This window comes from Coregonus lavaretus, assembly GCF_964263955.1.
Source record: "Coregonus lavaretus genome assembly, chromosome: 3".
Taxonomy (NCBI): domain Eukaryota; kingdom Metazoa; phylum Chordata; class Actinopteri; order Salmoniformes; family Salmonidae; genus Coregonus; species Coregonus lavaretus.
The window spans coordinates 18,168,275-18,442,758 of NC_139990.1; the positions used below are offsets into that span (position 1 = coordinate 18,168,275).

Consider the following 274,484-nt stretch of genomic DNA (forward strand, 5'->3'; position numbering starts at 1 on the left):
AGGTTCAGAACATTCTCGTGAATGAAACTGATGAAAGTTTTAGTGTGCTGCTGCATCATGAAGAGGAGTATTGTGGCTGACAGTAGTTCACTGTGATCTAATTTGGCTTTGTATGAATCATTTAACCCTCGCTACGCAGAGCTGCATTCTGTCAGTTTTAAGACTGGAAGGTGCCATTGGAAAGTGCCACATTTTAGAGGTTTGTTTCATCAGCTGAAGCTTACTGATGTAAAAATCTATGTTGCTGCAGAATTAATTGACAGTTTTCTGTTGTCATAGAGAAAGTCAATGGCCCATGAAAGATTCATCACGGGAAGTTTTACCAAGTATATCCAACCTGTTTGTTCTTTTTTTTTGTCGACGTTCCACAGCTAATTGCTCTGTATTTATTGTCATTTAGTGAACCTTGAAAAACAATCCTTTAAAGAGAAGCGCTAATTTAGGGCCTCAGCGATGCATTAACTACCACAACAACTTAACAAATTCCTCTCTCTGCATCGGGGTTCCTGCTGATGACTTGTTGATGACTTGTTGGGGTGTGATGAGAGAGAAAAGAAATGGAGCCTGAAGAGTGACTTGAATCTGGTTCACCCTGAGATTCTGAAGTAATTCGTCCCAATAAACCAGTGGAAGTCAACTTAAAAAATGTCTGAACTTTCTTTCCTTTGCTTTATTTCCATAGAGACCAGCCCTGCTCCTGGATGGGTGACGTCCCAGCCAACCCAGTCGGCCAGTGAAACTCCCCACCCCTCACCTCCCAACCAGGACCTCCTGGGTCCTCCAGAGGAGCAGCAGGAATGTACCAGGAGGTGGCCTTCCTAGCAGGCAGCACGGAGAAAGAGTTCACACCCTTCCACTTCCCCCTGGAGAACCAGCAGGAGGTGGTTACTAAGAAGGGTGTGTTCTTCAAGCGGCAGCGGCTGCTGCGGAGGCCCAACGAGGGGCAGGAGGAGAACGACCTATCAGCCGTCATCAACGTAGGCGGGATCAGGTACCATATCAACAGAATCAAGAGTTGGCGTGTTCAGCTCGATAACCAATAGTCCATAATCAGAAGTCTTTGGGTGCAAGGTTTTAAAGGGATATAAACCGGGCACAGGTCTTGCTGCTGCTAAAGAGCATTATAACTTGAAGAGTATTTCAGTGACTATTGTGCGAAGTAGTTGTGCAGCGTTAACATTGTGTGTTTTCCTCTCCCACCAGGTACCGTATCCCCTGGTCCGTTCTGGAGGAGTTCCCTCTGACGCGGCTGGGCCGGCTGAGGGGCTGCAGCTCATTGGACGAGATCATGGAGGTGTGTGACGACTACGACGACGGGTGCCAGGAGTATTTCTTCGATCGCAGCCCATCTGCGTTCCGCACCATCGTGACGTTCCTGGCGGCAGGGCGGCTGCGGCTGCTAAGGGAGATGTGTGCTCTGTCCTTCCAGGAGGAGCTTGTCTACTGGGGCGTGGAGGACACCAGGCTGGAGTGGTGCTGCCTCCGGAAGCTACGCATCAGACAGGAGGAGCTCAAGGAGCAGCTGAGGATGGAGGAGGAGGAGGCAGAGCTCACCACCACCCTGACCCCCCAGAGCTGTGAGGATGGGCAGGGGCCCCCCGGAGTGGGGGGGGAGGAGGAGGAGAGCCGCATGGCGGGGTGTATGCGCAGGCTCCACGACATGGTGGAGAACCCTCAATCTGGACTACCTGGAAAGATCTTTGCCTGCCTGTCGGTGGTGTTTGTGGCCATCACCACAGTAACGCTCTGCATCAGTACCATGCCCGACCTCAGGGAGGAGGAGGAGAGGGTGAGTTCACTTCCTGTTTACTCCCTACTCACAGGGTTTTACTTCCGGGTCACACTCAGGGGTGGGTTATACATATGGCCAGGAGTTTGACCTAACCGAGTTACAGACCTGGAAAAACTCTGGCCACATCCATATCTGCATTCTGCTGTTAGTCAGATGATATTTGAGGGACAACCTCCACATGGTGAGTCTTGCCCGTGATAGTAACTTGTGCTCCAAACATAATGCTTTGCATGAAGTTAATTTCATAGCCAATTTTTTTGGTAGCTTTACTTTAGTGCCTTATTGGAAACAGGATGCATGTTTTGGAATATTTTAATTCTGTACAGGCTTCCTTCTTTTCACCCTGTAATTTAGTTTAGTATTGTGGAGTAACTATAATGTTGTTGATCCATCCTCAGTTTTCTCCTGTCACAGCCATTAAACTCTAACTGTTTTAAAGTCACCATTGGCCTCGTGGTGAAATCCCTGAGTGGTGTCCTTCCTCTCTGGCAACTGAGTTAGGAAGGACACCTGTACAGTGGGGAGAACAAGTATTTGATACACTGCCGATTTTGCAGGTTTTCCTACTTACAAAGCATGTAGAGGTCTGTAATTTTTATCATAGGTACACTTCAACTGTGAGAGACGGAATCTAAAACAAAAATCCAGAAAATCACATTGTATGATTTTTAAGTAATGAATTTGCATTTTATTGCATGACATAAGTATTTGATCACCTACCAACCAGTAAGAATTCCGGCTCTCACAGACCTGTTAGTTTTTCTTTAAGAAGCCCTCCTGTTCTCCACTCATTACCCGTATTAACTGCACCTGTTTGAACTCGTTACCTGTATAAAAGACACCTGTCCACACACTCAATCAAACAGACTACAACCTCTCCACAATGGCCAAGACCAGAGAGCTGTGTAAGGACATCAGGGATAAAATTGTAGACCTGCACAAGGCTGGGATGGGCTACAGGACAATAGGCAAGCAGCTTGGTGAGAAGGCAACAACTGTTGGCGCAATTATTAGAAAATGGTAGAAGTTCAAGATGACGGTCAATCACCCTCGGTCTGGGGCTCCATGCAAGATCTCACCTCGTGGGGCATCAATGATCATGAGGAAGGTGAGGGATCAGCCCAGAACTACACGGCAGGACCTGGTCAATGACCTGAAGAGAGCTGGGACCACAGTCTCAAAGAAAACCATTAGTAACACACTACGCCATCATGGATTAAAATCCTGCAGCGCACGCAAGGTCCCCCTGCTCAAACCAGCGCATGTCCAGGCCCGTCTGAAGTTTGCCAATGACCATCTGGATGATCATGTGGTCTGATGAGACAAAAATAGAGCTTTTTGGTCTAAACTCCACTCGCCGTGTTTGGAGGAAGAAGAAGGATGAGTACAACCCCAAGAACACCATCCCAACCGTGAAGCATGGAGGTGGAAACATCATTCTTTGGGGATGCTTTTCTGCAAAGGGGACAGGACGACTGCACCGTATTGAGGGGAGGATGGATGGGGCCATGTATCGCGAGATCTTGGCCAACAAACTCCTTCCCTCAGTAAGAGCATTGAAGATGGGTCGTGGCTGGGTCTTCCAGCATGACAACGACCCGAAACACACAGCCAGGGCAACTAAGGAGTGGCTCTGTAAGAAGCATCTCAAGGTCCTGGAGTGGCCTAGCCAGTCTCCAGACCTGAACCCAATAGAAAATCTTTGGAGGGAGCTGAAAGTCCGTATTGCCCAGCGACAGCCCCGAAACCTGAAGGATCTGGAGAAGGTCTGTATGGAGGAGTGGGCCAAAATCCCTGCTGCAGTGTGTGCAAACCTGGTCAAGACCTACAGGAAACGTATGATCTCTGTAATTGCAAACAAAGGTTTCTGTACCAAATATTAAGTTCTGCTTTTCTGATGTATCAAATACTTATGTCATGCAATAAAATGCAAATTAATTCCTTAAAAATCATACAATGTGATTTTCTGGATTTTTGTTTTAGATTCCGTCTCTCACAGTTGAAGTGTACCTATGATAAAAATTACAGACCTCTACATGCTTTGTAAGTAGGAAAACCTGCAAAATCGGCAGTGTATCAAATACTTGTTCTCCCCACTGTATGTTTGTAGTGACTCTGTGTATTGATACACCATCCAAAGTGTAAATAATAACTTCACCATGCTCAAAGGGATATTCAATGTCTGTTTTTTTCATCTACCAATCAGTGGCCTTCTTTGTGAGGCATTGGAAAACCTCCCTATCTTTGTGGTTGAATCTGTGTTTGAAATTCACTGGACAAGGTGACTTTCATCAATATATTCGGCTCTATTTACTCAGACTCAAAAATGCTAATTTGCATCAAAGTAGACATCATGCAAGACTACAAATCCCTGAAAGCTTCTGCACATCATCTTTAGCTAACACCTTTACTAACAGGTATTGTGTAAAAAAAACAATTCCACTTTGACATGGTGGTATTGTGTGTGTAGGCCAGTGACAAGGGGTCAAGGGGTGTGAATACTTTCTGAAGGCACAGTAGATTAATAATCAGTACATTGAGCCATAGGTTGTCCTCTTGGGGTCCTCGGGGGTCCCATAGGGGTTAGAACTTGGCCAGTGGCCACCTAATGTTACTGCATCAATTCCACTGACAGCTCAAGAGATAAGTAACCATATGAAGTAATTATATCATCTTCTTCTTCTGGGTGTTTCATGTCTAGTAGTTGTGCCTCTGAGACCTCGGTGTTCCTGCTGGAGTGTCTTTGTGGGGCAACACAGTCAACCACCTCAATGACATCAATAAAGCTTTAGAATGATTAAAGAGAACCTCCGCAGGCTTTTCCCGCTTCCAAAGAGACCTCCGCGTCGGGGTGAGAGGAGGGTAGAGAGGGGGTGAGGGGGCTGAATGTATGCTGTATTGTCAAAGTGGAAATCAATCAGAGTACAAGGAGGGTTAGTGAGCTAGCTACAAGGAGGGTTAGCGAGCTACAGTAGCTACAAGAAGGGTTAGCGAGCTACAGTAGCTACAAGGAGGGTTAGCGAGCTACAGTAGCTAAAAGGATGGTTAGCGAGCTAGCTACATGGAGGGTTTGCTACAATATCTACAAAGAGGGTTAGCGAGCTAACTCCCCAAACCAATACCTTCTCTTGGAGCGCTCATCTCCTATTAGCTGAGGTGAGGTTACTGGCTGAGCTTTAAAATAGTAAATACTGTAAGTAATTGAGGGAGAGAAAGGTCAGGCAAGGATATACACAACTGCTGTATTACAATGAGAGAGAGAGAGAGACATGACAAACTGCCAAGAATACTGTACTTGTTGATAGGGAGCAGTATCTATGGAATGTTCTCTGTCTATTCTCATGTCCATGTTTGGAGGTTAAGGAGGGTTGTCTAGACCCATGTTGTAGGTGTGTAGGTTACGCTATGGGCTGTATTTTTGTATGTGTTAATGTTAAGCAGAGCAATATTGTGACTAAACACTTCAGTGAAATCCAAATCAACTACCTTCATTAGCCAGAGTTAATAACCTGAGCTGTTTGAACATAGTCCATCCACCATCCTCCTCCGTTTGTTTAGCTAATATCCATTAACAGGAGGCTTTGATGGTAATCGGCATAGATCTTCCCACTATGGATGTAAATGAAACAAATTAAATTAAATTCCCAGGACGCTTTCTTTATTGAGGTGTATATTGAACAAAAATATAAACGCAACATGTAAAGTGTTGGTCCCATGTTTCATGAGCTGAAATAAAAGATCCCAGAAATATTCCATACGCACAAAAAGCTTATTTCTCTCATTTTGTGCACAAATTTGTTTACATCCCTGTTAGTGAGCATTTCTCCTTTGCCAAGCTAATCCATCCACCTGACAGGTGTGGCATATCAAGAAGCTAATTAAACAGCATGCACATTACACAAGTGCACCTTGTACTGGGGACAATAAAAGGCCACTGTAAAAAGGCCACTGCAGTTTTGTCACACAACACAATGGAACAGATCTCTCAAGTATTGAGGGAGTGTGTAATTGGCATGCTGCCTGCAGAAATGTCCACCAGAGCTGTTGCCAGAGAATTTAATGTTAATTTCTCTACCATAAGCTGCCTCCAACGTCGTTTTAGAGAATTTGGCAGTGCGTCCAACCAGCCTCACAACAGCAGACCACGTATAAACACACCAGCCCAGGCCTCCCGGGTGGCGCAGTGGTCCAAGGCACTGCATCGCAGTGCTTGAGGCATCACTAAAGATCCGGGTTTGATCCCGGGCTGTGTCGCAGCCGGCCGCGACCGGGAGACCCATGAGGCAGCGCACAATTAGCCCAGCGTCGTCCGGGTTAGGTTAGCACTTTAGCGACTCCTGTGGCTGGCCGGGCGCATGCACGCTGACACGGTTGCCAGTTGTAGGGTGTTTCCTCCGACACATTGGTGCGGCAGGCTTCCGATGGGACAAGACTGTAACTACCAATTGGATGTCACGAAAAAGGGGTAAAAAGTACCCCCAAAAAAGTCACAATAAAAAATAAACATGCCAGCACAGGACTTCCACATCCGGCTTCTTCACCTGCGGGATCGTCTGAAACCAGCTACCCGGACAGCTGATGAAACTGTGGGTTTGCTTAACCAAATAATTTCTGCACAAACTGTCATAAACCGTCTCAGGGAAGCTCATCTACGTGCTCGTCGTCCTCACCAGGGTCTTGACCTGACTGCAGTTGGGTGTTGTAACAGACTTCAGTGGGCAAATTCTCACCTTCAATGGCCACTGACACGCTGGATAAGTGTGCTCTTCACGGATGAATCCCGGTTTCAACCGTACCGGGCAGATGGCAGACCACGTGTATGGCATTATGTGGGCGAGCGGTTTGCTGATGTCAACGTTGTGAACAGAGTGTCCCACGGTGGCGGTGAGGTTATGGTATGGGCAGGCATAAGCTACGGACAACAAACACAATATAATTGTTGGCAATTTGAATGCACAGAGATACCGTGATGAGATCCTGAGGCCCATTGTCATGCCTTTCATCCGCCGCCATCACCTCGTGTCAGCATGAAAATGTACGGCCCCATGTCGCAAGGATCTGTACACCATTCCTGGAAGCTGAAAATATCCCAGTTCTTCCATGGCCTGCATACTCACCAGACATGTCACCCATTGCTCTGGATCGACGTGTACGACAACGTGTTCCCTTTCCAGACAATATCCAGCAACTTTGCACAGCCATTGAAGTGGAGTGGGACAACATTCCACAGGCCACAATCAACAGCCTGACCAACTCTATGCGAAGGAGATGTGTCGCGCTTCATGTGGCAAATGGTGGTCACACCAGATACTGACTGGTTTTCTGATCCACGCCCCTTTTAAGGTACAGTATCTGTGACCAACAGATGCATATTTGTATTCCCAGTCATATGAAATACATAGATTAGGGCCCAATTTATTTATTTAAATTGACTGATTTCCTTATATGAACTGTAACTCAGTAAAATCTTTGAAATTGTTGCGTTTATATTTTTGCTCAGTGTAGATTCAGATGCAGTTTATCATGATGTTATGTTTCAGTTATAGGCTAAACTCATGAACGAACTAGACCAGCAGGATAATAATCGAATACATTTGTAGTCTTACAGTAAGAGTTGGCGTCCTCAAACATGTTAAATGTTACATTCTGTTTAGCTTGTTGTTCCTCCGTCCAGAGGACAGGCTTGTTGATCTGCTCAGAGACATTCTGACAACCCTTGTCTTCCAGACCCAGTTAGACTCTAACCTCCATATCCCTTTGCCTGTGTGCAGTTGTGGATCCATTAAAACAGAAAGAAAGTTGTGGTTTTTGTAAAAGCAAGGTGTTGTTGATGATGGAAAGCACTTAGCTTGTCTGTTCTTATACAGCTCAGTGATTCAGGCCACATAACAGCTGCACGTACACACACGCGCAGAGTTTTATGGGTCTGCTTATTGCCTCTATCTGGATGAATAGAGAAGTGTGTGTGTGTCCCCTCAGAGTAGAGTGTCTCTAGTTTGTCCTCAGAGTAGTGTCCTCTGAGTTTGTGTGTCAATTTCAGTCTTTTCACACCTCAATGTCAAAATGGCTTATTTCTCCCCCTGTAAACATATGTGGAAATGTAGGACTTGTTTAATCCGTTTTATTCTCTCTGATAAATACAGTGCATTCGGAAAGTATTCAGACCCCTTGACTTTTTCCACATTTTGTTACGTTACAGCCTTATTCTAAAATGGATTAAATAAATACAAATTCCTCATCAATCTACACATAATACCCCATAATGACAAAGCAAAAACTGCTTTTTAGAAATTTAAGCAAATTTATAAAAAATAAAAAAAATGAAATACCTTATTTACTTAAGTATTCAGACCCTTTGCTATGAGACTCTAAATTGAGCTCAGGTGCATCCTGTTTCCATTGATCATCCTTGAGATGTTTCTACAACTTGATTTGAGGCCACCTGCGGTAACTTCAATTGATTGGACATGATTTGGAAAGGCACACACCTGTCAAAACCAAGCCATGAGGTCGAAGGAATTGTCTGTAGAGCTCTAAGACAGAATTGTGTCAAGGTACAGATCTGGGGAAGGGTACCAAAATATTTCTGCAGCATTGAAAGTCCCCAAGAACACAGTGGCCTCCATCATTCTTAAATGGAAGACGCTTGGAACCACCAAGACTCTTCCTAGAGCTGGCTGCCCGGCCAAACTGAGCAATCGGGGGAGAAGGGCCTTGGTCAGGGAGGTGACCAAGAACCCGATGGTCACTCTGACAGAGCTCTAGAGTTCCTCTGTGGAGATGGGAGAACCTTCCAGAAGGACAACCATCTCTGCAGCACTCCACCAATCAGGCCTTTATGGTAGAGTTGCCAGACAGAAGCCACTCCTCAGTAAAAGGCACGTGACAGCCTGCTTGGTGAAGCATGGTTGTGGCAGCATCATGCTGTGGGGATTTTTCAGCGGCAGGGACTGGGAGACTAGTCAGGATTGAGGGAAAGATGAACGGAGCAAAGTACAGAGAGATCCTTGATGAATACCTGCTCCAGAGAGCTCAGGACCTCAGACTGGGGCAAAGGTTCATCTTCCAACAGGACAATGACCCCAAGCACACAGCCAAGACAACGCAGGAGTGGCTTCGGGAAAAGTCTCTGAATGTCCTTGAGTGGCCCAGCCAGAGCCCGGACTTGAACCCGATCAAACATCTCTCGAGAGACCTGAAAATAGCTGTGCAGCGACACTCTCCATCCAACCTGACAGAGCTTCAGAGGATCTGCAGAGAAGAATGGGAGAAACTCCCCAAATACAGGTGTGCCAAGCTTGTAGCGTCATACCCAAGAAGACTCTAGGCTGTAATGGCTTCAACAAAGTACTGAGGAAAGGGTCTGAGTACTTATGTAAATGTATATTTCCATTTTTTATTTGTAATAGATTTGCTAAAATTTCTAAAAACCAGTTTTTGCTTTGTCATTATGGGGTATTGTGTGTTGAAAAAAGTGTTTTTTCCCCACGTTAATCTATTTTAGAATAAGGATGCAATGTAACAAAATGTGGAAAAAGTCAAGGGGTCTGAATACTTTCTGAATGCACTGTAACTGGAGAGATCTCTGACTGATTAATGGAGAGCTTTGCTTTCAGGTTACCATCTTTATGGGTGAAAGAGAATGAGGGAAATCACTTTTAATCTTAAATTGTTCGCATGAGCCTTAAACCACAGACTCTGGTCAAACTCCTGTTTCTAAAAATGAATTCAGACACTGAGCCTAATAAGGCATTTTTGGTTTTTGTATTTAATTTTAAGCAAGTCACAGCCTATATGCCCAATTTATAGACTAATGATTTAATACAACTACATGTTGTTTAAATGCTGAAAGCTTAATGTCCCTACCAGCCTAGTGTGTCGCACTCGCAAATGCTTCAAAATGTATTTCTTTGTAGACTATAGCCTTGAAATAATTTAAATAATATAGCCTATATAATTCATTTGTAGGCTACCTGTCTGGCTCTTGACCTATTTAGAGTGTTTTTATGCTGTTTAGTACATTCATGTAACCTATTTGAAATGATGAGCGCTTCTGACCTTTTCATTCAAACTTTTCATTCAAATCATATGATTTGGTTTCAATACTTCAAACCAAATGGTAGGTTCAGGTATTTAGAAAAATATATGGATGTTGGTTAAATTGTGATTTTAATGATTGGAGCGGCAGTTTCTTTTCCTGAGCGAGGAGCATTTTTTACGGTTGGAAAGGACATGGAGCGCTGCGCAAGCGCCGGAGCGGTGCGCAAGCATCGCTCCATGAGCGATGAACGTGGAGTGTGATTTCCGACTGCTCAACTCCGCTCACATACTCTGCCAGGTGTGTCAGCCCACAGTCTACATATACTACCAGGTGTGTCAGCCCACAGTCTGAAACAGTGTAGAATTTTAGCAACCAGGACATGACAGAGCAATTTCCACTAAATAATACAGCCACAAATTCAGAACAGCTTTCCCATTTTGACAACAGATGTTGCCCCGGTGGGAGAAATCAATAGGCGAATATCACAGCCAATCACAACACTGGCGGGTAAGTAATACTGTGAAACACTATCATTACCGACAGATATACAGTACCAGTCAAAAGTTTGGACACACCTACTCATTCCAGGGTTTTTCTTTCTTTTTTTTTTAATTTAAATTGTTTACATTGTAGAATAACAGTGAAGACATAAAAACTATGAAATAACACCTATGGAATCATGTAGTAACCAAAAAAGAGAATGCCAAGAGTGTGCAAAGCTGTCATCAAAGCGAAGGGTGGCTATTTGAAGAATCTCAAATATAAAATATATTTTGATTTGTTTAACACTCTTTTGGTTACTACATGATTCCATATGTGTTATTTCCTAGTTTTGATATCTTCACTATTATTCTACAATGTAAAAAAAATAGTAAAAATAAAGAAAAACCCTTGAATGAGTAGGTGTGTCCAAACTTTTGACTGGTAGTGTATATTATGGACATTTTCTGAAATCACCTATGTGTAGCACCTTTAACATCAAAGCATTAAACCACAGCAGCCTTCAGAACCACAAGGAGCAGGGCTCTTCTGTTCATTCAGTGTGAGATAGCTGGCCAATGCCCTCTCACATTGATGAGAAGGAGATAGTCATTTTATAATAAATAGGTTATTTTTATTAAAACTTGCATGACATACCAGCAGTAACCTTCACACACTGAACACCATTCCGCATTAAAAGAAACTGCAGTGCTTGAGGCAGGAGGCCACAGGTGTGTGCAATTATATAACTAGCAAGGCTTGCAAGCAGTCAGCTGACAATTAAAGGGACATCCCACTGGGCAAAAACTGGTTGAATCAACTTTCAATGTAATTTGTCAACGTATTATGATGTGGAATATAAGGGGAAAATACATTGGATTTGAAAAAAGTCTAAACTGTTGTTTTGAGGGTGAGATTTCAACCACATGATTATGTCATCATGGTAACCAAATTTCAACAGAGAAACCTTGTATAAAAATATGTTGAATTTGTAGCTTTAAAACAACGTCAGGTCTTCAACATTATATCCACTATCAGGAAAAATAACAATAGGCTGGGCAGCACCACCTACTGGAGAATTGATCTATCTACGGCTACCCTTTGGTCTCCCATCCAGGGTTTTAACCAAGCCCAGCTATAATATTGCCACTGACTATTACCAACGTGCTATCCTGAGAATGATTGTTGAGAGATCTCCATTTAAAAATGAAATAGATTCACTGTTGCTATCAAAGTCATTCCAAAGGGTAGGTTTAACAGAGCAAATTACATGTGACCATACTTTATCACTCCTATATCATCAATGATGCTATTTAGGCCTATATAGTCATCAACAGCTATTGTTTTAATTCAACCCAGAATTCAACTAAAAATAGACAATAAAATAGACCTAGGGTTTTAAGCTCTGGTTGATTTCAAATTGTAGGATATTTAGTCATGTTGAATTGTTTGGTTGTCAACGCAACCAAATATCAACATTTGAAGGAGATGCATCTTCCGCTTGGATAGTTCCATCTGTGCCACTAATTCCAGTTTGTCTAAAAATTTATAATTGATATGTTGGATTCACATCACTATCTCAACCAAAAAGAAAAGTAAAAAAATAGGGCTAAATCAAATATAACATTATTTAAAGTGCATTTAAAGTTTGATTTGATTTAGTCCTATTCTTTAACTTCAACTTTTGGTTGAGATGGAAATGTGAATCACTTTTGAAATACAATAAATAGCCTATTAACTTGTTGTCAAGTTAACAAATGATATGTTGGATTCACGTCTCCAACTAAAAATAAAAGTTAAAGAATGGGATTAAGCCAGCGGCTCAGATGGAACTATCCAAGCAGTAGATACATCTCCTTTAAATGTTGATATTTGGTTGCGTTGTCAACCAAACACAATTCAGTATTACTTTTGTAATACGTAAATAGCCTGAAGTTAAGGCTATTGTCACGTTCGTCGGTAAGAGAGGAGGACCAAGGCGCAGCGTTGCAGGCAAACATACTCTTTATTTAGCGATATACGACAAAATAAACAAAACGATAACGTGACAGTTCACGGTCTAACACAAACCAACTCGAAACAAGATCCCACAACTAATGTGGGAAAACAGCCTCTATAAGTATGGCTCCCAATCAGAGACAACCAGCCACAGCTGACACTCGTTGCCTCTGATTGGGAACCACTCTGGCCAATACAGAAATACCATACCTAGACTCCCGACATAGAAAAACAACACATAGATCTACACACCCTGGCTCAACATAACAGTGTCCCCAGAGCCAGGGCGTGACAGTACCCCCCCCTAAAGGCGCGGACTCCGACCGCGTCAACCAAATACCACAGGGGAGGGACCGGGTGGGCACTCCGCCTAGGCGGCGGATCCGGCTCCGGGCCTGTTCCCCGCTCCCTCTCCAACCCCCCAAAGTACCCCTGGTCCGGTCTGACCCCGCTGGCCGGAGCTGGACTGCACACTGGTGGAGCGGATTGCTCTAGCTCCGGCGTGAAGCATCTGACCGGTGCCGGACCAGGCACCGGTGGAACAGGCACGGGACGTGCCGGACTGACGACGCACACCACTGGCTTGGTGTGGGGAACAGGCACGGGCCGTGCCGGACTGACAACGCACACCACTGGCTTGGTGTGGGGAGCAGGAGCGGGCCGGACCGGGCTGGCGACGCGCCCCATTGGCTTGGTGCGGGGAGCAGGAACGGACCGGACCGGGCTGGCGACGCGCACCATAGACCTGGTGCGGAGAGCAGGAACAGGACAGGCCGGGCTGGCGACGCGCCCCATTGGCTTGGTGCGGGGAGCAGGAAAGGGCCGGACCGGGCTGGCGACGCGCACCATTGGCTTGGTGCGGGGAGCAGGAAAGGGCCGGACCGGGCTGGCGACGCGCACCATTGACCTGGTGCGGAGAGCAGGAAAGGGCCGGGCCGGGCTGGCGACGCGCACCATTGGCCTGGTGCGGGGAGCAGGAACAGGACGGGCCGGGCTGGCGACGTGCACCATTGGCCTGATGCGAGGAACAGGAACAGGCCGGACCGTACTGGGGACACACACCACTGGCCCTATGCAGGGATCAGGAACGGGCCGGACCGGACTGGTAACACACCCCAGTACCTCTCGCCGTGCCTCCACACTTTCCTTCCCCTTTAATACCAGTGGCCCCCGTAACCTGGCGGCCTCCTCTGCCAACCCGCTGGACCGCTCTATCGCGGCCTCCTGCTGCCCCGACGTCCACGTCGTGAGCCCCCCCCCAAAAAAAATCTGGGGGTCTCTCCTCCCCGTGGGCCAGGCCTCTATTGTTCTCGCCCAACTCTCGCTCTTCTGCTTCCAACTCCCGCCATTCTGCTCTTCATTTGGTTTGACCCAGTCGAGACTCTTCCTCCACTGTTCCCAAGTCCACCCTCTCTGCTCTTCATTAGGCTTGACCCAGTCGAGGTTGCCACGGAGATCTGCTAGCGACTCCCCTGGCGATGGCTCCTGGACACGCTGCTTGGTCCAGTTTTGGTGGGATCTTCTGTCACGTTCGTCGGTAAGAGAGGAGGACCAAGGCGCAGCGTTGCAGGCAAACATACTCTTTATTTAGCGATATACGACAAACTAAACAAAACGATAACGTGACAGTTCACGGTCTAACTCGAAACAAGATCCCACAACTAATGTGGGAAAACAGCCTCTATAAGTATGGCTCCCAATCAGAGACAACCAGCCACAGCTGACACTCGTTGCCTCTGATTGGGAACCACTCTGGCCAATACAGAAATACCATACCTAGACTCCCGACATAGAAAAACAACACATAGATCTACACACCCTGGCTCAACATAACAGTGTCCCCAGAGCCAGGGCGTGACAGCTATCTTACAAATTAATGTAACATTCAACCTTAAAATGAGTAACACATCCATGGCCACATTAAGGTTACTGTAACTATACATTTCTTCTTATGGAATCATATAAAGTGTGCATCAAATCAAATCAAATCAAATTGTATTTGTCACATGAACCGAATACAACAGGTATTACAGTGAAATGCTTACTTACAAGCCCTTAACCAACAATGCAGTAAAAAAAAAAAAGTGTTAAGTAAAAAATAGATAAGTAAAAATAAAAAAAGAAGAAAAATAACAAATTATTAAAGAGCAGCAGTAAAATAACAGGAGCGAGGCTATATACAGGGGGTACCGGTACAGAGTCAATGTGTGGGGGCACAGGTTAGTCGAGGTAATTGAGGTAATATGTACAACTGGGTAGTGGTAAAGTGACTATGCATAGATAATAAACAGAGAGCAGCAGCAGCGTAAGGGGGGGGGGTTGCAGGTGGTGGGGGGGGGGTTGCAGGTGGTGGGGGGGGGCAGGCAGGGGGCAAGGCAACTAGTCCAGGTAGCCATTTGATTAGCTGTTCAGGAGTCTTATTGCTTGGGGGTAAAAAGCCTTTTGGACCTAGACTTGGAGCTTCGGTACCGCTTGCCGTACGGTAGCAGAGAGAACAGTCTATGACTAGGGTGGCTAGAGTCTAGGACTAGGGTGGCTAGGGCCTTCCTCTGACACCGCCTGGTAGCACTGGATGGCAGGAAGCTTGGCCCCAGTGATGTACTGGGCCGTACGCACTACCCTCTGTAGTGCCTTGCGGTCGGAGGCCGAGCAGTTGCCATACCAGGCGGTGAATCAACCAGTCAGGATGCTCTCGATGGTGCAGCTGTATAACTTTTTGAGGATCTGAGGACCCATGCCAAATCTTTTCAGTCTCCTGAGGGGGAATAGGCTATGTCGTGCCCTCTTCACGACTGTCTTGGTGTGTTTGGACCATGATAGTTTGTTGGTGATGTGGACACCAAGGAACTTGAAGCTCTCAAGCTGCTCCACTATAGCCCTGTCGATGAGAATGGGGGTGTGCTTTGTTATTTGTTACAATTTGCTGAGGTAAACAAATTGACTAAAGCCATTAAAAGCTGTGTGTGTTATAATAACAGCCAGCTCATCTTTACGCTAAGCCTGTTTGTAAATCATGCCCACTTACACACACCTTGGGGACCAAAGGTCACCCGCCTCCTCCTGTGGTGATTGGCCGTGTTGTTTAGTTAACACGCAACATGGCTGCTACACGCCTGTCTGGAGCTCTGATATGGAGTAGAGTGCTTGCTGAATCTGATTAGTGTGTGTTTTAATGTAATCCACTGTAGCCATGTACAGTGCCTTCAGAAAGTATTCATACCACTTTACTTACAGTATTCCACATCTTGTTGTGTTGCAGCCTGAATTTTTACACATTTATTGAAAATGAAATACATAAATATCTAATTTACATAAGTATTCACACCCCTGAGTCAATACATGTTAGAATCACATTTGGCCTTTCTGGGTAAGTCTCTAAGAGCTTTGCACACCTGGATTTTACAATATTTGCACATTCAGTTTATTGAAAATTCTTCAAGCTCTGTCAAGTTGGTTGTTGATCATTGCTAGTCTTACCACGGCCATTTTTCACTCTTTCCGTAGATTTTCAAGCAGATATATATAGTACCAGTCAAAACTGTAACTAGGCAACTCAGGAATGTCGTCTTGGTAAGCAACTCCAGTGTAGAATTGGCCTTGTGTTTAAGGTTATTGTCCTGCTGAAAGGTGAATTTGTCTCTGTTGGAAATCACACTGAACCAGGTTTTCCTCTAGGATTTAGCCTGTACTTAGCTCTATCCTGTTTCTTTTTATCCCTTGGCGATGACAAGCATACCCATAACATGATGCAGCCACCACCAAACTTGAAAATATGAAGAGTGTTACTCAGTGATGTGTTGTGTTGGATTTGCCCCAAGCATAACACTTTGTATTCAGGACATAAAGTTAATTTCTTTGCCACATTTTTGCAATTTTACTTTAGTGCCTTAGGATGCATGTTTTGGAATATTTTTATTATGTACAGGCTTCTTTCTTTTCACTCTGTAATTTAAGTTAGTATTGTGGAGTAACTACAATGTTGTTAATCCATCCTCAGTTTTCTCATATCACAGCCATTAAACTCTGTAACTGAGCGGTTTCCTTCCTCTCCGGCAACTGTATCTTTGGGTGTATTGATACGCCATCCAAAGTGTAATTATTAACTTCACCATGCTTAAACGAATATTCAATATCTGCTATTTTTATTTATTTTGACCCATCTACCAATAGGTGCCCTTCTTTGCGAGGCATTGGAAAACCTCCCTGGTCTTTGTGGTTGAATCTGTGTTTGAAGTTCACTGCTCGACTGAGGGACCTTTACAGCTAATTGTATGTGTGGGGTACAGAGATGAGGTAGTCATTCAAAAATCATGTTAAACACTATTATTGCACATAGTGAGTCCATGCAACTTATTTAGCCTTGCCATAACAAAGGGGTTGAATACTAATTGACTCAGCCCATCAAAGGACATTACTACAACAACTGGCCAAATTGTAAATATGTTTTACATGCACACACGCTCGCAAGCACTTACACACACACACACATATACACACACACACAAACAAACAAAAACACACACACACTTCCCTCTGGGCAAAAACTGGTTGAATCAACATTGATTTTATTGTTGAAATAACGTGGAAACAATGTGATGACATTGAATCAATGTGGAAAACTGATTGGATTTTCAAAAAATCAAGGGAATTTCCTCTTCTTTTTTAACTTTTAACCTAAATCCAATGACATGGTGACAACTTTTGTTGATTTCACGTTGAATTCACGTTAGTTGATAACTCAACCAAATGTATATCAAAACTAGATGATGAAATGACATCTGGGCCCAGTGGGTTTATTGTTGTGCTCTGTGAATAATCCAGCATAGTGAAGCAGTTGCATGTTGTTTGGATTAGTAAACATGGAAGAAAGGTTCCTCTGGTTTATATAAACTCAGCTTAAAAAGAAACATCCCTTTTTCAGGACCCTGTCTTTCAAAGATAATTCGTAAAAATCCAAATAACTTCACAGATCTTTATTGTAAAGGGTTTAAACATTGTTTCCCATGCTTGTTCAATTAACCATAAACAATTAATGAACATGCACCTGTGGAATAGTCGTTAAGACTAACAGCTTACAGACGGTAGGCAATTAAGGTCACAGATATGAAAACTTAGGACACTAAAGAGGCCTTTCTACTGACTCTGAAAAACATCAAAAGAAAGATGCCCAGGGTCCCTGCTCATCTGCGTGAACGTGCCTTAGGCATGCTGCAAGGAGGCATGAGGACTGCAGATGTGGCCAGGGCAATAAATTGCAACGTCCTTACTGTGAGACGCCTAAGACAGCACTACAGGGAGACAGGACGGACAGCTGATCGTCCTCGCAGTGGCAGACCACGTGTAACAACACCTGCACAGGATCGGTACATCCGAACATCACACCTGCGGGACAGGTACAGGATGGCAACAACAACTGCCCGAGTTACACCAGGAACGCACAATCCCTCCATCATTGCTCAGACTGTCCGCAATAGGCTGAGAGAAGCTGGACTGAGGGCTTGTAGGCCTATTGTAAGGCAGGTCCTCACCAGACATCACCGACAACAACGTCGCCTATGGGCACAATCCCACCGTCGCTGGAACAGACAGGACTTGCAAAAAGTGCTCTTCACTGACGAGTCGCGGTTTTGTCTCACCAGGGGTGATGGTCGGATTCGCGTTTATCGTCGAAGGAATGAGCGTTACACCGAGGCCTGTACTCTGGAGTGGGATCGATTTGGAGGTGGAGGGTCCGTCATGGTCTGGGGCGGTGTGTCACAGCATCATCAGACTGAGCTTGTTGTCATTGCAGGCAATCTCAACGCTGTGTGTTACAGGGAAGACATCCTTCTCCCTCATGTGGTACCCTTCCTGCAGGCTCATCCTGACATGACCCTCCAGCATGACAATGCCACCAGCCATACTGCTCGTTCTGTGCGTGATTTCCTGCAAGACAGGAATGTCAGTGTTCTGCCATGGCCAGCGAAGAGCCCAGATCTCAATCCCATTGAGCACGTCTGGGACCTGTTGGATCGGAGGGTGAGGGCTAGGGCCATTCCCCCCAGAAATGTCCGGGAACTTGCAGGTGCCTTGGTGGAAGAGTGGGGTAACATCTCACAGCAAGAACGGGCAAATCTGGTGCAGTCCATGAGGAGATGCACTGCAGTCCTTAATGCAGCAGTGGCCACACCAGATACTGACTGTTACTTTTGATTTTGACCCCCTCTTTGTTCAGGGACACATTATTCAATTTCTGTTAGTCACATTTGTGGAACTTGTTCAGTTTATGTCTCAGTTGTTGAATCTTGTTATGTTCGTACAAATATTTACACATGTTAAGTTTGCTGAAAATAAACGCAGTTGACAGTGAGAGGACGTTTATTTTTGAATGCTTATTTCTGTGCTGCCTTTGCCCTTTAAGCCTTTCAGATACAGCTTTGCTTTGATTAAATTATATTTACTAGAATGATGAGAAGCTAAAAGTCCCCCAGCTCTGTTCTTACACTTTCTCCTCACTACGCTACTTTTGTTTTTCTCCAAGGATACACTGGATTGGTTTTTAAGATGCATATTCTCTTGGTTGTTGTTTTTAAGCACCTCTAGCATCTTATTCACAAGTGATGATTCTCTAACAGGTTAGAGCTCAACTGCTGGTCAAAAACACGTGTTCCCTAATAACATTTAAGGAGTAATTGAGGAGACTATGATGGAACGGAAGGATGCACTGACTAGAGGAAAGTTACCAAAAGTTGGCAAAAGCAATTCAGACATTATTTTATGCTCACTTGTTCCTAAACATGTTGATGAAGCCTGGCTAAGTTCCCCAGAGCGACAGTGCAATGAAAGGAGAGACTGACAGCTTGGCTTCTTTCTTTCATACAAATAAATCATTATAGATGTTTGTACAGTATAAAGCTTTACACATAAACCCCCTCCTCCCCCTCTCCTCCCCCTTCCTCCTCATTCTCTTTCTGGGTCTGTTTTCATAATCACATGTAAATACAGTTATATAATATTTATGGACCCATTTAGAGCAGACGGAAAATGTATTACACTACAGGAAGTAAGGATATTTCAGCATGTCAGAAGTAAATTAAAGTATTTATGATATTTATAATGTAGTCACAGTTGGCTTTAGCTTAGTTCCCGCTGATCCCAGGAAGGAAATTAATTTACTTTAATGAAGTTGTATTAATAACAGTCAGATTGGAGAGAGAGAGGGAGGAAAGAGAAGGAATCAATGTTTTCTCCTCAGCTTCAAGTTGCTGTTGACATTGTGGCTGCATGAGTTCTATGGATCTGTCTCATGTCACACTTGTATGACTATTTATTGTGGATGGACACCAGTAATTGATATCTTGAGTACAAAGATTCTGAATGTATGACCAGATATTGCTACCAGGGTGATTTGTCTAAAGGAGTTGACAGTCTACAAACGGAGCCTATAATAATATAATTACATTGTACTGTATAGCCCATCTCAGCCTTGCCAATTAAAGGAAGGGAATAGTGTTTCCTCAGTCAGCGTTCAACATCAATGAATATCTGACATCATCAAAGCCTCTCCTCTCAGCTTTATAAATAATGTAAAGTACTGCTGACAGATTGCCTGTCTATTTTATAATACACAGGAAGAAAAAAACACATATCCCTCTGGCTGTTTGATCAAAGAAACTGGTCTCTTTTCCTTATGATCCCAATCAACTAACAGGGATGTTCAGATGGTTTATGTGCTGCTCCAAAACCCTCTCCAGCTCTCCCTCGAACACTGCTCTGGCACCCTTCCTCTCCTCCACAAATCTCTACCCCCCCCCCTCCCCTCCCCTCCCCTGAAGCCCCCGCTGGTGTAGAGGAGTCTCTTGAACTGGTCCTTCGAGCTGGATAGGAACAACTGACTTGTGTGATTAGGAAACAGTTGTGAAGAATGTTTTATAATAGTGAATGTATTGTCCTTTCCTACCAATGTCTTGCATTATAATTGTTGCTCGCCTTAACACTGTTAACCCTTCACTGTGTTCACTCTCTTCCACTGTGAGTTTTTCTTAACACTGTGTTTCCTCTGTCTTCCAGGGTGAGTGTTCTCAGAGGTGCTACAATATCTTTGTCCTGGAGACGGTGTGTGTGGCCTGGTTCTCTCTGGAGTTCCTGCTGCGCTTCATCCAGACGCCTAGTAAGTGTGTCTTCCTGAAGACGCCCCTCAACATTATCGACGTGGTGGCCATCCTGCCCTACTACATCACCCTGATCGTAGACTCTCTGTCTGAGGGAGGGGAGAAGCCCAGCGGCGGGAACAACTACCTGGAGAAGGTGGGCCTGGTGCTGCGGGTACTCCGGGCCCTGAGGATCTTCTACGTGATGCGTCTGGCGCGCCACTCCCTGGGGCTGCAGACCTTAGGCCTGACGGTCCGACGCTGCACCCGCGAGTTTGGCCTGCTCCTCCTCTTCCTGTGCGTTGCCATGGCACTGTTCTCCCCGCTGGTGTTCCTGGCGGAGAGCGAGATGGGCGCCAAGTACGACTTCACCAGCATCCCCGGCACCTACTGGTGGGCGGTGATCTCCATGACAACGGTGGGGTACGGGGACATGGTGCCTCGGAGCATCCCGGGTCAGGTGGTGGCGCTCAGCAGCATCCTCAGTGGGATTCTCCTCATGGCGTTCCCCGTGACCTCTATCTTCCACACGTTCTCTCGATCCTACCTGGAGCTGAAGGAGGAGCAGAACAGAATGCTGAGACAGAAACCAGACTTCCAGGACTCCACCAAGTCTCAGAACAGCGAGGACTCGGCTGAGACGGACAGTTACCATGGCATCACTGAGGTTGCCGCCTCTGCTTTACGCAGGAAGTCCATCGCCATTGCGTCACAGAGGAGGGCCCTGCAGACTCAACACTGAGTGTGTGTGCAACGTGAGGCTGGCGGTGTGCAGTGCACTGTGGGAAACTCGTACTAAAGCTTGAGGACTCTAAACAGGGATGGGACGTTTCTCACAAGCTTAAGAAAAAAAGGAGCTCCAACATTTGTGAGCCTCCATAGCTCTGTCCATCAGAGTCTGTTCAATAGAGTTTCTAAGATTTTATAAGACCGCTGCAGAAGTCTTTGCTGACATTACTGGTGTAGAGCTGACCACAATATAAAAAGACAAGTTCTCTGTGGTCAAAGGACATTTCACCCAGGAGTATAGAAGCCCTACAACACAGGAGTATAGCCCTACAACACAGCATGGGGAGAAAGCTTCTCTCTCACAAATATTCAGTATGATAAAGCTATTATTTTAGGGGGAAAAATACCTTTGATTAAAATATTATAATTTTTGTATATATTTAGGATAAGAAATATTGCAACAAGATAAGTGCAATAAGAAAGATTATTTGACTATATACAACACATTTACAGATTTCAGAATGCTTAGTTTGCTTCCATCTAGACTCAGGATCTGCATATTTTAATAAATGTACGAAAACCATGACCTCGGCTGATGCAATGTATGATTATACACTTTATTAAATTCATTTCAGCATATGATTCTGTCCGGAGGTTTTCCTCCAGTTGCACATCTCCTCTGAATAATAAATTGTTCTGTTTTCAGGCAGGGTTGGCCTTGGCTCCAGACATGTTATATTACATCTAATCAGGGCGCAACTTTGGTTTTAGAAGTGGGGGGGACATAATTATAATTATTTTTTCAGTTGGATAAACACTCCAAACAGCCTACCCGACCGCTCGGGTTATTGTTATTTTCACATATATAAAGCTGTTAAGTCAGTCTTTTGGAACGTCAGTAGATGAGAAATGTGATTAGTTAAAGGGCAGCTGAACTCTGCATGTTTTTCTGCTGCTCATTATGAAAAATGAGCAGCTCCTGAGTGGCGCAGTGGTCTAAGGCACTGCATCGCAGTGCTAACTGTGCCACTAGAGATCCTGGTTCGAATCCAGGCTCTGTCGTAGCCGGCCGCGACCGGGAGACTCATGGGCGGGGCACAATTGGCCCAGCGTCGTCCAGGGTAGGGGAGGGAATGGCTGGCAGGGATGTAGCTCAGTTGATAGAGCATGGCGTTTGCAACGCCAGGTTTGTGGGTTCGATTCCCACGGGGGGCCAGTATAAAAAATATATATATATGTATTCACTAGCTGTAAGTCGCTCTGGATAAGAGCGTCTGCTAAATGACTAAAATGTAAATGTAAAATGAAAAACAAGATTTGCATCTTGGGGGTGTGATTGGATGTGTTATGTTCGTTATATCGTACCCACAGTTATTGTTTTGTCCCTCTTGAGTACCGGTAGAAACATTTCGCCCTCAAAATAGTCAGAATATGATAATTCAAGAAATCTGTAATTTTGACGTTTTTGCAGAGGTCTTAGTCACGCAATTTTACATCTCGCTAAGGTGTTTGGTGCAGTACTTCTCAAGTTAAACAATGTGCATGAAAACTAGTAGTGCACTCCAGACAGCATCGAGTCAGCTGCTACTGCGCTCAGTACTGATTTCTAAGAACATGTCTTCAACTTCATCAGCAAGCTGTCAAACTATCGTAAATAAAGCACAAGCTACACGCTGTTTATCAGAGCCCAAAATTACTTCCTAGCTAGCTAAATTCCATCTCTGTGGTTGTCAATGAAGCTAGCTAGTAGCTAGCAGGCACATTGAGCAGGCAGGCCACGTTGGCTAAATCAGCGTAACAAGTCACTGGCGAGTGGCAAAGTACTTCGGTGCCATTTAGTTTTTACAACTTTCTCACTATGTATTACCGGAGTGTGAGTCCGTCTGGCAGAGTTTCATTGCGAATCATGTGACGAAACAGGACGCGGGAGAAATGGTTTTTGAATTTTGGAATATGGACAAGTGTCAGTAGGGATGCAAGGGCACATCGTCTCAATTCTCATTTTGCCCAAAACAGTGGCAGACTCGAGTGATCACTATCAAACACACCAGCAAGTGGTTACTCTATAAAGGGCTTAGGGGCCAAGTGTAATTAAAATAATACATTGGCGAGGTGGTCTTATGTAAACAAGACCGAGGCGCTGCGTAATGTGGGCAGTTCTGTCTCACTGGCTGTAGGTTCTGCCATACGATTGAATGGAAACGCAATCAGCGCAGCTGTTTCTTCATGCATGACAATTCTCCCTAGCTAGGTGTTACCTAGCCCTTGATCATGACTCCGTTCCATTACATTACACATAAGAGTCATTGGACGAAGGCGTCTTTTGTACAGGGGAGTTTTGTTAAGAGCCCCGATGCTCAATCTGAACATTAAGAGGCGTCCCTTGCGGTACGATTTTGGAAGCATAAGGACCTTATCTTTCATATCAGCAAAAAATAAAAAGGTTAACTTAAAACACACCTTGTTAGGGTTTGTGTTCCCACTCAGCCATATATCTCCATATTACAGCGCTTGTTTACAGAAACAGACGGAAGACGAGGCGAAGACCTGTGCTAATTAGCTATCTAGCATGTTCCAAACACCTGTGTGTTAGCGTAACTCGGGAATTGTAGTTTCGTTGGATGGAGGCACTCATAGCTGTATGGATCTGTAACTGCTACAGTAAGTGTCTGTTTTTATTTTAAATATTCTTTCTCGCTGATGATAGATAAGGGCCATATGTTTCGAAAGCCGTATCGCAAGCAATTATTATTGACGTTTCTAAATGTTAAAACACAGCGTCGGAATTGTAGTTCACATGAGCCAGTCGTGGACGAAGCTGATGGCTGAAAACTAGGTAGAAGGCAGAATGCCGCCTAGAGTTTTTGAGAGCTAGGTGTTACCATCCCTCAAATATCTAATGGATCTAGGAACGTAACAGCTTCCCTATATCTCTGAAATCTCCGTTTTGGTAGATACTGACTTTATGACTAAAACTATGCTATTTACACGTAGTAGTACATTTTTACACTACAATCAATGTTTCTGACTAAAATCGATGTAACAAAGGCCATTTTCAACCAGAGAAGTTAGTTGCTGAGTTCAGCTGCCCTTTAGTATGTTGGGTAAATTTGGAAAACAAAAGGTGCATTGGGATTCGAACTGGCGACCTTGTGTGTTTAATCAAAAGTGCATTTAAAATTTGATTTGATGTAGTCCTATTCTATAACTTAGATTTTTGGTTGAGATGGAGAAGTGAATAAAATGTATTAATTTGTAGACAAACTGGAATTAAAGCCAGACTAAATCAGTGGCACAGATGGAACTATCTAAGCAAAATATACATCTCCTTCAAATGTTGATAAATAGCCAATTAACTTGTCGACAAGTTAACAAATTATATGTTGATTCATATCTCCAACTCAACCAAAAATAAATGGGATTAAGCCAGCGGCTCAGATGGAACTATCAAAGCAGTAGATACAGTTGTAGGATCTTAATTTGAGCCAGTTTGCTACAGCAGGAAAATTATAATCCTGCAGCAACAGGAATGGATTTATGTGGATTACGATTAATGGAAATGTTTGTAGGGGTTGATACATTTTCCTAAGCGAAAATCAAAGCCTAGATTCAATCAGATCAAGTGTTAACCGGCGATAGCTGACACCCGCATAGCAGATGCTTTGTTGGAGGTGGAACTGCGTTGGGAGCCGTCAAATCAGTGAGCAGCTGCTCTTGCAATCATTCTGACAAGAATCAACGAGTTGTGCTTTCGGAAATGCCGTTATTTGCCTGTTTGTAGCCTGCCTGTTAGCTTGCACGATTCTTGCCATTCTCCTTCGACCTCTCATCAATGCGCTGTTTTCGCCCAAAGACTGCAGCTGACTGGATGTTTTTTCTTTGTCGCACCATTCTCGGTAAACCCTGGACACTCTCGTGCGTGAAAAGCCCAGGAGGCCGGAATTTCCTGAGATACTGGAACCGGCGCGCCTGGCACTGACGATCATACCACACTCAAAGTCGCTTAGATCACTTGTTTTGCCCATTCTAATGTTAAATCAAACATTTACTGAATGCCTGTCTGCCTGCTTTATATAGCAAGCCACGGCCACATGACTCACTGTCTGTAGGAGCGAACCATTTTCGTGAACGGGGTGGTGTACCTAATACAACTGGCCATTGAGTGTATTTATCCTGTCTTGAATGAAAAGGTCATATTTTGCAATCTCCCAAAATAAATGCGATCTACGATGAGAGACAGGCTCTCCTCCATCTTGCGTTACAAACACTACACTTGTCCATTCAGTAGTGGGGCAAGACTCTGTGAAGATGACATACTGCGCAATGCTCGAGTTCCCGACTTGGAAGACATTTTTTCCCAGTCTAAGCACTTCTGTTAATGTGACTCCATGACGCCAATGGCAATGTCTGCTTTAGGTATAATGCCAGGAGCCGCTTGTGGATTTGACAGTTTTAACAGTTCCACCTCTGACACCGCTATGCAGGTCAGCTAAAGTGGATCAGATTGAATAGAGCTCCATGTCTGAAATTTCAAAGTGGAAATCACAAACTTCAGAAGTCTTTTTAAATCTCAAATACACTACAAGTTTAAAATGTCCTGCGACAGGGTGATCAAATGAAGATCCAACATCTAAGTCATCGCAGGTCTGTGGAGAGCTTCACAATTGCTGTAATAATCTACACAGAATCTCAAACGGCATTGATCACTTGCACCATGTACTTTTAATGTAATCTCAACTGCAATCCAGTTCATTTGGTTCTGCTATTAGATGAAGCACAGACATCACATTAATATGTTGTATAAATAAATAGAATATCACATTGTATTCCCATTTGTACTTTGGTTGTGCTTTTAGATGGTTGAAAGCGCAGCGATAACACATTGGAAATTCAACTAACTTTTGGCTGTCTTTTTGAATTGTAAATACGAGTTGGGTTAATTTACATTTGAATACCATCAAACATGGAGGACATTAGAAGGCTTGTGATTGTGTTGCTCTTTTTTGCCCATAAAAAGTATATCCAGAGCTGTTGACTTTCTAAATTTCCCTGGACTAGTTCTGCTGCGGCTGGCCGGCACATTCCTGTTTGTTTAGAATATGCTTTACATAAAGCATTTTGACTAATGTTGGTATAGTGTGGTCAACACAGTGCTTGTTGTGAAGACACAGCGAAGGAGCATTACCATGTACGTGTTGCTGATAGCTGTGGAGGCCACATGCCTGAAGCCCAAACATGGACCGTGGTTGGTGAGCCAGTAGTTCCTCTGACATAAGATGCTAACCAGGTCTCCATTGTTGATGGAATAGTATCAGGACAGTGCTGATAGGCCGGCGTCAGAAATGGTACCCTATTCCCTATATTGCACACTACTTTTTCCCAGGGCTCTAGTCCAAATTAGTGTACCATTTAGGGAATAGGGTGCCATTTCAGATACAGCCTTCACACGAACATCACCAGCATAATACATTTACACAAAGAACAGTAGAATACACATTTTTATGTTGGCCTTTAATGACAGCGCTTTCATGAATATTGGCTTTTTAACATTATTACCCCATATTGGCTAACAGTATAAAAGACAAACCATAGTGAGGTTGATTTACAGTGCATCTGGAAAATATTCAGACCCCTTCCCCTTTTTGTTATGTTACAGCCTTATTCTAAAATGGATTAAATAAATGTTTTTCCTAATTTAATACACACAATACCCAATAATGACGAAAACAGGTTTCAGAAATGTATTCAAAATAAAAAACAGATACCTTATTTACATAAATATTCAGACCCTTTGCTATGAAACTCAAAATTGAGCTCCGTTGCATCCTGTTCCAATTTATCGATCTTGAGATGTTTCTACAACTTGAGTCCACCTGTGGTAAATTCAATTGATTTGGAAAGGCACACACCTGTCTATATAAAATGTCACACAGTTGACAGTGCATGTCAGAGAAAAACCAAGCCATGAGGTTGAAGGAATTGTCTGTATAGCGCCGAGACAGGATTGTGTCGAGGCACAGATCTGGGGAAGGGTACCAAAAAATGTCTGCAGCATTGAAGGTCCCCAAGTGGCCTCCATCATTCTTAAATGGAAGACGTTTTGAACCACCAAGACTCTTCCTAGAGCTGGCCGCCCGGCCAAACTGAGCAATCGGGGGAGAAGGGCCTTGGTCAGGGAGGTGACCAAGAACCCGATGGTCACTCTGACAGATCCCCAGAGTTCCTTTGTGGAGATGGTTGTCCTTCTGGAAGGTTCTCCCATCTATGCAGCACTCCACCAATCAGGCCTTTATGGTAGAGTGGCCAGACGGAAGCCACTAGTCAGTAAGTAAAAGGCACACGACAGCCGCTTGGCGTTTGCCAAAAGGCACCTAAAGCACTTTCAGATCATGAGAAACAACATTCTCTGGTCTGATGAAACCAAGATTGAACGATTTGGCCTGAATGCCAAGCGTCATGTCTGGAGGAAACCTGGCACCATCCCTACAGTGAAGCATGGTGGTAGCATCATGCTGTGGGGATGTTTTTCAGCGGCAGGGACTGGGAGACTAGTCAGGATCGAGGGAAAGATGAACGTAGCAAAGTACAGAGAGATCCTTGATGAAAACCTGCTCCAGAGCGCTCAGGACCTCAGACTGGGGCGCAGGTTCACCTTCCAACAGGACAATGACCCTAAGCACACAGCCAAGACATCGCAGGAGTGGCTTCGGGACAAGTCTCTGAATGTCCTTGAGTGGCCCAGCCAGAGCCCGGACTTGAACCTGATCGAACATCTCTGGAGATACCTGAAAATAGCTGTGCAGCGACGATCCCCATCCAACCTGACTTGAGAGGATCTGCAGAGAAGAATGGGAGAAACTCCCAAAGGTGTTTCAACAAAGTACTGAGTAAAGGACCTGAATACTTATGTAAATATGATATTTCCGTTTTTTATTTGTAATAAATTTGCTAACATTTCTAAAAACCTGTTTTTGCTTTGTCATTATGGGGTATTGTGTGTAGATTGAGGGGAAAAAACAATTTAATCCAATTAAGAATAAGGCTGTAACGTAACAAAATGTGGAAAAAGTCAAGGGATCTGAATACTGTCGAATGCACTGTAAATGTGTCTTGACGAAGAACTGGCAATTCTATAGAACTGGCCATTCCATGGGGGGGGGGATATTGTAATGTACTGTGTACAAAAACAACAAAACGGACATATAACGTTGTAAAAAAAAAAAAGTCATAAAATATATAAATTTTTTCATAACACAAAAGGTTTGATAACCATACAAAAAATATATATTTTTGGTACATAAACTGAGGCTGTGATTCAGTACAAGGTGCCTTACAAAGCAGTGCACTGGACAGCCGACAATGCGCCTTTTTAAAAGGCAATTTCCCAGCGTTCACAGGGATAGCATTCATGGGATGCACTGCGAATGTCGGCTTAAGTGTAAATTGCCTTTTAAAGGGACATTGTCGGCTGTCCAGTGTGCTGCTCTATAACGCGCCTTTGCTTGAATCCTGACCTAAAACTAGTAAAAAATTTAGGATTGGTATTGTTTGATCAGCGTCTACATGAACAGAGGAAAAGTTTGGCAGTTATACCCATGAACTAATACTGAATAACCACTAAAGTAATACAACTTAACATCAGAAACATATGGAACAGTAAGAGGGGTTTGTGGTCATTTTGGCCCTGTTGATAAGACGCAACCAGAGGTCACTAGATGCACAATTACAACAACTGTCACCATTTGACATGCACTGCCATCATCATCGTAACAAAGAGCTTGATAAAGGGCAAGTGTACAAGGTTTGATTATATAGACATTTCAGGATTATAAAAAGATAGCATAACAAAACAAATATTCATCATCAGTGATTAAAATAAAGTTTACCATCTAGAGTATCCAGCGTAAAACTCAATTTGCGTCTGAAATGGCACCCTATTCCCTATACAGTGCACTACTTTGTCAAAGTAGTGCAGTAAACAAGGAATAGGATGCTATGATAAACAAGGAATAGGATACCATTTTGGACGCAACCACCAACTACGTTTTAGCCAGCAGTCCAGAGTTGAGTATAACAGCTGTAGTGCTGGTATAGTCTTGGTTACACCCAGAGAGATTCTACTAACCATATGGTCACACACACCAAGAGGTAGAGTCTGGACACACCTACTGCTTGGCTAGAACAAAACACTGCACCCACACCAGCCCTCGGCAGGGTAAAATCTACCCACCCCCGACCGATTCCTGATTCAGCCACTGTTCCCACGTCTCCACCCAAAGCAGACATCTAAAACATTTAACAGCTGAAGGAAAAAAATATTCATACAAATTAAAAAAGGTCCCATTTAAACAAATGAAAGGTTTCTTGAGGTGCTTGAGGCTGAGAGGAGCAGGGAGGGGAGGAGACTAAAGGTGAGGTGTCCACAGACCAGCAAACAGTCCTCAGAAGTCTTGTTTATACCTGGCGCTAACATGCATCCTTTGTCCTGATTGTGCCCACATTTTCAGAAATACTGTATGTCTACACATGAGATAGATAGATAGATAGATATATATATATATATATATATATATATATATATATATATATATATCTATGTGTGTGTGTATGTATGTGTCTTTTAATCATCTACACCAGTCTGAAAATGTGGGAACAATCAGAATGTGGACAAGATCAGGACAAAGGATTCATGTTAGAACCAGGTATAAACGGTGCTAGAGACAGAAGCTTTATACTTAAATGTCCTTCCTGATGTGTTGTTGTTTTCATTTACCATTAAAAAAACAACATAACATAACAGAAAGGCCTTCCAGTTCCCTGGCCTACCAACGTGGTTGCTACTCATTGAAATCATTGAAAACAGTAACATAAACGTAATATAGATTTGTTTCACACAATTTCCTCAAGTTGAGACCTACCTACCTCCCTCCCTCCGCTGACTCCCTTACTGTCTGTAATACAAGCAACATAGAGTGGTCCACTGAACCACTGAGTCTTTAACCTTTTCCTAAGAGTCATCTGAAGGAAACATGTTGGGCTCCCAGGAACCAGGCCTCTGGCCCAGACAGGCTTTTCATTTTTGGTAAAATTGCTGTTTTCAATTGCTTCCAGTTCAATTTATCTTGGGAATTTTCCAACAAGCAGCAGCAGCAGAAGGTCTTCCAACCAGAACAGAAGAGGCCTGAGTGATCAGACAGACCAGACCAGTGGAGAACTGACCAGCATCAATCCACTGAGACAGAACAAAAAGCTATCTAAATTAAATGTAGATTCTAAATTCCCCAAAAAGTATTATTTCATTGTACATTGAGTGAGGTTTCTGTTAGTTACTTTTATGATGGGTTGTACATTGTTACCACTGGCTGGGTAACCAGCCCTTTGTGAAAGTCTTAAGGTTTTTCATGCAACAATCATCAGGTCTATGGACAGGAAAGCTGGTCCACATGTCCTTGAGTGTCCATCCATACACATACACCGTGCATATGATTGCAACGTAGATTGATGTATGTTCATAAGATTTTGTATGTATGCTCAGGAATATTCGTATACAGGGATATATTCTTAGGGATATAGTTGTATAACCATCTGCACAACATACACACATATAGCTGGAGGTCCCATCCATTTTGAAATGAAATGTAACAAGTTTATTCAGCAGAATTCTTCAGGCAAAGTTACACTGTGTGCACTCATGACCGATTGATAACTATGTGTGTGTTAGGGGTCTCAGAGTGCCTTGGTGCTGGTTGTGTGGGACACGGTGTGTGAGACGGGTTTCTGCGGGTAGCGGCTGTAGTAGTACACCTGGAAGAGGATGGCAATGTCCACTCCCACCTGCAGCAGACCACAGGTCCAGAACTGGACAGGAGCCTCGGTCAGCAGGAAGTAACCCGTCTTAAAGGTGTCCCCACTCGTCCACATCATCACCATCTTTATACTGCAGGGAGCGAGGGAGGAGAAAGAAGAGAGGGGGAGATAAACATAATTGTTGCTGTGTCCAAAATGTCTTGCTTACAACTTACTAAAAACGACATACCGTGTACTAATCATACTACACACTTCATTACGTACTGTTTAGTATAAATGCATGCAGTAAGCAACAAATTAACATATTAGGCTCACCCATACTGAGAATGCGTCACCTAATGCGCAATTGCGCCATTAGTTCGTTTTGCTACAGCCTGTCCTCTTATCTAGTTATCAGCTGATTATCAGCTGTTGTCAAACACACGTGGGTCTGAAAACATGTTTTTTCTTCCTTAAGTGTGCAGTGATTTCTACCAGATGAAAAGTCGAAATGAGTATGACATCCTGGCATTTAAAGCATACTACATTTTCAAAATGTCACACACTATAAAACGTTATATTTCCGCATACCCAAAAAGCGTACTATTTAGAACGTAAGTACAGGTATTCGGACACAGCCTTAATCCTGACAGAAAGAGACATTAGGAAATGATGGGAAAAGATTAACGCAATAACAGACCAAACACATACAGTTTCAGGTGGGGATACTGACCCTCTATTTCCAAAACAAACTTTTAAAAGGAAGTTACCACCTCAACTCTTCTGACTTTAGAACTTCTCTCAGTGAGGTTCTTCAATTCAAAGTCATGGTGCAGTGAGTCCACCCATCTGCTGCAGCTCTTCTCCCTCCTCTCAGGGAGCTGCTTAGACTGACTTCTCAGGAAGTCAGAGTAAATAAACAACTATTGTTCTAAAAGCTACTGAGGAAGAACTACTCTATGGTTTGTGATGGGAGTGTTCTTTTAGGGCAGGGCTCTCCAACCCTGTTCCTGGAGCGCTATCCTCCTGTAGGTTTTCGCTCCAACCCCAGTTGTAACCAACTGATTCAGTTTGTCAACCAGCTAAATATTAGAATCACGTGCACTAGATTAGGGTTGGAGCGAAAACCTACAGGACGGTAGCTCTCCAGGAACAGTGTTGGAGAGCCCTACTTTAGGGTGAGATGTGGCCCCTCCTCTCGGTATCACTGAGCGGATAGGGAAGTAAAACACTAACAGTGACAGTAGAAGGGCAGTACAGCAGGAGGCCTCTAGGCATGTTGTCTACTGTACAAACAGTTTTGAAAACCCTCTTCTTTTTAGATGACGAAAACAGTGTTGCTTATTATAAATGGGTAAATGTAAAGTTTCATGGCAAGCTGAGTTCCCAGGATCTCTGCTCCACTCCGGGTTAGTTTTGTGTGAGTGTTGGTGATTATGGATAAAGCACAATAGACTGACCGTCTCCCCAGCTACTCCTCTTCCACCCTCTCTCCTCTTTGTTTTTCTCCCCAGGCTTTGTACTGAAGCCAAGGACGGAAGGTAAACGCTGACAAAGGAAGGTCTGAGGCACAAACACAGTTAGTTAACAGCATTCAGCCTTCAGAAGTGTTTACAATAACTGCCTACCACAACAACACTCCCTTCTGAGAGCAGAGGCAGCCTCTATCTGCTGGTCTTAATACAACCTGCCTTTTGTCGTGTTGTGACATTTTGGAGTAGGGACCTCTGCTCTGAGTGCCAGAGCCAAATCTGACATGTCAGCACTTTCCATTACTGTGTAGACCACAGGAGTTTTCATAATCAACGGCTAGAACGCTAATCTGACTATTAACGCATGAATTTAAAGGGTGAGGCCTAATCTAATTGGTGTAAAGGGAAGACCTGTGTAGGGTTTTGTATGGTTGTGGTGTACGTTTAAAATTAAAAATAATTATTCAGACAAAACATTTCTAGGCGTTACATCATGGTATGCATTAGTAGGCCTAATAAATTCATCCAATACACATCCTATGAATACTATACAGTATCTGTGAGAATACAATGATTGGGTCATAACCATAACCATACATTAATGTCTAATATTGACTAGGCTTGGGCGGTATACTGTGTATACCGGGGTACTTGGAAAAATCCACGGGATGGTTTTTCAATACTGTCGATACCATTTCTTTGAAGTTTTTTTTATATATTTGAATATGTGTAGCTACTTTAAGTAAATACCTGCAGTCAACTTGTGGAATACGTTAGGAGTTAAAGAACATTGCGTTCCTTATTTAAAATCGGTCACATTATGAAGCTTACGGTAGTCCCCAGTCATGTGGTGTTTGTTTACAAGCACACAACGACGAGAGACCGGAGCCTTCAGTGAAAAAGTAGAGGAGGGTGGATCAAGGGTGAGGGATTCTGAGAGGATACATGTGAATAGTAGATCTGTGTCAGAACAAAGGGTTAGGCCAATAAGTGATATACACTATATATACAAAAGTATGTGGATATCCCTTCAAATTAGTGGATTCGGCTATTTCAGCCACACCCGTTGCTGACCGGTGTATAAAATCAAGCACACAGCCATGTAATCTCCATAGACAAACATTGGCAGAAGAATGGCCTTGCTGAAGAGCTCAGTGACTTAACGTGGCACCATCATAGGATGCCACCTTTCCAACAAGTCAGTTCGTGAAATGTCTGCCCTGCTAGAGCTTCCCCGGTCAATTGTAAGTGCACAAAAACATCCTGTGGCGTACTGCATTAGCATCGAACAGCCCCCGCGATATGCAACTTTTCAGGGAAGTCAGGAACCAATATACACAATCAGTTAGGAAAGCAAAGGCTAGCTTTTTCAAACAGAAATTTGCATCCTGTAGCACTAACTCCAAAAAGTTTTGGGACACTGTAAAGTCCATGGAAAATAAGAGCACCTCCTCCCAATTGCCCACTGCACTGAGGCTAGGAAACACTGTCACCACCGATAAATCTACAATAATCGAGAATTTCAACAAGCATTTTGCTACGGCAGGCCATGCTTTCCACCTGGCTACCCCTACCCCGGCCACCAGCTCTGCACCCTCCGCTGCAACTTGCCCATGCCCCCCCCCGCTTCTACTTCACCCAAATTCAGACAGCTGATGTTCTGAAAGAGCTGAAAAATCTGGACCCCTACAAATCAGCTGGGCTAGACAATCTGGACCCTTATTTCTAAAATTAGCCGCCGAAATTGTCGCAACCCCTATTACTAGCCTGTTCAACCTCTTTTTCGTAACGTCTGAGATCCCCAGAGATTGGAAAGCTGCCGCGGTCATCCCCCTCTTCAAAGGGGGTGACACTCTAGATCCAAACTGTTACAGACCTATATCCATCCTGCCCTGCCTTTCGAAAGTATTTGAAAGCCAAGTTAACAAACAGATCACCGACCATTTCGAATCCCACCGTACCTTCTCCGCTATGCAATCCGGTTTCCGAGCTGGTCATGGGTGCACCTCAGCCACGCTCAAGGTCCTAAACAATATTAGAACCACGATCGATAAAAGACAGTACTGCGCAGCCGTCTTCATCGACCTGGCCAAGGCTTTCGACTCTGTCAACCACCGCATTCTTATTGGCAGACTAAATAGCCTTGGTTTCTCTAATGACTGCCTCGCCTGGTTCACCAACTACTTCTCAGATAGAGTTCAATGTGTCAAATCAGAGGGTCTGTTGTCTGGACCTCTGGCTGTCTCTATGGAGGTGCCACAGGGTTCAATTCTCGGGCCGACTCTATTCTCTGTGTATATCAATGATGTCGCTCTTGCTGCTGGTGACGCTCGGATCCACCTCTATGCGGACGACCCCATTTTGTATACACCTGGCCCTTCATTGGACACTGTGTTAACAAACCTCCAAACGAGCTTCAACGCCATACAATACTCCTTCCGTAGCCTCCAACTGCTCTTAAACACTAGTAAAACTAAAAGCATGCTCTTCAACCGAACGCTGCTTGCACCCGCCCACCCGACTAGAATCACTACTCTCAGACCTAGAGTATGTGGACAACTACAAATACCTAGGTGTCTGGTTAGACTGTAAACTCTCCTTCCAGACTCACATTAAGCATCTCCAATCAAAAGTTAGATCTAGAATCGGCTTCCTATTTCACAAACAAAGCCTCCTTCACTCATGCTGCCAAACATGCCCTCGTAAAACTGACTATCCTACCGATCCTTGACTTCGGCGATGTCATTTACAAAATAGCCTCCAACACTCTACTCAGCAAATTGGATGTAGTCTATCACAGTGCCATCCATTTTGTCACCAAAGCCCCATATACTACCCACCATTGTGACCTGTACGCTCTTGTTGGCTGGCAATCACTACATATTCGTCGCCAAACCCACTGGCTCCAGGTCATCTATAAATCACTGCTAGGCAAATCCCTGTCTTATCTTAGCTCACTGGTCACCATAGCAACACCCACCCGTAGTCTGCGCTCCAGCAGGTATATCTCACTGGTCATCCCCAAAGCCAACACCTCCTTTGGCCGCCATTCCTTCCAGTTCTCTGCTGCCAATGACTGGAACGAACTGCAAAAATCTCTGAAGCTGGAGACTCTTATCTTCCTCACTAACTTTAAGCGTCAGTTGTCAGAGCAGCTTACCGATCACTGCACCTGTACACAGCCATTCTGTAATTAGCCCACCCAACTACCTCATCCCCATATTGTTATTTAGTTTGCTAATTTGCACCCCAGTATCTCTATTTGCACATCATCTTTTGCACATCTATCATTCCAGTGTTAATTATGAAATTGTAACTATTTTTGCACTATGGCCTATTTATTTATTGCCTTACCTCCATAATTTACTACATTCGCACACACTGTATATATATTTTCTGTTGTATTTTTGACTTTATGTTTTGTTTACCCCATATGTAACTCTGTGTTGTTGTTTTTATCGCACTGCTTTGCTTTATCTTGGCCAGGTCGCAGTTGTAAATGAGAACTTGTTCTCAACTGGCTTACCTGGTTAAATAAAGGTGAAATAAAAATAAATAAATATTATGAAGTGGAAACGTCTAGGAGCAACAACGGCTCAGCCACGAAGTGGTAGGCCAGACAAGCTCACAGAATGGGACCGCCGAGTGCTGAAGTGCATAACACTCATTACCGAGTTCCAAACTGCCTCTGGAAGCAACGTCAGCACAAGAACTGTTCGTCGGGAGCTTCATGAAATTGGTTTCCATGGCCGAGCAGCTGCACACAAGCCTAAGATCACAATGCGCTATACCAAGTGTCAGCTGGAGTGGTGTAAAACTTGCCGCCATTGGACTCTGGAGCAGTGGAAATGTGTTCTCTGGAGTGATGAATCACGCTTCACCATCTGGCAGTCCGACGGACAAATCTGGGTTTGGCGGATGCCAGGAAAACGCTACCTACCCCAATGCATAATGCCAACTGTAAAGTTTGATGGAGGAGGAATAATGGTCTGGGGCTGTTTTTCATGGTTTGGGCTAGGCCCCTTAGTTCCAGTGAAGGGAAATCTTACCACTACAGCATACAATGACATTCTAGACGATTCTGTGCTTCCAACTTTGTGGCAACAGTTTGGGGAAGGCCCTTTTCCTGTTTCAGCATGACAATGCCCCCGTGCACAAAGCGAAGTCTATACAGAAATGGTTTGTCGAGATCGGTGTGGAAGAACTTGACTGGCCTGCACAGAGCCCTGACCGCAACCCCATCGAACACCTTTCCCACGGGGGGTATGAAAAATAAAAAAATAATGTATGCACTCTGGATAAGAGCGTCTCCTAAATGACTAAAATGTAAAGTGAAATTAATTGACACATATTTGATGCATTGAGGCTACAATGGTGGCTTCAAAGTAAAAATACTATTCTCTAGCAGAAGCCACTTAGCAGATATACAGAAGGGATTGGAGGTAATTGTCTTCAGGCTGATTTACAGGGTACAGGTCCACCACTCACCCCAAACACAGCCCCCGTCTCAGGCTGTCTGCTAGCTAGCACCCACAGGATGAGGGGAGGGGGAGAGGAAGGAGTGAGACCTGTCAAATCTTCTACATTATTCATGTGTCTACCATCACCTCCCATTTAGCCCTTTCATTTGTAACACACTTTTTAATAACCTTACCATGCATCTACTCATCCTCCCTACCTCTCTCTCCCTCCCTCTCTCTCTCTCCCTCCCTCCATCCTCCCCCTCCAAGGTACAAAGCTTGTTAGTCCTGGAAAGAGGAGCAACATTTCTTTATTTTCTCTCTGAGTGCTGACATACAGTTTGGGCCAGCCCAGTGTGTAATGATGTGAGAGCTGGATTGAGGGTTTTATCAGTCCTTCTGCTGACTGTCTGCACCCCAAAGGGCACCCTATGCAGTGCACTACTTTTGACCAAGGCCCATCTATATAGGGAATAGGGTGGCATTCAGCAGGAGGACTGATAAAACACTCTTGAGAGAGAATGCTGGGAGGTCATAGAGGGGGTCAGAATATGCCTGGGAGGTAAAAAAGTCTTACAGAAGACTGACCAGGAGGTAAAAAAGCGTGTATGTATCGAATGTGGTGGAGGATGGAAGACGCTCTGCATTTCATCAGGTAATCAGCAGCTCCAAAGCCCAAGGAGGGGAGGGGAGGGGAGGGGTCTGTTTCTGCTTAGACAAGTTGTCATAGACTAGTCTGACAAGGTAGTGATGTAGTGTTGTTGAATGTAGAGACAGACTTGTATACTGAATTGATTTATTGGGTCAAACAACAGTCAGACGGCAGGCTAAATAAGGAAGTCCCTCAGTGTTATCTGTCCTTGTGAAACAGCTCGTACAGAGAGGACTTATAAGGGCAGTCAGTCAGTAGGCGGTCTGCAGAACCTGTCCCTCCATGTTTCATTACCTTTATCTCAGGCCAGGGGCCCAGAGACCAGCACCCCAGTCTCCCCCACCTCGCTCACCCCACCCCAGTCTCCCCCACCTCAGTCTCCCCCACCTCGCTCACCCCACCCCAGTCTCCCCCACCTCGCTCACCCCCACCCCAGTCTCCCCCACCCCAGTCTCCCCCACCTCAGTCTCCCCCACCTCGCACCCCCCACCCAGTCTCCCCCACCTCGCACCCCCCACCTCGCTCCTCCCACCCCAGTCTCCCCCACCTCGCTCCTCCCACCCCAGTCTCCCCCCGCCTGGCTCCCCCCACCCCAGTCTCCCCCCGCCTGGCTCCCCCCACCCCACCCCCCCCCCCGCCTCGCTCCCCCACACCAGTCTCCCCCCGCCTCGCTCCTCCCACCCCAGTCTCCCCCCGCCTCGCTCCTCCCACCCCAGTCTCCCCCACCTCGCTCCTCCCACCCCAGTCTCCCCCCACCTCGCTCCTCCCACCCCAGTCTCCCCCCGCCTCGCTCCTCCCACCCCAGTCTCCCCCCGCCTCGCTCCTCCCACCCCAGTCTCCCCCCGCCTCGCTCCCCCCACCCCAGTCACTCCACGCAAGACACTGAAAACAGATTCAAGTCAAACCAGGAGGGTGTTGGGGAAGGCTTCATTGGTAGAGCTCAAGCCTAACTTTTGTCAGCAGCAACACTAACAAGAGAGGTCTGGGTGGTGATTGGACCTGTATTTCAACAGAATACCTAAATGCACTCTGTTCTACTCATAGACATATTAACGTCATTGGTTCGACTTCTCACGTCGGTTTGTGTTCATTGCTGCCCTGCTACACACACAGACGCATGGACGCCCACACACCGCTGGAGACTGGTATTATACCAGCACACCTAGATGAAAGTGCCATCAATTCTACACACAGAGAGGCTGAGCCACACACACACTAAGTACATCGGTCTCCAAAACCCACTGGTCAAACCAACCCCACGCTAAATCACCACACCAGGAAATATTCACAATATAATACCTCTCATCTAAGGTGACCACAGGGGATAAATGCAGCAGGATTGTCATAATGTTTCGTAAATTACTGTGGAACAGAGTTTCATCTTCACACAGGCCTATAATTCAGCCTCAAATTCAAATTAATTCATTGTCTTTGACCATGGAGCTTGCTTTGACCATGGAGCTTAGTTTGACCATGGAGCTTTAGAACAAACAAACATTTCCTCCTCAAGGTCGTTCAGCTAATCAGAACTCTCAAATACAGGACCCAGTGCAGAGGTAAAGTAACCTAGCAACAGCCTACCATAAACCTCAGTCCATAAACTGGCGGAACAGGTACAGAACAGTGGGAGAGACACCTAACAGAGCAGAGCAGAGCAGAGCAGGCAGAGAGCAAGGGAGCAGGACACAACAGGCAGAGCCACTGCTGAGCAGATAACGTCACACTGAGATCTGTTGTTTACGGAGTCGGTTTATTCTGGGGACAGGACACACAGGCACAGAGCCAGGCACAGCTACAGGCACAGGTGTGCGCACACTGCAGAAATGGGGTTGACTTGACAGCCTTGAAGTAAATACATGATTTGGAGCTGTACTGTAGCTATAGAAAGGGAGGACCACATTTACATCAACTTTGAACTTAATTTCCCATCAAACCATGACAAGACAGATCAGCATCCACTTCCTGTAGAGCAGAATCCCCTATCATTTCTTCCCCCACCCAACATCCATCATTATAGCAGCCATGTTGTTTCACCCATGGCCCCCAGTCGCCCTCCTCTTTGTCTTGTAGTAATGATCTGTTTTGTAACTGTCTGCTAGAGGGGTCTTGCGCCTGGCTTTGACAGGTCATTACAACAGGAAGTGATGGAAAAGCAGAAGCATGCCTTTAGCATCATTAGCCTCAGTTGTCCCAAATGGCACCCTTTTCCCTAATGGGCCCTGGTCAAATGTAGTGCACTATATAGGGAATAAGGTACAATTTGGGATGCAAATCTGTTGTCATTAACCATCTCTGGACCTGACTGGCATGGCAATGGCATGTTCTTTGGTTAGGCTTAACCCATTCATTATTTTATAAAGGGATATTTCTTATTATGTGTCCTTGATAATCATTATGCTACTCAATCTTTCTATTTTTAGTGATGTATTATTTAGCCCATATTAGTCTGATGCGTGATCATTCAGTGACTATATAAATTGTGTACATATGTGTGTTGAACTCGGGGAACACTACTAAATATCCTCAATTAAAACTAAATGATGATGATTAAGTTTTATATGTATTTCATTGTCTCAGTGTGAATCCTGCCTAAGGATTTAATCGCTGGGGGAATTAATGCAGTAAAAAGCCAATAAGTTGTTAAATTAAAGACAATCTAAGGAGGCTTCCTGTTCAAAACAAGGTCATCAGTTTAAATCATATAAACCAAAGAACATCTTCACTTCTAGTGAAAATCCTTTCACTGAATGAACTAAAGTCAGTACCAGGCGGGTCTGTGAATTACATATCCAAGTGTTTAAGTGTTCTATAAATGAGAGTGCATTTATACACAGGTATGAAAATGAGAAGACCAGTTTGAAGTCATCTCATAATAAACCACTGAAGCTCAGCAGCTGGGATACGAGGAGTAAGGAAGCAAGAGATGGGATGAAAGACAGTGAATATCAAGTGAGAGAAAGGGAAGACAACTGAATGGCGACTGTAGTGTGTGACTTCCTCACCTCATCCCCTCAGTACTCTTGTTCTGGTAGTTGCAATAGAGCTGTGGCGTCCCCAGCATGGCCTCAGTGAAGACAGCTAGGAAGCCCAGGGTCTCTACGAACACAGAGGAGTCCAGCATCAGATAGGTGATGTAGGCCACCAGCAGGGTGAACGCCACCACACACTGCATGTAGTCCACGAAACGACTCCACGACCAGAAGTGGCTCCATTCAAAGTCTGAGGCAGACAGACAGACACATGCAAAGAGAAGAGAGACAAGTAAGACACAACTAACTGATAAAACTGACAGTTTGTACCTTTTTCAGCTCGATTTATCTCCATAATGATACGCTGGCTTGAGAAGATCATAATAAAAAGCATTGTGTGACGTGAGACAAGGACACATAGCTGCATGGAAAATGTATTTGGAATGAATTTGGAAAACACTGAATGATTTACTCTAAAATGTTCATGCCTCACTGACTCCTCAAATGTTCCCTAAAGTTTGTTTTTGCTTTGTTCCTTTTCATCAGGGGAACAAACAACAAAAAACACTGACAAAGTTCAGTTTAAGTTCACTGAAGAAGGAGCCTTATGAAGTCATGACTTCAAGATGAAGATTATACAACTGCAGGCCTGCAATACAATCAATAGTGATCCAACAACATCTCAGCTAGGAGACTGGCACCTCCACATTGTGCTGCCTCAACCTTTCATCTCTAACCTATAGGAGTATCTAAAAACAACCGTAAAATGATCAGTGAATGGATAAGAAGGTTAGTGATGAGGATGCATCCTTGTTTGGAGTGTTGAGGATTCTGTTATATCAAACTGTCAAATGGTATTGTCTTTATTGATGCCTTCTCCTTCCCTGCTGTTATATCTGTGAAGTCAACACATTTGTAATATTTCACAGAGCCTGACCCTGCTCTAAATGACGTTATGGGAGACAATAATAAATGGAGGAAATTAAATCATCGCTGAACGGAGGGGGAGAAGAGGTGGAGAGGAGTGCAGTAACTTCAATAGGATTTTCACAACCCTCTACATTGTACAGGGTCATGTTGAAATGAGATTCTGCTTATCTAAAAGACACATCGGAATATCAAGCTCCTCTGAGGAGGCCTGTGGAACAGATAGTATGGGAAGAGAGCTTCAGAAGGATTATGGAGAAAAACTGTTTCGGGAGCTACTGGTGAACTAAACTTAACCTCACGACTCCAACACACTTAAACTAAATAAAAATGAGCAATTTGCACAAGCTCATACAGTTCGTACCTCTCTGATTCAGAGGGGTTGGGTTAAATGTGGAAGACACATTTCAGTTGAATGCATCCAGTTGTACAACTGACCAGGTATCCCCTTTCCCTCTCCCTTTCATCTAAAATAACATGGTTGGTTTGGTTTCTTACCCTTCTCCATAATCACATTGCCTTCTGACACACAAGAAGAGGTACGACACATTACATTACCGGTCCTGCTGACTTACTGAGACTGATTGCATTCTAAAGTGGAACAACTACAAGGTTTATGACGTTTTAATTTAATGTATTTGATTGAAATATTGATGTTAAACGGTTCTGAGATTTAGATGGCATTTCTGACTAATACGCATGGCAGACAGGTGTATGTGTATATGTGAGAGTCAGGGTGTGTATGATCGATCATCATGTCTACGGTCTGCAACTCAAATCACCCAATCAGGGGGTGGGGTGGGGGGAGTGTCTGGCCCTCACTGATAACAGCAATACCCTGGAAGGGGTGAGGATGGTGAGGAGGGGTGAGGGTAGAGTGGAACAGGAGCACAACATCCACCTGCTCCAGACATGCACAGGTCTCTTAAACCAGTACATGTCATTGAATTGAGGTGAATTGAATCAACTTTATTGATCCCCCTGAGGGGACATTGGTTATCAGAGTCGTGCTGTCAGTCTGACCTGTTCATACAGGATCTAAAGGAAATGTACGCCCAGAGATGAGTGTATTGGGGATAAGAACATAAAGGTGTTAGCTGTCAGGGTAGTAAAACCCATCCTCCTCAGATGCACTACGGAACAGAAATGTTCCTTCCATAAATACAGTTCCTGGTTCCCAGCATGAGAGAAATTACAGAGGGAAATGGCTTATTCTAGCTTAAAAAGGCACTTAAATGGCTTATTGTAGTGGTAGAAGAGAGTTGTTACAGGGTGTTTACAGCAGTACCTTAGCGTGCTACACCTCACTGTGCCTCTCCACCTCCGTGCCACTCATCTACCCTGGGGTGCTCTCGTTCCCACGCGCCCCTCATCCTCTCCTCTTTCATCCCTCTGTTTACTCTGACACGGGGCCACTGTGTGCGTGTGCTGTTCTGTCCCCACAGTGTGGGGGAGAGAGCCGGCTTTATGTCAAAAGGTACCCCCTGCTGCCCATGCACAACACGCACGCTTTCTGCTCACTGAGCAATGATAAATGTGTAAGCAGGCAGTCATGTGCCAGAGCTAGATATTGTTTTGCAGTTGTTTGTCTCCCCAGGACATTTGTTAGAGGGTGTAATTTAGCCTGTCAGTCTACACAATCATGTCATTCATAGTCCATAATCATGCAGGGAAAACAGCTACCTAAAAAAATGGTATAGAAAAAATAACCTGCTTTTTGGGGCTAAGTCAAAGCTAGGTGCGTGAGGAGAGTAGGATGTGATTCATTGGAACCCGTCAGATTCACACCATACAGGAGAGACTGATGACTAATAAGCATCAAAAGAAGAATATATACGTAGACTATTCTCAATGCCCCGTTCGCTGCCCTTGTCCTCCCTGACTGTCCCTTTACCAGTACACAGGCCTAATAAAAAACTCCCCTCACATCTCTGGTATTGCCAAATACTTCTCAATGCTCCTATTTGCTGGTTCAACTGTCAACACAAAGACATCCTAAATGGGAACAGACTATATAAGACAACAGCATGTGATTTGAATTGAATTAGAATTTTGACACGGAATGAAACAAATGTAGCCTATCCCTGTATCCATAGAACACTACAAGAAAGCTGAGAGATGATCTAAACTAGACCGCCCACCCCATTTGAGCAGCTTGATACATTTTACTTCCACCTGGGTAGGTAATCCGTAGAATTATTTATACACCTAAACGTTGTGATATCTTAATCTGAATAATCTATTTAAAGCCTTCCTTCCCTTCAGCCTGATAGCAGTCTCACATAAACCAGATTAAGATGCTATCATAACCAGTCACTAATCACTTCATAATACCAGAACTACCATATCTACCGTGAGGATATTTAACACAACAGATATGCAGAGATCTAGGGTATGTGCCACTAGAGATCCTGGTTCGAATCCAGGCTCTGTCGCAGCCGGCCGCGACCGGGAGACTCATGGGCGGCGCACAATTGGCCCAGCGTCGTCCAGGGTAGGGGAGGGAATGGCCGGCAGGGATGTAGCTCAGTTGATAGAGCATGGCGTTTGCAACGCCAGGGTTGTGGGTTCGATTCCCACGGGGGGCCAGTATAAAAAGATATGTATTCACTAACTGTAAGTCGCTCTGGATAAGAGCGTCTGCTAAATGACTAAAATGTAAATGTATGCATGCACACACGGTACACAAACACACACACACACACCAAATGATAGGGGCGGAGACGGAGACATAATTGCCTTGTGAAGTCGTTACCCTAAATTCACAGCCAATTTAATCCAGAACAGGTCCCAAACTAACAAACAGTCACCTGACACTTGCAGGGAGGAAAGAGTTTATTCTTTGTTTGAACTCACAGTGAGGGAGCTTTATGCACTTGCACACTGCGGTTATTTCTCCAGAGTGATTGGGGCATAAACGTTCCTGATTTGACAACCTGCCGTGATAATGGAGCCAGGACTCAGTGCCACAGAGGGAAGCCAGCTCTGTACATCACAGTACAAACAGTTCAGTACAAGCACAGAACACACACGTCAGGAATTTACAGAAATATACTGGTTCAACGGTCCGCATGACAGTTCGATGGTAATGTGTCAGAATACTGTTGTTTCGTCTGTCTCAGTTTGACACTCATGTTTACAACCTCAGTGAAAGCAGGTGAAATTATACAGAAATATTCAATTGTAGCCAACCTCATCAAAGCCTGAAAACCCCCAAAAAGATAAGGAGATGTCAGAACTATCTGTTACTCCCAAACTACATTTAGACAATCACCCTTTAGGAAGTTCACCAAAGAGTTGTTAGCTGAGGAATTCCTTCCTTTACATACCATCATGGCATACACAGCACCTTTGTTCCCAGTTTGATTTATTTAACTCCATCTGTACTCTTTCATCTTTTCATCAATAGTAGATTACAACATGCCTCTCCTTCATATCTCCTCCTGGATTAATCAATAGATTAACTAACCCATGAGTCTATTGCACAGACAAACAAGCAACAGATCTGTCAACGCTAATTAAGGTTGGCAGAGAGAGGTGATCGATTGCCGGAGAGACTGCGAGAGGCCAGGAGGAAGACGGCTGAGAGGCCGCACAGGCCAAGGAAGTAGAGGCAGAGAGAGACGGAGCCAGGGAAGAGAGGAAGAGGGTCTGGGAGACAGAGAACCAGGGAAGCTGAGAGAGGCTGAGCTCCAGATCCAGCCCTGGCCAGCCCAAAGCCAGGCAGAGGCCAAGGAGAACACAGCCTGGCTCTGGTTCCAGCTCCACTGCCAAGAAATGTGCCAACTGAACTCTGGTTCCACTGCCAAGTGCCAACTGTTTCATGTACAGGCCAGAACCAGGATCGTACATTTGTGGCACAGAAAACGGCAGCTTTTGACGAGGTAAGTTGAAGCCAGAATGAAGCTTTTTCTACTGTGATGAGAAGAAAGCCAGCTTACCATACCACTGGAGTTGTGCTGTATTACAACATCATGCTGGGTGGAAACAATTTGATATGTTGTAAGAAGTTGGCAGCAACTCCACCAGTCAACTCCTAGTTCCCAATCACACAACACCCAATTCCAAACACAGAGGCTGAATAAAGGGTTGTATAATCATTTTGATTGCTGAAATGAATATCTCCGACAGTCTGTGTCTTTCTCTGCAGCTATCATTGGATTCTACAATGCACAATCAATCAAATTAAGAGAGAAGATGAGTGAACCCAATAAAGTGTGTGATGGATAGCAGTTCTGAGAAGGTCAACTACATCACTGTCAGTGAGGACTACTGCATCCTCACAGGCACTGTAGGCATTTGTTATTTCACAGCATCACCTACTGTTCACATGGAGGATAGCAACTGCTCCCCAAGTACAAAGCAGCAGTGTTAACTAGAACTAACCACAACATTGAGATCCATTGTTAGTAAATCCATATTTATGATGGGCATCACACGCTATTCACATAAAGAAAGTTCTCAGCACTATGAAACAGGTGTGAGACGCCATTCTCTCAACATTATAGCAGCTGGTCCTCAGCTGCCTGAGTGAGGGAGCCATACAGTAACAAGAGGAGGGAGTTGAAGCAAAGGGCAAATAGAGGTCGAATAACCAGGACAGAGTTAGGAAGACTACAGTCTCATAAACTGTCACATCTGAGTTGTCTGCCTTCAGCAAGCTGGTGTGAATCCAAGTCATCATCATTGTTTTACCAGACAGGACCACAGAGGAGAGGCAGTGGGTAGCGCACATTAGCTTTCACATGCAGCATTTAATACAATTATTGTTGTAACACTATCAAAATAACACTGAGCATAGTTAATTTCAAACCAAGAAACAGTCATGAGTTTTCTATCTACAAAATAGCCAAGCAGTTAGTCTCTCAAGGTCAATAACATATGAAGTAAATAGCAACAATCAAAGTCTTAATAGGCTACACATGGTTAATCAATATATAGGAGTCTAGAATGCATGCATTTTAATTTTCTGAGTAAGAATCTGATAGTCATCACAATCAGACAACTCAATGAACTGAAGCAAAATTCAATTTCCATGAACAATCACTACAATACAGATGCATGCTATAGTAAACTAATATCAGTAGCATAAAAAGCTTTTTACACACCAAAACACTTCAAGCTATTGACTATAGCTAACATGCATTGTGAACTTCCATGCGAACACTATAAACAACTATATTGGTTCTTCATGAATCACAAATTGAGATATGACCAGGAAGGATCACATGCGATGCAGGAGGATCCATGGCAGGTTAATGCATGATGATGCTGATGAGTTAGCGGCAGTTAGTACTGTAAATGGTGCAATAAGAGAGGGAGTGCCACACAAGACCATGCGGTAAGGGAAGAGAGAGCGAGATTAAGGGAGGAAGGCAGATGAATGACTGGATGGCAGAGAGAGAGAGAGACAGACAGTACCTACCCAGAAATAACTTCTTAGGGACTTTGATCTCCTCGTCCTTACTGACTGTTGCTACAGACACAACACAAAATAAGACGAAAGGGAGAAAAGAGAGCTTGGTTTCCCTTGTGCTACAGACACGAACTGACCCACATTGTGAAGTGAGGTTTCTTCTTGACATACGGTTAGTGATTTCAAAAGGACAATCCCCATAACTTCCCTGTAGGAAATAACAGAGTTGAAATCTCAACATTTGGATCTGACAGAGTTGAAACCTCAACATTTGTTTTACGTCTGATAGGGTTGAAACCTCTACGTTTGTTTAAAAGTTGAAATTTTTGACTGATCATAAACAGCCTGTTATCTCAAACCACCTGACCCGCCTTCCCTCATCCTGCCAATTTGATTGGTTACCAAACTCTGGATTGAGGCCACATGATGGCAGCACTGAATGTTTAACTTTGTAGTATTGTGTTGTCAGAGAAACACAGGTGTAGGTCAGTCAGTGTATACAGCCAACAGGCTGAGGAATGGAGTTAGGAACCTGATACAGCAGCCAGCCCCCTCTAGTTCTGCAACAGATTATCAACATCCTGTTATTATGACTGTACTGGGAATAATTAAAATGAAGAAAGGTAAGTTAATGTTTAGCATGTTATATTTTCCCTTTCTGTAATATACATGATTCTGCCAGTGTTCTGTTGTGCAAGGTGCAGGTATATATAAAAAAATGTTTTAACCTTTTTTTGACCAGTTTAGTCTCATTGAGATTAACAAATGATTTTACAAAAGACCTGGCCAAAAATAGCAGCACACAAAGTTGCAGCACTACATAAAAAAAAACATCCATTTACACATTGAACAGCAACATGGTTTGGGAAAGTGTGGTGCAACTAGGGGTCAAAACATTGACAGCCCCCTGCTTTATTTTCCATCATAGTGTGAATATTATGAATTGATCTCATATCTGTTGATAGTATTTGACACCAGACTGGAGGTGCAAGGGCCGAGGACACACTGTTTATTACTGTATTTTGTCACATTGATTCTGTAGCAGCTAACAAAGTCAATGCCTCTCGGGCTGGTGTTTACAGAACATGTGGTGCTGTCTGATTAGGATATTAAGGGCCTGTCTCCAAGAGGCCAGTTAGACATTTTCTCTGCTCATGTGCGGGATATTGTTCTCCCTTTTGCAAAGTTGTAATAAACTGGATTGATTTTTTATTGACTATCTGTGACTGCTCTTCTCTTTTGTTCACCTGGAAATTACAAAGACGAACTACATGTATACAGTACAAGGCCACGTTCAGTAGGCAAATGGTGTCAAACGTTGCAGATAGAAATGTCATGAATAGCCAACATGATTCCTTATTCTACATGTCAGAGAGACATGTTTGATCTACATAACATATTTCTATCTGAATGTTCTACAACATTGTGCCCTGCTGAACGCACCCCATGGCACAGGGGTGGTTTAGATTGTCATACAATGATTTTGAGTTTTGTGCAGCCCCTGGAGGTTAGCTAGGTGTTTATCTCTTTGAGTGTGTGTGCAGTTAGATTTAAGTGGCTTGTTTACGCAGTAAAATATATTGGTGAGAACGAAGGACAATTGAGCAACCAAGAAATGTCTAACATACACACACATAGGTTGGTGATAAAACCAAGCACTATCAGTAGTTCACACCATGATGTGAACAGAGGTTATAAACTGATTATAAAGCTATAAAGAGGAGCTAGGAACCGAGAGGTTAAAGACACGTGTAAAGAGTTGAGTAGGGACAGGCCAGGGAGGAGGATACTGACCTGTGAATGAACGTCGCTTAGTCTGGAGTTCGGTGGCCACGCGGACGTTGGTACACAGGTTGAGCATGATCAACATTGTGGCTATCATGACGATGCTCTGCCAAAGGAGTGGTGTCTCAAAGTAGTGCCCAAACCTGGAAAGAGAAGACCAGGAGGGAGGGAGTAGTCAGGCTCAAGGGCAGTAATAATATTCTGCATGGAGACAATAGGCTTCTGTTGAAACCAAACCAGAACTGTGCTATCCAAACCAATATGACCATTCTGTGAGAGGCAGTGTCATTTTCAAACACTGTAAATTCTCAAGGGCCAAATACTTGACGTCTGTCTATTCTTTAAAATGCACTTTGGCTACAGCCTTCACATGCATCAATGCACATTTGGAATAATATGCAAGTGTACCGCACCTGTGGCAAAACTTACCTGAACAGTATACGTAGAATGTTGGCCACCAGTAGGACGAGGCAGACATAGGTGGAGAATCCTTCTGCGTTCTGTGTCCGTCTGATGTCCCTGTACTGGGGGATGTAGGGCACCACTCCACCAAACACCATGGCCCCCGCAGCGATCCATGTCACCAGTTGGTTCAGGACATACTTGAGCTGCTCAAACATCTCATCTTCCATGTTCTCTCTCTGTTATCTAGTCTACTAGGGCACAGCAAAACATGGAAAGTGCCAAAGGGCTGTGCAAAGTTCTGGTGAATTGCACTTGCCTTTCAATAATGTGGTGTAGCCTAGTCAGAGAATGTGGATAGAGCGGTGCCTTTGGATGCTTATTTACAGTCAACTACTGGATCAATAACCAATGAAGGGGCCAGAATGATGCATTCCTGCCATAGAATTTTTTTTCCCTTATTTCAAACCGGATGTAAAGCAGGAAGAACTATGTCCATCAATGATGTTCTATTGAACAGCTTAGAGTAAAATTCAGAGGGTCTACCTTAGAAGAAATCCAGAGTTGAAATGACGAGTTGATCAATAAACATTCACGCGGCGCTACTGACACTACTGTAACTATATGAGAGGTTACAATAGCACAATGTAACAAGTTGAATGTTACAATTGAGCACATCAACAGTCGGCCAGAGAAATCAAACTTGGAGCAGGTCAGTCGACCAAGCAAATAAATGCAATATCATTGAAAAGCAGCTTCAATTTACTGGATTGATCGCGATTTGTAAAGAAAACTACAATAGTCGACCCTCGACATTCGCTTTCCAGTTGTCCCTAGGCTAATCGAAGCGACTCAAATCCCCAGTATTCCGGATGGGTTTGTAGTTATAACTGGACAGCAGCAGGAATCCGTGCAGCACATGATTGTTATTTACAAACAAATCCCCTCGAGAGAGCAGGAATTGACACGAATCAAAATAAAAGTATAGCCTTTAATTGTGTACTCATACTCCAGTACTAATGCGTTACTTTGGTCTGAGATTTTACCGACAGTTCGAGCAGCGCTTCCTTGTACGTCAAAATCGTCACTCCCTGTTTTGGCAAGATCTGAGTTTGGCTTCATGGTCCTAGACAGAATCGAATATGAAGGGGACATCAACCACTTCTTATTATATGTATAGCCTATTGTACTTGTCCTATTTTGAGACATTGGACATATTACAGCCTATTTTATTTATTTTTACTTTTCTTCCATCATTATCATGATGAGCAGTTGAATAAGAATAAGGGATGGTTGCAGAGTCCAGATTAAGAAGCTTTGCTGAGGTTACATAATGGAAGATGTCAGAGAATAACATTCTAAATTGATGGTCTCTTATATAAAGAACTGGCATGGAGAGTCCCAAAGGATCTGAAATATCCATTGAGCTCAGATCAACACAGAGAGTTGCATCAAAGGGTTTGAACTGGGTGTCATGAGAGAAATGCCTACAGGTCATCACTCATGACAAAGCTGAAACATTTTGGTAAAAGTCAGAAAATTCAGCAACAGAAACGAATTGGTGTTTAAAACGAGACTGAAACAAAAAAAGTAAGTTGAGCCTACCGTTCTGTAGTCCATTCTCCTTAAACTTAGTTTCAGTTTGACTACCAACCATTCTGTGCTGTATAACCACGCCTAATAGCCCTACTGAATGAATTATCTACACTGAACAAAAATACAATTGCAACAATTTTACTGAGTTACAGTTCGTAGGAAATCAGTCAATTGAAATAAATAAATTAGGCCCTAATCTATGGACTTCACATTACATTTACATTTACATTTACGTCATTTAGCAGACGCTCTTATCCAGAGCGACTTACAAATTGGTGCATTCACCTTATAGCCAGTGGGATAACCACTTTACAATTATTTTTTATTTTTTTGGGTGGGGTAGAATGATTACTTTATCCTATCCCAGGTGTTCCTTAAAGAGGTGGGGTTTCAAATGTCTCCGGAAGGTGGTGAGTGACTCCGCTGTCCTGGCGTCGTGAGGGAGCTTGTTCCACCATTGGGGTGCCAGAGCAGCGAACAGTTTTGACTGGGCTGAGTGGGAACTGTGCTTCAGCAGAGGTAGGGGAGCCAGCAGGCCAGAGGTGGATGAACGCAATGCCCTCGTTTGGGTGTAGGGACTGATCAGAGCCTGAAGGTACGGAGGTGCCGTTCCCCTCACAGCTCCGTAGGCAAGCACCATGGTCTTGTAGCAGATGCGAGCTTCAACTGGAAGCCAGTGGAGTGTGCGGAGGAGCGGGGTGACGTGAGAGAACTTGGGAAGGTTGAACACCAGACGGGCTGCGGCATTCTGGATGAGTTGTAGGGGTTTAATGGCACAGGCAGGGAGCCCAGCCAACAACGAGTTGCAGTAATCCAGACGGGAGATGACAAGTGCCTGGATTAGGACCTGTGCCGCTTCCTGTGTAAGGCAGGGTCGTACTCTCCGAATGTTGTAGAGCATGAACCTACAGGATCGGGTCACCGCCTTGATGTTAGCGGAGAACGACAGGGTGTTGTCCAGGGTCACGCCAAGGCTCTTCGCACTCTGGGAGGAGGACACAACGGAGTTGTCAACCGTGATGGCGAGATCATGGAACGGGCAGTCCTTCCCCGGGAGGAAGAGCAGCTCCGTCTTGCCAAGGTTCAGCTTGAGGTGGTGATCCGTCATCCATACTGATATGTCTGTCAGACATGCAGAGATGCGATTCGCCACCTGGTTATCAGAAGGGGGAAAGGAGAAGATTAGTTGTGTGTCGTCTGCGTAGCAATGATAGGAGAGGCCATGTGAGGATATGACAGAGCCAAGTGACTTGGTGTATAGCGAGAATAGGAGAGGGCCTAGAACTGAGCCCTGGGGGACACCAGTGATACTGTGAACCATCAGATCCTCCTCGCCACGCCACTTGGTAGGAGCGACCGGTCAGGTAGGACGCAATCCAAGAGTGAGCCGCGCCGGAGATGCCCAGCTCGGAGAGGGTGGAGAGGAGGATCTGATGGTTCACAGTATCAAAGGCAGCAGACAGGTCTAGAAGGACAAGAGCAGAGGAGAGAGTTAGCTTCACATGACTGAACAGGGGTGCAGCCATGGTGAAGAAGCAGGTGAAGAAGCCAGATGTGGAGATCCTGGACTGGCGTGGTTACATGTGATCTCTGGTAACAGCTCTGGTGGACATTCCTGCAGTCAGCATGCCAATTCCACACTCCCTCAAAACTTTAGACATCTGTGGCATTGTGTTGTGTGACAAAACGGCACATTTTAGTGACCTTTTATTGTCCCCAGCACAAAGTGCACATGTGTAATGATCATGCTGTTTAATCAGCTTCTTGATATGCCACATCTGTCAGGTGGATGGATTATCTTGGCAAAAGAGAAATGCTCACTAACAGGGACATAAACACATTTTGTGCACAACATTTGAGAGAAATAAGCTTTTTGTGCGTATGGAACATTTCTGGGATCTTTTATTTCAGCTCATGAAAGATGGGACCAACACTTTACATGTTGCGTTTATATTTTTGTTCAGTATAATTTTCTGAATTAGACATGTCTTTTGTCGAAAAACATCTGATTGTTAGCCTACTTAATGATTTATGAAAATGTACACACTCTATAGATTTTATGGAGACTACACACACACACTCTTTAATAAAGGTCTCCAAAAGTAATGTTTAACTCCCGCCTGTGCATTTCAGTTGAAACATTGTTGCCAAGAACGACACGCAGGGACAGGGACACACAGCTTCATAGACAAATCCCATTGACTTTGAAACCACGGCTGAATCAGGATGTCCGAATCCATCTCAAAAGCCGCAAAATAATTAACAGAAATGGTCAGTTTCTTTTCGGTATAGCGTTTTTCTTATGCCGATGGTAACATTGGTATCTAAGAAATTATCGTTTGTGTTGTCTCTCCCATAGATGGAAGTGACGATGCAGAACCTTCACAATAGATTTCAAAGCATGTCTGACCAGATTGTTTCTAAAAATATCATTTTTATAACACCCTACCACTAGCAATTGTTTTATAGAATGACTCTCTGCTATTGAAGAACGGTATCTAAAAGCTGCCAGTTGAGCTTATAGTGCATGCATTTTTTATCAGAGATTAAAAAAGGCTTGATATGAAAATCCAGTGGTTTTTCAGAGAATAAAATATACATTAAATGTATTTTCTCTGTTAAGAAATACTGTTTCATGTACAACCTAACTATGCACAGTGTATTATAATAATAATAATAATAATAATGTAATTACATATATTGTGAGACTGCTCCTAACCAACCCACTGGACGACATTGGGACTCGAATTGATGACCTGGAGAAGAACGTTGCTGACCTCATGACCCAGGCTGGTATGGAGGAGCAGCAGACTAAGTGACCAAGCCCTCGGGTTAACACATATCAGATCAGCTAACTTCACCCGATTTCTGGGACAGAAGATGTGCCATGATAAAGGGCCACACAGAGGCTGGTTATTACTGATCTATTGTTGTGTAACATCAGCCTATGGCATTTGCTATATCATTTAACAGGATATTACTTAGGGGGATTTTACCATGTAAACAATTGTCACATGGGCACAATACATCATTTTTTCTATGATACATCATCAAATGTGTATTCAAATGTTTAAAAACAATATGATGAGGTTGGATAATTCCAACTCTTTCCTCTATCTTCCTGTCATCACATCACTACCCATAGCATTTCAGGAGAAACAGGTCACATATACATATTATTATTAAATCGAGGACTAGCCTCAATCTGGGTTCAAGAATACAGACTGTGATGTGACATCTAAATAGCAATATCAATACGAACATGATTTATTAAATCAAAGAAGAAACCAAATGATGTTTTTTATAACTGCTGTTGAAAAAAAAAAAGGTGACTTGGCTATAACATAAAAAAGAGAGCAGGCCCCCTCGATCAGAACCTTTCTGTAGTTCAGCTGTCCAGAACGTCTCATATTGAAGGACACAGATTTGCTCCCATTGGGCTCCACACAAAGTAATGGAAAGGGAAGAACCAATCAGTATCTGTATTTTGTGGAATAGTCCTTCGGAGATACGACCAGACCTCGTCCCTGTCTCGCCCCTCGGTAAACGGTCTCAACAATGTCAATCATCTCCTGCTTGTCCTCCATGGTCCAGTTGATCTTGTTAACAGTCCCCAGATCTATCAAGATGTGCTTGTTCCTGGAACAGTGCAGAGAACAAGGAATATTTCAGTTTCACAGAGTCATGCAGGACAACAAAAAATAGTGGAGCGCTCAGTTAACTGAAGCAGCTTGGGTCTGTTGTATTAAAGGATAATTGTTCTATTTCTGAAGTAAATCTCTGTTTTTGATGTGGCATGTTATGGAAGGGTCCAGACACTTTTTTTGTGATTTAGCTTGTTTTTGAGAAACTTACCCCAGCTGCGATTCACTTCCTCATTGCTCAATATCAGGACACGCAAAAGACATGAACAAAAGCTCAAAAAACACCCAAATGCATTCTTTTAGAAACGGACACGCTCTCAGTATAGTGATGTAGGTCTTTAGATCCTGTACACATATGAAACTGTAATTCTGAACTTTATCCGCAACGTTATATTCCATTTGTGCGACTCAAGCCGTTTCTTCTACCAGCTGTGCTGCGCGGACTGTGTCCCACGCACGGCATTCACAGCTACGTTGGAGAAACAGCGCAACTCCACCAAAATGGATTATAATGTTGCGGATAAAGTTTGTAATGACACAATTTCATGTGTACAACATCACTATACTGTGAGCGTGTCCTTTGCTCATGTCTGTCTTCTGCATGCCCTGATACTGCACAATGAGCAATGATGAAGTGAATCGCGGCTGGGGTACGTTTCTCAAAAACAAGCTAAATCACCAAAGAAGTGTCTGGAGCCTTAAATACATGCTCCAGAACTTTGGCGACTACTAAGTATTTTTTAAACCTCCCGTTTTCGGCTGGATTTGTCAATGTGTAGTTCATACATGCATAATCTATGAACAGAATTACAGTCTTACCACAATTAGCCATGAAATCCCTAGTTTGAAAACAACTGTTTACTGGAAGATGTGCGACGCCATTTCCCCTACATTTTCCCCCACGTGGGCCAACCACCTAGCAATTCCAGTGCTAGCCAATGAGCTTCAGTCTCTCATCATTTGAGTGACAGCTAACAAGATGCACACACAGCAGTGAGAGAGAGCAATGACGTGGTGAACATATGCAATTTTCTGGGTCCACTTTTGGCTCAAGGGCTACTTTCAGAACTACTGGCTAAAAACTATATAAAAGTACTGGAGAATCTCTAAGACTGAGCATCACTTTTCTTACCCCAGCCCACTATGCCAAGAGTGTGCAAAGCTGTCAACGAGGCAAAGGGTGGCTATTTGAAGAATCTCAAATATAAAAAATACTTTGATTTGTTTAACACTTTTTTGGTTACTACATGATTCCATATGTGTTATTTCACAGTTTTGATGTCTTCACTATTATTCTACAATGTACAAAATAGTAAAAAAATAAAAGACAAACCCTTCAAATGAGTAGGTGTTCTAAAACGTTTGACCGGTAGTATATATACACAGCTCTGGAAAAAATTAAGAGACCACTGCAAAATTATCAGTTTCTCTGGTTTCAATATTTATAGGTATGTGTTTGGGTAAAGATAACATTTTTGTTTTATTCTATAAACTACTGACAACATTTCTCCCAAATTCCAAATAAAAATATTGTCATTTAGAGCATTTATTTTGCAGAAAATGACAACTGGTCAAAATAACAAAAAAGATGCAGTGTTGTCAGATCTCGAATAATGCAAAGAAAATAAGTTCATGTTCATTTTTAAACAACACAATACTAATGTTTTAACTAAGAGTTCAGAAATCAATATTTGGTGGAATAACCCTGATTTTCAATCACAGCTTTCATGCGTCTTGGCATGCTCTCCATGTTGTTGGGTGACTTTATGCCACTCATGGCGCAAAAATTCAAGCAGCTCGGCTTTGTTTGATGGCTTGTGACCATCCATCTTCCTCTTGATCACATTCCAGAAGTTTTCAATGGGTTTCAGGTCTGGAGATTGGGCTGGCCATGACAGGGTATTGATCTGGTGGTCCTCCATCCACACCTTGATTGACCTGGCTGTGTGGCATGGCGCATTGTCCTGCTGGAAAAACCAATCCTCAGAGTTGGGGAACAATGTCAGAGCAAAAGGAAGCAAGTTTTCTTCCAGGACAACCTTGTAGGTGGCTTGATTCATGCGTCCTTCACAAAGACAAATCTGCCCGATTCCAGCCTTGCTGAAGCACCCCCAGATCATCACCGATCCTCCACCAAATTTCACAGTGGGTGCGAGACACTGTGGCTTGTAGGCCTCTCCAGGTCTCCGTCTAACCATTAGACGACCAGGTGTTGGGCAAAGCTGAAAATTGGACTCATCAGAGAAGATGACCTTACTCCAGTCCTCTACGGTCCAATCCTTATGGTCTTTTGCAGACCTCAGCCTGGCTCTTCTTTGCTTCTCATTGATGAAGGGCTTTTTTCTAGCTTTGCACGACTTCAGCCCTGCCCCTAGGAGCCTGTTTGGAACCATCCTCGCCGTGCACTTCACCCCAGCTGCCATTTGCTATTATTTTTGTAGGTCACTTGATGTCATCCTACTGTTGTTGAGTGACATTTGAATGAGTTGGCGGTCATCCCGGTCAGTAGAGAGTCGTTTTGTTGTCGCCAATGTCTGCTGCTTGACCTTGTTCTTATGAACCGCCGTCTTTGACATTTTAAGGATGGAAGCAACCTGAAGCTCACTGTATCCCTCTGCCAGTAAAGCCAGAATTGAACCCTTCTTTTTCCTCACTCAAAACTTTCATTTTCAACTCTTTTGGCATGGTCAATAGTTATTTTTTTATTAATATTACTTTTGAGGTACTATTAGCATTGTTTTTGCCATCCAGCTGGTCCTATTGCAAGAGGATAGTGATGACCACAGCAGTGTTTTTTATACTTTTCCTCGTTAAATAAGATTTGGTTCAGGTGATCACCTAATCAGTATCTAATTCAGTAGAATGAGGTGTGCCTGTGTTGGAATTCAACAGACACTGCAATGGAATGGCTGTCATACATGTAGAGATGCTGATTTAAGAAATATTTGCAGTGGTCTCTTAATTTTTTCCACAGCTGTATATATATACACACACATACATACATACATACATACATACATACATACATACACACACACAGTGCCTTCAGAAAGTATTCAGACCCTTTGACTTTTTCCACATTTTGTTACGTTACAGCCTTATTCTAAAATGGATTAAATGAAACAATTTCCTCATCAATCTACAGACAATACCCCGTAATGACGAAGCGAAAAACAGGTTTTTAGAAAAAACAGATATCATATTGACATAAGTATTCAGACCCGTTGCTATGAGACTCGAAATTGAGCTCAGGTGCATCCTGTTTCCATTGATCATCCTTGAGATGTTTCTACAACTTGATTTGAGGCCACCTGCGGTAAATTCAATTGATTGGACATGATTTGGAAAGGCACACACCTGTCAATATAAGGTCCCACTGTTGACAGTGCATGTCAGAGCAAAAACCAAGCCATGAGGTCGAAGGAATTGTCTATAGAGCTCCAAGACAGGATTGTGTCGGGGCTCAGATCTGGGGAAGGGTACCAAAACATTTCTGCAGCACTGAAGGTCCCCAAGAACACAGTGGCCTCCATCATTCTTAAATGAGCTGGCCGCCCAGCCAAACTGAGCAATCGGAGGAGACGGGCCTTGGTCAGGCAGGTGACCAAGAACCCGATGGTCACTCTGACAGAGCTCCAGAGTTCCTCTGTGGAGATGGGAGAACCTTCCAGAAGGACCACCATCTCTGCAGCCCTCCACCAATCAGGCCTTTATGGTAGAGTGGCTAGACGGAAGCCACTCCTCAGTAAAAGGCACATGACAGCCCGCTTGGAGTTTGCCAAAAGGCACCTAAAGGACTCTCAGACTATGAGAAGCAATATTCTCTGGTCTGATGAAACCAAGAACAACATGGGCCAGCATCCCATCAGTTTTTTACAATAGCGCACTTTGTTTAGAGACCACCTAACTTGGACATACATTCATGAGAATGCCTGAATGCCAAGCGTCACGTTTGGAGGAAACCTGGCACCATCCCTACGGTGAAGCATGGTGGTGGCAGCATCATGCTGTGGGGATGTTTTTCAGTGGCAGGGACTAGGAGACTAGTCAGGATCAAGGGAAAGATGAACGGAGCATAGTAGAGAGAGATCCTTGATGAAAACCTGCCCCAGAGCGCACAGGACCTCAGACTGGGGTGAAGGTTCACCTTCCAACAGGACAACGACCCTAAGCACACAGCCAAGACAACGCAGGAGTGGCTTCGGGACAAGTCTCTGAATGTCCTTGAGTGGCCCAGCCAGAGCCCGGACTTGAACCCGATCCAACATCTCTGAAGAGACCTGAAAATAGCTGTGCAGCAACGCTCCCCATCCAACTTGACAGAGCTTGAGAGGATCTGCACAGAAGAATGGGAGAAGCTCACCAAATACAGGTGTGCCAAGCCTGTAGCGTAATACCCAAGAAGACTCGATGCTGTAATCCGCTGCCAAAGCTGTTTCAACAATGTACTGAGTAAAGGGTCTGAACACTTATGTAAATGTGATATTTCAGGGGTTTTATTTGTAATATATTAGCAAAAATTTCAAATAACTTGTTTTTGCCTTGTCATTATGGGGTATTGTGTGTAGGTTGATGAGGGAAAAAAAACAATTTAATACATTTTAGAATAAGGCCATAACCTAACAAAATGTGGAAGTCAAGGGGTCTGAATACTTTCCGAAGGCACTGTATGTATACTTATTCATCGTAATATATGGCTCTGCCCATACCTAACACATACATCCTGAATTACAAGCATTACAAGTGTATCATACTGTTCAAGATATAAAAAGATAATGCGTTAGAGATCATTGACTCTGCAGATGTTTTATAGTAAAGTAAGTAGGCTTGCACCGGAACAGCTCATAGGAGCAGGAGCCTATATCCTGTTTCTGTACCCACAATAACATCTGCCAAATAAACTCATCTTAAAAAGAAACGTCCCTTTTTCAGGACCCTGTCTTTCAAAGATAATTTGTACAAATCCAAATAACTTCACAGATCTTTATTGTAAAGGGTTTAAACATTGTTTCCCATGCTTGTTCAATTAACCATAAACAATTAATGAACATGCACCTGTGGAACGGTCGTTAAGACACTAACAGCTTACAGACGGTAGGCAATTAAGGTCACAGTTATGAAAACTTAGGACACTAAAGAGGCCTTTCTACTGACTCTGAAAAACACCAAAAGAAAGATGCCCAGGGTCCCTGCTCATCTGCGTGAACGTGCCTTAGGCATGCTGCAAGGAGGCATGAGGACTGCAGATGTGGCCAGGGCAATAAATTGCAATGTCTGTACTGTGAGACGCCTAAGACAGCGCTACAGGGAGACAGGACGGACAGCTGATCGTCCTCGCAGTGGCAGACCACGTGTAACAACACCTGCACAGGATCGGTACATCCGAACATCACACCTGCGGGACAGGTACAGGATGGCAACAACAACTGCCCGAGTTACACCAGGAACGCACAATCCCTCCATCATTGCTCAGACTGTCCGCAATAGGCTGAGAGAGGCTGGACTGAGGGCTTGTAGGCCTGTTGTAAGGCAGGTCCTCACCAGACATCACCGGCAACAACGTTGCCTATGGGCACAAACCCACCGTCGCTGGACCAGACAGGTCTGGCAAAAAGTGCTCTTCACTGACGAGTCGCAGTTTTGTCTCACCAGGGGTGATGGTCGGATTCGCGTTTATCGTCGAAGGAATGAGTGTTACACTGAGGCCTGTACTCTGGAGCGGGATCGATTTGGAGATGGAGAATCCGTCATGGTCTGGGGCGGTGTGTCACAGCATCATCGGACTGAGCTTGTTGTCATTGCAGGCAATCTCAACGCTGTGCGTTACAGGGAAGACATCCTCCTCCCTCATGTGGTACCCTTCCTGCAGGCTCATCCTGACATGACCCTCCAGCATGACAATGCCACCAGCCATACTGCTCGTTCTGTGCGTGATTTCCTGCAAGACAGGAATGTCAGTGTTCTGCCATGGCCAGCGAAGGGCCCGGATCTCAATCCCATTGAGCATGTCTGGGACCTGTTGGATCGGAGGGTGAGGGCTAGGTCCTTTCCCCACAGAAATGTCCAGGAACTTGCAGGTGCCTTGGTGGAAGAGTGGGGTAACATCTCACAGCAAGAACTGGCAAATCTGGTGCAGTCCATGAGGAGGAGATGCACTGCAGTACTTAATGCAGCTGGTTGGCCACACCAGATACTGACTGTTACTTTTGATTTTGACCCCCCCTTTGTTCTGGGACACATTATTCAATTTATGTTAGTCACATGTCTGTGGAACTTGTTCAGTTTATGTCTCAGTTGTTGAATCTTGTTATGTTCATACAAACATTTACACAGTTTGATGAAAATAAACGCAGTTGACAGTGAGAGGACGTTTCTTTTTTTGCTGAGTTTATGTGTATGCGAATGCGACTAATAAAATGTGATTTGATTTAATAAGCTAAGATATTGTCGATAATGAAAAACGAAAAATTATTGGACGCCTAACTAGCTAACACCGTGGCTAACGGTAGCTAGCCTGGCTGGCTTGGAAATCGCCAGAAAGTCCGAGTTGAAAGGTCTCAAATCATATTTAGACATTGGAAATATAAAAGTAAGGTTTCAAAAACGCTTACCGTATAAAATTATCACAAGCACCAAAGCCCTGAACCAAATTGGTAGCCTGGGTCTGTTGGTGAAAATACGAATATTAAAATAAAACGACTTCTGTTGTTTACGCTTGCGCATTACGTCACTAAAAAGTAACAAAACGGCACATAGGCCTACAATTTGGTTCAGTACATTGATTTAAATAATAATGGCATCTTTTTGTATGCACTAACTCCAACGTGGTTCGTTGGAGAAAGCCTATAGAGAAAATGTGTTTTTGTAGGGTTTTTGGATAAACCCCGAAAAAAGGTATTTGGTAAACACTGGCTTAGGAGATCTTATACGTTTTGTTCTATGAGATAATCTTCATCAGCTAACGTCACTTTTTGTGAATTTTGAATACGTTTATGTAATTTATGTAAGCACATCAAGGCTTCATAATTCATAAAAGTCATGTTAACTGACAGCTATTATCTTATAGAACAAAACCTATAAGATCTCGTAAGCGTGTATTAACCTCAGACCTTATTTTCGGAGTTTATTCCAAAACCCTATTCTTTCGTCATACATTTTTCCCATATGGATGGCTGAATTTACCAGAGGTAACTAATTTCCGGGTTTTAGGACTACAAGCCGGCAAGCTCTATGGCACTTTCAATGCCGCGTTCACATGCTAATCGGAACATGGACATTTCCGACTTGCTGATTATGTGAACGCGGCAAGAGTATAACTACACCCAGTTAGCAAGTCGAAAATATCAGACTTTCGTAGTTCCGACTAGCACGTGAATGCGGCACAAGACAACTGGGAACTCTGAAAAATATGAGGTCAAATCATGACGTCAGTGATCTTCAGGTCAAAAAGACAGAGCTCTAGAAAAGATGCCCGTTTCCGACCAGGAATTCCGAGTTGGATGACCGTTCAAAACAACTTTTCCCAGGACACGCACCGGTTTGAGTGTGTCAAGAACTGCAACGCTGCTGGGTTTTTCACGCTCAATAGTTTTCCGTGTGTATCAACAATAATCCACCACCCAAAGGACATCCAGCCAACTTCACACAACTGTGGGAAGCATTGGAGTCAACATGGGCCAGCATCCCATCAGTATTTTTACAATAGCACACTTTGTTTAGAGACCACCTAACTTGGACATACATTCATGAGAAAACATTTATTTGTAAGAAAAGGTTTGTTTCGATTCTGAAGTTCTGCAGCAATGCATCAGCAGGCTCAGAACTTCAAGTCTAAATACACATTTTCTTCTGAAGGACTGAACCCATGAAACTCAACAGGTATAGTTGATTTTTAAAAATGACAATCAATTGCAAATCACACAAGAAGTAGAAGTGAGGAATGAGCATATTAAAATAATGGTAAAAACACCAGGAGAGGTTGTCTGTTTTCCCCAAATAATAACTTACAACAAAATGAGTGGACAAAAACAAAGAAGCAAACAAATAAAGAAACATAAAACAACATAACAAGGGCGAGAAAAGCAAAGGTGAACTTGATGGAAGTTTTGGCACAAATCATTATCTGAGTGAACTCACAACAATCCATTACATAGCTCAGTTGGTAGAGCATGGCGCTTGCAATGCCAGGGTTGTGGGTTCGTTTCCCACGGGGGGCCAGTATGAAAATGTATGCACTCACTAACTGTAAGTCGCTCTGGATAAGAGCGTCTGCTAAATGACTAAAATGTCAAATGTAATAGTTTAAATAGAGGGAAGAATAGCTGTTCATTTTCTGTAAATAAGTTAGTTGGCCAATCAGTAATTACAGTTACAGTAATTATTACAGTCTGGTAATGGACCCATACAACCACATTATGATATATTAAGTTACTATTGGGAACAATGGACATTAACTATCATACGGAATGACACATCTTTAACATATAATAATATGCCATTTAGCAGACGCTTTTATCCAAAGCGATTTACAGTCATGCGTGCATACATTTTTTGTGTATGGGTGGTCCCGGGGATCGAACCCACTACCTTAGCGTTACAAGCGCCATGCTCTACCAGCTGAGCTACAGACGACCACAACATAAAATAGGTATTCTGATTATACTGATGGTGATATAGAAACACAATATTGACAAACTCTGTTCATTGTGTTCTGAACATGAGAGTTAATGGTTTAGTTGTTTGAAAGTCAGTCATCAATGATCCAAGTTTGTATACTTACATAATACCAAATACAGGTGTGCTTTTATAGCTTTAACAAAGACAGCATGTCAAAACAAGCAGCAAGTATAAGATTCTTTAAACTTAATCACGGTCAAACGGCTCTAAACAACGGTCTAAAAAAATATCACCCGTAGGAAGAAATTGTGTATTTAGCCGAGCTGTTTGTATGATGTAACACATCGCTCAAAACAACACCCTGAAAATGGAGTGTCACTCAGAATCGATACCTTTTGTTGAACCTGAATTGATAGCTTAGCTAATAAAATCCTCACTTGGCTTTAGATTTTTTAAAACATTTGCATACAGATGTTTGTCGTAACATGTAGCCTGTGAGAATATCAACATTAGATGTACAGTTCTACGAAAACAAATAATAAGTCAACATCTACAATTAAGTCGACAATGACTGTTGACAACACTAGCAGAGAACACCGTCAATATAAAATTAAACATTTCAGGGCACTGCAATCTGCTGCAGTCAGCCAGGTAAAGGTACAATGGCTTGCGAAAGTATTCACCCCCCTTGGCATTTTTCCTATTTTGTTGCCTTACAACATGGAATTAAAATTGATATTTTGGGGGTTTGTATCATTTGATTTACACAACATGCCTTCCACTTTGAAGATGCAAAATATGTTTTATTGTGAAACAAACAAGAAATAAGACAAAAAACAGAAAACTTGAGCATGCATAACTATTCACCCCCCCCAAAGTCAATACTTTGTAGAGCCACCTTTTGCAGCAGTTACAGCTGTATGTCTCTATAAGCTTGGCACATCTAGCCACTGGGATTTTAGCCAATTCTTCAAGCCAAACCTGCTCCAGCTCCTTCAAGTTGGATGGGTTCCACTGGTGTACAGCAATCTTTAAGTCATACCACAGATTCTCAATTGGATTGAGGTCTGGGCTTTGACTAGGCCATTCCAAGACATTTAAATGTTTCCCCTTAAACCACTCGAGTGTTGCTTTAGCAGTATGGTTAGGGTCATTGTCCTGCTGGAAGGTGAACCTCCGTCCCAGTCTCAAATCTCTGGAAGACTGAAACAGGTTTCCCTCAAGAATTTACCTGTATTTAGCGCCATCCATCATTCCTTCAATTCTGACCAGTTTCCCAGTCTCTGCCGATGAAAAACATCCCCACAGCATGATGCTGCCATGTTGGTGGATGGTGTTCTCGGGTGATGAGATGTGTTGGGTTTGCGCCAGACATAGCGTTTTCCTTGATGGCCAAAAAGCTCAATTTTTTAGTCTCATCTGACCAGAGTACCTTCTTCCATATGTTTGGGGAACCTCCCACATGCCTTTTGGCGAACACCAAACGTGTTTGCTTATTTTTTCTTTAAGCAATGGCTTTTTACTGGCCACTCTATCAGTAAAGTCCAGCTCTGTGGAGTGTACGGCTTAAAGTGGTCCTATGGACAGATACTCCAATCTCCGCTGTGGAGCTTTGCAGCTCCTTCAGGGTTATCTTTGGTGTCTTTGTTGCCTCTCTGATTAATGCCCTCCTTGCCTGGTCCGTGAATTTTGGTGGGCGGCCCTCTCTTGGCAGGTTTGTTGTGGTGCCATATTCTTTCAATTTTTTAATAAAGGATTTAATGGTGCTCCGTGGGATGTTCAAAGTTTTGGATATTTTTTTATGAACCAACCCTGATCTGTACTTCTCCACAAATTTGTCCCTGACCTGTTTGGAGAGCTCCTTGGTCTTCATGGTGCCGCTTGCTTGGTGGTGGCCCTTGCTTAGTGGTGTTGCAGACTCTGGGGCCTTTCTGAACAGGTGTATATATACTGAGATCATGTGACAGATCATGTGACACCTAGATTGCACACAGGTGTACTTTATTTAACTAATTATATGACTTCTGAAGGTAATTGGTTGCACCAGATCTTATTTAGGGGCTTCATAGCAAAGAGGGTAAATACATATGCACGCACCACTTTTCCGTTTTTTTTTTTTTTCATTTCACTTCACCAATTTGGACTATTTTGTGTATGCCATTACATGAAATCCAAATAAAAATAAATTTAAATTACAGGTTGTAATGCAACAAAATAGGAAAAAAACGCCAAGGGGGATGAATACTTTTGCAAGGCACTGTACCTGTACTCTGAAGTGACAACTCAAGATAGCCATCGGCTCTAGTTCTAAAGGATCTATTTCTGGAACATCCATCTTTTCAGGTTCTGAAGGTTCCTCTTCTGGCACAGACATTTCTGGTTCTGCTGGTTCCCTTTCTGGATAATATGTATGTTCTTCTGTTCTGGTTCCTCTGGTTTCAGTTCCTGGTCAGTCTCTGGTTCTGCAGGTTCCATCTCTGGCAAAAGGAGGTTGTGCTTAAAGTTCTTCAGCTCATGTTGAAGCCCATGAAGATGGTAGGGCTGTTCCTCTGGATCGCCTTCATGCACTTGGTGTGCTTCATCCCAAACAGGGTGGACACTTCAGCCCGGATCACCATAGTCTCTTGGAGAGCTCCTAAGACTCCTTCTTGGTGGGGTACGGCTTGGTGTGGAAGTACTGTATCTGGTGAGGAAGTCTTTACGTTGCCTGACAACTCAAACTGAATTCTTCCACTGCTCTATGTTCGCTACATGCTTACGGTCTCCACGGAGGACGTATGTAAATAAATCAAACATGTTAACCTTTGCAAGGCTGCCGGCCCAGATGGCATCCCTAGCCGCGCCCTAAGAGCATGTCCAAACCAGCTAGCTGTTGTGTTTTCTGACATTTTCAATCTCTCTCTAGCTCAGGCCGTTATCCCCACCTGCTTCAAGATGTCCACTATACAGAAGTGGTCAGATGACGCAGATGCTAAGCTACAGGACTGTTTTGCTAGCACAGACTGGCATATGTTCAGGGATTCTTCCAATGGCATTGAGGAGTACACCACATCAGTCACTGGCTTCATCAATAAGTGCATCGATGACCGTACCTACATACCCCAACCAGAAGCCATGGATTACAAGCAACATCCACACTGGGCTAAAGGGTAGAGCTGCTGCTTTCAAGGAGCGGGTCTCTAACCCGGACACTTATAAGAAATCCCGCTATGCCCTCCGACGAACCATCAAACAGGCAAAGCGTCAATACAGGACTAAGATTTAATCGTACTACACCGGCTCCGACGCTCGTCGGATGTGGCAGGGCTTGCAAACTATTACGGACTACAAAGGGAAGCACAGTTGCGAGCTGCCCAGTGACACAAGCCTACCGATTGAGCTAAATGACTTCTATGCTCGCTTTGAGGCAAGCAACACTGAAGCATGCATGAGAGCATCAGCTGTTCCGGACAACTGTGTGATCACGCTCTCCGAAGCCGATGTGAGTAAGACCTTTAAACAGGACTTGTACTCCGAGCATGCGCTGACCAACTGGCAAGTGTCTTCACTGACATTTTCAACCTGTCCCTGGCTGAGTCTGTAATACCAACATGTTTCAAGCAGACCACCATAGTCCCTGTGCCCAAGAACACTAAGGTAACCTGTCTAAATAACTACCGACCCGTAGCACTCACGTCTGAAGCCATGAAGTGCTTTGAAAGGCTGATCATGGCTCACATCAACACCATTATCCCAGAAACCCTAGACCCACTCCAATTTGAATACCGCCCCAACAGATCCACAGATGATGCAATCTCTATTGCACTCCACACTGCCATTTCCCACCTGGACAAAAGGAACATCTACGTGAGAATGCTATTCATTGACTACAGCTCAGTGTTCAACACCATAGTGCCCTCAAAGCTCATTACTAAGCTAAGGACCCAGGTGGTAAGGGTAGGTAACAACACACCTGCCACGCTGATCCTCAACACTGGGGCCCCTCAGGGGTGCGTGCTCAGTCCCCTCCTGTACTCCCTGTTCACCCATGACTGCATGGCCAAGCACGACTCCAACACCATCATTAAGTTTGCCGACGACACAACAGTGGTAGGCCTGATCACCGACAACGATGAGACAGCCTATAGGGAGAAGGTCAGAGACCTGGCCGTGTGGTGCCAGGATAACAACCTCTCCCTCAATGTGATCAAGACAAAGGAGATGATTGTGGACTACAGAAAAAGGAGGACCGAGCACGCCCCATTCTCATCGACAGGGCTGTAGTAGAGCAGGTTGAGAGCTTCAAGTTCCTTCGTGTCCACACCAAGACAGTCGTGAAGAGGGCACGACAAAGCCTATTCCCCCTCAGAATACTGAAAATATTTGGCATGGGTCCTCGGATCCTCTAAATGTTCTACAGCTGCACCATTCGAGAGCATCCTGACTGGTTGCATCACCGCCTGGTAGGGCAACTGCTCGGCCTCCGACCGCAAGGCACTACAGAGGGTAGTGCGTACGGCCCAGTACATCACTGGGGCCAAGCTTCCTGCCATCCAGGACCTCTATACCAGGCGGTGTCAGAGGAAGGCCCTAAAAATTGCCTAAGACTCCAGCCACCCTAGTCATAGACTGTTCTCTCTGCTGCCGCACGGCAACTCCTCCCTATGCAACTGGGTCCTGGACTTCCTGACGGGCTGCCACCAGGTGGTGATGGTAGGCAAAATTACGTGCTCCACACTGATCCTCAGTACGGGGGCCCCACAAGGGTGCGTCCTCAGTCCCCTCCTATACTCCCTGTATACCCATGACTGCGTGGCCTCACACAGTTCAAACTCCATCATCCAGTTCGCTGACGACACCACAGTAGTAGATCTGATTACCAACAACGAAGAGACGGCCTACAGGGAGGAGGTAGACACTCTGACGGTGTGGTGCCAGGTAAACAACCTCTTCCTTTAATGTCAGCAAAACAAAGGAGCTGATTGTGGACTTCAGGAGGAACCAGGCTCGGCATGCCCCCATCCTCATCAACAGGGCCGCCGTGGAGAATGTCAAAAACGTCAAGTTCCTCTGCATACATATTTCAGAGGAGCTGAAATGGTTAAACCACACAGACACTGTGGTGAAGAAGGCACGACAGCGACTCTTCAACCTCAGGAGGCTGAAGAAATTTGTCCTGTCCCCGAGGGCCCTCACATTGTTCTACAGGAGCACCATCGAGAGCATACTGTCGGGCTGCATCACAGCCTGGTACAGCAACTCCACCACCGATGACCGAAAGGCACTACAGAGGGTGGTACGGTACACTCAGCCTCATGCACCATTGGGTGCACACTGCCTGCCCTCCAGGACACCTACAACACCAGGTGTCGCAGGAAGGCCAAGAAGATCATAAGGGACCTCAGCCACCTGAGCCATGGCCTGTTCTCTCCGCTTCCATCACTCAGACACGGGTAGTACAGGAGCATCATGGCTAAAACTAACAGACTGGCCAATAGCTTCTACTCCCAGACCATCAGGCTGCTGAATATAATAATATAATATGCCATTTCGCAGACGCTTTTATCCAAAGCGACTTACAGTCATGCGTGCATACATTTTTGTGTATGGGTGGTCCCGGGGATCGAACCCACTACCCTGGCGTTACAAGCGCGATGCTCTACCAATTGAGCCACAGAGGACCACTAATAGCCACCACTAGTCAGCTACCAGCTCCCCCCTTTCCCCCCAGACTTGCTACCCCCCACTGCTCCCCCTTTGGACATGCCCACACCCCAATGGACATTTATCATGCTGAATAGACATTTATATTTATCATTGGCACAGTTGAAAACATGTATTATGTTTTTATTGTTTAATTCACACTTGCACTGTTGGAGCTCGGAGCTTAAGAATTTCACTGTACACTGCAACTACATCTGCGACCCTGTGCATGTGACTAAATAAAAATGGAATACTTTCAGTCTAGACTGCCATCGTTGAAGTAATTTGTGGTGATGTCAAAATGAGGGGTGTTGTACAAAACAAAGTCATCAGCAATTGGATCATCTCTCACCAATCACAGTATCAAAGCCACATGTGTTCTGGCTCTGGCCCAACCCATCGGTTTCTGGGACCAATGAGAACGGTTAGAATATGTTCTAGAAATCATCAGGGAGGCACTCAGATCCACTCATTGCGGAGAGAAAACGAACGTCCGTGGGCGTGGCGTAGCAAGGAGTTTGGATAGCCAGGGGTGCGTTCAGTTTGCTTGAACGTTTGCGGAACGGTTTGTACTGACCGACACGTTTTCCCAAAATGTTATTGTACGTTCTTGAACAGACTTTGAGATAAGTTTGCTCCATTTGGTGTGTGTGCCTTGGTGTGGCTTCAAGCATTGAATGACGTATTTAAAGCGCAGCGTTGCATTTAGAGCCCACAACCCAGCTCTTCACGTTTTTCAACTGGCCATTCAGTACAGCACCGTTTCCGTTCACTTGAACAATCTATTACGCTTGAATGTAAGAAAAAGTGAGGGTTGTAGTGGAGTGGGTCGAGAGCTTCAAATTCCTCTGTATCCACATCACTTAGGAATTAACATGCTCCACACATACAGTTGTGAAGAGGGCACAACATTGCCTCTTCCCCCTCTGGAGGCTGAAAAGATTAGGCATGGGCCCTCAGACCCACAAAGAGTTTTGGTCTGGCTGCTTCACCACTTGGTACGGCAAATGCAAGGCACCCGATTGCAAGGCGCTACAGAGGGTGGTGAGTACGGCCTAGTACATCACTGGGGCCGAGCTCCCTGTCATCCAGGACCACTATACCAGGAGGTGTCAGAGGAAGGCCCCAAAAATTGTCAAAGACTCCAGCCACCCAAGCCATGTCTGGAACCAACAGGACCCTGAACAGCTTCTTCCCAACCTTTTCCAATTACTGTACCACCAACTGAATTTTGCTCTGCCCGGAGTACCACTGAAGTTCCCCTTCATGTGCATTTTACCAGTAATACTATGGTCTCAAGTCTTCGAGTACCCACTGTGGATAGGCCAAGTTCCCCAGGGGTCCTAGTACCCCTGGTTGGGAACCACTGCCCTAAGTCTTAAGACTGCTAAACAAGAATGCTAAATAGCTAATCAAATGGCTACCCCCGACTACCTGCATTGACCCTTTTTTGCACAGTCTATGCACACTCACACATAATTACACTGACACCCAAACATAGATTTACTTAACTCAGTAGACAGAAGGAATTTCCAGTTAGCCTTTGCTGAGACCGGGTGTGGTAACTCATGTCTAAAGGTTAGTAATGATGTTCAGCACAGTGGGAGTTTTTGGGAAAGGGCTTAATGAATGAAAACATAGCAATGTATCGACATACATGACATCAGAGGGGCAAAAAAAACGTTCTGGTAGAGATGAGTACTAAACCTGTTGCCCGTAATAAAGCTCAATGCACTATGATAAACTGCATCCAACAGCTTTAATGAAGTGGCAGCTGCGTTCATATAGAGAACCAATTCACTGCCTGGTCTTGTCTGCGTAGACGCCGTTGCAGTAAACGCTGTGGTCTTGAGGATGGCGTGGACGGTGAACACGATGCAGTGCTTCCCACTCAGATGGGCTTGGTAGCTCTCCACTGTGACACTTCACTGAAAGGCAGTCGTTTTACTGGGGTTCCTACACACTTCCTGTTTACCACCAGGCTGCATCTTGAGGAAGATCAGGTCCAGGGAGTTGGTGACCAGAGCCAGTTTCAGCTCTGCGTCTCTCAGGATCTCTTTGGGGGCCGTGGTGTTGATGTCAAAGTTGGGGAACAGAAGGTTACCACTGTCATCTGTGTAGAGTCTATACTCCCGCCTCATGAAGTCACAGTTGGCCTTCTGTGTTGGGTTGTGTTTGTGTGTTCAACCAGTTGTAGGATGGAGTAGAACATCCCAGGACAGTAGAGGCAGTTGAGCCCATGCAGCAGGTGTTCAAAGAGGCTTCTCAGACCGCATTATCTTACACAACACATTTGACAGTCATCTTCCTGAGGAAGGGAGCGTGGGCAGCCAGGTACATCACTAGCCAAATCACATATACACCACAGATTAAACATATGCGCCAATTTTCCAGACCCAGATTAAGCCGCCCTGAACTAAAAACACCCTTTTAATTGAGATTATTAAATCCAGAATGATTTAAAAATCGAGGACTAGCCTTAATCTGGGTCAGAGAAAACAGGCTGTGACGTGACAACTAAATGGCAATCTCATATGAACACAACATTTATTAAATACAAAAACAACAAATTATGGTTTTTATGACTGCTGTTGAAAAAAGGTGACTTGGCTGTAACATAAAAAAAGAGAGCAGGCCCCCTCTATTCAGAGCCTGTCTGTAGTCCAGCTGTTCAGAAAGTCTAATATTGAAAGGACAGATTTGCTCCCATTGGGCATCACACAAAGCAATGGAAAGAACCAATCAGTATCTGTATTTTGTGGAATAGTCCTTCGGAGATACGACCAGACCTCGTCCCTTTCTCGCCCCTCGGTAAACGGTCTCAACAATGTCAATCATCTCCTGCTTGTCCTCCATGGTCCAGTTGATCTTGTTGTTGTTACCAGTCCCCAGATCTATCATGATGTGCTTGTTCCTAGAACAGTGCAGAGGTCGAGAGAAGGAATATTTTAGTTTCACAGAGTCATGCAGGACTAAAACAGGGGAGAGTTCAGTCAACTGAAGCAGCGTGGGGCTGTTAAGACTGAGTATCCCTTTGCTTTTCACAACTAGTCTATATGGAATGAGGGCATGAGGGCCTGTGTTCACTATACCCATTTTTGTTGTTCATTTGCATTAATTTAGCAAGTCAAAACTAGAGATTTCTTTGCAGGGCTCTGAAGTGACGGTGGACATGATGACAACTTGAAACTCACCTGAAGAAGAACATGACAGTGCAAGGGTCATACAGCTCATACATCTTGTTGAAGTCTGGCACCTCTGTGATGTCCACCAAATAGATGACTGCAAAGTTTTTCACCTGTAGGGAGGAATAGTTATGTTTGTACTGTAAAAATACCAACGTTCAATTAAATGTATTGACAAATGTTTAATACAAACATCAACATTGGTACAACATGCATCTTACCTTTTCAGCTATGCTGTACAACACCTCGTCCATTTTCATACATGTTGGGTCCCAATCGTGTCCAAACCTAATAACCAGGGCTCTGTCCTCCTCGGATAGAATAGCTTGGTCGACCTGCCAGCCGTTGTGGAGATGCGGTAGCATATACGACATATTGCTGGTGCAGTCTTAACACGTATCTCCTGGGAGAGAAATGTTGGAAAGTAACACGTTTAACGTTATAACGACTTGGTACAACTTTGTTTTTCTGAACAAAATGTTCTTTCTAACTATATCTAACAGCGGAACACCAGTTTCTCTAGATATAAATTAGATAACTGAGGCTAAAAACGAAAAAGTACTGTATTGCCACTGTTGGAAGCCTAGCTAGCTAACGTTAGCTAGCAATGTCGCTAACTAGCTAGCACTGGCTTGGAAATTTCCAGAAAGTTGAAAGACCTCAAGTAATATTACAGCATTGAAAATGTAGAAGTAGCTAAGGTTTCAAAACACTCTTACCGTATGAAATTAGATCAAGCCCCAAAGCGTGAATTGAAACAAACCGGTAGCCTGCGTCTGTCAGGTGAAAAGACCAACGACAGGAAAACGTCTTATGTAGTTACAACAGCCACAAAGTCATAAACCCAGCCCATTTCTACAATGTATCTTTTAAAAATTTGATTTCAACCCTAACCTTAACCACACTGCTAACCCTATCCTTAAATTAAGAACAAAAGTTGCATTTTTCTTTTCAGGAGTATTTACGATATAGCAAATGTTGACTTTGTGGCAGTGGTAACTAGTCGAAACCCTGTTGATCACGCTTGCGCATTACGTCACTAATAAGAGACCATATGAATGGACGGCGCATACCAGACGAGTCAGTACACGCACAGATAGAACAATGAGACAGATATTTCACCGGATGTATAAATGTGAAGCATCCGCTTGGAGTTTCACTCACGAGAGGAAGCCCAGTGTCCGGCAGTGGAAGATGGAACGAGATGGATTTTGGCCGAGATTCTGCAAATTCTCACCAATGAAACATTTGATCTCAATACAGTTCTGTTCCCAAAACTACAATCTGTTACGAACAGTTGCCAAAGTTTTGTTGACGTTACTCTTTGCCAATGTTTTTGCGTTGTTTAGGAGTGCAAAGGCGAATTGAGTTATTGCACACGCACCCTTCAGAGTAGGCGTTCCTTAACGGAAATATGCAAATGTATACTAGAACACGCCAACAGGATGTCGCTAGCTCGTGCATGTCTCTGTCCACCTCCTTGCTTGTTACGCCCACGGACTCATTTGTTCCCGTTTGAAACGATGGGCTGTAGTTTCTTGGTTTAGTTATTAAAATCTTTGGTACTTGTCGGCCACTTAATGGCTACAGCGATATAAACAAAATTAGGATCTCTACGGATAGTAATACAAGTAATGCCATTAGCTAGTATTTTATTTTACAATATCCCACTTTGGATAGAGACCACCTTTCCCAGATGGACACCCATTCATGAGAAATAAGTTGAAGGAGTGAAATATTTATAGGAAAAAGTGTTTATTCTGCACAATTCTGCCACAATGCATCAGCAGGCTCAAACCTTCAAGTCCAAATACATTTATGCTTCTCAAGGACTGAAACCATAGAAAACCCAACAGGTATATAGTACATAAACCTGACAATCAATTGCAAATGTGACAGGAAGAAACAAAGACGAAAAACTCACTAGTCAAACTCATTCCAAGGAGGGCCGAGTGTATGCAGGTTTTCGCTCCTCCCTTGTCCTCACCTGGTTGTCTAGGTCCTAATTGAAAAGAAAAGGGAGAAAAAAAACAGCAGACTCTAGGCCCTCCATGGAATGAGTTTGACACCCTTGCCATAGAGGAATTAACATATGAAAATAATGGTAAAAACACCAGGAGAGGTATTCTGTTTTCCCAAAAAATAATAACTTTCAACAAAATGAGTGGACAAAAAAAACACAAACAGCAACATAACAAGGGTGAGGAAAGCAAAGGTGAAAGTGATGGAGGCTATGGAACAATTCAGTATCTGAGCAAACTCATAACGATCCATTACATAGTATCATTAGAGGGAAGAATAGCATAGCTGTTGATACACATTCTGAAAATAAAAAAGCTGGACTATATCTTACAGTTATGATTATACTCAGTCTCATCTGGTCAATGGACTCATATAACCACATAATAGATTTGAGTTACTATTGAGAACGATGGCCAGTAACTATCATACAGAACTATCATAACTCACTTACAGAAAAAAGGTATTTTGATGATACTCATGGTGATAAACAACATTTACAAATACTGTTCATTATGTTTTGAACATGAGTTAATGATTTAGTTGCTTAAAAGTCAGTAATCCATTCTCAATTTGTATACCATGAGTATTCCATAATACTAAATACAGGTGTGCTTTATAGCTTTTACAGTTAAGACAGCATTTCAAAACAAGCAGCAAGTAAAATATCCTTCGAACTGAATCATTGTCAATGGGCTGAAAAAATCTCTAAAAGATGCCCACTAGAAAGAAATGGTGGATATAACCATGCATTGGTTGTATGTAACACAGCTCTCGTAACATACCCCTGAAAACGGAGAGTCACTCAGAATCAATACCCTTTGTTGAACCAGAATTGACTTAACTAACAAAATCCTGGCTTTAGATTTTTTACACTTGTATACAGAGGTTTGTTCTAACATATAGCCTGTGAGAATGTCAACATTTGAATTACAGTTCTACGAAAAGGAGAATAATAAGTAAACATCTAAAATTAAGTTGACATTTAATCTTGACCACACTAGCAGGCAGATCAACATCAATATAAAAGTATACATTTCAGGGCACTGCAATCTGCTGCAGTCAGCCAGGTAAAGGTATCTATATACACTGTACATGTACTCTGAAGTGACAACTCAGACAGCCATCGGCTCTGGTTCTAAAGGATGCATCTCTGGAACATCCATCTGATGTGGTTCTAAGGGATCTTCTTCTGGAACAGAAATTTCTGGTTCTGCTGGTTCCCTTCCTGGAGAATCTGTCTGTTCTGGTTCTTCGGGTTCCACTTCATGGTCAGCCATCTTCTCAGGTTCTGCAGGTTCCACCTCTGGGATGAGGAGGTCGTGCTTAAGTTTCTTCAGCTCGGTCATGTTGAAGCCCATGATGATGGTAGGGCTGTTCCTCTGGATCGCCTTCATGCACTTGGTGCGCTTCATCCCAAACAGGGTGGACACCTCAGTCCGGGTCAGCCACAGTCTCTTGGAGAGCTCCTCAGACTCCTTCTTTGTGGGATATGGCTTGGTGTGAAAGTATCTAGTGAGGAAGTCTTTACGCTCCTCAGAGGGGCGTTTCTCCATCCCACTGGGGTCCAGTGCTAGCTGAATAGAGGGGTCTGTTAGGGGTGCCTGCTCTCGTTTCTCCTTCTCTCGTTGCTTACGGAAGGCTGCCCGGGCATCCCTCGCTTTCTTGTTGGCCTCCATGGCCTCCCTGAAGGCCGCCTCCAGCCTCAGTTTGCTCTGCAGCTCAGCAGGAGACTCAGAGGGCTGGGGGACGGGGACGGAGGCCAGCGCTGCTGCCATGGGGACGGGAGGGAGCTGGGCAGAGTACAGACCTGGCACCTGGATCATCTGGTTAAAGGCCATGACCTGCTGCTGGCGTCCATTGGTGGGGGCGGACTGGAGTCTGTCTGCGTCTTTAGGGGTCTTGGGTGCACGGCGGCAGCGTTGTAGATGGATGACTATAGCTCTCTGCGTGGTCTTGCCTGTGTAAACGCCGTTACAGTAGATGCATTTGAACGCTGCGGTCTTGAGGATGGCGTGGACGGTGGGCGCGATGCAGTGCTTCTCACTCAGATGGGCCTGGTAGTTCTCCACTGTGACACACTTCTCTTCACAGAAGGGGCAGTCGGTCCGCATCGTTTTACTGGGGTTCCGACACACTTCCTGTTTACCACCAGGCTGCATCTTGAGGAAGATCAGGTCCAGGGAGTTGGTGACCAGAGCCAGTTTCAGCTCTCCGTCTCCCAGGATCTCTTTGGGGGCCGTGGTGTTGATGTCAAAGTAGGGGAACAGAAGGTTACCGCTGTCATCTGTGTACAGTCTATACTCCCGCCTCATGAAGTCACAGTTGGCCTTCTGTGTGGGGTTGTGTTGTGTATTTGTGTGTTCAACCAGTTGTTGGATGGAGTAGAACATCCCAGGACAGTAGAGACAGTTGAGCCCGTGCAGCAGGTGTTCAAAGAGGCCCTTCTCAGACAGGAGGATCTTACACTTCAAACACTTGACTGTCTTGTCAGGCATCTTCCTGAGGAAGGGAGCGCGGGCGGCAAGGCCCTGCTGCTTGGCTGTTCTGGGCTGGGCCTTGTGGGCAGCCTGTTGGTGAGCCTCATAGACATTGGAGGGGAGCAGTTCATTACAGATGGGACAGGTGATCCACTTCTTGGCTTTGGCGTTGAGAGCGGGATTACCTGCTGGTTTGATGGGTTGAGGAGCCTTGCTGATCAGCTGGACGTTACTCGTCTGGCCGGGCATTCCCACCGGCGTGGCGAAAGTGTAGGTGGGCATGCCGTTGACCTTGTTGCCTGTGGGGATGAGGTGGCTGAGGAGGGACTGGGAGGTCAGCATGGTACCCTGAGGGGTGCTCTGGAGCATGGTACCCTGGGGGGTCCCATGGTTCAGTGGGAGGCGCTGAGTCATCATGAGGGACTGGGACATCCCTGGAATGCTGATCTGCACCCTTGGGGGCAGGAAGACCTGCTGGGCCTGCTGCTGACCTTGGACCCCTATGGTGAAAGGCACCTGGTTGTGAGGAGCACCAGGTAGTGAGGTGCCAGAGGGCAGTCTGACCATGGTCTGGCCGATGGGCATGGTGGCTGAGATGGCCCCCTGTGGCATAGCACTCTGCAGGTTGACAGTAGCACCAGGCTGGAGAAGGCCCTTAGCCTCGGCACTGGCCAGCTGAACCAGGGTTGAAGCCTGAGGGGGGAGGAAGCTCTGGTTGGGCCCTGCCAGCTGCTCAGGACTGGACAACTTTGGCAGCTGGTTTTTAGGGGCCAGTGTTTGGTAATTTGAAGGCTTGACATACTGAGTGTTCTCTAAGATCCAGGTCCTTATCTGAGCGCAGGCCCACTGGTGAGTGGGAGAGGCCAGGATGTGGTGCAGCATGTGCTCTGTGCTTTCGATGGCCATTTTGCACACCTTACAGAACTGCTTGGAGGCTGAATGGGGGAACTTAGTGTCTGGTATCCGTCCTGAAAAGTGGTGCCACAGCTTCTCCAGGTGGTTCAGCAGGACGTGCTTCTTCATTGAGAACAGGTTTGAGTCCACATATCGGCATTTACGACACTTAAATCGGTCCCCTTTCTTGGTAGTTGAATGCAGAGACGCTGCATCTTGGTCCACGTTCGGAGAGCCATGGAAGAGGAGGAGGTGCTTCTTGAGGACTCGGGGGTGGGCGACGAAGGGGCAGATCTGGCAGGGAGCCAGAGCACACAGTTTCCTCTCATACTCATGGCTCCGCTGTAGATGACTCTTGTAGGAGTACCAGTTCCGGGTGGAGTACTTACAGAGGGTGCAGCACAACAGCCGCGTGCGGTACGGCCACTGGGGAAGGAAACGCACAGATAACAAGAGTGATTAGCAAAAGAAGACCATTTTAAATTGACCGGTCACTTCACTTTAAGGAATAAATGTTGGGTTTTTTTTGTCAGAAAGGGTGTGTCCCTACATAGTGCACCACCTTTGACCAGAGCCATATGGGGATAGGGTGGGAATTTGGGGAATAGGGGTCCATTTCATATGCAGATTAAGTAAGATCTGAATCAACTGATGAAAAATAAAAATAAAATAGCATTATATATATATTCAACGTCAGAGGCTATGCATTTCCACAGACCCCAGAAATATTGGCACATTTAATCAATCAGTTGAACTATAAACTATTCTGTTTCAATTTAAACACTTGCTTGGTTTGTTGACATCCCTATCAGACTAGCTCATCTTTCCAGGTGCTATTTTACCTTTTTCTTCCTCTTGCCTAGAAAGGGCTCACTGAGGTCCACCCACTCGGTCTCCTGGAACGCCTCATCAGAATCAGAATCTTCATCAGAGTTCTTCTCCTTCTCCTTCTGCAGCTCCTGGAAGATGGTGACACAACATACAGTTAAGTATCAGGAAGAGAACAACACTGATCAATTATCTCTGATCATTCACTGTTGCGCATCCCAAATGGCACCTTATTCCCTTTATAGTACACTAAAGCCCATAGGGAACAGGGTGCCATATGGGACACAGAGTCTTTAAAAGTTATGGGAAAAGTACAATCCATGAATCTAAACAATGGGTAAAATGGCAATAATTAGGCATTCATCTAGCCGCCAAACAATATTTGCTACACTGATCTGATAGTTCTAAACATAAAAACTGCACAACAAAAACATACTTCCAGAAGGACTTCACAATTCTCCAGTCCAAAGTCACTCAAAATGTGTTTCACTTTTCTCCTTGTTTTTCTGATGTTTTCCAAGTTTCCAACAGGGACTTGATACATTGTTCCTCAGCTTCCTAAAAGAGAGAGGCATCTTGTTAGGCCAGGTAATATAACCTACAGTACACTTTACACTTACCAACTCAGTTAGCCCTGATCTGTTAGCTTACTAGTTAATCATAAACGGTGCATAAAAGTACCATAACAATAAGCCTGGGGATGAGGTTAGTATAACAACCTGGGTGCATTCCAAATTGTCAACATGGATAGGCCTAAATGAAAATACACTACACATGAATGTAGCCTATGGATTCATGTGTTTATATAACCTATTCATGGCCCATATAACCTAGTAACATCATTTTAAAGAATTATAAATGCATTCATATAGCTAGATAACGTTACCCTCACCAATTATCATCTGTTAGCTTATATAGCTACTCTCCAAATCTAACACACCCCCCCACAGCAAGATAACATGAACATTTGGGTAGTTGCCATTTGGCCAAAACAAAAGTGAAAAATTAATGTCTAAACAACTCAATGTTATATGGCCACCTTATGTGTTAAGTTTATATCCAATTTAATGAACCATTTCATGTATTGGTGCCTTGAATGTGTCCTCTGGTGTGACATTTCAATACATGTTAGTATAAAGGTTTAAGGATTCCCAAATAGACAAGAAAATAATTGTTACTCATTATTTAGTTACTTCGGTCTTTAAATCGGTAATCATGATCTGGTATTTCAATCGAAAAACACAATTTCCTTGTATAATGATGATACTCAAAATGTAATAGCGAGAAACTTGGTTAAGTTTCATAGTAATATCACTAAACCTCAATAAAAAGTTACCTGCTTCATGCTTTATTTTTTTTCCATTTCACTTATTTTTCCATTCATTTTTTGGCGTCACCCCATTGGACATTGTCACAACTGGCAGTCAAATGTTACTGTTAAAACATAAATCATGTCAATTTCATACGTTTCTGACCACTGACCTCTAAACATCATTTTTAAGAACCAGTAATGGATCCTCATTGAAGTATTTTATGTGTACTCATTCCAATTACAGGGAGTCGAAAGAGTCCAGTATTGTTATTTTCGCCACTAGCTGGCTAGTTAGTTAACGTTACCTCCCTGACTCGGGAGTTGATCATTTGCGTTCCTGGTGCCTTCCTTGGATGTGGTAACCGTTTTTCAGGCTCCCTTTACGGAATCAAATCCTGATTCTCAGTTACCCGTGGTCACCATGGTAGGTAGGCACAGAAACTACCATCGAAGTTGAAAGGGCAACTACCATTCGAATCGGACGCCTGTGCCATGAACGGTAATCAAAAGCGGCAGGGAGACCTGAGAACAAAAACATAACTAAACCTATCGAATTGTATACATTGGCGGGAATAAAAACACAGAAGCTAAAATGCTAGCTAGCTGTGTTGAACTCAATGATAAATCATTGGTGAACTGCATACACACATGCTTGGTTGGCTGACTTGTGACAGCGGACCTGCGCAAATGTTGACAATGGCTACAATAGGTGTAGATTTGTGATGAACTGTTGAGGATGCTCACTGACATAAAATTACCTTTGCTTTGGCGTCTCCGGTTATAAAAGAATGTCTGTCGCGATTTTTTTTTTTTCGTATCTGGATAGTTTCACCAATCCGCGAGAGCTTCAGTCTCGGTGTCACGGAAGTGTGCAATCAATCCACCTGGACGATGCTCTGCCACTCACCTCTCCAGACAAGATGCAGCCGCCAAAGTTAATTCAGGAAAGAATGATTTACATTAAAGTGAAATAATTGATGTATTATGCTGTTTCACCCTCCTCCTGAAGTAAAAAAAAAAAATGGCGCTTGTGTTCAGGACATGACGTTTAGGTCCTAATTAGCATATACGGAAGATGACCAATGAGATTGAAGTTAGCTGTGGACTAAATTGGGGAACGTTCCAAACATAGTTGAAGTTTGGTAGTGATTTCATTCCATTTGACGCTTAATTGATTAGTTAATTGGGCTAATAAACATTATATAAGAGCACTAAAGAGATGTGGGAGTGGCTACAGACAGAATGAAGGCTCTGGAAAAAGCTAGCTAGTCACATGGTACAATTCAAAACAACCAATAGACTATCCGGAAATTGAGGCAAAGGGGCGGGCCAAAGAGAGTATGGTGACGTCAAATCATGCCACTGTTCATCAGCCAATGGTAGACGACCCTGCCAGTCCATTATTTGAAGAAAATGTTTTTATAAGAATGTGAGTACGTAGCTATCTTTATTAGAATGAAGTAATGTGTGTTAGAAATGGCTAAAATAAAATTGCAATAGTATTTGAAAGGTATAAATCAAGAATAACAATATTTTTCTCATTATCATTATATTTTGAATGTTACGCAAAAACGGATAAATCTACTAATTATGGCCAAAGGTCATCTAAAGCTATTCAATCACCACCATTCTGTAAAACTATCGTCTGGAGCGAGACATGAACACAGATTTACATTGTTAATTGGTTCATCATATATGCTTGTAAATGTCTTGATTGGTGCCCTAACGACATGGTCGACTAGTGGCTGGCGAGTGACTATCTCTTCAAAGCCCTTACGACAACCGTATCAACAATTTTTGCACAAAGGCCTTTAATTTGCACAAATCAAACACAATTTAACAATACACCCCAATTGGTTAACATGTTGCTGATACATTTCTTAAAGTTGAACTTTCCTCAACTTTCACTCCTATAGTCAGGGTTGCATTGTCAACAGTTGCATCGCGACAGTGTCTCTTCAAATCGCCACCTTCAGTTGAAAATAAATAACTTCTGGTGAATAGTCGCCAACTGTGATCGCCCCCTGGAGGCCAACACTAATATTGCTGACCTAGCCCAAAACTGTTACAGGCTACTGTTATCTCCTCAAATAAAAACTCTCAGCATTCTTTACGCATTATTGTATTCCTCATGATGGAAATGTATTTAAGAGCAACACTCAGCACAATGGCCTTGAGCGTGAAATTATTCGATATGCGTCATATGTGAACAAGGGGCCAGTCATGGTAGTGAGATGACAGTGTACATCGTGTCAAACTCATTCCACGGAGGGCCGAGTGTCTGCGGGTTTTTGCTCCTCCCTTGTACTTGTTGATGAATTATGGTCAGTAATTAGTAAGGAACTCCCCTCACCTGGTTGTCTTTAATTGAAAGGAAAAACCAAAAACCAGCAGACACTAGGCCCTCCATGGAATGAGTTGGACACCCCTGGTGTACATTGTTTCAGAAGTGACAAACGAAGTACTGTAGCAGAATGTGTTCATAATGTTTTGCTCATCTTCCTGTAAGAGGATTTGGTGTCTGGGTTGCATTTACTACCAGGGTCAATAGGTCATCTGGGCCTATGTCTTGGTCTTAAACTAGAGAGCCTGCCGTCATAATTTGCTTGACTGCATCTGAAATGGCACCCTATTCCCTATATAGGGCACTACTTGCCCTGTTCAAAAGTATTGCAGCATATAGGGTGCCATTTCAGAAGCAGACGTTTGTTTTGTGTTGCAGGACAACATACGCGTAGCCTGAACAACTTATAGGAGTTTACATGATGAATGACATGCATTACTATACAAGTGTATAAGGTTGTGGGTCAAGGGCTCTTCATAGGAAGGAAACTGAAAAAAGTGAGGATGAAGCTGGCTAGCCTTCATTTGAGCATGTGCTTCACATGATCAGCATTAAACTGTTGTGAGTAAGCAGCCATGTAGGAGGCAGTTTGTACCTGGCAAGAAACTATGGGAAGATCTCAATTGCATAATCCTCACATACTCTACTAGTCTCCTTCTCAACCCATTGGAGGTCAGAGGGGTGGGACTTCTGGCTTTCTCATCCAATGGGTTTTGAGAAGGAGAGGACACGAGGATTATGCAATTGAGATCTTCCCTAATTAAACTGAGTCAGAAATGGCACCCTATACTTTATAGCAGGGGTACTCGACTCTTAACCTACGAGGTCTGGAGCCTGCTGGTTCTGTTCAAGCTGATAATTACTCACACCTGGTGTCCCAGGTCTAAATCAGTCCCTGATTATAAAGGAACAATGAAAAAATGTAGTGGAACTGGCTTCGAGGTCCAGAGTTGAGTTTGAGGGTTTTATAGGGTGCCATTTCCTAATAACAAGGCATGTATGGATGAAATGTTCTCCAATATTGGGAACTAATAGGGATAGTTTGAATAATAACAGAATAAGGCAAATCGTACCAGGAACATATTTGGGAATTAATTTATTATGTTGTGTTCCTGTGAACCATGTCTGGACATCATCATTCACCACCACTGTCACAACAGTACGCAGTTTTAACTGTGCAGAACACATCTGTCTTAATTTCTTCCAAATACAGAAGAACAGGTTGACGACAAAATAATCTGACAAGCATTCTAACACATACATGTAAAGTCGAAATGTAATATAAAAAGCTAACTCTGTGGAAGGTACGTGATCCTTCTATTTCCTGCTATGCTCCAAAGTTATGTAGTGCCAATCTGAACATATCATTTGTGCAGATCCATTTGTTGTCCACGTTCTTCAGCAGGAACGTTTGTTGAAAGCCCATCACCTGGTCCGCGTCAGCCTGTTAAAGAAAATATGAGTAAACTATATTTGTAGAGGATGATGCTCATCTAACATTACATACAGTAGAAATTAACCATAATAGGAACCATCAATTTGATTTGAAACAAAATGTCTTTAGGTGGTATTAAAATGAAAACAGGAACAGCCCCTTCCATGTTTAGCGGTGAAATAAAGACGATGAATGCTCCCGCAATTTATTATTTCATGACTTTTTTTGTACCCAGGGTAACCGGCGTCACTGTGCTAGCTTAGCAGCTTCATTTCCTCCCTCAATTTGTGTCTGACTGGGCTTAAAGTAGGGTCTTTGATCTAAACGCAACTGTGAATCTGGGTCACGGCACCACTGTAACCCGCGTCACTGTGTTAGCTTAGCAGCTTCGCTTTTTCTCTCAACTTGCCTCTGACTTGAACTACGATCCTCTGCCTCGCAAACAGTTAACACACGTGACTGCCAACTTGACAACATATACACCAGTTATGCCACTGAAAAGGATACAAATCACTGGCGCCATCTCAAGCTATGGGTGAGTTTCTCGTATGATCTCTCTGTTACACCAGCAAGTCTCTCGACATGCATCCACTACTTTTGAAATGACCTACCTTGAGCTGTCCCATCACCATGCTCATTACACAGCTGTCTGGCGTGGGCTGGTGGTCCTGTGCGGTGATGCTGTGCTGAATTGACTGGAACGGTAAGCTCTGCAGTAAGGGAGCAAATAAGGGGTCTATTATGTCTGTACCATGTGAAAATAATTAGGCTATGCATTATAATTACTTTAAAGAAGTGAAACTTAAATGAAGATGTCACTTACAGTGATCTTCTCCATAATGGCTTTGTGACCCTGGAAACCAACTCCTTCCCATGTTAAACATGACGCATCAGTCTGGACACACATATCAGTCATTTATTAGGACAGTGAACTCTCACTGAACTCACATCAGTTACACACTGAACAACATGAGCAGGAGTGTATTCATTAGTCTGATTCCGTTGCAAAACGTTACTTTAGGAACCAAACGGAATGGGAGGGACCTACCTGAATTTATCCAATAGAAACTCTTGTTTTCAGAATCGGACCAATGAATACACCCCAGGGGTCCATCTGAAAAGTATTTCCTCGATTCCTTGTGTCCTCTCCATCCATGCCACTTTCTCAAAGCACTTTGGAGGATAGCCCTTGATCATGATGAAGGCGTCTTCTGTACACTCAATCTTAACGCACGTCGCTTGCGGTATGGTTTTGGAAGCATAATGACCTTAACCTTCATATCAGCGAGAAATAATAAAATAAAGTTCAATTGATAGGGTTATCTCCATGTTACGGCACTTATTTAGAGAAAACAGAGAAGACGAGACTACCTGTGCTATCTAGCATGCTCCGAAAACCTGTGTGGTAAGCATAACTCGGGAAGTGTAGTGGAACTGTCCTTTTGTCGGATGGAGGGCCCATAGCTGTATGGATCTGGCAAAACTGCAACAGTAAGTGTATCTTTTTTATTTGAAGGATTATTTCTCGATGATGAAAGATAAGGGCCATATGTTTCGAAAGCCGTATTGCAAGCGATGATTGCCGTTTCTAAACGTTAACACAACGTCAGGATTGTAGTTCAAATGAGCGAAGCTAATGGCTGAAAACTGTAGGGTTTTCGAAAGTTATTTGAAGGCGAGAGTCCAAGTGGAGGAGGCAAGGAATTAAGATACTTTTGAGAGTCACCCCAGGTTTCCAGATGACAAGGTTGGTCCATGAAACATCTCTAAATGTGTTGAAATGAAAAACATACTCACATAGAGGTCAGCGAGTTTGGTTCTATCAGAATCAAACTGTTGGTAATAATGTTGCACAAATCCTGCACCTATCTGCTCCCACACCGGTTTGCTTGCCATGGTTCAAATTGCAGGTTGGAATCTGGAGAGGAAAGAGCGCCTTGAATATGACGTAGCCAACAGCACATCCCACGTGTTGCAGAATCACTCTGAATTATTGGAATTACAATGAATGGAAAAGATAAAACTTAACAGTTTGGCATCATGTAGTTATGCACTTATCAAGAGAACTTGAGCAAGAGAATGGCTAACTAGATAGCTAGATCTCAAAACTGGAAACACTAGCTAACGTCAGTTAACGGAATGAATACTGCGTTACCTAACTAGCTAGTTATATACAGTAGCAAGCTAACTAACTAGTTTAAAGTCAGTACATCATTCCACTCAGAAAAAGACAGCTAAACTTTTACTCTGTGTTGCAATGAATAATTTCCCCTACAAACGACATGTTTTTATTGTTTAATGGTTGTTTGAAACCTACCTTAATATGCAAGTAGCTAGCAATCCAATGTGGATGCACAGCAGGTCTTTCCCGCTTCATCCGGAAAAAAAAGTGAGTTGTCTTCTACTGGGGCTAAACGACCAATAGACGCGTGCTTCGGTTTGATTGACGGGTACCCAAGAGTGTAAATGGCACCCAAATGGGCGTTTCCATCAAAATGGTCTAACAGAAAATGCTTTCCTTCAGTGCAACCAACCTTTGTAGCTCAATTATTTTCAGCCCATTGATAATGAAATGGATATTAAATATTACATGAGTTATGTTTAATATTATCAGTACATGTGGACAATTGTGAGTTAATGAATATGACAATGTATACTTTTGTATACCATTGAGAATCTGAGAAGTTATTTTACACATGAGGACTTTGGAGCCAAGAGAAAGTGACATAAAATAGTTTGGTTTTCAACAAGTGCTTTATGTAGCAGCTAGCTGTGTATCCCTCTGATATATTTTGATATCTGTGGTTGTGTGACACACTAACATCTTTCCAGATGAGGGTTTACTGATAAAGTCAATAAGAAACCACTTTATTGATAATTATTAGTGACAAAACTTTCAAATAATATACAACTATGACATAATATTATATTAAACAAATACATGTTGCTTGGTGCAGTGTGTGGAGAATTACAAAGTGCCAATTCCACTCCAGCATTAGCCCATACAAACAGGAAACAATAGCCTTATAAAAACAGATGTGTCTACAGACAGAATGTCACTAAAACTAAAATACCATGTCATGTTAAGGTTTACTCAAGCTTGAACATCATATACTTCAAATCATACTGTTGGTGATTTTATTTTTTATTTACTTATTTTATTTAACAGGGTGAGTGTGATGATTAATAACATTTTCCTTACAGCAATTTCATTCAACAGGTGACCACGCAATAAAATAAAGGGAAACACTCAGAGGCACTTGAAAAACAGAGTCTTGATCAATAACACCATTTTCCTTTTTCAGGTGTCCGCATTCAGTCTGATTTCTTCAGTGTCTTCACAGCCACTTGTTAGCGAGAGAGAGCCAACACTATATTGCTTGTTGAAATTGTTGTACCGTCAGATCCTCCAGTCCAGAGGAAACTAGTATTATTGTCTATAGTCAGGTCCAGAACCATTTCCATCTATGGCTCTGGTCCAGTCAAGACAGCCATGCAGACTGAGGTCGCCTGGCCTAGAGGAGTTAGGCTGGTCATTGCATGTGTGATGTGTGGAAGCTGCAGGCATCGGTTTCAAGTTGCCTCCTAAATGGCACCCTATTCCCTATATAGTGCACTATTGTTGACCAGAGCCTATGGGCCCTGGTTAATAGTTGTACAATATGTAAGGAATAGGGTGCCAGTTGAGATAAACTTTCAGTGTCCTGGGTGTGGGATGAAATAATCATCTGTTCTGAACACTGGGGGAAGCTCCTGATGCTGCTGCCTTCTGGGGCTGGCTGGTTTCTGCAGAGACAAAAGTTATTGTTCATAATTTAAATCCACTGAGAGCAATATATAGGAAGGACACCTACCATTCAATAAATAATAAAAACATTACAAAAGCAATTATGGGGAGATATGAACCAGTATCTGTGCGTTAGAGACCTCTCTAAGGCCCAGAAAGCTTTGATTCAAACTCAGATTCACCAGCTCTGCAAGCGTTATGTCAAAATACGTTTGTTGATCACCAAATATGGAGTTTTGCTGAGCAACTGTCTTCATGTACTCCCGTTATGGCGGGAATGTACTTCTAAAAACGTTTTTATTTTTTTATTTTTTATAAGCAACTGAAAAAAATGCCTCTTCCGCACCTCTAATATGTTGAGCTGTTGTAGACTTCCGACCTGTGCGTGGCAGTAATGAGTGATTGAGACATTGGAGGTGCCAAATAGGCATTTTTTCGGTTGCTTGTAAATTTTTATTTATACATTTTTTGGAAGTATATACCGGCCGTAACGGGAGCAAATTAAGATAGTTGCTCAGCGAAACTCCATATTTGGTGATCAACAAACGTATTTTGACATAACGTTTGCAGAGCTGGTGAATGAGAGTTTGAGTCGGAGCTTCCTGGGTGTTTCCTGAGTGGCGCAGTGGTCTAAGGCACTGCATCACAGTGCTAACTGTGCCACTAGAGATCCTGGTTCGAATCCAGGCTCTGTCGCAGCCGGCCGCGACCGGGAGACTCATGGGCGGCGCACAATTGGCCCAGCGTTGTCCAGGGTAGGGGAGGGAATGGCTGGCAGGGATGTAGCTCAGTTGATAGAGCATGGCGTTTGCAACGCCAGGGTTGTGGGTTCGATTCCCACGGGGGGCCAGTATAATTTTTTTTATAAATAACTGTAAGTCGCTCTGGATAAGAGCGTCTGCTAAATGACGTAAATGTGTTAGAGAGGACTAACGCACAGATACTGGTTCAGGGGAGATAGTGATTAAGTATAGGAATACAACATTTACACTTCAAATGTAAAATGCCTTAATGGTTGACTGAGATGTACATTGATTGAATCCTCACATTTAGAAATCCCGGGACACTAATGGTATGGAAGATCTTTCTGAAGGCACCCGGCAGGGTTCCTTCTTCCCTTTCTGCCTGAGTGACCTGCTCCTCCATGACATTCACATTGGCACCCACCATCTTCACAAACGCCTGGACAAAACACCAGGGAACAGGGTCAGATACAGAACTACCATATCTGTGCCCCAAGTATAGAGAATAGGGTGCCATTTGTTACACAGATCATGTCATGATTTCAATGACAACATCCTGGTCATTAACAATTACTTTAAGTAATCACACTTACATTCAACTTGTCAATCTTTCTGTATAATTGCCTCATCTCTTCTGATTTTCTATGTATTTGAGGTAGATTCTCGTTGACAATCTGTGATGTGTCGTTGCGGATCTATTACCAGAGGAAGAAAAGTTATTAATTTCTCACCCACTTTCACAGACAAGGACATGAACACATACAGGGATGCGCAAAAATTGCTAAATACAATAACAAAATACCAGAAAAATCTATGCATCAAAATAAACTGCAAAATACTTGTAATTTGAAATACATTTTAAAATACAGAAATACATTTCCAAATAGCCGTCCCGAACAGCAACAACATTCTCAGTAACGGTTACAGAAACATTTGACTTGCTCTAACTGTGATATGTTATTGTTTATCTACTTTAGTTGAATGCACTGATTGTAAGTCACTCTGGATAAGAGTGTCTACTAAATGACCAAAATGTAAATATGAAAATGAACATACCAAAATGAACTGCAAAGCACACTGGGTATTTTTATTGGCTGGTGTCAGGAACTCGTTAGAATAATACTCAGCATGCTTTGCAATTGTCCATTTTTACATATACAATTATGTTTAGTTTATTTAGAGAATGCACTTATCAAACCAGTGCCATCAGACTTCTGATACCAATGCAGGGTTAGAGGGGGCCACAAAACTGTTAACCGCTATAAATATAAATAAATGGTATAGAAAAGTATTTTAGCATTTCGAAAATACAAATTACAGCTCTCGAAAGTATCTCGTTATAAAATACAATGGAGTGTAGTTCAGCCCTGTGTAATACAAATGACAAAATACTCAAGTAAATGAAATGCATATTTCAAACACTGCCCAACTCTTGAGCACGTACCATGTCAAGCATTCCAACAAATTCATCCACCCTGGTCAGCATTTCCTCCAGACTTTTCTCCAAACACAGGATCTGTGGGGTATGTAAAGGATTTGGTTATAACCACAGTCAAGTGACATTTAACTCGTCACGCGTATCCAGTTATAGCTAGCGCTATATTGCACCTCCCAGCATAGACAGGAGGATATATTTGACCTCCATCGGAAAGGTTGATTAATTCTAACCTCGTCTCCAGCAGTATCTCTGATGTAGGAGGAGTAACTGAGGGCAGTGTGTCTCAGGATCTCATCCTCCTGGTTGTGGTCTGGGTCCGTGTCGGGTTCCTCGGAGTTGAAGCTCGGACTCTGCGAGACTGCTGCGCCGAAGCTGGGGCTTTGCGACACGGTGCCACTGCTTAGGGCCTCGCTCAACATGGATAAACTGCTCGCACTCTGCGACACGATGCCACTGTCCCGACTCACCTCCGCACTTGACTCCTCCAGCGGGGAGAGAACACCTACCCTATTTTCCATCCTAGGCTCCATCTTTGCCCCTTTAATTTATTTTGTTTTCAGCTACGGTGTTATGATAGTCAAATGATTCAATCAAGTGGTTGAAACTGTGGATGGTGGCTTACAAGGATCAAGTAGAACAAAGCGAAAAGGCGCAATTTTAAATCAGGGCTCTTTCTCACTAATGTCCTCTCAAGTTGAACACTGATGACTCAATCGCCATTAGAAACATATAAACACACAGCAAACCTTTTCTTTACGAGTCAACTTTCTACAATAGAAAATGGAATGAGTAGCGCAGTGGTCTAAGGCACTGCATCGCAGTGCTAGCTGTGCCACTAGAGATCCTGGTTCGAATACAGGCTCTGTCGTAGCCGGCCGCGACCGGTAGACCCATGGGGCGGTGCACAATTTTATTTTTATTTTTATTTATTTCACCTTTATTTAACCAGGTAAACCAGTTGAGAACAAGTTCTCATTTACAACTGCGACCTGGCCAAGATAAAGCAAAGCAGTGCGATAAAAACAACAACACAGAGTTACATATGGGGTAAAACAAAACAAAGTCAAAAATACAACAGAAATACATATATATACAGTGTGTGCAAATGTAGCAAGTTATGGAGGTAAGGCAATAAAATAGGCTATAGTGCAAAATAATTACAATTAGTATTAACACTGGAATGATAGATGTGCAAGAGATTATGTGCAAATAGAGATACTGGGGTACAAATGAGCAAAATAAATAACAATATAGGGATGAGGTAGTTGGGCGGGCTAATTTCAGATGGGCTGTGTACAGGTGCAGTGATCGGTAAGGTGCTCTGACAACTGATGCTTAAAGTTAGTGAGGGAGATAAGAGTCTCCAGCTTCAGAGATTTTTGCAATTTGTTCCAGTCATTGGCAGCAGAGAACTGGAAGGAATTGCGGCCAAAGGAGGTGTTGGCTTTGGGGATGACCAATTGGCCCAGCGTCATCCATGGTAGGGGAGGGAATGGCCGGCAGGGATGTAGCTCAGTTGGTAGAGCATGGCGTTTGCAACGCCAGGGTTGTGGGTTCGTTTCCCACGGGGGGCAGTATGAAAAAAATACAATAATAATAATGTATGCACTCACTAACTGTAAGTTGCTCTGGATAAGAGCGTCTGCTAAATGACTAAAATGTAATGAATGAAAAACAGGACAGCAAGTGCATTTAAAACCTTTATTTCAAAATGTATCTCCCAAAAATTACAAAACTGTAAGAAAATAATATAAACATAATATTCACAATTCAAATTAATTGCATTAAGGGTTTGAATTTCAACTGTGGAAATTAGTTGAAGTGATACTTACGGTTTACTATGTTGAAAGAGCAACTAGGCCTACTAAATATGAATTGAGCAATTACAGATCAAGCCCTAATATACATTCAATTATTGTTTACATTTGAGTGCTCAGTACATATCTGGACTAAAATGAATTAAAAAAGGCACAAAGTGTTTTACAAACCTTTTCTCCAATATGTGTGGAGAATGTATAGCAACGTCTGTACATCATCATCTCATTAGAATAAAAACAGTCCAGTTTACATGGTATGCAGAAATATTCCCCATCATAATCATCCTCGTACCATAATACCTTGTGGAATTGTTTGTTCATGTGTCATTGTTTTTCCCTTGTAAAAATCTATTATAAAGTCTGTATGTACATTAAAAAGAAAAGAGACAGTAAAACAATAGACATTATTCCAGAAAAATCTAGACGTTGCGGTAATAAATATAAAACCTGTAATATTTCTTAGGTGTGAATATGTCGGCCCACACTGAGTCGATGGTACAAGGTACTACCAGGAGGGGGCAGTGACCAACACATTATAGCACTACTCAACAGGGTTGAACTGACTGTCCATGGTGAAGATATGCGGGGAATAACGTCACTATGGTCAGAAGAACAGTGTCACGATAACCGAAGCAGCCTATGGGGAGAGGAAAAGGAAAGAGCAACAAAATGACATATTTGTGAACCAAAAGAGGGTGATAATCCTATGTTAATCCTGGGAGTACTAACATGGAGGTTTAAAGAGTTGAGACAACAATAAGACTGTTCAACAAAACTACTTTGCAAACCATGACAGCTTAAAAACATTGAACTACAATGTGAATAATTGTGAGAAGAATCCCATACAAACCACAGATGGATGGCTTAGTGTCCCACATAATCCATATACTCTATGAAAGTTAACCATACCATGGATGGATAGATTGTGCTTGTAAACCAAAGTACCACTGGATCCATACATAGATCTCAATGTGTGTGCCCAATACAGTGTAGGAAAGTGAATAAGTGAGGTTAAGCAGATGCAGATTCAGGTGTTATCACCTTCACCTCCTAGCAGTCCTGCCTGCTGTAACTAACAGGGTTCACATCCCCCTGCCTGCTGTAACTAACAGGGTTCACATCCCCCTGCCTGCTGTAACTAACAGGGTTCACATCCCCCTGCCTGCTGTAACTAACAGGGTTCACATCCCCCTGCCTGCTGTAACAGGGTTCACATCCCCCTGCCTGCTGTAACTAACAGGGTTCACATCCCCCTGCCTGCTGTAACTAACAGGGTTCACATCCCCCTGCCTGCTGTAACTAACAGGGTTCACATCCCCCTGCCTGCTGTAACTAACAGGGTTCACATCCCCCTGCCTGCTGTAACTAACAGGGTTCACATCCCCCTGCCTGCTGTAACTAACAGGGTTCACATCCCCCTGCCTGCTGTAACTAACAGGGTTCACATCCCCCTGCCTGCTGTAACTAACAGGGTTCACATCCCCCTGCCTGCTGTAACTAACAGGGTTCACATCCCCCTGCCTGCTGTAACTAACAGGGTTCACATCCCCCTGCCTGCTGTAACTAACAGGGTTCACATCCCCCTGCCTGCTGTAACTAACAGGGTTCACATCCCCCTGCCTGCTGTAACTAACAGGGTTCACATCCCCCTGCCTGCTGTAACTAACAGGGTTCACATCCCCCTGCCTGCTGTAACTAACAGGGTTCACAGCCGAGCAGATAAGTCGAGTAAACAGTGAAGATAAGAGTTGATTAGCGGTGAGGTGAGAGGGGTGCTAGTCAGCTAGTGGCTTTTTTCCAGAGAGCATGTTGCATTCCTGGAGTCCATTTTAGAAGCTCCAAAAACAGACAACCAGTGGACAAGATGAAATTAGGATATAGACTAGGCCCATGTTCAGTGTAGGAAGTATTGCTTGATAGCAGTTCAAAATGTACTAGGTATAAATGACTGCTAGTAAGGGAAGTAAGAGTTTTAGTACATGTGATGATCCAACACTTCTCCTTATTAAAGCGTTGAATAATTTATTAGAGCAGATATAGATGATTGATGTGAATCCACAGTTAAAATACAGAGATAGAGAATCAGTACAGACAGGCAGCATTGTACAAAAACATAGAATTGTTCTTAAAAACAAAAGCTCAGTGTTGGTCCCAAAAAGGAGATAGAGGTTCAGATTAAAAGTGGTCACTAAAGGATAGCAGGTGAATCACATCAGGACTATACAATACAGTGGACTCGCCTAAAATGCTCATTTACAAGACATAGAAAACCTTAAAACTCAAACAATACAGAATAAACTGTCCTTGTTCCATGGATTATTTGTTTTATAAAAAATGAAACTAAATTAGTAGGTTTGAGGAACAACGTTCATTCTCATGGTGGGTATACCGGGCAGGGGATGCTCCAGCTCACGTCCAATGTGTGTGTGTTTGTGTGTATTATAGGGTGATGACGGTGCCGTCCTCTTCCACCCCTCCGCGGGGCAGGGCCAGGCTGTGTCGAGGGTCCGTCCTCATGGTGCTGAGGATTTTGTGCAGACTGCCGTTGCTCTCCCGGAGGGCCGGGTTGCTGCTGTGGTGCTGGGTTTGGTGATGCTGGGGGGTCTGGAACTGGGGGTGCTGGAGGTTCAGGTCCCTGTGCAGCATGTAGCTGAGGCTGCCGTGGTGAGAGAGGCCGTTGAGGCTGGGCTGGGAGTGGAAGGAGGGCTGGGAGTGGAAGGAGGAGGTGGAAACCACAGAGAGGGGTCGGGTCGGGGTGTTGGTGGGTTCCACGGGGGCTGGAGGAGGGGCTTGGGTGTGGGAGCGTGACGTTGTTGAAGCCACGGACACCATTGAAGCGCTGGAGCGCCGCGACGGCCGCTTGAGGCTGCTCTCGATGACGATGTCTGACTCCTCATCGCTCTCCAGCTCGTCGGGGTAGCCGTGGGCGCCGGTCGCCATTGCTGCGGTGGACAGGCTGGGATAGCCGGTAGAACCGCTGCTGTCTGACGACTGACCGGAGCTGCCGGAAATCCGGCTGGCTCGCACCACATTGTTCCGCTGGTTCACCGGCTTCACTGTGACAATCAGGTTGTGACTGTTGGCGATCATCATGTCCGTCACCTGGTCTAGCGTCTTCCCAGTCACCTCAATGCCGTTGACCTCCAGGACCTCGTCATTGACGGCCAGCAGGCCCGTGCTCTCAGCCAGGCCCCCAGGCACCATGCGGGAGATGAAGATCCCAGGCACCTTCTCCAGGCCATGGGGCGTCACCCGTACGCTTGTCCCATCCCGGATGTAGAACCCCAGGGGTTTGTCAGAGCCGTGGCGGTAGAGACGAACGCGGCGGTGGGACTCTGGCAAGATGTCCACATCGATGATGGAGGAGACTGGCCGGAAGTCCTGCGGCATGCCGATGCGGATGTGAGGTCGCTTCCTGTTGACGTCGTTCCGCAGCGCCACCACAGCCTTCTTCTTTCGGGTCAGAGAGTGGGTCCCATAGCTGCTGTAGTCAACCTCCTCTGAAACACACAACAGGAGAAATAGAACTGGTTAGAACATTTTCTGAAATCCAGAACAGAACTGAACTGCTAAGAACTGAAACACAGAACAGCAGAAACAGAACTGCTTAGAATATCCTCTGAAACACAGAAAATATAGAACCCCTTAAGGCATCCTCTGGAAGACAGTACAGGAGAAAACAACTGCTCAGAACCTTGTCTGAAACATGGGACAGAACTACTTAGAACTGCTTAGCTCTCAGGAACACTTCACTTGAAGCATATGAGCCTCAAATGGTGAGCAGATGTTTCCCTTTGAAAGAACACAATACATAAAGGTTTTATTTGTAGCAAGAAATGTACGCAGCGTACTCATTACCATACACATAAACAGGTCTACAGTCCCCTGTAGCTCAGTTGGTAGGGCATGGCGCTTGCAACGCCAGGGTTGTGGGTTCGTTTCCCACGGGGGGCCAGTATGAAAATGTATGCACTCACTAACTGTAAGTCGCTCTGGATAAGAGCATCTGCTAAATGACTAAAAATAAAAAAATTGTAAAAAAGACCCCTGGGTAAAGCAAGCATCAACCCTTCATGTTTTTAAAATGGACAAATGCCCAAAACACACGTAAAACTGCAAGACGACAAATGAACACAGATCAACTTTATGCCAGACTTGGGACATCAACACAACAGCAGAATAGTAAAGCTGCCAATACATTCCAGATTGCAGTCCTGGAGTCATTAATAAAATGCTGAGAGGGCAGAGCAGAGCTGACAGTGTGGGTGTGTGTGTGGGGGGGGGGCAGAGGTGTCCCGCCCTACTGGTACTGCTTAGACAGCTGCTTTTGGGGAGGCCCTGGCTGCCAAGCCAAACCACAGCCAAAATGAGACCAGAGTCACAGCGTACTGACTGTTTACCAGTCCCACTCTAAAGAAACACCCACACAAGGAGTTGAGGACAATGGGAAGTTTATCATTAAAACCCTTCAGTTTGTTTACTGTGAAATCCTATCCCTCCACTTCAGAACAACACTTTAAACAGGGCTGAACTTGTGGCTGACCCTGTTGCACCACTCTGGGCCATAGAGAAAGCCTGTTGAGTGCTGTGCTGGTCTGGTGTAGCTCTGCAGTCAGTGGGGTGGAACAACAGAGCCACAGGAAGAACAGTTGTAATCAAACCAAACACCAGGACGGGATTACAGTTGGAATACCGATAATTCTGATCTTCAGTTGTACACGACACGCTGTCTGCAAGCAAGGGCAACCGAGTGTGATCATGCAAAACTATTTTCACCGAGCTAAAAAAAAACAAAAAACCTTCCAACCAAACCAATATGTCTAGGCTTAGGCGGTATACCGTGGTATTTTGAAAAAGCCACAGGATGGTTTTTCAATACCGTCAAAACTACTTATTTGAAGTTGTTCAATACATTTGAATATTTATAGCTACTTTTTAAATTAATACCTACAGTCAACTTGTGCAATACGTTAGGAGATAAAGCAGATTTGCCTTCTTCATTTCACCCCTCACATTATTTACATTATGAAACTTACCATAGTTCCCCAGAACAGTTGAGCCAGTCACGTGTTTGTTTGGAAATAGCACAGTGGGAGAAAGCGGGAGCTGGTGTGTCCATAGTGTTGTATATCTATCGGTGAGTCTCTGTTGTGCGGCGCACATAAGGTGATGAAGTTACACGTGTATGCAATTCACTACTAAATGTTTGCCATCAGATATCTTACAACGTCTTTCTGCCGTGTTTGAGAAGTTAAAGAGCTCTGGAGGAGTTGTCTGTACAGCTGCCATTTTCCCCCTGTGCTTCCTACTAGCGTTTTTTTCTCCCCTCTGCTCCTTGGACACATAATGCTCTTCCTTCAGAAAAGCATGCATCACAACTTTGTTCATTTGCACAATTTCTCTCATTCACTTCCGCTTGTAAATGTCCACACTCACTGAAAATGACATTCGGTAGCTACTATCTAACTTCATGAGCTAGATTTGCCCGTCTTTGCAATTAGCTTATGTTCGTTTTCTCTCGTTAGCATTTAGCCAACAGTATCTATGTGATTTTGCAATTACTTGTGGTAATTTTGTTACCATCCTGGTAATAGACGGCCAATGGGCATTTCTTTGCATTTGTACCGCCCCCTTGTGTGCTATGCCGGTAATACCGTAAATCCCAGGATGGCAGGAGAACGGTACGACGGTATGAACATCTGGATACCGCCCAAGCCTAAAAAGGTCTCCACTTTTCTCAGACCATTCACAATGACAGGAAGATAAATAAAGAGAGAGACATGGAGAGACAGAGATAATGCCAGAAAAAGATAGCGATACAGTATGCTGGTGAAAGGACTGCTCAGGCATAATAAACTCATCCTGTGACCTTCCTCTCAGGACATGTCAGTACTGCTAGCTGTGTTGAGCCAGAGCCAGGGAGGAAGTTTGTCCGGACAGTGTGAAGCACAGTGCTGCAGGAACATGAACTAGAGGTCCTACAGGGGGACATCTGCCATTTCCATGGCAATGGGCCACATGAGTCATAGTCCCTACTGAGGTGGACACTTGCCTGGGTGTGTGTGTCTGATATTATAGCATATGGAAGTGGGATAACCATATGGTCACATGGTATAGATGTGTTCCCTCTGCTGGAAAAGTGTGTTACTTCCTATGCTAAAGTATTTTTTGGGCCAATTCTCTCTGTGCTAATAGTTTCAGTGGGAGTGTGCAGCAGCACCACAGTGGGCGTATTTTGTGCACCACTGTACTGAACCATAACTCCCAGGCAGACTCTGCTGACTAATGACTTTCTGCATCTCCTCCCCACTAATGAAGGAATCTAATGACAGGACACAACACACTGTTTTAATAACGCTGTTCTGAAAGCAAACTGCTGCACTCCTTGCTACAGATACAGATGGCCACAGCTATCGAAGGTACGGAACAACAAGCCACAGAACCCAGTCTGGCCAGCTCTACTGTGGATTTTCACATAGAACCCACCCTGCCAGCTCCAGCTCCTGCCCTGCACACCCTTTCAGAGAGAAGCTGGAAAATACCTGTAGACACCCTTTCCTGTTTCACTACTGCTTTCAACTCTTTGTTTTTAAGAATGCTTCCCAAAGCTTCTGAATATCAAAGTATGGTGCAGAAATTATTCTTAGTTGTCGGTTGAGGCAGCAGGGAGCATAATTATTTAGATTGAAGCCAGATAGGCTTTTATTATGGGGAGGAATTTATGCCACAAGTGCAAGTCTGCTGATGGGAAACACATTGAGGCTGCACTGCTCCATCTCATTACCGAGCTGGACTGGTCTACCAACTCGTCCCTCCACTGTCCCGCCTTTCGTCCCAAAACCCCAGGCACACCTTGTCCCAAAACCCCAGGCATGCGACACACTCTGATGGAACTGAACGACACATTTGCCCCCCACTGAATCCCAATGTCCTTTCCAAACTAACAGAATGTTTGGAGGGTCAATAAATAGTCTCTGAACATTCTAAGAAAAGAGAGAGAGAGAGAGAGAGAGGAGAGAGAGAGAGAGGAGATCTCACCAAGATCCAGGCCTGATGAACAAATTGCTGACTAGAATGGAAAGACATTAATTTATTCAAACACAAATAATTGGATGGTAAGATGGAAGGAGAATGCTTACAGAGTCAATAACTTCAGCCTGATGTTGACTGACGCACCACAAAACAACACATGTAATAATGGTACTAATTCGGAGCCAAGAGAATACAGCTGAATAGTTGGGCATGGAACTGAAAACACTGACATGAACCAAATAAACTTTAACATCTTCCCCAAGAGAACTAGTCTGAAAACTTACTGGGGGGCATCCGAAATGGCATCCCCATAAGCTCTGGTCAAAAGTACTGTACCATTTCAAAGAATCCAAGATGGCATAGCAGTGCGGTCGTGTTTTCTGTAGTGTCCTCATGTAAATAGCCTGTTTTTTTGTATTTTTCGTATATATTTCTCAATCTCACTTTCCATCCTTTAACTAAATATACTTTCCTGCAACCCGCCTCACCCAATGTGGAACGGATTCTATTATTTCTTCATACATTTATATCCAGAACCTCTGGCTGAAACTAGCCAGCTAACTAGCTACTTGCTATTAGCCACCGTTAGCAGTCTTCACCATAGTCCGTGGCCTGCACTACCTACCAGCCAGCTCTAGCCTGGACAATTATTGGCCAGTCTGCACATCGCGCTATCGAGCCAGAGCATTTCGGATTTTCTGCCTGAATCACTGGACCTTCACACCGGATCATCGCAACTAGCTAGCTGCAACCGAATGGCTGTTGTCGTTGTTGGCTAATCACCACTGTCCTGAAGCTAACCCCAGTTAGCATTGAGCTAGCCTCGAGCCAGGCCCATCTCCCGGCTATCTACCTCTCTGTCAACCGGACGGGACCTCCTAGTGTTGACACGGAGCCCCACCGATCCATCACGACTGGTCTGCCGACGTAATCGTCTGATGTGGTTTCAACAGGCTTCCCGTTGCGACGACCAAGAAGATCCATCTGCTAGCCCCGGCCCGCTAGCACACGCAATTAACAGCCGTGCCTCCAGCTCGCCTGTAGCGTAGCAGCCACTGAACTGCTCCCGGACTTACTTATTGCTGTTCACTGGACCTTATGATCACTCAGCTATACAGCTGATACCTGCTGGACTGTTCCTTTATACGGTACCCCATCCTGTTTATTTGTTTAGCCTCAGCTCAAACTTTCGTCACCATTACCAGCTGTTGTCTTAGCTCTCTCGAATAACACCTGTGACTGCTTTATGCCTCTCTCCCATGTCAATATGCCTTGCCTATTGCTGTTTGGTTAGTTCTAACTGTACTTTTTCAATGTAGAGCCCCCAGTCCTGCTCAACCTGTCTCAGATAGCTCCTTTGTCCCACCCCCCACACACGCGGAGACCAGCTCAATCTTTAGCCGTATCCTTATTCTACTCCTCCTCTGTTCCTCTGGTGATGTAGAGGTTAACCAAGGCCCTGTAGCCCCCAGTATCACTCCTGCTCCCCAGGCGCAATCATTTGTTGACTTCTGTAACCGCAAAAGCCTTGGTTTCTTGCATGTTAACATCAGAAGCCTCCTCCCTAAATTTGAGTTATTCACTGCGTTAGCACACTCCGCCAACCCTGACGTTCTAGCAGTGTTTGAATCCTGTCTTAGGAAGGCCACCAAAGATTCTGAAATGTCCATTCCCAACTACAACATCCGTCTAGAGCGAACTGCCAAAGGGGGCGGAGTTGCAATCTACTGTAGAGATAGCCTGCAGAGCTCTATCATACTATCATACTAGGTCTGTGCCCAAACAGTTTGAGCTTCTACTTCTAAAAATCCACCTTTCCAGAAATAAGTCTCTCACTGTTGCCGCTTGCTACAGACCCCCCCTCAGCCCCCAGCTGTGCCCTGAACACCATATGTGAATTGATTGCCCCCCATCTATCCTCAGAGTTCGTATTGCTTGGTGACCTAAACTGGAATATGCTTAACACCCCGGCCGTCCTACAATCTAAACTAGATGCCCTCAATCTCACACAAATTATCAAGGAACCTACCAGGTACAACCCTAAATCAGTTAACATGGGCACCCTCATAGATATCATCCTGACTAATTTACCCTCTAAATACACCTCCGCTGTCTTCAACCAGGATCTCAGCGATCACTGCCTCATTGCCTGTGTCCCTAATGGTTCCGCGGTCAAACGACCACCCCCTCATCACTGTCAAACGCTCCCTAAAACACTTCAGCGAGCAGGCCTTTCTAATTGACCTGGCCGGGTATCCTGGATGGATATTGACCTCATTCCGTCAGTAGAGGATGCCCGGTTGTTCTTTAAAAGTGCTTTCCTTTCCATCTTAAATAAGCATGCCCCATTCAAAAAATGAAGAACTAATAACAGATATAGCCCCTGGTTCACCCCAGACTTGACTGCCCTTGACCAGCACAAAAACATCCTGTGGCGAACTGCATTAGCATCGAACAGCCCCTGCGATATGCAACTTTTTTCCAAAAAGTTTTGGGACACTGTAAAGTCCATGGAGAATAAGAGCACCTCCTCCCAGCTGCCCACTGCACTGAGGCTAGGAAACGCTGTCACTACCGATAAATCTACGATAATCGAAAATTTCAACAAGCATTTTGCTACGGCTGGCCATGCTTTCCACCTGGCTACCCCTACCCCGGCCACCAGCTCTGCACCCTCCGCTGCAACTTGCCCATGCCCCCCCCCGCTTCTCCTTCACCCAAATTCAGATAGCTGATGTTCTGAAAGTGCTGCAAAATCTGGACCCCTACAAATCAGCTGGGCTAGACAATCTGGACCCTTTCTTTCTAGAATTAGCTGCCGAAATTGTCGCAACCCCTATTACCAGCCTGTTCAACCTCTTTCGTATCGTCTGAGATCCCCAGAGATTGGAAAGCTGCCGCGGTCATCCCCCTCTTCAAAGGGGCTGACACTCTAGATCCAAACTGTTACAGACCTATATCGATCCTGCCCTGCCTTTCGAAAGGCTTTTGAAAACCAAGTTAACAAACAGATCACTGACCATTTCGAATCCCACCGTACCTTCGCCGCTATGCAATCTGGTTTCCGAGCTGGTCATGGGTGTACCTCAGCCTCGCTCAAGGTCCTAAACGATATAAAAACCGCGATCGATAAAAGACAGTACTGTGCAGCCGTCTTCATTGACCTGGCCAAGACGTTTGACTGTCAATCACCACATTCTTATTGGCAGACTAAATAGCCATGGTTTCTCAAATGACTGCCTCGCCTGGTTCACCAACTACTTCTCAGATAGAGTTACATGTGTCAAATCAGAGGGCCTGTTGTCTGGACCTCTGGCAGTCTCTATTGGGGTGCCACAGGGTTCAATTCTCGGGCCGACTCTATTCTCTGTGTATATCAATGATGTCGCTCTTGCTGCTGGTGACGCTCGGATCCACCTCTACGCAGACGACACCATTTTGTATACATCTGGCCCTTCATTGGACACTGTTAACAAACCTCCAAACGAGCTTCAATGCCATACAACACTCCTTCCGTGACCTCCAACTGCTCTTAAACGCTAGTAAAACTAAATGCACGCTCTTCAATCGAACGCTGCTTACACCCGCCTGCCCAACTAGAATCACTACTCTCGGCGGGTCTGACTTAGAATATGTGGACAACTACAAATACCTAGGTGTCTGGTTAGACCATAAACTCTCCTTCCAGACTCACATTAAGCATCTCCAACCCAAAGTTAAATCTAGAATCGGCTTCCTATTTCGCAACAAAGCCTCCTTCACTCATGCTGCTAAACATGCCCTCGTAAAACTGACTATCCTACCGATCCTTGACTTTGGCGATGTCATTTACAAAATAGCTTCCAACACTCTACTCCGCAAATTGGATGTAGTCTATCACAGTGCCATCCGTTTTGTCACCAAAGCCCCATATACTACCCACCATTGTGACCTGTACGGTCTCGTTGGCTGGCCTTCACTATATATTCGTCGCCAAACCCACTGGCTCCAGGTCATCTATAAATCACTTCTAGGCAAATCCCCGCCTTATCTTAGGTCATTGGTCACCATAGCAACACCCACCCGTAGTATGCGTTCCAGCAGGTATATCTCACTGGCCATCCCCAAAGCCAACACCTCCTTTGGTCGCCATTCCTTCCAGTTCTCTGCTGCAAATGACTGGAACGAACTACAAAGATCTCTGAAGCTGGAGACACTTACCTCCCTCACTATCTTTAAGCATCAGTTGTCAGAGCAGCTTACCGATCACTGCACCTGTACACAGCCTATCTGTAATTAGCCAACCCAACTACCTCATCCCCATATTGTTATTTACATTGTTATTTATTTTGCTCTATTTGCACATCATCTTCTGCACATCTATCACTCCAGTGTTAATACTAATTGTAATTATTTTGCACTATGGCCTATTTATTGCCTTACCTCCATAACTTAAAACACTTGCACACACTGTATATATATTTTCTATTGTGTTATTGACTGTACGTTTTGTTTATTCCATATGTAACTCTGTGTTGTTGTTTTTACCGCACTGCTTTGCTTTATCTTGGCCAGGTCACAGTTGTAAATGAAAACTTGTTCTCAACTGGCTTACCTGGTTAAATAAAGGTGAAATAAATAAAATAAAACATTTAGGGAATAGGGTGCCATTTCAGATGGAGTCACAGTGAATTAAGTGCTAAGGTACAACAACAAAAAACAGCCTCAACCAAGCCATGTGATGCTGGCCAGTCACCTGACCTGGCTCTCCCATCCCAGTACGGGTTAGGGTTTAGGGATGAAAGGTGAAGTACCTAAATTCCTGTGTATGTAAGAGGGCCCCCCACCCACGATCCGGTCAGACTGCCAGGCTGGCTCTGTAGGGTTTCACCAGTCAGGAATGTGGATATGATGGATATGGAGATATCTCTGGACAGGTTTAACTTAACTCAGTTTCTGTAGCTGTGGCTACTCTAGCTACTGTAGCCTGACTGTTAGTTAGACCTAATCCTGTATCCCCCTTTAGGCTGGGCTATGTTTGAAATTCTACCCTATTCCCTACATAGTGCACTCCTCTCCTCTTGTTAACTGGACCTGTGAAAAAGAGCCTCCTTTCAAGTCCTACTGGGTTTTTACTAAGTCCAATAAAAGCAGGAATCTAAAGGGTTTTATGATCAGTTATTATGCCTCCCCATGTGCTTTGTTCTCAAACATCTTGTTGTACGTTTAGTGCTATATATATATATATATATACATACATACATACAGTGGGGAGAACAAGTATTTGTACACTGCCGATTTTGCAGGTTTTCCTACTTACAAAGCATGTAGAGGTCTGTAATTTTTATCATAGGTACACTTCAACTGTGAGAGACGTAATCTAAAACAAAAATCCAGAAAATCACATTGTATGATTTTTAAGTAATTAATTTGCATTTTATTGCATGACATAAGTATTTGATCACCTACCAACCAGTAAAAATTCCAGCTCTCACAGACCTGTTAGTTTTTCTGTAAGAAGCCCTCCTGTTCTCCACTCATTACCTGTATTAACTGCACCTGTTTGAACTCGTTACCTGTATAAAAGACACCTGTCCACACACTCAATCAAACAGACACCAACCTCTCCACAATGGCCAAGACCAGAGAGCTGTGTAAGGACATCAGGGATAAAATTGTAGACCTGCACAAGGCTGGGATGGGCTACAGGACAATAGGCAAGCCGCTTGGTGAGAAGGCAACAACTGTTGGCGCAATTATTAGAAAATGGAAGAAGTTCGGGATGACGGTCAATCACCCTCGGTCTGGGGCTCCATGCAAGATCTCACCTTGTGGGGCATCAATGATCATGAGGAAGGTGAGGGATCAGCCCTGAACTACACGGCAGGACCTGGTCAATGACCTGAAGAGAGCTGGGACCACAGTCTCAAAGAAAACCATTAGTAACACACTACGCCATCATGGATTAAAATCCTGCAGCGCACGCAAGGTCCCCCTGCTCAAGCCAGCGCGTGTCCAGGCCCGTCTGAAGTTTGCCAATGACCATCTGGATGATCCAGAGGAGGAATGGGAGAAGGTCATGTGGTCTGATGAGACAAAAATAGAGCTTTTTGGTCTAAACTCCACTCGCCGTGTTTGGAGGAAGAAGAAGGATGAGTACAACCCCAAGAACACCATCCCAACCGTGAAGCATGGAGGTGGAAACATCATTCTTTGGGGATGCTTTTCTGCAAAGGGGACAGGATGACTGTACCGTATTGAGGGGAGGATGGATGGGGCCATGTATCGCGAGATCTTGGCCAACAACCTCATTCCCTCAGTAAGAGCATTAAAGATGGGTCGTGGCTGGGTCTTCCAGCATGACAACGACCCGAAACACACAGCCAGGGCAACAAAGGAGTGGCTCCGTAAGAAGCATCTCAAGGTCCTGGAGTGGCCTAGCCAGTCTCCAGACCTGAACCCAATAGAACATCTTTGGAGGGAGCTGAAAGTCCGTATTGCCCAGCGACAACCCCGAAACCTGAAGGATCTGGAGAAGGTCTGTATGGTGGAGTGGGCCAAAATCCCTGCTGCAGTGTGTGCAAACCTGGTCAAGACCTAGAGGAAACGTATGATCTCTGTAATTGCAAACAAAGGTTTCTGTACCAAATATTAAGTTCTGCTTTTCTGATGTATCAAATACTTATGTCATGCAATAAAATGCAAATTAATTACTTTCAAATCATACAATGTGATTTTCTGGATTTTTGTTTTAGATTCCGTCTCTCACAGTTGAAGTATACCTATGATAAAAATTACAGACCTCTACATGCTTTGTAAGTAGGAAAACCTGCAAAATCGGCAGTGTATCAAATACTTGTTCTCCCCACTGTGTGTGTGTGTGTGTGTGTGTGTGTGTATGTGTATATATATATATATATATATATATATATATATATATATATATATATATATATTATATATTTATATATATATATATTTATATATATATATATATATATATATATATATATATATATATATATATATATATATATATATATATATATATATATATATATATATATATATATATATATATATATATATATATATATATTTATATATATATATTTATATATATATATATATATATATATATATATATATATATATATATATATATATATATATATTTATATATATATATATATATATATATATATATATATATATATTCGCCAGCAAGCTGAATGTATTGGCCAGAAAGCTGAATGTAGCCTACCGGCCAGCACAGAGTGCAACAATAAACACAAAGTAGAAAATAAACGTTATATTTTGAGCCACTATTTCTAAGCCCATTTGTTCAGTTCAAATCTAAGAACATTGCTTATTGTGTGATGTAGTGATGTGATAATAAGTTAGCGTTGATGGGAAAACTAACATGGATTAGTCTAGTCTAATCTGTCGGCTCTGTATTACAAACTCTGCATAACAAAGACTGGTACAGACTGGTACTGATGACAAAGACTGGTTTATAATGGGAACATTCTACACCTCTGTGACAAACCAATCATTAGCCTGGCTTTACAGAACGTTAATAAACACCAAACACTAGCTTTACAGAACGTAAATAAGCAACACCTCTGCAGCAACATAACTCACATGTTGACTTGTTCCGTTGCGTAATCTGTTTAGTAATTAGTCTGACGTGAGACTAACGATCTGAGCTGGGGGTTAGTTGGTGTTTGTGACGGACGACAACATGTGGCATGTCACACCTCCATTATGCAACAGTTATGATGCGGAGATGTTTGGGAATCTCAGTACCTCTCTGTTCACCAGGTATACTGTAGGCCTCTAGGATCCCCTCTGCTTACCAGGTGTAGCCTACGGGAACCAGACCCTGAATGTTCCTTCAGTTTAAGTTCATTACTAAACAGAGACTCCTCAGAACCATGTTGGTCAGCCAGCAGTAGCCAGAGAGGAACAGACCAGCAGGTTTCTGTCAGGCTGGTGTGAAAGGTCGGAGGTTAGAGGTCAGGGAGAGAGAGGGGTGAGAACATCCTCCCCTCAGGCCAGGCTTGGGTTAGCCACTGGGAGTGACCCCTGGAAGAGATGTTAGTATTTAGATGTGACCCTGCTACAGACCCCTGCTAGGCCTGAACAGCCAGCTCACTGAAGAACACATGACCCCAAAGATCAAGAGCCTCCTTTAAAAACAGCATGGGTAACCAATACTCTGGGCCAACAAACTACTCTGGCTGTACTCTGGCTTATGCAAACACTGCTCATACAACACAGCTAGGCCATCCGTCTTCCATAGAGACAATACAAAGGGTCTTTCCTCCTCCACCACAGGAACAAAGTGACTACCCACTGACTACACAGTGACTAACTGCTCTTACTGACAGTATAGACCAGGTGTGTCAAACTAATTCCATGGAGGGCCTAGCGTCTGCTGGTTTTAGTTTTGTCTTTTCAATTAAGACCTAGACAACCAGGTGAGGGGAGTTCCTTACTAATTAGTGACCTTAACTCATCAAGTGCAAGGGTGGAGCAAAAACCAGAAGACACTCGGCCCTCTGTGGAATGAGTTTGACACATGTGGTATAGACCATAAACACCACAGAGCATGTATAGAGGGTTTGGAGGGCACGGGACGCAGCTGCCTTTCCCATTACGTCACTGGCTTCTGTGGCTAGCCTGGCCCTGGCCAGAGATTACTGGAGAAATTCCCCATCCACTCATCTCCACACCAGCCACCAGAGGTGGTGCATCACCTGCAGGGAAAGGGTCAGTTAGAGATCCTAAAACTGTGTGATCACATCTGTCCGTCCAGCATCAGGGAGGTCTGAGTTGCAGCAGGCAGACTGCTGCCAAGACATCCCTGATTCCTAACATGGAAAAAGGGAATCACCTAGAATTTAAAATAAGCAAACATGTTTGACATGCTTGCCATGGTAGCGGGGTCAGCGGGGAATGTTTAGGGGCCTAAGAACATACATAGTAGATGACAGCTACAGTGGCTGGTGGGGGAGGAGGTTATTTAAGTTCCAGCTCCCCCATAACCACAGAAATATCCTGTCGTCTCGCTCATCACACAAAAAAGAAGTTCAAAGTATCCGAGCAAGAACTATTAGTCTGACCCCTTACAACCACTGCTCCTCCTGAACTAGGAGCAGAGCTGGAGGCTAGAGACAGGGGAAGACAGAGGAAAGCCTCTGGAGATTTGACTTTATTCAAATACTCTCAAGAGACAGACGGGGCAAGGAAGAGAGGAGGAGGAGCTCTAGCTCTCTGAGAGTGCACACTCAGCAGCACGGCCTTCCCCCCTCCTCCCCTGCCTGTTACCACCAGACATCTGGGACCAGTTAGGGGGCTCAGGGTGGAGAATAGGAAAGGCAACACTACGACCGAGGATTAGTGTTCTCTCCTCCTTCTTCCTCCTCTTTTTCAGATGCATCACATTTTTAACACAGGTCATGGTTGCCGACTTGTCTAGTGGATGGGGGGGGGGGGGGCAATACTTTTAGCAGTAAATTGGGAGTTCAGGGCCCATATTTGACATCTGAGTTTGCCTTTTATATCAAAATGAATAAGGGGGGGGGGGGACTGATCCTAGATCTGAGGTGCTCTGTGAATACAGGCCCATAGCATTCCTATTTTGTCCACTTCACATTTACAGCAGCAGCTAAACACCACAGCAGATTTTAGAAACAGAGGGGATTGTGGGACAGATTTGGGCAGCGTATCGGAGCAGGGTGACCTCGCCAGGGAGGGAGTCCATCTGATGGAGGGAGTCCACCGGCCTCCTACTTTCCAAAATGGGAGAAAAGTGATTTCTAAAAGCTTCCAAAAAGGATGGCCAAAAATCTTCTTTATAAAAACGCCATATTTAGAGCCCATGGCCATCTTTGTCCACTAGAGAGTGAGAGTGAGGGGAGACATGGTGGAATGGGGACATATGTTATTTGAACCACAACAGCAGGAGATTGCTGCCGTTTCTACAGTAGAGCTTTTAGCTTTAGGAAGAGAGACAGTACTACAGAGCAGGAAGAGACAGACAGACAGCACTATAGAGTAGGAGTCAGACAAACACAATGACAGAGGACAGCTACAGAGGAGCGAGAGCTGTAGACTATTTAGTCCTTCAATAATGTTTAACCATCTCCGGAATGAAAGATTTCTATTCGATCTGGTTCACACTGTTCATTACGAGAGAACATGTATGTGTTCTTAGTGGATACATTCTAAGTAATTTACACTGATCCAGGCTGAGGAGGAGTAGCCTAATAAACTAGACTCACAAAGCCTGGAGGAGTCAGAGCTGTATTAGTCATAGACAGCCTCATATATAGACTGTAAATCAAGTGTATCATTGGATGTTCCATTAATGTTGAAATATCAGAATGGTTTATTAGTGCAGGGGGGTGAGAGGTGGCGGTGAGAGGGCGTGACATTTGATTAAAGCCCAATAATGGAGTTTCGTAAATTCCAGAGAGAAATCTATCCACCACTGTCCCAGTGAGACATCTACATGGGCAGCAGGGGAGGGGGAGGAGGAAGAGGAGGAGGGCCCATTGATAAACTCAGTGTGGGGGTGAATGAGGGTGTACCCATGATCCCATCCCTACCTGGATACTAGATACTAGATACAGCCTCTCCCTGGCCGGGTCTGGTCTAGCCTGACCTCTCTCCACCCCCTCACCAGCCTGCCTGTCTCGGTCAGTGAGCAGAGCCAGACCTCCTAAACCTAACCTCCTCCTAACCCTCTCTCTAATCTCCCCAGGTTCTGGGTAACAACTAACAAGTCCTGAGAGAAGGAAGGATAAGGACTGTACCCCCACCGACAGACACCCCATATCATTTTATCCCCATCCAACATCTCCTCCTGACCCCACTTTTCCCCCTCATCAGAGAGGATCTGGGGAGTTTGACTACCATATCACATGGTGCTCTATACCCAGTAGGGATGAAGATTTCCCTGAAAATTGACCTACCGTAGTTTTCGGACTATAAGCCGCGCCTTTTTTCCCATTTTTCGACCCTGCGGCTTATATAACGGTGCGGCTAATCTATGGATTTTTACAGCTAACGGCCACTAGAAGACCTAAATCTATGGATTTTACAGGTTACAGTCCACCAACTTTAACTCTATGGGCTCTATGACCGGTCCGCGCCCCCCACCTTTAAGCGGCGGGCTCCAGCAGGAAAAGCTGGAGGCCGGAAAAGAGTGAGACAGGTAGCGCGCAAAAGTAAAAGTGGAACCGAGAGTGGTACGAGAGACAGAACAAGAGACAGAACGAGAGCAAGACAGACAGACATTACGAGAGCGAGACAGTTTGTGCAAAGGAAGTTTTCAAGCAGCCATCTCTTTCCCGACAATCCCCTCTGTGCACGATCCCTTACATATGGTAATTAAACATTAAAACACCTGCGGCTTATAGTCCAGTGCGGCTTATATATGTACACATCATTCAATTTAGCTGCTGCGGCTTATACTCCGGTGCGCCTTATAGTGCGGAAAATACGGTAGTTTTAATACCGGGAATAATTCATATTTATCCCGAAAGTCCTGGGAAATTCCGCTAAAATCAGAAGTGCCCATTTAAAGTGTTTAAAACCAAGATATGGTCACTATGCTAGGGTTCTCCCCAAATAGGAGGGGCACTGCGCCACCTTGTCGGCTTGGCTGTGCCACTATGTGAAGATTTCAGCGGAAATTAAACAGATGTTTAGTAATGATAGAGTAACTACCTTTGAATGCCAATGACATTGTTGTGAATTGCCAAACAGGCCTTTCATAAAGAGCTTTATCATGTTCCTCAATTAATTCAGCAGTCGGCTATCTCGACACAGAGCGAGCTCAGGGCGCAGTAGGCCTATAGCATTGTCGAATCATACACACTTTGACAAATTACCAAAGTTGCTAAACTTGCTAGATAACCTCCAATGAATGAGCTCATGAATAACGGGGAGATGAAGAGTGGAAATCGTTTAAATAGCAAGGTATCTTAACGGTGACCAACTCTGTTTTTAAAATGTTATATCTACTCTCATACCGTTTGTTGATCACATGCATAGGTGAGAGAGGTGCTTTGATAATGCAACCTATGGATTACAGAGTATAGTTAGGAATTTTCATGCGAAACAGGATTTTGGGTTTCAGTTGGATTGGGACTGGATAGAAAAATAGCCTAGGCTCTAGGACATGAGAAGATAACAATTCAGAGAGGCATGAGGGAAAATGCTAACAGACTTCATGGTCTGTGACAGAGATGCCTATGTAGCGAATTGTGCATAGGCCTATCACATTTGTGACTGTCTGAAGAGTCACAATGACAGATCAAAGAGGCACACGTTATTTTACACACCAGCTCTCTCAACTTACACTGGCAAACACACACAACTCACACTGGCAAACACAAACTAACGTACTAGTGAGAATTACACTAGGGGCCAAGTGGAGTTGAGACTGCAGCCTATTAACTTGTGGTTTTCCTGTCAGGCACAGAGGCACAGGGAGAAGTGAACTAGCTACGTATCATTAAACTATGTTAGGGGAGGTGGAACGGGAAAGAAGGGATTTAGATGGGTAATTGCAGACTAATGGTGACAAAGCTTCATGGTTTCATCCACCATTAGAGAAAGCCAAAGCGCGCACAGACAGAGACAGAGACAGAGACAGAGACAGAGACAGAGACAGAGACAGAGACAGAGACAGAGACAGAGACAGAGACAGAGACAGAGACAGAGACAGAGACAGAGACAGAGACAGAGACAGAGACAGAGACAGAGACAGAGACAGAGACAGAGACAGAGACAGACAGACAGACAGACAGACAGACAGACAGACAGACAGACAGACAGACAGACAGACAGACAGACAGACAGACAGACAGACAGACAGACAGACAGACAGACAGACAGACAGACAGACAGACAGACAGACAGACAGACAGACAGACAGACAGACAGACAGAGAGAGAGAGAGAGAGAGAGAGAGAGAGAGAGAGAGAGAGAGAGAGAGAGACTCACAGTAAGCTAATGCTGAGGAGGGTTTAATTCAACCACATGTATCTTATTCTGTGATGGACAATAATTATATAAAATTCAACTTACTGTATGTAAATCACATCTCCATAACAATGTGAGATAATCTAATATCATGCATATGTTAAGTTATACTGTGCAGAGCACATCTTTTATATAATGCACCTTAGCCATAATATTATATAACATTGTGAAATTCCCCTGTTTACATTGTGTAAGAGCCAGAGAGGCTGGTTCTGTCCACACAGGGCAGTGTCAGCCCCTCTCCTCCCCAGTAGAGGCTCTCTGTCCCTGGGTGTTGTTGGGTAAACGTTAGGCAGGCTGCATGCTGGGACAGGCCCAGGCTAGAACTACACCTGAAACAACAACAGGCCTGGTCTGGAGCTCTGCTGCTACACCTGAACCATCCACACCTTTCTACACAACCAGACTGCTTCCTGTGTGCGTATGAAGTGTCAGGTTCTCCACTCCTACCTGCCTCCTGCCAGGCTCCACTGACTCTGTTTGCAGACAATGACACACACCAATGATATTGTACCATGCCCACATCTCAATTCCTCAAACAAAGCAAAAAAGTGAAATACAACTATTTTCCTACAATGGGCCCCCTGAGATAATATACAAAGAGTTTAGAGTAGAGGTCGTCACGGATTCACCTGTACCCGAATACCTTAGACCCGATTTTGGACCCGTGAAGGCCTCTACTTTAAAAGTCAGGACTGGTTACAACAGTGATAAGGCAGGAACACAAACTGTATTCAATAAATGGAGGTATTATACTGTAGATTCAGAACTTCCACAGATAGCTGAGCCAAACTTCTGTATGATGAACTGAAGTGCTTCCATTCTAGCTGTCAGTTTCTATCGTCTACAAATCTAAACGATTCATATTGTCTACAAGTCTAGTCTCCACTAGTCATCTGAGAAGAGTTGGAGCTCCTTTCTCCTCCTCCCGTCATCCCATTGCCCTGAACGGTTGAACTGCTGAGCTGGCCTAATTGGCCGACAGCCCAGATGTTTGTAGAGGGGCCGTCTCCTCCATCCTTCCTTCCTTCCCTTTCTCCCTCTGTGTGTCTGTCTGCTGTCAGTTATTGGGGTGCAGTCACAGAGCCAACAAGAGAGGGCTTAAGTCACAGTCCACAGACCCCCTATGAGCAAAGGACCACAGAGAGGGTTTGGGATGTTTATATTAGGTACACAAGGGATGGGATTAGGCCTAAACTATTGAAATTGTTTTCCTCTAAAATATATTTTCTGCAATATGACTAAGAAGTTGGGCATCATCGTTTTATTTTAAATGTTCATGCTCAGGTCTGTCGCCTGCCTGCACGTCCCGGCTCAGCCAATCATCAAATATATTTATGTGATTGACAGCTCTCCTGATCCTCTGCAGCCAATCAAACACTCCACTGCCAGTTAACATTGAACAAGTGCCTCCCTGGTCCTGGTGGGGTGTGGGGAGGTTAGAGTTAAGAGGGGGGTATGGCACAGCAGGCTGTCTCATAGTTTTACAGCATGATGACCTATATCTGCCTCTTCTCTGAACACATTCTCAACTCAGCTTAATTGTTCCTTTAGTTCCTCTTCAGCAGATTCAGCACACCCAACCACCACCCCCAAACACCGTGGACTGGAAGGCCATACTACAGTCCGAAGAGTGTTGTGTTAGCCTGTTCATATTTAATCTACACATAACACCATTTGGAGATCAGAGAAACCAGGACAAACAGAGAATCAGAATTGAACAAGCTATCGCCATGGTGATGCAGAATAAAGCAGATTAACAATCCCCCTCCCACAGTGCTGTTCTCTCACAGGGGGATTGATAGAGTATTTAAACAAAAGTGAAACACCCTGTAGAACACCCCATCAGACTGCAAGTCACAACTGAGCCTTCTAGGAAAAACATATATTTTACATGTGCCCACTGAACCTCGTGTGCCCAATTAGTTCACTGAGAGGGGGTGGAGGGGGAGAGAGGCTGTAGCGAGAGTCCCCCCCCCCCCCCCCCCCCCCCCCCCCCCCCCCCCACCCACCCACCCCACCAGGGCTTGATCAGGAAAAGTGAATTTGGGACCATGCAGAGATGTTTTTTTTGGCTTCAATGATGATCAACTTATGACCGTGGTCACACGGTCATGGACTAGATAGTGACTGCCGCCAACATGTCCACAGGGTTGCTGGTCTTGTGGATGAAGATCTGATGGCTTTCAGGTGACGGGATTTGTGGATCCCTACATGCTAGGTATCGGGCAATACTGCACCCAATACATGGTTGCAGTAATGCCCGATAGGAGACAAAAAAATTAAAATAAAATATGATTTAGTTATCGGCGCGTCCGAGAGCAATTATGGTTCTTCTAATTCCTTGTTTCATGGTCCATACTTCATGTTTACAGTTAGGACTGTGGACAAAGACATGTTTCTGCTTCCCAGACAGACCAGTGTGTTGCTGTGTGATGTTGTGAGTAGATAAGGAGGAGAGGCCCTTCTTAGTAATTATGCCCTCCAGAAATAAACGGTGGCAGATGAGGCAGTGGCGATGTTTAGAACACAACTCTCCCTGCACAGCTCCGTTCACTCTCACTACTTTTTTCTCACAGCTCAAACCCATGTGCTCACAAGCTGCTGGGACTGTTAAAAGGCCCGGAAACTGTTGCACATGTAGCTGTGCTGCCTGAGAGAGATGGGGATGATTATGACTGCTACAGAACTTTACTCTATGATCCCCGCTCATCAAACAACACTACTCCACAGGATTCTACAGGGACATAGATTTTAACGTTTATAGCATTCCAGAATGCTTTAGGAGAGACAAAAAATGTTATGTGAAAGACAAGAAAAATGCTGAAAGCAAAAGTTAACCTTGATATAGCCTTACCACGATGTACAAGACAGTAAAACTCTCGAACAGAAATAGACTCCTTGATTTAAAAAATGTGAGTGAACTAGAATAAAGGATGTCTTCTCAGCACAGCGCTCGACAGGAGACGAGGCATGTCCCTGCCAATTTACAGTGAATGCAGCAAGCAGCGAGGCTTTAAAACAAGATAACCTAGTTCCTTCTCTAAGGGCACCATAATCACCACACAAGCATGCACATGTGTTCACCGCTGAGACGTCACACACACACACACACACACACACACACACACACACACACACACACAAACGTCTGGCCTTGTCCTACAATAGATCAGTAATTAGAGGAGCTGGAGAGAGCTGGTCTCTGGTTTGTATATAGATACTGCCTGCTCCCAACCCTAGCCTAGCCTCTCCTCTGCTCAAACAGCCTGCGGACATAAAGTACACTAAACGCTTCTCTCCCCCCGACCATCACCCACAATGAACCTCTTCCAGGTTTCGCCCAGCACAAGGATAGTTCACTCCTAAACCATATGTGACTGGGTCGGGTCCAGAATCCACTAAACACCACCTGGCTGGGGCTATAATCAACGATAGACTTGCTCTAGGCTTAACCTCTCCTCCTTTACCTGGTCTAAAAACATACACTCACGGTTCAAGCTGCTGCAGGATTGGAGGAATGGGTAGGCAGGTTGTTTTTGTGAGAAGCTGGCAGAAAGGGTTTGGTGGTGGTTGTTAAACTGTTGTCTCTGGAGAACTACAGCCATATGAATCACAACAGGTCATATAGGCTAACATGTATTGGTACAGAAACAGTCTCAGATTATGTGGGAGAGAAACTCACACAGGAATCATGGCAGTGTGTCTGGAAACATAGGTTGTGGGAGCCGACACAGCCGAGGCCTTTTCAAAGCAAAACAAAGCAGGGAGAAAAAAACTGCTCCTAGTTTGCCAAATACAACAGACGTTTAGAGTTTAATTAAAGTGAACACACTCCTCCCTCCACTCTAGTTTAGGGATCAGAGAGAGAGGATGGGAAGGTGTGTGTGTGATCTCAGGAGCAGAGAGGCGACCAGGAAGGAGGAATCCAAGGAGGGGGGAGATTAATAAAGGAAGGAGTGCAGACTCCTCTCCTCCTCTAACCAATCCTCCACACCTCTGCTCTCATCCCAACCTCCCTTCACTCCCGTGAAGCTCCTAAACAACAACAAGCAGCTGCTGTGTTGTTGCCATGAACATATAATGACTCACTCCTTAAACAACCATTTAACTACAAACACCAAGAAACAAACAGGGGAAGTCAAAGTAAAGCCATGGGGAAAAAATTGCTTGGGTCAAGTAAACCAAAACTATTTGGCCTCTGTTGATGGGAAGAGTGGGGGTGGAGGAGGGGGTGGTGTGGCACGACTGAGACCCAAACTAGTGGGTTGATTAAGGGCCCATTTAAACTGTTGATAATGGTCCTGCTACAACAGAGCAGCCAGCCTGAGGCAGACAGAAAGGGCCTGTCCCAATCAGGCATGGTGCTAACCCTCCATGCTGCTCCTAGCAGGTAGCCACAGCTCCATCACACTCCAACTACTGCTCTCGCTCTGTGAGGAGCACAGGATAAAAACCACACACACACCACTTTTAACTTGTCTTGTCCAGGCCAGCATACCACGGTAGTGTAGATACACTTGACATGGTCCAGGAACACACAAATGAGAGTTTACTACGAGAAGAAGGCAGGATAACCAAATATACTGTAGCGGTAAGCCAAATACAGACCAGCCAGCCAGGCCAAATCATTCCCCTTGAAAACAACTGCTATAAAACATATATAATGCATTCGGAAAGTATTCAGACCCCTTGACTTTTTCCACATTTTGTTACGCTACAGCCTTATTCTAAAATTGATTAAATTAATTGTTTTCCTCATCAATCTACACACAATAACCCATAATGACAAAGCAAAAACAGGGGTTTAGAGATTTTTGCTAATTTATTCAAATAAAAAAACAGAAATTCAGACCCTTTGCTATGAGACTCGAAATTGAGCTCAGGTACATCCTGTTTCCATTGATCATCCTTGAGATGTGTCTACAACTTGATTGGAGTCCACCTGTGGTAAATTCAATTGATTGGACATGATTTGGAAAGGCACACACCTGTCTATGTAAGGTTCCACAGCTGACAGTGCATGTCAGAGCAAAAACAGTGCATGTCAGAGCAAAAACCAAGACATGAGGTCGAAGGAATTGTCCGTAGAGCTCAGAGACAGGATTGTGTCAAGGCACAGACCTGGGAAAGGGTACCAAAACATTTCTGCAGCATTGAAAGTCCCCAAGAACACAGTGGCCTCCATCATTCTTAAATGGAAGAAGTTTGGAACCACCAAGACTCTTCCTAGAGCTGGCCGCCCGGCCAAACTGAGCAATCGGGGGAGAAGTGCCTTGGTCAGGGAGGTGACCAAGAACCCGATGGTCATTCTGACAGAGCTCCAGAGTTCCTCTGTGGAGATGGGTGAACCTTCCAGAAGGACAACCATCTCTGCAGCACTCCACCAATCAGGCCTTTATGGTAGAGTGGCCAGATGAAAGCCACTCCTCAGTAAAAGGCACAACAGCCCGCTTGGAGTTTGCCAAAAGGCACCCAAAGGACCTGAAGCATGGTGGTGGCAGCATCGTGCTGTGGGGATGTTTTTCAGCGGCAGGGACTGGGAGAGTAGTCAGGATCAAGGGAAAGATGAACGGGTCAAAGTACAGAGAGATCCTTGATGAAAACCTGCTCCAGAGCGCTCAGGACCTCAGACTGGGGCGAAGGTTCACCTTCCAACAGGACAACGACCCTAAGCACACAGCCAAGACAACGCAGGAGTGGCTTCGGGACTAGTCTCTGAATGTCCTTGAGTGGCCCAGCCATAGCCCGGACTTGAACCCGATCTAACATCTCTGGAGAGACCTGAAAATAGCTGTGCAGCAACGCTCCCCATCCAACCTGACAGAGCTTGAGAGGATCTGCAGAGAAGAATGGGAGAAACTCCCCAAATACAGGTGTGCCAAGCTTGTAGCGTCATACCAAAGAAGAGTCGAGGCTGTAATCACTGCCAAAGGTGCTTCAACAAAGTACTGAGTAAAGGGTCTGAATACTTATGTAAATGTATTATTTCCGTTTTTTATTTTTAATACATTTGCAAAAATCTATAAAAACCTGTTTTTGATTTGTCATTATGGGGTATTGTGTGAAGATTGAGGGGAAAAAACAATTTAATCAATTTTAGAATAAGGCTGTAAACTAACAAAATGTGGAAAAAGTAAAGGGGTCTGAATACTTTCCGAATGCACTGTAGGAAGGTAGAAGGTAATTCAATGAACAGCATGTTGGTCTGTTCATCTGCAGCCAGCCAGTGTCCCCCCTCCGGGAGTTACTGGTCCAGCATGGTGCTGTGATGCTCAGGCTGTCTCCCCTCTGGATATGACTGGGATTACCAATGACCCAGACAGGGCTGTGTGATGTCTGGCAGAGGAATAACAACAGAACCACAGCAGACTGGACTAGCCTAAACCTGCAGAGTCCTTTCTCTCCCTTTCGGTTCTCCCTCTTTCAGACTTTCTCTGAACTGTCATTCTGTAAGCATCAGCACTTTCACCAAAGTGAGAGGAAATAAACCTAACGCTGGGGAATGGAGTGGGGGAAGTGGGGGAGGGGCAGGATGGAGGGGCTACTGACACCTTTTCAAGAGCCTGTCTGTTTGTCCAGAGCAACATGTGGAACAGCTAATACATGTGGACCCGTTTCATAACCACTAACCCAAACAGAACCAGGCTTTTATCCCTGCAGAGCATCCAGACATCCTCTCTTCTAGAGGACAAAATAACAGCTACAGCATGAAAGTAGAGGCCTGCTTTCAGGGCCACGATGACATGAAATGAAAAAGAATATGAGCAAGAGATGGACAAATCAGACAAGTCAACTGCACAGTTAATGCATTCCCATGGCCGATAATACAAGGGTTACTGCAGTCCTCTCCTTTGGCCAGGCAGCATGTGAATTGCATAATCCAGTAGCACACTTACATAAGGCCAGGAGAAAGGCAGAACTCTCGCATGAATAAATACTACATTAAACTAATCAGACATCTAATCGAAGCTCAGCACGGGAATGACATCCCTAACCCTGCTCTGCTTTCACTGTTCTGACTGGGGGGATAAAGGGCTAATGTTAAATGACTCTACACCCTGGTTCAAAACACTCAGAGGACACAGCTTTGTACACTACACTGGTGGAAAGGTGAAAACACATCTGTCAGGTGTGAGTCTCAAGTACAATGACGGTGGTAACAAATCGTGTTCCTGTTCCAGGGAGCGTTCTCAGAAGCCCTGTCGTCATGAAGGGTTTGGGACTGTGTGGACCAGATGTTCAGACAGTACGCCGTGGTTGGCTGCTGTGGGAAAGGAGACACGTGTTGCTAACAGAGACATGCTAAATGCCAAAAGGACTCTCCTCCAACAATAACACATTATCATGATGAGAGGGAGAAAGTTATGGATCTAAGAAAAACAATGTCACGGAAGATTAACTTAGGATAAAATTACAATATAATATGGCAATAAAAATCAACACTTTGTAAAGCACCACCACACTTTGTTTAGTAATGACAGAAATATAACAAAGCAGCTGGTTCACTATATAATCAGTACAGTCCAGACACTGCCCCACGGCAGGGTTCTGTTGCAGTGTGAATGACATTCCTCTATTTTTTATTTTATTTCACCTTTATTTAACCAGGTAAGCCAGTTGAGAACAAGTTCTCATTTACAACTGCGACCTGGCCAAGATAAAGCATAGTAGTGCGATAAAAACAACAACACAGAGTTACATATGGGGTAAAAAAACGTCAAAAAAAAATACAACAGAAAATATATATACAGTGTGTGCAAATGTAGCAAGTTATGGAGGTAAGGCAATAAATAGGCTATAGTGCAAAATAATTACAATTAGTATTAACACTGGAATGCTAGATGTGCAAGAGATTATGTGCAAATAGAGATACTGGGGTGCAAAAGAGCAAAATAAATAACAATATAGGGATGAGGTAGTTGGGTGGGCTAATTTCAGATGGGCTGTGTACAGGTGCAGTGATCGGTAAGGTGCTCTGACAACTGATGCTTAAAGTTAGTGAGGGAGATAAGTGTCTCCAGCTTCAGAGATTTTTGCAATTCGTTCCAGTCATTGGCAGCAGAGAACTGGAAGGAATGGCGGCCAAAGGAGGTGTTGGCTTTGGGAATGACCAGTGAGATATACCTGCTGGAACGCAGACTACGGGTGGATGCTGCTATGGTGACCAATGAGCTAAGATAAGGCCGGGATTTGCCTAGCAGTGATTTATAGATGGCCTGGAGCCAGTGGGTTTGACGACGAACATGTAGTGAGGACCAGCCAACAAGAGCGTACAGGTCACAGTGGTGGGTAGTGTATGGGGCTTTGGAGACAAACGGATGGCACTGTGATAGACTACATCCAATTTGCTGAGTAGAGTGTTGGAGGCTATTTTGTAAATGACATCGCCGAAGTCAAGGATCGGTAGGATAGTCAGTTTTACGAGGGCATGTTTGGCAGCATGAGTGAAGGAGGCTTTGTTGCGAAATAGGAAGCCGATTCTAGATTTAACTTTGGATTGGAGATTCTTAATGTGAGTCTGGAAGGAGAGTTTACAGTCTAACCAGACACCTAGGTATTTGTAGTTGTCCACATACTCTAGGTCAGACCCGTCGAGAGTGGTGATTCTAGTCGGGTGGGCGGGTGCCAGCAGCGTTCGATTGAAGAGCATGCATTTAGTTTTACTAGTGTTTAAGAGCAGTTGGAGGCTACTGAAGGAGTGTCGTATGGCATTGAAGCTCGTTTGGAGGTTTGTTAACACAGTGTCCAATGAAGGGCCAGATGTATACAAAATGGTGTCGTCTGCGTAGAGGTGGATCTGAGAGTCACCAGCAGCAAGAGCGACATCATTGATATACACGGAGAAAAGAGTCAGCCCAAGAATTGAACCCTGTGGCACCCCCATAGAGACTGCCATAGGTCCAGACAACAGGCCCTCCGATTTGACACACTGAACTCTATCTGAGAAGTAGTTGGTGAACCAGGCGAGGCAGTCATTTGAGAAACCAAGGCTATTTAGTCTGCCAATAAGAATGCGGTGGTTGACAGAGTCGAAAGCCTTGGCCAGGTCGATGAAGACGGCTGCACAGTACTGTCTATTATCGATCGCGGTTATAATATCGTTTAGGACCTTGAGCGTGGCTGAAGTGCACCCATGACCAGCTCGGAAACCGGATTGCATAGCGGAAAAGGTACGGTGGGATTCGAAATGGTCGGTGATCTGTTTGTTAACTTAGCTTTCAAATACTTTCGAAAGGCAGGGCAGGATGGATATAGGTCTGTAACAGTTTGGATCTAGAGTGTCACCCCCTTTAAAGAGGGGGATGACCGCGGCAGCTTTCCAATCTCTGGGGATCTCAGACATTACGAAAGAGAGGTTGAACAGACTAGTAATAGGGGTTGCGACAATTTCGGCAGCTAGTTTTAGAAAGAAAGGGTCCAGATTGTCTAGCCCAGCTGATTTGTAGGGGTCCAGATTTTGCAGCTCTTTCAGAACATCAGCTGTCTGAATTTGTGTGAAGGAGAAGCGGGGGAGGCATGGGCAAGTTGCAGCGGAGGGTGCAGAGTTGGTGGCCGGGGTAGTGGTAGCCAGGTGGAAAGCATGGCCAGCCGTAGCAAAATGCTTGTTGAAATTCTCGATTATTGTAGATTTATCGGTGGTGATAGTGTTTCCTAGCCTCAGTGCAGTGGGCAGCTGGGAGGAAGTGCTCTTATTCTCCATGGACTTTACAGTGTCCCAAAACTTTTTGGAGTTAGTGCTACAGGATGCAAATTTCTGTTTGAAAAAGTTAGCCTTTGCTTTACATTTACATTACATTTTAGTCATTTAGCAGACGCTCTTATCCAGAGCGACTTACAGTTAGTGAATACATTTTTTTTTTTTATACTGGCCCCCCGTGGGAATCGAACCCACAACCCTGGCGTTGCAAACGCCATGCTCTATCAACTGAGCTACATCCCTGCCGGCCATTCCCTCCCCTACCCTGGACGACGCTGGGCCAATTGTGCGCCGCCCATGAGTCTCCCGGTCGCGGCCGGCTGCGACAGAGCCTGGATTCGAACCAGGATCTCTAGTGGCACAGATAGCACTGCGATGCAGTGCCTTAGACCACTGTGCCACTCAGGAGTTGACTGCTTTCCTGACTGCTTGTGTATATTGGTTCCTAACTTCCCTGAAAAGTTGCATATCGCTGGGGCTATTTGATGCTAATGCAGTACGCCACAGGATGTTTTTGTGCTGGTCAAGGGCAGTCAAGTCTGAGGAGAACCAGGGGCTATATCTGTTCTTAGTTCTGTATTTTTTGAATGGGGCATGTTTATTTAAGATTGAGAGGAAATGACTTTTAAAGAACAACCAGGCATCCTCTACTGACGGAATGAGATCTATATCCATCCAGGATACCTGGGCCAGGTCAATTAGGAAGGCCTGCTCGCTAAAGTGTTTTAGGGAGCGTTTGACAGTGATGAGGGGTGGTCGTTTGACCGCGGACCCGTTACGGACGCAGGCAATAAGGCAGTGATCGCTGAGATCCTGGTTGAAGACAGCGGAGGTGTATTTAGAGGGTAAGTTAGTCAGGATGATATCTATGAGGGTACCCATGGTTACGGATTTAGGGTTGTACCTGGTAGGTTCGTTGATAATTTGCGTGAGATTGAGGGCATCTAGTTTGGATTGTAGGATGGCCGGGGTATTAAGCATATCCCAATTTAGGTCACCAAGCAGTACGAACTCTGAGGATAAATGGGGGGCAATCAATTCACTTATTCAGACCATGCCAAGTTGTATGCCTCAACAACAGATTTATGCTTGAAATAGAGTCCATACACTGAGTATACATTCGTCAGGGCATGGACTCTACAAGGTGTCGAAAATGTTCCATGTTGGCACATGTTGACTCCAATACTTCCCACAGGTGTGTCAAGTTGGCTGGATGTACTTTGGGTGGTGGACCATTCTTGATACACACGGGGAACTGTTGAGCGAGAAAAACCCAGCAGGTTGCAGTTCTTGACACAAACCGGTGCACCCGGCACTTACTACCATACCCCGCTCAAAGGCACTTACATTTTTGGTCTTGCCCATTCACCCTCTGAATGGCACACATACACAATTCATGTCTCAAGGATTACAAATCCTTCTTTAACCGGTCTCCTGCCCTTCATATACACTGATTGAAGTGTATTTAACATGTGACATCATAGCTTTCACCTGGATTCACCTGGTCAGTCTATGTCATGGAAAGAGCAGGTGCTCTTAATGTTCTGTAAACTCAGCGTATTTACAATAATACTTTCCCTGAACGTCTGCTGTGCAAACAACTCAATACACGTTTGAGTCTAAAAGTAGCAAAAACAATAGTAACAATTGGTTCACTATAATGGACTGAATTTTAGTTTTCCTTGCCACATTAAAGCTGCAATATCTAACTTTTTGGGCGACCTGACCAAAATCATATAGAAAGGTGTGTGTGTTATAGATCTGTTATTCTCATTGAAAGCAAGTCTAAGAAGTGGTAGATCTGTTCTATGTGCGCTAGTTTTGTGTCTTTTACTTTCGGTTTTGTACACCAGTTTCAAACAGCTGAAAATACAATATTTTTGGTTATGGAAAATATATTTCACAGCGTTTTTGATGGTACAATGATTCTCTACACCAGTGATTCTCAACTGGGGGGTTTTGTGAGGTAACCGCCGCACTGCTTATTGATGCTGACATTACACGTGCACCGCGTCCGCAGTGGTGAAATGGCTAGCTACGTTCGGACTCGGGGTTCTCACACAAAAACAATTGTTTTGTTTTAAATGGGACACGTCCAATCAGATAATACATATCTTCTTCTGACAGCTAGCTTGATTGATAGCTAACTATGCAGACGTGTTCTGCAGCCATTGCACATGTGGATAGTTAGCTGTCATTTAACTAATGTAGGCTAGCTGTCAAGAGTAAAATCATTGACAAGTTTTTTTAAATGTGCAGCTCTCTCTTCATCTACTGCTGCTTCCAATGTCAACAACAAGGCAAACAACCCAGTCCCTGTCAAGAAGAGAAAATACAACCCAGACTTCAACAAATATGGTTTTACATATATAGAAGACAGGCAGGGTGAGTGTAGACCGCAGTGCGTCCTATGCTGTTAGCTAATGAGAGCATGCAGCCCTCCAAAATGAAAAGGCATCTGGACACCAAGCATCCAAGCCACAAAGATAAGACAGCTGACTTTAAAAAAAGAAAATGTAAATATCTGGAGGCCTCACAAGATTCATTGAAGGAAGTATGTACAGTACAAGAAAAGGCACTTTGCGCATCATACATTGTGGCCTAGCGCATTGCTAAGTGCAAAAAAGCCCACACCAGCGCAGAGGATCTCATACTCCCTGCTGCGATTGATATGTGCACTGAAATCTTGGGAGAGTCAGCCGCCAACAAACTTAAAACCATAGCCCTATCCAATGAGACCATGAGGAGACGAATCCAGGACATGTCTGAGGACAAAACGCACCAGACATCAGAGTGCATCAGTGCTAAAGGCCATTACGCACAGCAGCTTGATGAATCCACAGATGTGGCTAACCATGCAATTCTAATGGTCTATGTCAGACACGTCTGGGATAATAACGTTGAGAAGCAGTTCCTTTTCAGTGCTGATTTGCCCACCACCATCACTGCAGAGGCTGTCTTTAACACAATGGATATGTAGCTGGGCTCCGTGGGACTGGCCTGGGACGGGTGCGTCGGTGTGACCACTGATGGGGCAGCTGCCATGACGGGAAAGCACTCCGAAGTAGTAAAGCGGATCCTGAAGAGAGCACTGTGTGCGACGTGGAACCACTGCTTCCTACACAGGGAGGCATTGGCAGCGAAGGACATGGTGCCGGAGCTCCACGCCACTCTCCAGGATGTGATGAAGTGTGTCAACTATATCAAAAAGAGTTCCACAAAAAGCAGGTGTTTCCAGGCTTTCTGCAGAGATATGGGGAGCGAGCACCAGCAGGTGCTTTATCATGCAGAGGTCCGCTGGCTTTCCAGGGGTAAAGTGTTGGGTCGCTTTTATGAGCTTCGAGTGGAGATTGCTGCATTTATTTCGGAAAACAAGTCACCTTTGGCCGAACATTTAGATTGTGGGGAATGGCTCGCGCAGGTTGCCTACCTGGCGGATATTTTTGATCATCTGAATTCGCTGAATATGTCAATGCAAGGGAGGGGGCACAATCTATTTGAAAAGAGGGACAAAGAGGATGCCTTCAAGATGAAGCTTACCGTTTGGGCAAATCATGTTTCTAACGGGAGGATTGACATGTTTCCCAATGCTGATTTCGAGATTCAGAATCTTATCAACAAAGAGCACGGTGACACACGGAAAAAACCTGTTAAACAGCATCTTGTCAAGCTGCAGGGAAAGTCTTGCGACTACTTCCCAGAGGAGAATAGGAGACAAGACGACTGGATACGGGACCCCTTTCGAGCGGAGATGGGAAGCATCATGTTGCCAAGCAACGAAGAGGATCAGCTGGTGGAGCTGTCATTTGATCGCGTACTGAGCATGCGCTTCCCGGAAACGTCACTGCCACAGTTCTGGTGCAGCGTAGTGGGAGAGTATCCTGCTCTCCCCTGTCATGCAATCAGAATCATGCTTCTATCAGCACTACCTATCTGTGTGAAAGTGGCTTCTCTGCTATGGCAGTGCTGAAAACTAAAAGCAGAAACAAACTGGACAGCCAGCATGACCGAGTTCCCTGTCAACCATCACCCCAGACTTCATTAAACGTATCAAACTGAAGTAACACCCACAGCTTTCCCACTAATAGGCCACACAAACACACAATAAGCAGGTTCATGAGTTATTGTTCACTATGTTAATTATTATTGTTAATTAATTCTAACATTCATATTACATTTTATTGAACTGGTTAAAAACGTACACCTTTTTACAGTTGTGAAACTACAGTGCATTCATGAAGTATTCAGACCCCTTGACTTTTTCCACTTTGTTACATTACAGCCTTATTCTTAAATTGATTAAATTGTTTCCCCCCCCCTCAATCTACACACAATACCCCATAACAACAAATCAAAAAACAGTTTTTAGAAATGTGTGCACATTTACGTAAAAATAAATAAATGAAATATCACATTTACATAAGTATTCAGACCCTTTACTCAGTAGTTTGTTGAAGCACTTTTGGCAGCGATTACAGCCGCGAGTCTTCTTTGGTATGACGCTACAAGCTTGGCACACCTGTATTTGGGGAGTTTCTCCCATTCTTCTCTGCAGATCCTCTCAAGCTCTGTCAGGTTGGATGGGGAGCGTCACTTCACAGCTATTTTCAGGTCTCTCCAGAGATGTTCGATCGGCTTAAAGTCCGGGCTCTGGCTGGGCCACTCAAGGACATTCAGAGACTTGTCCTGAAGCCACTCCTGCGTTGTCTTGGCTGTGTGCTTAGGGTCGTTGTCCTGTTGGAAGGTGAACCTTCGCCCCAGTCTGAGGTCCTGAGCGCTCTGGAGCAGGTTTTCATCAAGGACCTTTCTGTACTTTGCTCTGTTTATCTTTCCCTCGATCCTGACTAGTCTCCCAGTCCCTGCCGCTGAAAAACATCCCCAACTGCATGATGTTGCGACCACCATGCTTCACCGTAGGGATGGTACCAGGTTTCCTCCAGACGTGACGCTTGGCATTCAGGCCAAAGAGTTCAATCTTGGTTTCATCAGACCAGATAATCTTGTTTCTCATGGTCTGAGTCCTTTAGGTGCCTTTTGGCAAACTCCAAGAGGGCTGTGTCATGTGCCTTTTACTGAAGAGTGGCTTCAGTCTGGCCACTCTACCATAAAAGGCCTGATTGGTGGAGTGCTGCAGAGATGGTTGTCCTTCTGGAAGGTACTCCCATCTCCACAGACGAACTCTGGAGCTCTGTCAGAGTGATCATCTGGTTCTTGGTCACCTCCCTGACCAAGGCCCTTCTCCCCCGAATGCTCAGGTTGGCCGGGCAGCCAGCTCTAGGAAGAGTCTTGGTGGTTCCAAACTTCTTCCATTTAAGAATGATGGAGGCCACTGTGTTCTTGGGGACCTTCAAAGCTGCAGAAAGTTTGATACCCTTCCCCAGATCTGTGCCTCGACACAATCCTGTCTCTGAGCTCTACGGACAATTCCTTCGACCTCATGGCTTGGTTTTTGCTCTGACATGCACTGTCAACTGTGGGACCTTACATAGACAGGTGTGTGCCTTTCCAAATCATGTCCAATCAATTGAATTTACCACAGGTGGAGTCCAATCAAGTTGTAGAAACATATCAAGGATGATCAATGGAAACAGGATGCACCTGAGCTCAATTTCGAGTCTCATAGTAAAGGGTCTGAATACTTATGAAAATAAGATGTGTTTTTTTATTTTACTAAATTTGCAAAAAATGTATAAAAACCTTTTTTCGCTTTGTCATTATGGGGTAGTGTGTGTAGATTGATGAGGGGTAAAAAATTGAATCAATTTTAGTATAAGGCTGTAACGTAACAAAATGTGGAAAAAGGGAAGGGGTCTGAATACTTTCCAAATGCACTGAATTCACATGGTAATTGATGATTAAGATTTCCTAATGATTGTTGTTTTTTCCATTTTAAAACACTGGTATGTGTTACTGTTCTTTAACATCATTGGACTGATTTTGATGTCATGTTCTGAGTCTGATCATTTATTACACCCCACTCCTGATCTGGACGCCTAATTAAATGGCTTATTCTCTTGAATTGATAAATGTTTTCTCAGTTAATATGGCTGTGTAATGACTTTCTTTAATACCATAATAGTAGCCCATTGAGAAAGAGTCTATTTTGCAAGTGAAGCCTGCCTAAGAAGGCAGCTGCAATACAACATTACAAAATGTAAATCATCAACAGTCCATAATATTGGGTCGCGATTCAATTGTCATTGTCAAATTTGGGTCCCCAGGCAAAACCAGTTGAGAACCACTGCTCTACACTATACCTGCTTGTTTTGCCACAAACTGAAATTAGGGGAACTATTAGAATTTTTGCAACCAGGAAATGGCGAAGTGATTTCTGCAATAGTGCATCTTTAAGTGTTAAATGTGCATAAACTAAGAGTTAAACTTAAATGTGGATAAAGCAGTTTCCTTCTGACAGCCGGTACTGTGCATTTGCACTAAACAAGAGAGCCACTGTTTTGGTTTTGCTAACACTATTATCTGTCTATTGTCACAGGTGGGTTTCCAGAAGGTTCATCAGGTTATGTACCCATAACACCACATGTTAAACAGGCCACACCGCCACCGAGACGACCTTGGCCTATATCACCCACCTTCTAGTTCCCAACTTCCTAGTATTTATTTAAACTGTGGGTTTTGCGAAAGAGGTGCTCTTGTCGTCTGTTTAAAGTTTAGTCTGTTCGGCGCTCGCATTGTCTTAAAAAAAAACAATATTTCCCCCAAAACCAAAGCAAAAACATATTTCGCTTGAAGGCAGGAAGTCTGCTACATTAGTGTAGTTGAAGGTAGGATTATGACTGGGACACATTCAACATTAACTTTATAACTCTACATGAATGTGTTTTTTATTTAATTAATTCCTTGCACTGGAGGGGATTCAGGTACATCAAACAAGCAGTGCTTTGAGCCAGAACAAAAACACTTGTACCTGACAAATGGAGGTTAATAAGACCCTTAAGGGAAACGTATGTTGACTGTGTGGCACCTCAGTAACATGTTAAGTGAAACGCCTACCTAATTTCTGCCTATGGGCATTTCCATCTAAAAGGACCCATGAGCAACAACATGTTAAGTTCACTGGAGCATATCAAATTTGGTGTAAAATGAAAGAAGTCATTATGTTTGAGAAATGAAGGCATAGATACATTTTTCAACCATTTTCCATCTTAAAAATTAGGCATAAGTAAAGGCTTTGACTTCTAGATGGAAAAGGAGTCTTAGAAAACATCTACCAGAAAAGTCTTAAAAGGTATGGGCAATTCCAAGTAACGGAATTGCGCTGAGATTCAGATTTTTCACAAAAAATGTATGCCAAACAAAAAACATACAACTCTATGCACAAAGACTACTTTTAACAATGTACACTGAACAGTTCACAAAAACACATTTACTGGAACTGTGCAGATGCAAAGTTTGGTAACCAAATTTTGGTAAAATCTCCCTCAGTTTGTGTCCACTTTTTCCAAAAACGGTTAAATATCTTATCCGAATTAAGATTCAACGATGTCTGCAGAAATAATAGGGTGTCAGCTATGACATGACACACTGACTTTGAAAAAATATATTTTGGTTATTGAACTACAGTAAGTTAAGTGGATTTACACCTGATAACAGAATTGCGGTAACGGAATTTCATCATGGGTCCCTGATCTGTACTACACAGAAATACATAATTATGGATATGAATGTTATTCTCTTCATGGTAATGTATCCTAAATAGGTACACAAAAAGGTGTAAATAAGCAATATCCTCCTATACATATTTGGGTATTATTCTACACACTGGATATTATTTTAATGAGCTCTGCCCACAAACAAGACCAAATTTGGTTGGTCCGGACAAAATCTGAACCAATCATAGACGTCATAGATGTTTCACAAGTTTGGACATCAAAGTACAGCACAGTAGAGTTCAGTGGAGTACAGTACAGTAGAGTATAGTCCAGTACAGTACAGTACAGTAGTGTACTCAACTCGTGTGTTCTTCTGTGTACTGTACTGAATTACTATATTCTACTCTGCTGTACTGTCCAAACTTGTGAAACCAACTGTGGTTTGTGACTACTATGATTTCCCATTGTAGCCAATTCAATTGCCGAAATTCCGTTACCGATATTTGGGAAATTCTGTTACCGATTTGATAACAGAATTTCATGTTTAAATCACTTAATAATTATAAGAAAATGGATTGTACAATCACTAACTAATTGATATGTCTACCTTTACTTATTACTTCTGTGAAGAGTGGCTTCAAAGCCTTTGCTTAGTCCTAATTTTTAGGATGGAAAACGGTTAAAATGTATACATGCCTTAATTTCTGAAACACATAGAGACTCTTAGCTTTCATTTGACACCCAATTTAAAATGCTCCTATGAACTTCACATGTTGGTGCTCATGGTCCTTTTACATGGAAATTACCTTAATGAGAAATACATAAAAACACAAATCATGTTGACGTAAAATACCCATACCAACTAATATCAACACATACTTAGTTTTGTAGAAATTGTTTACATTCTGTAAATTTAAGAAATATTTCCTTGTGCCTTGAAATTCCATTACCAAAAACCCACATATATTTAAGATATTTTCTAATTTCTCTCCCTCATGAGAGGATAATGAAAGTTCACAAAAGTAACAAGTAATGGTAGACCTACCAATTAGTTAATGATTTAACTGATATCAATTTTGTTTATAAATTATTAAGCGTTAAAAACTCGTAATTCTGTTACCAAATTGGTAACAGAATAAAGAAAAAAAGAATCAGCAACGGAATTACTGCAAGTGAATTGACTACAATTGGAAATAATTGTCACAAACCACAGTTGGGTCACCTGCTACTGCCTCTTCCCTCCCTTCCACTGGCATACTGTTATGTTCAGCTCATAACTGTTTTCTTTGTCTTTCTGTTGTCCTTTGGTCAAACCAAGAGTGTTAAGAGTCTGGACAACCCATCCCCCTCTGACACCTACCCATGAGCCCCCCCTCTCTTTCCATTTACTGTAACCAGCATCCTCACTCACTGAGCACTGACCGACAACGGACACCCATGGACGTTGAAAAGTAGTTGAAATTTGGTCAGTCCACCCCGGCTTTGATGTTAAAGTCCACAGACGGACCGGACTGGACCAAATCTGAACCCATCATAGACATATGTTTCACAAGTTTGGACAATACAGTAAGCAGAGCACAGCAGAGTACAGTCCAATACAATTCAGTAAAGAAAAATAGAGTACAGTCAAAAACAGTATATTGTACTGTACTATACTCTACTCTGCTAGATTGTACTGCACTGTACTAAACCCTACTCTGCTCCGCTGTGCTGCGCTGTCCAAACTTGTGAAACATGACATTTGGAGAATGTCATTCATATCCATTATTAAGCATTTCTGTGTAGTACAGATCAGGGACCTGTGATGTAATTCCATTACCGTAATTCCGTTACTGTGTGTAAATCAACTTCACTTATTGTAGTTCAATAACCAAAATATATGTTTTTCAAGGTGTCATGTTAATTCAAGGTGTCATGTTAATTCGGAGCAGATATTTAACAGAGTTTTTGGTAAAAGTGGTTGCTAAAAACCTGAGGGAGATTTTAGCGTAATTCTGTTACCAAAGTTTACATCGGCACAGTTCTTCCACTAAATTTGTTTTTATAAATGTTTCTGTGGAAATTGTTAAAAGTAGTCCTTGTGCATAGAGTTGTATGGTTTGTTAAATGTTTAAAATCAATAGTTTTAGTTTGGCACACATTTTAAAAAGTGAAAAACTGACTCAAAGCGTAATTCCGTTAGTGTGGAATTGCCCCAATGCAAAACAATAAAACCCATCTATGCTTTGCATGTATAATAGTGGTTGGCAACTGGTGGCCCGCGGCCCAAAAATCGGCCCGCGAGTGATTTCTTTTGATCCCCCCAAAGTTGTTTGTGTCAAAAAATACTAATATTCAGCAAAAAATGAGTTTACTTTAGGAAATCTGTTCCCAAATATTCACACGTATAAAAAAAAAAAAGAGGTGATCGTGTCTATATGTAATCAAGGTACAGTGCCTTCAGAAAGTATTCACACCCCTTGACTTTTTCACATTTTGTTTGAATTTAAAATGGATTGAGATTTTGTCACTGGCCTTCACACAATACCCCATAATGTCAAAGTCGAATTATGTTTTTCAACATTTTTACTAATTAATAAAAAATTCAAAGCTGAAATGTCTTGAGCCAATAAGTATTAAACCCCTTTGTTATGGCAAGCCTAAATAAGTTCAGGAGTAAACATTTGCTTAACAAGTCACATAATAAGTTGTGTGAACTCACGCTGTGTGCAATAATAGTGTTTAACATGATGTTTGAATGATTACCTCATCTCTGTACCCCACACATACAATTGTCTGTAAGTTCCCTCAGTCGAGCAGTGAATTTCATACACAAATTCAACCACAAAGAGCAGGGAGGTTTTCCAATGCCTCGCAAAGAAAGGCACCTATTGGTAGATGGGTCAAAATAAAAAAAGCAGACATTGAATATCCCTTTGAGCATGGTGAAGTTATTAATTACACTTTGGATGGTGTATCAATACACCCAGCCTCTACAGAGATACAGGCGTCCTTCCCAACTCAGTTCCCGGAGAGGAAGGAAACCGCTCAGGGATTTCACCATGAGGCCAATGGTGACTTTAAAACAGTTAGAGTTGAATGGCTGTGATAGGAGAAAATTGAGGATGGATCAACATTGTAGTTACTCCACAATATTAACCTAAATGACAGAGTGAAAAGAAGGAAGCCTGTACAGAATATCAATATTCCAAAACATGCATCCTGTTTGCAACAAGGCACTAAAGTAATACTGCAAATAAAGTTGCAAAGCAATTCAATTTTTGTCCTGAATCCAAAGTGCTTTGTTTGGGGCAAATCCAATATAACACATTACCGAGTACCACTCTCCATATTTTCAAGCATAGTGGTGGCTGCATCATGTTATGGGCATGCTTGTAATCGTTAAGGACTGGGGAGTTTTTCAGGATAAAAAAATAAACAGAATGGAGCTAAGGAAAGCAAAATCCTAAAGGAAAACCTGGTTCAGTCTGCTTTCCACCAGACACTGGGAGATTAATTCACCTTTCAGCAGGACAATAACCTAAAACACAAGGACAAATATACACTGGAGTTGCTTAAAAATAAGACAGTGAATATTCCTGAGCGGCCAAGTTACAGTTGACTTAAATTTGCTTGAAAATCTATGGCAAGACCTGAAAATGGTTGTCTAGCAATGATCAACAACCAATTTGACAGAGCTTGAAGAATTTTGAAAAGAATAAATGGGCAAATGTTGCACAATCCAGGTGTGAAAAGCTCTTAGAGACATACCCAGAAAGACTCACAGCTGTAATCTCTGTCAAAGGTGATTCTAATATGTAATGATTGAGGGGGTTGAATACTTATCTAATCAAGATAGTTTAATTTTTCATGATTTAATTTTTTCAAATGTTAAAATTTTTCTTCCACTTTGACATTAACAGTATTTTGTGTAGATTGCTGACAAAAAAAAGAAGACATTTGTAACAACAAAATATGGAAAAAGGGGTGTGAATACTTTGAAGGCACTGTATGAAATTGTTATTTTCAAATACAATTTATTTTTGGTCAATTTGCAGTGTACAAATTATTATAATTATGTTCCGGCCCCCACGACAATTCACTCTGACAAAAATCGTCCCACAGCTGAATCTATTTGCCTACCCCTGATGTATACAATGTGTGCCAGCATTTTCATTCTGTATTTACAGTGGGGGAAAAAAGTATTTAGTCAGCCACCAATTGTACAAGTTCTCCCACTTAAAAAGATGAGAGAGGCCTGTAATTTTCATCATATGTACACGTCAACTATGACAGACAAATTGAGAATTTTTTTCTCCAGAAAATCACATTGTAGGATTTTTAATGATTTTATTTGCAAATTATGGTGGAAAATAAGTATTTGGTCACCTACAAACAAGCAAGATTTCTGGCTCTCACAGACCTGTAACTTCTTCTTTAAGAGGCTCCTCTGTCCTCCACTCGTTACCTGTATTAATGGCACCTGTTTGAACTTGTTATCAGTATAAAAGACACCTGTCCACAACCTCAAACAGTCACACTCCAAACTCCACTATGGCCAAGACCAAAGAGCTGTCAGAGGACACCAGAAACAAAATTGTAGACCTGCACCAGGCTGGGAAGACTGAATCTGCAATAGGTAAGCAGCTTGGTTTGAAGAAATCAACTGTGGGAGCAATTATTAGGAAATGGAAGACATACAAGACCACTGATAATCTCCCTCGATCTGGGGCTCCACGCAAGATCTCACCCCGTGGGGTCAAAATGATCACAAGAACGTTGAGCAAAAATCCCAGAACCACACGGGGGGACCTAGTGAATGACCTGCAGCGAGCTGGGACCAAAGTAACAAAGCCTACCATCTGTAACACACTATGCCGCCAGGGACTCAAGTCCTGCAGTGCCAGACGTGTCCCCCTGCTTAAGCCAGTACATGTCCAGGCCCGTCTGAAGTTTGCTAGAGTGCATTTGGATGATCCAGAAGAGGATTGGGAGAATGTCATATGGTCAGATGAAACCAAAATAGAACTTTTTGGTCAAAACTCAACTCGTCGTGTTTGGAGGACAAAGAATGCTGAGTTGCATCCAAAGAACACCATACCTACTGTGAAGCATGGGGGTGGAAACATCATGCTTTGGGGCTGTTTTTCTGCAAAGGGACCAGGACGACTGATCCGTGTAAAGGAAAGAATGAATGGGGCCATGTATCGTGAGATTTTGAGTGAAAACCTCCTTCCATCAGCAAGACAATTGAAGATGAAACGTGGCTGGGTCTTTCAGCATGACAATGATCCCAAACACACCGCCCGGGCAACGAAGGAGTGGCTTCGTAAGAAGCATTTCAAGGTCCTGGAGTGGCCTAGCCAGTCTCCAGATCTCAACCCCATAGAAAATCTTTGGAGGGAGTTGAAAGTCCGTGTTGCACAGCGACAGCCCCAAAACATCACTGCTCTAGATGAGATCTGCATGGAGGAATGGGCCAAAATACCAGCAACAGTGTGTGAAAACCTTGTGAAGACTTACAGAAAACGTTTGACCTGTGTCATTGCCAACAAAGGGTAAATAACAAAGTATTGAGAAACTTTTGTTATTGACCAAATACTTATTTTCCACCATCATTTGCAAATAAATTCATAAAAAATCCTACAATGTGATTTTCTGGATTTTTTTCTTCTCATTTTGTCTGTCATGGTTGACGTGTACCTATGATGAAAATTACAGGCCTCTCTCATCTTTTTAAGTGGGAGAACTTGCACAATTGGTGGCTGACTAAATACTTTTTTCCCCCACTGTATAATGCAATTTGAATCAATTTACATTGTGGCAAAGTTTTTTATTAAAAGTTACAACTCACAAGTTGAATTATTAATAACCCTATGCAGCCATTATCAGCTTGAGCTACATTAGAAGTGGTCATGCTAGAGCTGGTCTAAAGGGGAGGCCTGACTACGGCCGCTTCCACAATGCCTCCCTATTCCCTATAGGGCCCTGGTCAAAAGTAGTGAATTATATAGTGAATAGGGTGACATTTCGGATGCAACCTAAAGTTCCACCACTGCAGTACCAGGGAGGCCAGACAAAGCTCCACCACTGCAGCTCTCTGACCCAGAGGTAATGTGAGTGACCAGCAGGCTCCACATGACTGGACAGCTACAATCACACCCACACATTGTCTCAGGCAGGGAGCCTGAATACAGGCCTGCTTTCCACTACTCCTAGACACAAACTATTTTTTCCTCTGTCCTCATACTCCTGTTGTATCTTCCAAAGCTCCCGAACTGTAACATCCATACACTAGAATAGACAGTTCAACTGTTTCTGCTCTATACGTCTACAGGACAGTCCTAATAATGTTCCCGCTCCGTGACCAGCTTACTAGTCGAGGCCACAGCTTCCTAATCTCTGCACTTTATTAATCATTAATTTGCAAACAGACATGGCTCCAGTAACAGGATTAGTCAATTATTTAAAAGACAGAAGTAAATTATTCCAATCTCCCTGTTTTACAGGAAAATACTGTATAACAGCAGGTGGAGAAAGATCCTAGAACCCGCTCTTCCTCAGTCTGATGTTGATCATCCTACAACCTCATAACTCACTGAACAATGAAGAGCACAGGCAGGATGGGTGAAAGCCAGCTGCACTGATGCATGTGGCTACTGACTGATCCCTCTAAACTAACGACAGGCCTGGTTACCGGTCAGAGAGAGAGAGACAACCTTGTAAAAGCAGCAGCAAGGTCTCCACACTCACACGGGGGAGGGGTTTGGGGAAAGGTATGGGGTGGGGGGGTGAGTTCAAATTAAACCAGGAGGAAGTGGGGCCTCTGCAGGGCTCTTCCAGGTTCAGTTCCCCCTGGACTCAGATTAGTCATTACCCAGAGATCTGAGGGTCTTAGTGGGTCCCGGGCGGAGGGGAGAAGTGCACCTGTACAGCAGCACATCAAATGGGTCCTTGTCATGGCAGTGGACCATGGAGGTGATCTACTGACCCCCCTACCCTGGCCCCGGGGGCCTCGTCTGACTTTATGTCTCTACTCTGATTGGCTGGGTCAGAGGTCATGTGGTGGGAGGGAGAAGACTATAAACTGACAGGCAGTGAGGGGTTCTGGGCTGTGGAACTCCATTGTCAGGGACATTTACCTGCTCTGTTCAGTCTTATAAACCCATTCCAGAGTTTCACTCAGAGAAGGGTGTTTTGCATAAGGAATATCCTTTCCAGCTTTCTCGAAAAACAGAGAGAGGGAGAATGTTTAAGACTGTTGCTGTTGTGAGCAGTATTGTTGTCTCTGTGAGGTTAGGGTCTAGTTAAGTGCTTGTTCGGTCAGTCTGCGGGTCCAGACGCCCCCATACTGCATTAGAATAGGATCAGTGTGATCAGAGTCGTGACACTGAGTCAAACTAATGTCTCTGTGTGAGGCCCTGAGGGAGGCCTGTTCTAACTACTGACCGTCTCTGGCAGAGGCCTGGATTGTTCTCCGGGTGGTCAGGAGACGCTTGGACAGCGTGACTGACGGGAAACCTGTGTTGCTTGTAGGCTGGTACTACCCAGCGCTAGTCATCACAGGGGCCTTTTACTCACAGATACACAGGCAGGAATAGGCCTCAGTATGACTAGACGTTAGAACAATGGCCTCCAGTAAGGTTCAATACACAGCTCCAGAATGTTGACTCATCTTTAAAGTAATTACAGTGCGAATTCCCCTAAATACTACTCAAGCTTACACCATGAGTTACAATGCAATAAGTTCACCTTCCCTGCTGCACACATATGAATACTTTACTATCCTTACTTAACTCTTCATAACAGATAGCCTAAAAAACACAGGATTCAACTTTAACTTTGTTAGGAGAGGCTGTGTATAATCTTCTTTCCTACTGGAAAGACAAATCCTTTGTGTAAGCAATGTTTTATGATAACACCCCGCTTTGTTCAGCCTCTTGTATTACAATCATTGGGAGTATTGTCATAACACGAACTGTAGTAGTATGTAGCGGGACAGAACACCAGGAAACACAACACAGCCAATGACGTGAACATTCCACTGAGGATTTCACATGAAACATGATTGGTGATGGATTCATTTGTATGCTGGGGCTGCAGTCGGCTCCCCTCCACAGGCCTTGTGTATATGGGGGGGTGGGGAGGGGCTTTTTCAGTTCAGTCCTACACAGTGAGGAGCCTCTCATTCAAGCAGGGCTTTTGTTCTCAGTAATGTCTGGCATGTCAGAAGACGCTCCCATCGACCTTCTTTCTATTGGCTGCATTCGCCTGCAAGCATTTCCCTTTTAGATAGCAAACAGGACTGACCCATCACACCCACACCCACATGGAGGACCAGCAGTACAGGACAGTCACCCCTCAGTGTGAGGTAAACAAAAGGATCCCGACAGCTAGTGATGAGAAAACAGACCCTATTCATTATATAACCAATGATTATGTAGAAGAAAACTATTGTTTCTGATAGAGCAAACTGCAACACCATATTCGTGTAGCTCATCCTCACCTTGTCTCTGAATGAAGACCCGGAGCAGTGGGTGGGCCGTAGACACCGCCTTGCAGAAGTTGTCGTCATTGTTGATTGGCAGCAGGTCTCCATGGATGTCAGCGTAGCCAATCATGACCTCCATGTTAGCGATGCGGTGAACGTGCATGATGAGCTTATAGAACTCCTCGAACTTCCCCGGTTTGAAACGGTCCACGGAGAACCGCCGGAACTCTGCTCCATACTGCAGGGACAACACATAGGGATGACTTAGCAAGACAGCTGCTTGATGAAAGAGCACAGCACTGAACCCAGTTTGAGTCGACCTTATACTTGAATCTCAATCTAAATCGATCTGGCCTATAAACATATAGCAAGACATAAGAGACCTTAGTGGAACAGAGTCTTAAAATGCTAAGTAATCACAGGGTACCAAGATTGAGGGATGAGACGAGTTCTTATTATGTTAACATGTAAGGGTGACATTTTCAGCACACTAAACATATTGTAATTATGAAGAGAAGTGATTCACAACTGTTTCACATTGTTCTCTAATCTAACACCAAGGTTAGATGATGTTCAGCCAAAACATATTGGCAGACAGACACAATATTCCTTCAAGACGTCTAAAGAAGGTGATTATTCTGAACTTCACAGCCAGTCTAACCAAAATAAAACTATTTACACAATGTAATGCTCATACAAGCGATTTGAAAGCTTTCATTTGAGAGTATTTTCATCCATATCGGGTGAACAGTTTAGAAATTACAGCACTTTTTGTACATAGTCCCACCATTTTAGGGGACCAAAAGTATTGGGACAAATTCACTTATGTGTGTATTAAAATAGTCAAAAGTTTCGTATTTGGTTCCGTATTCCTAGCACGCAATTATTACATCAAGCTTGTGACTCTACAAACGTATCATTTCAAATCAAAAGAGCTGGAGTACAGAGCCAAAACAACATCAATATTGTCACTGTCCCAATACTTTTGGAGCTCACTGTAGTCCACTACTGTTGATCAAGGCCTCTGGTCAAAAGTAATGCACTTGCACTATATAGGGAGTAGGGTGCCAAATGGGAAGCACACTTAGACAAAGGAACAATGCAGGTGAATGAGTCAGCAGTAAACAGGCCTATCTGGATGAGATGACGCCAACAGACAAAACAGTTAAGGTCAGAACAACATTTACTTCTGTCTGAGCAACATTATATGGGGGTGGACAAACTGACTGAGCTTACACACACACACACACACCAAAGTTCTCTCAGACTGGAGGCCAAGAGGCGTGAATGTCTGTACTGGTGTGTCAGTGTGTGTGTGTGACTGGACCACCATGGAGAGCAGCTGGGGTGACCCAGGGGTCACAGCTCTGGTCATGTGACTGACGTGGCCAGTAGAAACTCTATCACTGTATGCGTGGGCACTGGGCCTGCATAACACAAGCTAGGCTTTGTCTCTGACAATAGCACTGTCACATTACAACAGCAGTGATTTGTGGATGGTGGCGCACTGTGCTATGGTGCGGTAATTATCTGCTCAGAGAGGAAGGCCTGCTTACAGTCTGTCCTAGAGGGAGGCCTGGGTTAGACTGCTGGGAGGTCTGTGTTAGACTGGGCCTGTCATGCAGTCTGTCATTACAATGTGAAATATCATCTGAACATGTTGGTGAGGCAGTGTGATGCCAGGTGTGTTATCCAACTTATACTGATGCCAAACACGAATAAACATACACACAAACGTACACACACAGGCAAAGTCATACACGCGCACATCAAATGAAACCTCAATATAGCAATAAGTGATGAGTTTGTGACAGACTGTTCTCTCTCAGCTTCTGGGCTAACGAGGTCTTGTGAAAACCAGAGTCATGTTATGATTTTATGAAAAAACTAAATAAAATTGATTCAAAAACAGAATCCTAAAAGTGCTAGATATGTTAGCTGTTGAAAAGTAGAGGTCAGTGTATTTTTTTTCTGTTTCAGTTGAGTAACGTGTCAGTTTCAGTATGTTACTGTGTCATCCGTGTGACTGAGCTGTTAAACCAGCCTGTGTTTTAAACATGAACAGGGCCTAAAGGGTATCAGCCAGCTACAAGTCTAGACAAGACCACAAGCTAAATTTGAATCTGAAAATAATACATCACACTAACAAAGAGTACCTCCTCCTCTCTCACAGGAGAATGTTAACAGGTCCAGACAGGTACAGACTGACAACCGTTAGGCCTACACACTGACTGACATTGATGGAGGTTAGACTAAGTTTGCTAATGGCTTCTCTGTCTTATCATGTTTCTAAACTACCCAGCCGACCTACGGGCAGTTTTGCATGGAGTGCAGTTTTGCATGGAGATGCAAATTCCAGTGGTTGAGAGATTAACCATGATCGGTGCGGGAGGAAGAGGGTGAGGGGTGAGGTAGATACTGTCGGGTGAGAAGACATGCTACAGTACCATCTTATGACATCTCTACAGAGAACACCTGGCGCTGAGACAAACCAGCCCGTTGCAACACAATTCGTCTTTGAGAAGCCCTGTTGTTCTAGTCTGGTCTGTTGTAATCTGGGGTTATCAGAACAATTCCTCTGAGAACAGGTTCTCATCCTGGGTCAGTGAGAAACAGGAACTAAAACCCTTTATGACATCACTAAGAGACTGATACAGACTCACTCCTTCAGTGGGGAGAGATGGTGCCTGACTGATATCACACTCCAACAGGCCTGAATAGAGTGGTGATGGTGAGTAAGGTTGTTGTGTCACTAGAGGATAACACTGGTTGACTCATTACAACAGCCAGTTCTGTGATGACACGTTTAGTCCTGCCCTACCTAGCCCAACCCACTATTGCTCTTGATGACAAGTTTCTCCTAAAGTTTCCTCTCCACCTGTCAGAGGTTGTTTTAAACACACAACACCCAAACAAAACTTTAAACTAACCCTCTGCTAGGGCTCCTAAAAAAGGGCCTCATTTCACCACAGATCAGCAGCATTCCAGCACCGGTATGAATTAGTGAGGCTAAATACTAACTCTGAATTAGAGCTGAATACTCACTCAGCCCTCTGAGATATAGAGGGGATCGGCTCTGCAGTGGGTGGGCATGGTGCCATGATGCACTTCACCAACGAGAGCCTTGAGCCTTCAAAACACTGCCAGCCACATTACTACAAAGATTATACAACCTGCCTAAGAAGGGTAGAGGCTGTGAAAGCCACCTGAGGATACACTAGACTACATCAGCACCAGCTCCATCCTAAACCTTATATGAGATGAGGAAAGAGAGGAATGATGGAGGAACATAACCTGAGCAACAGATATCATAGTAGTACAAGAATATACTATCAGTACAATATATTGATATGTCAGGATGGAGGAAGGACACGACAAGGGCCAGTAGTGACGACATCTAGTCGTGTGAACTTATCTATTCCACTAAAACAGATTCAACGGCACATTTAGTCTTATCACCCTCCAGTGTCTGTTGGTTGGTAGGCAACTGGCACACACTCCAGACTTAGAGTGAGGTTTACAGTGTGAGGGGAGGAGGTAGTTTCACACACAGAGTCAACAGACACCCAGCAGGTCAAGAGATGCTTGTCCTAATAACTAAAAACACTACGTCTTGTTTCTAGCCCACATTGATAGAAGACTCAATTGTTGTTTTGCAACAATGAGAGAGCATATTTGTGTTACAATAACTAAATAAATCGGTGTTAGGACTTGTATTGGAATGTTATTTGGTTGAGAAAGCACGGCTATAATCTTGTAAAGTCGGTTGGTGTATTGTGGTGTTATTGAAATCAACACGCTGTCAGTGTCAACTGTTACTTAGCAGCAAAAAGTATTCATATGTCGACGGCTACTCTTGCGAACCAGGAGTCTTTCTTTAGAATAATTAACACATTTAATCGACCCTTCCTCATTGCAAAACTCGTTTTTCTAGAAAACCTGCCATGGCATCAGGATTCGCATGAATTGTCCCAATCCATGAATTGTCCCAATCCTCAGCGGTTTTTTCACTAGAAATTGGAAGAAGTTGCCTTGTGAAAATCACAGTAGCTTACAACCAATTCATCAACTAGCCAACTGTGGCTTAATTGTTGAGAGTTTGTGAGTTTTCCCATAGCATGTGGCAGGTCAAATCTAGACAAGTAGCTGTATGGTCTGCTACCTCTTCCACCACAACCGAATCTATTTTGCCAGAAACCCCATTCCAGAGCATGCGAATTAGCTTAGGCTAACTATTTAGCCTACTTCAAAGAAAATTACCATGATGGTGTCTAAATGTGTTCCATCGATAGGCTAGTCGGCTTACCTTGCTTTTCACTTCAACCGCGATGCAATCCAAATATTGCAGGGACGATTGGGATTTATTAAAACTCCGATTCATTATTGCGGTTCCAGTAAAAGTTCACGCGCTCGCCCACAGAAAAGGGGCTGTTTGGTTCTATGTCCAGTCGCTAAATCCCTTAAGTCCCACGTCGTTTAGACAGCAAAGTTTACCTACAGCTTTAGTTTAGTTATCTGACTTCCTCGGTTTGTGCTGCGGTCCGTGACGCATTGGAGAAACTTCAGAGGGGAAATAAAACTAAGACAACAAATCGGTGCCACTGACTTGGGGGAGTGAGTTTTCAGATGACATCATCGAGCTCCTGCATTAACGTTTTCAGCTTTCAACCATCCCAAAACACCAGTCCTCCAAGACGACAGGGGACGCGATGCCATCATGGTCTATAGAAATCCATAGAAATACTAAGAAAAAAACCATCTCATTATAGTTAAGCAATAAGGCCCGAGGAGGTGTGGTATATGGCCAATATACCAAGGCTAAGGGCTGTTCTTAACCATGACACAATGCAAAGTGCCTGGATACAGCCCTTAGCTGGTATATTGGCCATATACCACACCCCCTCGGGCCTTAATGCTTTATTGTAAACTGGGTAGTTTGAGTCCTGGATGTTGATTGGCTGAAAGCTGTGGTGTATCAGACCGTATACCAGGGGTATGACAAAAAATAACTTTTTACTGTTCTAATTATGTTGGTAACCAGTTTATAATAGCAATAAGGCACCTCAGGGGTTTGTGGTGTATGGCCAATATATTGTACCATGGCTAAAGGCTGTATCCAGGCACTTTCGTGTCATGCCTAGGAAGAACAGTCCTTAGCCATGGAATATTGGCCGTTATAAACTGGGTGGGTCGATCCCTGAATGCTGATTGGCTGACAGCCGTGGTATATCAGACCGTATACCACGGGTATGAAAAAACATTTATTTTTACTGCTCTAATTATGTTGGTAACCAGTTTATAATAGCAATAATGCACCTCGGGGGTTTGTGACGCAACGCGGAGTGCCTGGACACAGCTCTTAGCCGTGGTATATTGGTCATATACCACACCTCCTCGGGCATTATTGCTTTACAGCCTAAGCATCATGGAAACTATTAAATCTGACTGAGAACAATAACCTAGTTTATAAATCATGCATCATTCACTCACTGAATAATATAAAACTGGTTTACACCCCTTTGTCCTATTTTTTCATTATAAATAATTTATAGGCTTAGTAGAGAGATCCACATAATATGCCAAGAAAGACAAGAGACACCAAGTTATTCAGGGCCAGCCATGAGGATAGAGAATTCTGTAACTGTATGAAGCAGCATGGTCATGGTGAGTGTGTGTGTGTGTGTATGTATGTGTGTACGTGCGTGTGTATATGTGTGTGTGTGCGTATGTATGTGTGAAGCTGTGTCTGCAGGTTTACTGTCTGCATTCTGGCGGCATGGAGACGCCTGCAGAACGGAACAGCTGCAGCCCAGACCTCTGCTCCAAGCTGCGATGCTACGGGAGCATCTCTTGACCTGCTGGGTGTCTGTTGACTCTGTGTGTGAAGCTAGCTCCTCCCCTCACACTGTAAACACCACTCTAAACACCAATGTTTTTCTACTATAGGCCTACTGTGTTACTGTGTGTACTATGAAGAGACCAAAAGTGAATATCATTTCATTCTGATTAAGGCCTCAAACAGAATGTGGGAGTTAGGCCTGAAGTTACATCAGAAAAATATCCATAACTTTAAGATATTGCTATGTTATGTAGGATCTATAATAATTGAATTGTTTGAGTTCATAACAGTTTTGTCAAGATCAGAAGTGTTGCTTTGATACTAACAAAGTCTGTCAAAGTAATTTTAAAACATGAGTCATTGTTACAAATGGAGTATTATGGACTGACCAGACATAAATACATCAGATATCAGGTAATGTAGTTCATATTGGTCTGGTATTGAACCAATTGACATACTGCTAGACTAGACTATGCGTCAAAAACGACCTGTACCCAAGCTTAGACTGCAGTCCAGTGGACTGTGGATGTCATTGCACATGTGCCCATATTTTTCTGATGTTTGCACGGTCGGCATGAGGACCCAGACAGACGTTGATAAAATAGCCTACACTACTGTCTACAGATAGTTTCAGTATGATACTATATATAGTATAAAGATGAATTTGCAGAAAGATTTTATGACTTGTGTTTGTAACAGAGTAGATTATGTCCGTCTCTCACTGGGCTCCAACCAGCAATATTCTGGTCCCCACAGCAACCCCTTCAGTCGGGCAGATTCTAATGGTGGGTCCAAGGATTATTAATAACACTGTCCATTTCTGTTCCCCATCGACTACATGTGCCACACCCTTTATACATGTATCTAAAGTAAAGTGAAAGAGCTAGACAATATTGTTAGGAAGGAGCACTAAGTCAAAGCTATCACCAGAGCAGGTATCTAGACACAAGACTACATTTAACTTAAACTAAAGATGGAAGTGTGAGTATTTTGTTACACAATTTCTGCTGCATTAGTCTACTTTGTTTATGAACTTATTATTTTAAAGTGATACTGTAATGATATAACCTTGCCTGTCATGACCAGCAGTTTTGTTGTTACTGATTCAGAGGGGTTGGGTTAAATGCAGAAGACACATTTCAGTTGAATGCATTCAGTTGTAGAACTGACCAGGTATCCCCCTTTACCTTTCCCTTCTAACCAGACCTGTAATCATCTAAACTGATATTGTTTGTCTCTTTATCCCTGGGTCTGTCTATTCAATTTCCCTTCATTTCTACTTCTGCTTGATGTTTAGCTGACCTCTCCTCTCCAGTTTACCAATTGATCAATCAAACAAACAATCTGACTTATTGCTTGTCTGTCTGTGTATCTGAACATAGTCTAATAGCTTACTAAGGGAGAGTGCCCAACTAAATCAATGCTGAAAAGTTAAATAAAGTATTCTTTCTCCCCGGAAAATGCAACAAATTTGCTCTCACCACTGGACTTTTGACAGAAGTATCTGTCACCTTTACAACCCCTGCTCTTGTGGGACTAGAAGCAGTGTCAGCTCTAGGTGTAACTGTGATCTGTAGTAATTTTGTAGGCAATTTGCATATACTCCAGAATGTTATGAAGAGTGAATTGCAATTAATTGCAAAGTCCCTCTTTGCCATGAAAATGTATTTAATCCCCCAAAAACATTTCCACTGCATTTCAGCCCTGCCACAAAAGGACCAGCTGACATCATGTCAGTGATTCTCTCGTTAACACAGGTGAGAGTGTTGACGAGGACAAGGCTGGAGATCACTCTGTCATGCTGATTGAGTTCGAATAACAGACTGGAAGTTTTAAAAGGAGGGTGGTGCTTGAAATCATTGTTCTTCCTCTGTTAACCATGGTTACCTGCAAGGAAACACGTGCCGTCATCATTGCTTTGCACAAAAAGGGCTTCACAGGCAAGATATTGCTGCTAGTAAGATTGCACCTAAATCAACCATTTATCGGATCATCAAGAACTTCAAGGAGAGAGGTTCAATTGTTGTGAAGAAGGCTTCAGGGCGCCCAAGAAAGTCCAGCAAGCGCCAGGACCGTCTCCTAGAGTTGATTCAGCTGCGGGATCGGGGCACCACCAGTGCAGAGCTTGCTCAGGAATGGCAGCAGGCAGGTGTGAGTGCATCTGCACGCACAGTGAGGCGAAGACTTTTGGAGGATGGCCTGGTGTCAAGAAGGGCAGCGAGGAAGCCACTTCTCTCCAGGAAAAACATCAGGGACAGACTGATATTCTGCAAAAGGTACAGGGATTGGACTGCTGAGGACTGGGGTAAAGTAATTTTCTCTGATGAATCCCCTTTCCGATTGTTTGGGGCATCCGGAAAAAAGCTTGTCCAGAGAAGACAAGGTGAGCGCTACCATCAGTCCTGTGTCATGCCAACAGTAAAGCATCCTGAGACCATTCATGTGTGGGGTTGCTTCTCAGCCAATGGAGTGGGCTCACTCACAATTTTGCTTTAGAACACAGCCATGAATAACGAATGGTACCAACACATCCTCCGAGAGCAACTTCTCCCAACCATCCAAGAACAGTTTGGTGACGAACAATGCCTTTTCCAGCATGATGGAGCACCTTGCCATAAGGCAAAAGTGATAACTAAGTGGCTCGGGGAACAAAACATTGAAATTTTCGGGCCCATGGCCAGGAAACTCCCCAGACCTTAATCCCATTGAGAATTTGTGGTCAATCCTCAAGAGGCAGGTGGACAAACGAAACCCCACAAATTCTGACAAACTCCAAGCATTGATTATGCAAGAATGGGCTGCCATCAGTCAGGATGTGGCCCAGAAGTTAATTGACAGCATGACAGGGCGGATTGCAGAGGTCTTGAAAAAGAAGGGTCAACACTGCAAATATTGACTCTTTGCATAAACTTAATGTAATTGTCAATAAAAGCCTTTGACACTTATGGAATGCTTGTAATTTTACTTCAGTATACCATAGTAACGTCTGACAAAAATATCTAAAACCACTGAAGCAGCAAACTTTGTGAAGACCAATACTTGTGTCATTCTCAAAACGTTTGTCCACGACTGTACATAGACATGAAATCACTGGCCACATTAATAATGGAACACTAGTCACTTTAATAATGTTTACATACTGCTTTACTCATTTCATATGTATATACTGTATTATATTCTACTGTATTTTAGTCAATGCCACTCCGACATTGCTCCTCCTAATATTGATATATTTCTTAATTCCATTCTTTTAATTTTAGATTTGTGTATTGTTGTGAATTGTTAGATACTACTGCACTGTTGGAGCTAGGAACACAAGCATTTCGCTACACCCGCAATGACATCAGCTAAATATGTGTATGTGACTAATAAAATTTGATTTGATTTATATGGCCAATATACCACGGCTAAGGGCTGTTCTTAAGCACAACGCAACGCTGAGTGCCTGGACACAGCCCTTAACCGTGGTATATTGGCCATATATCACAAACCCCAGAGGTGCCTTATTGCTGTTATAAACTGGTTACCAATGTAATTAGAGCAGTAAAAATATTTTTTTTGTCATACAGTCTGATATACCACGGCTGTCAGCCAATCAGCATTCAGGGCTCGAACCACCCAGTTTATAATTAGGCATTATACAACGGTGGGTCTAATCCTGAATGCTGATTGGTTAAAACCGCATTCCAGCCGGGTGTCTATTCCACAAATGACCACCGCTAAATCTATGACCTTAAAATGCCTATTTACTCTGTTCCATCTGACTGCGCAATCCATTGTCTCATCAGCCCAGCCAGGCAAGTTATAAACTTGATCTCCACTATAAAAAGCATCTAGACATTATCTCACATTTCTTTTAGACTAACATTTAGTTTTCAACAGCATAGATTTGTATAAACCTTGCTGTCTGTCTCTCCGACATTTGCAACATTGTTTCAATATTCAAATTCGATCTCCAGCTGTTGTCACGATCGTCGGATATAGAGGACCAAGGCGCAGTGTGGAAGGTGAACATACTTATTTATTAAATGATACATGAACAAAACAACAAATCGATACGTGCCGTCCACAGGTGCAAACCACAAACCAACACGGAACAATATCCCACAAACACTGTGGGAAAACCACCTGACAAAATATGGTTCCCAATCAGAGACAACCAGCAACAGCTGATACTCGTTGCCTCTGATTGAGAACCACTCTGGCCAACATAGATATACAAAAACTAAACTAGACACAACGAGCACAAAACATAAACTCTACACACCCTGGCTCAACTTAAAAGAGTCCCTAGAGCCAGGGCGTGACAGCTGTCCCATAGTAATGAATGTGTCGGGAGTCGGGAGGAGACAGACAGGCAGGCAGTAGAAATCATGAATCAGCTGGAATCATTTTTATGGATATATACAAAGAAATGTGAATTGAAAAATGGGAAAACAAAACGAAGTGCAGCTAGTTTGCAGTCTTTCCAGCTTCAGTTTCAAGTTATTGTGTTAGCTGTGTTGTTGGCTAGCTCCTCTGAACAACAGTGTCCTGAGGAGTGAGCCAATTTTCTATGCCAGGCGAAATCGCGCCTCATTAGCTCATTGTTATGGATGTATCCAAATAAATGTCACTAGAAACCAGTTTAAACAAATGCAAATGCTGTTATTCTGGCTGCACTTTTTGACGGGACTGAGTTAGCTGTAGTTGGCTAGATAGCAAACAAGGGATAAGAACGTTGCCAGTCAGTATGGCAATGGAACATTTAGAAAGAATGACTGGGTCGCGTCTCTAGCAACCGAACCGATAGAACGAACGACCAGCCGGCTTGGGAAGCAACCCTAGATTTATGTCGGGACTATATCTTGTGGAAGGATGAAATAGTATGAATAAATTCATCAAAATAACGTTATTAATGAAAATATGTCAATCATTATTTGAATATGTTGGTAACCCCTTGTATAAAAGTGCTAATGCCCTTGAAGCCGGTGTTTAGAGGATATATTGGCACGGTTTGCCGGAGCTCGACTTTGTCTGGGGCCTAACAACACCGGTGCAAATATATCCTCCAAACACCGGCTTCTCGGCATTATCAATTAAATAAGGCCCGAGTGGTGTGGTATATGGCCAATATACCAGGGCTAAGGGCTGTTCTAGACTTGCTCTTAACTTCGGCTTGCCTCAAGAAAAAAAATGCTGGGCCCGAACATTTAAAAAAATCATAATAATATATGCACGAACTCTTCCGAACTGTTTTGTCTGGGAAGCATGTGGACGCCTTTGGGCACCAAGCAAAGTGGATGCTACCATGATTATGGATAGTCCTGAATGAATCGTGAATAATTAATTATAAGTGAGAAAGTTAGAAGCACAAATATCATACCCCTAAGACATGCTAACCTCTCACCATTACAATAACAGGGGAGGTTAGAATTATTTGGGGGTATGATATTATTCACGATTCACTCAGAACTATCTGTAATCATGGTAGCATCCACATTAATGTAGAAGTGTTTAAAAACTATTATATTATTATTTACAATAAAAGTGTCATTATTTATCATTCATTTCTATTGGGCAGAAAATAATCGAAAAAACACCAAAACAAACAGCAAATGCATCCAACAAGTTTGTAGAGTGACAAGCTTGATGTAATCATTGCGTGCTAGGAATACGGGACCAAATACTAAATTTTTGACTACTTTAATGCACATATAATTGAATTTGTCCCAATACTTTTGGTCCCCTAAAATGGTGGGACTATGTACAAAAAGTGCTGTAATTTCTAAACGGTTCACCTGATATGGATGAAAATACCCTAAAATTACAGCTGACAGTCTGCACTTTAACCTTATAGTCACTGTATCATTTCAAATCCAGTGCTGGAGTACATAGCCAAAACAACAAAACGTGTCACTGTCCCAATACTTGTGGCGCTCACTGTGTATGTGTATTGATTGTGTAGTGATTGTTGCAGAAAGGGGATTTTGAACAGCCTAACCTGCATGGGATGAAGCCAGATTAACTGAAATGACGTTTCCAGCTCTCCTTTGAGACCAGGCAAAACTCAAGGCTCCAGGTTTGCCCTGATGCATTCAAAAATGAATAAAGAGATTAGACTAAAACTAATCGTTTTGTTGTTGTTTGTGTATTGGGGTTGTTGTTGTTATTGTTATTGCCCCTTTCCAAAAAAAAGATTTAAAAAAAGAAACATACAAAAAATTGTATTTGACATAACTATAATATATCACATGGCCAGCAGAGGTCACTACAACAATGAGGGATGTAGGCTGGTCTCAACACAGAACATGCCAAGGAAATACCCAGTTACAGTTTAGTCCAGCAACTTTCAATTGATTAATCACAAAGCATGCTGGCTCAGTCCTGATTAAGTTCTAATAACACTTAGGGTTAAAGAGAAGAAAAACTAAACATCTGGCCCCGTGTAGCTCAGTTGGTAGAGCATGGCGTTTGCAACGCCAGGGTTGTGGGTTCGATTCCCACGGGGGGCCAGTATGAAAAATGTATGCACTCACTAACTGTAAGTCACTCTGGATAAGAGCGTCTGCTAAATGACTAAAATGTAATAAAATCTTGTTTTCCAGTCCAGAAACAGACTGAGGTCATCAGGGTGGCGCATGTCTCTGCTGGGCCAAACGGTCAAAACTCAAAGATTATATTCTCTCTGTTCTGAGAATGTTACTGTGACTGCAGCAGTGAGAGTGTTCTACTGTCTGACAGGACAATATTAACGTAACAACTCTCTTCTCTCCCCCTGACACTAGCAAACAGTAGTCCTAACAATGTTTACATTCATGGGAGTGAGGCAGAGAAACACAGTGATGTTGAAAGAGAGAGAGACGTAGCATTGCCCTGGGGTGTGCTTAGGGTTGTTGTCCTGTTGGAAAGTGAACCTTCACCCCAGTCTGAGGTCCTGAGCGCTCTGGAGCAGGTTTTCTTCAAGGACCTCTCTGTACTTTGCTCCGTTCATCTTTCCCTCAATCCTGACAAGTCTCCCAGTCCCTACCGCTGAAAAACATCCCCACAGCATGATGCTGCCACCACCATGCTTCACCGTAGGGATGGTGCCAGGTTTCCTCCAGACGTGACGCTTTGCATTCAGGCCAAAGAGCTCAATCTTTGTTTCATCAGACCAGAGAATCTTGTTTCTCATGGTCAGTCCTTTAAGTGCCTCTTGGCAAACTCCAAGCAGGCTGTCATGTGCTTTTACTGAGGAGTGGCTTCAGTCTGGCCACTCTACCATAAAGGCCTGATTGGTGGAGTGTTGCAGAGATGGTTGTCCTTCTGGAAGGTTCTCTCATCTCCACAGAGGAACTGTGGAGCTCTGTCAGAGTGACCATCGGGTTCTCGGTCACCTCCCTGACCAAGGTCCTTTTCCCCCGATTGCTAAGTTTGGCTGGGCGGCCAGCTCTAGGAAGAGTCTTGGTGGCTCCAAACTTCTTCCATTTAAGAATGATGGAGGCCACTTTGTTCTTGGGGACCTTCAATGCTGCAGAAAGTTTTTGATACCCTACCCCAGATCTGTGCCTCAACACTATCCTGTCTCAGAGCTCTACGGACAATTCCTTCGACCTCATGGCTTGGTTTTTGCTCTGACATGCACTGCCAACTGTGGGACCTTATATAGACAGGTGTGTGCATTTCCAAATCATGTCCAATCAATTGAATTTACCACAGGTGGACTCCAATCAAGTTGTAGAAACATCTCAAGGATGATCAATGGAAACAGGATGCACCTGAGCTCAATTTCGAGTCTTATAGCAAAGGGTCTGAATACTTACGGAAAAACATTGTGTACTGTATGACAGAGCCACAGACCGTTTTGCCAACATGAAAGAGAGGAGGATGGCATTGGCGTTCAACTAGTCTACAAGTAGGGTGAGTTAAAAAAAAGTTTTACTTGCGCGCATGTGCACACACACACACAGTACCATGGACAGTCACATGATATTTAGCAATATTGATTGGACTAAATCGTTTTTGGAATCTTTACGTTTGTTTTCAGTGTACTACACTAAGCATTTATAGCCTTGTTGATTTGATGATGTTTAAATGTTTAAGTTGAAATGGTGCTGGAATAGCGGTGGCAGTGCTCCTGTTGTCTTTGTGCTGACATGCGGTAACTCAGTGGTTCTAAATCTGTAGTTGTTTAGTAAACTGTCGAAAACATTAACTTGCTTGTTACATGCAATATTTGCTTTGTGGACTTCACCAGACAGATGTTGCTCTCCGGTTTTGTGATGAAACAAATGTATGTGTAGTTGAATTTATTCCGCCACTGTGTGACTGTTGTCTTTTTTGTTGTCACGGCCTTATTGTATATCACAGTGGCGTATGAACTAATGGGTTATATAGCAAACAATGCAATTATCACAACAGACAATATATATATATATAAAAGTATGTGGACACCCCTTCAAATTAGTGGATTCAGGTATTTCAGCCACACCCGTTGCTGACAGGTGTAAAAAATCGAGCACACAGCCATTTAATCTCCATAGACGAACATTGCCAGTTGAATAGCCTTACTGAAGAGCTCAGTGACCTTCAACGTGGCACCGTCATAGACATTTACATTTACATTTAAGTCATTTAGCAGACGCTCTTATCCAGAGCGACTTACAAATTGGTGCATTCACCCTATAGCCAGTGTGTTAACCACTTTACAATAAAAAAAATTATTTTTATTTTTGTGTATTTTTCTTATTATTATTATTATTTTTTTTAGCTTTTTTTAAAAATTATTATTATTATTATTATTATTATTTTTTTTTGGGGGGGGGGGTAGAATGATTACTTTATCCTATCCCAGGTATTCCTTAAAGAGGTGGTGTTTCAAATGTCTCCGGAAGGTGGTGAGTGACTCCGCTGTCCTGGCGTCGTCATAGGATGCCAACAAGTCAGTTCGCCCTTCTAGAGCTGCCCCGGTCAACTGTAAGGGCTGTTATTGTGAAGTGGAAACATTTAGGAGCAACAACGGCTCAGCCGCGAAATGGTAGGCTACACAAGCCCACAGAATGGGACCGCCTAGTGCTGAAGCGCGTAGCACATACAAATCGTCTGTCCTCGGTTGCAACACTCACTACCAAGTTAATAACTGCCTCTGGAAGCAATGTCAGCACAATAACTGTTTGTCGGGAGCTTCATGAAATGGATCACCATGCGCAATGCCAAGCGTCGGCTGGAGTGGTGTAAAGCTCACCGCCATTGGACTCTGGAGCAGTGGAAACACGTTCTCTGGAGTGATGAATCACCCTTCCCCATCTGGCAGTCCGACAGACGAATCTGGGTTTGGCGGATGCCAGTAGAATGCTACCTGCCCGAATGCATAGTGCCAATTGTAAAGTTTGGTGGAGGAGGAATAATGGTCTGAAACTGTTTTTCATGGTTTGGGCTGGACCCCTTAGTTCCAGTGAAGGGAAATCTTAAAGCTACACCATACAATGCAATTCTAGACGATTCTGTGCTTCCAACTTTGTGGCAACAGTTTGGGAAAGGCCCTTTCCTGTTTCAGCATGACAATGCCCCCGTGCACAAAGCGAGGTCCATACAGAAATGGTTTGTCATGATCGGTGTGAAAGAACTTGACTGGCCTGCTCAGAGCCCTGACCTCAACCCCATCGAACACCTTTGGGATGAATTGGAGCCAGGCCTAATCAACCAACATCAGTATTTTTCATGTTGAGAGATCTAAATCCATCTGAGAACATCACAGCGAGATTATACTGATTTTGCTGCAATCGCTCTCCCTTTTCATATGCCGTATTGTAAGCTGAGCTGCGAGGTTCAAAGCCAGAGGAAATCGATCATTTGGATAGGCCATGAAATGTGACTTGTCACTCCTTATGCAAATGCGTGGGTAAAATCACTGGGGAAGCCAACATGTTGACTCACCCTGCTTGTAGAGAAACGCCAATGCCATCCTCCTCTTTCATGGTGCCTAAACGGTCTATGACTCTTTCATACAGTACATGGTCGTTTTTGTTGTCCTAGGCTACCTGGCTAAAATACTTGGTCACTAGCCTAACTTACTTTCATGAGCAATGATACGCCAGGCCAGCTAGTTAACATTAGCATACTTCATATAGCTACATGTTGAACTTGTAGCCTCTCAGGCCAGGGGCACAATGTATGAATTTGTGGTTGGATCAGAATTGCCGTTATAACCATTGGCCAGTATGGAGAATTAAGTAAATTAAGGTAGTCCAAATCCCTGTGTCCATTGATGGTTAATTTAGGAAAGGGACGATTTTTGCTAGCTAGCTAGCCACTGGAGGACAACACAACGAGATGCAACAATTCAAGATTTTTTCTGTCAATAATGACGATTGGCTTGTGATGTGATTGGTCTGAAGCCAAATCCAAACTGTCTTCCCTTGACACTTTTTTTTAGTGCGCCAGGACCATTCACAGCTGAGCTCACTAGTTTAGCTCAACGCTGATTGGCTATTATTATTCTTTTTAATTATCAAGGGAGGCCAAATGCTCGCTGGCTACCCTTGCATTCAATGCTACAGGCAGCAACAATGTCATACTGTTTCTGACCAGACAGCATCAGATAGATACGCTACACATACTGAGACAGAGGGGCGCTGTTTTGTTTGCTCGGATGCTTTCTCCAATGCGATACATTCAGCCTCTTGTGAATTGAAGGACATTTATGAAACACAGAGATCATTTTGTATGTTTTTTTCTTGTTAAATTTTTTGGGGAAGCCTGGCTTCCCTTGTCAACCATGAATACAGGCCACTGTATATAGGATCATCAGATCATGGTATTTTGCTCTTTCACACTGATGAGGCTTAGTGATTATCGAGGCCAGGAGTGTTGGAAAGATTTTTCAAATACTGAGGAACTATAATTTGCAATGGATGTAGAGACTTTGTTTACAATGTGTGAGGTGAAGAAAATACTGAGAAGCTCAGTCTATTAGTGGTGGACGTGGTAAGTTAAGACAATCGAAATCTGACATTGCCAAATGGGCACTTTACTACATTGGCACGCAGCAGCCAGCATGCCAGGTAAACGACTGTAATCAATACATGCATTAACAGAAATTAATGTAACCAAATGATGGGAGATTAACGGTACATTTACTAGGCCTACTGGTGACATGTGTAATGGGCAATTGATAAAAAAATTAACTGTTTGTTACAAGCAATATGTTTTGTGGACTTCTCAGGACAGATTTTGCTCTCTGGTTTTGTAATGAAAGAAATGTGTGGTTGAATTTATTCTGCCACTGTGTCTTCTTATTGTCTCAGCCTTAGTCCTATATATCACGGTGTCAAGGCATATGAACTAACAGCTTCTAGAGCAAACAACGCAATTATCACAACAAATAGGTTGTAATATGGCTTTTTTTCTGGACCGGCTTCCCCAGTGATTTTACCCACGCACTGCTACTGGTCTCAAGTCGCAAAATATGTTGCCTATGTGTACAGTAAGATGATAGAAAGGTTTTGCAAATCAGCCTCAATCACCTGAAGATTAATATTCATTCAATTTATTTTGAATGTGGAGTAATTTGTAGAAATCAAATGTCACATGAGCATATTCAAACCCCCAGTATTTGTAAACATAGATCAAGGGTGGCCAACCCTCTTGGAAAGCTATCTCCAGGCAGAATTTTCTGCTGTCCTATTTTAATGGGATAGCCTAGTTCACCCAAATTAATTACATATTTTTTGTTTCTTATGGACAAGGAGAGACTGCAATCCATTGTATGGTTAGCCACTGCCACCAACTGTTAATATTAGCATTTTTCTAACCAAAAACCAATGGAGCAGTGACCCCAGTGACCCCTGGTTTTAGAAACATCACGTCCCATCAGCCCCTCAGCCCCCCGAGGCAGAGAGGGGGTCTGAGTAATAAACAGTCCATTCTGCCAATCTGAGCCCTGCATTCTCCAAAACTCTGGAGGGTAATCCAATTAACCTGTTTCTAAACATTCACAAACTGCACCAGAGCAGTGACCACTACCCACAATATAATCTGAAGGTTTTAAATAATTATTTGTTATACTCATTATCCATGTAAAATATGATATATTATGAGTATAGAACCATTATCCATGTTACAATGGTAGAGCATTCGGAATCAACACAAGCTCATGTTAGCAGTGGAGGAAACAGGGCTCTCCACAGTGATTTCACAGAGATTTCACAGTGTACGCAAATGGATCTACGTAGCTTCGTTTGCGTCACGTTCCAAAAATGCAGCTGCACAAAAGTATGTAGAACTAGACTGAAGAGCCTTTTAGCTGTTTTTTTTTTTTTTTTTTTTTTTGGGGGGGGGGGGGGGGGGGGGGGGGGGTTACAGATACTGTTTGAAGAGGTAGGGTTTCAGATGTTTTCGGTAGATGGGCAGGGACTCTGCTGTCCTAACTTCAGGGGGAAGCTGGTTCCACCAATGGGGTGCCAGACTGGGCTGAACTGGAGCACCAATGGGGTGGGAGGGCCAAGAGACCTGAGGTGGCAGAACGGAGTGCTCGGGTTGGGGTGTAGGGTTTGAGCAAAGCCTGAAGATAGGGAGGGGCAGTTCCTCTTGCTGTTCCGTAGGTAAGCACCATGGTCTTGTAGTGGATGCGAGCTTCGACTGGAAGCCAGTGGAGTGTGCGGAGGAACGAGGTGACATGAGAGAACTTGCAGGGGTTTGATCGCACAAGCAGGGAGCCCAGCCAACAGCGAGTTGCAGTAGTCCAGACAGGATAGGACAAGTGCCTGGATTAAGACCTGCACCTCTTCCTGTGTGATGTAGGATCGTACTCTATGGATGATTAAAGCATGAACCTGCAGGAGCGGATCACTGCTTTGATGTTTGCAGAGAACGACAGGGTGTTGTCCAGGGTCACGCCAAGGTTCTTTGCACTCTGGGAGGGCGACACTGTGGAGTTGTCAACCGTGATGGAGAGGTCTTTGAGCGGGCAGGCCTTCCCCGGGAGGAAGAACAGATCCGTCTTGTCGAGGTTGAGTTTGAGATGGTGGGCCGATATCCAAGTTGCGATATCTGCCAGGCACACAGAGATGCGTATCGCCAGCTAGGTGTCAGAAGGGCAGAAGGAGAAAAGTAGTTGAGTGTCATCCGCATAGCAATGATAGGAGAGACCATGTGAGGATATGACGGAGCCGAGTGACTAGGTGTATAGAGAGAAGAGGAGAGGGCCTAGAACCGAGCCCTGGGGGACACCAGTAGTGAGAGTATGTGGCGCAGACACAGATCCTCTCCATGTCACCTCGTGGGAGCGGCCTGCCAGGTACTGTAGGATGCAATCCAAGAGTGTGCAGAGCCTGAGATGCCCAGCCCTGAGAGGGTGGAGAGGAGGATCTGATGGTTCACGGTGTCGAAGGCAGTGAATAGATCTAGGAGAATGAGAACAGAGGAGAGAGAGTCGGCTTTGGCAGAGCGGAGAGCTTCCTTGACACAGAGAAGAGCAGTCTCGGTTGAGTGACCCGTCTTGAAGCATAACTGGTTAGGGTCAAGAAGATCGTTCTCGATAACAAGAAAGTTGATCAGAGACAGCACGCTCAAGTGTTTTGGAAAGAAAAGAAAGAAGGGATACAGGTCCATAGTTTTTGACGTCAGATGAATCAAGTGTTGGTTTCTTGAGGAGGGGAGTAGGGCATGCAGCCAGTGGTCAGGGATGAGTTGATGAGGGAAGTGAGGAATGGGAGAAGGTCTCCAGAGATGGTCTGGAGAAGGGAGGAGGGGATGAGGTCAAGCGGGCAGGTTGTCGGTCGGCCAGACCGCACTAGTCACAGGATGTCATCTGGAGAAAGAGGGGAGAAAGAGGTCAAGGCGTAGGGTAGTTCTGTGTGAGTGAGACAAGTGGACTCAATAGGTTGAGTGAATGAGTAGCGGATGTCATCAACCTTTTTTTCAAAGTGGTTGACAAAGTTGTCCGCAGAGAGGGATGAGAAGGTGGTAAAGAGTTTGCTAAGGTTAGAGGCAGAAGCCTAAAATTTAGAGTGGTAAAAAGTGGCTTTGCAATTTTTAATTGGTGTTTAATTGAGCTTGCGTGGTGCAATGGAACCAATGGCATAGTCCCCTAAGTGCAAAAACCCCACCCATCTGACAGTCCAGGCAGGCTCAAGCAAACGCTCTTAGATTTGAAAGATGTTAAACACTGTTTGAACCCAGGTGTGTCGAGGGTCTGGCGTAGGTCTGGTAGAGGCTGGGCTCAGATATGTGGCAGGTCAGGTCCCCCAGTCAGCCATGTGAGGCTCCAGTCAGCTCCAGCCCCGGCTCAGTAATGTAGATGTGGGGCTCAGTAACATGGGGCTCAGTCAGTAAAATGTGGAGCAGAATTCAGTTGGCCTCCCGCTGCTCCTCTTCTGCAGGCCGAGCCGACCGCTGAGCGCCATCTGTAGACCATTACACCCTGTCCATCTAGAAGACTGTCCATGTCGTCTACAGGACCACAACTATAGCCGCATGGCGAAAAACAACGTCTCCTCAATGTCATCCCTACCATACATTATTTAATTAGAGTACATATTCCATAATCCCTGTTATTAACACTGTGTTATTATATTAACAACACTGTATGAACACACAACCTTGTAGATAAAGTGCCACCTCACCACCGCTTGGTCAGAGCTGGCTGGCTGGCTGACTGGCTAGCTGGCATTTACAGCAGAGATAGGTAGAGAGCAGAAACTCTTCCAAGACCACATGACTCCAGTAGGATTAAGGGTCACAGGTTTTGGGGGGGCTTGGTGTAACCCCAATCAGCGCTAAATGGGACTTTTTCAAATAGTAAAAAATATCCAGATGATGACCTTTGAACCATTGACCTTTGAACCACCATCAGTGATGTGGAAGTCCCCTCTGGGGTCGGAGTCCTGAAACACCTCTGTTAATCTGCAGGATTAGTGAGGGGCTCAGAACACAGCAGCCTGTCTTTCTCCTTTAATATCTCTCTCTCTTTCTCCCTTAATATCTCTCTCTCTTTCTCTCCCTTAATATCTCTCTCTCTTTCTCTCTTAATATCTCTCTCTTTCTCCCTTAATATCTCTCTCTCTTTCTCTCCCTTCTCTATTCCTTGCTCCCTAAAACTCTCTTTCCTTAAATAGACAGATTTTTATGGGAATCTTTGTATTATGCTATTGAGATGTTCACGGGGGTGTTCAGTGTTGCTGGAACAAAACCCAACGTGTGTCTCTGCATCGAGATAATTCAATAGGAGTAAAGAGTAAACAGATATTAATTTGGGTTAAAATGATCCATTCTTGATTGTTTCGACAAAAATGTATATCATTTTATTTACTTTTATTCCAGTTTATACCAAGGCTGGGGGGAACATGACATCTTGGCAGTGTTGAGGTGTTGTCGAGGATATCATGCCTGTTTTATCTGGGTAAACACATTTCTCTCATTTGTGTTGGCAGATGAATGGTTGTCCATGATGCCAGCCCCTGTGTCTGGTAGGGTGTCACTCTGCCTACTGTAACGTCTGCCCAGTTTCAGGAGGCAAGGCCGGCCCATCGTCTCTCTCTCCATCTCTCTCTCCTTCTCTCACTCTGTCTCTCTCTCCTACCTCAGATATATGTGTCTGTTTCTGGTTTGGGTGGCTCCGTATTAATTTGAAATACACAAACAAAGATTCAAACAGACATCATGTAGGTGTACAGCATGATGTCGGTAGATGAACGCTAGATCCACATTCGGCGTGATGTGTGCGAACCTTTAAAATGTCACCAGTGAATAGCATTGACTAGGATGAATGCATGGCTATAACAACTGTTGCTCTTAGGACCACATGACTCCCCATGGACAAGGCTGGGTTGGGGCTGGGGCTAGGATTAGGACTAGAACTAAGACTGGGGATTGGGCCTGGGGCTGTGCTGGGGCTGTGCTGGGGCTGGGGCCTGGGGCTGTGTTGGGGCTGTGCTGGGGCTGGGGCTGTGCTGGGCTCTGGGCTAGTAATAGACCACTCCTGCTCTGTGGAAAACACAACTGGCACTGAATGCTTACCCCACAAGGCCATGCTCCACTTAAATGTTGGATGTGCTGCCATTTGTCCCACACACCCAGGCCTCTCAGCCCACAAGCCTTCTGCCCACCAGCACTGGTCCCCAGCCCACCCCAGCCTGAGCCCATCCAGGCCTACTGTGGCTTCCCCTCCTTCTGGGTGGTCAACAACTCAAGATGTGACTCGGGATGACTCATGTGTGCTCCACATTCAGTCTTCAGATTGAGGGAATAAGAGAAAGAGAAAAATAGAGAAATAGGGAGAGGTAGAAGGAGGGGAGAGAGACTTGAAACAGTATAGAACCGTCAGACATAATGACATTAGAGAGGACCATGTAGTGACCCTGCAAGTTTTTTCTTGCTGTACATTTTGCAGGCAACTTAGACATGGTTCACTATTGTACAGACTTGTATCATACTCTTATCATCAGACCCGCAGCCCGCGGACCACGTAGCACATCAGGAGCAGGTGATCAAGTTAAAAGCTGTGTAAAAAAATGAGAAGAGCAGCACTGCCTTCAAACTGCTCAGGGTAGTGAAGAGGCAGTATGATGCATTCATTCACACCAGGCGCTTCCTACAGACCGCACACACACACACACACACACACACCATTCACAGCACGGCTGCTATTTTATTACATCAGTGTGTGTTTTTTTTCAAGGCATAGCGCTAAACCTCAGGAATGCTCAAACAATTCATTTGAGCAGAGTACAGCCAGCAGAGCTATCGACCACGCTCTTTGAAAAGCCTCATCTGAATTCCATGTCACTCGCTTGAGGGGTGGAAGAGGAGGGGTGGGAGGAGAATGAGGGTGGAGTATAGGGGGGCTTGATATGGTTCTGGTTATTCTGTTGATTTAGATCTTGAATTATGTCCCATTTAATGTTACTCATTTAACCACTAGGACTTAGCTAAAATTATGCATGACTAAATTTGGATTAAGGTTTACATTGCTTTAAAGATTAGATGAATATATGCAGTCAAATCACACTTGCCAATCCAGGGCTGAATATTTACATCATTAATACCAATTCAAACCTTTTAAATAACAAGTAGACTTGGCTAGGATAAAGAGACTGAGTTGATCTGGGTTGAGATGTAGGTTTTGACACTTCATTTAGCCATGGACAGATATAATTAGCTACTGTATGTCTAAAAGGTTAATTATTTTCTCTTTCTCTCGCTCTCTCTTTCTCTCTCTCCCTCCACCTCTCTCTCTCCCTCTCTCCCCATCTCTCTTTCTCTAACAGTAAATGTTTATTTTCAAAGAGGAAGTGTTGTGAATTTGTTTGAATGATTTACAATTGTCACGTCTCCTCCCGTTGCTCCCCTCCGGCGCTCTGATTCGCCGGTCTACTGAGCCACCGGTCTGAGCGCACCACCTCGGCAACACCGGAATGGAAACCCAACGTACCCTAATCACCTCCAGCGCACCTGCACCTCATCATCTCATCACCACCCCTATATAGCCCTGGACTGTTCAGTGTTGTGTTGTGTGTGATTGTTAGTGTCTTGTCGTGTACGCACGGTTTGTTGTTCTCTTGCTCAGTGTTAAGTAAACCTTTACATTGTTGATTCCTGCTTCTGCGTCCCGCCTTTTCGTATCCTCAGTACTCGTCACAACAATTATGTATTTCTGCACAGGCAACACACACACACACACACACACACACACACACACGGTATGGTTATGTCAGTGTGTTAAGTGCAGACTGATTAGTAATAGGGTCTGAACAGCCATAGTACTAAATGACCTACATTTGCATAAAGGAGTATATATATTTAGTAGTGGAAGATTATTCTGCACATATGTAGAATGGATGGAATCTAGGGTAGGCTGTTGTTCCAATACCAAATTACACCTTTAGTTTTGCTCTTGTGCAAACCCCAAATTTGAATATCATTGGGAGTATTGAAGAACGGAACATTTTAATTCAACAATTTTCCTGTAATGATTTCCATAACATTTCCATAGAAAACTGATTTATTCCATTTATAGAACTCATAAGATACTGACACATACACCTTCAAAGGAAAGACGAGGGAGTGTTCCTCTCTAGGAGAGAAGGGGGAGTATTCCTCTCTAGGAGAGAAGGGGTAGTGTTCCTCTCTAGGAGAGAAGGGGGAGTGTTCCTCTCTAGCAGAGATGGGGGAGTGTGCCTCTCTAGGAGAGAAGGGGGAGTGTGCCTCTCTAGGAGAGAAGGGGGAGTGTTCCTCTCTAGGAGAGAAAAGGGGAGTGTTCCTCTAGGTTTGAGTCCCTCAGAAAGAAATACTATGTGTTGTTGGCCAAGCCTCCTGCCGGCCCAGAGAAGATGCTTACAAATCATTACAAATTATTATTACAAATCAACATGGCTGCTCTCTGCGTTTGAAGCGGAACCATGTGTGAATTAGATGGGGGTGACCCTGCCCTCCTGTGCTAAGCCCTTTAAGTCACATGCGGTTTGTCAAGCTTTGTCAGGAATAGAGAAGAAGCAGAAAGTTGAGGGGATGTGTGTTGCATAGCGGCTCTGTCTCCATGGTGATGATGCTAGTTAGGCAGAGAGGGCCTTGAGAGACATGACAATACAAGGACTGAGCTGTGTGTGTGTGTGTGTGTACTTTATATAGCAAGCCACGGCCACATGACTCACTGTCTGTAAGAGCGATCCATTTTCGTGAACAGGGTGGTGTACTTAATAAACTGGCCAGTGAGTGTATATTACAGGGCTAATTGAAGTGTAGCGTAGGTACGTTTTTATTCCTACAGTAACTAATAATGACAAGTGAAATCATTAAGCCACAGAGCATAACATGTCATATGTACAACATCTAAAGTCCTGTATCACTATACTGAGAGCTTCTCCATTTCTAAAAGGAAGTATTTAGGTGTTTTTGGACAGTTTACTCAGAGCCCCAGTAATGTACAACGAGGATGAGGAAGTGAATCAATTGGGGTAAGTTTCTCAAAAACAAGTGAAATTGACAAAACAAATTCTGGACACTTCCATAACATGCCATTTACATCAAAAATAGAGATTAGGTTGAATTTTTAAAAATAATTTAAGGCAAGCAATTTTTTTGCAGCGGTTAGGCCTGTTAACCACGTCTTTTTTTCTTGTAACGACAAAAGCATTAAATTGACTAAAATAACTTTCTGTGTGCCTTTAAGATGTGTGTGTGTGTGTGTGTGAGTGTGACCATACAAGGTCATAGAGGCTGAGCTGAGGAGGATGAATTAATGAGATGTTTCACAGTTATTATCCTCGGCCCAGTGCGGTGAGCGCACACACACATAGGAGGGGATGGAGTGGTGTTGGTAGGGGGGAGCAGGGAGAGAAGGAAGGGGGAGCAAGGACAGGGAGTAATGACAGGGAGAAGGGGGGAGAGAGGACAGGGAGTAGTGACGGGGAGAAGGGGGGAGAGAGGACAGGGAGTAATGACGGGGAGAAGGGGGAGAGAGGACAGGGAGTAATGATGGGGAGAAGGGGGGAGAGAGGACAGGGAGGAGTTACGGGAGAATGGGGGAGAGAGGACAGGGAGTAGTGACGGGAGAAGGGGGGAGAGGGGACAGGGAGTAGAGACGGGAAGGAAATGAACAATACAGTTAAATCACATCCACAACAACAGCTCTAACTGGAGGCTTAGAACTAAGGTAATTCATCTGTCTGGTCTTTGTTTATTTGTTTGTTTATGAAGTGTGTGTGTGTGTGTGTGTGTGTGTGTGTGTGTGTGTGTGTGTGTGTGTGTGTGTGTGTGTGTGTGTGTGTGTGTGTGTGTGTGCGTGTGTGTGTTGTGTGTGTGTTCACCAGGGATAATAACTGTGAAACATCTCATGAATTCATCCTCCTCAGCTCAGCCTCTACATCCTTGTATTGACACACACACATACACTTCATAAACAAACAAATAAACAAAGACACAGACAGATGATGCCCCCCAAACCCAAACTATACCCTCTTACCTCCTCCCTGCTCCATCCATTTTCATCAGTACATTCCTTGTGAAACGGGGAATTGGGGTTCTTTAGGCCTCTCTGACATCACATGACCCCTGGAGGCTAGAGAGGGCAAAGGCCCTGTCGCCGTGGCAACATTGTTCCTAGGGAGAATATTCCCAGCAGTTTGGGGTTACAGAGCTGCTGTGTGTTCAGGTGCATCTAAACTTTATGATCTAAAACATGGATCCCACTTTAAACGAATTACAACTTATAAAGGCTTGATAAAGCATACATAAAGTCTTCCTAAGTACTACATAGTTTCTTCACAAATCATCTATAAGCTCATATCATATTCTGTAACAGGGCTGTTCAATGTTGGTCCTGGAGGGAAGAAACACTTCTGGTTTTCATCCTCTCCTTCTTATAAAGGACAAATTCAGACCTGGGACACCAGGTGACTGCAATTAACTACCAGGTGGAAACAAAAACCAGAAGTGTTTCGGCCCTCCAGGCCTGGAATTGAACAGCCCTGCTCTATAATGTGTTACATAACAGCTCTCTCCATAGGGTGTATTGCGTGGTCGTCAGGTGGTCAGGGGAGACTCTCTCTATCATCCTGTCCCTGTTTGATGATGTAACACATCTCCGGAACCTGTCACAGCCTATCAGTTGCCAGCAGTAACAGACACACTGTACCGTGATGAACGTTCTACTTTCATGTCAGCCTTTTGAACAAAGTTATCAACTCCTCCCCTCAGCACTTGGGTCTGGAGTGAGGGGAACAGATGGACCCAGAGGGAGAGGAAATTGTCTCACGACAGTCCCGCTCCTCCTCCTCCTGCTCCTCTTCCTCACGACAGTCCCGTTGCGCTCCCTCTCTCTCCTCTCCTCCCTCCCTCAGTCCAGACAGACAGGGCGCCACAACGTGCCTCAGACACAGTACAGACATGTTAGACACACAGAGGTGACATAGAGGTGAACCCTGACTCAACTGTACAGAGACAGAGAAGCAGAGAGAAACCTAAAACCCAACGCTGTTGAAACAACAGGTCAAACCAGAGGAGGAGCTGTGGTTCTGTTTCTGGTGCTCCTTACACTGTCAATTCTAGAGACTAGAATAGAGCAAATTAACTGTGATTTATCATGTTTGTTTTGACTCATCAGGAGCTGAGTGGAGTCAGAGAGAGCAGTACAGTATGGCTCTTAGTGGAGGAGGTTAAGAGAAGCACCAGCATGACTGCCACTGGCACCAGCACGCCCCGATCTCTGATAAAGACTAATGCAACCCAGCACTTAGAGGGCAGAGGGATCTGGCTCCAGCACAATGAATCACAGCTCCAACAGAACTGCACTGGATCCTTTGTGCTCTCTGAAAGAAGGACAGACTGGGACTCTGAATCCAGTTGTCAATCATTATGCCTCCTGTTGTTGATGCTTGTCTATGTCCCATGATGCATTGTGAGAGTCCTCCCTGCTGCCGATAACAATAATTGAATAATTGCATTGAGAATGTTCTGTCAGGGAGTATTATATTGTCATACAGATTAGTGGTGTGTGTCTGCTGCCTGGTACATGGAATGATATATTCTGTTGGTTTGTCTCTGGCAGGCAGGAAGCAGCTCTGATGGGTTGTTCCTGCAGCAGTGGCAGCAGCAGCATCATGTTGCTCTGAGTGTCTCCTCTCCTCCATCCATCAGAAAGTATTAGATTGATCTCAGTTCCTCAACCTCTAGTCCTCTGGCTACAGCACTGCTACATTACTGCAGAGGAAGATCGGATTTGACAAGAGCAGCAACAGTAATACGAAATGAGATTTATAATTCTGAACTTTCAGTTGCTGAGGCTACAGTTTGTGTTGATAGTGTAATGACAAAGCTTAAAATCTGGGGAAGAAAATACCTCCGGGACCTGAAGGTTTGGTAATAAATGGATCGGGCTGAAGCTGGGGTGGTTTAAAGACAGTGAAGAGATATTCATTATAACTGTTTAGTGATAAAATGGTGCTATGTCAGGGCTGATGCCAGTAACCTCTAACCCAGTTATTTTTTTACCCTGATGACCTTACTACCACAGGACAAGAGGAACAACACACACACACAGCTTCTGTCTCCAAACGGAGCCGCCGTCGTATCAGTCTGTCTACAAGGCTGTTCTTATCTTGTTGTTCAGAAGGAAGGAATGGAACTGAATCATTTAGCCGTGCGTTGGCGTTTCGTGTGGGTGTGTGTGAAATGGAACTGAATGGTTTAGCTGAGCCGACCCTGATTACATATCCAAGGTATTCGCAGCCTGAAGGAAAAGCTGCTGCATTAGTTATATCTCTGCAGTGATGAGTGAAATACAACTCTATGGTTGACAGTCAGTCTGCTTCCTCTCTCACCAAGGCTCTCCAACCCTGTTCCTGGAGAGCTACCATCCTGTAGGTTTTCACTCCAACCCCAATCTAACGCACCTGATTCTAATAATTAGCTGGTTGATAAGCTGAATCAGGTTCGTTACAACTAGGGTTGGTGTGAAAACCTACAGGAGCAGGGTTGGAGAGCCCTGACCTACACGCTACCTGCAGATATCTCAGGTATGTCAGTGATGCATCTGATGTCATACCTACTGTACTTTCCTTTAAACAGATACCCTGGTAAGATACTAACCACACCCTGCACCTGTCCTGAACAGTAACCAACACGCAGAAACCATTTGATAAATGTGTTGAATATTCTAATGGAGGTTAAATGTACAAATTAATGTCTGTGAAATAGGAAACGATGTTGCTAATTTATGCAAATTTCAACAGATGTCACACTTAGGGGGGAATAAATAAAGAAAAAAAGTAAATGTGTTGAAACTGTATAATAATTATAGGAGGTGGAAGAATAATCAGTCCATTTGCGGTGCAGCTTTTAAAGGAGCATCTGAAAGGTGATAGATATTAGCGTGGTTACAGGGGCCAGACAGACACACAGCAAAAGGAACCCATGATCAATGTTTGCCTCCCAGACAGCTTGGCTACCAGATCAACTGAGGGTATTAGGGATAAGCAATAGAATCCCACAACCTAAACTGTTGTCTTACTCTGTATGAAATGGGCTAATATAATGGACGTACAGTACCAGTCAAAAGTTTGGACACACCTACTCAGTCCAGGGTTTTTCTTTATTTGTACTATTTTCTGTAGAAATGTACCTTACATTTCAGGTGAAGCTGGTTGAGAGAATGCCAAGAGTGTGCAAAGCTGTCATCAAGGCAAAGGTTGGCTACTTTGAAGAATCTACAGTCTAAAATATATTTTGATTTGTTTAACACTTTTTTGGGTACTACAGAATTCCATATGTGTTTAATTCATAGTTTTGATGTCTTCACTATTATTCTACAATGTAGAAAATAATAAAAATTAAGAAAAACCCTTGAATGAGTAGGTGTGTCCAAACTTTTGATTGGTACTGTATATTACAGGGCTAATTACATTTTAGTCATTTAGCAGACACTCTTATCCAGAACGACTTACAGGAGCAATTAGGGTTAAGTGCCTTGCTGAAGGGCACATTGACAGATTTTTCACCTAGTTGGCTCAGAGAATTGAACCAGCAACCTTTTGGTTACTGGCCCAACGCTCCTAACTGCTAGGCTACCTGCCGCCCACCAACCACACCAACTGGCCCTAGACATGATCAACCAAAATACAGGGCCCTAGTCACAGGACATTATGGCTACGTTTACACAAGCAGCCCAACGCCGATCCTTAACAGTAACTAATGATGTCAAGTGAAATCATTAAGCCACAGAGCATAAAAATATGTTCAATCAATCAGGGGAAAGGGGCCTTGGTCAGGGAGGTGACCAAGAACCCGATGGTCACTCTGAAAGAGCTCCAGAGTTCCTCTGTGGAGATGGGAGAACCTTCCAGAAGGACAACCATCTCTGCATCTCTACAGCGACCAGCTCTAGGAAGAGTCTTGGGGGTTCCAAACTTCTTCCATTTAAAAATTATGGAAGCCACTGTGTTCTTGGGGACCTTCAATATTGCAGACATTTCTTGGTACCCTTCGCCAGATCTGTGCTTCGACACAGTCCTGTCTCAGAGCTCTACGGCCAATTCCTTCGACCTCATGGCTTGGTTTTTGCACTGACATGCACTGCCAACAGTGGGACCTTATAGACAGGTGTGTGCCTTTCCAAATCATGTCCAATCAATTGAATATACCACAGGTGGACTCAAATCAAGTTGTAAAAACATCTCAAGGATGATCACTGGAGACAGCATGCACCTGAGCTCAATTTCGACTCTCATAGTAAAGGGTCTGAATACTAATAGTAATAAGGTATTTCTGTTTTTTATTTTTAATACATTTGCAAAAATGTCTAAAAACCAGTTTTTGCTTTGTCATTATGGGGTATTGTGTGTAGATTAATGAGGACAAAATTTAATTTACTCAATTTTAGAATGAGGCTGTAACGTAACAAAATGAAAAAGTGAAGGGGTCTGAATACTTTCCGAATGCACTGTATGTGCCAGGCATATCGTTTTGTGTCAAGAACTGTAATGCTGCTGGGTTTTTCACGCTCCACCACCCAAAGGGCATCCAGCCAACTTGACACAACTGGGGGTGCAACTTAATATTAAGAAGGTGTTCCTAATGTTTGGTATACTCAGTGTATATAATGTATAGGCTACGTTAAGTGCAGTAAAATACTGTGACGTACTGTTAGGGCCAGGGTCTGTTTTGCTGACAACATTGTACACAATTGCACCTGCAGCAGCCACTGCTCCTAGTCCCAGTAGAGCAGGGGTTGTAACGTTGACAGATACTCCTGTCAAAACACCTTCAGTGTTGATATGAACTTTTTCACATTTTCTGGGGAGAAGGAAAACTTGATTTAACTTTTCAACATTGATTCAGTTGAGCACTTTTTTGTAAACTGATCAATGGACAGGCAGACAAACAATTAGGCAGATTGTTTGTTTGAATGATCAATAGATAAACAGGAGAGATCAGCTAAGAGGGTAGATAAAGTCGAAATCAAGGGAAATAGAAAAGACAGACCAAGAGATAAAAATACAAAGTCTATCAGTTTTTAAAATGTTGTTTTCAGCCAGTTTAAATAATTACAGGTCTGGTTGTCAATTTGGAATTTAAAAACATCTATTTTTTTGAATAACAAAGGAAATGCTGGTCCTTACAGAAAAAGGTATATCATTACACTGTCACTGTAAAATAACAAGTTTCACGACTTCATGCAGTAGAAATAATGGAACAAAGTACTCACATGTCCATCTTTAGTTTAGTTATGTTTTGTTTCTGGATATGTGTTGTTGGTGATCAGACCAGGATGCTGCCTCCAGTAGTGTCTATATATGAAAATAATCTTTCACATTCGTTCTGATACTTCTAGCTGAAGTGTGGAACACTTGATTTAGACTGCATTGCTCTATTGATACTGGGTGTTTCCCAAAAACATACAGATCATCTTTAGCATGAAGATCATTATTCATCCATTACCTCTTATTGCTAAATATCATCTTTATGTTTTTGGGAAACTCACCCAAAATGTGTATGCATACACACTGTACTGTGTATACAGTGGCTTGCGAAAGTATTCACCCCCCCTTGGCATTTTTCCTATTTTGTTGCCTTACAACCTGGAATGAAAATGGATTTTTTTGGGGTTTGTATCATTTGATTTACACAACATGCCTACCACTTTGAAGATGCAAAATATTATTGTTTCAAAAGAAATAATACAAAAAAACAGAAAACTTGAGCGTGCATAACTATTTATTTAACTAATTATGTGACTTCTGAAGGTAATTGGTTGCACCAGATCTTATTTAGGGGCTTCATAGCAAAGGGGGTGAATACATATGCACGCATCACTTTTCGGTTATTTATTTTTTTGAATTATTTGAAACAAGTTGTTTTTTAAATTTCGCTTCACCAATTTGGACTATTTTGTGTATGTCCATTACATGAAATCCAAATAAAAATCAATTTAATTTACAGGTTTTAATGCAACAAAATAGGAAAAACGACAAGGGGGATGAATACTTTTGCAAGGCACTGTAGATGTCAGGGCTGGTACTTCCTTTGCCAAGCTACTAAAACTGTGGAGCACATACTGTATAGGCTACGTTAAGTAATTCAATACTGCAGTAAAAAAACAGTGGTGTGACTTACTGTTAGGGCTAGGGGCAGGTTTGCTGACAATACTGTACCCAATTTCACCTGCAGCAGCCACTGCTCCTAGTCCCACTAGAGCAGGGGTTGTATTGGTGACAGATACTCCTGTCAAAACAACACTTGCATCACCTCCGACTCCAGTGGTGACAGAAACTTTTTTACATTTTCTGAAGAGAAGGAATACTTGATTTAACTTTTCAACATTGATTCAGTTGAGCACGTTTTTGTAAACTGATCAATGGACAGGCAGACAGACAAACACTCCAACCCTAAGCCAAACACTCCAACCCTCTGTGAGTCTGCCTATTGGCTCTGTCCTTGGTGCAGTAGGCCTACTGTGAGGCAAGAGTCATATCAACCCCTAACCATCATATCTTCCACCTCCAACCAAACTAACCAAACTTCTGTCAGTCCCTGTCAAGATGACTGTTTTTTAGGGGAGCACTCTTGTATAGGTTACTGTAGGAGAATATAACACATTAGATCTGGTAAAAGATAATACAAACAAAAAAACATGGTTTTTCTATTTTATTTTTTGTTCCATCATCTTTGAAATGCAAGAGAAAGGCCACAATATAATATTGCAGTTTAGGCGCAATTTAGATTTCGGCCACTAGATGGCAGCAGCGTGTGTGCAAAGTTTCAGATTGATCCAGTGAAGCGTTGCAGTACTGGACTATTTTGTATCAAGTCTGCCCAAATGTGCCGAATTGGTCAATTGATACATTTTCAAGTACACAACTATAGAGAACATACACAAATGATATGGTAATACAAAATGTAAGTTTACACACTCCCAGGAATGTCATACATGATGGATCATTAGCTTATACACTAACTTTCACACATCTAGATGGTGGGTGGGTGTGGAGCCAGAGACAGCAGGGGTTCAAACTGTAGAACCCAGTTCCTACATTTGAATATAAAAATTGATTTTATCAAACAAAACTATGCTACATTTTATCTCTGGGACCCCTAGGATGACAAATCAGAGCAAGATTACTGAATGTAAGTACAATATTTACCTTCAGAGGTGAATGTATCAAACCAGTTGCCGTGATAAGTTTTTTGTTGTTGTGCACTCTCCTCAAACAATAGCATGGTATTATATCACTGTAATAGCTACTGTAAATTGGTCAGTGCAGTTAGATTATCAAGAATTCAAACTTTCTTCCCATATAAGACATGTCTATGTCCTGGAAAGCTTGCTGTTACTTACAACAGTCATGCTAATCAAATTAGCGCACGTTAGCTCAACTGTCCCGTATACGGGACACCAATCCCGTAGAGGTTAAACAGGTCAACATTCACAAAGCCGTGGGGCCAGACGGATTACCAGGATGTGTACTCAAAGCATGCACAGACCAACTGGCAAGTGTCTTCACTGACATTTTCAACCTCTCCCTGACCGAGTCTGTAATACCTACATGTTTCAAACAGACCACCATAGTCCCTGTGCCCAAGAAAGTGAAGATAACCTGCCTAAATGATTACCGCCCATAGCACTCACGTCGGTAGCAATGAAGTGCGTTGAAAAGCTGGTCAAGGCTCACATCAACACCATCATGCCAGAAACACTAGACCCACTCCAATTCGCATACCGCCCCAACAGATCCACAGATGACGCAATCTCAATCGCACTCCACACTGCCCTTTCCACTTGGACAAAAGGAACACCTATGTGAGAATGTTATTCATTGACTACAGCTCAGCGTTCAACACCATAGTGCCCTCAAAGCTCATCACTAAGCTAAGGACCCTGGGACTAAACACCTCTCTCTGCAACTGGATCCTGGACTTCCTGATGGGCCGCCCCAAGGTGTTAAGGGTAGGCAACAACACATTTGCCACGCTAATCGTCAACACTGGGGCCCCTCAGGGGTGCGTGCTTAGTCCCCTCCTGTACTCCCTGTTCACCCACGACTGCGTGGCCAAGCACGACTCCAACACCATCATTAAGTTTGCTGACGACACAACAGTGGTAGGCCTGATCACCGACAACGATGGGGAACCTTTAGGGAGGAGGTCAGAGACCTGGCAGTGTGGTGCCAGGACAACGGCCTCTCCCTCAATGTGAGCAAGACAAAGGAGCTGATCGTGGACTATAGGAAAAGGAGGGCCGAACAGGCCCCCATTCTCATCGACGGGGCTGAAGTGGAGCGGGTCGAGAGTTTCAAGTTCCTTGGTGTCCACATCACCAACAAACTATCATCGTCCAAACACACCAAGACAGTTGTGAAGAGGGCACGACAACACCTTTTCCCCCTCAGGAGACTGAAAAGATTTGGCATGGGTCCCCAGATCCTCAAAAGGTTCTACAGCTGCACCACCGAGAGCATCCTGACCGATTGTATCACCACCTGGTATGGCAACTGCTCTGCATCTGACCGTAATGCACTACAGAGGGTAGTGCGGATGGCCCAGTACATCACTGGGGCCAAGCTTCCTGACATCCCGGACCTATATACTAGGCGGTGTCAGAGGAAGGCCCAAAAAATTGTCTAAGACTCCAGTCACCCAAGTCATAGACTGTTCTCTCTGCTACCGCATGGCAAGCGGTACCGGAGCGCCAAGTCTAGGACCAAAAGGCTCCTTAACAGCTTCTACCCCCAAGCCATAAGACTGCTGAACAATTAATCAAATGGCCACCCAGACTATTTACATTTTGTTTTTACACTGCTGCTACTCGCTATTTATTATCTATGCAAAGTCACTTTATAAATTACCTTGACTAACCTTTACCTCGGCACATTGATTCGGTACCGGTACCCCCTGTATATAGCCTCGTTATTGTTATGTAATTTTCTTGTGTTACTTTTAGATTACTATTTTTTGTTACTTTAGCTTATTTTGTAAATATTTTCTTAACTGTATTTCTTGAACTGCATTGTTGGTTAAGGCCTTGTAAGTAAGTGTTTCATGGTAAGGTCTACACCTGTTGTATTCGGCGCATGTGACAAATAAAGATTTTAATAAACATTATAATAAAAAATGTAAACATTAAAATACATTTTACAACAGATTTCACAATACATTAAGTGTGCCCTCCGGCCACTACTCTTCTACAACACACAATACAGGTGTATGTGTGTGTATAGTGTGTATGTTACACTGCCTTACAAAAGTATTCATCCTTCTTGGCATTTTTCCTATTTTGTTGTATTACAACCTGGTTTTGTATTTGGATTTCATATAATGGACATACACAAAATAGTCCAAATTGGTGAAGTGAAATGAAAAAAATAACGTCTCAAAAAATTCTAAAAAATAAATAACCGAAAAGTGGTGCGTGCATACAGTGGGGGAAAAAAAGTATTTAGTCAGCCACCAATTGTGCAAGTTCTCCCACTTAAAAAGATGAGAGAGGCCTGTAATTTTCATCATAGGTACACGTCAACTATGACAGACAAAATGAGAAAAAAAATCCTGAAAATCACATTGTAGGATTTTTTATGAATTTATTTGCAAATTATGGTGGAAAATAAGTATTTGGTCAATAACAAAAGTTTCTCAATACTTTGTTATATACCCTTTGTTGGCAATGACACAGGTCAAACGTTTTCTGTAATTCTTCACAAGGTTTTCACACACTGTTGCTGTTATTTTGGCCCATTCCTCCATGCAGATCTCCTCTAGAGCAGTGATGTTTTGGGGCTGTCGCTGGGCAACACGGACTTTCAACTCCCTCCAAAGATTTTCTATGGGGTTGAGATCTGGAGACTGGCTAGGCCACTCCAGGACCTTGAAATGCTTCTTACGAAGCCACTCCTTCGTTGCCCGGGCGGTGTGTTTGGGATCATTGTCATGCTGAAAGACCCAGCCACGTTTCATCTTCAATGCCCTTGCTGATGGAAAGAGGTTTTCACTCAAAATCTCACGATACATGGCCCCATTCATTCTTTCCTTTACACGGATCAGTCGTCCTGGTCCCTTTGCAGAAAAACAGCCCCAAAGCATGATGTTTCCACCCCCATGCTTCACAGTAGGTATGGTGTTCTTTGGATGCAACTCAGCATTCTTTGTCCTCCAAACACGACGAGGTGAGTTTCTACCAAAAAGTTCTATTTTGGTTTCATCTGACATTCTCCCAATCCTCTTCTGGATCATCCAAATGCACTCTAGCAAACTTCAGACGGGCCTGGACATGTACTGGCTTAAGCAGGGGGACACGTCTGGCACTGCAGGATTTGAGTCCCTGGCGGCGTAGTGTGTTACTGATGGTAGGCTTTGTTACTTTGGTCCCAGCTCTCTGCAGGTCATTCACTAGGTCCCCCCGTGTGGTTCTGGGATTTTTGCTCACCGTTCTTGTGATCATTTTGATCCCACGAGGTGAGATCTTGCGTGGAGCCCCACATCGAGGGAGATTATCAGTGGTCTTGTATGTCTTCCATTTCCTAATAATTGCTCCCACAGTTGATTTCTTCAAACCAAGCTGCTTACCTATTGCAGATTCAGTCTTCCCAGCCTGGTGCAGGTCTACAATTTTGTTTCTGGTGTCCTTTGACTGCTCTTTGGTCTTGCCCATAGTGGAGTTTGGAGTGTGACTTTTTGAGGTTGTGGACAGGTGTCTTTTATACTGATAACAAGTTCAAACAGGTACCATTAATACAGGTAACGAGTGGAGGACAGAGGAGCCTCTTAAAGAAGAAGTTACAGGTCTGTGAGAGCCAGAAATCTTGCTTGTTTGTAGGTGACCAAATACTTATTTTCCACCATAATTTGCAAATAAATTCATTACAAATCCTATAATGTGATTTTCTGGAAAAAAAATTCTCAATTTGTCTGTCATAGTTGACGTGTACCTATGATGAAAATTACAGGCCTCTCTCATCTTTTTAAGTGGGAGAACTTGCACAATTGGTGGCTGACTAAATACTTTTTTCCCCCACTGTATGTATTCACCCCTTTTGCTCTGAAGCCCCTAAATAAGATCTGGTGCAACCAATTACCTTCAGAAGTCACGTAATTAGTTAAATAAAGTCCACCTGTGTGCAATCTAAGTGTCACATGATCTCAGTATATATACACCTGTTCTGAAAGGCCCCAGGGTCTGCAACACCACTAAGCAAGGGGCACCACCAAGCAAGCGGCACCATGAAGACCAAGGAGCTCTCCAAACAGGTCAGGGACAAAGTTGTGGAGAAGTACAGATCAGGGTTGGGTTATAAAAAATATCAGAAACTTTGAACATCCCACGGAGCACCATTAAATCCATTATAAAAAAATGGAAAAAATATGGCACCACAACAAACCTGCCAAGAGAGGGCCGCCCACCAAAACTCATGGAGCAGGCAAGGAGGGCATTAATCAGAGAGGCAACAAAGAGACCAAAGATAACCCTGAAGGAGCTGCAAAGCTCCACAGCGGAGATTGGAGTATCTGTCCATAGGACCACTTTAAGCCGTACACTCCACAGAGCTGGGCTTTATGGAAGAGTGGCCAGAAAAAAAGCCATTGCTTAAAGAAAAAAAAAAAGCAAACACGTTTGGTGTTCGCCAAAAGTAATGTGGGAGACTCCCCAAACATATGGAAGAAGGTACTCTGGTCAGGTGAGACTAAAATTGAGCTTTTTGGCCATCAAGTAAAATGCTATGTCTGGCTCAAACCCAACACCTCTCATCATCTCGAGAACACCATCCCCACAGTGAAGCATGGTGGTGGCAGCATCATGCTGTGGGAACGTTTTTCATCGGCAGGGACTGGGAAACTGGTCAGAAATGAAGGAATGATGGATGGCGCTAAATACAGGGGAATTCTTGAGGGAAACCTGTTTCCGTCTTCCAGAGATTTGAGACTGGGACGGAGGTTCACCTTCCAGCAGGACAATGACCCTAAGAATACTGCTAAAACAACACTCGAGTGGTTTAAGGGGAAACATTTAAATGTCTTGGAATGGCCTAGTCAAAGCCCAGACCTCAATCCAATTGAGAATCTCCGAGACAGGTTTGTGTCGAGGCACAGATCTGTGGAAGGGTACCACAACATTTCTACAACATTGAAGGTCCCCAAGAACACAGTGGCCTCCTTCATTCTTAAATGGAAGAAGTTTGGAACCACCAAGACTCTTCCTAGAGCTGACCGCCCGGCCAAACTGAGCAATCTGGGGAGAAGGGCCTTGGTCAGGGAGGTGACCAAGAACCCGATGGTCACACTGACAGAGCTCTAGAGTTCCTCTGTGGAGACGGGAGAACCTTCCAGAAGGACAACCATCTCTGCAGCACTCCAACAATCAGGCCTTTATGATAGAGTGGCCAGACGGAAGCTACTCCTCAGTAAAAGGCACGACAGCCCGCTTGGAGTTTGCCAAAAGGCACCTAAAGACTCTCAAACCACGAGAAACAAGATTGTCTGGTCGATTGAAACCAAGATAGAACTCTTTGGCCTGAATGCCAAGTGTCACGTCTGGAAGAAACCTGGCACCATCCATACGGTGAAGCATGGTGGTGGCAGCATCATGCTGTGGGGATGTTTTTCAGCGACAGGGACTGGGAGACTATTCAGGATCAAGGCAAAGATGAACGGAGCAAAGTACAGAGAGATCCATGATGAATACCTGCTCCAGTGCGCTCAGGACCTGACTGGGGCGAAGGTTCACCTTCCAACAGGACAACGACCCTAAGCACACAGCCAAAACAATGCAGGAGTGGCTTCAGGACAAGTCGCTGAATGTCCTTGAGTGGCCCAGCCAGAGCCCGGACTTGAACCCGGTCGAACATCTCTGGAGAGACCTGAAAATAGCTGTGCAGCAACGCTCCCCATCTAACTAGCCCATCTGCGCCACTCAGGAGTACACCATGGGGAGCGTTGCTGTGCAGCAACGCTCCCCATGGTGTACTCCTGAGTGGCGCAGTGGTCTAAGGCACTGCATCGCAGTGCTAATTGTGCCACTAGAGATCCTGGTTCGAATCCAGGCTCTGTCGCCGCCGGCCGCGACCGGGAGACACATGGGCGGCGCACAATTGGCCCAGCGTCGTCCAGGGTAGGGGAGGGAATGGCCGGCAGGGATGTAGCTCAGTTGATAGAGCATGGCGTTTGCAACGCCAGGGTTGTGGGTTCGTTTCCCACGGGGGGCCAGTATAAAAAAAAAAAATGTATTCACTAACTGTAAGTCGCTCTGGATAAGAGCGTCTGCTAAATGACTAAAATGTAATGTAATGTAACCTGACAGAGCTTGAGAGAATCTGCAGAGAAGAATGGTAGAATGTCCCCAAATAAAGGTGTGCCAAGCTTGTAGCGTCATACCCAAGAAGACTCGAGGCTGTAATCGCTGCCAAAGGTGCTTCAGCAAAGTACTGTGTAAAGGGTCTGAATACTTATGTAAATGTGATATTTCAGTTTTGTATTTGTAATAAATTAGCAAATATTTCTACAAACCTGTTTTTTACTTTTCATTATGGGGTATTGTGTGTAGATAGTTGAGGAAAAATACCAATGTAATACATTTTAGAATAAGACTGTAACGTAACAAAATGTGGAAAAAGTCAAGGGGTCTGAATACTTCCTGAAGTCACTGTAACGCTCAATCCACAGTATAGCAGGGGGTGTAAAGCCATAAGTTATACATTTTTCCAGCAGCATACTGTGTGTAGCCCTGGAGATGTTTGTCATCATGTTTACCATTGTGCTCAGCACTGTTTGCTCTTTGAGCCCACACAACCCTGTACAGTGCTGCTCAGACATCTTCCTCTCCTCTATCCCAGCTGTGATGTGCTCAGCAGGATGTGTTTGAAGAAAAGAGGCCGTAACAATAATGACGATGATTATTATGGGACACAGAGAGGGAGAGGACGAGACAGATAACCTAATTGAAGAAGGCAGGGAGCGGGTTCCGGGGTTATAGAGCTGTAGAGGGAGAGGCAGGATCCCCCAGTCTGGTCATAATTTGCAGGGAGACTGACAATTAACCTCTCTTCCTGATGATGTAACTTCCTGATAATGTCAGAGCCTGCCCTCCGGAGTCCTGAGTAGGAATTATCAACATAAAAAACACTCAGAGGGGGAGAGAATGGACTTCCTCTGTGCTTTTATGTTGCAGTTTTTCTTCTCCCAACTCTGCAGTGTGTCGTTAATGTTTAATGCCCACTCTGTTAGCAGACAGACTGCAGAGCTGTGGTCTCAAAGAGAGAGAGACAGAGAGAGAGAGACAGACAGACAGACAGACAGACAGACAGACAGACAGACAGAGAGAGAGGAGGTGACAGAGCTTTCCAGAGTGGTGCCAGAACCATGGAGTCAGTAACTTCAGAGGGTTTCCATCCAGCGGCGCAGAGAGAGGACGTCTCAAGCTACCATGAGTCTCACGCCACCATGCCTGCTCCCATTTCATCTCCATCCTGACCAGGACACAGGAACCATAATACAGCGGTATAAAAGTCGACGGTGCAACACTATAAATGTGTTCTCAATCACCGCCGGTTCTGGAGGAGGCCGTATAGCTTTGCTTACGTTGAGCAGCTCCATTCTGTCTCTCCCTCTTTGAGATCAACCTCACGACTTCCACACACAGAGACAGTGTCACATGCGGCAGAACTCCTTAATCAGAGAAACAGAGATTCAGAGGGTGGAGTGGTAGAGGGGTTTATTTGGGAGGTTCCCCGCCTCCTCCTCCTCCCTCGTTCTCATGACTAGCTGGCAGCGGAGTCGTCTAAATACTCTCTAAACATTTCTGGATGTTCCCTTGTGATACAACATGGCTGGATTAGATCTCTTCAGATCAGTTTATTCTGCTGGGATCCAGTTTCACCATGAGGACCACCGGACTCTGACATGTGTGCCAGTAATAGAGAGAAGAAAAGTGGCTTTAAGACTCAGATTGCTGTCTGCCTTCAGGGGCTGTGTCTTTATGTAACCCTGAAACCAGTTAGAGGAAAGAAGTAGAAAAACAATTATCCTCTTCTAGGGAGTAAAAGGGAAAGTTACTGTACTGCTTTCAGAGAACTCAGATCCGTTCTTTGCAGCAGTAAGACTGGGCTCCAGCTCCAGTAGCAGGATACTATGTGTTTAGTCTTGGCCAGAACATTGTTGTTTTCTCTGCCTCAGTAAACAGACAGCTGGATAATGTGGATGATGTGTAACATGTTTGCTGTGTAATATTGGCTTTGTCTGTTATCGGTTAGGGCACCTACAGAGCAAATAAATAATGTACACAACCGGTCAAAAGTTTTAGAACACCTACTCATTCAAGGGTTTTTCTTAATGTTTTACTATTTTCTACATTGTAGAATAATAGTGAAGACATCAAAACTATGAAATAACACATATAGAATCACATAGTAACCAAAAAAGTGTTAAACAAATCAAAATATATTTTATATTTGCGATTCTTCAAATAGCCACCCTTTGCCTTGATAACAGCTTTGCACACTCTTGGCATTCTCTCAACCAGCTTCACCTGGAATGCTTTTCCAACAGTCTTGAAGGAGTTCCCAAATATGCTGAGCACTTGTTGGCTGCTTTTGCTTCACTCTGCGGTCCGACTCATCCCAAACCATTTCAATTTGGTTGAGGTCGGGGGATTGTGGAGGCCAGGTAATCTGATGCAGCACTCCATCACTCTCCTTCTTGGTAAAATAGCCCTTACACAGCCTGGAGGTGTGTTGGGTCACTGTCCTGTTGAAAAACAAATGATTGTCCCACTAAGCCCAAACCAGATGGGTTGGCTTATCGCTGCAGAATGCTGTGGTAGCCATGCTGGTTAAGTGTGCCTTGAATTCTAAATAAATCACAGACATTGTCTCCAGCAATGCACCCCCACACCATAACACCTCCTCCTCCGTGCTTTATGGTGGGAAATACACATGCGGAGATCATACGTTCACCCAAACCGCGTCTCACAAAGACACAGCGGTTGGAACCAAAAATCTCAAATTTGGACTCCAGTTATTTGGGCTGCAATTTCTGAGGGTGGTAAATCTAATGAACTCATCCTCTGCAGCAGAGGTAACTGGGTCTTCCATTCCTGTGGCGGTCCTCATGAGAGCCAGTTTCATCATAGAGTTTGATGGTTTTCGCGACTGCACTAGAAGAAACTTTCAAAGTTCTTGAAATGTTCTGTATTGACTGACCTTCATGTCTTAAAGTATTGATGGACTGTCATTTCTCTTTGCTTATTTGAGCTGTTCTTGCCATAATATGGACTTGGTCTTTTACCAAATAGGGCTATCTTCTGTATACCCCCCTACCTTGTCACAACACAACTGATTGGCTCAAACGCATTAAGAAGTGTAAGGTTTGGTGTGAGGTGTGACCCAGGTGCGGTGCAGGATAGACAGTAGGCAGTAGGCAGAGATGGTGAAGCAAGGATCTTTACTGGTGGTCCCGAAGCCAGGATACAAAACAACTGACTTAACACGATAAAAGAAAGGTGGAGCAAATAAGTCTCCAAGAACAGGCTGACAGCCAAAATACGAAATAGTAACTACAACTGAAATAATAAAGAAACAGGGAGAACACTTCTTGTGTACCTGTACATACTTCTCCGATCAGACACTGATTAGTACTTCTGAACATAGAGAAACTAGCAGAGAAAACTGAGCAAGGGAACACAGGGAAGTGAGGGCATAAATACACAGCTGAACAGGTAGACACAGGTGACACCAATAGGATGATGATTAGTCCAGACTGTGAGTAAGGAGGTGCCTAAGGGTGTCGGAGGATGACACCTTGTGGGTCACTCCGGAACTGCGACTCCCTCCTGTAACAAAGAAGGGGAAAAAAAGGGGGGGAAAAAGGAAAGAAAGAAATTCCACAAATTAACTTTTAACAAGGCAAACCTGTTAATTGAAATGCATTCCAGGTGACTACCTCATGAAGCTGGTTGAGAGAATGGCAAGAGTGTGCAAAGCTGTAATCAAGGCAAATGGTGGCTATTTGAAGAATCTCAAATATAAAATATATTTTGATTTGTTAAACACGTTTTTGGTTACTACATGATTCCATATGTGTTATTTCATAGTTTTGATGTCTTCACTATTATTATACAATGTAAAAAATAGTAAAAATAAAGAATGAGAAGGTGTTCTACAACTTTTGACCGGTAGTGTAGTTTAATAATGTACTCATGTAATAATGTAGGCTAGTCCTGTAATATGTGATTGTGATTGTAAACACATCTCTCCCTTACTCTCTCTCAACGTCACTGTGTTTCTCTGCCTCACTCCCATGCTTGTAAACATTGTTAGGGCTACTGATTTCTAGTGTCAGGGAGAGAGAAGAGAGTTGTTACGCTAATATTGTCCTTTCAGACAGTAGAACGCTCTCAGCAGCTGCTACAGTCATAGCAACATTCTCAGAACCAGAGAAGACTATCTTTGAGTTTTGGCCGTTTAGCCCAGCTGATGCATGCACCTCCAGACACTCTTTAAATTAGTCTGACTTCCCTGATGATCTCAGTCTATTTATGTTTCTTGGCTGGAAAATAGAATTTTATAAAAACAGATGTTTTTAGTTTTTTTACTCCCTTTAACCTTCAGTGAACTCTCTATGATGGTGTTATTGGAGCCTAATTACAATAAAAGTGACTCTAAAATTACACAATACATTATTTACCATTACTTTTTATTGGGCACAAAATAATCTGAAACACAACCAAAACAAACACTAAATACATCCAACAAATTTGTAGAGTCACAACCTTGATGTAGTCATTCCGTTTTATGAATATGGGACAAAATACTTAACTTTTTACTACTTTAATAAACATATATTTGTCCCAATACTTTTGGCCCCCTAAAATGGGTGGACTATGTACAAAAAGTGCTGTAATTTCTAAACGGTTCACCCATTTAAAAGACACACATATGCATAAAGGGACATTTTCTTTATAAAACAAACTGTAATAGTATTTTTTATATACGGAAAACAAGAAAAAAAAATAATATTTTAAAGGAAAGAAAAATCGAAAGAGAGGAGAGAAAGTAGTAGATATTAGTCATATTAGAAGGGATCGTTTGTTATCTATTGCCATAGAGGCAGTCTAGGTCAACATCTTGAAACTGTATGGGAGTGAAATTATAAAGGAGCAAGCTAACTGTAATAACGTATACTCTACTTATTTAAGAGTGGTACTTTTTCTATCAGTAGGAAGGGAAGAGAGATTCTCAAAGTATGTGATAAATGGTTGCCAAAGAGAATAGAACCTGTCTGCTGATCCTCTCAAGGTGAATTTGATATTTTCTAATTCAAGAAAAAATATAATATATTTGAGGTACACAGCTAGGGAGGGAGGGACTGAGGATTTCCAACTCAGCAGAATTCTGCGAAAAGCAAGAAGAGTTGTGAATGCAATAATATCTGAGCGTTTAGACGATATAAGAGTGGGGTCTCCCGAGTGGCGCAGTGGTCTAATATAATATATTTGAGCTACACAGCTAGGGAGGGAGGGACTGAGGATTTCCAACTCAGCAGAATTCTGCGAAAAGCAAGAAGAGTTGTGAATGCAATAATATCTGAGCGTTTAGATGATATAAGAGTGGGGTCTCCCGAGTGGTGCAGTGGTCACTAGAGATCCTGGTTCGAATCCAGACTCTGTCGTAGCCGGCCGTGACCGGGAGACCCATGGGGCGGCGCACAATTGGTCCAGCGTCGTCCAGGGTAGGGGAGGGAAAGGCCGGCAGGGATGTAGCTCAGTTGGTAGAGCATGGCGTTTGCAACGCCAGGGTTGTGGGTTCGATTCCCACGGGGGGCCAGTATGAAAAAAAAAAGAATAATAAAAAAAGAATAATGTATGCACTCACTAACTGTAAGTCGCTCTGGATAAGAGCATCTGCTAAATGACTAAAATGTTCCAAAAATAACAACATTGAGTGATGGTTGAAGTTGAATAGCTAGGACCTGTGACAACATTTCAAAGATGGAGGTCCAGAATCTTATCAGTTTGAAGAAAAACCAGAACATCTGTGTGAAGTTAGCAGGAGACTGTGTGCAACATTCACACTTTTTGTCTAAATCAGGGTATATCTCTGCTAGTCTGAGCTTGCTCATATGAACTGATGGAGCACTTTAAACTGGATGAGTCAAGTCGAGCACAGGAAGAAGACAGTTTACTATTTTTTTTATAACGCTTTCCCATCAGTCCTCTGCAAGTTCTATGTTCAACTCAGCTTCCCACTTCTCCCTAGTTCTGTTATCGAAACCCAAAAGACACGAGTATGAGATTAACCCCTTCTGATTTTTACGCTGTTTGTCCCATGGCAATGCCACCGGCAGGTTTGGAAAATAAGGATATAGAGTATGAATGCAGTGCCTGACTCAGAAGTATGAAAATGTATGCACTCACTAACTGTAAGTCGCTCTGGATAAGAGCATCTGCTAAATGACTAAAATGTAAATGTAAAAGTAGCAACAAAAAAAGTCCAGCTTTCATGCCTCATTATCTGTGGTTATAGTGACCTCTGCTGGCCATGTGATATATTGTAGCTATGTTTCTCTTTTTGTAAGACTTTAAATCCTCCTTTTGAAAAGGAACAACAACCACAACACCACCACCAACAATAGCAACAAACTACTATACCTAAATTACATAAAAAAATGAAAGCTTACACTTAAGACTATTCAGTCTCAGAGTTAAGAAGTAGTCTTCAAGATCATATCCAATTTGTCAATTCTCTTTATTTATTTATTTGAAACATCTGGGTAAACGTCTGGAGGCGTGAGTTTTGCATGTTCTCAAAGTGGAGCTGAAACCATTGTTTTAGTTGATCTACCTTCACTCCCATGCTGGCCAGACTGGTCAAAATCCCCCTTCTGCAAGAACAGAGTTGATGTTATTCATCAACAATCAATTCACATAAGTACTTTCCATTCTTGCTCATAAAATGTTCTGGTATCCACTGCCTCTGAATTTCACTGGTGAATTGATAAAAAATATATCCTGCAGAACATTCTGATATAATTTCATTTAAAGGTGCACTGTGCAGAAATCGCTCAGCCATTTCCCGTCTTTTACTTTCGGTTTTTGTACACCTGCTTCAAACAGCAGAAAATACAATATTTTGGGGGTATTGAAAATATATTTCACAGCGGTTTAGATGGTAGAATGATTCTCTACACTATACATTTCTTGTTTTCATCACATGAATGGAAATTAGGCAAACTATTAGAATTTTTGCAACCAGGAAGCGATTTCTGCATTTCTGCTGTACAGTATAAGCTGCATAGTGTGCTGCCTACGCAAACTAATGTAATACTGCAGTAAACAGTGGAGTGACTCACATAAATTGATAAGGCGTTTGTAGATCACATGCACAGCTGCACTTGCAGAAAGCCCTGCTCCAAGTCCAAAGAGACCAATGACTGTAATGGTGAAAGCTACTCCTGCCACATGAAGAGAATAACCGTTGGATCCATTGATGCTAACTATTTTTGTTGTTGTAATTTTACCCCCTTTTTCATGATATTTGTATCACATTCCAATTATAAAACTGGGGTTTCAGAATGTGGGGGGGACATGTCCGTCCAAACCCTCCCCTAACCCGGACGAGGCTGGGCCAATTGTGAGCCGCCATATGGGACACCCAGTCACGGCCGGGTCGAACCCCAGGCTGTAGTGAGGACTCAGCACTGCAGTGCTCGGGAGGCCCATTGATGCAAACTTTGTCAATTTTTCTGGGGAGAAAGAATACAGATTTAACTTTTGATTCAGTTGAGCACTTTCCCTTAGTAAGCTATCAGTCAGCTATCTTGTTCAAATATGTAGATGGGTAGACAGAAAAGCATTTTGTCATTTTGGGATTTGTTTGTTTTTGTTTAGAATTAACAAGGGAAGTGCTGGTCCTGACAGGCAAGGTTATATCATTACACTCACTGTAAAATAATAAGTTCACAGACAAATTAATCTAATGCATCAGAAATAATGGAACAAAATACTCACCCTTCCATTTTTAGTTTAGTTTGACTTTAGTTTAGCCTTGTGGCTAGATAAGCATTCTGGGTGATAGGTCCTAACAAATAAAAAGTGTCGAGCTCTGATTCACTTTCCTTTAGATACATTTATAGAGATAAATAGTAATGGTGTCTTTTCGTACACATTAACTCTGCCATGGTTCGTTGGACAAAGAGTATGGGGAAATTAAATGGCGTATTTGGAGGGTTTTTAGATAAACGCCGAAAATAATGTTTGTGGTAAACACAGGCTTAGGAGATCTTTAATGTGTTGTTCTATGAGATAATCTTCATCAGCGAATGTCACTTTTTGTGAATTTTGAAGAATTTACACTACCGTTCAAAAGTGTGGGGTCACTTAGAAATGTCCTTGTTTTCGAAAGAAAAGCAATTTTTTTGTCCATTAAAATAACAACAAATTGATCAGAAATACAGGTAGACATTGTTAATGTTGTAAATGGCTATTGTAGCTGGAAACGACTGATTTTAAATGGAATATCTACATAGGCGTACAGAGGACCATTATCAGCAACCATCAGTCCTGTGTTCCAATGGCACGTTGTGTTTGCTAATCGAAGTTTATCATTTTAAAAGGCTAATTGATCATTAGAAAACCCTTTTGCAATTATGTTAGCACAGCTGAAAACTGTTGTGCTGATTAAAGAAGCAATAAAACTGGCCTTCTTGAGACTAGTTGAGTATCTGGAGCATCAGCAATTGTGGGTTTCGATTACAGGCTCAAAATGGCCAGAAACAAATAACTTTCTTCTCAAACTCGTCAGTCTATTCTTGTTCTGAGAAATGAAGGCTATTCCATGCGAGAAATTGCCAAGAAACTGAAGATCTCGTACAACGCTGTGCACTACTCCCTTCACAGAACAGCGCAAACTGTCTCTAACCAGAATAGAAAGAGGAGTGGGAGGCCCCGGTGCACAACTGAGCAAGAGGACAAATACATTAGAGTGTCTAGTTTGAGAAACAGACGCCTCACAGGTCCTCAACTGGCAGCTTCATTAAATAGTACCCGCAAAACACCAGTCTCAACATCAACAGTGAAGAGGCGACTCCGGGATGCTGACCTAGGCAGTTGCAAAATAACTCAGAGTAAAAGTAATTGAATTACTTTTAAAATAAAAACATTGACCTTGACAATTAGAAAATGTCGCTAAGTTTACTTGAACGTTGTACACATGATATTTTCCATTCATTACATTGAAAAAAGAAGAGAGAAAATGAATGTACAGGAGGAACTAAGTTCATTTATTTTATATATAATCATGACATAATTTCTAACACAGCCAACTAGATAGTTAGCAAGCTGAATGATGCACTGAAATTGGTTACTCTCGAGGGGATCACTATGGTAGCTAGCTATGGCTATTCTCGGACAAGAAGAAAGCCCCTATCTGAGAAGCATGTCGGGCTGATCGAGCATTCTACTCAATGCTAGAAAACTTTATGAATGATGCACTGAAATAGGCTACTCTCGAGGGGATCACAGGCTATTCTGCTAGCAGTGCCGCCAACTCTCAGGCATTGGACATGAGACACTCATTTGACCCTCTTCACACGCCACATCTCTTATTTCTCATGCATTGAAAAAGTACTGCTTCTATTTTCGAATTAATCCAGTGCGTTAACATTTCAACTGTGCCTCCAAATCTTTTTTTTAATTGGTGCATATGCGCCTGCAATTCTACATCACTTTAACTACGGCAGCTTCACCCGGGAAATCCATCATTCTGTAAAGAAACATCCATAATTAGTGAAGCAGACAGCCACGGCAGACAGAACAGGCATGTTCGTTCTCCGCTGAACAAAGTTTAGGAACTCAACTGTCAAAAGAGCAGCACGGCAACTTGTTGCGCTGTTTTGCACACATAATAGTCAACAATTTATTCTGTTGTCACTCCTGTTCCTGTCGCAGAATGCTTCCTTTTGACAGCATATGACAATATAGCAGGGGCGCAACTTTGGTTTTAGAAGTGGGGGGGACATAATTCATTATTATTACAGTGAGGGAAAAAAGTATTTGATCCCCTGCTGATTTTATACGTTTGCCCAGTGACAAAGAAATGATCAGTCTATAATTTTAATGGTAGGTTTATTTGAACAGTGAGATACAGAATAACAACAAAAAAATCTAGAAAAACGCATGTCAAAAATGTTATAAATTGATTTGCATTTTAATTAGGGAAATAAGTATTTGACCCCCTCTCAATCAGAAAGATTTCTGGCTCCCAGGTGTCTTTTATACAGGTAACGAGCTGAGATTAGGAGCACACTCTTAAATAAAGGGAGTGCTCCTAATCTCAGTTTGTTACCTGTATAAAAGACACCTGTCCACAGAAGCAATCAATCAATCAGATTCCAAACGCTCCACCATGGCCAAGACCAAAGAGCTCTCCAAGGATGTCAGGGACAAGATTGTAGACCTACACAAGGCTGGAATGGGCTACAAGACCATCGCCAAGCAGCTTGGTGAGAAGGTGACAACAGTTGGTGCGATTATTCGCAAATAGAAGAAACACAAAATAACTGTCAACCTCCCTCAGCCTGGGGCTCCATGCAAGATCTCACCTCGTGGAGTTGCAATGATCATGAGAACGGTGAGGAATCAGCCCAGAACTACACGGGAGGATCTTGTCAATGATCTCAAGGCAGCTGGGACCATAGTCACCAAGAAAACAATTGGTAACACACTACGCCGTGAAGGACTGAAATCCTGCAGCGCCCGCAAGGTCCCCCTGCTCAAGAAAGCACATATACAGGCCCGTCTGTATATGTGGAGGGAGCTGAAGTTTCGAGTTGCCAAATGTCAGCCTCGAAACCTTAATGACTTGGAGAAGATCTGCAAAGAGGAGTGGAACAAAATCCCTCCTGAGATGTGTGCAAACCTGGAGGCCAACTACAAGAAACATCTGACCTCTGTGATTGCCAACAAGGGTTTTGCCACCAAGTACTAAGTCATGTTATATATATTTTTTAATCTAGTCAGATAAACTCTACAAACAGCCTACCCGACCGCTTGGATGCCTCCGCATGGTCCTAAAGCACACCGTTGCCTGTTTTGTATCACATTCCAATTATACAACTGGGGTGGGGGGGACAAAAATGCAATTTCAGAATGTGGGGGGGACATGTCCCCCGTCCCCGTCCCCAGTGAAAGTTGCGCCCCTGCAATATAGAATTATAGCCTACTACTACATTTTACATTTTAGTCATTTAGCAGACGCTCTTATCCAGAGCGACTTACAGTTAGTGAGTGCATACATTTTCATACTGGCCCCCCGTGGTAATTGAACCCACAACCCTGGCATTGCAAGCGCCATGCTCTACCAACTGAGCTGTAATGGACAGAGCAAAAAACACCAAGGCCTCGATTCAACCAGATCAAGCGTTAAACTGCGATTGCAGACACCTGCATAGCGGATGTTTTGGCGGTGTCAGAAGTGGAACTGGGCTGGAGCCGTCAAATCAGTGAGCAGCTGCTATTGCGATAATTATCACGAAGCCACACCCACGCGTTAGAAATTCAGAATGAGAAAGTTTAGGCTACATAGAAATAACTACGCTCAAATTGAAAAATCATGAAACGGAATACACATTCCAGTGTTTCGAACTAAAAAAGGCTGCATGGGATTTCTGTTAATGCGACTCCGTTCAGCCAATGGCAATGTCCGCTTTAGGTATAATGCCAGGAGCCGCTTGTGGATTTGACAGGTCTAACACAGTTCCACCACCGACACCGCCAAAACAACCGCTATGCGGATGTCGGCCAAAGCGGATCTGATTGAATAGAGCCCTAAATGAACAGTCAAGTCCACCATGAGATGGATCATGTGACTCGCAGGCTTCTTAAAACGGAGGCTTTAAATTCTAGTTCCATTTACAACCAGTTCTGCAAACGCAGTCTATGGCTAGTTCCTACTACCTACCAGACTGGGGGAAAGGTAGGGGCAGCAGGTGAGAGACAGAGGAGACTCCCTGGCTTGTCTGCTATCAGGTAGACAGGAAACTAGAGGGGCATGATAAGATGTTGAAGAGTTAGCAGAACTCAGAGAACACTGATGTCTTTACACCACCATGTGAGCACTAACCCTCTCTCTCACAAAGAGAGAGGTATTTGAAGAGAGAGAGCTTCAACTTTTCTGCAGGGGTAAGTGTGAGCTGTGCCCTCAATGGCCCCCTTTTCTCCTTCCCTCTCTTAGTTTCCTTCCTGTTCCCTCTCTCTGGCCGTGTTGCAGACAGGTGGCCTTGACTGCTAATTTTAGCCCTGTTCATTGTCCCGATGGGTTTCTCACAGCTATGGGCCTGCAATCAACCAACTGTTTCAGTGTTTGTACACACACGCACACACACACACACACACAGACGTATACCCACACTCACATTCATCATCTCTGATTAATTAATTCATTCATTTATTCTGATTCATTCATCCTGACTTCTACTACTAACATGCTGTATTTTGATTGGCTCCATTCCCCAGCCAATGCCAGGTCTCTCTCATGTAGGCAATTGATAAAGTCAGGGTCTGATAGAACATGGCACACACTGTTCCTCCAGAGGCCAAGTCCATTCATTCATAACATAGCCATTTGCTCAGAGGGTATAAGAGCAACACCCCAGCCCTAATACATTACCATACATTACAACAGGGTTACAACCACATGCACACACACACTCCTGCACACACACCAAAAAATTTATAGCTAGTAAAAGATCTGACGGATAAATAACCACGATGACACACACTCACCTCAACTGGTTTTGTACTCACTGTGTTTGATGTGTGTGTGTTTCCCAGGCCCAGGGGTCCTGGCATCTCTTTCAGTCCAGCTTCACCGTTCACTTTCTCTCTCTCTTCTTCCTCTCAGTGGCAACTCTTTTCCATGTCACCTTTCTTTCCTCTTTGTGACTGCATGTGTTGAACCGTCCAGGTCGAGTTGTAGCCGATCAATGTCCTCTCATCTCCTAGTGATTTAATCCACCACTTGCATGAGCCCAGGTCCATAGGCTACATTATTTACCTCGTTTGGTTATTATCAATTTAGCACTAGGTTCATTAGGCTGTAACATCGAAAAGTCAGCATTCAACCGGAATTATGGTAGGGTGACCTGATTTGTCTAACTGTATGAACATTATTTTGCCCAAACAGATTGTGAACCCAAATGTGTAACTGATTCTAGTGGGAGGACAATACATTGAAAGATAATTTTTGTTGGGTGTAGGGGAATATTTAGGCTATGTCATCTTGTCTTCAGGAGATTTTATTTGGTCTTTAACAATAGCTGATGTAAGTCATTAGAACAGTTCTCATCCCCTACAATGGGCTAAAATATAGACTAATTAGTGTGCTTTTCTTAGCAAGAACACTACTGTTCAGGGTCGGCGCCAGAACAAATCAGTTGGACAGGCGTTTGATATCCATAGGCGGGCACGTTTTTTACGGGACGTCCTACGTGTGGCAGTTCGTAAGTTTCAAGTTTGGGGAAGATTACAATTGATCTTACAATTTCTACGGATCTGCGTGATAGTTATGAAACGTAGGATTATTTTATATATATATATACAGTGTGTGCAAATGTAGCAAGTTATGGAGATAAGGCAATAAATAGGCCATGGTGCAAAATAATTACAATTAGTATTAACACTGGAATGATAGATGTGCAAGAGATGATGTGCAAATAGAGATGCTGGGGTGCAAATTAGCAAAATAAATAACAATATGGGGATGTGTCAGAATGTGCTGATGTGGATGCGGTGGTAGAGTCAAGCGCAGGACACAGAGGATAAGTCAAAACGACTTTACTATCACTTGAAAATAGAATACAAAATAAACGGCCTCAAAACACGAAGAGACAAAATACGCGGAGTGCGTAAACAACTACGTAGAGCCAAGGCACCGAACCTATCTAAACACGACAGGTGGAACAATAACACACAAGATACAAACATAACATAGGGGAACTTATAGGTGACACAATCAATACAGAATACGAAACAGGTGCACAAACTAGACATGACAAAACAAACATCGAAAACATCAAACGGTAGTAGCTAGTACTCCGGGGACGACGAACGCCGAAGCCTGCCCGAGCAAGGAGGAGGAGCAGCCTCGGCGGCATCCGTGACAGTACCCCCCCCTTGACGCGCGGCTCCAGCCGTGCGCCGACCCCGGCCTCGGGGACGGCCAGGAGGACGCGGAGCAGGACGCGTGGGATGACTCCGGTGGAACTCCGTCAGGAGGGAGGGATCTAAAATGTCCCTCCTAGGCACCCAGCACCGTTCCTCCGGGCCGTACCCCTCCCACTCCACGAGATACTGCAGACCCCCCATCCAACGTCTCGAATCCAAGATGGACCGGACTGAGTACGCCGGAGCCCCCTCGATGTCCAGTGGGGGCGGAGGAGTCTCCCGTATCTCATTGTCCTGGAGTGGACCAGCTACCACCGGCCTGAGGAGAGACACATGGAACGAGGGGTTAATGTGATAATCATTAGGCAGTTGTAACCTATAACATACCTCGTTCAATCTCCTCAGGACTTTAAATGGCCCCACAAACCGCCGACCCAGCTTCCGGCAGGGCAGACGAAGGGGCAGGTTTCGAGTCGAGAGCCAGACTCGATCTCCAGGTGTGTACACTGGACCCTCACTGCGGTGGAGATCGGCGCTCGCCTTCTGCCGACGGATAGCCCGCTGCAGATGTACATGCGCAGCGTTCCATGTCTCCTCCGAGCGCCGAAACCACTCATCCACCGCAGGAGCCTCGATCTGGCTCTGATGCCATGGTGCCAGAACCGGCTGATACCCCAACACACACTGGAAAGGGGTCAGATTAGTAGAGGAATGGTGAAGAGAATTCTGGGCAATCTCCGCCCAGGGGATATACCCCGACCACTCCTCCTGCCGGTCCTGGCAATATGATCTCAGAAACCTACCCACATCCTGGTTCACTCTCTCCACCTGCCCATTACTCCCAGGGTGGAAACCCGAGGTAAGGCTAACCGAGACCCCCAAGCGTTCCATGAACGCCCTCCAGACTCTAGAGGTGAACTGGGGACCCCGATCAGACACTATATCCTCGGGCACCCCGTAGTGACGGAAGACGTGGGTAAACAAAGCCTCAGCAGTCTGTAGGGCAGTAGGGAGACCCGGCATTGGGATGAGACGACAGGCTTTAGAGAACCGATTCACAACGACCAGAATGGTGGTATTCCCCTGGGAGGGGGGAAGGTCCGTGACAAAGTCTACCGAGAGGTGAGACCACGGCCGTTGTAGAACGGGAAGGGGTTGTAACTTCCCCCTGGGCAGGTGTCTAGGCGCCTTACACTGAGCGCACACCGAGCAGGAGGAGACATAAACCCTCACGTCCTTAGCCAATGTTGGCCACCAGTACTTTTCGCTAAGACAGTGCACTGTCCGGCCAATACCAGGATGTCCAGAGGAGGGTGACGTATGAGCCCAATATATGAGACGATCCCGAATCTCGAGCGGAACGTACGTCCGCCCCACTGCACACTCTGGAGGAGTAGGGTCGGTACGTAACGCCCGCTCGATCTCCGTATCGACCTCCCACACCACCGGCGCCACCAGACAAGACTCCGGCAGTATGAGAGTGGGCTCAATGGACCTCTCCTCTGTGTCATATCGCCGGGACAGGGCGTCTGCCTTACCGTTCTGGGACCCTGGGATGTAAGTGAGCTTAAACACAAACCGGGCCAGAAACATGGTCCACCTAGCCTGACGAGGGTTCAGTCTCCTAGCTGCCCGGATGTACTCCAGGTTACGATGGTCAGTCAGAATGAGAAAAGGGTGTTGAGCCCCTTCAAGCCAATGCCTCCACACCTTTAGGGCTTGAACCACGGCTAGCAGCTCCCTGTCCCCCACGTCATAATTACGCTCCGCCGGGCTGAGCTTCTTAGAGTAAAAAGCGCAGGGCCGGAGTTTAGGGGGCGTGCCTGAACGTTGAGACAGTACAGCCCCAATACCGGCCTCTGACTCGTCCACCTCCACCTCGAATGCTAAAGTGGGATCCGGATGCGCCAGCACCGGAGCAGAGGTGAACAGGTCCTTCAGTTTACCAAACGCCCTGTCCGCCTCAGCTGACCACTGCAAACGCACCGGGCCCCCCTTCAGCAAGGAGGTGATGGGAGCTGCTACCTGTCCAAAACCCCGGATAAACCTCCGGTAGTAATTGGCAAAACCCAAAAACCGCTGCACTTCCTTTACCGTGGTTGGAGTCTGCCAATTACGCACGGCAGAAACGCGGTCAATCTCCATCTCCACCCCTGACGCGGACAATCGATGGCCCAGGAAGGAGATGGACTCCTGGAAAAACAGACATTTCTCTGCCTTGACATACAAGTCATGCTCCAACAGCCTACCCAACACTCGACGCACCAGGGCTACATGCTCGGCTCATGTAGACGAGTAAACTAGTATGTCGTCAATATACACTACTACACCCTGCCCATGCAAATCCCGGAAGATCTCGTCCACAAAGGATTGGAAGACTGAAGGAGCATTCATTAACCCGTATGGCATGACGAGATACTCATAGTGACCCGAGGTGGTACTAAATGCTGTCATCCATTCATCTCCCTCCCTAATGCGCACCAAGTTGTAGGCGCTCCTGAGATCCAGTTTTGTGAAGAAACGCGCTCCGTGTAATGATTCCGTCATACTCGCAATCAGAGGGAGTGGATAACTGTATTTCACTGTGATCTGATTGAGACTACGGTAATCAATACACGGGCGCAACCCTCCATCCTTCTTCTTCACAAAAAAGAAACTTGAGGATGCAGGGGAAGTGGAGGGCTGTATGTATCCCTGTCTCAGAGACTCGGCTATGTATGTCTCCATAGCCGCCTTCTCCTCTTGAAACAGACGATACACATGACTACGTGGAAGTGCAGCGCCTGCCTGGAGGTCTATCGCACAATCCCCCTGTCTATGAGGTGGCAATCGCGTCGCCCTAGTCTTGCTGAACACGAGTGCCAAATCCTCATTCTCAGGAGGAGTGTGCAATGCGGGCAATTGGTTCAGACTTTCCACCGTGGTCGCCCCTACGGAAACACCTAGACATCGCACAACACACTGGTCAGACCACTCCTTGAGAGCCCTCTGTTGCCACGAAATGGTGGGGTCATGGGTGATTAACCAAGGAAGCCCCCCCTGTGCCTTCATCTTTAGTGGTGCTGTGACCTCCCTAATCAAACCAGATCCCAACGGACGGCTATCTAGGGCATGAATAGGGAAAGGCACATCTACGGGTAGGAGGGGAATCCCTAACTTAACACAAAAATTCAGATCAATAAAATTCCTGGCTGCGCCTGAATTGACTAGCGCCTTATGCTGGGAATGAGATGCAACCTGGGGAAATACTACAGGTATACACAAATGAACAACAGAGAGCTCTGGGTGAGTTGGGCGCCTACTCACCTGGAATGACTCCCCAGTGCGTGCCCTGTTGCCTCGATCCCCTGGAGGCCCTCCCCAGCACCGAACCGCAGTGTGTCCTCTACGGCCACAGTTGGTGCAGGGGACGGCCTCCCTCCGGATCTCTCTCCTCCTCTCTCTAGCGCCAGCACCTCCGAGCTCCATAGGGCTCGGCTCGGAGGTGCTGGGGGATGGAATGGACGGCCCCAACTCCGGACGTCCGCGGGTGGCCAGCAGGGTATCCAGACGGATTGACATGTCCACCAACTGGTCAAAGGTTAGATTGGTGTCCCTGCAGGCCAACTCTCGTTGAACGTCCTCTCGCAGGCTGCACCGATAGTGGTCGATGAGTGCCCTCTCATTCCACCCCGCATCCGCCGCTAGAGTCTGGAAGTCCAGGGCGAACTCCTGTGTGCTCCTCTTCCCCTGTCGGAGGTGGAACAGACGCTCTCCCGCCGCTTTACCCTCTCGGGGGTGATCGAACACAGCCCTGAAGCAGCGGGAGAACTCCGCGTAGCTGATGGTGGCGGCGTCTATTCCCCTCCATTCGGCATTGGCCCACTCCAAGGCCTTGCCGGAGAGACAGGAGATGAGGGCGGAAACGCTCTCGTATCCCGAGGGCGCCGGGTGTATGGTTGCCAGGTAGAGTTCCACCTGAAGGAGGAACCCCTGACACCCGGCTGCGGTGCCATCATATGCCCTCGGGAGCGAGAGCCGAATCCCACTGGACTCCGGAGCTGGTATGATGGGGCTGGCCGATGGTGGTGGTAAGGTAGGAGGAGGTGTGGGCAGGCCTTCTCTTTCCCATCGGCGCAGAGTGTCCATGACACCTTGCATGGCGGAGCCGAGTCGATGGATCATGGCGTCCTGGCTGCTGACCCGATCCTCCAGTGACTCGGCGACCGCCGCTGCTCCTGCTGACTCCATAGGTGGTGTGTTATTCTGTCAGAATGTGCTGATGCAGTGGTAGAGTCAAGCGCAGGACACAGAGGATAAGTCAAAACGACTTTACTACCACTTGAAAATAGAATACAAAATAAACGGCCTCAAAACACTGGAGGCGAACAATTACGCGCAGTGTGCAAAACACGAAGAGACAAAATATGCGGAGTGCGTAAACAACTACGTAGAGCCAAGGCACCGAACCTATCTAAACACGACAGGTGGAACAATAACACACAAGATACAAACATAACATAGGGGAACTTATAGGTGACACAATCAATACAGAATACGAAACAGGTGCACAAACTAGACATGACAAAACAAACATCGAAAACATCAAACGGTAGTAGCTAGTACTCCGGGGACGACAAACGCCGAAGCCTGCCCGAGAAAGGAGGAGGAGCAGCCTCGGCGGCATCCGTGACAGGATGAGGTAGTTGGGTGGGCTAATTTCAGATGGGCTGTGTACAGGTGTAGTGATCGGTAAGGTGCTCTGACAACTGATGCTTAAAGTTAGTGAGGGACATAAGAGTCTCCAGCTTCAGAGATTTTTGCAATTCGTTCCAGTCATTGGCAGCAGAGAACTGGAAGGAATGGCGGCCAAAGGAGGTGTTGGCTTTGGGGATGACCAGTGAGATATATAGATGGCCTGGAGCCAGTTGGCTTGGCGACGAATATGTAGTGAGGACCAGCCAACAAGAGCGTACAGGTCACAGTGGTGGGTAGTATATGGGCTTTGGTGACAAAACGGATGAAAATGTGATAGACTACATCCAATTTGCTGAGTAGAGTGTTGGAGGCTATTTTGTAAATGACATCGCCGAAGTCAAGGATCGGTAGGATAGTCAGTTTTACGAGGGCATGTTTGGCAGCATGAGTGAAGGAGGCTTTGTTGCGAAATAGGAAGCCGATTCTAGATTTAACTTTGGATTGGAGATGCTTAATGTGATTCTGGAAGGAGAGTTTACAGTCTAACCAGACACCTAGGTATTTGTAGTTGTCCACATACTCTAGGTCAGACCCGTCGAGAGTAGAGATTCTAGACGGGTGGGCGGGTGCCAGCAGCGTTCGATTGAAGAGCATGCATTTAGTTTTACTAGTGTTTAAGAGCAGTTGGAGGCTACTGAAGGAGTGTTGTATGGCATTGAAGCTCGTTTGGAGGTTTGTTAACACAGTGTCCAATGAAGGGCCAGATGTATACAAAAAGTTAATCATAACTATCTGAAGTAAAATGATAAAAATCTGAAAGTTAAAATTCAACTAAGGCGAGAGCACCAGCCTCTGCGATATGGACACATTGATATACTGTGGTCCATTGGAGGCTAAAGAAATGAGCGCCTAGAACTCAGAAATAGCCTGTAAGCCAATGCAGCTAATTAAAATACATAGGCCTAGAGCCGACAAATAAAAATAGTAGAAAATATCCTGATTAAAATCCTGATGGAAATTCACATGAATCTCTCTATTCCGCCTCCCTGCCTCGCTTTGTTTTGAGCTATTGCTAGCGAACTTGCAACATTGTATCAACTAGCCTTCAGAGTTTTCTGCGCCAGTGAGCACCGGACAGACAGCTGTTTCCACTGGATATATAGGATCATCAGATCATGATATTTATCGAGGCGGGAGTGTTGGAAATAATTGTTGAATACTGAGGAACTATAATTTGCAATGGATTTAAAAATAAATTAATAAATAAAATAATTAGTTTTAGAGGTGAAGAAAAAATGACTGAGGAAATTAGTTTATACGTGGTGGAAGTGGTAAATTAAGACAATCGAAATTCGGGCACTTTACTACATTTGCACGCAGCAGCCAGCATGCCAGGTAAATGACTGTAATCAATCCATGCATTAACATAAATTAATGTAACCAAATAACGGGGGACTAAGGGTACATTTACTAGGCCTACTGATGACATACAGTTGAAGTCGGAAGTTTACATACACTTAGGTTGGAGTCATTAAAACTCGTTTTTCAACCAATCCACAAATTTCTTGTTAACAAACTATAGTTTTGGCAAGTCGGTTAGGACATCTACTTTGTGCATGACACAAGGATTTTTCAACAATTGTTTACAGACAGATTATTTCACTTATAATTCACTGTATCACAATTCCAGTGGGTCAGAAGTTTACATACACTAAGTTGACTGTGCCTTTAAACAGCTTGGAAATTTTCAGAAAATGATGGTGTGGTGTGGAATCTGAACAATTTATGACTTTGCTAATGGTTGCAAATGGTCTTAGAGGATGTTGACTCAGCTTAACGGGAGCATCTGGAGAGTAGTTCTATAGGGGCACCCTAAAGCAGAGGAAGTCTGTTAGGTGGAGTCCTGGGATTGGTCTGTAGGGGAAAACACCCATATCAGGTTACATAGGATATATACTATGGTTTGGGACAGAGGACGGGGAGAATAACATATTTAGAGTTTGGGTCAGGTTATTCTCCAGATGTCTGCAGATATCTGTAAATTGGCACTGAGATCTTCAAATGTAATAAATAATTATAATCGAGGACAGTGTCAGCGGATTACCTTGTTCTCACAGCATAATTAGCATAGTTTTCTCGACACTACATAATGGCGACGAGGTATTGTCGTGTTGCGTCTTTTCTCAGCGTTCCATTCATGGGCGCCGAGCTGACTCTAGCTCCAGAGTCCGGCAGATAAGGGTGAGTTTTCTCACTACTTTGGGCACTGGTTAGTTCGTGTGTCTGTGTGTGTGTGTGTTGAATGAATGCACCATTAAGAACTTGCGTGTGTGCTTTGCTGTTATTTGCTGTGGGATAAGAGTCCGTTCTACATTTCTAAATTTGTTTGCGCTGGTAACAACGCAAACATGGGGGAGTGTCTATAGGGATATTTTGCTTGAATAAAATTCAAAAAGAATTCAATGAAGGAAAGGCCAGGAACTAAGGAAAAATTTATACAATTTAGAACATCGCGAATCTATGGCAAGCCCTCCAACGAGGCGATCATTAGGATGGGCCGAAAATCCTAAAAGCGCATTAGGTGGGTTTAGGTCAGTCCCGGGGACTGGGGGTTGTGGTATATACATTCGATTGCAAGTTACCGCTCAACTTATAGTTGACGAAGTATATGTTTGATGTAACCGCTCATTGGATATCCGCGAACTCGAGGTAGCAAAAATTTAGGAACAAAGGGAAAAATGGCGCGATGGTAGTAGCATGCTTAGAGGTCCGTAGGAACGGAAATAAGCCTCTTAAACTGTATGTGTGTGTGTGTGGAAGAGAGTAGGATTTGTGTTCTATGTTTTGTGTTGGTTTGTGAGTTCTGTTAAGTGTTACTGTTTGGATATGGGGGGAAAGAACGGAGGTACAGCTGGTCTGTCTACTTTCTGTTGTTTAGGCTGGGAGAGAGCTGCTTGAGAGCTCCTTCCACTCTGAAATCGCATTGGTGAATGAACTACGCATGCGTGTGATTTTATGAGTTTTGTGATTTTATGTGCCACTCCTCTGCCTGCACTGAGCTGCTGGGAGACGCAGACTCAGAGCAGACAGAGAGGGAGGGGGAGATTTAGATACGAATGGAGTGTTCTGTTTGTTAAATCGGCTGTTGCTTAACGATGAAACTATTTGATTGAGATCTATTGAATTGATAAATGAGAGATATGTTGACGGATAAAAAATATAAAATAATTAAATAAATAAATAAAACAAAATGTTATTGAGCTATTTATACTATTCCTGAGTTAAGCTGTTTACTTATTTCTTAGAGCGAATGTGAACAGAGGAATATTGAATGGTTGAAATACCCAGTGAGTGCATAAAATACTAAATTCTTGTCTGTTCTTTGTTCTTCTGTGATATGAGAGACGATAAGAAGGAGGAGACAGAGAGAGAGAGAGGAGGTGCTGACGAGTGCATCATGCGACAGAGTGTGCTGCAACAGATCAAGTCAAATCAAGGCTAGTACTGTTCTATTCACAAAACTTACCTTCCCATAGAGGATATTTTGGGTGCCTAGCATATTTGATGTTATGACAATTTGACAAGGACTTGGCAACAGACTGATCAATTGATGTAATTAAGAATTGCATTTAGGAGTTTTTGTGCATGAGTGGGTTTGATTAGAGTTGAGTGGGGAAATCGAGTACTGACATTATTCTGTAAAATTAAGGTCATTGGGTGCTCATTAAGCAATTGGTTTGTGAGTGCTGTAGTGTTGCTGGATTAGAGGTCTTTCTTTTTTTGGATTGCTCTAGGGTGACTACTTTCATTTACTTTTCCTGATCGGATGTGGTAAGATTGCCACTAATCAATCATTTGGTAAAATAAAATAAAATGAAATGAATAAATAAGTAAATTGATGAATAAATAAATACATTAATTGATTAATTAATTAATTTGGGGAAGAAGAAAAAAAGAGGGAACAATAAGCTACATAGTCTAAAATAATAAAATAATTCACAATAAAGGAATATAAAAGAGTTGTTACAATGGGGAAAAAGGACATAAAAACTATGAAAGTAATTACTCCTGTTGATGTAGTACAAAATAGTAATCCTCTAGTTAATGGTATTGCAAGGTTATCTGGAAAAGGGAATAAACGTTGGTGTGACATTGAACAACCATGGCTAGTGGAAGGGACTCTTAACCCTGACGTCATCAACATGATGAAAGTGCTTGAATAATAGAGAGAGGAGAAGCAGAAACGACCATAAAGATGAATCCAAACTCCAAAAGTAAGAAGAAAACGAGATGTCTGGAAACTAAGGGTGGAGTGAGGTTCAGGAGGATGGAACTTGAAGAAGATGATGATGATGATGATCAGAGTGATTGAGAAGAGATCATGGGTGGATATGACCCTGTGATCAGACGGAGGTTGGCAAGAGAGGAAAGAAGGGGTGATGGATGTTTGAAGAAGAAGAATACAAAATATATTCTAGTTCTGATGAAAGCGAAGATGAAGACAGCGATAAAGATTTGGAGATTAAAGGTGCTTCATATTCAAGAGGATTTTATCCTACAATGACTAGCACAGAAGAAATAGAATGAGATATAGACTGATGCGTATCATGCCTGGGTAAAGGGAATTATTTAGAAGAAGTAAGAGAACTGGAAGAACAACTCAAGAAGCTGAAGATACAGAAGAGAAAAAACTGCTGAGAAAAGGATCCCAAGAATTGGAGAAGAAGTATACATTGAGGCAAGGAAAGAGAGCACAAGTAAGAAGATGATGCAAGATGATATTTCGAGGACAGAACCTAGAATATAAGCCTTTGAAGAATACCGATATGTCAGATATACTTGAGAAGCTGTCTACTCTTCAAGATGGAGCATATCCTTGGATTTCAAAATTGGAAGAAATTATGGTGGGAACATAGTCAGCCATAGGAGACATTAAGAGACTTTTGGCTAATCTCCTTGGGATTCCAGATATGGAAGACATTTTTCAGAGAGCTGGACTTAATAGATATGTGGGGACTGAAGTGAATGACCCTGAATTGTTGGCTGCAAGTAGAAATCGGCTGCGGAGAACACTGAAAGATACGTTTCCAACAAATGTGCATCCTGACAACATTCTGATTGACCCACTAGGACAACAAGAAAATCTGAGAGCCTATGTGTGAAGAGTTCATCAAGGGAGAAATATTACTGGAAATGATCCAGATGTGAGTCAAATTGAGAAGTCAATTTTGAGAGCTAAACTGCAGAGGGGACTGCCCTCACAAGTAAGGAGCAAACTGGCAGAGGTGGTTGGACTTGGAAGCATGACAAAAGGTGTCTATAGAGATCATATAGCCCATCAAGTGGATCTGTAGAGGAAAAAGGAACACAACTAGAAAGAACAGGACCAAGAAACTCTCAGAAAACTTAATGAAATACAACTGGGGGAGAATAAGAAGGAGAAAGAAAAGCTTTGGTTATGAAGAATCAGTGTGCACCAACTCAACAATCACTGCCACAGCTTCAACTGAACAAGGTCAAATGCAATTGTACCAGCCACAACTAGTGGTGCAAGTTGTTTCATATCCACAGACAGTTTCTGGACAGGCACAGAATTGGAGAGAAAGAGGAAGAGGAGGAAGATTTAAGCCATACTTCCAGCAATCTTAAGAAGTGTGTTATGATTGTGGACAGGTTGGTGACTTTGCTGTGAGTGTAATGGGCCAGAAGGAAACACAAGAGGGAATTTCAGAGGAAGATACAGGAGCAAGTGAAGATCATCTGGAGGACAGGTGAACCCTTATAGGGGCAAGGAGCAAGGATTCTAGGGGTGCCTAGAAGATCCGAAAGGGGGGTGTCAGCTGGTAGCACCAGTTAGGGGAAAAAGATCCAACAATTGAGGTGAAAATAAACAACTGACTATGGGAAGTGATGATGGATAGCGGAACTGCTTTTATCTGTGTTCAGCCTGAAGAGGCTACATATCTCACTATGTCAAATCAACTAATTAGAATAGGGATTTGAGGGAGTGAAACCATTGATTACTCTTAAGGAACCAATTGAGCTCTGCTATGAAAATTAGAAAATTACAATACCCATACTAGTATCAGAACATATACCTATTGCATTGTTGGGAAGAGATGCATTGTGGAAGTTGAATTGTACAATAAGATGTACACCAGACGGCTGTCTGGTAGAAGTGCCAAAGGAAAAGGTTTACCAATTGTTGATGATGACAGAGATGGATTAGTCTATAGTATTCTGGATTGGAAATCTCAGTGAAGATTTTTTGAAGCAGGCTAAGATATGGAAGAAATTCAAGGGGGAAAATATGCCAGATGCGAGGCTTCTGGAATATTCATTTCAATTCAGCTGAAGTATTTTAAGAATGCTGCCGAATTGAACTCAGAGGAATGGTTGAGTCATCAACTAAAGAAAGTTCAACTCAGCTTATGTTGAATACTTTTAGGACCACAAGGAGCAGCTATGAAGATAAACATAGATGATTATCTGGATAAAGAATTGGAGATGTGAAGAGTGTGCAACATGTAACCTAGTTGGTTTCTGAAGGCTATGAGCAGAAGCAAATAGGAGAAATGAAGACAGAAGCAGAGAAAGCTGTTTTTGTACAGATGGAAGAGAATTGGGGGATTTGGAGGAGTGAAGATCAGCGATTTCTGAAAATGATGATTTTGGCTCAAGGACAAGGAGAGTCATAAGCTGTAAGGATGAGACATGAATCTATTTGCAGTGTGAAGATGGATTAAGAATCTATTAAAGAGGAGATGTTGCAAAAAGTTCAAGAATGTTTGTGATATCAAAGTAGTACTGATATTGGACTTGTGAAATCAGCCCAATTAAGGTGAAAGTTGAACTTCGACGAGGAGGCAGACCTCCTTGGAAGAATCAGTATCCATTGAAAGATGAAGCAATCCAAGGGATTAAACCATAAATTGAAGGACTTTCAAAAGCAGGTGTTTTGAAGACAATGAAAAAATCCTTAGAGTAGCAATCAATTGTTGTCTTGGGAGAAACCATGAGGGGTTGATAGTAGCGCCTCTAGACCTATTAGGTCTGATGATTTAGGAAGCTAGGGGTTAGCTAATGTTGCAAGGGGGGAGATTAGGAGAAAGATCACAAAGGAGTAGGGTTTTTGGGAATCATATTTGCTTGAATAGATTGACTATGTCATAGGAAGGTGGACAATCTGTCTGAAAAATAATGTTTACAGGGGGTGACTGTTATTCTTGGTTACATTCCTACACCAAGAGGGGAATAAGATGTGAAACTAAGCTAAAAGATGCTCAATCGTTTGCCAAGTTTTTGTGTAAAGAAGTCATAAGCAGGTGGGGACTTCCCGATCAAAAATCCTAAAATTAGTAGGAAGGGAATTTGTGGATAAATCAGTGAAATGGTCTTTGAAAAAATTAGTGGGAAAGGAATTTGTGGATAAATCAGTGAAATGGTTTTTGGAAAAAATTAGGGGAAAAGTCAGACTAAAAAAGTTATGAAAACTAGAATTGAAGGAACTCTAGGACAGTCAGCTCAGCTTCAATGTTAGTAGGAATGGAGAGAGAACAGTGGTGAAGGGAAATGTAGAGTTCAGTGGGAAGATAGATATGGCAGGAGTTTAGATCTGTTAGGAGCAGTTGCATTGAGAAAGTATGCGTTGCTGAATGATGAGAGAAGATTGAGGGTGATTGTAGTCTCTATGTGTACAATTCCAAGCAGGAAGATCAAGGTGATTATAAATGTAATTTTTATAATCCACAGGTTGAAAGTGAGGGATTAGAGTTGGGACTGAGAGTTAATGTAACACTAGTGGTGATTGATGGAAATACAAGTAAAGAGTTCAAAGCTTTAGGGAAAATAGATGAATCAACAACAATGACATCAACACTTCAGCCTATTAAAACAACAGTGAGAAGCAATTCAACTCTTTCAACATTAACAGTTATTAAAGCTATAAATGTATCACATTTGATTACAAGGGAGCCAATCGCTCCAGCACCAATTTTAGAGGAAAATACTGTCATTAGGGTTAGGATGGGTGGTACAGCTCATCTTCCTTGTAGATGTGAGAGAAGGAATGTGTAGAGGTGACATTCCTCTCATGTGGAGAGATAATTATGGAGAAGAAGTGTTGTTATGAGGACAAGAAGTAGAAGCTGTTTCACCTAGTGAAAGGAAGTATCTTTTGTAAAACAATATGAAGTGGAAGAGGGTTATGAGTGATTGCTCACTTATTTTGAGTAATGTTAGAGGGAAAGATTAGGGAGAATACTATCATGGAGGTACAGGATGAGTTCTTTGATTTTAATGGAAGGTAAGAAGATAGATCTGATCAATACTGCTCGTTAGGGAAGAGAGAAACTAAATGGAAGGAATATGGACTTAATTCTTCTGTTTTGTAAATTAAAGATGGATGGGCAGGTAGGAATCTTTAGTTCAACAGTTAACTCATTCTGTAAGATCAGTGAGGAATCTTGAGGGTCCATGTCTGTTGAGAATTTCAGCACCAGGAACATGGGGTTCAATCTTAGAGAAGGTAGCTAAACCTCTATAAAGTATGTGTAAATCTTATGCTTTATTATGGCTGTTGTATCAGCAACAATCATTAAGAGATAAAATAATGTCGTTGTGGAAGCATTTGTTTAGGCCTAGGTTTAAGTGTTCTTGGTTAAATGAATTACCCTGTGTGAATTTGTTAGATGGGAAGGAAAATCAGTTAACAGCGCTTCATGAAGCATTGGAGGTGAAACCCGTGAGGGCTAAAAGCTGTTTTTGTTAAAATAAAACATATGATGGAAAGGGGATGTTTAGGGGAATATCAGATGGTGATGATTATATGATGATTTGGGGTAAGCATGAACATAAGGTTAGTAATGAGAAATATAATGTAACTTTTGATGTTTAATTTAGTAAGAAGAGAAGGACTTTGATGGAAAGGTTTTTGCATGGTATTGTGACTATTGGGAATTTTAGAAACATCTGGGGTTTGTGGTGAGAAATAATATATTCTTACCCTATGGATGGAAAGGATGTTGTTAAATGTTGAAGTTGAAGCTTCCATATGAGGTTTTTAAAATTAAAAGAGGGGAAGCACGGGGAAAAAGATAAATCTGATTCCGAAAGAGAGAAGTTTAATAGTCTGGAAGCCTACCATTGGAGGATAAGTCTAGGAGAGAAGTGGGGAATTTTTCCATGGTATGGTGTAAAATTTTGGGAAGATAACATAGATAATATTACCTATACTTTGAAGGGTTTTGCAAATGAAACGATAAGAGGGTTTAACCTTCTGTCAAGACTCAAAGGAGTATTGATGGATAGATATCAATTTTGAATTTTTCACATGTTTTAAAATATTATGGGGATTTTAGTATTTTGTGATGAATCAAAGGGGGGAAATGGAATGTGATTCATTTTATATATAATTTTATACATCATTTTTAGTTGATATTGATGTTTTAATTTGAATGTGTTGTTTTGCAAAAGATACTGTTTGGTCTTTTCTTTTCTTCCAGAAGCATATGGGGGACTGTGTAGAGGGGATTCAAATACTCAAACATGGACAATATGAAGGGACAATATGAAGGGACAATATGAATGGACTGGAGGAAGTGGAACAAGGAAGGTGTGGAAAGGTTCAGATTCCATCATCGACGTTGCATTGGAAGTCGACACTGCTGAGGAGATGAAGTGTAGTGGACTACATTCCAGTGTCTGCAATGATATATAGACATATTTGCATGTGTAATACATAATTTGTGTCATATTCTTTCTGTATTAATTTTTTAAGAATGATATTTGCTGTCATTGGGTACATGTGGGAATCTCAGATGTTTTTGTTTATTTCGTAGATGCTTAGGGATATTGGGTCTAGGCAGGGATAGAGAGAATCCACAGGAGGGTCCGATGGGTCGACCAGCCTGAATGTGGACAAATTTGATTGTATTTTGTTTGCTGTCATGTGTATTTAAATAGCATCATAATTTAAAATGCATTGATAAAGATTTATGAATTGATCTGGAGTACTTAAGTGGTTGCCTGGGGCAGAGGGGCCATGAGAGAATTTTACTGTCTTGATTGATTGAGGGATATTTGGAAAGAAAGCTGCCAGACAGGTTTTTCGCTCTCACACTCCATAAAGATTTGTTCATATTTCATAGAAATGTATTTACACTCCATAGAAAAAGGTGTTTACTCTCCATAAAATTTGGTTTATTGTTAAAGTTACTCAATAAGAGAGAAATTGTTATTTGTCATAATCCTTTTTTTTTTTTTTTCGAGACTTAATTAGTCTCAAAGGGGGGAAATATGTGGTATCTGAACAATTTATGACTTTGCTAATGGTTGCAAATGGTCTTAGAGGATGTTGACTCAGCTTAAGGGGAGCATCTGGAGAGTAGTTCTATAGGGGCACCCTAAAGCAGAGGAAGTCTGTTAGGTGGAGTCCTGGGATTGGTCTGTAGGGGAAAACACCTATATCAGGTTACATTTACATTACATTTACGTCATTTAGCAGACGCTCTTATCCAGAGCGACTTACAAATAGGTGCATTCACCTTATAGCCAGTGGGATCACCACTTTACAATGTTATTTTTTTTTATTTTTTGGGGGGTTGGGTTGGGGTTTGGGTTGGGGTAAGGGGGGGGGGTAGAAGGATTACTTTATCCTATCCCAGGTATTCCTTAAAGAGGTGGGGTTTCAAATGTGGAGGTTACATAGGATATATACTATGGTTTGGGACAGAGGACGGGGAGAATAACATATTTAGAGTTTGGGTCAGGTTATTCTCCAGATGTCTGCAGATATCTGTAAATTGGCGCTGAGATCTTCAAATGTAATAAATAATTATAATCGAGGACAGTGTCAGCGGATTTCCTTGTTCTCACAGCATAATTAGCATTGTTTTCTCGACACTACAATGGCTTTAGAAGCTTCTGATAGGCTAATTGACATCATTTGAGTCAATTGGAGGTGTACCTGTGGATGTATTTCAAGGCCTACCTTCAAACTCAGTCCCTCTTTGCTTGACATCATGGGAAAATCAAAAGAAATCAGCCAAGACCTCAGAAAAAAAATTGTAGACCTCCACAAGTCTGGTTCATCCTTGGGAGCAATTTCCAAACGCCTGAAGGTACCACGTTCATCTGTACAAACAATAGTACGCAAGTATAAACACAATGGGACCACGCAGCCGTCATACCGCGTTCTGTCTCCTAGAGATGAACATACTTTGGTGGGGAAAGTGCAAATCAATCCCAGAACAACAGCAAAGGACCTTGTGAAGATGCTGGAGGAAACAGGTACAAAGGTATCTATATCCACAGTAAAAACGAGTCCTATATCGACATAACCTGAAAGGCCGCTCAGCAAGGAAGAAGCCACTGCTCCAAAACCGCCATAAGAAAACCAGACTACGGTTTGCAACTGCACATGGGGACAAAGATCGTACTTTTTGGAGAAATGTCCTCTGGTCTGATGAAACAAAAATAGAACTGTTTGGCCATAATGACCATCGTTATGTTTGGAGGAAAACCGGGAGGGCTTTCAAGCCGAAGAACACCATCCCAACCGTGAAGCACGGGGGTGGCAGCGTCATGCTGTGGGGGTGCTTTGCTGCAGGAGGAACTGGTGCACTTCACAAAATAGATGGCATCATGAGGAAGGAAAATTATGTGGATATATTGAAGCAACACCTCAAGACATCAGTCAGGAAGTTAAAGCTTGGTCGCAAATGGGTCTTCCAAATGGACAATGACCCCAAGCATACTTCCAAAGTTGTGGCAAAATGGCTTAACCCTCCCGTTGTCCTAGGGTCAAAATGACCCGCCACTGTGTTGAACCAACTTTATTTAATTTTTATATTTTTTGGATCATTTGTGAGAAGGAGGCAGTGATACTTTCTTTAAAGTCTCACTGCCTCCTTCTCACAAATGATCCCAAAAATATAAAAATTAAATAAAGTTGGTTCAACACAGTGGCGGGTCATTTTGACCCTAGGACAACGGGAGGGTTAAGGACAACAAAGTCAAGGTATTGGAGTGGCCATCACAAAGCTTGTAGAAGGCTACCTGAAACGTTTGACCCAAGTTAAACAATTTAAAGGCAATGCTACCAAATACTAATTGAGTGTATGTACACTTCTGACCCACTGGAAATGTGATGAAAGAAATAAAAGCTGAAATAAATCATTCTCTCTACTATTATTCTGACATTTCACATACTTAAAATAAAGTGGTGATCCTAACTGACCTAAGACAGGGAATTTTTACTAGGATTAAATGTCAGGAATTGTAAAAAAACTGAGTTTAAATGTATTTGGCAAAGGTGTATGTAAACTTCCGACTTCAACTGTATGTAATGGGGAATTGATTTTTAAAAATCAACAATCGAAGGGCAAACAATTCACAGAATGAAACAATGAATGCGCAAGAATTGGCGGGAGACAACTGAGTGCATGCATTCTGGAGAGAAACACGCCATATCTTCGCCCTCCCCTTCTTCTTGTTATAACATTTTAAATTATACTCAAGACACATTATCTTCACACATATTTTAGATGACAGCGCAATACATATTGCAACCCACGCTGCCCAAATTGTGGGCTTCCCAAATAGGCATAGGCCTACACACTTGTGATTTGAAACAATCCACAGCAAAAAAAAAATTATAAGCTAATGATCCTCTGTGGCTAAGTCATGCTCTCTGGTGAAGTATTTTTTATGTTTTTATTTAGACAGGAGTAAATATATAATTTGGGCAAAACATACATTTACTTTAGGGGAAGCCAGCATCCTAACAGTGCACTGTGCACCCTCCAACCTTCCTTTCCAATTTGCAAGAGGTTGAAACCAGAGATCTGTATATAATGACGAGATGCTCATGTCTCCACCTTAACAATGGGAGTCATCCCGAAGGCAGGAAGGCAGGCGACAAGTTTAGGGCTGCATACTATGCCCACGGACACGCATTGGGCTTATTCTGGACAGATTTTGGCGAGAGTGAGCCCTCCCGCTTAGCCTCTTTCTCTGCTGAAACGCTCTCGCCGGAGAAAGCATCCGAGTGAACGAAACAGCGCCCCTCTGTCTTACTATATGTAGCCCAGGTATCTGATGCTGTGTGGTCAGAAATAGTATGACATGCATACTCTTTTGGTCCGGACAGCATCAAATACATGGTCTACACATGCTGAGACAGAGGGGCGCTGTTTTGCTCGCTCGGATGCTTTATCTGATATTGATGCATCTTTCTGTCGGCGCGCGTCTCGGTCAAAATAAATTATCAATATTTCAATATTTTATTTGGATGGGCAAGGAGGTACGGTAGGGCGTGCCAGGCACTCTAAAGCCCGCCCAGACTTGTATTATCTCACTTCTAACCAATTTTGCTTTTGTAATTAGGTCAGAGATGTGAGCAAGTCACCATTTTGCAAGTCCTAACAGAGTCTTAACCTTCGAGTCAAGTTCCAAGTAATAATGGTCCCATGTTCCACAGCTCAGGTCGAGTCAAGTCACAAGTCCCTAATTTTGGGGTTCGAGTCCTCAAGTCAATGGTTAAGTGTTTTGCAATTGCAATGCATCAGTGATTTTGGACCCACATGTTTTACAAACTGCATCCCTTTTCCCCCACTCCCACATAGTCTTTGAAACTGAATGCAACAATTTTTGGGACCTATGATGACCTTATGCAGAGGTGGCACTCCACTGTAAAAAATGACTCATGGGCTTAGTAAATATTGGTTTTACTTACATTTTTGAATATAGTACTTAATTTATATGTGTTGAAAAAGATTGGCATTTGCAAATAAAAATCCAAGGTAATATGCTGCTAAATTAACAACCAACAACTTAAAAATATGATATTCAAAAATCATTATTTTGTTGAACTGACATACTAGAATAACTAGATCTAGTTCTGAATGTAAATTGTGCTTGGAACAGTTCAACGGACGTCGTCTTGATCTTTCTTCTCTGGAATGGCCATGCGGCAGGTAAGGACCAAATTATAACTTGGAATGTAGTTTGGATCTCTCTACACATATTTTCGCTGAAATGTCAAAGATATTTGTGGAAAACGTTAAATAATATTCTTCAAGTACGAAAATCCTTTAGCTAGCTATATTGCCAGAGTATGTTATATATTTGCACATTGATAAGCTAGCTAGTTAACGGCCGTGATGTCTGTATAGTTAGCTAGTTGTGGGCATGCTACTAGCTAGTAAGTTAGCAGTGCATTTACTCGCCTCAGCGCTGTTTCTAACCTTTGTCGTTTTTGTGTACGTTTTATATTAACCGAAACAGCTATGTAACATATTAGCTACCTAGCTTACCAAAAAATGCATCGTCAGCAAACATTACAGTAGAACTGAACACATGGTGCCCCTGCAATTTCATGTTTGCCTGCTAGGCAAGCTAGCCAGGCAGAGACAGGAACAAACAATACCTAGCTATCTAGCTACAACTGTCCTTGCAGAAATCTTCTTGTTATTCACGTATTCACAACATGTTCAAGGCGGCACTGCAAACGTTGACTGGAGGTCTACCAGACTTTGTTGAAATACTTCTAATGATCGTTGTTCATGGTAAACTTGCTTTTATTGCCAAGTGTCAGAATGCTTGGTATAATGAGCACCTTAGGGGGTTTGAGCTTGAATCCACACAGAAGCTTAAGGTCATTGAGCAAAAGTAATTGGCAGACATCTACCCACTAACAGCATACACTGTTGGCTAAAAGCGCATGGTAACCCTGAAGCACCATATTTGCCTGTAATATTAGGTAACAATCTTAAAAAATTGAATAGTTTATACATGGGTACAAGGGTTTAAAAACAATGCATTGCTCATAGAGCTCATGCAGAATTTAGTAGTTGGTATAGAATAGAAATGCTTGGTTTTGCACGTTTATTATTATGAGATCTAGTAAGCAGCACTTGATAACGATTTAATGGGATACCCATGTGTGACAACATACCCATTTGATAACTTTTATGCATTTTTTCTTGACAGGATCACTTTCACTACAACGGAACAGAAATGTCTGCCAGGCTACGGGTCCTATTGGAGGGCCCTGATATCTGTAAACTAACATTGCCTTCTGGAATCCCTGCTACTGTGGCTGAGCTTGGCACAATTGTGCAAGAGACATTTCAGCTTCAAAAATAATTTGTTCTACAGTACATGGACAGTGAATTTGGAGATCAGTTATTTTCTTTGCTTGATACTGAAGACCTAAAGAATCACTATCAAGGTCAACCATCAAAGTGGTTGACCTTGACCCTCCACCTCTTATTACTTTAAATGTACAAGAACTCAATAACAGCTCCACAGAGACATCGGATGAGAGGGGCTCCCTTGGATCACGTGATATTGTCCTCTCCAGAAAGTACCTCTTCCCAACGCTCCAGTCTGTGGCCATCTGAGTTTGAAGTTCCTCGTTTTGCTTATGATACAGAGCTCATTCTTGAGGCAGCTAATGAAGCACACATGAAGGATGGAACACTACTCAACAATCTGTCTGTGAAATTAGACATCCTGGAAAAACTGTCTGAAAGGATCTTCCAGTTTACAGCCTATCCGTCAAGTCTACAAATTTGCCAAGTTGCAGAAGCTTTGGTAAAAAAGTACCCATGCCTTAAATAGCCTGGGTCGTTCTCAGGCCTGTACGGATGTAGACCTGGCGCCGACGAAGATGGCGGCCTCGTGACTAGCTCTTAGGAAACTTTGCAGGATTTTATTTTTTATGTATTATCTTTTACATTATTAGCTCAGAAAGTGTTTTGCATCATTACATACAGCCGGGAAAAACTATTGGATATCAGAGCGACGGTAACTCACCAGCATTACAACCAGGAATAAGACTTTCCCGAAACAGATCCTTTGTTTGCTCTCCCCAGAGCAACTGAACAGATTCCAGCGGCTGACCCCAAACATCGCCGGCGGAGGAGAGGCACTCGGAGCGGCCTGCTGGTCCGACTTAGGAGGCGCGCACACCACCCACCGCTTCCAAGTATTCTACTCGCTATTGTTCAATCTTTAGTTAACAAAGTCGACGAACTACGGGCAAGGAATTCTTTCCAGAGAGACATCAAGGCCTGTAACATACTCTGTTTCACGGAAACATGGCTCTCTTGGGATATTCTGTCGGAATCGGTCCAGCCAGATGGGTTCTCAGTTCATCGCGCAGACAGGAATAAATATATCTCCGGGAAGCAGAAGGGCGGAGGTGTGTGTTTCATGATTAACGACTCATGGTGTAATTGTAGTAACATGTCCCCTGTAGCTCAGTTGGTAGAGCATGGCGCTTGCACCGCCAGGGTTGTGGGTTCGTTTCTCACGGGGGGCCAGTATGAAAATGTATGCACTCACTATCTGTAAGTCGCTCTGGATGAGAGCGTCTGCTAAATGACTAAAATGTAATAGAGGAACTCGAGTCCTTCTGTTCACCCGACCTAGAATATCTCACAATCAAATGCTGACCGTATTATCTCCCAAGAGAATTTTCTTCGGTTATAGTCACGGCCGTGTATATCCCCCCTCAAGCCGATACCACGATGGCCCTCAAAGAACTTCACTGGACCTTATGCAAACTGGTAACCACATCCTGAGGCTGCATTGGATTTTAACAAAGCAAATTTGAGGACTAGGCTGCCGAAGTTCTATCAACATATCGACTGTTGTACTTGCGCTGCTAAAATCCTCGACCATTGCTATTCAAACTTCCGGGATGGTTATAAGGCCCTCCCCAGCCCTCCTTTCGACAAATCTGACCACAACTCCGTTTTGCTTCTCCCTTCCTATAGGCAGAAACTCAAACAGGAAGTACCCGTGCTAAGGACTATTCAACGCTGGTCTGACCAATCGGAATCCACGCTTCAAGATTGTTTTGATCACGCGGACTGGGATGTTCCGGGTAGCTTCCGAAAATAAGCTGCATCCTCAGAGCATGCACAGACCAGCTGGCTTGTGTGTTCATGGACATATTCAATCTCTCCCTTTCCCAGTCTGCTGTTCCCACATGCTTCAAGAGGGCCACCATTGTTCCTCTACCCAAGAAAGCAAAGGTAACTGAACTAAATGACTATCGCCCTGTAGCACTCACCTCTGTCATCATGAAGTGCTTTGAGAGACTAGTCAAGGATCATATCACCTCTACCTTACCTGTCACCCTAGACCCACTTCAATTTGCTTACCGCCCCAATAGATCCACAGACGATGCAATTGCCATCACAATGCACACTGCCCTATCCCATCTGGACAAGAGGAATACCTATGTAAGAATGCTGTTCATTGACTATAGCTCAGCATTCAACACCATAGTACCCTCCAAGCTCATTATCAAGCTCGAGGCCCTGGGTCTGAACCCTGCCCTGTGCAACTGGGTCCTGGACTTCCTGACGGGCCGCCCCCAGGTGGTGAAGGTAGGAAACAACACCCCACAAGGGTGCGTGCTCAGCCCCCTCCTGTACTCCCTGTTCACCCATGACTGCGTGGCCAAGCACGCCTCCAACTCAATCATCAAGTTTGCAGACGACACAACAGTAGTAGGCTTGATTACCAACAATGACGAGACTGCCTACAGGGAGGAGGGGAGGGCTCTGGGAGTGTGGTGCCAGGAAAAAAACCTCTCACTCAACATCAACAAAACAAAGGAGATGATTGTGGACTTCAGGAAACAGCAGAGGGTGCAACCCCCCCCCCCCCCCCCCCCTATCCACATCGACGGGACTGCAGTGGAGAAGGTGGAAAGCTTCAAGTTCCTTGGCGTACACATCACCGACAAACTGAAATGGTCCACCCACGCAGACAGTGTGGTGAAGAAGGCGCAACAGAGCCTCTTCAACCTCAGGAGGCTGAAGAAATGTGGCTTATCACCTAAAACCCTCACAAACTTTTACAGATGCACAATTGAGAGCCTCCTGTTGGGCTGTATCACAGCCTGGTACGGCAACTGCACCGCCCACAACTGCAGGGCTCTCCAGAGGGTGGTGCGGTCTGCCGAACGCATTACCGGGGGCAAACTACCCGCCCTCCAAGACACATACAGCACCTGATGTCACATGAAGGCCAAAAAGATCATCAAGGACATAAACCACCCGAGCCAATGCCTGTTCATCCCGCTATCATCCAGAAGGCGAGGTCAGTACAGGTGCATCAAAGCTGGGACCGAGAGAATGAAAAACAGCTTCTATATCAAGGCCATCAGACTGTTAAATAGCCATCACTAGCACATTAGAGGCTGCTGCTGCCTATTGAAATCACTGGCCACTTTAAGAATGGAACACTAGTCACTTTAATAATGTTTACATATCTTGCACTACTCATCTCATATGTATAGACTGCATTCTATTCTATAATATTCTTCTGTATCTTAGTCCATGCCGCTCTGTCATTGCTTGTTCATATATGTATATATTCTTAAATCCCATTCCTTACATTTTTGTGTGTATTGGGTATATGTTGTGAAATTGTTAGATATTACTGCACTGTCGGAACTAGAAGCACAAGCATTTCTCTACACCTGCTATAACATCTGCTAAACACATGTATGTGACAAATGGCCTCCCGAGTGGCGCAGTGGTCTAAGGCACTACATCGCAGTGTTAGCTGTGCCACTAGAGATCCTGGTTTGAATCCAGGCTCTGTTGTAGCCGGCTGCGATCGGGAGACCCATGGGGCGGTGCGCAATTGGCCTAGCGTCATCCAGGGTAGGGGAGGGAATGGCCGGCAGGGATGTAGCTCAGTTGGTAGAGCATGGCGTTTGCAACGCCAGGGTTGTGGGTTCGATTCCCAAGGGGGTCAGTATGCACTCACTAACTGTAAGTTGCTCTGGATAAGAGCGTCTGCTAATTGACTAAAATGTAAATACAATTTGATTTGATGGCAAACCAGCCTGAAGTACAAGATGGGAAATTACAGATTGAAACTGAGAGGAATTGGTTGCCTGGAAGTGAACTCTGTCAAGAGAAAGGACAGGCTTGTTGCCAAGAACATACAAAAAAAAGAAGGCGGAGGTAAATTACCTCCCACCCCACCCTGCTGGAGAAACAGATGAGACCCTAGAGAGGCAGCGAGTGGAGCTACTGGGTGAAGTACAAATACGTGACAACCACAACATTGAGAGTGCCAAAATGGCGAAGACAAGATGTTGTTCAGGCCCTTCCTGTGAAGGACTTCAGAGAAAGATGGCCAGCCCTGTTTGAGCCCACTCAGGTGGAAAATACAGCTGAATGAAAATAGTCAATGTAGGTAAAAATATATATTGATTTAAATATTTTGTGTTGTCTTGACCTAATATTCTAATCTACAATTAAACATGCATTAAAGATTAGTCTGAACATTCTCACTCTGCACATGCTTTGGGAGGGGTTTCCCAATAGCATTCTGGCTCTCAGATCATCTTTTGAACTCATCTGTTCTCCCTTTCCCTCTCCCTCTTCCTCTCTCTCTCAGATTAAGGAACAGTTCAGAAGAATTACAACTGTTGCTCTTGAGTCCAACTTTATGCAGAAGCTGGAGGAATATAAACTATTGGACTTGTTTGAGTCAAAAGGAGGTGCTGTAAAGGCGGACATGCAGAAAATCCTTGAAGTTGTGTACGGTGTATGCACAGTAACACCTTCACAATAGTATATAGGTTATACTGTATGTATTTAGTTGCCGGTATTAAATGCAATTTTTTTTTTTACATCATATTACAGTGCAACACCATCCAGGAAAGAAGAGACAGTGTGATCCATGGCCTGATCATATACCTTGGCTAGAGGGTTGAAGACCTTATCACAGAATACAAGGTAAAGGTTTTTCGTTTTGTATCCTTTATTTATCTCTAAATGAGGTATCCTCCTTTCTTTCCCTCTCTCTCCTCTCAAGTTGCACAGTTCATCTAGTAGCCTAGTCTGTTATTTCTGGGGGGTTTTCACTCAGGATGCTGACGACACCATGATCTGAGAGGACCTCGTTCAGCATGTGATGAAAGTGTTCAAGGTGAAGGATCTGCACCAGAATATAGAGCATGGGATCTGCATCAAAGGAGCAGAGGTCCTGGCTGGTATTCCCAGTGTTACACAGTCATGTACGTTGCTTATGGGCCTCATCTATGGCTTAAATCTAAGGTACCCCAAAGAACTGAAATATACCTTTCAGGTGTTCCAAAAAGTATTCTTGGAACTTGATGATCTCAGGACCTCCCCACAGGTGCAAGCTCTAAAGATGAAGTTATTTTTTTCCAGAGATATCTAAATATATCTATGAGAACTCTCAAAGGGCCACTCACAAACTTTGGTCTAAACCAGGGGTGTCAAACGTACGGCCCGCGGGCCGGATCAGGCCCTCAAACGGGTTTAATCCGGCCCGCGAGATGATTTAAAAAATAAATAAAAAAATATATTTAAAAAATTTAAAGTATAAAAATGCGCTGCAATTTTTCAATAGAATAAACTGCTGTTCCAATTGCGTCCACTGGATGGCGCAATAGCAATTGTGGTAAGCAAGCAAACTGTTTATACCGGGGCAGAGCAAGTAGGTCAAGCACGTGCAGCCAATGAGCTACTTTGTTTTGCCCGCGATATTTATTACGGCTTCTACTTTTAACATTATGTGCTTTGGCACCCTCATTGCCCCAATATGTCTCTGTCAAAAAAAGAGAAAAGTGGACGCAGAGTGCAGAGTGTTCCAAGAAAAATGGTCATCCTATTTAATCACGGAATTGAATGGGAAAGCTGTATGTTTGGTGTGTTCAGAGCATGTTGCAGTGCTGAAAGAATATAACCTTCGTCACCACTATGTGAGTCTTCATGCCGACAAATATGACAACTTTCAAGGACAGCGGAGATGAGAGAAGGTGAATGAACTGTTGGCGGGTCTGAAGAAACAGCAGTCTGTGTTTACTCACAGCCGAGACATCAGTGACGCTGCAGTGTAAGCTAGCTACCTCATTGCTAATGAAATCGCAGTGGCTTCAAAACCATTTAGTGAGGGTGAATTTGTAAAAACATGCATGATGAAGGCAGCGGAGATTGTGTGCCCTGAAATGCGGCAGGCTTTTGCAAATATCAGCCTGACAAGAAACAGAGTTGCAGACAAGGATTTCCGATCTTTCAGTGGATTTGGACAGCCAGTTGAAGCAAAAAGTAAAGTCATTTATTGCGTTTTCGGTTGCAATTGATGAAAGCACGGACATTACAGATGTTGCACAACTGGCCATTTTTTCATCCGCGGAGTTGATGACACATTGACCGTCACCGAGGAGTTCGTGGAGTTGGTGCCGATGACAGATACAACGACAGCAGCTGATATTTTTACCACACTCGTCGACGCGCTGGACAGGGTCGGAGTGGACTGGTCCCGCGCTGTCAGCCTGGCTACAGATGGTGCGCCCTCAATGATCGGGAAAAAAGCAGGCGTTGTGACAAAGTTCAGAGAGAAAGTGCAATCTGCAAATGGAGGACGTGATTTTTTGACTTTTCACTGTATTTTGCACCAGGAGGCTTTGTGTTGCAAGTCATTAAAGATGGATAACGTCATGAAGGTGGTCATCCAAACTGTTAATTTCATCCGATCCAGAAGCCTGAATCACTGTCAGTTTGACAGCCTTCTCAGAGAGAAAGACCACATCTATGGCCTGCCATACCACACTGAGGTAAGATGGTTAAGCCGAGGTGCTGTGCTGAGGCGTTTCTTTGATATACGAGAAGAAATTGAACAGTTCATGGAAGAAAAGGGCAAACCAGTGTTAGAATTTCATTCCGCAGAATGGATGCCGGACCTTGCATTTATGGTGGATGTTACAGAGCACCTGAATAACTTCAACAAACAGCTGCAAGGGCGCAACAAAGTTGTCACGCAGTATTATGACAGCATACGTTCTTTCAAGTTGAAGCTGTTATTGTGGGAGACGCAACTTGCCGGTGGTGATGCAGCTCACTTCCCCTGTCTGAAAAATGTGTGCGCGACCCAACATGTGGCAGACATGAAGCGGTTCAAAGATAAAATAACTGGACTGTTACGGGAGTTTGAGCAACGCTTTCAGATTTATGTTTATATGTTTTTATGTTGATGTGCTATTGTTTTTAATTTATTTTATTTTATTTGTATATTTAACCTATTCTTGACTCTGTGGTTCTTGCACTTGTTTGGGGAACAGGATTTCATTATTTTTATCTACATTTCTGCCTGAGAAATGACACCCTGATATAGTTCTGTGATCTGTGATATACTTCTGTGAATCACTGAGCCATTGTGTGTTTGTGTGTTCTTTGTCCTCAGAACTTTCAAATAACTTGAGGTGTTTTATGATTAATAGTGATGTTGTGCTTTTGGACACTGTCCTCAGGCTCCAGCTTTATGTTTATATGTTTTTATGTTGATGTGCTATTGTTTTTAATTGATTTTATTTTATTTGTATATTTAACCTATTCTTGACTCTGTGGTTCTTGCACTTGTTTGGGGAACAGGATTTCATTATTTTTATCTACATTTCTGCCTGAGTAATGACACCCTGATATAGTTCTGTGATCTGTGAAACAGTTCTGTTAATCACTGAGGCATTGTGTGTTTGTGTGTTCTTTTTCTTTAGAATTTTCAAATAAACTTGACGTGTTTTATGATTAATAGTGATGTTGTGCTTGTACTATTTTGGACACACTGTCCTCAGGCTCCAGCTTTATGTTGTATGTTGATCGTATTAAAACAAAGAAAACAATCTGAAGTTGTTGTTTTTAAGTTATATATACCATGATTTTTCCGGTCCGGCCCACTTGGGAATAGATTTTCCTCCATGTGGCCCCTGAGCTAAAATGAGTTTGACACCCCTGGTCTAAACCCTACTCAGTAATCTAAAAAGCTAGTTACTAGGTGGTATAGGAGCTACAGTTTACATGATGCTCTTTGTCAGGTGAAGTCATAAGAGACATTGTCAATTTCTGTTTAAAAAACAGCTTTGTTTTAAAACTTACTCCATATGCACTAGTGGATATCTGAAATTATTTGTCAGGTGCAAGCTATCTGGATGTAACTTTACCTAGGGAGGCAAGGTGTAGTTATACCCAGAATGCTTACAGATTACAAAATAATGAGCTCTCCACAAATGCCTAAGGAGTAGGGTTTAAGGGGCAATTTGAGATTGAAGTTTGAAGAAAATATAAAATGATAACATTTATTTTATTCAAAATAAAGGTGTTGAAGTTTGAAGTTAAACACTGTTGTTTCTTTTTGGATATTCCCTTTCAGAAATAATATATTTTTTTAAATTATCCCAAGTATATTGAGGTAACTATTTGCATCAGCTTTTTAAGTATAGTTGTGAGTATATATTTGAGTAGTAGGAACCCAATTTAAATGAATTTTACTAACCTGAGTACCATAAGTAACTGAGCAAAAAACATTTGTAGATAAAACATAGAATATCAATTACGATACTGAATAAATTCAGCAAATTAAACTTACAATATTAGTTATGTAACTGATTACATTAAGTATATCAAACGTATAACATTAGTTCTGGGACTTGAAGGACTTAAGCAGGTAAACAACAAAAAAAAACCTGATCAAACTAAGACGAATGAAAGGAATTTTTGAGATCCAGTTAGTTGTTTGCACTTAATATATTTGAGTTTGTAATACACTGAAAGCGAAGTATATTATACTTAAAAGATCCATCTTGTTGGATTTAATTAAAAAGCTGATGCAAATAGTTACCTACATTTCTTAAAGTAAAAGGGGCACAATATTTCTTACAGTGTACAGTCCCTAGAGTGGTGGGGCTAATTATTTCCCCTGGGGCCCGGAGCATTTCCTAATCTGGTAACCTAACCAGGTATAAATCAGGACCCTATAGGGTCTGACAGTGATTAATTAGTAGTTGTAAAAGGGTATTTATATGGGCAATGCGACCAGATTTACATTTTAGTCATTTAGCAGACTCTCCTATCCAGAGCAATTAGGGTTAAGTGCCTTGCTCAAGGGCACACCGACTTTTCACCTAGTCAGCTCAGGGATTTGAAACCATGACCTTTCGGTTACTGCCGCCTAGGTATACAGATATTTTCTAAACAGGTCACATGGTTTTAAAGAAATTATGGAAAAACTCCTGGACCTAGGCAGGATGAAGACCCTGTCAAACTGCATCAACCTTGTACTTGTTATTATGAATTATATTTTTTTACTTTGCTTTACACAGACACAACTGCAATTGGACAACAGAACTCACATGGCTTTATGCAAGTTTGCATCTTATAGGCCTATGCAACTGCAATTAAAAAGTAACTGACACAGTCTATTTAGGTAATCAGTATTGTGTTGTTTGATTTATATCAGTTAATAATTTTGGATTGAAAAGGTCAAGGTAGCCTAGCTAGCCAGCCCAAGTTTGAATATAGCCTAAACCAAATTTGATCACATTCAAAAAAAAATCCTAACACAAATAAATGGGCTATAAATAGGCTACATAACCCTGGCCAGAGGGCAAGAGGGAACATGGTGCATTGGCTGTAGCCTATGCAGCTGCTGGCTGCAGATATCAGTAGTCTAGTTGATCAGACAGAAATCGTCTCGTTTTCTTCACACACAGTTTAGGTGTAGGTTGCTGCAACATTTCTGTGAAGAGTTCTTGCTTGTGTATGTTGGGAGTGATGTGTTATCAGGTTTGCTAAATAAATACCGGAGGACAGTGGAGTGGCGCACACTTTGCTAGATGATGTGCTTTGTGCCTGGCCTGCACAACCAGTGATTTCCATGAATCTGGTTGGTCAAGACACAGAACAGAACACACAGAACCTGCAGCACTCCGATATAAAGGACAGATAGGCTGACATAGTGCACGAGATGACAAATCGAGTCTCTCGAGTCATACAGCTCAAGTCCAAGTTAAGTCATGAGTCATTTATGCTCAAGTTGAAGTCTAGTGGCAAGTGTTTTTTTATTTTTGCCAAGTCTCAAGTCGCAAAATATGTTGCCTATGTGTAGAGTAAGATGATGGAAAGGTTTTGCAAATCAGCCTCAATCACCTGAATATTGATATTCATTAGATTTATCTTGAATGTGGAGTAATTTGTAAGGGGTGGCCAACCCTCTTTGACAGCTACACCATATATAGAAAAGTATGTGGACACCTCTTCAAATTAGTGGATTCGGCTATTTCAGCAACACCCGTTGCTGAAAGGTGTATAAAATTGAGCACACAGCCATGTAATCTCCATAGACAAACATTGGCAGTAGAATGGCCTGTACTGAAGAGCTCAGTGACTTTCAACGCGGCACTGTCATAGGATGTCATCTTTCCAACAGGTCAGTTCTTCACATTTCTGCCCTGCTAGAGCTGCCCCGATCAACTGTAAGTGCTGTTATTGTGAAGTGGAAACGTCTAGGAGCAACAACGGCTCAGCCCCAAAGTGGTAGGCCACACAAGCTCACAGAACGGGATCGCCAAGTGCTGAAGCGCGTAGCGCATAAAAATAATCTGTCCTCGGTTGCAACACTTACTACCGAGTTCCAAATTGCCTCTGGAAGCAACGTCAGCACAATAACTGTTCATTGGGAGCTTTATGAAATGGGTTTCCATGGCTGAGCAGCCGCACACAAGCCTAAGACCACCAAGGACAATGCCAAGCTTCGGCTAGAGTGGTGTAACGCTCGCCACCATTGGACTCTGGAGCAGTGGAAACGCGTTCTCTAGAGTGATGAATCCCGCTTCACCATCTGGCAGTCTGACTGACGAATCTTGGTTTGGCAGATGCCAGGAGAACGCTACCTGCCCGAATGCATAGTGCCAACTGTTAAGTTTGGTGGATGAGGAATAATGGTCTGGGGCTGTTTTTCATGGTTCGGGCTCGCCCCTTAGTTCCAGTGAAGGGAAATCATAACGCTACATCATACATTCTTGACGATTCTGTGCTTCTAACTTTGTGGCAACTGTTTAGGGAAGGCCCTTTCCTGTTTCAGTATGACAATGCCCCCATGCACAAAGCAAGGTCCATACAGAAATGGTTTGTTGAGATCGGTGTGGAAGAATTTAACTCGCCTGCACAGAGCCCTGACCTCAACCCCATCGAACACCTTTGGAATTGGAACACCGACTGCGAGCCAGGCCTAATCGCCCAACATCAGTGCCCGACCTCAGTAATGCTCTTGTGGCTGAATGGAAGAAAGTCCCCTCAGCAATGTTCCAACATCTAGTGGAAAGCCATCCCATAAGAGTAGAGGCTGTTATAGCAGCAAAAGGGGGACCAACTCCATATTAATGCCCATGATTTTGGAATGAGATGTTCGACAAGCATGTGTCCACATACTTTTGGCCATGTAGTGTACCTCCAGGCAGGATTTTCTACTGTCCTATTTTAATGGGATAGCATAGTTCACCCAAATTAATTACATATTTACATGTTTGTTTCTTATGGACAAGGAGAGACTGCAATCCATCATATGGTTAGCCACTGCCACCAACTGTTAATTTTATAATTTTTCTAACCAAAAAACAATGTAATTCAATGTCCCCCTGTTAGCATACTCTACATTTTATTCACAAATAATCTCGAAGTATCTTCAAACCAACTCTGCAAATTTTAAGTCTGTATTAAACTTTAAAAGAATCCTGAATACATCCGACCTGTGCTTTTTGGTTGTGAAGGTAAGGTAGCTAGCAATATAAGCAATCTAAGTAAACTACTGACAACATCATCTATATTGCTCAACGACACTAATATCTCCCAATGCCTCAAACCGAGGAGAAAATAAAAGTTGATCAACTCAAGCAAACCGGGCATAATGCCAACCTGTGCATGTGAGGAAGCCAAGATTTCAGAGTAGCCTATGCTAACATTTCAGCATAATAAAGGCTAGTTTTCATAATAACATGCAACTGGATTATTTCGTAATGACGACATCTTTCTCGTTATAATGTGATCTTTCCTGTAATAATGAGATATTTCTCATTATATCGGGATCTTTCTCGTAATAATGAGATAATGGATTATTTCGTTATGAGTTATTGAATAATGTCTTAATAACATGATCTTATCTCATAATAATAATATAAAACATATTTTGGTGGCAATACGTCACCATACATGCGTTCATCTTTAGTTTAGTTAAGTTTAGTATAGTTTTATGTGTGGGTATGTGTTCTTGGCGATAGCTCTGACTTTTCTTAGTATACAGTCGTGGTCAAAAGTTTTGAGAATGACACAAATACAAATTTTCACAAAGTCTGCTGCCTCAGTTTTGATGATGGCAATTTGCATATACTCCAGAATGTCATGAAGAGTGATCAGATGAATTGCAATTAATTGCAAAGTCCCTCTTTGCCATGAAAATTAACTTAATCCCCAAAAAAATATTCCACTGCATTTCAGCCCTGCCACAAAAGGACCAGCTGCCATCATGTCAGTGATTATCTCGTTAACACAGGTGAGAGTGTTGACGAGGGCAAGGCTGGAGATCACTCTGTCATGCTGATTGAGTTCGAATAACAGACTGGAAGTTTTAAAAGGAGGGTGGTGCTTGAAATCATTGTTCTTCCTCTGTTAACCATGGTTACCTGCAAGGAAACACGTGCCGTCATCATTGCTTTGCACAAAAAGATTGCACCTAAATCAACCATTTATCAGATCATCAAGAACTTCAAGGAGAGAGGTTCAATTGTTGTGAAGAAGGCGTCAGGGCGCCCAAGAAAGTCCAGCAAGCGCCAGGACCGTCTCCTAAAGTTGATTCAGCTGCGGGATCGGGGCACCACCAGTGCAGAGTTTGCTCAGTAATGGCAGCAGGCAGGTGTGAGTGCATCTGCACGCACAGTGAGGCGAAGACTTTTGGAGGATGGCCTGGTGTCAAGAAGGGCAGCAAAGAAGCCACATCTCTCCAGGAAAAACATCAGGGACAGACTGATATTCTGCAAAAGGTACAGGGATTGGACTGCTGAGGACTGGGGTAAAGTCATTTTCTCTGATGAATCCCCTTTCCGATTGTTTGGGGCATCCGTAAAACACCTTGTCCGGAGAAGACAAGGTGAGCGCTACCATCAGTCCTGTGTCATGCCAACAGTAAAGCATCCTGAGACCATACATGTGTGGGGTTGCTTCTAAGCCAAGGGAGTGGGCTCACTCACAATTTTGCCACATCCTCCGAGAGCAACTTCTCCCAACCATCCAAGAACAGTTTGGTGACAACCAATGCCTTTTCCAGCACGATGGAGCACCTTGCCATAAGGCAAACGTGATAACTAAGTGGCTCGGGGAACAAAACATCAACATTTTGGGTCCATGGCCAGGAAACTCCCCAGACCTTAATCCCATTGAGAACTTGTGGTCGATCCTCAAGAGGCGGGTAGACAAACAAAAACCCACAAATTCTGACAAACTCCAAGCATTGATTATGCAAGAATGGGCTGCCACCAGTCAGGATGTGGCCCAGAAGTTAATTGAAGCTTGCCAGAGCGGATGGCAGAGGTCTTGAAAAAGAAGGGTCAACACTGCAAATATTGACTCTTTGCATAAACTTAATGTAATTGTCAATAAAAGCCTTTGACACTTATGGAATGCTTGTAATTATACTTCAGTATACCATAGTAACATCTGACAAAAATATCTCATAACACTGAAGCAGCGAACTTTGTGAAGACCAATATTTGTGTCATTCTCAAAAATTTTGACCACGACTGTACATTGTCTAAGATGTGGTACATGGCCCTGATGTGGACCCGAGGTCACAGCAGTGCTACTTGACTCGGTCCTACAGTTTGTTGAGAAGAATCAGCTTGGGCCTACATTTCCTGTGCAGCGGTGACAAGCTGAAAGAGGAAGCACTTTGCAGTCACATTTACACACACGTAGGCAGCAGCCTGTCCACACACACACACATGGAACACACTGAACAGTTATATGGGCATTGAGCATTGACTCCAGAGGTGAGAGAAGGAGGAGAAGTGAAATGGGACTGAGACTTGATTGAATTAGAATAAATGTGAAACGTTGATGTTGAATTGTGATTGAGGTGGTGTTAAAGATGCAGCTTGGGATCTTAAGCACAACAAATGCATAACATATTGTACAAATTGGATTCGTAACATATCATAGGAATTGCTAAAATTATATATAAATTATACAGAACTATTTTCTTTTTGCAGGATGTAACATACAGTATCATATGAAATGGATGAGGTAGTATACAATTGGATGATATGGTACACAAAAAACGGGGATCTGCTTTGGCTTGTGAGCACCACTTTCAAAACTACTGGCTGAAATTATAGAAAAGTTCTGGAGCATCATTTAAATAAACGTTTCTGGACAGATTCTGGACTGGTTCCGACCAACATTTTTGTGTTGAGTGGTGTGTGAACGCGCAACATTAATTGCTGTGCACTCCGTAGGAGGTCCCGTGAAAAACGTGCCAGCCTATGGATATCAAAGGCATGTCCAAATGATTCGTTCTGGCCCCGGCCCTGAACAGTAGTGTTCTTGCTAAGAAAAGCAGACTAATTAGTCTATATTTTAGCCCATTGTAGGGGATGAGAATTGTTCTAATGACTTACATCAGCTATTGTGAAAGACCAAATTAAATCTCCTGAAGACAAGATGACATAGCCTAAATCTGCCACTACAAAAAATATATTTCAATGTATTGTCCTCCCACTAGAATCAGTTACACATTTGGGTTCACAATCTGTTTGGGCAAAATAATGTTCATAATACAGTTGGACAAATCAGGTCACCCTACCATAATTCCGGTTGAATGCTGACTTTTCGATGTTACAGCCTAATGAACCTAGTGCTAAATTGACAATGACCAAACGAGGTAAATAATGTAGCCAATGGACCCGGACTCAGGCAAGTGGTGGATTAAATCACTAGTAGTAGGCTATAACGCTGTATTGTCATTATGCTGTCAAAAGGAAGCATTCTGCGACAGGAACAGGAGTGACAGCAGATTAATTTGTTGACAAAACAGCGCTACATGTTGCCGTGCTGCTCTTTTGACAGTTGAGTTCATAAACTTAGTTCAGCCGAGAACGAGCATGCCTGTCCAGTCTGCTCTACTAAAATCATGAGGGGTGTTGCTTTACCAATGGCCTTGGTCCCGGACTCTTACTAAACCAATCACAAACTTCAATCTGCCGCGGTTCACAGTGCGGTGGCAGGAAAATGATGGAGCTCCCGGGTGAAGCTGCCGTAGTTACAGTGACGTAGAATTGCAGGCGCATATGCACCAATTTAAAAAAAGATTTGGAGGCACAGTTTAAAAATTAACGCACTGGATTAATTCGAAAATAGAAGCAGTACTTTTTCAATGCGCGAGAAATAAGAGGTGTGGCGTGTGAAGAGGGCCAAATGCGTGTGTCTCATGCATGCCCAATGCCTGAGAGTTGGCGGCACTGCTTGAAGCCAGGGGTCTCTTCTCGCAGGCTCCATTTGGGAGCATTGCAAACTGTAGGTCGGGATTTTTGACCTGGTTACATGTACATTGAACAACACAGCAGCATTTCGTAATGTTTAGTTATTTATGTGTAACAAAAAAATCGACGACGATGTTGATTTTTTTTATTGATTTTTTTATTTTTTATGGGGGTCCATGGGAAATAATGTTTGTTTTCCCAGTAGGCGTGGTCCAGGGGAATTCCTTATTATTACGTGAATATCGAGTCAGAATTTTGCATTGTTATGAACATTGTTAAATCGCCCTCAGTCGGCGGCGCCATAGTGGTGCCCAAAAGTAGGCAAACGTTTAGTAGGAAAAACTTTGCCATTATTAAGATCTCATGTCGCCAAATAGAGGGCAGTGGTTTCATTAGATAGCACAGTTCTTCAAGAATACCTAGCAATACTAACGTTAGTTTGCTCAAATCCGGTGATCTCTCCTCAATTTTAGCTAGCTAAAGTTATGCTGCATCTAAAGTCAATCTGGCAACATCAAAATGATGATAAAAAGTTTTACTACTAATTATTTGCCTCCTTTTACAATGTCATTCTATTTCCAAGACACTGTAATGCTCTTTGGATTAAATCATCGCTCATTGACGATGCATTGAGTAGAATGCTCGATCAGCCCGATATGCTTCTCAGATAGGGGCTTTCTTCTTGTCCGATAATAGCCATAGCTAGCTACCATAGTGATCCCCTCGAGAGTAACCAATTTCAGTGCATCATTCAGCTTGCTAACTATCTAGTTGGCTGTGTTAGAAATTATATCATGATTATATATAAAATAAATGAACTTAGTTCCTACTGTACATTCATTTTCTCTCTTCTTTTTTCAATGTAATGAATGGAAAAGATAATGTGTACAACGTTCAGGTAAACTTAGCGAAATTTGCTAATTGTCAAGGTCAATGTTTTTATTTAAAAAGTAATTCAATTACTTTTACTCTGAGTACTTTTTAAATTAGCTAATTTTTACTTTAATTAAGTAGTTATTTTAAACTAGTAGTTTTTACTTCTACTTTAGTAAAATTGAATGAAAATTACAATACTTCTACTTGAGTAGGATATTTCAGTACTCTTCCCACTACTGGGTCAAAGGATGATTAATAACTGTCCATTTCTTTCCCCCATCGACTACATGTGCAAAACATTTATAGAGCTCGCCAGCTTGTAGTCCTAAAACCCGAAAATGAATTACCTCAGGTTTGTTCAGCCATCCGTATGGGAAAAATTAATGGGGGAAAAATAGGGTTTTGGAATAAACGCTGAAAATAAGGTCTGAGGTTAACACAGGCTTAGGAGATCTTATATGTTTTGTTATATAAGTTAATAGCAATCAGTTATCATGACCTTCATGAATTATGAAGCCTTTATGTGCTTTATGTGCTTTTTTAAAAATACATAAATTCTTCAAAATTCACAAAAAGTGACATTAGCTGATGAAGATTAATTATCTCATAGAACAAAACATGTAAGATCTTTTTGATTTTACTCTCCTTTAAAAGATCTCTCCTCTCCTGTTTATCTATTGATCAATCAAATAAACTCTGCCTAGTTGCTTGTCTGTCTGTCCATCTACAAATCTGAACATGATAGCTGTCTGATAGCTTACTAACGGAAGGTGCTCAGCTGAATCAAAAGTTAAATCTATATTCTTTCTCCCCAGAAAATTTGACAAAGTTTGCATCAATGGATCCAACGGTTATTCTCTTGTTGTGGCAGGAGTCACTTTCACCATTACAGTCCTTGGTCTCTTTGGACTTGGAGCAGGGTTTTCTGTAGGTGCAGCTGTGTTTGACATATCCTTATGCCTTATCAATTAATGTGAGTTACTCCACTGTTTACTGCAATATTAAACAAGTTTGCGTAGCTAGTATACTATGCAGCCTATACTGTACAGCAGAAATGCAGAAATCGCTCCACCATTTCCTGGTTGCAAAAATTCTAATAGTTTGCCTAATTTCCATTTATGTGATAAAAACAAGAAACCATCGAAACCGCTGTGAAATATCTCAAAACATTTTATTTTATGCTGTTTGAAGCAGGTGTACAAAACCGAAAGTAAAAGACGGGAAATTGCGGAGCAATTTCTGCATAGTGCACCTTTAAATGAAATTATATCAGAATGTTCTGCAGGATACTTTTTTTGGTCAATTTACCAGTGATATTCAGAGGCAGTGGATACCAGAACATTTTATGAGCAAAAATTAAAAGCACTTATGTGTATTGATTGTTGATGAATAACATCAACTCTGTTCTTGCAGAAGGGTGATTTTGACCAGTCTGGCCAGATCAACTAAAACAATGGTTTTAGCTCCATTTTGAGAACATGCAAAACTCATGCCTCCAGAGGTTTACCCAGATGTATCTAAAAAATAAATAAAGACAATTGACAAATTGAATATGATCTTCAAGACTACTTCTTAGCTCTGAGACTAAATCGTCTCAAGTGTAAGCTTTCATTTTTTAATGTAATTTAGGTACAGTAGTTTGTTGCTATTGTTGGTGGTGATGTTGTTGTTGTTCCTTTTCAAAATCTTACAAAAAGAGAAACATAACTACAATAAATCACATGGCCAGCAGAGGTCACTACAACCACAGATAATGAGGCATGAAAGCTGGTCTCAACACAGAATAGGCCAAGGAAATACCCATTTACAGTTTAGTCCAGCAACCTTTTTTGATTAATCACAAAGCGTGCTGGCTCATTCCTGATTAAGTTCTAATAACACCATCATGGAGAGTTCACTTAGGGTTAAAGGGAGTAAAACAAAACTACTGTTTCATAAAATCCGATTTTCCAGCCCAGAAACATAAATAGACTCAGATTATCAGGGAGGTCAGACTACTTTGGATTCTGCCTTTTCTATCTGGAAAAATAAAGTATTCATAAGCTTCAAAGACCTCTATAAAAATTTTTGGAATAAACGCTGAAAATAAGGTCTGAGGTTAACACAGGCTTAGGAGATCTTATATGTTTTGTTATATAAGTTAATAGCAATCAGTTATCAGGACCTTCATGAATTATGAAGCCTTTATGTGCTTAATGTGCTTTTTAAAAAATACATAAATTCTTCAAAATTCACAAAAAGTGACATTAGCTGATGAAGATTAATTATCTCATAGAACAAAACATGTAAGATCTTTTTGATTTTACTCTCCTTTAAAAGATCTCTCCTCTCCTGTTTATCTATTGATCAATCAAATAAACTCTACCTAGTTGCTTGTCTGTCTGTCCATCTACAAATCTGAACATGATAGCTGTCTGATAGCTTACTAACGGAAGGTGCTCAGCTGAATCAAAAGTTAAATCTATATTCTTTCTCCCCAGAAAATTTGACAAAGTTTGCATCAATGGATCCAACGGTTATTCTCTTGTTGTGGCAGGAGTCACTTTCACCATTACAGTCCTTGGTCTCTTTGGACTTGGAGCAGGGTTTTCTGTAGGTGCAGCTGTGTTTGACATATCCTAATGCCTTATCAATTAATGTGAATTACTCCACTGTTTACTGCAATATTAAACACGTTTGCGTAGCTAGTATACTATGCAGCCTATACTGTACAGCAGAAATGCAGAAATCGCTCCACCATTTCCTGGTTGCAAAAATTCTAATAGTTTGCCTAATTTCCATTTATGTGATAAAAACAAGAAACCATCGAAACCGCTGTGAAATATCTCAAAACATTTTATTTTATGCTGTTTGAAGCAGGTGTACAAAACCGAAAGTAAAAGACGGGAAATTGCGGAGCGATTTCTGCATAGTGCACCTTTAAATGAAATTATATCAGAATGTTCTGCAGGATACTTTTTTTGGTCAATTTACCAGTGATATTCAGAGGCAGTGGATACCAGAACATTTTATGAGCAAAAATTAAAATCACTTATGTGTATTGATTGTTGATGAATAACATCAACTCTGTTCTTGCAGAAGGGTGATTTTGACCAGTCTGGCCAGATCAACTAAAACAATGGTTTTAGCTCCATTTTGAGAACATGCAAAACTCATGCCTCCAGAGGTTTACCCAGATGTATCTAAAAAATAAATAAAGACAATTGACAAATTGAATATGATCTTCAAGACTACTTCTTAGCTCTGAGACTAAATCGTCTCAAGTGTAAGCTTTCATTTTTTAATGTAATTTAGGTACAGTAGTTTGTTGCTATTGTTGGTGGTGATGTTGTTGTTGTTCCTTTTCAAAATCTTACAAAAAGAGAAACATAACTACAATAAATCACATGGCCAGCAGAGGTCACTACAACCACAGATAATGAGGCATGAAAGCTGGTCTCAACACAGAATAGGCCAAGGAAATACCCATTTACAGTTTAGTCCAGCAACCTTTTTTGATTAATCACAAAGCGTGCTGGCTCATTCCTGATTAAGTTCTAATAACACCATCATGGAGAGTTCACTTAGGGTTAAAGGGAGTAAAACAAAACTACTGTTTCATAAAATCCGATTTTCCAGCCCAGAAACATAAATAGACTCAGATTATCAGGGAGGTCAGACTACTTTGGATTCTGCCTTTTCTATCTGGAAAAATAAAGTATTCATAAGCTTCAAAGACCTCTATAAAAATGATGTCCTCTGCAGTTTTAAAGATCTTTGTTCCAAACATGGTTTGCCACATAACAACCTCTTTTGCTACTTCCAAGTCAGGCACTGCATTCATACTCTATATCCTTCTTTTCCCAACCTGCCGGTGGCATTGCCACGGGACAAACAGCTTAAATATCTACCTGGCCAGAAGGGGTTAATCTCATACTTGTGTTTTATGGGTTTCGATAACACCTCCTTTAACAGAACTAGGGAGAAGTGGGAAGCTGAGTTGGACATAGAACTTGCAGAGGACTGGTGGGAAAGCGCTATAAAAAAAGAGTAAACTCGTCTTCTTCCTGTGCTCGACTTGACTCATCCAGTTTATAGGAGCAAGCTCAGACTAGCAGAGATATACCCTGATTTAGACAACAAGTGTGAATGTTGCGCACAGTCTCCTGCTAACTTCACACACGTTCTGGTTTTTCTTCAAAATGATAAGATTCTGGACCTCCATCTTTGAAATGTTGTCACAGGTCCTAGCTATTGGACTTCAACCATCACTCCGTGTTGCTATTTTTGGAACGGTAGAAGACCCCACTCTTATATCATCCAAACGCTCAGATATTATTGCATTCACAACTCTTCTTGCTTTTCGCAGAATTCTGCTGAGTTGGAAATCCTCAGTTCCTCCCTCCCTAGCTGTTTGTCTCAAATACATCATTTTTTGTCTTGAATTAGAAAATATAAAATTCACATTGAGAGGATCAACAGACAGGTTCTACTCCCTTTGGCAACCATTTATCACATACTTTGAGGATCTCTCTTCCCTTCCTACTGATAGAAAAATTACCACTCTTAAATAAGTAGAGTATACGTTATTACATTTAGCTTGCTCCTTTATAATTTCACTCCCATACAGTTTCAAGATGTTGACCTAGACTGCCTCTATGGCAATAGATAACAAACAAATCCTTCTAATATGACTAGTGAGATTACCTGAACAACTAATTCCCACTCTTTTCTACTACTTTCTCGTCTCTCTTTCAATTTTTCTTTCCTTTAAAAAAAGTACAAGTTATTATTTTTTTATATGTGTTTTCTTTTATAAAAATACTATTACAGTCTGTTTTATATATTTTTCCCTTTATGCATATGTGTATCTTTTACATTGGTGAACCGTTCAGAAATTACAGCACTTTTTGTACATAGTCTCACAATTTTAGGGGACCAAAAGTATTGGGACAAATTCATTTACAGTGAGGGAAAAAAGTATTTGATCCCCTGCTGATTTTGTACATTTGCCCACTGACAAAGACATGATCAGTCTATACTTTTAATGGTAGGTTTATTTGAACAGTGAGAGACAGAATAACAACAAAAAAATCCAGAAAAACGCATGTCAACATTTTTATAAATTGATTTGTATTTTAATGAGGGAAATAAGTATTTGACCCCTCTACAAAACATTACTTAGTACTTGGTGGCAAAACACTTGTTGGCAATCACAGAGTTCAGATGTTTCTTGTAGTTGGCCACCAGGTTTGCACACATCTCAGGAGGGATTTTGTCCCACTCCTCTTTGCAGATCTTCTCCAAGTCGTTAAGGTTTCGAGGCTGACGTTTGGCAACTCGAACCTTCAGCTCCCTCCACAGATTTTCTATGGGATTAAGGTCTGGAGACTGACTAGGCCACTCCAGGACCTTAATGTGCTTCTTCTTGAGCCACTCCTTTGTTGCCTTGGCCATGTGTTTTGGGTCATTGTCATGCTGGAATACCCATCCACAACCCATTTTCAATGCCCTGGCTGAGGGAAGGAGGTTCTCACCCAAGATTTGACGGTACATGGCCCCGTCCATCGTCCCTTTGATGCGGTAAAGTTGTCCTGTCCCCTTAGCAGAAAAACTCCCCTAAAGCATAATGTTTCCACCTCTATGTTTGACGGTGGGGATGGTGTTCTTGGGGTCATAGGCAGCATTCCTCCTCCTCCAAACACGGCGAGTTGAGTTGATGCCAAAGAGCTAGATTTTGGTCTCATCTGAACACAACACTTTCACCCAGTTCTCCTCTGAATCATTCAGATGTTCATTGGCAAACTTCAGACGGGCCTGTATATGTGCTTTCTTGAGCAGGGGGACCTTGCGGGCGCTGCAGGATTTCAGTCCTTCACGGCGTAGTGTGTTACCAATTGTTTTCTTGGTGACTATGGTCCCAGCTGCCTTGAGATCATTGACAAGATCCTCCCGTGTAGTTCTGGGCTGATTCCTCACCATTCTCATGATCATTGCAACTCCACGAGGTGAGATCTTGCATGGAGCCCCAGGCTGAGGGAGATTGACAGTTCTGTTATGTTTCTTTCATTTGCGAATAATCGCACCAACTGTTGTCACCTTCTCACCAAGTTGCTTTGCGATGGTCTTGTAGCCCATTCCAGCCTTGTGTAGGTCTACAATCTTGTCCCTGACATCCTTGGAGAGCTCTTTGGTCTTGGCCATGGTGGAGAGTTTGGAATCTGATTGATTGATTGCTTCTGTGGACAGGTGTCTCCCTTTAAGAGTGTGCTCCTAATCTCAGCTCGTTACCTGTATAAAAGACACCTGGGAGCCAGAAATCTTTCTGATTGAGAAATGCAAATCAATTTATAACATTTTTTACATGCGTTTTTCTGGATTTTTTAGTTGTTATTCTGTCTCTCACTGTTCAAATAAACCTACCATAAAAATTATAGACTGATCATTTCTTTGTCAGTGGGCAAACGTACAAAATCAGCAGGGGATCAAATACTTTTTTCCCTCACTGTATATGTATATTAAAGTAGTAAAAAGTTAAGTATTTGATCCCATATTCAGAGCTCGCAATAACTACATCAAGGTTGTGACTCTACAGATTTGTTGGGTGCATTTGCTGTTTGTTTTGGTTGTGTTTCCGATTATCTTGTGCCCAATAGAAATGAATGGTAAATAATGTATTGTGTCATTTTGGAGTCACTTTTATTGTAAATAAGAATAGAATATGTTTCTAAATGTGGACAGATGCACAAATATGAAGTGAGAGGTTAGCATGTCTTGGGGGTATGATCTTTTTGCCTCTGTAACGTTCTCACTTATCATTATTCACGATTCATTCATGATTATCCAGAATCATGGTAGCACCCACATTATTGTAGAAGTGACTCCAAAATGACACAATACATTATTTACCATGTATTTCTATTGACACAATATAATCTAAAACACAACCAAAACAAACTACAAATGCATCTAGTCAGGTTTGCAGAGTCACAAGCTTGATGTAGTCATTGCGTGCTTGGAAATGGGACCAAATACTAAACTTTTGACTACTTTAATACACAAATAAGTTAATTGGTCCAAATACTTATGACACCTTCATATGGGGGACTAGATACATGAAGTGCTTTCATTTAAAAATGTAATACAGATATGTATGAAAATACACTCAAATAACAGGTGACACTGTATTGTTGCCTCATATAAAACATTTCATCTCAAATCCAAAATGCTGGAGTATAGAGCCAAATTAGAAGTTGTAGTTTCTCTGTCCAAATAAATATTTAGGGGAGTGCGTCTTCTGATGTCATTGCACATGTGCACCACAGTTTTAATAAGTTGGCATAGGAAGCCCCAGCCCAGACATTGATAAACAATGCAGTTCAGATGGTCTCATTTTGTAATTTGGGTAAAGATGGTCATTATGTTTTTGGGAACCTCACCCAGTATCAGTACAGACATCCAGTCCAAAAATGATGTCTGGTAGATGATTACTTAATATTAGAGCTTGGTGGCAGTGGAAAACATACACCCAGGTATGGCATCAGGAAGGTTTGAAGGTATGCAAAACAACTAGTGTGGAACACCTTAGCTAGAGGTATCTAAACAAATGTGATTTTTTAATCAAAAGTAAATCAGGTATAGACACTATACTTTATAAGAGCGAGCATCTAAGTCTAATCACCCAGAACATGTATCTAGACACCAGTGGTGGAAAAAGTACCCAATTGTCATACTTGAGTTAACATAAAGTTACCTTAGTAGAAAATGACTGAAGTAAAAGTGAAAGTCACCCAGTAAAATATTACTTGAGTAAAAGTCTAAAAGTAGTTGGTCTTAAATATACTTAAGTATCAAAAGTAAATAAGTATTAAAAGTATAAATAGTTTATATTAAGCAAACCAGACGGCACCATTATTATTTATATTTTTTAAATTTACAGATAGCCAGGGGCACGATTCAACACTCAGACACAAATTAAGCATGTGTTTATTGAGTCCGCCAGATCAGAGGCAGTAGGGATTATTGTAACAAGTACTTTTGAAAAATGTATGGAGTAAAAAGTACAATATTTTCTTTAGGAATGTAGTGAAGTAAAAGTAAAAGTTGTCAAAAATATAAATAGTAAAGTACAGATACCCCAAAATACGACTTAAGTAGTGCTTTCAAGTATTTTTACTTAAGTACTTTACACCACTGCTAGACACAAAACTAAACTACACTAAAATTGACGGGTGAGTATTTTCTTGCACTATTTCTTCTGCATTAAGCCCGCTCTGTCTGTGAAATCTCTTGGTCGGTCTTACAGCTCCACACACGTCTGCCCTGTTGCATTAAAAAATAAATTACATTAATTGACTAAAATTAGGTATAGTAGTTTGTTGTAGTAGTTTTTGTTGCGCCTTTCAAAATGAAAACATAACTACAATATATATCATGGCCAGCAGAGGTCACTATAACTACATGAGACATGAAGGCTGGTCAGCACACAGAACAGACCATGGAAATACCCAGTTACAGTTGAGTACAGCAAGCAACCTTTAATTGATTAATCACAAAGCATGCTGGCCCAGTCCTGATTAGACTCCAATAACACCATCATAGAGAGTTCACTGAAGGTTAAAGGGAGAAAAACAAAACGAAACATCTGTTTTTATAAAATTCTATTTTCCAGCCAAGAAACATAAATAGACTGAGATCATCAGGGAAGTCAGACTAATTTAAAGAGTGTCTGGAGGTGCATGCATCAGCTGGGCTAAACGGCCAAAACTCAAAGATAGTCTTCTCTGGTTCTGAGAATGTTGCTATGACTGTAGCAGCTGCTGAGAGCGTTCTACTGTCTGACAGGACAATATTAGTGTAAAAACTCTCTTCTCTCTCCCTGACACTAGAAATCAGTAGCCCTAACAATGTTTACAATCATGGGAGTGAGGCAGAGAAACACAGTGATGTTGAGAGAGCGTGAGGGAGCATGAGGGAGGGAGGGATGGGAAGAGAGAGAGAGTGAAAGAGAGAGAGACGTAGCATCGCCCTGAGATGTTTACAATCACAATCACATATTACAGAACTAGCCTACATTATTACATGAGTACATTATTAAACTACATTATTTATTTGCTCTGTAGGTGCCCTAACCGATAACAGACAAAGCCAATATTACACAGCAAACATGTTACACATTATCCAGCTGTCTGTTTACTGAGGCAGAGAAAACAACAATGTTCTGGCCAAGACTAAACACATAGTATCCTGCTACTGGAGCTGGAGCCCAGTCTTACTGCTGCAAAGAACGGATCTGAGTTCCCTGAAAGCAGTACAGTAACTTTCCCTTTTACTCCCTAGAAGAGGATCATTGTTTTTCTACTTCTTTCCTCTAACTGGTTTCAGGGTACACAAAGACACAGCCCCTGAAGGCAGACAGCAATCTGAGTCTTAAAGCCACTTTTCTTCTCTCCATTACTGGCCCACATGTCAGAGTCCGGTGGTCCTCATGGTGAAACTGGATCCCAGCAGAATAAACTGATCTGAAGAGATCTAATCCAGCCATGTTGTATCACAAGGGAACATCCGGAAATGTTTAGAGAGTATTTAGACGACTCCGCTGCCAGCTAGTCATGAGAACGAGGGAGGAGGAGGAGGAGGAGGAGGGGGAACCTCCCAAATCAACCCCTCTACCCTCTGAATCTCTGTTTCTCTGATTAAGGAGTTCTGCCGCATGTGACACTGTCTCTGTGTGGAAGTCATGAGGATGATCTCATAGAGGGAGAGAGAGTGGAGCTACTCAACGTAAGCAAAGCTATACTCTTACGGCCTCCTCCAGAGCCGGCGGTGATTAAGAACACATTTCTATTGCTGCACCGTCAACTTTTATACAGCTGTGTTATGGTTCCTGTGTCTTGGTCGGGAGCAGGCATGGTGGCGTGAGACTCATGGTGGCATGAGAGGGCCTCTCTCTGCGCCGCTGGATGGAAACCCTCTGAAGTTACTGACTCCATGGTTCTGGCACCACTCTGGAGAGCTCTGTCACCTCCTCTCTCTCTGTCTGTCTGTCTGTCTGTCTCTCGATCTCTCTGTTTCTCTCTGTCTCTCTCTCTTTGAGACCACAGCTCTGCAGTCTGTCTGCTAACAGAGTGGGCATTAAACATTAACGACACACTGCAGAGTTGGGAGGAAAAAAACTGCAATATAAAAGCATAGAGGAAGTCTATTTTCTCCCCCTTGGTGTGTTTTTTAAGTTGATAATTTCATACTCTTCCTACTCAAGAAGTGATATCATCAGGAATTGAGGTTAATTGTCTGTCTACCTGCTCTCCTGTAAAGTACTACCAGACTGGGGGATCCTGCCTCTCCCTCTACAGCTTTATAACCCCAGAACCCGCTCCCTGCCTGCTTCAACTAGGTTATCTATCTCGTCCTCTCTCTTATTGTTATGGACTCCTTTGTTCAGTTGCCGCCCTCATTTAAGGCACGAGCGCAGCCTGAGAGGAGCAGACACACAGTGCAGAGCAAACACATCCTGCTGAGCACATCACAGCCGGGATAGATGAGACGAAGATGTCTGAGCAGCACCGTACAGGGTGGTGTGGGCTCACAGAGCAAACAGTGCTGAGCACAATGGTAAACATGATGATAAACATATCCAGGGCTACACACAGATCCCCTTATCTACTCAGAGTACTGCAAAAAAAAGATGCCCTCTGTCTTCACAAACACACGCACATATACACACACGTGCACACGCACGCACACACCAAACCTATACAAGAATGTTCCCCTAAGTGGAGAGGCTTCAAAGAACTCAGTCATCTGGACAGGGACTGACAGCAGTTTGGTTAGTTTGGTTAGAGGTGGAAGATATGATGGTTAGGGGTTGATATGACTACTACCTCACAGCAGGCCTACTGCACCAAGGACAGAGCCGATAGGCAGACTCACAGAGGGTTGGAGTGTTTGGCTTAGCCAGAGATCTGATTATAGCACGAAAGTCAGCTAGAGAGGCAGCCAAGAACTATTACACTGTCAGTCTGTCTTTCCAATTGTGTGAGAGAGGGAGGGGGGGGGGGGAGAGAAAGCAAGAGAGAGAAAGAGGCAGAGAGAGAGAGAGAGAGAGAGAGAGAGAGAGAGAGAGAGAGAGAGAGAGAGAGAGAGAGAGAGAGAGAGAGAGAGAGAGAGAGAGAGAGAGAGAGAGAGAGAGAGAGAGAGAGAGGTGAATGTGTAGGTTGCAGCAGGATCCCAGCAGAGTGTTTATCTGCAAGCTGGAGCTCTCGGACTCCCTGATTGAACCAAAACAACATCAATCTGTGATCAGTAGCCCAGGGCCAGTGTGTGTGCTGTAGATGTCAAGGTCAGAGAGTGGTGCTGCTCAGAGAAACAATGCTGCTTTCATTCCAAACTAGAGAACAGAGAAAGAACCACAGAGGCTGAATGCCGGACTTCTCCTTCTTCTCCTTCTCTCTCTTGCTTTTTTTTGCTACCATCCCCTCACCCCCTCTTTGTTGGCAGGGGGTTTGGGGTGTTTGTGTGTAAGGGGGGTGTATGGGGGAGGATAGGGGTCGAAGGGGGTGAAAGGGGGAGGCTGGTTGGGGCAAAAGTTTTTTTTTTTTTTTTTTCTCTGACTGGGGCCTGACTTGGCTTCTCTAAATGTGTTTTCACAGCAAACCCTGCTGAACACAACATGCCTGGGGAGAGGAGCTGAAAGAGCAGTGGAGGAGTGGAGAAGTAGAGGAGTGTCCCCCCTGAAAGTCCCCTCACCCCTCCTCACCCGCCTCTCATCCCCCCTCACCCCCACCAAGTAAGGACACGGAGCAGTGGCCTCTAGAGAACAGAGGTAAACACACACCCATTTCTTCGGCTGCTCTTCTCCCTCCTCCTCCCTCTCTTTTTGTTATCCCCCTTCTCTCTCTCCCTCTCTCTCCTTTCTTTCTCTCGCCGTGCAGCGGCTGCCTTCATTTAAAAAGGCTGCTGGCTGATTGCCTTTCATTATGCAGGCCCAAACACACTCCATCACACGCTTGCACACACGCACGCACGCTCACACGCACGCACACACACACTCCATCAAAGCTGAGCTGAGCTGGTGGCAGGGGGCCGCAGGGGACAGGGCTCTCCAACACAACATAATCCCTTTTTATTCCCGAATTAACACTTCAGGCCCTCATTGAAAATGTTACCCAACTTGGCTATGAATATAAGTGTTACCCAACGTAGAATTTTGTCGTAAAGTATTCAAGTAGATAGATTATACGTTATATTCAAACAATCTGCAGTATGGAGGTGAAGTATGAGGCCTGGCTATGCATCTCTGTCAGGCTGTAGAGCAGTCCGCTGGGTCCACTGGAGTAACAGTCCATATGGCACAGGAGTTTAGACCAGCACTGGAAGGGGAGAGTCTGCCGACTCAACAACAAAAAACAACTCTCTCCTCTCCTTCCCACCTTCCCTCCGTCTCCTGCAGGAACATCTGGACTCGTCCCTCACCCCCCTCACTCCTCTCTCCTCACCCCTTCCTCACACACACACCCCTCACCCCCTCCTCACCCCCATCCACCTCTTTATACCCCCCCACCCCCCAGTGTTACGAGGTGTCAGCGGTTGAAGACGGACGAGGCAGGTCTGGTTCACATTAGCAGCAGCAGCACAATGTAAGTCAACCCGGACCCCCAGAGCCCCACTCCTCCCAGAATCAGGCTCAGCCCCAGCCTTGAGCCTCAGCCCCAACCCCCAGCCCCAGCCCCACTCCTCCCAGCCCCAACCTCAGCCCCAGCCTTGAGCCTCAGCCCCAACCCCCAGCCCCACTCCTCCCAGCCCCAACCTCAGCCCCAGCCTTGAGCCTCAGCCCCAACCCCCAGAGCCCCACTCCTCCCAGCCCCAACCTCAGCCCCAGCCTTGAGCCTTGAGCCTCAGCCCCAACCCCCAGCCCCACTCCTCCCAGCCCCAACCTCAGCCCCAGCCTTGAGCCTCAGCCCCAACCCCCAGCCCCACTCCTCCAAGCCCCAACCTCAGCCCCAGCCCCGGCAACCAGCCCCAACCCCCAGCCCCACTCCTCCCAGCCCCAACCTCAGCCCCAGCCTTGAGCCTCAGCCCCAACCCCCAGCCCCACTCCTCCCAGCCCCAACCTCAGCCCCAGCCTTGAGCCTCAGCCCCAACCCCCAGCCCCACTCCTCCAGCCTTCCATCCCAGGCCCTATCCTGGTCCTGGATTGTCATATAACTGTGTGGATCCTGGACATGCCTTATTCTGGACTCCTGCAGTTCTACATTTTACCATCTGCTGGTCTGGATCATTCACCACAGGCAGGACAAGGTGCTGTGGAAATACTGTAAATGTGCTATTAGCTATCGAGGCAGTATTGAGTGCTGTGACTGAGTCCAGGGTAGGTTCCAGTGGAGACAGTGGTTGTTAGTAAGGTGTTATCCTGACGTTACCCTGACTTTTGTCTTGACAAAATGGCTTCATCACATCCAGGTACGTCCGAAGGTGGACCAGCGCCAGCCTAGATTAGTATGGAGCTCCTCTACAGTACAGAGAGATGGCTGTATGCACAGGAGATAGGGAATGCTGCTCTTATAGGAAGTCTATACTGTAGGTTTAGTTTGCTGGTTTCAGTCCTATACTGTAGAGAGGTGGTCTATAGGTTTAGTTTGCTGGTTTCAGTCCTACACTGTAGAGAGGTGGTCAATAGGTTTAGTTAGCTGGTTTCAGGCCTATACTGTAGAAAGGTGAAGTCTATAGGTTTAGTTTGCTGGTTTCTGTCCTATACTGTAGAAAGGTGAAGTCTATAGGTTTAGTATGCTGGTTTCAGTCCTATACTGTAGAAAGGTGAAGTCTATAGGTTTAGTTTGCTGGTTTCAGTCCTATACTGTAGAAAGGTGAAGTCTATAGGTTTAGTTTGCTGGTTTCAGTCCTATACTGTAGAGAGGTGAAGTCTATAGGTGTAGATTGCTGGTTTCAGTCCTATACTGTGGAAAGGTGAAGTCTAGAAGTTCTGTCTCTGTGAGGCTCAGTTATCACACGCACACACACACGCGTGCGCACATGCACACACATATGCACGCACTCACACACACACACACACACACACACACACACACACACACACACACACACACACACACACACACACACACACACACACACACACACACACACACACACACACACACACACACACACACACTCACACACCGCAGTGTCTTCCTACGCCTGACATTCACAGAGCCTCTGTAGACCAGCCCACCTCCCACCCGGCCTCAGGATGTGGCAGCTTCTGAGGCTTTACGTTTTCACGTGTGTGTGTGTGTGTACGTGTGTGTGTGTGTGTCTGCTTGTACGTGTTTAAGACAATGTTGAGAGAGGCCCACTACAAGGTAAAAGATAGATGCAGACAGACAGTGAGTGAGGTTTCCCTCTGTTCTCTACCTCTCTCTGCTACACCTATACTGCTTTCTCTTGCACTCACACACACACACACACACACACACAATCACATCTTAAAGTCACACAGAAAGTTATTTTAGTCGATTTAATGCTTTTGTCGTTACAACAAAGAAAGTTATAGTTAGCAGGCCTAACTGCTACAAAAAAAGGCTTGCCTTAAGTTATAATTGGGCTTTTCTACAACCAAATCTCTATTTTTGATGTAAATGGCATGTTATCGAAGGGTCCAGATATTTTTTGGCTGATTTCGCTTGTTTTTGAGAAACTTACCCCAACCAGCGATTCACTTCCTCATCCTCATTGTGCAGGACGGGGGCTCTGAGAAAATATGATCAAATGCTCCAAAAACACCCAAATATTTCCTTTTAGAAACTGAGAAGCTGTCAGTATAGTGATACAGGACTTTAGATGTTGTACACATGAAATGTTATGCTCTGCGGCTTAATGATTTCACTTGTCATCATTAGTTACTTTGGGAATAAAAATGTACCTACACTACACTTCAATTAGCCAATTAATATATACTCACTGGCCAGTTTATTAGGTACACCACCCTGTTCACGAAAATGGATCGCTCTTACAGACAGTGAGTCACGTGGCCGTGGCTTGCTATATAAAGCAGGCAGACAGGCATCAAGGCGTTCAGTTACCATTCGATTGAATGTTAGAATGGGAAAAATTAGTGATCTAAGCAACTTTGAGCGTGGTATGATCGTTGGTGCCAGGTGTGCCGGATCCAGTATCTCAGAAACGGCCACCCTCCTGGGCTTTTCACGTACGACAGTGTCTAGGGTTTACAGAGAATGGTGCGACAAACAAAAAACATCATCAGCGGCTGTCCTGTGTGCGAAAATAGCTTGTTGATGAGAGGTCGAAGGAGAATGGCAGGAATCGTGCAAACTAACAGGCGGGCCACAAACAGACAGATAACAGTACAACAGTGGTGTGCAGAACAACATCTCGGAACGCACAACTCGTCGATCCTTGTCACGGATGGACTATTGCAGAAGACGACCACACCGGGTTCCACTCCTATCAGCTAAAAACAAGAAGAAGCTGCTCCAGTGGGCACGCGATCACCAACACTGGACAATTGAGGAGTGGAAAACATAGCTTGGAACATGACAGTGAGTGGCCTGCGCAGTCCCCAGACTTCAACCCAATAGAGCATCTTTGTATTGGGTAGTGGGGGAAAAAAGTATTTAGTCAGCCACCAATTGTGCAAGTTCTCCCACTTAAAAAGATGAGAGAGGCCTGTAATTTTCATCATAGGTACACGTCAACTATGACAGACAAAATGAGGAAAGAAAATCCAGAAAATCACATTGTAGGATTTTTTATGAATTTATTTGCTAATTATGGTGGAAAATAAGTATTTGGTCAATAACAAGGTTTTCACACACTGTTGCTGGTATTTTGGCCCATTCCTCCATGCAGATCTCCTCTAGAGCAGTGATGTTTTGGGGCTGTCGCTGGGCAACACGGACTTTCAACTCCCTCCAAAGATTTTCTATGGGGTTGAGATCTGGAGACTGGCTAGGCCACTCCAGGACCTTGAAATGCTTCTTACGAAGCCACTCCTTCGTTGCCCTGGCGGTGTGTTTGGGATCATTGTCATGCTGAAAGACCCAGCCACGTTTCATCTTCAATGCCCTTGCTGATGGAAGGAGGTTTTCACTCAAAATCTCACGATACATGGCCCCATTCATTCTTTCCTTTACACGGATCAGTCGTCCTGGTCCCTTTGCAGAAAAACAGCCCCAAAGCATGATGTTTCCACCCCCATGCTTCACAATAGGTATGGTGTTCTTTGGATGCAACTCAGCATTCTTTGTCCTCCAAACACGACGAGTTGAGTTTTTACCAAAAAGTTATATTTTGGTTTCATCTGACCATATGACATTCTCCCAATCCTCTTCTGGATCATCCAAATGCACTCTAGCAAACTTCAGACGGGCCTGGACATGTACTGGCTTAAGCAGGGGGACACGTCTGGCACTGCAGGATTTGAGTCCCTGGCGGCGTAGTGTGTTACTGATGGTAGGCTTTGTTACTTTGGTCCCAGCTCTCTGCAGGTCATTCACTAGGTCCCCCCGTGTGGTTCTGGGATTTTTGCTCACCGTTCTTGTGATCATTTTGACCCCACGGGGTGAGATCTTGCGTGGAGCCCATGATCGAGGGAGATTATCAGTGGTCTTGTATGTCTTCCATTTCCTAATAATTGCTCCCACAGTTGATTTCTTCAAACCAAGCTGCTTACCTATTGCAGATTCAGTCTTCCCAGCCTGGTGCAGGTCTACAATTTTGTTTCTGGTGTCCTTTGACAGCTCTTTGGTCTTGGCCATAGTGGAGTTTGGAGTGTGACTGTTTGAGGTTGTGGACAGGTGTCTTTTATACTGATAACAAGTTCAAACAGGTGCCATTAATACAGGTAACGAGTGGAGGACAGAGGAGCCTCTTAAAGAAGAAGTTACAGGTCTGTGAGAGCCAGAAATCTTGCTTGTTTGTAGGTGACCAAATACTTATTTTCCACCATAATTTGCAAATAAATTCATTAAAAATCCTACAATGTGATTTTCTGGATTTTTTCTCTCAATTTGTCTGTCATAGTTGACGTGTACCTATGATGAAAATTACAGGCCTCTCTCATCTTTTTAAGTGGGAGAACTTGCACAATTGGTGGCTGACTAAATACTTTTTTTCCCCACTGTATCTTGTGGAAGGAGGATGAAATAGTATGAATAAATTCATCAAAATAACGCTTTTAATGTAAATACACTACCGGTCAAACATTTTAGAACACCTACTCATTCAAGGGTTTTTCTTTATTTGTACTATTTTCTACATTGTAGAATAATCGTGAAAACATCACAATTATGAAATAACACATATGGAATCATGTAGTAACCAAAAAAGTGTTTTATATTTGAGATTCTTCAAGTAGCCACCCTTTGCCTTGATGACAGCTTTGTACACTCTTGGCATTCTCTGAACCAGCTTCACCTGGAAGGCTTTTCCAACAGTCTTGAAGGAGTTCCCACATATGCTGAGCACTTGTTGGCTGCTTTTCCTTCACTCTGCGGTCTGACTCATCCCAAACCATCTCAATTTGGATGAGGTCAGGGGATTGTGGAGGCCAGGTCATCTGATGCAGCACTCCATCACTCTCCTTCTTGGTAAAATAGCCCTTACACAGCCTGGAGGTGTGTTGGGTCATTGTCCTGTTGAAAAACAAATGATAGTCCACTAAGCCCAAACCAGATGGGTTGGCGTATCGCTGCAGAATGCTGTGGTAGCCATGCTGGTTAAGTGTCATATTCATTATTTGAATATGTTGGTAACCCATTGTATAAAAGTGATAATGCCCTCGAAGCTAGTGTTTGGAGGATATATTGGCACGGGTGTTGTTAGGCTTGAGAATAACTTCGTCTCGGGCCTGACAACACCTGTGCAAATATATCCTCCAAACACTGGCGTCTCGGGCATTATCACTTAAGTAAACCATTCTATAGATACTGTAGTGGTGAAGGGTTTTGTAGAACAGTTTAAACACACATACTGCTCATCTCACTTCCTGTGTTCGTGATTGCTCTGGAAAATAAATGTCAAACCACTGCGGCGCCACAATACAACACACACAGATGTGCGACTGATCACAGTGCCATGTAAGCACCCTGTGTAACAACAACAACAACAACACACACCAGTAGACCTAAACCTGCAACAGTCATGAAAGAAACACTTTTATCTGTCAATGCAGAGCAGACAATGAGTTGCTGAGAAAATACTCTACTTCTGCAAAAACACATGCTTTTGTTCCCATAAACACTGTCTGGATTAAAAACTCCAAACACCATTTCCAGGCACCCCAAACACTTAGAAGGACAATGGTCAATGTGGTTTCAAATCTTAAATCTGTCAACGTTTATTTGTATTTTTTTGTGGGTTCTCGTGAGCTTTGCCCTTTCTCAACACTCTGTTTCTGTCTGTCTGTTTCTATTCTTCCATCCAGCTCCATTCATCCGCATTAGAGTATAGTTCATTTGGTTTAGGATGGAGATGAAGATGTTAATACCTACAGCCTGGCTGGCTGGGAGGCAAAGATTGATCATTGGTTCCTTCTGCTGTGTGATATGTCTGGCCCCAGTAACCACGCTAAAATCTATCACCTTTCAGATTCTCCTTTAAGATCTGCACCGCAAATGGACTGATTATTCCTCCACCTCCTATAATTATTATACAGTTACAACACATTTACTCTTTTTCTTTCCCCCTAAGTGCGACATCTGTTGAAATTAGCATAAATTAGCAACATCATTTCCTATTTCCCAGATATTAATTTGTACATGTAACCTCCATTAGAATATTCAACACATTTATCAGATGGTTTCTGCGTGTTGGTTGCTGGGCAGGACAGGTGCAGAGTGTGGTTAGTATCTTACCAGGGTCTCTGTCTAAAGGAATGTACAGTAGTTGTGTTGGTGTCCGATGGTTGGATGACATCAGATGCATCACTGACATACTTTACCTGAGATATCTGCAGGTAGCGTTTAGGTCAGGGCTTCCCAACCCTGTTCCTTGAGAGATACCCTACTGTAAGTTTTCACTCCAACCCCAGTTGTAACAAACCTGATCTAGCTTATCAACCAGCTAATTATTAGAATCGGGTGACTAGATTGGGGTTGGAGCGAAGAGCTACAGGACGGTAGCTCTCCAGGAACAGGGTTGGAGAGCCCTGGTGTAGGTAGATTCCTGAGAGAGGAAGCAGACTGACTGTCAACCACAGAGTTTTATTTCACTCATCACTCCAGAGATATAACTAATGCAACATCTTCTCCTCCTGGCTGTGAATACCTTGGAGATATTATCAGGGTTATCAGCTAAACCATTCAGTTCCATTCCACACACACGCACATCAAACTCACCATCATGGCTAAACCATTCAGTTCCATTCCTTCCTTCTGAACAACAAGATAAGAACAGCCTTGTAGACAGACTGATACGACGGCGGCTCCTTTGGAGACAGAAGCTGTGTGTGTGTGTTGTTCCTCTTGTCCTGTGGTAGTAAGGTCATCAGGGTAAAAAAATAACTGGGTTAGAGGTTACTGGCATCAGCCCTGAGAGAGCACACTTTTATCACTAAACAGTTATGTCTCTTCACTGTCTTTAAACCACCCCAGCTCCAGCCCGATCCATTTATTACCAAACCTTCAGGTCCCGGAGGTATTTTCTTCCCCAGATTTTAAGCTTTGTCATAACACTATCAACACAAACTGTAGCCTCAGCAACCGAAAGTTCAGAATGATGAATCTCATTTTGCATTAATGTTGCTGCTCTTGTCAAATCCGATCTTCCTCTGCAGTAATGTAGCAGTGCTGTAGCCAGAGGACTAGAGGTTGAGGAACTGAGATCAATCTAATACTTTCTGATGGATGGAGGAGAGGAGACACTCAGAGCAACATGATGCTGCTGCTGCCACTGCTGCAGGAACAACCCATCAGAGCTGCTTCCTGCCTGCCAGAGACAAACCAACAGAATATATCATTCCATGTACCAGGCAGCAGACACACACCACTAATCTGTATGACAATATAATACTCCCTGACAGAACATTCTCAATGCAATTATTCAATCATTGTTATTGGCAGCAGATCACTCCACAGATCAGTCCGCTACAGATCATACCGGATAGGAAACTTAAACGGATTTACACAACCCACACTGTTACCATAGCCCTGCTACACTGTTCCTCTGACCTGGGGTGAGATAGAAAACAAGAAAGAAAGAAAGAAAGAAAGAAAGAAAGAAAGAAAGAAAGAAAGAAAGAAAGAAAGAAAGAAAGAAAGAAAGAAAGAAAGAAAGAAAGAAAGAAAGAAAGAAAGAAAGAAGATTATCTGTTGAAGGATTCTCACAATGGACAAGCATCAACAACAGGAGTCATAATGATTGACAACTGGATTCAGAGTCCCAGTCTGTCCTTCTTTCAGAGAGCACAAAGGATCCAGTGCAGTTCTGTTGGAGCTGTGATTCATTGTGCTGGAGCCAGATCCCTCTGCCCTCTAAGTGCTGGGTTGCATTAGTCTTTATCAGAGATCGGGGCGTGCTGGTGCCAGTGGCAGTCATGCTGGTGCTTCTCTTAACCTCCTCCACTAAGAGCCATACTGTATCACTACTGTACTGCTCTCTCTGACTCCACTCAGCTCCCGATGAGTCAAAACAAACATGATAAATCACAGTTAATTTGCTCTATTCTAGTCTCTAGAATTGACAGTTTAAGGAGCACCAGAAACAGAACCACAGCTCCTCCTCTGGTTTGACCTGTTGTTTCAACAGCGTTGGGTTTTAGGTTTCTCTCTGCTTCTCTGTCTCTGTACAGTTGAGTCAGGGTTCACCTCTATGTCACCTCTGTGTGTCTAACATGTCTGTACTGTGTCCGAGGCACGTTGTGGCGCCCTGTCTGTCTGGGCTGAGGGAGGGAGGAGAGGAGAGAGAGGGAGCGCAACGGGACTGTCGTGAGGAAGAGGAGCAGGAGGAGGAGGAGCGGATTGTTAAATGTGTTGCTTTAGCCCTATACAGCATTAATAGTTAGACTGAAATGGGATTTCAATACTTGCTTGGCTCTTTCTTCAGAGGAAACTTCCTACTTTTCTTAGAGTTGATATCTTTGTTCTAATGGCTGACATGAAAGAAGGTCGTTCATCACAGTACAGTGTGTCTGTTACTGCTGGCAACTGATTGGCTTTGACAGGTTCCGGAGATTACATTATCAAACAGGGACATGATGATAGAGTCCCCCCATAACCACCTGACGACCACGCAATACACCCTATGGAGGGAGCTGTTATGTCACACTTTAAAGAGGGAGAAGATTTGTACATGACACAGGGCTGTTCAATTCCAGTCCTGGAGGGCTGAAACACTTCTGGTTTCAACTAGTAGTTAATTGCAGTCACCTGGTGTCCCAGGTCTGAATTAGTCCTTTATAAGAAGGAGAGGATGAAAACCAGAAGTGTTTCTTCCCTCCAGGACCAACATTGAACAGCCCTGTTACAGAGTATGATATAAGCTTATAGATGATTTGTGAAGAAACTATGTAGTGCTTAGGAAGACTTTATGTATGCTTTATCAAGCCTTTATAAGTTGTAATTCGTTTAAAGTGAGATCCATGTTTCAGATCATAAAGTTTAGATGCACCTGAACACACAGCAGCTCTGTAACCCCAAACTGCTGGGAATATTCTCCCTGGGAACAATGTTGCCACGGTGACAGGGTTGTCCCCTTTGCCCTCTCTAGCCTCCAGGGGTCATGTGATGTCAGAGAGGCCTAAAGAACCCCAATTCCCCGTTTCACGAGGAATGTACTGATGAAAATGGATGGAGCAGGGAGGAGGTAAGAGGGTATAGTCGGGGTTTGGGGGGCATCATCTGTCTGTGTCTTTGTTTATTTGTTTGTTTATGAAGTGTATGTGCGTGTGTGTGTGTCAATACAAGGATGTAGAGGCTGAGCTGAGGAGGATGAATTCATGAGATGTTTCACAGTTATTATCCCTGGTGAACACACACACACACACACACACACACACACACACACACACACACACACACACACACACACACAACACACACACATGCAAACACTTCATAAACAAACAAATAAACAAAGACCCAGACAGATGAATGCCCTTAGTTCTAAGCCTCCAGTTAGAGCTGTTGTTGTGGATGTGATTTAACTGCATTGTTCATTTCCTCCCCGTCTCTACTCCCTGTCCTCTCTCCCCCCTTCTCCCCATCACTACTCCCTGTCCTCTCTCCCCCCTTCACCCTATCACTACTCCCTGTCCTCTCTCCCCCCTTCACCCCGTCACTACTCCCTGTCCTCTCTCCCCCCTTCTCCCCGTCATTACTCCCTTTCCTTGCTCTCCCTTCCTTCTCTCCCTGCTCCCCCCTACCAACACCACTCCATCCCCTCCTACGTGTGTGTGCGCTCACCACACTGGGCCGGGGATAATAACTGTGAAACATCTCATTAATTCATCCTCCTCAGCTCAGCCTCTACATCTTTGTATTGTCATACACACGCACACACGCACGCACTCACACACACACACACACACACACATATACACACACACAAACACACACAGACACACACACACAGCTCAGTCCTTGTATTGTCATGTCTCTCAAGGCCCTCTCACCATCATCACCATGGAGACAGAGCCGCTATGCAACACACATCCCCTCAACTTTCTGCTTCTTCTCTATTCCTGACATAGCTTGACAAACTGCATGTGATTTAAAGGGCTTAGCACAGGAGGGCAGGGTCCCCCCCCGTCTAATTCACACATGTTCCAGTTCAAACGCAGAGAGCAGCCACATAGATTTTTTATAATCTGACCCAGCATCTTCTCTGGGCCAGCAGGAGGCTTGGCCAACAACACATAGAAAGAAATACTGAGGGCCTCAAACCTAGAGGAACACTCCCCCTTCTCTTCTAGAGAGGAACACTCCCCCTTCTCTCCTACACTCTTAGAAGAAAATGTGCTATCTAGAACCTATAAGGGTTCTTAAGCTGTCTCCATAAAATAACCCTTTGAAGAACCCTTTTTGGTTCAAGGTAGAGCCCTTTTGGGTTCCATGTAGAACCCTTTCCACAGAGGGTTTTACATGGAACTCAAAAGGGTTCTACCTGGAACCAAAAAGGGTTATCCTATGGGGACAGCCGAACAACCCTTTTGGAACCCTTTTCTCTAAGAGTGTAGAGAGGAACACTCCCCTTTCTCTCCTAGAGAGGAACACTCCCCCTTCTCTCCTAGAGAGGAACACTCCCCCTTCTCTCCTAGAGAGGAACACTCCCCCTTCTCTCCTAGAGAGGAACACTCCCCATTCTCTCCTAGAGAGGAACACTCCCCAGTCTCTCCTAGAGAGGAACACTCCCCCTTCTCTCCTAGAGAGGAACACTTACCTTCTCTCCTAGAGAGGAACACTCCCCAGTCTCTCCTAGAGAGGAACACTCCCCCTTCTCTCCTAGAGAGGAACACTCCCACTTCTCTCCTAGAGAGGAACACTCCCCAGTCTCTCCTAGAGAGGAACACTCCCCCTTCTCTCCTAGAGAGGAACACTCCCCAGTCTCTCCTAGAGAGGAACGCTCCCCTTTCTCTCCTAGAGAGGAACACTCCCCCTTCTCTCCTAGAGAGGAACACTCCCCCTTCTCTCCTAGAGAGGAACACTCCCCCTTCTCTCCTAGAGAGGAACACTCCCCTTTCTCTCCTAGAGAGGAACACTCCCCCTTCTCTCCTAGAGAGGAAAAAATTCCCCCTTCTCTCCAAGAGAGGAACACTCCCCAGTCTCTCCTAGAGAGGTACAGTCCCCCTTCTCTCCTAGAGAGGAACACTCACCTTTTCTCTCCTAGAGAGGGACCCTCCCCCTTCTCTCCTAGAGAAGTACACTCCCCCTTCTCTCCTAGAGAGGAACACTCCCCAGTCTCTCCTAAATAGGAACACTCCGCCTTTTCTCCTAGAGAGGAACACTCCCCAGTCTCTCCTAGAGAGGAACACTCCGCTTTAAATCCTAGAGAGGAACACTCCCCCTTCTCTCCTAGAGAGGAACACTCCCCAGTCTCTCCTAGATATGAACACTCCCCCTTCTCTCCTAGAGAGGAGGCGTATTTCTGTCTGTAATAAAACCCTTTTGTGGGGAAAAACTCATTCTGATTGGCTGAGCCTGGCTCCCCAGCGGGTGGGCCTATGCCCTCCCAGGCCCACCCATGGCTGCACCCCTGCCCAGTCATGTGAAATCCATAGATCAGAGCCTAATTTATTTATTTCAATTGACTGATTGCCTTATATGAACTGTAACTCTGTAAAATCTTTGAAATTGTTGTGTGTTGCGTTTATATTTTTGTTCAGTATATATACTCCTTTATGCATATGTAGGTCATTTAGTACTAAATATATACTCCTTTATCCATCTAGAGGTGATTTAAAAGATCAAAGTGTTTTCACAGATAATTAATATGTATCAACGTTAATTAATCATCATTAACCCCAGGCTGTTCAGACCCTATTACTAATCAGTCTGCACTTAACACACTGACATAACCATACCGTGTCTGTGTGTGTGTGTGTGTGTGTGTGTGTGTGTGTGTGTGTCTTGCCTGTGCAGAAATGCATCATTGTAAATCATTCAAATAAATTCACAACACTTCCTCTTTGAAATGCAAATAAACATTTACTATTAGAGAAAGAGAGACGGGGAGAGAGGTGGGAGGGAGGGAGAGGGAGAGAGAAAGAGAAAATAATTAACCTTTTAGACATACAGTAGCTAATTATATCTGTCCATGGTTAAATGAAGTGTCAAAAATGCCGCTGTAGCCGTGTGTTAGAACTAATGTAATATTTATGTTGCCCTACATTACTAGATGTAGAACAGCAGTCAGTGCTTTATGTAATGACACGCGTAATCTTTATTAAACCTAATATACCCTACAGACCTACACCCTACAGGCCTCTCCTAGTCCTAACCAGAGCTTCCTGAACCTGAAAGCCTACGGCTCAACCCAGATCAACACAGTCTCTTTACACAGGTGGGAGCCCATATAGCCCGAACCCTATATCCTAACCATGTTTACTTGATATCCAAAAGGTTTGCATTGGTATTAATGATGTAGATATTCAGCCCTGGATTTGTCAAGTGTGATTTGACTGCTTATCTTAATCTAATCTTTAAAGCAATGTAAACCTTAATCCTAATTTAGTCAGCTCATGCACAATTTTAGCTAAATCCTAGTGGTTAGATTAGTAACTTTAATTGGGACATAATTCAAGATCTAAATCAACAGAATAAGCAGAACCATATCAAGCCCCCCTATCCACCCCCCTCAACCTCCTCCCACCCCTCCTCCTCCTCTCCTCCCCTCCCCTCTGTTTCCTTCCCTCTGACTCCCCCCCCCCCTTCCATGTGTGGAACACTCAAGCGAGCGACATGGAATTCAGATGAGGCTTTTCAAAGAGCGTGGCCGATAGCTCTGCTGGCTGTACTCTGCTCAAATGAATTGTTTGAGCATTCCTGAGGTTTAGCGCTATGCCTTGAAAAAAAACACACACTGATGTAATAAAATAGCAGCCGTGCTGTGAGTGGTGTGTGTGTGTGTGCGGTCTGTAGGAAGCGCCTGGTGTGAATGAATGCATCAAACTGCCTCTTCACTACCCTGAGCAGTTTGAAGGCAGCGCTGCTCTTCTCATTTTTTTTTACACAGCTTTTAACTTGATCACCTGCTCCTGATGTGCTACGTGGTCCGCGGGCTGCGGGTCTGATGATAAGAGTATGATACAAGTCTGTACAATACTGAACCATGTCTAAGTTGCCTGCAACATGTACAGCAAGAAAAAACATTATTTCCCTCCATGTGCTTCTGCAGGAAACAGGGAAATCTAGATCAGGAAGTGAGTACTACAGGTCACTACAGGGTCACTACATGGTCCTCTCTAATGTCATTATGTCTGACGGTTCTATACTGTGTCAAGTCTCTCTCCCCTCCTTCTACCTCTCCCTCTTTCTCTCTTTTTCTCTTTCTCTTGTTCCCTCGCTCTGAAGACTGAATGTGGAGCACACATGAGTCATCCCGAGTCACATCTTGAGTTGTATCCCACCCAGAAGGAGGGGAAGCCACAGAAAGCAGGCAGCAGGTCTGGATGGGCTCAGGCTGGGGTGGGCTGGGGCCAGTGCTGGTGGGCTGGGTGGCTGGTGGGCTGAGAGGCCTGGGCGTGTGGGACAAATGGCAGCACATCCAACATCTAAGTGGAGCATGGCCTTGTGGGGTAAGCATTTTGCTTCAGTGTCAGTTGTGTTTTCCACAGAGCAGGAGTGGTCTACTACAAGCCCAGAGCCCAGCCCCAGGCCACAGCCCCAGCCCCAGCCCCAGCCCAGAGCCCAGCCCCAGGCCACAGCCCCAGCCCCAGCCCAGAGCCCAGCCCCAGCCACAGCCCCCAGCCCAGAGCACAGCCCCAGCCCAGAGCCCAGAGCCCAGAGCCCAGAGCCCAGAGCCCAGAGCCCAGAGCCCAGAGCCCAGAGCCCAGAGCCCAGACCCCAGAGCCTAGAGCCCAGAGCTCAGCCACAGCCACAGCCCCAGCCCCAGCTCCAGCTCCAGCCCCAGCCCAGCCACTAGGCCCAATCCCAGCCCAGTCTTAGTTCTAGTCCTAATTCTAGCCCCAGCCTAGTCCCAGCCCCAGCCCCAGCAGCCTTGCCCATGGAGAGTTGTTACAGCCATGCATTCATCCTAGTCAATGCTATTCACTGGTGACATTTTAAAGGTTTGCACACATTGCACCGAATATGGATCTAGCGTTCATCTGCCGATTGTTCAGCGTCCGCTGTAGACGTCTGACTGCCATAATTTTTCACTCGATTCTACATGTAAAATCGGTGCGCACTCAGTTCGCAAATGAAGTACTCTTGGCCAGCAAACGGTATTGGTGTGTCTGAGCCTAACCTGAAGAGTCTGTAGCTGAATGATGTTGAGTTTCGACAGGATTATGGAGATGAGTTTAATCTCAGCTTGTAGAAGGTTGGTCTGCTGTTCATTAACTAAATGATGTGGGTGAAAAAGAACCACTCTGTCCAGAAACAATGACTTCCAACCGCTCAGAGATCTGAGGAAGACAGGCTGGTAATTAATGGATGTATTGGCTATTTTATGTGTGTGTGTGTGTTGTGTGTATGCGTGTGTGTGTGAGAACACTGCAGTTGCAGTGTGTGTGTGGGTGTGTGTAAGAGGGGTGGGAGGGAGCACCTCTGTAAGGAGAGGGGAGAGGAGAAGGGGCCCGATTCAGCAACAAAGAGCTGAGTTCAGCGGAGAGGCCCAGGGCCTTAAGAGCAGTCCCCCAGGGATGTGGGCGGGAGGAGGGGGGAGGAGGAAGAGGTAAGAGGAGGGGGGTTGGACATTGTTCTCCTTGAATACTAATGCTGAATGTAGGTCTAATTCCAGATTCACTTAGTTCCATTCAATTCAGTTCCACATGAAAAATATTTTGCTTCATTAAGACCAACAACATGTCCAGTTCTATGGTCCTATCATAATTAGAATTATAACCGATCTATTGGATTTTCATTTGTATATAAAAGTACCCATATAACCATTACAGCTAATCTTTATCTTGATAATGAAAGTATTGAAATGACAAACATGTTGCCGTATACCAACATGATGTCTGTTTGAATCTTCGTTTGTGTCTTTAAAATGAATACGGAGCCACCCAGACCAGAAACAGACACATATATCTGAGGTAGGAGAGAGAGACAGAGTGAGAGATGGAGAGAGAGACGGAGAGAGAGACGATGGGCCGGCCTTGCCTCCTGAAACTGGGCAGACGTTACAGTAGGCAGAGTGACACCCTACCAGACACAGGGGCTGGCATCATGGACAACCATTCATCTGACAACACAAATGAGAGAAATGTGTTTACCCAGATAAAACAGGCATGATATTCTCGACAACACCTCAACACTGCCAAGATGTCATGTTCCACCCAGCCCTGGTATAAACTGGAATAAAATAAAATGATGGAAATTTTTGTTGAAACAATCTAGAATGGATCATTTTAACCCAAATTAATCTCTGTTTACTCTTTACTCCTATTGAATTATCTCGATGCAGAGACACACGTTGGGTTTTGTTCCGGCAACACTGAACTCTAATTAGATTTAACGGTATTATATATTTAGGAGTTTCTGCCTGCCTGGCTGGCTGGCTCAGAACGATTTCAGCTCCCTATCCGATAGATTAGCAGCATCATATTTACATTACAGAGGTATTATATTGCTGTCTGACTGACTGTCAGTAGATACAATAACAACACGAATGTGTCCACGGTACAAATATACACTATCCTTAAATCAATGTGGATCAGTTGATTTCCATGTATTATGTTTACAGAGCCGGTCAAATATTTAGTCAGGTCAGACGTAGCTGTGCTTTTTTTTATTCTGCTCAGTTCATTTAGACTGAATGGGAATATGTGTACTTCAACGAACAGCAGCATGTCTTTCTGTAGTGTTCTGATACGCTCTCTCTCTCTCTCTCTCTCTCTCTCTCTCTCTCTCTCTCTCTCTGTTTCTCCCTCGCTGTAAAAGGAGATCATGGCAGTTCTGAGCTGTTAATTGTTTTGTTTGGCCTCTTATCTGAGACTGTCTCAGACCCTGAGGTTACATTTTATTTCTGAAAATAAATATAAACAACATAAAGTGTTAGAGCCAGCCAACCTTCCAACAGAACAGCCTACAGGGTTCAATAAAGGACCAGATGTATTGTGCTTTATTGTCTATTATATCGGGAAAGAGAGAGATACATAGAAGAGAGAGAGAGAGAATGAGAGAGAAAGTGAAAGAACGAGAGGGATAGTGCAAGCGAGAGACAGAGAGGGAAGGAAAGAGAGTTTTAGGGCGCAAGAAATGGAGAAAGGGAGAGAAAGAGAGAGAGATATTAAAGGAGAAAGACAGGCTGTTGTGTTCTGAGCCCCTCACTAATCCTGCAGATTAACAGAGGTGTTTCAGGACTCCGACCCCAGAGGGGACTTCCACATCACTGAGCCACATGGTTCAAAGGTCATCATCTGGATATTTGTAACTATTTGAAAAAGTCCCATTTAGCGCTGATTGGGGTTACACCAAGCCCCCTGAAACCTGTGACCCTTAATCCTATTGGAGACATGTGGCCTTAGAAGAGTTTCTGCTCTCTACCTCTCTACCTCTCTACTCCTCTCTCTGCTATGAGTGCCAGTCAGCCAGCCAGCCAGCTCTGACCAAGCGGCGGTGAGGTGGCACTTTATCTACAAGGTTGTATGTTCATACAGTGTTGTTAATATAATAGCACAGTGTTAATAACAGGGTTTATGGAATGTGTACTCTAATAAAATAATGTATGGTAGGGATGACATTGAGGGGATGTTGTTTTTCGCCATGCGGCTATAGTTGTGGTCCTGTAGACGACATGGACAGTCTTCTAGATGGACAGGGTGTAATGGTCTACAGATGGCGCTCAGCGGTCGGCTCGGCCTGCAGACGAGGAGCAGCGGGAGGCCAACTGAAAGCTGCTCCACATTTTACTGACTGAGCCCCATGTTACTGAGCCTCACATCTACATTACTGAGACCGGGACTGGAGCTGACTGGAGCCTCACATGGCTGACTGGGGGACCTGACCTGCCACATATCTGAGCCCAGCCTCCACCAGATCTACGCCAGACCCTCGACACACCTGGGTTCAAACAGTGTTTAACATCTTTCAAATCTAAGAGCATTTGCTTGAACCTACCTTGACTGTCAGATGGGTGGGTTTTTGCACTTAGGAGACTATGCCATTGGTTCCATTGCACCACGCAATATCAATTAAACACAAATTAAATATTTTGAAGGTTTCAGATACTAATTGAACCCAGGTCTGGCTTGCCCCACCTCTCCGGCCCAGAGCAGACCATTAAAGTATACGGCCACAGAGCCGTGTGCAGCAGGGAGGCATTAAACACAAAGTACTGGACAGTAAAACAGCCAATTTGTTCAGTGTCCTGGCTTCCTCTACAATTAAGGCTGTACAGCTGAAAGGCTCTACAGTCTAGTTCTACGTACTTTTGTGCAGCTGAATTTTTGGAACGCGACGCAAATGGAGCTACGTAGATCCGTTTGCGTAGACTGTGAAATCACTGTGGAAAGTTGTTTCCTCCACCGCTAACGTGAGCTAGTGTTGATTCCGAATGTTCTGCCATTGTAACATGGATAATGGTTCTATACTCATGATATATAATATTTTACATGGATAATGAGTATAACAAATCATTATTTAAAAGCTTCAGATTATATTGTGGGTAGTGGTCACTGCTCTGGTGCAGTTTGTGAACCAGAGCATTTAGAAAAAGGCTAATTGGATTAGCCTCCAGAGTTTTGGGGAAGGCAGGGCTCAGATTGGCAGAATGGACTGTTTATTACTCAGACCCCCTCTCTGCCTCGGGGGGCTGAGGGGCTGATGGGACGTGATATTTCTAAAACCAGGGGTCACTGGGGTCACTGCTCCCTGACTTCTGACCTCTAACCACTCAACACACAGAGCTGCTGACTAAGAGCAGAGCTAAAGTTACAACATCTCACAGCCTGGACAGCCATCCACAACACACATCAGCCCAAGCATAACGCTGAACTCAACCACTAGTAATCATCAATAGCAGCTTTTGAAGCTAAGATTTTAGATGTTGATTTTTTTTTTTTTTTTAGGGGGTAGATAATAATAATAATAAGCCATTTAGCAGACGCTTTTATCCAAAGCGACTTACAGTCATGTGTGCATACATTTTTTGTGTATGGATGGTCCTGGGGATCGAACCCACTACCTTGGCGTTACAAGCGCCATGCTCTACCAGCTGAGCTACAGAGGACCACATAGATCAGCTTTAATATTTCAGATAGATTGTAACTTCCATCAATGTAATTGTCTGCATCACTTCCAATCCCCCATATGTTTTTTTGTCGCAAATATATATATACTGTGATGTCACGAGAGGCTGTGTCCTGGAGGGACGTTACATCCCCCTGAGGTGGCTGCAAACCCAGACAGCTATGGCTCCATCTGCTGGTATGGTCGGGAACTCCACCCCTCTATGGCCAATCTTCCCACGCAGCTGAAACAAATGAGGAGCTGATGAGCTGAAGGTTTGGGAAGGGAAGAGACACACTGAGGGAGTGTGTGGGGGGTGAAGAGACACAGTCTCCAACCTGGGCTCTCTGGAGGACAAGAGTGCTGCACGTCCACTTCCATGAGGAATATAAGGATTTGGAGATACTTACCTTTGGGAAATACTCACCTTTGGATATATGCACCTGTGGAAATACGTGAGAGACATTTGGAAGGACTTTTTGCTGGGTTGGCCACTAGCTGCAACGTGGACTACAGTAAGGCTGGGGAAAAGTTATCTGAGCGAGTGAGAATTATGATTTTGGATGTGGAAGAGACATCCCTGAACTGTTAACCCTTAAAGAGCCACAAGAGAACAGAATTTTGTTATATTTTCGTTAATTTCCCAAGACCTATAATAAAATCCTTGTTTTGTTTGAACCTTGTCTCCTTGCACTACTTGAGCAATCCCGCTGAAAGCTGTGTAGCCTCTCGTGACGTCACAGATGGTGGAGAATACGGGCATACTCAAGCGTTAATAGTGCATGTCAGAGGAGGATACCGAAGGTTTGATCACCCAGTTTTCCAAGTTGGCCGTAGGATCCCCGCCGACTGAAATGGAGGACATATTGAAAGCCCTTGTTGCTGGCCAGCAAGCCCAGATGCAAGCAAACGTGGCTCTCTTGGAGGAGCAAAAGAAAGCCAACCTTCTGAAGGCAGAGGAATTGCAGTTGCAGAGACAGAGGGTTGTCCAAAATACCCGCCCAATAAAGGCAAGTGACTTTATATCTAAGATGGGAGCTACCGATGACATTGAGGCATACCTGCATGCATTTGAGGCCACGGCCACTAGGGAAGCCTGGCCCAAGCAACAGTGGGTTGGTCTGTTAGCCCCCTTTCTAACCGGGGAATCGCTGAATGCTGTCCGGGACCTGGGCCCTGACCAGGTTACTGACTATGATGCCCTGAAGTCTGAGATCCTCAGCAGATATGGACTCACAAAGTTTGGTATGGCCCAGCGCTTTCACAGCTGGACCTTCCAACCAGACCAACCTCCTCGGGCGCAGATGCATGAACTTGTCCGAATCGCAAGGAAATGGCTGGATCCGCAGAGGAATACAGCAGCGGCGGTGGTGGAGGCCGTTGTGGTGGATCGTTACCTACGCGCCCTGCCTTATGAGGCAAAACGGTTCATCAGTCAACAGGCCTTGACCACGGCTGATCTGACCGTGGAAGCTGTGGAAAAGTACCAGGCCACAGCGGAGATGCTGAATGCTTCCCGAAAAGACCCCAGGAGTGCGGCCCCACCACAAATGGGAAGAACCCGTCCAAAGGACCCCAAGGTCTCGAACCCAGCCACGTCAGGACTTATCCCGGCTCCAGGGGGAGCCAGAAACCAGGCGGGTCCAAGAAGAGTACACCAGGAGGGGGAAACTCGACAGTGTTACCGGTGTGGGGAGAGGGGACATATCTCCTGGCAGTGTGGGAAACCAGCCGATGAACCTATGCCCACTGCGGAGTCCTCCAGCTCAGCACCCACACACCGTTTTGCCTCGCTCTTGGGAGTCGTAGATGGCGGCCCAGATCGACCCCCCACCTGCCCGGTAACTGTGAATCACCATGATGTGGAGGCCTTACTGGATTCTGGTAGCCGGGCCACCCTGGTGCGTAAGGATTTGGTGGGCCCAACGTGTCTGACCCCGGGGAAAGTCCTCCCAGTTTCCTGTGTCCATGGGGACACCAGAGAATACCCCATTACTGAACTTACAATGACCAGCACACGGGGAACCATACACACGACGGCGGGGGTGGTTGATTCCCTCCCCGTCCCTGTCCTAATTGGACGAGACTGCCCAGCCTTTTACCCACTCTGGAGAGAGTCTCAGGAGAGGATAACCCGAGTACCTCGGAAACGGAGAGGCAAGACTCATCCTGGGAAGGCTCCGGTGCAATCCTCCGAGTTACTCACTCCCGCCCGGGCTCTGATAGGGATGGCAGGTGCCCAGACCGACACAGAGACGGAGCTACAGAATCTGGACAAAGAACTGTCTGGTCTGAAGGGGACCGCTGAGAGGTATCGTTTGTTAAAGCAACAGTTAGACATGAAGACAGAAGAGTTAGATATCCTCCAGGCTAAACTCCAACAGAGCTCCTTCCCTAAGCAACAGGAGGAGCTGGAGAGGCTGCGCAGGACCATCGAGGAGTGTGAGGAGACCCTGCGCAGTAGTAAGGAGGTCCAGAAGAAGGCAGAGGAGAAGTACAAGGTGTTGGAGAACAAGATGAAGAATGCGGAGGCAGAGAGAGAGAAGGAACTGAAAGCTGCTCAACAGAAGCTAAACTCTGCTAAAACCAAGGCTGATGCGTTCAGTAAGAAACTCAAGGAGAGACAACAGGAGGCTGAGTCCCTGGTCCTAGAGTTGGAGGAGTTGAAGAGAGAGCAGTCTGGCAAGCACCACGGCAATGCGGACGCCCTCTCCCGGCGTGATGCCTTCTTCGCTGCCTTTACCCCGACGAGGACGTTGGTCCCGAGGAGGGGGATGTGTGATGTCACGAGAGGCTGTGTCCTGGAGGGACGTTACATCCCCCTGAGGTGGCTGCAAACCCAGACAGCTATGGCTCCATCTGCTGGTATGGTCGGGAACTCCACCCCTCTATGGCCAATCTTCCCACGCAGCTGAAACAAATGAGGAGCTGATGAGCTGAAGGTTTGGGAAGGGAAGAGACACACTGAGGGAGTGTGTGGGGGGTGAAGAGACACAGTCTCCAACCTGGGCTCTCTGGAGGACAAGAGTGCTGCACGTCCACTTCCATGAGGAATATAAGGATTTGGAGATACTTACCTTTGGGAAATACTCACCTTTGGATATATGCACCTGTGGAAATACGTGAGAGACATTTGGAAGGACTTTTTGCTGGGTTGGCCACTAGCTGCAACGTGGACTACAGTAAGGCTGGGGAAAAGTTATCTGAGCGAGTGAGAATTATGATTTTGGATGTGGAAGAGACATCCCTGAACTGTTAACCCTTAAAGAGCCACAAGAGAACAGAATTTTGTTATATTTTCGTTAATTTCCCAAGACCTATAATAAAATCCTTGTTTTGTTTGAACCTTGTCTCCTTGCACTACTTGAGCAATCCCGCTGAAAGCTGTGTAGCCTCTCGTGACGTCACAATACATACATACATATATATATATATACATACATACATACACATACATATACAAATATATATACAGTGGGGAGAACAAGTATTTGATACACTGCCGATTTTGCAGGTTTTCCTACTTACAAAGCATGTAGAGGTCTGTAATTTTTATCAAAAATCCAGAAAATCACATTGTATGATTTTTAAGTAATTAATTTGCATTTTATTGCATGACATAAGTATTTGATACATCAGAAAAGCAGAACTTAATACTTGGTACAGAAACCTTTGTTTGCAATTACAGAGATCATACGTTTCCTGTAGGTCTTGACCAGGTTTGCACACACTGCAGCAGAGATTTTGGCCCACTCCTCCATACAGACCTTCTCCAGATCCTTCAGGTTTCGGGGCTGTCGCTGGGCAATACGGACTTTCAGCTCCCTCTAAAGATTTTCTATTGGGTTCAGGTCTGGAGACTGGCTAGGCCACTCCAGGACCTTGAGATGCTTCTTACGGAGCCACTCCTTAGTTGCCCTGGCTGTGTGTTTCGGGTCGTTGTCATGCTGGAAGACCCAGCCACGACCCATCTTCAATGCTCTTACTGAGGGAAGGAGGTTGTTGGCCAAGATCTCGCGATACATGGCCCCATCCATCTTCCCCTCAATGCGGTGCAGTCGTCCTGTCCCCTTTGCAGAAAAGCATCCCCATAGAATGATGTTTCCACCTCCATGCATCACGGTTGGGATGGTGTTCTTGGGGTTGTACTCATCCTTCTTCTTCCTCCAAACACGGCGAGTGGAGTTTAGACCAAAAAGCTCTATTTTTGTCTCATCAGACCACATGACCTTCTCCCATTCCTCCACTGGATCATCCAGATGGTCATTGGCAAACTTCAGACGGGCCTGGACATGCGCTGGCTTGAGCAGGGGGACCTTGCGTGCGCTGCAGGATTTTAATCCATGACGGCGTAGTGTGTTACTAATGGTTTTCTTTGAAACTGTGGTCCCAGCTCTCTTCAGGTCATTGACCAGGTCCTGCCGTGTAGTTCTGGGCTGATCCCTCACCTTCCTCATGATCATTGATGCCCCACGAGGTGAGATGTTGCATGGAGCCCCAGACCGAGGGTGATTGACCGTCATCTTGAACTTCTTCCATTTTCTAATAATTGCGCCAACAGTTGTTGCCTTCTCACCAAGCTGCTTGCCTATTGTCCTGTAGCCCATCCCAGCCTTGTGCAGGTCTACAATTGTATCCCTGATGTCCTTACACAGCTCTCTGGTCTTGGCCATTGTGGAGAGGTTGGAGTCTGTTTGATTGAGTGTGTGGACAGGTGTCTTTTATACAGGTAACGAGTTCAAACAGGTGCAGTTAATACAGGTAATGAGTGGAGAACAGGAGGGCTTCTTAAAGAAAAACTAACAGGTCTGTGAGAGCCGGAATTCTTACTGGTTGGTAGGTGATCAAATACTTATGTCATGCAATAAAATGCAAATTATTTACTTAAAAATCATACAATGTGATTTTCTGGATTTTTGTTTTAGATTCCATCTCTCACAGTTGAAGTGTACCTATGATAAAAATTACAGACCTCTACATGCTTTGTAAGTAGGAAAACCTGCAAAATCGGCAGTGTATCAAATACTTGTTCTCCCCACTGTATATATATACACACACATACAGTGGGGAAAAAAAGTATTTAGTCAGCCACCAATTGTGCAAGTTCTCCCACTTAAAAATATGAGAGAGGCCTGTAGTTTTCATCATAGGTACACGTCAACTATGACAGACAAATTGAGGAAAAAAAATCCAGAAAATCACATTGTAGGATTTTTTATGAATTTATTTGCAAATTATGGTGGAAAATAAGTATTTGGTCACCTACAAACAAGCAAGATTTCTGGCTCTCACAGACCTGTAACTTCTTCTTTAAGAGGCTCCTCTGTCCTCCACTCGTTACCTGTATTAATGGCACCTGTTTGAACTTGTTATCAGTATAAAAGACACCTGTCCACAACCTCAAACAGTCACACTCCAAACTCCACTATGGCCAAGACCAAAGAGCTGCCAAAGGACACCAGAAACAAAATTGCAGACCTGCACCAGGCTGGGAAGACTGAATCTGCAATAGGTAAGCAGCTTGGTTTGAAGAAATCAACTGTTTGAGCAATTATTAGGAAATGGAAGACATACAAGACCACTGATAATCTCCCACGATCTGGGGCTCCACGCAAGATCTCACCCCGTGGGGTCAAAATGATCACAAGAACGGTGAGCAAAAATCCCAGAACCACACGGGGGGACCTAGTGAATGACCTGCAGAGAGCTGGGACCAAAGTAACAAAGCCTACCATCAGTAACACACTACGCCGCCAGGGACTCAAATCCTGCAGTGCCAGACGTGTCCCCCTGCTTAAGCCAGTACATGTCCAGGCCCATCTGAAGTTTGCTAGAGTGCATTTGGATGATCCAGAAGAGAACTAAAACCAAAATAGAACTTTTTGGTAAAAACTCAACTCGTTGTGTTTGGAAGACAAAGAATGCTGAGTTGCATCCAAAGAACACCATACCTACTGTGATGCATGGGGGTGGAAACATCATGCTTTGGGGCTGTTTTTCTGCAAAGGGACCAGGACGACTGATCGGTGTAAAGGAAAGAATGAATGGGGCCATGTATCGTGAAATTTTGAGTGAAAACCTCCTTCCATCAGCAAGGGCATTGAAGATGAAACGTGGCTGGGTCTTTCAGCATGACAATGATCCCAAACACACCGCCCGGGCAACGAAGGAGTGGCTTCGTAAGAAGCATTTCAAGGTCCTGGAGTGGCCTAGCCAGTCTCCAGATCTCAACCCCATAGAAAATCTTTGGAGGGAGTTGAAAATCCGTGTTGCCCAGCGACAGCCCCAAAACATCACTGCTCTAGAGGAGATCTGCATGGAGGAATGGGCCAAAATACCAGCAACAGTGTGTGAAAACTTTGTGAAGACTTACAGAAAACGTTTGACCTGTGTCATTGCCAACAAAGGGTATATAACAAAGTATTGGGACACTTTTGTTATTGACCAAATACTTATTTTCCACCATAATTTGCAAATAAATTCATTACAAATCCTACAATGTGATTTTCTGGAGTAAAAAAAATCTCATTTTGTCTGTCATAGTTGACGTGTACCTATGATGAAAATTACAGGCCTCTCTCATCTTATTAAGTGGGAGAACTTGCACAATTGGTGGCTGACTAAATACTTTTTTTCCCCACTGTACATATACACATATACACATACATACACACACACACACACACATATATGTACATACATCCATACACACACACATATCCTTTTTTAAATTATATTTCCCTTCATTACTTTCCAACCCCACCACCCCTTCCCCAATTGGAGTAAACTAGTGAACAACAACGCTTATGCCTCTACTTCCAGCCAATACATACTATATACATTTAATGGACACAGTCAAAGGGTTAGCTCCAGGTAAATATTGCAATCCTTTAGCCATTCCTGGACCTGTGTCCAAAAACAAGCTACAAATGGACAGTACCAAAACAAATGATCTAATGATTCTGTCTCTTCGCAGCTAAATCTGCAGAGCTAGGAAGATTGTATCCCCCATATAAATAACATTCTATTGGTAGCAAGAATTGTATATAATAATTTAAATTGAAAAATTCTAAGTTTTGAATCCGGCGTCGTTTTGCGTATCAATTCATAAACACAATGCCATGGAATCGGTACGTCAAAAATCTTTTCCCAACTATTTTGCAATCTATATGGGACGGCTGTCAATCCTTTGGTCCTTAAATGAAACTGGTATACTTTTTTATTTATCACAATTTTCTTTAACCAATTATATTCTTTAATGCAAGGCCGACAGACAAGTTCCTTACTTTTTATTTTTATTATTTATTTTTGGTCATTTAGCAGACGCTCTTATCCAGAGCGACTTACAGGAGCAATTAGGGTTAAGTGCCTTGCTCAAGGGCACATCGACAGATTTTTCACCTAGTCGGCTCGGGGATTAGAACCAGCGACCTTTCGGTTACTGGCACAACGCTCTTACCCACTAAGCTACCTGCCGCCCTTTTCCCCCATCCACTTTCCTTTTCCATTTTTGCGGTAATGCTGCAATTATTTGGTTGTAATTTTGGGTAAAGCAGACATTTCCATATGTTTTTGTTAGCTGCATGTGCGACATAACTCCACCAGTCCTACCGATAACATCATTTACGAAGATTATACCTTTTTTAAACATTTTGTCAAAAGAATAGTTTTTTTTATCAATTAGTATATTTGAGTTTAACCACAATATTTGTTGCATTATTTGTTCTGTCGTTTCTGGAGGATTAAATTGAAATTGCAACCAACTTTCTATGGCTTGTTTTAGAAATAGTGATATTTGGGAGATTATTTCCTTTTCAAATAACTTAAAGTGAGAGGTTGTAAACTGAATTTTACATTTTAGTCATTTAGCAGACGCTCTTATCCAGAGCAACTTACAGTTAGTGAATATTTTTTATTTTTTTTATACTGGCCCCCCATGGGAATCGAACCCACAACCCTGGCATTGCAAACACCATGCTCTATCAACTGAGCTACAACCCTGCCGGCCATTCCCTCCCCTACCCTGGACGAATTGTGCGCCGCCCATGAGTCTCCCGGTCACGGCCGGCTGCGACAGAGCCTGGATTTGAACCAGGATCTCTAGTGGCACAGTTCGCACTGCGATGCAGTGCCTTAGACCACTGCGCCACTCAGGAGTACTGAATGAAGGGAAAAAGGCCATTCTTGAACATTGGGTGAGACAATCTTACTAATTTGCTAGAGAACAAGTTCGGATTTAAGTATAACTTTTGTATGACTGAAGCTTTTAGTGATAGGTCTAATGCTTTAATATTTAATAATTTCTGTCCTCCGAATTCATATTAATTATATAAATAGGCCCGTTTAATTTAGTCTGGCTTGCCGTTCCAAATAAAATGGAATATTTTTTTCTCATATAATTTTAAAAAACTGTTCGCTAGGCGTAGACCATAAGCAAATAGGTAAACTGGGATAATACTAAAGAGTTAATCAGGGTGATTTTTCCACAAATTGACAGGTATTTATCTTTCTATGGTAGCAAGATCTTATCTATTTTTGCTAACTTTCTATAAAAATGTATTGGAGTGAGATCATTTATTTCATTTGGGATATGTATTCCGAGTATTTCCACTGTCACGGTTTCGGCCGAGGCTGCTCCTCCTCCTTGTTCGGGCAGGCTTCGGCGGTCGTCGTCCCCGGAGTACTAGCTATCACCGTTTGATGTTTTCGATGTCTGTTTGGTTTTGTCTGATTGTGTACACCTGTTTCCTGTTTGGTTGATTATGTCTCCTATAAGTTTCTCGTTTGGTTAGTCTTGTGTTGTGTGTTATTGTCCGCCTGTCCGTAGGAGCTGCGAGTTTCTGCTCTGTTTATTTGTTACTCCTACACCACATCCACATCTGCACCTGACAGAATAACACACCCCCATGGAGTCAGCAGGAGAAGCGGCGGCACCCAAGTCGCTGGAGGAACGGATCAGCGATCAGGACACCATGATCCGGGCAACTTGGGGCCGCCATGAACGAGGTGTCTAACACTCTGCGCCGTTTGGTCACCGGAGAGGTGCCCACACCTCCGCACACCTTACCATCACCATCAGCCAGTCCTCCTCTTCCAGCACCGGAACCCAGTGGTATTCGGCTCTCGCTCCCGAGGGCATATGATGGTACCGCAGCCGGGTGTCAGGGGTTCCTCCTGCAGGTGGAACTCTACCTGGCCACCATACACCCGGCGCCCTCGGGATACGAGAGCGTCTCCGCCCTCATCTCCTGTCTCACCGGCAAGGCGTTGGAGTGGGCCAACGCCGAATGGAGGGGAATAGACGCCGCCACCATCACCTACGCGGAGTTCTCCCGCCGCTTCAGGGCAGTGTTCGACCATCCACCTGAGGGGAAGGCGGCGGGGGAGCGTCTGTTCCACCTCCGACAGGGGAGGAGGAGTGCACAGGAGTTCGCCCTGGAGTTCCGGACTCTAGCGGCGGATGCAGGGTGGAATGAGCGGGCCCTCATCGACCACTACCGATGTAGTCTACGGGAGGACGTCCGTCGAGAGTTGGCCTGCAGGGATGCCCACCTCACCTTCGACCAGCTGGTGGACATGTCCATCCGGCTTGACACCCTGCTGGCAACCCGCGGAAGTTCCGAGTGGGGGTCGTCCATTCCACCCTCCAGCACCTCCGAGCCGAGCCCTATGGAGCTCGGAGGTGCTGGCGCTAGAGAGAGGAGGAGGAGGAGCCCGAGGGGGGTTGTCCCCTGCACCAACTGTGGCCGTGGAGGGCACACTGCGGCCAGGTGCTGGGGAGGGTCTCCTAGGGGAGAGGACGACAGGCCACGCACTGGGGAGTCATTCCAGGTGAGTAGGCACGAATGATCTGTTTAGTGTGTTATCATACTATTGGTGTGTCTTGGCAGTGTCTTCGGCCGTGCCGGCTGTAGCACGAAGCGAGCTAACTAGCCGTTTTTTCGAACAGTCAGAGTCAACACAGTAGCCATTGTGCGCCGGGTGTAGCACGAAGCTAGCTAGCTAGCCGTTCTTCAAACAAAGTCAACACAGTGGCCATTGCTAGCTACCCAACACGTCCAGCTAACTGTACTGTAGTAGCTAAATACAATATACTTGTCCTAGCTAGCCAACGTTTAATCATTGCTGCGTCATGAAAGGAACTTGACACAGACACGAATGATCTGTTTAGTGTGTTATCACACTATTGGTGGTTTGTTGTGACCAAGTGTTTGTGCTAAACTGTGTGTTACTGGATGCTAGCATGCTAGTTAGCTAGTTAACACACTATTGGTGGTTTGTTGTGACCAAGTGTTGGTGCTAAACTGTGTGTTAAACTGTGTGTTATTGGATGCTAGCATGCTAGTTAGCTATGGTGTCATAGTTAGCTAGCTGAATAAAGTGGGTTGAGTCTATTCCTTTAAACATTGAACCGCTGTGGTTCACAACAATTCTGATTTCTAAAGGTGGAAGTTGGGAGAGTTTTTGTTCGGGTGGTTCAGTGAAACAATTTTAGTTTCTGAGGTAGAAGTTTTTGGTGAGGGAGGCCCTGCTCTCTCCTCTCCCAGATGCTTAGCTCATTTCATTCCGATCTCCTCTGCATTTTTGTAGCCATTTGCTACAGCCTGTCAACTATGCCTCTGCCTATCCCTGTTCTCTCCTCTCTGCACAGGCTACACAAACGCACCACACCGCGCGGCTGCTGCCTCTCTAACCTGCTGGTCCCTGCACGCACCCCTCACCTGGAGTTCCAGGTCGCAGGCAGCCTCTGGAACTGCCGTTCTGCTGCCAACAAAGCTGACTTCATCCCAGCCTATGCCAACCTCCAGTCCCTCGACTTCCTGGCGCTGACGGAAACATGGATCACCACTGAAAACACTGCTACTCCTACTGCTCTCTCCTCGTCTGACCATGTGTTCTCGCATACCCCGAGAGCATCTGGTCAGAGGGGTGGTGGTACAGGAATCCTCATCTCTCCCAAGTGGACATTCTCAATTTTTCCCCTAACCCATCTGTCTATCTCCTCATTTGAATTCCATGCTGTCACAGTCACTAGCCCATTTAAGCTTAATATCCTTGTCATCTATCGCCCTCCAGGTTCCCTTGGAGAGTTCATCAATGAGCTTGACGCCTTGATAAGTTCCTTTCCTGAGGATGGCTCACCCCTCACAGTTTTGGGGGATTTCAACCTCCCTATGTCCACATTTGACTCATTTCTCTCTGCCTCCTTCTTTCCACTCCTCTCCTCTTTTGACCTCACCCTCTCACCGTCCCCCCCTACTCACAAGGCAGGCAATACGCTTGACCTCATCTTCACTAGATGCTGCTCCTCTACTAATCTCACTGCAACTCCCCTCCATGTCTCCGACCACTACTTTGTTTCCTTTTCTCTCTCGCTCTCCTCCCACACTACTCACTCTGCCCCTACACAGATGGTAATGCGCCGCCGCAACCTTCGCTCTCTCTCTCCCACTACTCTCTCCTCTTCCATCCTATCATCTCTTCCCTCTGCTCAATCCTTCTCCCTCCAATCTCCTGATTCTGCCTCCTCAACCCTCCTCTCCTCCCTTTCTGCATCCTTTGACTCTCTGTGTCCCCTATCCTCCCGGCCGGCTCGGTCCTCCCCTCCAGCTCCGTGGCTTGATGACTCACTGCGAGCTCACAGAACAGAGCTCCGGGCAGCGGAGCGGAAATGGAAGAAAACTAAACTCCCTGCCGACCTGGCATCTTTTCACTCCCTCCTCTCTACATTTTCTTCATCTGTTTCTGCTGCTAAGGCCACCTTCTACCACTCTAAATTCCAAGCATCTGCCTCTAACCCTAGGAAGCTCTTTGCCACATTTTCCTCCCTCCTGAATCCTCCCCCCCCCCCCCCCCCCTCCTCTCTCTCTGTGGATGACTTCGTCAACCACTTTGAAAAGAAGGTTGACGACATCCGATCCTCGTTTGTTAAGTCTAATGACACTGCTGGTCCTGCTCACACTGCCCTACCCTATGCTTTGACTTCTTTCTCCCCTCTCTCTCCAGATAAAATCCTGCGACTTGTGACTGCAGGCCGCCCAACAACCTGCCCGATTGACCCCATCCCCTCCTCCCTTCTCCAGACCATCTCCGGTGACCTTCTCCCCTACCTCACCTCGCTGATCAACTCATCCTTGACCGCTGGCCATGTCCCTTCCGTCTTCAAGAGAGCGAGAGTTGCTCCCCTTCTCAAAAAACCAACACTCGACCCCACTGATGTCAACAACTACAGACCAGTATCCCTTCTTTCTTTTCTTTCCAAAACTATTGAGCGTGCCGTCTTTAGCCAACTCTCTTGCTATCTCTCTCAGAATGACCTTCTTGATCCAAACCAATCAGGTTTCAGGACTGGTCATTCAACTGAGACTGCTCTTCTCTGTGTCACGGAGACTCTCCGCACTGCTAAAGCTAACTCTCTCTCCTCTGCTCTTGTCCTTCTAGACCTGTCTGCTGCCTTTGATACTGTGAACCATCAGATCCTCCTCTCCACCCTCTCCGAGCTGGGCATCTCCGGCGCGGCTCACTCCTGGATTGCGTCCTACCTGACCGGTCGCTCCTACCAAGTGGCGTGGCGAGAAGCTGTCTCCGCACCACGTGCTCTCACCACTGGTGTCCCCCAAGGCTCAGTTCTAGGCCCTCTCCTTTTCTCCCTATACACCAAGTCACTTGGCTCTGTCATATCCTCACATGGTCTCTCCTATCATTGCTACGCTGACGATACACAACTAATCTTCTCCTTTCCCCCTTCTGATAACCAGGTGGCGAATCGCATCTCTGCATGTCTGGCAGACATATCAGTATGGATGACGGATCACCACCTCAAGCTGAACCCTGGCAAGACGGAGCTGCTCTTCCTCCCGGGGAAGGACTGCCCGTTCCATGATCTCGCCATCACGGTTGACAACTCCGCTGTGTCCTCCTCCCAGAGTGCGAAGAGCCTAGGCGTGACCCTGGACAACACCCTGTCGTTCTCCGCCAACATCAAGGCGGTGACCCGCTCCTGCAGGTTCATGCTCTACAACATTCGGAGAGTACGACCCTGCCTTACACAGGAAGCGGCACAGGTCCTAATCCAGGCACTTGTCATCTCCCGTCTGGACTACTGCAACTCGCTGTTGGCTGGCCTCCCTGCCTGTGCCATTAAACCCCTACAACTCATCCAGAATGCCGCAGCCCGCCTGGTGTTCAACCTTCCCAAGTTCTCTCACGTCACCCCCCTCCTCCGCACACTCCACTGGCTTCCAGTTGAAGCTCGCATCCGCTACAAGACCATGGTGCTTGCCTATGGAGCAGTGAGGGGAACGGCACCTCTGTACCTTCAGGCTCTGATCAGTCCCTACACCCAAACGAGGGCATTGCGCTCATCCACCTCTGGCCTGCTGGCTCCCCTTCCTCTGCGGAAGCATAGCTCCCACTCAGCCCAGTCAAAACTGTTCGCTGCTCTGGCACCCCAATGGTGGAACAAGCTCCCTCACGACGCCAGGACAGCGGAGTCACTCACCACCTTCCGGAGACATTTGAAACCCCACCTCTTTAAGGAATACCTGGGATAGGATAAAGGAATCCTTCTACCCCCCCCCCCCCCAATTGTAAAGTGGTTATCCCACTGGCTATAGGGTGAACGCACCAATTTGTGAGTCGCTCTGGCTAAGAGCGTCTGCTAAATGACGTTAATGTGCCCTTGAGCAAGGCACTTAACCCTAATTGCTCCTGTAAGTCGCTCTGGATAAGAGCGTCTGCTAAATGACTAAAATGTAATGTAAATGTAGGCGTCCCACTTACCCAGAGCTCTCTGTTGTGCACGTCTGTTTACCTGTACATTTTCCACAGGTTGCACCTCATTCCCAGCATAAGGCGCTAGTAGATTCAGGCGCAGCTGGGAATTTTGTTGATCGACATTTTTGTTTAAAACTAGGAATTCCCCTTCTTCCAGTCGACGCCCCATTTCCTGTCCATGCTTTAGACAGCCGTCCCTTGGGATCGGGGTTGATTAGGGAGGTCACAGCGCCACTTAGGATGAGGACGCAGGGGGGTCATGAGGAAACTATTCAGCTATATCTGATTGACTCTCCTGCGTATCCGGTGGTGTTGGGGCTTCCCTGGTTGATTACCCATAATCCTTCTATTTCGTGGCAACAGAGGGCTCTTAAGGAGTGGTCTGCCCAGTGTGTGGGGCGATGTCTAGGTGTTTCCGTGGGGGCGACCTCGGTGGAGAGTCCAAACCAGGTGCCCGCACTGCACATTCCCCCTGAGTATGAGGATTTGGCAATCGTGTTCAGTAAATCGAGGGCGACGCAGTTGCCTCCTCATAGGCAGGGAGATTGTGCGATAGACCTCCAGGCAGGAGCAGCGCTTCCACGGAGCCATGTGTATCCTCTGTCTCAAGAGGAGAAGAGAGCTATGGAGACTTACATAGCCGAATCTCTGAGACAAGGATACATACGGCCATCCACTTCCCCTGCGTCCTCTAGCTTCTTTTTTGTGAAGATGGAGGTTTGCGCCCGTGCATTGATTACCGTAGTCTCAATCAGATCACGGTGAAATACAGTTATCCACTCCCGCTGATTGCGACTATGACGGAGTCATTGCACGGGGCGCGTTTCTTCACAAAACTAGATCTCAGGAGCGCATACAACTTGGTGCGCATTAGAGGGGGCGATGAATGGAAGACAGCATTTAGTACCACCTCAGGTCATTACGAGTATCTCGTCATGCCATACGGGTTGATGAACGCTCCTTCAGTCTTCCAATCCTTCGTAGATGAGATCTTCAGGGACATGCAGGGGCAGGGTGTGGTCGTGTACATTGATGACATTCTTGTGTACTCTTCTACCCGAGCCGAGCATGTAGCCCTGGTGCGCCGAGTGTTGAGGAGGCTGTTGGAGCACGACCTGTATGTCAAGGCAGAGAAATGTCTGTTTTTCCAGGAGTCGATCTCCTTTTTGGGTTATCAGTTGTCTGCGTCAGGGGTGAAGATGGAGGTTGACTGAGTGTCAGCCGTGCGTAATTGGCAAACTCCAACCACTGTTAAAGAGGTGCAGCGGTTTTTGGGGTTTGCAAATTACTACCGGAGGTTTATCCGGGGTTTTGGACAGGTGGCAGCTCCCATAACGTCTCTGTTGAAGGCGTTTGCAGTGGTCAGCCGAGGCGGACAGGGCTTTTGGGAGACTGAAGGACCTGTTTACTTCGGCTCCGGTGCTGGCGCATCCGGATCCCGCTTTACCATTTCAGGTAGAGGTTGACCCGTCAGAGGCCGGTATTGGGGCCGTACTTTTGCAACGGTCCGGCACGCCACCTAAACTCCGCCCCTGTGCTTTTTACTCCAAAAAGCTCAGCCCGGCGGAGTGTAATTATGACGTAGGGGACAGGGAGCTGTTAGCTGTGGTACAGGCCCTAAAGGTGTGGAGGCATTGGCTTGAGGGGGCTCAACACCCTTTTCTCATTTTGACTGACCACCGTAACCTGGAGTACATCCGGGCAGCTAGGAGATTGAACCCTCGCCAGGCGCGGTGGAACATGTTTTTAGCCCGGTTCGTATTTAAGATCACGTACATCCCTGGGTCCCAGAACGGTAAGGCAGACGCACTGTCTCGGCGGTATGACACGGAGGAGAGGTCCGTTGAGCCCACTCCCATACTGCCGGAGTCTTGTCTGGTGGCACCGGTAGTGTGGGAGGTCGATGCTGAAATATTGCGGGCGTTGCGTACCGACCCTAGTCCTCCACAGTGCCCGGTGGGTCGGACGTACGTTCCGCTCGAGGTTCGGGATCGACTGATATATTGGGCTCACACGTCACCCTCCTCTGGACATCCTGGTATTGGCCGGACTGTGCACTGCCTTAGCGCTAAGTACTGGTGGCCAACATTAGCCAGGGATGTGAGGGTTTATGTCTCCTCCTGCTCGGTGTGCGCCCAGTGTAAGGCGCCTAGACACCTGCCCAGGGTCCATGGTCTCACCTCTCGGTGGATTTCGTCACAGACCTTCCCCCCTCACAGGGGAGTACTACTATACTGGTCATTGTGGATCGGTTCTCTAAGGCCTGTCGTCTGCTCCCAATGCCGGGTCTTCCTACTGCCCTACAGACCGCCGAAGCACTATTCACCCACGTGTTCCGGCACTACGGGGTACCCGAGGATATAGTGTCTGATCGAGGTCCCCAGTTTACCTCCAGATTCTGGAGGGCGTTTATGGATCGTTTGGGGGTCTCGGTGAGCCTGACCTCGGGTTACCACCCGGAGAGTAATGGGCAGGTGGAACGTGTGAACCAGGATGTGGGTAGGTTTCTTAGATCGTATTTCCAGGGCCGGCCGGAGGAGTGGGCGAGGTATGTCCCCTGGGCAGAGATGGCCCAGAACTCTCTCCGCCACTCCTCAACCAATCTAACCCCTTTCCAATGTGTGTTAGGTTACCAGCCGGTTCTGGCACCGTGGCAGCAGAGCCAGATCGAGGCTCCTGCAGTGGATGAGTGGGTGCGGCGCTCGGAGGAGACGTGGAACGCTGCATACGTCCACTTGCAGCGGGCCATCCGTCGTCAGAAAGCGAGCGCCGATCTCCACCGCAGTGAGGGGCCGGTGTACGCATCTGGTGATCGAGTCTGGCTCTCTACCAGAAACCTACCCCTCCGCCTGCCCTGCCGGAAACTGGGTCGGCGGTTTGTGGGGCCTTTTATAGTCCTGAGAAGATTGAACGAGGTGTGTTACAGGTTACAACTGCCTATTGATTATAAGAATATTAACCCCTCGTTCCATGTGTCTCTTCTCAGGCCGGTGGTAGCTGGTCCACTCCAGGACGATGAGATAAGAGAGACTCCTCCGCCCCCACTGGACATCGAGGGGGCTCCGGCGTACACAGTTCGGTCCATCTTGGATTCGAGACGTCGGATGGGGGGTCTCCAATATCTCGTGGAGTGGGAGGGGTACGGTCCGGAGGAACGGTGCTGGGTGCCGAGGAGAGACATCCGTCTCTCCTGACGGAGTTCCACCGTGGACACCCTACGCGCCCTGCTCCGCGTCCTCCTGGTCGTCCCCGAGGCCGGGGTCGGCGCACGGCTGGAGCCGCGTGTCAAGGGGGGGGGGGGTACTGTCACGGTTTCGGCCGAGGCTGCTCCTCCTCCTTGTTCGGGCAGGCTTCGGCAGTCGTCGTCCCCGGAGACTTAGCTATCACCGTTTGATGTTTTCGATGTCTGTTTGGTTTTGTCTGATTGTGTACACATGTTTCCTGTTTGGTTGATTATGTCTCCTATAAGTTTCTCGTTTGGTTAGTCTTGTGTTGTGTGTTATTGTCCGCCTGTCCGTAGGAGCTGCGAGTTTCTGCTCTGTTTATTTGTTTTGGTGTTTTTACGCACAGTTTGCGTAATCGCTCGCCTCTGTTTGTTCGAGGCCCATATTTTGTATTTTGTCACTTTATGACAAGTAAAGTCTGTTGGACTAAGCCTCTGTGTCCTGCGCCTGACTCCTACACCACATCCACATCAGCACCTGACATCCACATCACCATCAGACCATTTTATTGGAACAGATGTTGATTCTTTGAGTTTTGTCATGATCAGTCCCTATCTTTTTGAGAAGGAATCAGCGATAATTATCAAGTTTGTGGAGAAGAGAGGAGTCTGATAGAAAGAAACAGACTGATGAACAAACAGACAGACAGAGACAGCCCCTTGATGCTGCATGGGGAATTACCCATTATCCGCTCTGCTAGGAGTCCCAGTCAGACACCGGTCTCTCTGATTACAGAGCAAGAGGCAAGAGGCAATAGGCAAAAGGGCCCTCGAACAAAACAAAGGCCCTCGGACAACACATCACAGATTCTCCACAACAACACTTCTCCAGACAGACAGATATCTCCTCAGGGGGCTGATTCTTTTGTTGTTGTTTCACTGGGTGCTGAGTTGCAATCAGACACAGTATCATTAGAGAAAATAACAATCAAACATTTTCAGCATTGAGCCACAGCCTCTTGAAGATGTGTGTTAAATGGTTCCTTGGTTTTAAATTTGATACAGGTCCGATTTTTTTCTATACATTTTAACGAGTTCGGGCGAACGTGGAAATTCAAGCTGCAATTTAGAGGCAATTGGAGAAGTTTAAATTACAGTT

General features: G+C 44.0%; 7 protein-coding genes and 1 long non-coding RNA gene across 12 annotated transcripts; 1 reads left to right on the forward strand and 7 right to left on the reverse strand.

Moving 5' to 3' along the window:
- Positions 1-797: 797 nt before the first annotated feature.
- Positions 798-21,182, forward strand: LOC311123823 (voltage-gated potassium channel regulatory subunit KCNG2-like; the record flags this gene model as incomplete). The annotated part of the gene is made up of 3 exons (XM_084158222.1): positions 798-991; positions 1,204-1,789; positions 20,361-21,182. 3 exons carry the CDS (start codon positions 798-800, stop codon positions 21,180-21,182), a joined length of 1,602 nt encoding a protein of 533 aa, XP_084014348.1.
- Positions 21,183-29,806: 8,624 nt separating this feature from the next.
- Positions 29,807-50,115, reverse strand: LOC311122751 (solute carrier family 66 member 2-like). 3 transcript variants are annotated; one of them, XM_084158098.1, is made up of 5 exons: positions 49,066-50,110; positions 48,646-48,779; positions 46,861-46,911; positions 40,542-40,758; positions 29,807-31,106 (listed from the first exon to the last, which is right to left on the reverse strand). In XM_084158098.1, the coding sequence occupies exons 1-5, from the start codon at positions 49,266-49,268 to the stop codon at positions 30,896-30,898; spliced, it is 816 nt and encodes a 271-aa protein (XP_084014224.1). In that variant the 5' UTR covers positions 49,269-50,110; the 3' UTR covers positions 29,807-30,895. The 3 variants fall into 3 exon arrangements, with proteins under 3 accessions (XP_084014224.1, XP_084014226.1, XP_084014225.1); XM_084158100.1 differs by lacking the exon at positions 46,861-46,911 and having other exon boundaries at positions 40,542-40,635; positions 49,066-50,115; XM_084158099.1 differs by lacking the exon at positions 46,861-46,911 and having other exon boundaries at positions 49,066-50,097.
- Positions 50,116-52,518: 2,403 nt separating this feature from the next.
- LOC311125254 lies at positions 52,519-55,188 on the reverse strand. Its single transcript, XR_014612854.1, has 2 exons — positions 55,098-55,188; positions 52,519-54,273 (listed from the first exon to the last, which is right to left on the reverse strand). It is a non-coding gene; the product is annotated as an uncharacterized lncRNA (long non-coding RNA).
- A 15,918-nt stretch (positions 55,189-71,106) lies between these two features.
- On the reverse strand, positions 71,107-72,802 carry LOC311124135 (thioredoxin-like protein 4A). The gene is made up of 4 exons (XM_084158258.1): positions 72,481-72,802; positions 71,983-72,164; positions 71,771-71,874; positions 71,107-71,490 (listed from the first exon to the last, which is right to left on the reverse strand). The coding sequence occupies exons 2-4, from the start codon at positions 72,133-72,135 to the stop codon at positions 71,319-71,321; spliced, it is 429 nt and encodes a 142-aa protein (XP_084014384.1). The 5' UTR covers positions 72,136-72,164; positions 72,481-72,802; the 3' UTR covers positions 71,107-71,318.
- A 705-nt stretch (positions 72,803-73,507) lies between these two features.
- On the reverse strand, positions 73,508-80,303 carry LOC311124147 (activity-dependent neuroprotective protein 2a-like). 3 transcript variants are annotated; one of them, XM_084158259.1, is made up of 6 exons: positions 80,053-80,303; positions 79,600-79,816; positions 79,319-79,416; positions 78,419-78,540; positions 77,997-78,113; positions 73,508-77,580 (listed from the first exon to the last, which is right to left on the reverse strand). In XM_084158259.1, exons 4-6 carry the CDS (start codon positions 78,524-78,526, stop codon positions 74,896-74,898), a joined length of 2,910 nt encoding a protein of 969 aa, XP_084014385.1. In that variant the 5' UTR covers positions 78,527-78,540; positions 79,319-79,416; positions 79,600-79,816; positions 80,053-80,303; the 3' UTR covers positions 73,508-74,895. The 3 variants fall into 3 exon arrangements, with proteins under 3 accessions (XP_084014385.1, XP_084014387.1, XP_084014386.1); XM_084158261.1 differs by lacking the exons at positions 79,319-79,416; positions 79,600-79,816 and having other exon boundaries at positions 80,202-80,303; XM_084158260.1 differs by lacking the exons at positions 79,319-79,416; positions 79,600-79,816.
- Positions 80,304-82,724: 2,421 nt separating this feature from the next.
- Positions 82,725-85,462, reverse strand: LOC311117028 (nuclear transport factor 2-like). Its single transcript, XM_084157475.1, has 5 exons — positions 85,391-85,462; positions 84,871-84,991; positions 83,897-83,968; positions 83,685-83,783; positions 82,725-83,082 (listed from the first exon to the last, which is right to left on the reverse strand). Exons 2-5 carry the CDS (start codon positions 84,967-84,969, stop codon positions 82,966-82,968), a joined length of 387 nt encoding a protein of 128 aa, XP_084013601.1. The 5' UTR covers positions 84,970-84,991; positions 85,391-85,462; the 3' UTR covers positions 82,725-82,965.
- Positions 85,463-85,908: 446 nt separating this feature from the next.
- Positions 85,909-89,653, reverse strand: LOC311122774 (biogenesis of lysosome-related organelles complex 1 subunit 4-like). Its single transcript, XM_084158102.1, has 5 exons — positions 89,272-89,653; positions 89,048-89,119; positions 88,197-88,298; positions 87,908-88,042; positions 85,909-86,859 (listed from the first exon to the last, which is right to left on the reverse strand). The coding sequence occupies exons 1-5, from the start codon at positions 89,569-89,571 to the stop codon at positions 86,770-86,772; spliced, it is 699 nt and encodes a 232-aa protein (XP_084014228.1). The 5' UTR covers positions 89,572-89,653; the 3' UTR covers positions 85,909-86,769.
- Positions 89,654-90,728: 1,075 nt separating this feature from the next.
- LOC311123095 (partitioning defective 6 homolog gamma-like) lies at positions 90,729-141,452 on the reverse strand. The gene is made up of 3 exons (XM_084158139.1): positions 141,015-141,452; positions 136,724-136,946; positions 90,729-94,358 (listed from the first exon to the last, which is right to left on the reverse strand). Exons 1-3 carry the CDS (start codon positions 141,087-141,089, stop codon positions 93,298-93,300), a joined length of 1,359 nt encoding a protein of 452 aa, XP_084014265.1. The 5' UTR covers positions 141,090-141,452; the 3' UTR covers positions 90,729-93,297.
- Positions 141,453-274,484: the final 133,032 nt, after the last annotated feature.

Bases quoted from the DNA above. Each gene is read 5' to 3' on its own strand.
- LOC311122751 (XM_084158098.1), bottom strand. From the start codon at position 49,268: ATGGAAGATGAGATGTTTGAGCAGCTCAAGTATGTCCTGAACCAACTG. The intron at 48,780-49,065 runs GTAAGTTTTGCC...TTCTCTTTCCAG, and splicing joins ATTCTACGTATACTGTTCAG to GTTTGGGCACTACTTTGAGA. The intron at 40,759-46,860 runs GTAGGTACTGTC...TGTCTGCCTCAG, and splicing joins CCCTAAGAAGTTATTTCTGG to ACTTTGAATGGAGCCACTTC.
- LOC311124135 (XM_084158258.1), bottom strand. From the start codon at position 72,135: ATGTCGTATATGCTACCGCATCTCCACAACGGCTGGCAGGTCGACCAA. The intron at 71,875-71,982 runs GTAAGATGCATG...TCCTCCCTACAG, and splicing joins TGTACAGCATAGCTGAAAAG to GTGAAAAACTTTGCAGTCAT. The intron at 71,491-71,770 runs GTGAGTTTCAAG...GCACTGTTCTAG, and splicing joins ACTGTCATGTTCTTCTTCAG to GAACAAGCACATCATGATAG.
- LOC311124147 (XM_084158261.1), bottom strand. From the start codon at position 78,526: ATGTATCAAGTCCCTGTTGGAAACTTGGAAAACATCAGAAAAACAAGG. The intron at 78,114-78,418 runs GTATGTTTTTGT...ACCATCTTCCAG, and splicing joins ATTGTGAAGTCCTTCTGGAA to GAGCTGCAGAAGGAGAAGGA. The intron at 77,581-77,996 runs GTAAAATAGCAC...TTCCTTCCCCAG, and splicing joins TAGGCAAGAGGAAGAAAAAG to TGGCCGTACCGCACGCGGCT.
- LOC311117028 (XM_084157475.1), bottom strand. From the start codon at position 84,969: ATGGCAAGCAAACCGGTGTGGGAGCAGATAGGTGCAGGATTTGTGCAA. The intron at 83,969-84,870 runs GTGAGTATGTTT...ATGTGTGTCCAG, and splicing joins CCAAACTCGCTGACCTCTAT to ACTGATGCGTCATGTTTAAC. The intron at 83,784-83,896 runs GTAAGTGACATC...CCCTTACTGCAG, and splicing joins CCATTATGGAGAAGATCACT to AGCTTACCGTTCCAGTCAAT.
- LOC311122774 (XM_084158102.1), bottom strand. From the start codon at position 89,571: ATGGAGCCTAGGATGGAAAATAGGGTAGGTGTTCTCTCCCCGCTGGAG. The intron at 89,120-89,271 runs GTTAGAATTAAT...CATACCCCACAG, and splicing joins GAGATACTGCTGGAGACGAG to ATCCTGTGTTTGGAGAAAAG. The intron at 88,299-89,047 runs GTACGTGCTCAA...CTCTGGTAATAG, and splicing joins TTGTTGGAATGCTTGACATG to ATCCGCAACGACACATCACA.
- LOC311123095 (XM_084158139.1), bottom strand. From the start codon at position 141,089: ATGAATCGGAGTTTTAATAAATCCCAATCGTCCCTGCAATATTTGGAT. The intron at 136,947-141,014 runs GTAAGCCGACTA...TTGTCCCTGCAG, and splicing joins CGGTTGAAGTGAAAAGCAAG to TATGGAGCAGAGTTCCGGCG. The intron at 94,359-136,723 runs GTGAGGATGAGC...TGTGTGTTTCAG, and splicing joins GGTCTTCATTCAGAGACAAG to AGGAGGTTGACTACAGCAGC.